Here is a 288,358-nt window from a genome sequence, read left to right on the forward strand (position 1 = left end):
ACGTCATCAATTGGAACATAAAATATCAGCCTGCGAACTCTTCATACTTTGCATCAGACCTGGAAGGGGAATGAAAACATCATAGAGAGCTCACTTTAAATGACCTTTGTATGATATAAGCAGCACATAGCTCAGTCTTACAGAGTGTTCACTACAATCCCATGGCATTCTGAAAGAATCTCAAACAATCTTGAAAATTGCAATGTCTGTAATCTTTTGTGAACCACAGATGTAACTGACACAGTGAACTCGGATTCTCAAAAGCTGATTCTAGGCACTGTACAAAAATATTTTAAGTGTCACAGTCTGTAATTTTACAATCTCAGGTTCATTCTGCACATGCAGAATAATGCACTTTAAAACTGCTTTCAATGCTCTTTGAAGCTGTGCGGAATGGCAAAATCCACTTACAAACAGTTGTGAAAGTGGTTTGAAAATGCATTATTTTGCGTGTGCGGAAGGGTCCTAAGGGCTTTTAAAAAATCCACATTAAGAAAGGGACAAATCATAAGGAAAAAGTCAAGTTAGGGGAAGGAAAGGGAAATGGGTGTCTTAAGGAGAGAGGAGACAGCAAAGCATTTAACAAGCTGTCAGATGATAGGGCATTCCATTGGTGGGATGAATAAAGGGAAAGGAATGTGGGTGGGGAGTGAAGAGGGTTATCTCAAGTTTAACTAGAAAATCAGTAACTCTTGCAAAAGGCTGGAGGGAGAGCATCGGGACAATATAAAAGAGGGCAGCAAGACTAGAGAAACTGCTGGAAGTTAGTAACAGAAACTTAATGCAATTGCATTCAGGTGTCACACCAAGCTTGTTGCAGAGGGGTATGTCAACATCATGTACATATATTTGTTGAGCTCACGTGCTGCTGTCGCTCCTGTCATGTGCCTAGCTTGATTGAATGCTGTTCAGTTTGTTCAAGCTCCGGTTTGTTGTGACATCTGAATACAAGGAGTTTGTTTCTCCCAACAAGCTGGGATTTAACCAGTAGGTCAAAGAACTCTATATTTAGAAGTCATTGGCATAAATTTAGTAGTGAAGTGCAAATGAATAGATGATGGGACCGAAAGGAAAACACAAGGAATCAAGAGAAAGGGCCACAATACTGATGCCGAAGGGATAAGAAGTGGAAAGACTGGAACACCGCCTTTAAAAAATTAATGGGCCAGATATGATTGAGACCACACATACAGACAAAATGCTACAAGACAAAAAAATGCAAGTGGCCTGAAGAGAAGACCATAGAGTTTGATGTCTGAACATAATTAGAAATGAGAGTTAAATTAGTTTCTGGTGAATGGGGACAGGGGAGAAAAAGCAGAGTAGAAAAAGATCAAGAGAGCTGCTAGAAAGAGTAGAAAGATAGTGAGAAAACCACGGCATGTGTGGCATTTAGGAAGGAAAGAGATTGGTCAGCCCCTAAAAATGGTTTTAAGTAAGTTAACATTAGGCTGGCACAGTGTTAGGATAGAGTGAGAACAATTATAATACCACAAATGAGGAAACACAACAACAGAAGAAACCTCATGAATTAACATATGTCCTAACAGCAAGCTAATAGCTGACAAATCCAAGAGAAAAACTACTTTGTTATCTAGTTTGCAGTCTCTGCCAGACCATACTCCCTAAGTAAAGGCAGCTGTTTGAGTTATCAAAATGGGGTGGAGGCAGGCCTGCTGCAAGGGCAGAGGTATCATGCAACAATTGACCTGTGACATATTTAGCTTATACTTCCTCCAAGGAGCTAAAGCGTGGGCAGAGGGTTTTCCCCTCCCCATTTTTCACAACAGCCATGAAGTTAGTGACCAGCTCAAGATTATATAGTGAGTTGTAGCAGTATGGGAATTTGAACTGTGGACTTTCAGTCAAGCCTGAAACTCTAACCTCTATATCACACTGGTTCATATTCTATTCCTCCCCATCAGAAGTGTATTGAGGGGAAATGGCTCCTGGGATCAACCCAGGCGGACACCCACCGGTGAGCCTCCCCCCGCCTCCCTGCGGGGTGTGTGTGTGTGCTTACTGGCCACTGGCTGTGGCTTAAGTTCCCAGAACAAAGGCAATACTAGAACAAGCTAACCCATAACAAAAACTTTTCCTCTGCCAGTCCAAGCATGGAGCCCCCTTGTGCTGTGATATATTTATCTGAATATTTATTAGGTTATTATTTTTATGGTCTTTTGTACCTGAAGGGATTTAACTCTCCTATCTGCCTCTTTCAACTTCCTTTTAACTGAGTGCTACATTTTTAAATGAAGTTTCTTTTTAAAAAGTAAGATCATACACATACATATTTGGGAATAAATCACATTGAACTCAGTAGGATCTAAACATAAGAGGCTTAAGTTTCAGACTTGTGACCTGGTTGGACTTTCTGAGCGACTCTCCAGCTCCACATGCGTAGAATTTGATAGTGCTATGGCTATTGTTCCCAAATGACTAAATGTTTTTGATCTTATACCAGTTGTCTGGATGCCATTCAGAATAAACCTCCTTCTTGTGAACTCTGGGACTGAAGCCACAATTCTGTGTTCACTTTGGGGAATGTGCCCCAGTGTTTGCACAGGACTGATCTCTGTTCTAAGGTGCAATTATTTACCTCACCAAGAAAATGTTTGTTATTATCTAAATGTAGGGTTTGTATAAGAATAATCAGTCACCTTGTCTTCTTTGGCTACTTCTGTCTCTTGTCTCACAGCAGGGGTCTCACAAGAGAGCAACAGTTCTATAAGATAATTTAGTTGCATATCAGAATGCTGAAAAATTGGTGTAAAGTATTGTTTACTTAATATTGTAACTAATTCAGTCATAGTCTGCAAACACTGTATATAGCGAAAATGCTACTCAACCACACAAAGAGCAGTTTCCCAGTAAATATTCTAAGTTGATTCTTCTTGGCTACCAAGAAAAAAGAGGTTGGAAATTTCCCATTCAGCTTCAGTTCAAACTAATATAAATTTGTGAACCAGTAACTCAGTTTCTAAAGACCTTTGGATTTCAGACAAGAATTTTGAAGCCTAGAACATAAAAATCTGTACAAGTTCACATGTAGCCTGATGTAGCAGAATATGTCTGTTCTTCCCTTCCTAGTTGAAACTGGACATGGATATTCATCAGGAACTGTATAGTAGCATCTTATCATACTTATTCCTGTAGTTTCTAAAAAAGGTTCTATTGACAAGCAACTAGAGCAGATTACTAGTAAAAAAAAAAATCAAGTATAATGTTAATAAAATAAGCACTGTCTGGCTAATTGCAATTCTGGCCCAATGAAATCAGTGAGATATAAGATAAAGACAGACTGTTGTTTGATTCCTTTGTATACAACTTCATGATCAGTTGAAATTCAACAGTTACCACCTTTTCTGGCCCTATTTCATTCTGCCAGTCAAGAACCTATTAAAGACCATAAACTCCTGCAAAGGAAACAGATAGATAACAATCTTACTCCCTGGAGAAATTAGTGAAAAGGGATACTTATGGTATTTGGTTTGAAACAGAAAAAGGTGTGGAAGAGGCACTGTACTCAGATACCAAGAGGTGGCTATATTCATGATCTTCATGAATGAGTTTAAAGCAGGTATGATGTAAGGGAGTCTGCCTTTTGGTTTTCCTTCCTCTCATAACCTGTGGGAGGCTGGAGGGTTCTCAGCTACCATTGGGTTCAGGCAGCTGACTTTGAATCCACCAAAGGCAGAAGATAAATTGGGAAAACCAGACAAAATTTCTTTAAATGTTATCTGAAAGTTGGGAAGCACTGGATGTTGTGGGTTTTCTGGGCTGTGTGGTTTTGGTCTGTCGAGTTTTGCTCCTAATATTTCTCTGCATTATGGCTGGCATTTGCAGAGGCATGTCAAAGTAAGATGTGTTTCTCTTCATAGCACAGTGTAGAGTGATTGTAGGATGGGGTGTTTGTTTTGTGTACACAGGTATGTGTGGGTGAGTTTGGGCCATTTTTAGTCTAGACAATATCGATTAGTGCACCACTGTAAATATGAGTGTTTTAATTATTGTTTTGTTTTAAGCTATGGGTTGTGTTTTTAACGCTGTTATAAGCTGACCTGAACCTGGCCATAAGTTATAATGGGTGGATTATAAATCAAATTAAATAAGTAAGTAAGTAAATAAATGTGTCCAAATGGAGTTCATTTGCAGTAGCAGTTGCAAATACCTCCCACACAATCACCGCACACTGTGCCATGGAGAGAAACACAAGATGCACCAAAGCCACAAGAGCAAAACCTGCCAGACCATGATCACACATCCCAGAAAACCTACAACATCCAGTTGATTCTAAACTTTTGATTTTGATAATACATTGGAAAGCATTGTCCTGAATTCCAAGTCAATAAGAAGCTGGATAAATTACTGTTCACCCTGCTTTAGTTAACTCTGACCAGCAAATAGTGTCACATCAAAGCTTTTTTAAGTAAACTGAAGGAAACTGCACTTCAGGTTTGGTTGCTGTTATGTTGTTTCTTTTCAACACCATAGTGTTTTATGATTGCAAAGACCCTTTAAAATTCCATTAAATCATTTACAACTGGGCACCAGTGGCATATTTAGCCAGGGACGAGGGGTACCCTCTGCCCCCGGGCGCCACTTACCTGGTCATGTGGGTGGCACAAAATCCCCCCCCCCACATGAACAGGAAGAAGACTGCAAGGGAGCAGGAAGTCCTGCTGCCTCATTGTCTTCTGGTGCCCTATACCCCGCCCATGTCATCTTCAACATGGGCAGGGGCAAGGTCGAGAGCACTCCCCCTGCTTAACCCCCTTTCTCCCGGCTCCCAGGAAGCTGGCAGCAGCAGCTGCCCACAGGGCAGTGGGGGTGACTACGCCCTCCCCAAGCCTGAGTGGTATAAAAGCAAGTGCCAGAGGCCAATAGATGGCAGTCTTTTCTGCCTTCCTGGAGGACAGGACAGAAGGGGTTGCTGGCTCCCTGGGAGCCAGGTGCAAAGCCCCCCCCAGAGGCTGGGGGTGGGGCTTAAGAGAGGCATGGCCATACCCCCAGGGTGATATGGGGTGTGGCCACGTCCCTTAAGCCTCACCCCCATAGATGTCTGCTGCTCAGGAAGCCGGGAGCAACGGGGGTGTAGCAGTGAGGGGGGTGGAGCCCTGCCCCTAGGTGGGGGGGCACCCGGAGATAGTGTCCGGGCAGCATTTCACCTCCGTACGCCTCTGGCACTTGCTGGGCACTGCATTACAAACTGTACTTTCTCCAATACATGAATTTTAAATAGATTGTTATTTGCATTCGGCAATAGGAAGTTGCCTCTTTCCACTATATAATAAAGGGAACCAAATAAACTAACCTGTTCTTTTTCAAAGGAAGCAATCATAAATAATGCAGTTCTACAAAACACAGTGAAAGGGCATATTTAGTGATGATGCTTTTAGAGATGTTTAATATTGCTTTTAAGAAGGCAAGGGTATTGTTCCAACAATGCTTGGTTTTGCTTTAGCTATTTTCCAGGTTTTAAAAAAATTAACGAATGATGGTCCATTTTACCATCACTGGAAAGAGAGATTCCTACCAGCCTCAGCAACCAAACAAAACCTTGGGCTCAGATTAAAGTGCACCACTTAACTTGGGCCATTTCCGCATGGGCCAAATACAGCGCCCTGGGGACGGCAAAAACGCCGTCCCCAGGGAGCTGTTCGCATGGGGGGCGCAGCTGCTTTGCAGCCGCGCCTCCCTCGCTCCTCCCCAGCGGCGCAAAGCCACTATTTCCCCACCTCGCTCCCTGAGCGAGGTTGTTGGAAAAAGGCGGCTGCCGGCCGCTGCATGGCCATAACTGGTGAACGGCAGCGGCTGGAAGGCGCCATCCCTCCCTCCTTGCCCGATCAACCTTACCTTCTCTGCAACCGTCTGGCATGTCGCCAAGGCCTGGGGACACGCCCCCCTGCCCTGCGACTTCGGAGCGGTCATGCAGGTCAGGGGGGCGTGTTCCCTGGCCTCGGCGATGCGCCAGATGGTCGCAGAGAAGGTAGGTCGATCGGGCGATGGTGCTCCGCGGCACCATCTTCCCTTTCGTCACCGGGACCGTTCGTGCGAACGGTCCCGGGGGGGTTGGGTCGGCATCATGTACGCCGACCCAACCCCCAGCGTGGCTGTGTGGAAACGACCTCGGTGAGAATACAATCCTATGCAGAATGACTCCAGTCAGGCAGCTCCATCCAACGGGCTGGGCACCCCACTGCCATGCCACAGCTGCGCCAGCCTGCTGCGCCCATGGAGGCTCCCCGGTGCCATGGGGAGCCTTGAAAGGCAAAAGAGCCTCCCTGCAGCTGGAAAGCCACCATTGGGCTTAAAGGACTTACACTACATTTTCAGTGGCATAAGTCCTAAGCCCAGGCTGCCAGGGCAACATGGGCCGGGAGGGAGCTGACTAGAGTCGGCTCCATTCCTGGCCATGCCTATGACACCTGTGATGAGAGCACAGAGACTCTGGTATGGTATCTGACTCAGCATCCGATCACTAGGGTGGGTAGCAGCTGCATGCCAGCTGATTCACCCCTCTGGCAAGGCAAGTGCCCTGGCGAAGGTCAATCTGCCAGTGTAGCTGCATGCCATTCACAACGGTAGATTCGCGCCCCCCCCCCCCCACACACACTTCTTATGAGGTTGTAAGGACATTCATTCCAATAGCCGTAGCATGGAGTAGTCCTGCATGGGATTGCACTTTACATGGCATTGAAAGTAGAGACACAGAGTGTATAATCCCTATTTGTTTTGATGCCAGTGAATTAGTATTACTGATATTTCAAAGGGTTTGTCTTGGATTGCAGCCTTTGTCATAACTGGTTTAAGTATAACTGGCTGAGCCACAGCTATGGCCAATAATTCCTCCTCCCTCCACCATAACAATATGAGTTTTCTTTTTTGTATAATCTCTAACAAAACGCATGTGAAGAAGGCAGAGGTGCATGCATATAACCTTCTAAAAGCTAACATTCAACCAGTTGTTTTGGTTGGGAGGGAAAAGGGACTGAATCCAGTTCCTGTTTAAATTTTGACTATATTTTTGAAAGGATTACATGTTGCTGTGATTTTTGGATTAAAGGTGACAATCTCACTTAGAATTACTATTTTCACCCACAATCCCCCATCCTGCTATAGGTGCATGCACAGAAGCCTGTGTTGCCTGCTTTTACTTTCTTTATTACATTTATATCCTGCCTTACTTTCCTAATGGAACTGAAGAGTTTCCAGATAGGCCTCCATGTAAGTACAAATTAAACTGCTTAGCTTTAACACGGTTGCAAAATAGTTTTCTGGTGATTCCCATATGAGAATACATCTAAAATTGGTTTAAAATAAGTGTATGCTACTGTTACATTTGTACACATTCTTATATTTCTATGCATTCAGCATAACTCTGGTTAGTTTCAAAATGCCTTGCTTTCATGTAAAAGGCCAACAGACATTAAGGTTACATAGGCTCATGCATGGAGTGAAGCCAAATGATGTAGAACTTCTAAATATTGGTCTAGAATGAATCTGTAGATGGCTCTTTTTACCAATATAAAGATCCTAGTAACTACAGGAAAAATTACAGCTTCACTTTCCGTTTAAATTCATAAGATTTGCAATGCAATTGGAAAGACATTTTCTATTGATTCCAATGAAACTTATAATCAAGATATTAATCATAAACAACCAACAATGAAGAGACACATTTTCCCATTATGGTTGCATAACCCAAATTTTGAGTTCACATTCTCCTGGAACAGGGGTCCCCCAGCCTTGTGTAATCTCTGGACACTTGGAGTTTTGAGAACAAATAGTAGGTGCTGCAACAAATTGGATTCCGTGGGGTGAACAATCACATGATGGATACCACAAGGACTAGATCCAGTGACAAAATATTGATACAGAAATGATGCCTCCTGGGTTATCTAATGACCTTGAAAAAAAAAAGTCAGATCTTTGGGGAAGAAACAACTGAGCATCAGAAAATGCATTAATGGCTGTCATGACATCCATGGGCGCTACATTAGTGATCACTGGTTACCAGAAAACTTACTGGATGTCTTTGTGCCAATCATTCTCAGGGGTGTTGTGAAAATAAAATGCAGGCAGGGGAACCATGTATGCTTCATTGACCTTCTTGAAGGAAGGGCAAGAAACAATTCAGCCCATTAGAAACTTTTGCTCAATCATAGTCTCACTCCATAGTGGTAGCATCTATAATCAGGAACAAAATGGGTTTGGGCATATGATTGAGTACTAACAGCAAGTTGTCCCCAATAAAGTGGGAAACAGCTAAATCACCCACAGACATGATGTTTCTGCTGCGACTCAGCCATGTAGAAGCAGTACCCATGCCATCAGTTTGTATCAGTCAAAACATGCAAAATCAGTGGTAAAATTGTAATTGATTATGCTTTGGGTATGATTAAGGGGTTAGATAGTTTTATACACAGAACAAGGGTATGGTAGTTTCTGATGATTAATCCAAATATAAAGGATTATCATGAACCTGGAACCTAGCATTTCTTCCTGCTGTCAACAATCTTTGTTAAATGAAGTTCAGTCACTGACTGAAACAACTTTACTGATTCTTGAATGTAAATGCTACTGCTCAGTGAGCACTGGGCTAATCGCTACTTAATTTGTAGTCAATGAAAGAACAATTTGTAGAACAAGCTTTACACTGGGGCTGAAAAGTACCCTTCTTCAGAGGATTCCTTCTGTCAGCTTCTGTTGTGTTAAGAGCTTGGACGGGTTTCCCTTTTCATATACCTGTTGTGCAACCAGCAAGTTTTGAGTGAATGCCTGTCAGTGCCCTGAAAGAACAAAAGAAACATGGTTAGGATTACATTCTGTGGTGCTGGTCTGCTCTTTATTCTAGCAAAGGCTCAAAGCCTGAGCTTGGTAGCTCTAGAGGATTTAGCACTAGCAGCAGCAGAATCACATGATCCAGCCATCCCGTGACTCTCATCACCAGAAGCTAAAGGAAAATATGAAGAAAAATTCACAACTCCCTCCAAGAAACAAGAGGAGCTGCTGCTTCTTTCCATCTCTGACCTTCTGTTCCTAGCCAGGGTTTCCATGGCCTCCCCCCGATTAGAGACCTTTTGCTGCCCCAACAGGGATGCAGCCACACAGCTGATCTTGGCATTTCGGCCTGAAGTCTTCTGTGGGGTTTGCATTGGCAGTGCATCAGCCAATTTGCTGCTCAGCATGCTGCAGCTCCTCCCCAAGAAGGGACAAGGCCCCCGGAAGATGCCTAAAGCCTCTTCTTCCACCACCATCCTCCTCCTCATCTCTGCCTGTGACATGCTTGGCTCTCTCGGTAAGCAGGATTCATTTGCCACATCTGGACTTTGGATATAAGCTGTGTTAGCTAGAGAAACGTAGTGTATTTTTCTCTTTGATGGGCTCTTGATTTAACCATGTTTGCATTCCGGGTGAAGACTATTTGGGAATAACCAACCATTTTGATACCGTCTTTGCATGTCAGTTACACAGAATTAAGTTCCGCTGAAATCCGTAGGTTTTACTTCTGTAGGAATATTTTATTGAACTCAATTGCTTCCAAAACTATTTGTGACACTATTTGTGATGGGTATCTCCTGACTCATAGACCTAAATAGATACTGCTACAATTACAGCATTGTCATCTTACCTCTCCTTTCTTTATTTTTCTCACTCTATCCTTAGTATTTCTGTTGTCCCTGAATGGTACTAATTCAACCTCTTAGTATGAATGGAATTCTCAAGCCCTTCCACAGCTTCCTAGCCTAAAAGGATGATGTTGATTCTGATGAGGTATATGCATATTTACACCAGAGGTAGTTGCATTAATTCAAAGTATTTGGGGGGATATAGTGAGTGTATATTTGAAAATTCAGAAGAAAAACTGTAACTATATTGCATGTTTAGGTGTTGTTTAAGAGATTGGAACAAATTTTTGTTTATAATTACATTTATTATATTTTATTTTCAGTGGCAATAAATTAATCAGTATAGCAATTAAATGACTATAGAATGAGCATATATTTATCCTGTAGGTACAATTGCAGGGAAGCTGTGATCAGAGGAAGCCCATGCTGAATGTACTCTTTGATCTGTTTTGCACATGCAGGAGACTGGGTTTATTTATTTTATGAGGTTTGTAAACCATCCCTCCCTATATAGGCTCATTCAGGGCATTTCCCAACATTTACAAATCCAAATTAAACTATAATTTAATTTAAACTCACAACAATTTAAACCTACAACTCATTAAAACTTAATGCAGCTATTCCATCTCAAGATGGTGTTTGAAATGGCACTCAGATGGCAGCATGGCACTTAACCCCAACTGAGGGAGAAAAGAGGGAGGGAAGGGAAAAGGGATGGGGGGAGGAAATGAAAAAAAGGAAAAGAGGAGGGAAGGGGGAAGGGGGAAGGGGGAAGGGGGAAGGGGGAAAGGGGAGGGTGTAACAACTGTAGCTGCCTCAGCCATATGCCTGGTAGAACAGTTCTAACTTGCAGGCCCTGAGAAACTGTACTATATCCCTCAGGGCCCAGGTCTCACTATTCAACTGGGTTGGAGCCAGCCCAAAATGGCACTGACTCTGGTTGAGGCTAGCCAGATCTCTTTAGGGCCAGGGATCTCCAGTAGATTTCCATTTGCTGACTTCGGCATATTGACGACACTCCTGTCCAAACATCCGAATCTATCAAGCAAGAGGGCTTGTATCAATGTTAAACAATATCAGTGAAAGAATCACCTTTGTGGGACCCTGCACACCAATACGTGGCATGTGGAAGTTCTCTCACTGATTGCTACCCTTTGCCCCCCAGCCCTGGAGGAATGAACACAGCCATTGTAAGGCTGACTGACCATTGTTTATGAGGCAGTTTGTCATGAGATAACTGGTATAATCATGATGTAGCAGAAGAGACTGCAGGCACAGAGTCATGAAATATTTTGGGATCCCACCCCCACCACCACCTGGAGAACTCCCTGAAAACAGAAAAACAGCACAGCTTGCAAAGCAAACATTAAAACTTTTCTCCCTGCTAGATTTCCTTTTTGCATGGAGCTTTTAATGTGAAGAAATTCTCAGGACTGCAGTTCCATGAAAAGTCTAAAGTGCACTCTGTTCTATCTCTTCAGTGTGTACTAGGCCTTGGTGTCAAATTCAAGTTTACCCTGTTTGATATGTGGAATTGCTTTTTGGTAAGTTATGAAGGGAGGAGCAAACACATTCTTATAAGACTCTCAGAGAAGACAGATCTCTGTAATAGGATGGAAAATGGTACTTGGCCTGTTCACAAGTACTGAACAGAATGTCAAAGATTGTGTGGACTGTGGATTGATTATCAGTAATCAGCAGATAAGTTTGTCTGTCTACACTTTGCCCAGTTGTCATTTTTCCATCCCCACCTCTAAACCTTTCCCCTAAGATCCAGTACTATCCTATGGTTGGAAGCTGAACAGAAAAGTCTTTTTATTGGCCAGATATTGTTCCACATAAAAACATGAGAAGGGTCCTGTGGATCAGAGATCAGGCCTATCTAGTTCTGCATCCTTTCTCACATAGTGACCAACCAGCACTTCGTTAGTGCTGACAAAAATGTAAACAATATTTATATGTAGGGTCTTCCTTTTAACCCCAAAGGGAGTATCAGACAATTATCCACTATAATATAAAATTTCATGAGCATTTAAAATGATGATAGCGTTTGTTTCTTTTCTTTAAGAGTGTTCAGATCAGTTTTTGCATTTACTGCACATAAAACAAACTCGTGTTGGCTAGAATGTACACTGGCTTTCAATAGAGGTCTGTTCAGCTTCCTGACATAATGCCACACATGGAGAACACAAGATGAATCCAGACAAGAAACAGCATACAAAAAATGTGAGACCCTAGCAGCTTCGGCTTTCAGTGCCATACTCTATGTAGGATTTAGTGGAAAGTCTTGAGCTTTTAAACCTTGAATTATCTCAATTCATGAATTAAAGTCATAATTTTCTCTCTGGTCACTCATGTGACCATGCATGCAGCTTGAAGTGGGGACTTAAAAGCAAGCATGTGATTCTTGAGCTGTGGGAGCCACATGCCCTCCCTTTGACTTCTTCTGATTAATGTAGTGAACAGAAGCTGGGGGAAGCATTGACTTATCTCATGAGAGGCAATGCTGCTTTCCAGCAAAGGGAGCTATGAAATTTACTCAGAGCATGCCACATTTAATATTTCACATTGCACACCACAGAAAGCTGATACAACTCTCAGTCTTCCCTTAAAATATATGCAGCACAGACCCCACCAGTGAAAGGACTGGCAACATTTTTACCTGCCCCTTTCTGTGGCAGCTATGAAGTGTTGCCTTTGGGATACAGAGGACACCACCCCCTGAAACAACATGATGTGGGAATCTAAGATCTGCTGCAGAGCCGGGGGGTGGGGATGGGTGGGTCTGGAAATCGCTTCTTGTTCTATCTGTGGAAATCCTCCATAGGATCCACACAATGTAGAAAAAGAACTGGCCAATCATAGCATACTCATACTGATTTTTCCACTTTAGGTATAATCTTCAGATCAACCGTCTGGTTAGGATTCCCAGGCTTTGTAGCAAACATCTCTGTGGTGAATGCTACTGATGTGTGGCCTGCTGCCTTTTGTGTGGGAAGTGCGGTAGGTACCAAGTATCATCATGTGTCAAAAAGAAGAAATGCTACTATGTGGTGCTAATAATGTTTGTGTCCTGTCCTTCATCCATCAAGTGCAGGTGGTGTGCACTAGAGCTATGGTGGACATAGCTGACTTGAAAATGTCGGTAAAATACAGTGTCTGTTAATTATCCCAAATTTTAAAAAATTCTGAGTATCAGGACACATCTGAAAAATAATCAGTCAATGTCAAAACAGAAAGGGCCTGAGGGCCAAACTGCCCGTTACACAGGATGTTTATGATCTGATCTCCTGACAGAAGGACTCTTGAGCATTGTAGCTAGACTAAATTAGATCTTAGTCTTCAATTGATGAATGAGACAAATTTTAATTAAGAAAAAAATTAGTCAATAGGGTTGTGACTTGAAAATTTAATTTTTAAGATCTTTTGCATTTCATCATGAATTTCTACCCAGAATTTTCTTACTTTCTTACATCACCATCACATTCGATAGAAGGATACCTCCATGACCTGATGGGCCCCAGAAATATTTCATTAAATACATTACCAAGCAATATGCCAAAAATATATAATGAATCAGAGAACTTAACTAAAGAGAAAGCTGGGTGAGGGGGATGGTTGCCAATGTAACAGGGGAAGTATGCAACAAAAAATTAGCTTCTCCAGAAAAAAATGTTAAAACTTGCAAACACAGACACGAAAGATCAGTTATCTAAGATCTAGTTGTAGGGGAAAATGTGAATCAGCCACTGAACAATGCTTTGGAATTCAGCTTCATTGAAGCCTGAGTTATTCTTATTCTTAAACTTATATGCCGCTCTCCCCCATATGGAGACAATATGATGCTCTTTTCCCTTTTTAATAGAAAAATCAAGGCATATCTTCTTAGATGTAAAAGTAATTTCTCTTTTACACAAATGGACTGATCTAATTAGGCCAGTGTTGCTTGGGCATCCATGACAGACCACATGGGTAACACAGGGTTGCCAGCCCCAGGTTGGGAAATTCCTGGGGAGAGTGGGGTTTGGAAAGGGAATGGAACCTTGGTGGGGTATAATCCCATAGAGTCCACCCTTAAAAACATCAGTTTTCTCCGGAACTGATCTCTATTGTCTAGAGATGAGCTTTAATTCCAGAGTATCCCCAAGCCCCACATGAAGGCTGGCATCCCTAGCACAATCCAAAGTTCAGTTGTCATTTTCCTATCCCAGAACAAATCTGTAATGTAGGCTCTGCCATTCATTGCCTTCTATGTGGACAGCTCTGGCACTGCCCTTTACTAGAAATGTTCTACTCAGAATGTTCAGGCAGTCCTCTCTGCAGTAATAGTTTCACTTTCTCATCCATTGCAATCATAAGTATTATTATTCTATCCTGTATCTCCCATCATTTAAGATGATTTTGAAACAATTTAAAAATAATACAGTCTAGTATTTAAAACCACTGAAACAAACAAAAAAGCAGCAGATTCAATTCAATCTACATCAACCAAAAGTTATCATAATTTTCAACAACTTGCCTACAAAGGTGTACCTTTCAATTAAAACATAGCAAAAAAGGAAACTTATTACAGCTATCACAGCTTTAATATTTATAGAAATATTAACAGATAACATTAATAGAAATATAATAGATAATTAAATATATCTGAACAAACCATTTTGAGCATGAAAGTAATAATAATGTCATTTTCTGCAGTTGTGACATGTAGGATATTTTCCCCTTCACAGATGTGGATCCAGCTCTTGTACAGTGCTGGGTTTTGGTGGCTGTTTTGCTATGCCGTAGACTCCTACTTGGTAGTTAGAAGATCAGCAGGACTAAGGTACAAAAATTAAGTAATTTAACATTTTAGTGGAATAGAACAATCAAGACATTTCCCCCACTATTGCAAGAGAGAGGAGGGAGCCCTTCTAAGCTCTCAAAAGGCTATGCTTGGAATTATGGGTCTTGAAGCAGACAAAAAGCCATGCAGGATGAGGCTAAAGCAAAGAGAGCATGTGGATTAAATTGCCCTCTTAACTCAGTATTTTCAATATGACACAACCTTAGAGTTGCCAGTTCTAAGTTCAGAAATTCTTAGAGATTTGGAGAGAGGGTAGTGACTAGGTATGGTGTGGGTTTAGGGAGGGGAGGGGCCTCAGCAGGGCTTAATGCCATATAGCCCACTCTGAAAAGCAGCCATTTTCTCCAGGGGTGATTTCTGCAATTATTCTGGAAGATCTCCAAGGCTCATCAGGAAGTGGTCAACTCAGAGGCGGAGCAAGGGGAAACTGCGCCTGGGCTGCATGTGGGCCCTGCACCCCAGCTGCAGTGTCACCCACCCTTGCTCCAGAACACCACCAACACACACCCTCGGCGGCCCAGCCACGCCTCTGCCACTGCTCAACCCTGTGGGCACTACATCACTGGGTCAACTCTATACAAGCCCATTTTAGCTTGAGGAAATCAGATCTACCAGATTTTGTTTGGGGCCCCTAGTATAAGATTAAACTATATCTTCCTATTATTTTAATCTTCTCCATGTTAAGGGGGAACACCCCTTTGTTTGGCTTTTGTTTTGCCTAGTTTTATTATGAAGTGTTTCGTTCTTGATGGAAGTTTCCCAAATGATATTGTTGGTAATAAATTCTCAGAACAACTTTATATGAAGTGAGTTGCAAGATTTAAATTAGGTCTCCTTACAAAAAAACCTCCCTCCCCTGTACATTATTGTAAGAGTAATTGTTTTATTGTAAAGAGGGAAGAGAGATGTGCGTAATTTTGAAGAGACTTCTAATGTGTATGGCATTATATCTTCAGCAGTTTGTTTTCTGTAATCTGTTTCCAGTACAATTGTGTTGTATCACATGATGACATGGGGCTTGGCGATCCTGTTGTGTGTGGAGGGAATTGCTATGCTATACTACCCTTCCGTTTCCAGGTAAGCATAATTTTGTCTAGCTTTTATGATTGGCTTGATTATTTTGATGGATTATAGACAAATGCCACTTCTTGTCAGGGGGCAGTTGTTTGGTCTGGAAAGGACCCCTTGACTTCTGCTACCCACTCTACTGGCTTTCACTGTCCCTACCCAGGAGCCTATCACAAGTGTACAGGAAGCCATGTTGAACATGCCCACTTTGTAATTTGAAGAACTAGGAAGGAAGGAACATAAGTGGCTTTAGTCCACCTTGGGGGTTGTAGTTCAGCAGCAATGATGATAACTATGACAGTGTCAGGGAGGAGATAGTGATGGAAGAATCTATTAGCCTCTGAATCTGCCAGAGCCATCTTCTTTCTTACCTTTCCTCACTGTAGAGCTAACCATGGGTTCAGGGTTCTGACTTATTAGAGATCAGTTATCAAGAATTGGCTCCACTCTCTTAGCTCTTTGTTGGTGTAGAGTCAATGGAGAAAAAGGGTACACACAAAACTTGTTGAACTTCTTTGTTTAAAATGTGCTTGAATTGTTCAACCAGACTACTAAGGGCTAAACTACACATTGTAAACACTGTAAGGCAGAAGCAAAATTCAGATCCTGTTCTGATGTGAAAAGTTTTGAACTCTTATCCCCTGCAAGTATCTGGAGTAGCTTTCCCAAACACAGAAGTGAGATCAGCTGGGAATGTGGAGAAATAACTTTGGAGGGTTTCTGGGGACAATCAGAGGGCATGAGAAGGGTTAAGGCCACTGTTCTGTCCGCTGCTCTTCCCCTATACATGACCTCTTTATGTGTACATTCCTTGTTATCTCTGCAAATATCAGACTGAAACCATGAACTTGCCAAGATTGCTTCTACATATGTCAGAAACAACATCTTTTATGTCTTTGCCATTTGTTACATAACTTGTTAAGCTGACGTGGGTGTTCATGTTTGGTTACCTCTACAGACATTTGTCTGCATGGTCACTGAACACTGTGCAGTGGGGCAATATTTGGTGGCCCTGCTCCTGACAGCTCACTTTCAGTCAAAAAGTCTGCAGCAAGCAGCATGTAGTGCAGTTAGTAGCTTCTGTATGATTAGGATTCCGATTTTTTGTTAGTTTTGCTGATGGTGTGTGGGGGTGGAGGGGTGTACACATCCAGGGCTTGCTGGTGACATTCAGCTGAATGTATAGACATCTGAAGTGGAACCAGCAAGAGAGATGCAACTTCCCCTATTTGCCCTTGTTGAATACAGAGACGGTATTCTGAAAAAAGTTTTTCATAGCCATACATTACATAGCCATACATTTTCATAGCCATACATGAAAAAAGTTTTCCATAGCCATACATTTTTTAGCTCTAGACACACATCAAGTGAACAACCCGTTCCTTTAAACAGAAAATGAAACAAAATATAATTTTGTTAGCAGTTATTTATCTTTGATTTGTAAAAATTCCATTTTTCATATTATTAAAGGTTTTTTTAATCTTTCAAATTTTTTACTCACAGTTGAAAGATGACATAAAATTTGATTCATTCGTGGGACAGGTCCCATCATATGATCACTTTCAGAGCCACAACTCTGTTGTGAATAAGACTCTGAGTATACTAGTTAGGTCATAGGCAGCAGCAATCTTGTATATTTCCTAAATCGTTGTGTAGAAATTGCTGTGTTGAGAAGCATTATCGAGGCAGAAGAAATTAAAGAGAATTCAAAGAGTTTTATTATTACTTTCATTCCTTAGTTGTGAAAATGGTTTGGAACATGCAATTCCACATTACGTCACTACATATGTTCCATTGGTGCTTGTGTTGCTGGCCAACCCAATACTTTTCAGCAGAACAGTGACAGCAGGTAAGATTGTGAATGACAGTTGGATTTTACGCCTATTAATTAAAAAGGAGTATTAAAAAGACTTGCTAATGGATCACAGTTCCTTTTTGGATATGTTTGCCAAGCAATATAAGTTACTGGAAGAAAGAGATGCATCAGAAAATGCGTAATACAAACCTGATGTGGTTCATGAATAATAATTAGCTCACAGGCTGTTTAGTATGCTTCAAGAAAACAAATAAAACAGATGGAACGCAAAGGGGTGAGGTAGAGCACTATCTTTTGTGAGAACTTAAACTAGAGGGAGTTCCTAGAGATTATTTGCCAGGCAGGAATGGACTAAACAAGCACTGGGTACATGCCTGTAGAGAAATACTAGGACAAGAAATGGTGGTGTAACTTGAGAGAGGACTGAGACAAAAGAGGCAGGCAGGGTAGTTATTGGATATTGGTGGAGAGACAAAAGCATCATGGGCTGCTTGGGAAGGAGAAGAAGGAATGACAGGGTGCATTTTGTATGCACATTTTGGGCTAGAAACACTGGCTGTCTATAAAGATTCAGAGATAAAAGCTACAATTCCATCTCTTTGCTCACTTGCCTTCTTTTTCGAACAACTGCTGTAGTTTTCAAAAGGTATACATGCTTGGTGATTTGAATCGAGGAGTCAAGTGCATATTATTTATCAAGACACAGAGATTTGCTACAGTCTCTCTAGAAGGATTAAATAGGGTAATTGAGGATGACAAGCTCAAATGCACTTATTACAGGTTACAGTTTTGCTAGTTTTTTGTGGTTGGAGGGGTTATATAGTAGGCAAACGCTTGTTAACAAATAGAAATAAATCCCTACTGATTATGTGGGAAACATACTGGAATGCAGAACTTTTAGGCACAATCCATGGAGAAGCCTTGTTGTTATAGGAAAACAAAGCCACACTGGCCCCCAGATAGGTCATCTGGGAACAAACTCCTCAGATTTCAGGCTGAGATGAAATGGTTTTTCCTGTAGGGAGACAAATGGGTAGTATGGAGATAATTTTGCCTCACCTGCCAGGAAGAAGCAAGACAGATCACTTTTGGGATATTCTGAGTCTGAGCCATAAAAGTTGAGAATGTGCATCTTGTTAGCATTGCGTATAGATGTGAGACAGTGCACATGGGAACTCAAAACCTCATTTCAGGATAGGTCAGAAAGAAACCCTCAGAGGTGAGAGAGAAAGAATTAGAATATTTTCTTGTTGCGTGAAAGTGTGCAAACCGAGGACCAGGAAACAGGGGAAAACCGAGTGAAGTCTGCCTTGACCTGCTTGTTTTTCAAAGTTCTAACTTTGCTTGTGTACATTCCTTGGAAAGGAATGCTGAGGTAAAAACAGTGACTTACGCAAACTAGTTCTTGGTTTTGTTTCTTTTGATTAGAAATTGTAAAACTTACATTAATTTTCTCATCCAAGTTTCCTATGCACCTGCACTCTTAGAAAAATAGAAATGCATGCTAGCAAATAAAGATCTTTTCTCTTTTTTAAAAGATCACAGACTGTGACCAAAGATTTTTACCCAGTGTCTGGCTGTTCATTCATGCATAGACTGAAACTTCTAACCAGGCTATAGTATTTAGCAGATAGAGTCACCTCTATCAGTACCTTAAACCACTAATAGCAAGAAAAGGGCAAAGTTTGAATAGTGGTAACCCAACTTGTAGAATAGGAGGGAAGGGGGAAAATGGACAGCCTCTGTCACACATGTGGCTCCCCCATCACAAGCAGAGTTGGGGGGTCAGTTATCACAGGCTCTTCTGCCCAAAGACCAAGCAAGAGGAATTAAGTGAGGCTTGCATGGAAAAACGAACCAAGGGACTATAGAGATGAGGTTCAAAACCTGTTCAGCCTTGAGGCTATGTGACCTCAGCCAGTTACTCTCTTTGATTGCCGTTCTAAGAAACTTCCAGACAGACCTGCTTAGAGTTGCTTTCATAGTCCAGCTAATAAGGTTGCTGCTGAGTAACCTGGGGAGAACCACTTATTCTTTCCTGAGTTTTGTGAAGGCAAGATGGAATAAAATAAGATAGAAAATTTTAAATTTTAAAATCTTGGTGCCTATTCCATAACTAACATGGCCAACATATTCTCCTTCTGCTTGCCAGTTGCTTCTTTACTGAAGGGAAGACAAGGCATCTACACAGAGAACGAGAGGAGACTGGGGACAGAGATCAAAGTCCGCTTTTTCAAAATTATGCTAGTCTTTGTTATTTGGTAAGACAAATCTTTCCATGGTACTTAGCTAGATTTTGCATAATTCATTTCTTGGTTTTAAACCACCTCCACAAATGCTGTTGAACAGATATTTCAGTGTTGTGTTATTTCCCTGTTTGGAGCAGGTACTAATAATTTTCTTCCATATGTAGCATCTACCATGGAACCCCCACCCCAATTTACATCCATGTCAGAGTATGGCCTGAGTACAAGTGAATAAATTTTAATTCAACTGCCTTCCTAAAGAAAAATAGAACAATTTCTTTAGTTTAGGTCATACCAGGGACGTAGGTATAGATTTTTTATGCGGGGGTTCGGGGTGGGGCCACACCCCCACCTGCCTCTAGGGCATGGCCACACCTCCCCAAGCCCCACCCCTGGCCTAGCGCTTATAAAAGCAGCTCTCCGAGGTCGGGGATGGCAGACTCCCCTGCCCTGCCCTGCCCCTCCCCTCTGGGCAGAGGCATAGAGGGAAAATGGAGCCCATTGCAAAATCTGAGTTTTGCGCCCCCCCTCCCCCAGGCAGCCGCTGTGATGCTGGAATCCACCCCCCAAACAGCATCACTTTCAATGGTGTTTAAACTAGAGAGCCCAAATTCTCCTTTTAAATCCACCTTAAAGGGAGAATCTGGGGTCCCCAGTTAAACAACATTGAAAGTGATGCTCTTTTGGGGTGGATTATCCCCCACCCTGAAACAGCATCACTTTCAATGTGGCGTAGTGGTTAAGAGCAGGTGCATTCTAATCTGGAGGAACAGGGTTTGATTCCCTTCTCTGCCACTTGAGCTGTGGAGGCTTATCTGGGGAATTCAGACTAGCCTGTGCACTCCCACACACGCCAGCTGGGTGACCTTGGGCTAGTCACAGCTTCTCGGAGCTCTCTCAGCCCCACCCACCTCACAGGGTATTTGTTGTGAGGGAGCAAGGGCAAGGAGATTGTAAGCCCCTTTGAGTCTCCTACAGGAGAGAAAGGGAGGATATAAATCCAAACTCTTCTTCTTCTTCTAAACTGAGGACCTCAGATTCTCCCTTTAAATCCATGCCGAAGGGGGTGGATTTAAAAGGAGAATCTGGGGAAATTTGGGGGGCGCCTGCTGTCAGGGGTGCAATGGTTAAGCTAGAAGCAGCAAACTTTCAGGGTATCTTTAGGAGTCTCTCCTAATGATACCACCCAGGTTTGGTGAAGTTTGGTTCAGGGGGTCCAAATTTATGGACCCTCAAAGGTGTAGCCCCATCTCCTATTAGCTCCCATTGGAAACAATGGGGGATGGGGCACCCCCTTTGGGAGTCCATAGCTTTGGACCCCTGGACCAAACTTCACGAAACCTGGGTGGTATCAATAAGAGACTCTCCTGATGATACCTGCCAGGTTTGGTGATGTTTGGTTCAGGGGGTCCAAAGTTATGGACCCTCAAAGGTGTAGCCCCCATCTTCTATTAGCTCCCATTGGAAACAATGGAGGATGGGGGCACCCCCTTTGGGAGTCCATAACTGTGGACCCTCCAAACCAAACCTCACCAAAACCAGATAGCATCATCAGGAGAGTCCCCCAAACAATCCCTGAAAGTTTGGTGCTGCTAGCCCAAACAATGCGCCCCCTGCAGGCCAAAAACCAAATCATCACTAAAATGTTTTAAAAACCCGCAAATGGGTGGGCGGAGCTTTGGACATGAATGGGGAGGGTTCAAACCCGAGAACACCCCCCCTTACCTATGTCCATGGGTCATACAAAGGGATTCTAAAACAAATGGATCTCATACTTGTAGGGAAGGGTTTTGTGATGCTGACTATAAAACTTAGCACTGAAGAAAATGCAGTTATCATCTTTTGGCCAACAAGTACAATTGCACTTTAAAAACATAACATAATCCACCTCCCTGCCTTTATGCCCTTCACAGCTGGTCATCAAACATTATCAATGAGAGCCTTCTCTTTTACCTGGAAATGCAACCTGATATCAATGGAAACCCCTTGAAAAGTATCCGGAATGCTGCACTCATCACATGGATTATAATGGTAAATGCAAACTGATTTTTAAAAGTACTGCATCAAGTTTTGACAACAGCAGCTGAAATCTTCACTCACATGATTTGGTGTTGTCAATGTTCTTTGAATCTTTTGATAGTTCAACAGGAGAAAAGTTGATGATCTGTATGATGTACTATGCAATTTGCCAGTCAAAAAGGAATGGACGAACTGCCCCAATGTCACAAAAGTGCAGGGCAGGCACAAGAATCTTTTGCTGCCATTGGCTGACGTTTTCTCATTCTATAGAGCGGCAGACCATGCAAAAAGGACTAGGAAAAGAGGTAGAAATAGAACTGTATAGAACTGTCTCCCAGGATGCCCCTGTGCACCAACAACAATCCTCAGATTACCACCTTCTGGCTGTTTTCCTACTTAATCGTAGTCCACTTGGCATCCACTTGGCATCCACCGCATGAAATGATTTTTCTGTAGCAGCTCCTAGCATGTGTAATGGACCTTCTGAGGAAGTGATGGGTGTGCCAATTTTGGATTATTTTGAGAGGTGCTGCCAAGTCATTTTATTCCCTGGTGCTTTTAATGTGATATAGTCTACAGGCATTTTGGATGGAAGAGCATTATTTTCAATTCAGAATTGTAAACAGCCTGCAGTCACAAAGGAAAGGTGGGGTATAAATACATTATCACGTCAAATTAACATAATTATTAAATAAGAAATGAAGAGGCAAGATTTGGAAAGGCATCAGGTCAAGGGAAACAGGGCTTCAGGCAAGGAGAGAGACAGCTATGTTGAGGGGAAAAAGAAAAATTTTCAGGGAAGAATGTGGAGGGAAAGACAAAATCGTCAGAACAGTGCAGGAGAGAGCAGGAAACATGAAGTTTTTTCTTATGGTCTGAAATAACTATCCCAATATTTGGCAGCAGACCACTACTTTTGCTGTTAGAAGCCTGTTTAAATGCCACATGTGGTTGTATGTATGCAGCCTTGCTGGTGTTTTCTTCTTCAATAATACAATATTGTATTCTTCAGTACTCAATATTGTGTCACTGCATAGGTTGAATATATTCGGTGGCATCTGCCCCTTTCCCTGGAGTTCTTGCATTTATCTCTTCTGCATTATAGCAATTGTTATACTTATCATCTCCAATGCTGCTTTCCCATTATCTGCTTCCTACTCTTTTCTCCATTATCTCTTCTGCTTTATAGCACAATAGGCCTTGCATTACTTTCTTTTTGCTTCAACACATTATCTGCAGTCTGTGCCTTTGATGTCACTTGTTTCTTTTCACTGTTGAAGGTTATCTCTATCCAACATTCTCATCTGTTCTCTCACATTTATTATTGGTCCCCTGCCCACTGTCCTGTTTTCAACTTTTCCTCCCTCCTATTCTCTTCCCCACCAACACAGGAGTGTGCCTTTGCTGCAGTCCTGCTGCTATCCTATAGTCAGGCAGTTACATTTCCTCAAGATGTGGACAATACTAGACACTACTGGAGTCAGCTTGGGCTGCTTCATCAAATCAAATAGTCTTGCTTGTAATGCATCTATAATATATAATATCTAGCATGACCATTATTCTTGCATGTTCCATCTCACCTTCTGGCGTAGTGGCATAATGGTTAAGAGCAGGTGCACTCTAATCTAGAGAATCAAGTTTGATTACTGGTTCTGCCACTTGAGCTGTGGAGGCTTATCTGGGGAACTAGATTAGCCTGTGCACTCAACACATGTCAGCTGGGTGACCTTGGACTTGTCAGAGTTCTTTGGAGCTCTCTCAGCCCCACCCACCTCACAGGGGGTTTGTTGTGAGGGGAGAAGGGAAAGGAGATTGTAAGCCCCTTTGAGTCTCCTATAGGAGAGAAAGGGGTGGTAGTGGTATAAATCCAAACTCTTCTTCTTCATTCCTGAATTCATAGGCCTGTGTCTGCTGTCTTCTGCTGATCTTTCACTTGGTTTAAAGATTTATAATTGTTACCAGCACTTTGTTTTCATTCCTTTATTATCTTTCTCAGCCTTCTGGGTTTTTTTCTGCAAGTTTCTCCTTTCCAAAGTTGTCCTTTTTATAAAGCCACACTTGCTCCACTGATGCCAGAGTTCAGGGGCTCCAGGCAGCTTTTTTGGCCCGGAAGAAGCAGAGCAGGATGCATATTGTAATATATGTCCTTGTAAATGGGCACATCTCCTTCCACTTCTTGCCAGTTCATTATTCCAACATTGGAGTGTCCTGTTCTCATAGTAAACTAAAGCCCAAATTTCTGGTGCCTAATTCTTTCCTTTATCACTGTTGTAGGATTGACTACTGGTTAACATAACCAAGTTAAAACTGTGTGGCTGAAAGCAAATCAGATATGTGTGCAATGGCAGCCATGATCTTTCCTTAGTTTTCCTTGTCAGACTTTGATTTCCTTATTCATATCCTACCTTCTTCAAGAAATCCTGCTTTCTTACAAAACGAAGGACTATTTCAAGGCTGCACCAGAATCTACCGTGCTGTCACTGTCAAGTCACAATATTGTCCTTGCTGGTAATGGTTCTGCCAGCAGGGCTCCTAGGGGGACAAAGCTGTGAGTCTAGGGCTAAGAGCCAAGCAAGCTTCTGACTTAAGCCCAACTACCTGCAAGGAGAGAGCAGATGTTCAGCTCTGATCTTACACATTAGGTATATGGTTGTGAATAAAACCTTGTTTTGTCTGCTGATGAATCAAAGGGCAGGTTCTCTACATCTCAACCCATTTTCCACATTAACTGTACAGTTCCAGGGAAAGAATGCAGAATACACCATTTGATGAATAAATATGTTGGGTTGCCATGTGGACCCCTGATATTGCCAGCATTAAATGAGGACACCACAGCTTTCTCTGTCATTTGTGCTTGCTTTCAGGTTCTGCTTCTCCAGTATGACACACATTTCTCATGGAAGTTTCATGGTCATTAATACCATCATCACAGCAACAATTATGATATCACTGAGTGAAAAAAAGAAAAGGTCATCTAAGTCTCTTTCTGCAGCTATGTAGAATGTAATGCAGCAAAGACAGAAAATGCTAGAACTCTACTACTGCATAATCGTAGAACTCTCAAAGCAATGTAAAACTGTGCCATGGCTTGGCTTGTACCATTTTTGCCATGTTCTGTATAGAATAGAATAGAATAGAATAGAATCTTTATTGGCCAAGTGTGATTGGACACACAAGGAATTTGTCTCCGGTGCATATGCTCTCAGTGTACATAAAAGAAAATACATTTGTCAAGAATCATAAGGTACAGCACTTAATGATTGTCATATAGGTCTAGTAAGCAATCAGGAAACAATCAATAGTAATAAAAACATAAAATGTAAAATCATAAAATAAAATGATAGATATTTATTATTACGGCCTTTTGGCCAGCCAATAGTTTAAAATCAGAGTACATGTGAATACATAGCACTCCACTTATACAAAAATATAATATAAATTAAAATCCATTATAAAATCTATTAATAAATAACATTAGCTTCAGGCATTATTACAGTCCTCATCACACAGTGCGGCTCTTTGTTTTAATAAGGAACTACGCTTGTTGTGTACCAGTATGCAAAATTTAGCTACCTTCTGTGAGATGGCAGAAACACGATCTTCTAATAATATTCTTACAGAATTCGTATCCGAGTTATCTATGAATGGATATACATGACGAGTTAACAATGGTTGGATCAACAGCTTCCTTTCACCTTCATGTAACTTGCAATGCAGTAAGATATGTGACATTGAGTCTACTTCACCTGAGCGCACACACAGCTTCTCCTGTGCCTTGGAATGTTTTGGAATCGTCCCATCAGATTAGCTGATGGGAAGGCATCGAAGCGAGCCCTAGAAAAAGCCCATCGGCTTCTTGCTGATGTTATTACGGATAGATAAGGTGCAGCTGAAATACCTATCCATGATTTTAGTGGTTTATATAGGACAGGTAGCCGGGGGAAATCTGTTTGCAACTCAATGTCAGTAAGACGTTGGTGGACCATACCCATTGCTCTGCTACTTCCAATCTCCAAAAGTTGCATTGGATCAAGACCACACTGTCTGAGTTTTGATGTAATCTTTTCTAGCCATCCAGGGTAGGGTGTTGCTGCCAATAAATAAAATAAAATGAAATGTCAGCACAGGCTATAGTCATACAGTCATAATTGGGAGGAGATGGGTAATAGGAATGATGAAAAAAGTAGTGCAGTAATTATATAATAAATATATAATAAATAGTTTGACATTATCGAGGGAATTATTTGTTTAACAGAGTGATGGCATTCGGGAAAAAACTGTTCTTATGTCTAGTTGTCTTGGTGTGCAGTGCTCTGTAGCGACGTTTAGAGGGTAAGAGTTGAAACAGTTTATGTCCAGGATGCGAGGGGTCAGTAAATATTTTTTTGACCCGTGCAGTATACAGGTCCTCAATGGAAGGCAGGTTAGCAGCAATTGTTTTTTCTGCAGTTCTGATTATTCTCTGAAGTCTGTGTCGATCTTGTTGGGTTGCAGAACCAAACCACACAGTTATAGAGGTGCAGATGACAGACTCAATGATTCCTCTGTAGAACTGTATCAGCAGCTCCTTGGGCAGTTTGAGCTTCCTGAGTTGGCGCAGAAAGAACATTCTTTGTTGTGCTTTTTTAATGACATTTTTGATATTAGGTGTCCATTTTAGGTCATGAGATATGATGGAGCCTAGAAATTTAAAGGTCTCTACTGTTGATACTGTGTTGTCTAGTATTGTGAGAGGAGGTAGGATGGGAGGGTTTCTCCTGAAATCTACCACCATTTCTACGGTTTTAAGTGTGTTCAGTTCTAGATTGTTCCAGTGGCACAGTTTGTTCAACCTCCCGTCTAGTTGTTCAACCTCCCGTCTGTATGCGGTTTCATCGTTGTCTCGAATGAGACCAATCACTGTTGTATCATCTGCAATTGTATTTGACCTGTGCTCCTTTATATTTGACCTGTGCTCAAAGGAGCACAGGATAAGGAGCAAAGGATAAGGAGCAAAGGATAAGGATAAGGAGCAAAGGATAAGGAGCAAAGGATAAAGGACCTGTGCTCCTTTATCCTTTGTATTTGACCTGTGCTCCTTTATACATATGAATACAAATGTGAATTGTTTCTTTAGGAGGCTTGTCACGGCCAAAATCTCCACTGATATTCTCAACCATATCGATTTGCCTTCCATACCCATGATAATGTCTCTGTTATCTGTCTTCCAGGGAGTCCTGAATCCAATGCAAGGCTTCCTCTTAACTCTGGTTTTTTATGGATGGACTGGGTGGAAAGTGGACCTGCCGTGGCGAAAAAGTGAAATACCCTGGGAGTCCTTGTCTACATCCAATGCTGCTGAAAATGCTTATGCATTGCCGGGTGGGAACTCAGTGAATTTCCACGATTCAAAGATAGCCACTGTTGCACCAAACCATCAGACGGATGAGACCTTAAACATACTGTCTGAAGGAAACCTTCCTAGCGATGATAGGCTAGCTAGGAACTCTCCTGTTTACCAGGGCTGGTGATTCGCACAACCACAGGCCTAGTTCACACATGCATGCTCCTCACATGATGTGAATAGGTCATCATAGACAGGTGGTTGGTTGAATTCAACTGTAGTTGGTTGAATTCAATATTTTTCAGTATTCAGTTCATATATTCAGCTGCCAGTCATCAAATGTATATAGCACAGAGAAGGAAGTAAATATGTGATCCTGGCCACAAAGTAAACCTTTTCCTTCATCCCGTTCCCTTACCACACTCACCATCTACAGCGCTCTATTTTGAATGGATTCTGTTTCCAGACCTTTGTTTGTACCTCTGGATGTTCTTCTTGAAGAGGGAGGGGAAAATGCAACAAATGTCTGTGGGGACAAAAATGAAATATGATATTTTAAATGTTTTTTAAAAGTCAGTGTTCTTTGATGTTAGTGGAAGGTCCTTATGATACATAGGCGTTATTCACTTCAGAGACTCTGGTTTAACTTCTAGTTATGTTAGTGCACACATTTCTATGAAATCCTCTAATGTCTTTCCTGACTAGCTGGTAAGAAAGTTGTTGGTTGTCTTTGATTGGAAATTAATTAAGAACTGCACTTTAACTGTTGTATCCTTCCCTTTATGGTATATGGAAGAACTTGCTTTGTTGGAGTGATCTTGTACTTCCCTCTAGGCTATATTTATTTTAATAAATATTCTGGGCATCTTCTGGTACATGTTTGCCCCTGGAATGATTTCTGTAGAAGAATACATATAGGAAAGTAATATGGTCTTTTAAAAAAGGCCATTTAGCAATGGTAAGTTTAGATAAAATTCACAATGAATATGTCCATCAAAGACCATTAGTCATAAGAGACAAAGAAAGGCACCTCCAATGTTAGAGGCAGAACTGCTCCAGTTTTTTGTCTTTCTGGGCAAACACGAGGCAAGGGGTCCTGCTTGCAAACTCCTCAAACTTCAGTAATTTACTTCAATGAATACTTTTTTTTGGTTTGACACAACAAAGAAACGTTTATGCTACATTTTATGTTAACATTGGCATTAAACAACCACATGGATTCTGCCAAAAAGATCTTGAGAAGGAACCTGCTGGTATGGAGTGTTCTCCTTATATCAATATATATAATTTTTTCTCTGCTTGTTTGCTGCCTCCTGGATTGAAAAGGTGGCAAAACTGGCACTATATGAAGAAGGGTCACAATGAGAAGTCTCCCTCCACTCCACCGTATATATATGATTTCTTTGTTGGTTCATTCATGCTTCTGCTTCATAGCATCCTTCAAGCACTGGGCAACAGGGAACACAGATCAGTCCTACAGGAACTGTCCCCCTAGCCTGGGTCATGCCCAGGTAATATAAGGATATATCTGTAGTTGATATAAGTATGTACCTGTAGTTAATTATGCATTTTCGTGTACATACAGCAAGGAGCTATTTTATTTTGGACCCCTATGCTTTTGCAAAAGAGCTCAGAACAGTATATGTGGGGATTTGTCTCATAGCCTCACAAAAACAATGTAAGTTAGTATGACAGAGAATGGCTGACCCAAGGTCATCCAGTCAAGTTTTATGATTGAGTAGGAATCTGAAGCTAGATCTTCTCAGTCCAAGTCTGACACTCTAATTGCTCCAACCAGTTAGTTCTCTTTGAGTCTTTGAGACTTAGCCTCAGAGGTGTACTAGGGGAAAATGGTGCTCAGGACATGACCAGCTCCCTGTACTCCCCCTTCCCCCATTCATGGCTCCCTGCACCCCCCTATCTGGGGAGGGCAGGGCTTGGCAGCAGGTGGCTCAGGTGGGTGGCTCAGGCAGGCGCCACAGCAGCAAGCCAGTGGCTGGCCTCCTGGCCCTCCCTGGGGGAGGACAAGAGCCAGCCTGCAGCCACAGCAAACAGCTGAGCCAGCTCCGCTCACCTTGGCACTGAGGAGCGAGTGGGGAGGCTGTGGCCATCACCGCCAAGGCCCCTCCCCACCCACAGCACTTTGCAGTGGCCTGAGGGGAACCCTGGCACAGCCTGAGGGAGGTTGGGAAGACAGCCAGAGAGCGGTGGAGGCAGGGGCCACAGGAGTCCTGTGTCCAGACAACCTGGCTGCGGGGGTCTTGGCAGCGGACAGCATTCAGGTGGGCAGTTGGGGCCAGGGTGGGCACAGCAGTGGGGAAAGTAGGGGTGATTTTGTGCCCCCCATGTGATTGAACAGGCTGTGTCCGGGGACATGGAATACCCCATGTCCCCATGGCCTGTACACCCCTGCTTAACCCTTGACTCTTTCCTCACTGCCAAGTCTTAGTTGTCATTCATGTGAGGAAGCAACAATCAAGTGAGCAGCTTGGTAGCTGACAGACTGAGCTGTGATTGAAAATGCTGTTATTCAAATTTCATCTAACAAATTTACTAAGTGCCTTTGGACAAACCACCTGGCCTCATCCTCAGCTCATTATCTCTAATGTGGAGATGATACTTCTGGCCTACCTTATTTATTGTAAGAGTACATAAGAGAATTCATATTTTCAGTATTGAAACATTACACATGTACTAAAATATTTACTGATTGACTGGAAATTTTGCTTTGCTATTAGGAGAGACATGTTATAGAGGTACAACATGGCTGAATATCAGTCTTTGTGTGTTATCTTCCACTCCCATCCCTCGGTCATTATACAGAATTAGATTTTTACCAGTAAATTTAGAATGCAGTACTATTATTGTCTAGTTGTCTAGTTGAAGGGTGCTTAAACCTCTTTTGGAGGGTTGTGCTAAGGAGTCCATCAACCTCTGCTTTGACATTCTGTGCAGTTGGAATCCATTTCTTGCCTTTCACTATTCACCTCTGCTAAAATAGTAATTAGATTCCAAAGTGGTCTAAAATGGCACTAACTTCTATTCATGCTGGGCTTTCCCTCCCTCTTAATGCAGACCTTTAATCCTCACACACCATGTGCGAGAAAGAACCCAAGCCTTTATAGTTGGTTCACGAAGCTGAATCTCCTGGGTTGGGTAATTGTCATGTATATACCTCTCACCGTGCACATAAAGAAAATAAGTGTCTTAACAAAAGAAGGGTGGAAGGGAAATAGTCACATTAAATGTACAAACATACGGCTCTTTGCATGTACCAAGTATTATGCCATATACATGGCGAGAGGCCTGTCCACTGCCTTATAACGCATTATTTTTGTGACACAGAATAAGGAAAGTAAAAGACAACAGCTCAGTGGTAGAATATGTTTTATGTATTGTAAGTCCCAAGCAAAATCACTGGCATAGCCATTTAAAGCATAGCATGTAGCAGCATGGAGAAGGCTTCTATCAGAAACTCTATGTAGGTCATTGTGACCCATACAAGACTAGCTGGACCTGTGGACTGACTCCATATACAGCAGTACAATATGTAAATGTACCAAAGGGCTGTGGTAATTAGTCTTTTAGTGCTGCAGACAGAAACCTGCTAAGTCTGTAACATTTAGGGAATAAAACTGTTCTGTGCTTTCAATGTGTTTCGATCATTTTTCTATTTTGTTTAACAACAACTAGCCCAGTTGTTGTCAAAACAAAGAGTCCTGTTACCTCATTTCTTTGTGACATGCAAATGCTTGGTGCATTTGACACCCATGGCTATTTATAAAGGCAAAGGTCTGGCCTCTGGGTTAGATTTTCAAAAGTATCCTCCAGCAAACACACAGCAGTCAACTGAGCAATATGAGTCTTAAGAATTAAATAACCAAACAAACAAAATGGACCCCACTGAGAAAACTTGACTTTGTGCTTGCAGTCAGTTGTCTCCATTTCTAACCTTGGCAAGAGCCAATAGCTATTTATTTCTAACCTTAGCAAGAGCCAATATCTATTTATTTTGCAACGGAAAAACAGGGCCAGCCTTATGACCCAGAATTATTTCCCTAGTCTAATTCTTAGCCACAGTGTCTTCCAAACATGCCATTTTTGAAGTGGATTGAGATAAACTGTAAAGGAGCAACAGTGGCCTAAGAATTATTTATAGGTAGCCCCTGAAAAGATACTACCACAACTGAAAACTTCAGTTTGAGAATTGCCCTCCAAGGTCTTTGAGACTGCAAATAAGGGCGAGTACACACCTTGTCCCTCTTGATCTGCAGGTACCTGTTTTATGTCCCTGATGTCAGTACAACTTCCTTCATGACAGCAATTTTCCCTGGTAATCTTTGAAACATGTGAGGGTTGGGGGAGAAAACTTGATGGGGTAGCCTTCCCACCTTGCGTTCCCAGGCATCATTGACAGTCATCTCCCAAACATCAGCAAAGTGCAGCAGATGACCCCAATGGTGGAGTCAGGCAGAAGACTTCTTGGGGGGTAGAACATCTGTCCTGTTTATTGCTGTTGATGTTGGCAAACTGTTGATCCTGGCATCTGGGCCTCTATCCGGCAGATTCTCTGGATCTATAGATTCTCTGGTCTTTTTGTTTGTACAAAAGGCAAAAGGAAAGGAGCTGTAGCCTTTGCCCTTGTAGCCTTTGCCTTTAGTGGCTAGGATTGAGCAGGAAAGCATCACTTTTTTCTTCCCCTTAGTTTCCATCAACACCTTCTGTAGTGTTAGCTTCTCAACAGTTGTCTTCTAGCAAACCTCTCTGTGGAAAGGTTGGCCTTGGTTTATGAGTCCATTCTCCAAAGGTTTCTATGTACCAATGCTATGTATTGAGCCAAAGGTTTCTATGTACCAGAACAATGGCAACTGGGACCCCACATTGGACAGCATGGTGTCCTATGTGGCATCTGTGATGAACTGGGAGGTTCTCTGTCTCCTTAGATGGAATCATTTTGTGGTCAGCCCACAAAATGGAAACTCTTCATAGACTTTCTTAAGTTCATGTTTGTTTTAGTAGATTAGGGGATCTTTTGGAACATTTTCCTCAATTTTTGGAAGAGTTGTTTCCAAGTGGAGGGTTACTACTGTTGCATCCACAAGGGGAACTTTAAGACCCTCCATGGCCTCCTCTGCTAAGATGTAGTACTTTTTTGCAACCATAGTCAGCAAGGTGCGATACACACCCTTTTTTGATAATTCTGTCAAAGTGTTCTGAAAAGGGGCAGATAGAAATCAGCTTTGCTGGCTGTTTAAATGCTCTGTTGTCCAGATGGGTAGAAGCAGATGACTTGGCTTCTTTTTCCCCATCATCCAGATGGTATTTTAAAGTGGTGGCTACCTTTCTAGCAGGTGCTGGAAATGTTCACCAGCAAAGAACCTGGCAGAATGGTCATGCGGCTCCTCCTCATCCCCAGACAACCCGCCCTCCTCATCAGAGCTGTTTGCTTCTGATCTGTTGGAGAACGAATTGTCCACATCAGGCTCCAACTTGTACCTCAGAGGTGGTGTGTCATCTTAAAAGTCTTTATGTGTTGTGTAAGTGGAGAAGTCAGAGGCAGGGAATTAGCCTCCTTTCCATCACTATATTGGGCTGGAGAGGGAGATCTTCATGTCCTTTTTGCACTGCCAGCAACTGTTTCTGTCTGTGGTGGTGCCTGTGGTCCATTCTCCGAGCTGGGGGAGGGGACATCTGGGTTCTCTGCTTCCCCTGCTGATCTCATTAGGCCATCAACTTGGATTGTGGAAGGTCCTAGTCCCCCATCAGGCATGCACCCCCTCTCCCAGACTGCCTGTTGTTGTAATATCATGCTTGGGGGACTGTTCCTTAGTTTGTTCCTTCCTCCTCTTTCCAGGCAAGTAGATAGAGGATAAAGATACAGTCTTCATCTCAGCCATAGTCCAGATAAGACTATTTTTCTTTCACTCAAAGTGTTATGTTCTCAATCTGACTGAACTGCAGGGCTATCAAAACTGGAGAGAACCAGCCTCCTCCAGCCCAGGACAGCAGCAGAAAACCTGCATAGCCCTGCTTGAACCATTGGAGGCATGACCTCACCAGATTGGATGACAAAGCCCCACTGAAGGAGAAAGAATCCTCGCCAGGTCTTTGTGGCATTGAAATTGAGTTTCTTTTCATTCTCCTTCATCTGTGTGACAAATAACATAATAAACCAGGGAATCACAATTATGCAGGCCACAATGGTCCAAGATTGCACCTAGGTCCCACTGGTCCCAGCTACAGAACATCACCAGGCCTTGCCATAGACACTGTAGCATTGTGGCTCATTACAGAGGAAATCTCAGATGTTCCATGGGGGAGGAAGTAGTGGGAAGATTGATGTGACAGGCATGCCCCTCGAGAGCCACACAGAATCTGCATGTTGTGCACCCCTGTTGCAAGCTGTTGGTCTCATTCAATAGGTTTGCCATCTCACTGTAGATAAAAGGTCTGTAGTGCCACAAGAATCCTGAAAATAATGCTTATTGAATATTAGACTGTGGTATAGCCATCCAATTTTAAATCAAACACCATAAGGACACCTTCAATTTCATGTGTCATCATCTGAAACGTTCAAGTTTAAAAAGTTTGTCTATGTAATTTGATGTGCTGAGTTACCAAATCATGAATACTCAGATGCAAATCAACCTTAAATACATTCCAGAATGGGGCAACTGGTACTGATGAATATTATTTGTTCTTCCCTTTTAAAAGTGAAGATTATTGGCTGATCTGAGCACACACAATTCCATGGTGCTATTGTGGAAGCAAGGAATTTAGTTCCTTGGAAATATCAAACAAGATCATGTATAGTCTGTGGTATAAAAAGTGTATAGACAGTTCCACCTGAAGGTTCAAAGAGTATACTGTATATGTATGGATATAGATGGGGAGAAAAAATGGAAGAGGATTTCCAGGCTTGGTTCAGGGTCAAAAACTCTTGATCAGGAACAACTGAATCAATGTGCATTAGTGTATCTAGGGGGGCAGGGCAGTAATTTGATCCAGGAGCCATGTGCCTCAGTTATATGGGGGGCACATTTTGGCCCTTTCCCTGCAAAACTCTCTACCCCCCACCAATCTTGCTCCTCTGCCCCCACAACCCCTCCTCTTTCTTCTCTACACAGCGTCAGTGGACAGGATGGAGGAAAAGGTTTGTGGGGGGGGGGGTCTTGGCCAGGGTAGTGGCAGAAGTTCAGCTTGCCCCAGTACACCAGTCAATGTGGGCAAATAAACACACTATTAAAGCGTTCTTCACTAACCCTTTGTGTATGCCATCAAGTCACAGCTGAATTATGCCATGTAGGGATTTCAAGGTAATAGATGTTCAGAGGGGATTTGCCATTTGCCAGCCTCCGCATCATGAGACTGGGGCTTCTTGGAGGTTGCCCATCTAAATACCAACTAGGGCCCAACACTGCTTTGTTTCTGAGATCTGACAAGATCAGGGCTCATTGGCCCAATAATGCTTAATAAAACACAATCTATAGCACCATCAAAATTATCCACATACAGTGGGGTGCTGTGTGGTTTCCAGGCTGTATGACTGTGTTCTAGCAGCATTCTCTCCTGACTTTTCGCCTGCACCTGTGGCTGGCATCTTCAGAGGATCTGATAGTTGGAAAGGAAAGCAAGTGGAGTATATATACCTGTGAGTAAAGGTCAATAGGTGAGGGCATCTGAATATGAGTGGCCTGGCAAGTGAGTAACAGAAGAGATAGCAAGGTCAATAGGTGAGGCACCTGAATAGAAGTAGTCTGGCCTTTGTTCCCCTTTGATTATCTGTAGTCATCTGTGTGCCTGTGTTGGAGGCTGATTAGTCACTGTCTTGACTCATAGTGTTTTCAAAACTGGTGGCCAAATTCTGTTCATTTTCATGGTTTCTTCCTTTCTGTTGAAATTGTCCATGTGCTTGTGGATTTCAATGGCTTCTCTGTGTAGTCTGACATAGTGTGGTTTGTCAGAGTGGTCCAGAATTTCTGTGTTTTCAAATAATATTCTGTGTCCAGGTTGGTTTATTATGTGTTCTGCTATTGCTGATTTTTCTGACTGAAATAGTCTGCAGTGCCTTTCGTGTTCTTTGATTCGTGTCTGAGCACTGCACTTGGTGGTTCCTGTGTAGACTTGTCCACAGCTACATGGTATGCAGTAGACTCCTGCCGTAGCTAGAGGATCCCTCTTATCCTTTGCTGAACGTAGCATTTGTTGAATTTTCTTAGTGGGTCTGTAGATTGTAGGTTATGCTTCTTCATCAGTTTTCCTATGCAGTCAATGGTTCCCTTGATGTATGGTAAGAACACTTTCCCTCTAGATGGATCTTTATCTTTGTTCATGTGGCTTGTTCTTGGTCTTGCAGCTCTTCTGATGTCTGTAGAAGAGTAACCATTAGCCTGTAGAGCCCGGTTTAGGTGGTTCAATTCATCTTGAAGGAGGTGGGGTTCACAGATTCTGTTTGCGTGATCTAGCAAAGTTTTTATGGTGCTCCTTTTTTGTCCTGGATGATGATTGGAGTTTTGGTGTAGATATCTATCAGTGTGTGTAGGTTTTCTGTATACTGAGTAGCCCAGTTGTTGGTTTGGTTTGCAGTTGACTAGGACATCTAGAAATGGCAGTTTCCCTTCATTTTCTTTTTCCATAGTAAATTGGATGTTTGGGTGGATCTTGTTGATATGGTCCAGGAACTTGTTTAGTTCTCCGTGGCTCCAAATCCACAAGCACATGGACAATTTCAACAGAAAGGAAGAAACCATGAAAATGAACAGAATTTGGCCACCAGTTTTGAAAAACACTAGAGTCAAGACAGTGACTAATCAGCTCAACACAGGCACAGGATGACTACAGATAATCAAAGGGAACAAAGGCCAGACTACTTCTATTCAGGTGCCTCACCTATTGACCTTGCTATCTCTTCTGTTACTCACTTGCCAGGCCACTCATATTCAGATGCCCTCACCTATTGACCTTTACTCACAGGTATATATACTCCACTTGCTTTCCTTTCCAACTATCAGATCCTCTGAAGATGCCAGCCACAGGTGCAGGTGAAACGTCAGGAGAGAATGCTGCCAGAACACGGCCATACAGCCCGGAAACCAGACAGCACCTCAGTGATTCCGGCCGTGAAAGCCTTCGACAATACATTATCCACATACACTAGCCAATTATGTTCCCAGGAATTAGTGAAAAGAATGAAGAGCAAAGTGGGAGTCTTCTTATGCCAAGATATCAGTTTTCTAAATCCTAAGATCCTTTAGAAATTCTTAGAATGATACTTGGGTGAACATTATTTACTTTTTCTCTTCCTCTTCCCCATATGTTGTGGGGATGACACAAGCTGAGAAAGAATGGCTTGCAAACAAGCACATAATGAATTCATGGAAGGGAAGCAATTTCAGTGGGAGAGCTGTCCAGATGAGCGGCTCCATCACTGAGCCACAACAAGAAAACGTTAGCCCCAGCTAATATATGAAAACCAGAACACCATAAAACAACCATTTTAGAATCTAGAGGAAACATGCTCATGTTAACAGGGCAGAAAGAATAAAGGAGCAACACAGAATTTTCTAATATCAAAATATAGCAATTTATTCAAGACACTGAATATGATCTGTTGATTCTCTCCTTGAATCAAATGAACTACAACATACAAGATGATCTGATGATAAAGAGAGAGACAAAGAGCGCGTGAGTGTGCGGGAGGGTGTGTGTGGACAAAATGGCAGCAGGGAGGAAAGGCAGGGGAAGCATATGTTTCAACAGAATCTGGGAAATGCTGAAATGAGAACCAAGTCTGGCTTCAAGTCTGACACAGACAATAAAAAACTTTAGTAGCCAGAATTCAGAATGATCAGTGAGTGGCTGAGAGAACAAATTCTGCAATTGACAAAGAACCACATTAAAAAAGGCCAAAAAGAAACAAAAGACACCCCCCCAAAAAAAAACAAAGACGACCCTTATGCTTGACAAAGTGCACTTCACTTGGCTCTAAAGTTAGCTAGTTTGTTTTTTGAAGAACAAAAATAAAAATACAATTTCTAATATGTGTGAGGGGACTAATACTTGTTGATCCCTTCCATGATGAGGCCATGGGATGTCCTGTAGAGTGACCACATTAAAGATGCAGTTGCCTCCCCTCCAGAAGAGCTTGCAGCAGAGCTATTCACAGTGCTAACCATCACAGGTGAATCCAGGTGCCATATTTCAGAACTGTCAAGGATAAAGAAAAGCCACAACAACAGGTGGTTCTTTGACAATTCCAACCTTTGTTTTGCTTGCTTAAGTCCACATATAAATCCTAACCTTGTCACATTGGCATTTTATCTTGGGCAAATGGAGAAGCAGTACAGTTCACTGGAAACATAACACTCTGCCACTCTCTAATATCGTGGTCCTAGACTGCCCTGATTTGTAAACAAAAAGGGTCAGCAAATTAAATACAAGGTTATTTCCATATACTCTGAATGCTAGACTCTGATCACATAGATCAATTTTAAAAAATCACTTGGAATAGAATGCCACAATCAGGCCATAGGCTACTCTGGATATATCTCACAGTAGTTATTTGGATATATGAATCAGAACAGAAATATCACTTTAAAAAAAAAGAAACAAATAGTTATAATTGCCATCATGAAGTTCTGCCAATGAAACTAAACCACCCAACTCTTTTGTTTTTCCTCTTGCAGAAGGCTGATCAAAAAGAAGCAGCACCCTGACCTTTGTTGTTTTAGCAAAATGCCTTTTATGAGGAGATAAAAGGGATACTGCATCTTTAAATGTGTATCAGATTCCATCTGCATTGTTCTTTCAAACGACTAACACAATCCAGCCTACATCTGGTGGACATTCTAAACTTCTAAAATTGTGTTTAACGTAAAAAATACTTTTCTCTCTCCAAAAATACACTGAGTTCTTTCTTTTTTTAAAAAGTCATTTTTCTCCAGTAAAAAGCTTTCCCGGCACTGCATTCTTACATAAAGCACTTATTACACAATCTGATGAAAGTGCCCTTGAGACGCTAAGATCTGAAGCATGGAATAATTAAAAAACAGAAGGGGAAGAAGTTGGGAGAGGAGGATAAAAAGGGAAGACAATAAAAGAGGAGAGAGAGGCAGTCTGTTACACCATTTCATTTTGCCCACCTGGCTGCATCTACTGAAGGCATAGAGGAGGAGGGTGGGGAAAACCACAGACCAAGAAAAAAAAAGACTGGAAAAAGAGAAGAAAATACTCAGTTCAAAGCTACAGCCTGTGATCCTCAAGGCCTAATGTTCCAGCTGTTAGGAAAACAAAAGTCCATCGAACAAATAAAAGTAGTCTAGAAAATACAAAGTGTTGTGATTACAAAGTTGCACACATTGTTGGTACAAACTGGTCTTTGAAGGACCTTTGGGAGAGTAACTGTAGTGTCCCAATTGGAAGGAAAGAAATACAACACCACATGGAGGAGTAGGATTCTTCTTCCCATTTTGGTTTAATCAAAGCACTTTAGCTTTATAGGTTTATTATTATTTTTTTATTATTTTTGGCACAGCTTTTCTTCTGCTCTTCTGCAGTCATCAGATTGAGTTCCTGGAGACCCAACCAGACAGGCAAGCTTTTAGCTGGTGGAGGTCTTCTTACCTCCGTTGGCTCAAAGTTCAAGGTAGAACCTATCCCCATACCCTCCCCCTAAGTGACTCCTTTGTGAATGTTATGGACAAAACTTTGCAGACTTCAGGCACCTGGGAGAGCTGGTTCTGTTTCACACTCTAGCTTTCCCCTTGTTCCTGTGTTTCCCCCCAATTCTTGCAGTCCTAAAGATGTCAAGAATAGTTTTGAAGAATGCTTCTACCCACACATTCAACTGCTGGTCCATTTGCAATGTTGTCTAAAGCCTTTATTTTCGCAAGTCTAGAACACAAACCTGAGAAGAGAGAGAGAAAAAAATGGGAAAATATCAAAAACATGTCTAAAATACATTATAATGTTCTGTTGGTAATAATGGACAATGATCTAAGCCACACAGCAGAAAATACAGAAGGGAACAATTTTATGTTCCCTAAGGGCTGGTTAACTCTCTTAAATGATGGTGGATACTCTTTGCCTGGTAGAGATACAGGCAAAAATAGACAGGTAGAAATACCCTACATATATAAACTAATGTGTGAACTGGACATTCCACACGATTATATAAGCAGCCACCCACCACTCATGCACCATCATCACATGAACAGAGTTTCTGGTTTGCATTCATTGTTAGATGATGTCATAAGGCCAGAATTCACCAAAGACCTTGGAGACTTCCCAAAATTCTTGAAACAGAGCAGGGGCACATTTAAGAAAGAAATAGCACAGCTTCTCCCAAATACCATGGAAAACCTTTTAGTTTATTCAGTGGCACTAAAGGGGTGCACTGGGTACCTAGTAAACACCCCTGGGGACATAAAAATCTCCTGGATAATTCAGCCCAGAACTAGATTTTACTGCTTCACTTTCCTGCTGCAGTATACTGACCCCCCTAGAGCATTATTTTACTGGGTTTCAGTGGACACTCAGGAACAAATTAACAGGTAAACCAAGAGCCTGTAGTGGGAAACAGGAAATATGCAGGAATTGCCACCTTCTCTCCTGCCAACAGAAATGCTGCTCCAACAGAAGAACTGTGATTGGGCTCATACCGCTGCATTCAATGGGCCAAATGTTACATTGAATGCAACACCTCATATAGTTTGCAAAGTGAGCCCAGGATCACAAATCTTAAGCAGTTATGCCACAAGGCTGTTTCTGTCTGCAATAGATTAACATAAGAGCCTTTCTGAATTCTGTTTGAAATGCGAGTGCTCAACAGAGCTTTTTTATTTCAGAAAGACAAGGCCACTTAAATTCCTCTGCACGGTTCCCACTAATTCAGAGAGATCAGCTGAACAACACAGAAAATTTGCTCTTTTGTGAGCTTAATTTAATAACAGTAACCAAAAGCATGTCTACAAAATGCTTACGGATCCATCAGATGCACTGGCTCCTACTTTATCTCCTCTAGCATTCCAGCAGACTTCAAATATTCCCCCAGTGCCTCTGTAGCTATGAACCAGAGTTCCACTCTAGAATAACAGTAACAACAATAATAATAATAACAATAATAATCCTTCAGGAAACAAGTGTTTAATATGCTTTTCCTTTAAGAATAATTAAGCAACACACAAATTAGTATTATTTTCAGTCTCGGATCCATTATTTTTTTATCTGATCAGACTTTAGAAAAGTCTAACAAAAGGCAGATGTACAGTTCAGTTCTACTATGCTTTATCATCAACGTATGGAGCAAGTGGATAAGAACACTGAATATTTTTAAAGTGGTATCATCAAAATGTTGACAACACCAAAAGCATTAGCTAATCTGAAATATTATTATCATCCTACTATATAAAAAGGCCAGCTGTTTCAAATGACTCATTCCTTAAAGTGAAGGACTCTGGAAGATGTAATCCAAAGGGCTCCATATCCTGAGCAAAGAAGAGGCCCTCTCACTCAGCCAATAACCCTTCTTAATGCTCTGGGGTCCTCACAGGCCTGTCCTAATCCTTGCCTGAGTCAATTCTTGAATAAATCAGCAGCCTCCCTCCCCCTTTGCAAAGCTGGGATCCAGATTTAAATATATTTGAAATATTTGCTCCATAATATTTGGGATCCAGCTTTGCAAATGGGGGTAGCGTGCCTATGAGATGGGGAGAGTTATCCCCATCTTCACAGGTACATGCTGGTTCCCCTTCCTTTGCAAAGCCAGGATCCAGCTTTGCAAATGGCGCAGGGTGTGCTACAAAGTTGAGGAGAACTCTACTCATCTTCGCAGGTACCCAGCTGTCCTCCCTTTGCAAAGCTGGAGGGGGCCTTCACAGGCACCTTGCTGCCCCTCCTTGCAATGCTGGCATCCAGCTTTACAAAGGGGGGGGGTGCCTGTGGGGATGGGGAGAAGTCTCCCGATCTTCACATGTACCCTACTGTGTCTTGCCCTTGTCAAAGTTGGGATGTTTGGGGTAGTGCAATTTCAGAGTTTGGTCCTGCAGATACATGTCCATGTCTACTGCCCCAGAAAGTTTAGTTTTCTAGAGCTCATTGTATGTTTCACACAATGGGCTTTATATATTTAGTCCATAAAAATGTGATGCTTTCAATTTTTAAAAAATTAAACATTTAATATATATAATGCAACAAGATTTCACTTGGAAATGTTTTAGAACACATATACTATTACAAGGTAAATCCAGTTCAATTAAAATTCTAAACATTTATGTTATTAAATTACCCTACCTGAGTATTCCATATATGGACACATTTGTCAAAGGACCCACTTGCTAAGTATTTTCCATCAGGACTAAAAGCTACACTGTAGACGGGTTCTTGATGTTTGGTTAATGTATGCGTGCAGACTCCCCTTTCAACGTCCCACAATCGAACAGTAGAGTCAAATGAAGCACTGTGGGAAACATTTAAAATCAAAAGGTTTCCAGCTGTTTGAAGGATATTACGAAATTTAAATTCATACAAGTTCCAACATTTCATACAGTTAAAGAATGTGTTTGTAGCTTCCCAGAAAAATACATAATTTTGTACATACGTTTCTTGCCTCCCTCTCTCTGTTCCATCCCAAGTTGGGAGGTAAAGAGCAGAATTTGGTGAAGGGGTTAGCATCAGAAGGGGAGGTTAAAGGACAATGTCAGGATCAGGTTATTTATAAGTGTGATCAGAAGTGTAACCTAGCAGTCTGCTTAGAAAGGGTTCCCCTGCTTGGGAGAAACAGCTTAAAATTGACATCTCACCTCCCACCCCCGCCATATGACCTGAATACTTATTTCCCTCTGTTGTTATTTCAAATAAACATTCTTGTTCAGTTTTTTTAAAAAAAACATCTTGACTTTGCCTTGTTTACCTCATCCCTCAGTTGTTAGCTACATACTTGAATGGGTTCTATACCCAAGCTACAACATTATCCCTGAACTTTATTTCCCCCTGGATCGCTGGTGCTATGGGCAAGGCAAAATCCGGGGGGAGTGATGCTTCTCTAGCAAAATGTAAAGGACTTTTTTGTAACATTTAGTTATTTCCCTGAGTAGCTTGGAGGAACAGCCAAATAGAAATAAATTCACACACACCACATTATCTGATCAAGTAAAACATACGCTTGGTATAAGTAATCTGTGATGTTTCCTCCAAGGAGTTCAGAGCAATGTACTTCCTCTTCCATTTTAGTCAATTAACAACTTTATGAGATATGTTAGGCTAAGAGAGTGACCAGACAAAGTTCACATGGTCCAGCAGTCAAGTCACTGCACCACACTGACTCTTGAAGTAGGAGTTGGAATACAGTATTTACCTTGCTAACATAACATTGGAGTTCGGGTTGCTAGTGCCTGGTCCCGTTGGACTCCATTTGATAGTATAAATTTCTTTGTTATGTGCCTGAAGGTCGTGTACACATACGTCTTGCTTCATACTCCATATCTATTAAAACCAGAAGGGAAAAACATGCCTTTAGGTTATAATCTACAGTTTAGCTTACTCTTACTAGATTAAGTAAAACAAGTTGTATGAGAAACGTGGCCGTGGCTATTCTTTAATAGTTTTATCATCTAGACACAAAATGTATCATTAGCAACGGAAATGACACTGTGTGAATGATGTCTTTGTCAATCTTTTACAACAGATTTGTTAAATATGGTATAGCCAAAGTTCCTACAAGAGTATTTTACCTTTAATGTCATATCATCTGAGCAAGACGCTAGAAGCATACCAGAGGGATCCCATTTGATTGCATTGACCTCATTCTGAAATAAAGATTTATTTTATCAGAATTACTGCATGCAAACAGCTGTGTAAATTTTATCCAGAAGAGGGTTCTCTAGATTTATTAGAAAGACAAATAAAACAACTACATGTTACATTACTGGTTTTCTTATTCTAGTCATGAAAGGGACCAAAAATTCTGCTCTGTAGCATAATATCTGAACAGGATCGTGTACGTTTTTTATATACAATCAGCTCTCTTATTTACACGGCAGAGTTTAACCATGTATGCTATTTACATTTATTATCTTTTTTAAAAAAGAGTTGCACTTACTTGTAAATGATGTTAAGAACATAAGAACATAAGAACAAGCCAGCTGGATCAGACCAAAGTCCATCTAGTCCAGCTCTCTGCTACTCGCAGTGGCCCACCAGGTGCCTTAGGGAGCTCACATGTAGGATGTGAACGCAATGGCCTTCTGCGGCTGTTGCTCCCGATCACCTGGTCTGCTAAGGCATTTGCAATCTCAGATCAAGGAGGATCAAGATTGGTAGCCATAGGTTGACTTCTCCTCCATAAATCTGTCCAAGCCCCTTTTAAAGCTATGCAGGTTAGTGGCCATCACCACCTCCTGTGGCAGCATATTCCAAACACCAATCACACGTTGTGTGAAGAAGTGTTTCCTTTTATTAGTCCTAATTCTTCCCCCCAGCATTTTCAATGAATGCCCCCTGGTTCTAGTATTGTGAGAAAGAGAGAAAAATTTCTCTCTGTCAACATTTTCTACCCCATGCATAATTTTGTAGACTTCAATCATATCCCCCCTCAGACGCCTCCTCTCCAAACTAAAGAGTCCCAAACGCTGCAGCCTCTCCTCATAGGGAAGGTGCTCCAGTCCCTCAATCATCCTTGTTGCCCTTCTCTGCACTTTTTCTATCTCCTTAATATCCTTTTTGAGATGCGGCGACCAGAACTGGACACAGTACTCCAAGTGAGGTCGCACCACTGCTTTATATAAGGGCATGACAATCTTTGCAGTTTTATTATCAATTCCTTTCCTAATGATCCCCAGCATAGAGTTTGCCTTTTTTACAGCTGCCATGCATTGAGTTGACATTCCCATGGAACTATCAACTAAGAGGCCTAAATCCCTTTCCTGGTCTGTGACTGATAGCACTGACCCCTGTAGCGTGTATGTGAAGTTTGGATTTTTTGCCCCTATGTGCATCACTTTACATTTTGCTGCATTGAACTGCATTTGCCATTTCTGGGCCCACTCACCTAATTTATCAAGGTCCGCTTGGAGCTCTTCGCAATCCTTTGTGGTTCTCACCACCCTACATAATTTGGTATCGTCTGCAAACTTTGCCACCACGCTACCCACCCCTACTTCCAGGGCATTTATGAATAGGTTAAAGAGCACTGGTCCCAAACAGGATCCTTGGGGACACCACTCCGACATCTCTCCATTGTGAGAACTTCCCATTTACACCCTCTTTGTTTCCTGTTTCTCAACCAGTTTTAATCCATGGGAGGACTTCCCCTCTTATTCCTTCATTGCTGAGTTTTTCTCAACAGTCTCTGGTGAGGGAACTTTGTCAAAAAGCCTTTGGAAATCCAAGTAGACAATGTCCACTGGTTTACTCCACATGTCTGTTTACACCCTCAAAGAACTCTAGTAAGTTTGTAAGACAGGATTTGCCTCTGCAAAAGCCATGCTGACTCTTTCTCAGCGAGTCTTGCTTTTCTACATGTTTGATAATTTTATCTTTAATGATAGATTCTACTAATTTACCAGGAACAGATGTCAAACTGACTGGCCTGTAATTTCCCGAGGTCCCCTAGATCCTTTCTTAAAGATTGGTGTGACATTGGCCATCTTCCAGTCTTCAGGGATGGAGCCTGATTTCAGGGATAAGTTGCATATTAAAGTGAGAAGATCAGCAATTTCATGCTTGAGCTCTTTAAGAACTCTTGGGTGAATGCAATCTGGGCCAGGGGATTTGGTAACCTTTAGTTTATCAATGGCTGCCAGAACTTCTTCCTTGTCTACCACTATCTTCACTAGTTCACCGGATTAAGCCTCCTAAGAAGCTTGGTTCAGGTGCAGGAATGTTCCTCACCTCACCTCTTGGGTGAAGACAGATGCAAAGAATTCATTTAGCTTCTCTGCAATCTCCCTGCCATCTTTTAGCACACCCGTCGTTCCTTTGTCATCTAATGGGCCTACCGCTTCCCTTGCTGGCTTCCTGCTTTTGATGTACTTGAAGAACTGTTTGTTGCTGGTCTTGATGTTCATGACCATCGTTCCTCATAATCCTTTTGCCTCCCTTACAGCTAACTTGCTTCTCTTTGCCACCATTTGTGTTCCCTCTCATATTCTTCATCAGCCAAAACTGGACTTCCATTTTCTAAAAGACATTTTCTTTTTTTCTGATAATTTCCTCAACCTCTCTTGTTAACCATGGTGGCTTTCTTTTGGACTGGGTGCTGCTTTTCTAACCTGTGGAACACATTCCAGCTGAGCTTTTATTACTGTGTTTTTAAATAACCTCCAAGCATCCTGGACAGTTTTGTCTCTCTTGATTTTCCCTTTCAGCTTCCTGCGCACTATCCCCCTCATCTTTGAGAAATTTCCCTTTCTGAAGTAAACTACATTAGTAGTTGCCACTTGTTAAGCATGCTGAGATACTGAATCTGACAGCATTGTGGTGGCTGTTGTTCCTCTCGGCTCAACAACACTGACTTCCTGCACCCAGGTCCTGGGTCCCACATAGAATTAGGATCTAGGATCACCTCTCCCCTGGTTGGTTCTACAACCATCTGCTCTAAGCCACAGTCATTTAGCATATCCAGGAAAGTTCTCTCCTTTTATGACCTGAACATGCATTTTCCAGTTTATATGGGGATAGTTAAAATCACCCATTACCACTACATTTTGTTTTGTTGGCCTCTCTAATTTCTTTTTCCATCTCCAGAATCCTCTTGTGCACTTTGGTCAGGGGATGATAATATATTCCTAATATTAAACTGTCCTTCACCTGGTATTGATATCCACAATGGTGATTCTGTAGGGAACCAGCTCCTTGCATTGTCTATTTTATGTGATACTATGCTCTCTTTGATGTAAGGGGCAACTCCACCCCAATCGCCCTGTCCTATCCTTCCTATAGAGCCTGTAGCCGGTATAACAGCATCCCACTGGTTCTCCTCATTCCACCATGTCTCTGTAATGCCCACTATATCAAAAATTACTCCTTCAAAACTCTACTCTAGCTCCCCATTTTAGGTCGAGATGCTTCTACTATTAGCATAGAACTTGCCTGTATACCCTGTCTCTGTCCTTAACCTGGGATTTATGTGCCTTTTACCATCAAGTCTTTTTTGTAGACACTATCCTTGTCACATGCACATTGCTATGTTTCGCTTGTATCTGGTTGATTTAGAAAAACCTCCCTCTCTGTCTGCATCCCCATAGATACTGTATTCGAACCCGGAAGTCACCTTCAGCTCCTGTCGGCTTTCCCCAGTGATCAGTTTAAAAGCTGTTCTGCCACCTTTTTTTTTTAATGTTGGCCAGCAGCCTGGTTCCTCTTTGGTTAAGATGAAGCCGATCCCGTTGTACAGACCTGCCTTGTCCCAAAAGGTTCCCCAGTTCCTGACAAATCTGAAACCCTCTGCCTTACACCACCTTCTCATCCATTTGAGACCCTGTATCTCCGCTTGCCCTGGCCTAAGCCCTAGCATTATTGGACAGGTACCATTTCTGAGAATGCCTTGGAGGTCCTGGACTTCAACCTTTTCCTAGCAGCCTAAATTTAGCTTCCAGAACCTCGGCTACATTTCCCAATGTCATTGATACCAATGTGGACCACAACTGCTGACTCCACCCAGCACTGTCTAAAAGCCTATCTAGGCAGAGTGTGACATCCATAACCAGCACCAGGCGAGCCAAGTCACCATCGCGATCATCAACACTCTCACAAACCCAACTCTCTACATTTCTAATGATCGAATCACACACACTACAAGGGAGCCCCCCCCACCTCCCGAGGGGTATCCTCAGAGAGGATAGCTGATCACCAGTTAAGGAAGGGATCCCATCTAGGGAGCATCTTCCACCACCTCGAACTAGCACCCTCCGTCCCCAAGACCTTCATTCTCCATGACATCTGAAGAGATGTCACCTTGGGAGTGGGGACCCGGCTGTTGGGTCCCTGAAAGCCTTGTCTGTCACCCTCTCTACTCTTTCAGCTTCTCCAGGTCTGCCACCTTGGCTTCAAAGAGCGCCTGCGTTCCTTGAGTGCCAGGAGCTCATTGCAGCGAGGGCACACAACTTCTGTCCTAGTGGCAGATAGTCATACATGTGACACTCAGTGCAAAACGCTGGAAGCCCCCATCTCCTGCTGGCTTTCTGCCTTCATATCTGATTTGTTTAGATATTTAAATATTAAGCTTTTAGTCACTGCCCCTGGAGCTATCTGCACTTACTATCTGTCAAATATGTCCTTATTAATTTAAAATTTTTAAAAAATTAAATTAAAATTAGCCGCCATTAGGCGTAGCGCCTTCAGTTCCAGAGATTGAACTAAAGCCCACCTCTCAGGACAAAAAGCCCACCTCTCAGGACAAAGAGACAAGAGATGAACTCTGTTAACCCTGTTAAGCCCACCTTCCAGATTCAGCAGCCTTAGCTCACAGGAGCCTTTACAAGGGAGAAAAGAGATAGCCCTGCTAAAATACACTTTGTTTTTTAAAGCTGTGGCTTTGAGGAAAAGCCCTCAAATGAACACCAGCACTCTGCTCTTCCTGGCCAAGTCTTCTTCTGCTGCTACTCCTCTCTGCTGGTTCCAGAGACTAATGTTCATCTTTGGTCTTCTGTGCAGGTGCACTCTGAGACTGCATCTGATGCAGTCCAGCTTCAGTGAGATTCTGAGCCAGCTCTAGAGGGTGCTCTAACTGTGATGTATTCCCAGTGTGGCGATGCACAGAAGACTGAGGATCAGAGGTGGGATCCAGCAGGTTCTCACAGGTTTAGAGTAGGTTACTAATTATTTGTGTGTGCAGGAGGGGGGGTTACTAATTGGTGAGGGAATTTTGCCACATGATTATTGCCTTAGTTACACCTCCTGTAGCAGTAAGCAGCGCCAGAACTTGAAGCAGTCTAGCAGGAGGTGCACCGGCAAGTGTGGCAGCCTGCGCCTGCGTGAATTCGTTTCCCGCCCAAGGACCGGCGCAGCGGCTGCGTCCTTGCCACAGCCCTGCCCAGGAAAGCCCTGCCCCTGGAATGCCCAGCTGCGCCCCGATAGGTGCCCGCCCAGCCCCATTGGCTTCACATGCACAGTTTGAATCCCACCACCATGGGAACCTGTTACTAAATTTTTGGATCCCACCACTGCTGAGGATGAACTTTTTCTTCTGTGCTTAAAGTCTGTCACTTGCGGATAAAACCTTACTGACACATGAGAATTCACTGACTTCAAGCCATGTATTAAAGGATCAGGCTCCATATATGGCATCAAATCGCCAGTTAAAATCCAAATGCTCCAAACCTCAAATGAGATGTCAAAAGAGTCATTTATAAAGCTTACCGTATGGCCTTGAAAAAGTTTTGACAGGACGCTTCACAACCTAAAGCCGGTACATACATGGCAATGCACATATCAGTGCTGCAGGATGCAAAAAGCGGTGTTGTTCTGCCAGTCTACATTCCAGAGCAGGGCTGCTATAAAAAGGAAAACAAAACATTCAGAGATCAGGCAGGGATAAATGCACCCCAAGGCCCTTTGCTACCACGCCATAGATAGGATTGGGTAATGTGATTCTAATGGAAATTTCAATAGCATGTGTCCCTGGGAGGAATTAGAGACTACAGCATAGCCAGACTTCCAGTAACAGCATAACACTATGGACTTTAGCGGTGTAGTATTACATGCTCAAAGACACCTAAGATGTTTCCCTCCTAGTTACCATCAATAAGCAATGGATCTGAGCACTTTGCCAAGATGCAAAATGACTATTCGCCACAAGAGACACATAACTCCTCACGCCCCCACTCAACACATATACTGGCTGAGGAACAGTTTATCTTTGTGGGACCAGGCTGCTTTCAGCCTACTACAGCTTAGACATACATTACATGTTTAGCGTAAAGATGTGACATAAGAGGCAGCGCTATATATACTAAAACACAAAGGGGAAGCTGCAAAGTAGTATCATCATAGGGGCCAAGGCTGGAAGTCAGTGTTCATACCTGTACCAACTGTTGTCATGAACTGAAGGTGCTTTGGCAATATTATATGGTTTCTCCTGAAACATTGTTGTTTTTTTACTAAGCGACACTGTGGATTCCTGTCTAAAGGTAGAATCATGAGACAGATGGACCCATTCCATCGTGTTAGGAAACCAGAGCGGGGATCTGCTTTCAGTAAAACATGCTGTAGGATTCAGTATGGCGAGTTCTGATCTGCTGTTCTGATATGATCTGCTGTTTTATTCTGAGTTTTTAAAATATTAAAAAATGGTGTGTGTTTCTTTATTAAAAACAAGTATAAGCTTACTTTGTGTTTGGTTGAGTTTACAAACAACAAACAACAGCTTAAATAAATTCAATAGAAGGGCCAATTACCTGAGTGGAAAGGAAACTGTTGTTTGGCTTCTCCTGTATGAGCATCCCAAATTATTGTTGTCTGCATGGGTAAGGGCAGGGTGTGGGGGAAGGGGAGAAAGCAGCAAACAAAACATGCACATACTGAGGCACTCATCCTTGAGGAGGAGAAAAGCTCGGTTTTGCCTGGACCCACACTTGGATCCATTCCAGTAATGTACATTAAAAAAATGTTTTTCTATGTGCCATTGCTTTATCATATATTCTAATAGCAAAGTTGGGCCAAATCTTTTGAAATGTTCACTTAAATTCAGTGACTAGGAGTTGTGACTGGACAAAGAAACATCTTTAAATAATACAAAACCTGAAAAGGGATACATGTTTGAAGGAAAGCAGTGAAAACCCACCTCCACTCCCATATCCTTGCACCATCCTATACTCTTGAACTGGATTTTCAGTGTGGTTTTGTAAGCAAATTATCATTTGAATGTAAAACTATGCGTAACTTGTCCAAGTGAAAGCTATGCAATTCCAGTCGCTAAATCTAAAGAGAAAATCTGAAAGGTTGCAAAGAGGAAAGATGGAACTCTCAAATCTGATTTTCTGCCAGCGGTAACTTCATGCCAATAGGTTAATACTACACAAGCTCTTTTAAGTACCCACATTTATCCTGTGGGAAAAGTGTAGAGGATTTTAGGATAGGTTTTTGTCCATGAGCCATCATAAAATTTCCCACCTAAACTTTCATGATATTACAGTACAGTGATCTTCACGATATTCTAGAGATAACAGGGGAGTAGGGAACCTTTAACACTCAAAGAGCCATTCGAGGACCGCTTTTCTTTTCCATGGGAAAAAAAAAAACACTTGGAGCCGCATAAATAATTTTTTGAACATTTGAAATAAAGATAACACCTCGTATATATTGGGTTTTTTACCTTTTACTCCGCTCACCATTCTGAGAAGCGCATGGATGCTGCGTCTGCCCTGCTGGTACTGCAGGCCGGAGCAGAGAGATGGGGCCAGCGGCAGCTCCTGCCTCGGCCGGCGCTGGGAAAACACCCACCCCGCATCTTCCAACGGGGGGCAGGCGAGAGGGGAGCTCAATGGCGCTTGACCCAGCCGGGCTATTGCAGGTACAGTTGGTGGGCCAGCCCTGCTGCCTGCAGGGTAGGTAGCATGGGGCCAGCGGCTCAGCAATGGAACGCAGTGCAAAGGCAGAAGAGCCAGATCGCGGCTCTCGAGCATAAGGTTCCCTACCCCCGTTCTAGAATGATTAGTGGATCCTTCGGCACTATTTAGTATTCTCAAGTCTTGAGGCAGTAATTCCTGGCACTTTAGCTGAAAAAAATCTACAGCCTATATTTATAACTCTACCTGCAGTCTCTTACTTCCAGGTACTATAAGTTAAATAAATCACAATTATAGAAAGTGATATTCAAGGGAAGGAAAACATTTTTTAATTAGTAAAGATGCATCAGGAACTCAAGTGCTATTATATGCATTGTTCATCTCTGGGATAGGGAATGTCATCAGAGTAATATATGTAACACATACGCGCAAAAATACCAGCAAATGTTCTTTCATCTCCCTCATAGAACGCCTCCCCACTTTCCACTTTGATGGAAAATTCTGTACACTATATACAAGCAAACAAAGGGTGATCAAAACATACTTATGCTGCATGGTATGGATTATCATCTTCTAACAGGTAGAAAGCATTCCACTACGCTTTTGATGAAAATCAAGGTTTTTTTTTAATGACACCCAGCTGAACAGAAAGAAAAATTAGGATTGAAAATTATATCCCCCCAAGAGCAGTTTTACAAGAACTCCAAGCAGTACCAATGCAAAAGTACTCAGAACATTGCGCTCCGTGTTATACTGGAAAATTAAATATTTCAATACTCCACTTTATCCAACGCACCAGCACTTAAAATGTAATTCCCCTTTTGTTCCACTTCAGGGAGCAAAAATGGGACCTTATCAATGGGTTGACCTAAGGTGCTTGCAAGCCGGTAAGGTTCCCTAAAACAGACAAAGTTAACAGTTGTAATGTCTTGGGAATGAATAAGACAATACTATTAACCATCAAATGAATTTGGAAATAGCTACTGTTGAATCTTACCATCTTCTCTGTCCATATATTCTTGCAAAGCCATCATTATGATCCCGTTGCCAACAATTGCTCCTGTCCTACTCTGGTGTGACATGTCAAAAGGAAATCAAGAAATGTTTTACTAATGAGACTCAAGTAGCAATATAACAGACAGAGGTCGTGACTTCCTGCACAGCAAATGTGATAACGGGTTGTAATGATAAAGGAACCAGTTTTCCTGTTAACTTCGTTCACATGCAGGCAGTGATTGGATCCCACGGAAACAATCGAGGTTGTAATAAACTCTTTGCACAGAGATGCTTCTCTCTGATTTTTAATTCCTGGCAAACACACATGATATGACCAGCTGCACTTGCATAGATGCAACCTCCCCAAAAATTTTTTTTTTAGGGAAAAAAGGGCCTCCCTGGAAAGGTTGGGCAACGAACGCAGGCTTCATCCTTCACCATGGAGGGCATGGGGGAAGGTTGGAAAAATAAAGCTAACTTCCTGCCTGGCTGTTTGTGGAGGAGTGGGTTCCATCCAGGATTTTTTCAAAAAGAATCGCAGCTAGTTTACTTGTTTAGTGCTTTTTTTAAAAAAACAACGGGTTGGGGAAAATACAATGGGGCAGACTCTTTTTTGGAGGTACAGGACCTATCTTGAAGCGTGGCCCCCCCCAAAATGGGCTTTAAGTAGTGAATCCTTACACCTGTGTTTATTGGCTCATACGGAATGAGCTCCTCAGCTGAGCTGCATTCATACATCAGTGGATGCACTTTTCACATAATTCATTCTTCAAAGTAATGGAAATCAGAAGCGTTAAGCTGAACAAGAGGAAGTATTGAACTGCTCTCCAACAAAAGGTTACTGTCTTGTTTAACCAGCTTGGCAGAACTCCTTTCTCTCTTCATCACTTACAACAGACATCTTTGTAAAAGAAGTTGTAGGGCTGCTTTGATTTTTTAAGAAAACCCACATCATTGTAAGTGGGCAGTTTAACTTAGCCCCCTTTGACACCTAAGTTTCCACCCACACCCCTAATCTCTAACATGGAGATCAGGGAAGTACCCTATCCTGCAGGTTTTTTGTAAGTGACTGCTGAGAAAATTAATATGAACTTCTTATGAACTCCATTATTATGGCAAGAAAAAATGTCATTTCATATAAATACAACAAATAGTATTTTATTGCTGCCTCACCATAACAACACACAATCACAAACTGAACCACTAGCCAGTAACTACTGCTCCTCAAAATTAAATTCAGGAGGCGAGGTTGATGATGGTACTTTAAAATTGTTTTTCAAGGCATTTATTAAACATACAGAAAAAAAAGTAAAAATAAATAATAGAAAACAGACATGTGATTACATTAAAAAAGTAAGGAACAGAAAAAAGAAATCTATTCCCTTCATTATATTACCCTGACTTTCCTAAAAATAAGACATCATCCCTGAGGAATAAGATGTAATAGAGGTTTTGCTGGAAGTGCTTTAAAATGTAAAGACTGGGCATCCCCAAAAGTAAGATCTTAGCAAAGTTTTATTGTTTGGAAGCATGCCTGCTGGACCTTCAGAGCATGCAGCTGTGGAAGCAGAAAAATAAGACATCCCCTGAAAATAAGACATAGTGCATCTTTGGGGAGCAAAATTAATATATAAGACACTGTCATTCTATTTTTTCATGGAAACACAATAAGTACATATTCCATAATGAATTCTTAATATAACATTTTTTTTTCTATTTTATTAGAGACTGCCTTTTATAAGGTTTTAAAAAAATCTTTATCATTACTTATATACTTCTAAGCATCATCAGTTGTTAAATTCCAGACTTCAAGATATATTTTGTTTTTCGTTTGTAATGCGTGGTCAGGTCAGATTGGTATGAAAAAATAAGGACTCCATAATTTCTTTCCTCAAATTCATCTTTTGGATAATGGAATTCACAAAGATTAGTTAGTTTGGCTTCATGGATAGCATATTCTCTGATTTTGTCCTCTCAGCATTCCATTGTGAGGTGCTTTATCAGATTACCAGTTTGTTGCAATTATAACTCTTGCAGAAGTTATTGGTACCAACACAGTATCATTCAGTTTGTTAAAGGAAGCTTTTTCTGGTAGTGTACTCCAACAGCATTAAGGTGCTTTTTGCAGTGAGAGGAAATTCAAATGTGATTATCTGCTGTATCCTCTTATGTATTTCTCTCATCCAAGAACTTTCTTGGTTTTTAACAACTCCACACATATGAAAAAAGTTCCAACTCTTCATTACATCTCTCAAGCAGATACCATCTCCAACAGATACTATCGGCCAGTCTTCTTTAATCATTTCAGTGGTGTCATGTACTCATCTAAAAAATATTTTATACCAGTTTGTCCTTTTCATACAGCATCTGACTTGCAGTGAGTTAAAATGGTTTTAGTCCATAATGATTCCCACCCACCGTTGAAAAATTATCAGTTTCCTTTGAAGTTTTGCAAAATCCATTTTATCATGCATATCATCCATTTTACTCTGTTGAAACTATTGAATGCATGGCATACGTTTCTTATTTGTGAGTTAAAGCTTTACAGTTGGGAAGCGGACTGATAAAGTCTACTAAATGCAGAATGCTCTTCAGTATGGAGTTATCTACATTGGATTTAATTTCAGATTATTTTATATTCTCTTTTTTTTTTCCAGTCTACGTTATCTGGCCTGTGCCAGTAAAGCCGGGAGGAGATAGGTTCTTATGTTCAGAAAAAAGATGATTCAGTCTCCAAAACCTTGTGCAAGAAAAATGCACCTCTGCTTGAGCAAGGGGAGAGATCCAAGTGATTTCCAAATTACTCCTCCTATAGCTGCAGATCACAAGCAAATTCTAAAGATCTTCATGGAATAACAAAACTGATATTTCAGGAGCAACTTCTGGAAACTATGGAGAATCACAGATGGGAGGCAAAAGTCCGCGTGTGAGTGGGAACTCCATTCACAGTCTCAATGACTTGGTCACTATGGGATATGCACATATAACACTAGGAATCCTTTTCCATTTACAGGTCCTCAAATAACACTTTGTCTATCGCAGCCACGAGGGTTTTGCGAGGATAAAATGGGGAATTGATTTATATCACCCGAGGAACAACTTTAAGTATGATAGTAACAAGACTATAACATTGTAAAAAATACTTTTCAAAGATGTTTTCATCAACTCACATTCCAGTCCAACGATGTTACATCCTTATTGCTGGGGACATCATTGGCCTCCTTCTCTTTATACAGTGCCTCAAAAATCATGGCTGAGTGGAACTACCGCTGTTGCTGTTTTCATTAAGATTCCATATTAGGGCTAAGTTGAGTCTCCAGACCTAACAGGACCAGGCGATGTAATTAAGCATACAGAAAAAAGTTTGGCTTTTAATAACAATAAATTGATGATGAACCAAAAGCGAAATGCTCAAAACCAATCGTAGGTACAACAAGCTATTATTAACAGCATAATTATAATCCAGTATTATGCGATACAAGTGAATGCAGCTTAAAGCCACTTTGAGACCTCCGTTCTACTTACCTACGATGCTAATGAATCACTCGACAGGATTCCAGGCACAGTGATAAAAGACCCTTCAGGTGATTCATGGTGGCTTACGGAGGACTGTTGCTTTGTTAGGAGGAATTTCAACATCCCCATCAATTTCCATTGGCTTTGAATGATGATTATCTGGAAGACAAAAACATTGTAATTTTTTTAATGTTTTATTAGCAGCATAGCTTATTACACTGTTCATTCTTCGTTCAAATGGTACTTTGATTGCTGATTGGTTGTTGCATTAATAGCGCTACATAAAAGTACTACTTTTCCTTCCCAGGTTAAGCCAGCAAAACTTAAATGCTACATTTAAGAACAGCTTTCCATTAAGTCACCAAAATCACATTCTGTTTTGGAATAAACTGCTGAATGGCATTCCCCACGCTGAAGGGAATCAAAACAAGGATGAAGGTTTTAAGTGGCCAAGAATCAGCTGACTATTATGGATTTTCAAAGCTCGTGTGGTGCGTGGCTGGGGTCTGGCAGTTGTAGCTTCTAATGGTTTCACCCGCATCTATAGCAGGCATATCTTCAGAGGACTGTCACCAGTAAGATGCATTTCTCCACCCTCCCACACTGTACTACACAGCCTGCAAAAGCCCTCAACAGCCAATAAAAAAATAAACCACACACTGGATTAATGGCCCATTGCCGAAGGCTTTCACAGTCCGGATCTCAACTGGATTCTGGTGGATGGGTTTTCGGGCTGTGTGGCCGTGGTCTAGTGGATCCTAGTGTTCCAAATCCACCAATTGGGCCACCACAGTAAAACAGAAAAACCGCACCCACATAGTTCGCTACATAAAAACTCCAACTCACCATGCTGCTGGATAAAAAAAAAAATGGTCAAGCTTATCCACTGGCAACTTATAGCGTTTTCACTCACTCTGTTGCATCGCCCCATTCTCCTCTCCATTCGAGTAGTAGGCTTCCCCATTCTTTGGTGTGTTCTGGAACAGCTGTTGTCGATTTGCCGCTGCTGCTGCCACTGTTGTGGTGGCTGGTGCTATTGTGGTGGCTGGTGCTGCACCAATATTTGGCTTGCTGTTGAGGCTTCAATTTCTCCCTGAAAGCCTGTTGCCGGTCTGTACTACATGGCAATCGTGGCATTACTGCATCAATCAGCGATAGAGACTCTATAAACTGGTCGCCGCCATCAAATACTGTGCCATCCTATAGAAAACAATGAAAAGAAAAACAACTAGGTAATCAGAGACTGTTTCCAGGGTGACAAAGCAACGAACAATGGTGAACTGAATACCTTAAAATAATTATAATCATGCCGCGTATCCTGTGAGGCCAGTCTTGCATCCAAATTAAAGATAAAGATCAAGCATAAAGACCGCGCCGTAAGCGGGATCTTGTATCGGTATGTCGCGGTTGGAAAACAACCACTCTGACAAAAAACACATGCTATATCCAGATGTCCTCTAACTATTTAAAGCATTTTACTGTGGGAAAACGCCGCAAATTGTAGGAACAGCTTGCAGATGCTAGAGCAGGAGTCTGCAACCTGCGGCTCTCCGAATGTTCATGGACTACATATCCCTTATCAGCCCACGCTGAGAATGGCCAATTGGTGACCTCCCAATTGAAGTATGCTGGCAGAAGGCTGATGAGAATTGTGATCCATGAACATCTGAGAAACACTGAGGTTGCAGTCCCCTATGCTAGAAATATACCCATTCAGAGCTTACTCAGCAATACTAAGCGGAACATGTCACTCAAATGGGGCCAAGGCACTAAATAAAAGGGCACTAAATAATAAAGGCACTAAATAAAGTTTATTTCAAAACAGTTTTATAAAACATTAATCCTATATAGTCCTATATACCAATCCTAACTGTATAAAACTCTCTGCTGGAAATGCTTTGGCTTAACAATCCTCCTATTCCTAAAATGCCAAAAGTACAAAATAGCAACGTACTCTCAACCACTTGGAACACAAATCAAGAGAAAGTCAACTGATCAATTATGACTCCTCTGATAAAATAGGTTAAGGTCATTCCAAGAATGCGTAGATCGGTGGGCAGAAATTACATTAATCAATAATAAGCAAAGACTGAAGATTCTTAGACAAAACACCTTCTTAAATATTCTTTTTCAACATGTTCTGCCCTTTGGCCAGCACTTAATCCCGCTCTATCCATGGGGAACTACACAAATCTTGAGAGGTTTCCATGAGCCTCAGTCCTAAATATGGAAAGTCCACATGCTAGAGAAGGCCCGTGGACAATTAATTAATCCAAATTTGGCATTCCAAAACATCACATCTGGTTCCAATTAACGGATGGCATTCTATGTGGTCATTGTTCTGGTACTGAACTACAGCAAAAAACCCCAATTTTGAGCCTTTTGATAAAGACTCATATTATTATATAATTCTGAACTCAGGGTCCGTGGAATGACAAGGAAAAGGGTAAAGCTGCAGACACAATACTGCAATGGGGACAGGCAAAGAGGAAAATCATAGAGGGAGAGCCAGGAATGGGAAATGAGATTCCCTATTTGCCAGTGCTCATGGAGCTCCCCTTTGTACATATACGATTAAGGAAAAGAGTCCAGTAATTGTAATAATGTGTATCAAGAAGTGATGATAAGTTATCCAGGAGAAAGTTCTTCCCATGCTACCACCACCTCACTTGTCTGGATAATTGAAAGCTTCTAAAACACAAAGGATTACACCTCTAATTTCATGCTTTGAAGTACTTAAAAAAAAGATGTATCCTATTTAACTGCAAAGCGGGTAATAGTCATGCCAGTCTGTTACAATAAAATAAAACACAAGTCCAGTGGCACCATGAACCTTACTTATTTTAGGGTATTCTTTTATTGTCTGAGAAGGTGAGTAGCGACTCACAAAGCTTATACTGAAATAAATGTTTGTCTTGAAGGTGCCACACTGGATTTTATCTTATTGATGTACTTAATTAAAGCACCTGTAGCGAACCATTTAAAACAAAAATCGCGTTCAAACATGCAATTCCTCACTTGATCCATGATTTGGCGAATTCCTGAAGTAGTATTTTTTGGGGACTATTGGAGTTGAGCGAGGAGATGGAAAACTGTGTTTTGTGGGTGGAAATCATTGAACCACAGAAAAGCTGCTCTGGATTCAAGTGTGGAATCTGAATATAATGAACTGGTTTCTCTTCCATATAAATGCGTAATGCAGTGACTTGAGAAATTACAGTGCATTGAACAAAAGCGGATGCTGGAACCTATGCATTTTGGTCTTTCTTACTTAGAAATTAGAGACTGAAGAAAGATTTAATATTTACAATTATGTTTTCATAATTAAGCTGCAGCATCAAAGCAGCTGCTGGGATTAAAACTGTCAGTTCAGGAATTAATTTAGGGTCTAGTCAGGCAGGAACATTTGCATTTGCTCAATATTTTGAAGATCATGTTCATGACTACAATTGCTAGAGGATTAGGTTGATCAGAATGAAAACAAAGAAGACATGCTCTACTGGCTACAGTTTTTCTGACTTTGCAGGAACTCCCTGCTTTATGAATGATTCTCAGTCACCGCTGTACTTGTATGAAAGGGGCAGAAGAATTAGAACAGATGGGACTCCCTTGTGAAGGCAGGGGATGCTCTGGCTCCCCAGCTCGTGCTCCTCTGCCTTTCTCCGGCTGCAGCATGAAGAGCCAGATTTAAAAGAACATTGGACTTGTGATATCACATCACATCTGGAGAAAGCCTGGAAGTGACATCACACCTTCTCTTTTGAATCACTGAAAATTCTGTGGCGAACCAACAGAGTTTCCAGCAATTCCTATGAACAGGACTGATGCCATTTCTGACTTTTCACCAGAAGTGACGTCCTCTCTAGGTGGTGATCCTAAAGAGGTGTTACATCACTTCCAGGAAAACCCACAAATAATTAAAACAAACACCCATTCCTTTCCTATCACTGGAAGAAATCTTGCAAAAATCTTTCTGTTTATGTAAGAACATAAGAACATAAGAACAAGCCAGCTGGATCAAACAAAAGTCCATCTAGTCCCGCTCTCTGCTACTTTCGCCAGTGGCCCACCAGGTGCCTTTAAAGAGACTCACATGCAGGAGGTGAACGCAATGGCCTTCCTCTTGACTGTTGCTCCCAATCACCTGGTCTGTTAAAGGCATTTGCAATCTCAGATCAAGGAGGATCAAGATTGGTAGCCATAAATCGACTTCTCCTCCATAAATCTGTCCAAGCCCCTTTTAAAGCTATCCAGGTTAGTGGCCATCACCACCTCCTGTGGCAGCATATTCCAAACACCAATCTGCGTTCGTTAAGAGGTGTTTCCTTTTATTAGTTCTAATTCTTCCCCCAGCATTTTCAATGAATGCCCCTGGTTCTAGTATTGTGAGAAAGAGAGAAAATTTCTCTCTGTCAACATTTTACCCCATGCATAATTTTGTAGACTTCAATCATATCCCCTCAAGCCGCCTCCTCTCCAAACTAAAGAGTCCCAAAGCGCTGCAGCCTCTCCTCATGGGAAGGTGCTCCAGTCCCTCAATCATCCTTGTTGCCCTTCTCTGCACTTTTTCTATCTCCTCAATATCCTTTTTGAGATGCAGCGACCAGAACTGGACACAGTACTCCAAGTGCGGTCGCACCACTGCTTTATATAAGGGCATGACAATCTTTGCAGTTTTATTATCAATTCCTTTTCTAATGATCCCCAGCATAAAGTTTGCCTTTTTCACAGCTGCCATGCATTGAGTTGACATTCCCATGGAACTATCAACTAAGGCCCAAATCCTTTCCTGGTCTGTGACTGATAGCACTGACCCCTGTAGCGTGTATGTGAAGTTTGGATTTTTTGCCCCTATGTGCATCACTTTACATTTTGCTACATTGAACTGCATTTGCCATTTCTGAGCCCACTCACCTAATTTATCAAGATCCACTTGGAGCTCTTCGCAATCCTTTGTGGTTCTCACCACCCTACATAATTTGGTATCATCTGCAAACTTGGCCACCACGCTACCCACCCCTACTTCCAGGTCATTTATGAATAGGTTAAAGAGAACTGGTCCCAAAACGGATCCTTGGAGGACACCACTCCCGACATCTCTCCATTGTGAGAACTTCCCATTTACACCCACTCTTTGTTTCCTGTTTCTCAACCAGTTTTTAATCCATAGGAGGACTTCCCCTCTTATTCCTTCATTGCTGAGTTTTCTCAACAGTCTCTGGTGAGGAACTTTGTCAATGAAATGTAATGAAACAATGTAATGAAGCTCTAGACCAGGGAAAGTTAAAATAATCCCAAAAAGTAAGCTATTTTGCAATTTCTCTTTTAAAAGTCCAGAGGTTCACAGGTACACTGGTTTCTCACCTCTGGCGACAATGAACGAAAAGTACTTGAAACGCTTTCCCTAGTGGACAGTAAAAGAACTTGGATCACACATTAGCTGTGAGTAAATCAGTCACTGTGAGTAAATCAAAAATACTAGTTTGCTCAATCTGTGTAACAATATTATCAATAACAAAAGTTCTTGAAAAACAAAATTTGTACACATCAATAAATAATTTAGTCTGAACTAAAGAATGTTTATCTGGAACTTAATTACTTTAATAAGTATGTCAAACTGCCTAAATAAGTATGTTAAGCTGATTTAACCAGAAAAGTGGAAAGAAAAAATATCATGGTATAATATCCTTCTGTGTTCTCCCTCACTTAAAAAGTTATTATATAACAGAATAAAATAGTAATTAGAGGAACCCAACAAAGCCTTCCTTATGATTCTCATGTAAAACCTTTCACAAAGAAAATCTAGAAACATAGGGATCCAACTAAAGCTAGCCTTTCAGTGGGCTGTATTCATTCTGCTAATAGTAGGATTTTTGGGTTCAGAGGGGAATAGGGAGTAGTCCACTGATGCAAGTGACTCATCCTACAACAGAAGAAACACCACAATTAGCCTAAGACACCTTGAGATATTTTTGCTGATTGATCAGCATAATATACCATGAACTCTCTACCTCTCAATATGCCAGGTTCTGTCTTGGTAAGAATGTAATGTTTGTAATTCTCACAATGGTCTCTGTCTTACTATAAAAACACAGAGAAAATAATTTCTTACATCTTACATCAATCTAATCCAAAACATGTTTATTTGGAAGGTGGCTTAGCATACTGATTAAGAAACACCCAATTAAATTCATTTACTTCCAAAATAAGTGTGCTTTAAATGAGACTGAATGACACAATATTTCCATGAATAAAATGCTGAATCAACTAACAGTATCTAAAAGCTTCAATTAGCATGGGAAAGATTCTCATACCACCTGAATTATATTTCATATTGATCTCTCTAATAGTTTATCTGTCTCATGTACATATGTAAACAAGATCCATTAAAAATAGAAGATGGCAGTTATCTTACAAATGGAATTTTATTAAAGATATGCAACCTAACAGTAGCGTTTCTAAATAAATAAAGGCATTGTGGCTTGGCAAGAAATACTTATAAACAGTATTTTCAATTTAGCAATCAAAATGAAAACTAATATTTAAAAAAGGCACTTCTCCAATCTGGAACTGTAATTCACTTGGACTGCTATAAGCTGCTTCTGACTTGCAAACCAAGGAAGTAGGACAATCTTAAACACTCTCCTTCTAAACATACTGACTTTGATGGATTTAGAAGGGTGTGAATCTGCTTTGGACTGAACTATAAACTTCTAAAAATCAGCTGGTTGTACCAACTGTGTATTATATACTGAACAGGTTTAGAAAGCAGTAGAATGACTGCATTCAGATGTCACAGCAGTGTATACAAAGTTCAAGGAACAAACTTCTGTTTGCGATGACATAAATATGTTTCCATGCCCACATGCTTCTTTTCTCATTTATGACTTCTTGGTTTCAGAAGGCAAACTCCAATTGACCATTACGCACAAATGCCAATGCTGGAAGACAATCCGTCTTCTCCCTACAAACTAGGATTCTAACCTGGGAGTAAACTATGGCTTAGTTAGAATCCCATTTGTGGGCAGAACACAAATCCTAAATTGCCTAGATAGGTACATTTAGATGTCATGGCATACTGAGATTTGCTTTATGGATGATGGAAGTAGGAAGTCTTCAGCTGCATTCCACAAATGAGGCTCAGAATTGAGGGGACTAGGGAACATGAAAGTATGACACACATATTCATGCTCGTAACATACAAACAGAGCTTTGGCACGATGTATGAATGCAGCCGACACTTCCTATTGTTAAACTGGTATTAAGATCTGGATTTTGTGGTGCAAGTACATTGAAGAAGATTAGGCCAGTTCTGAGGCAGCCTAGACTCCCTCCTGTGGTCCTTCACAGCCTATCCATTCAGTACCACAGGATGGTTGTCTGCCCAGATATTAGTTCGATGGTCTGAGGCTACTGATTGTCAAAAAGGCAGTCAATTATTTCAAAGAGAGCAGAGAACTTTGAGCACATTACACATTTCCATGAACCAGGGTTTTTTTTATTTGCTTCCAAACAGTATTAGAAAGAAGTTTTATTACATCCATTTTGTTAACTTTTGTACAACATCTGCTGTAAATACTTGCCACCACATATATCATCCCTAAAATAACATTTCCCTCCAGTTCCTTAGCTACAATTTTAAAAAATCAACCTTATAAAAGAAAAAAGAGACTAGAACGGTCCATTGGGCACTTACCGTGAAGGGCCCTTCTCCTGGTGGGCCAGGAGTCCATCTCGAGTGGGTGTTTCTCAACCTTCTGTTAGGGAGGCAGGTCTAATTTTTCAATTTCCTGTCCCTGGCTCCTCCTCCAGCTTGGCTCCAGTACCGACTGTCAAAGCAGTGAATTAGGTATAACAAAATAGTTAAGGGACAGGAAAGAAACAGGTAACTACGCTCCTTGCAACTGAGCGAACTGTTGTAAAAACTAACTATAACTATAACTACAACTGTAGCTGTAACTGAGTCCCGAAGGATTGAATTCTTGTGCTTTTCTCTGCTTAGTAGTGCTATGTTCTGAGCGCAGAGGGATATGTGTGAAGATTTAGAACACATCCTGATCGAATCAACGGCAAGGGAGGGCCGAGATGGACTCCTGGCCCACCAGGAGAAGGGCCCTTCACGGTAAGTGCCCAATGGACCGTTCTCCTGGGGGCGGAGTCCATCTCGAGTGGGACCTCCCAGAGCAGTGTCCCTAAACGGGCGGGCTGTCATTCTCCTATGATGTGTTCCAGGATTCGCTGTCCGAACGCCTTTGGCCAAGTGGACCCACAGTGGAAGTCTATAATGTTTTGTAAATGGCGATGGTGGACCAAATGGCTGCCCTGCAGATGTCTTCTACGGAGACCTGGTGTAGGAGGAGCTGCGTTGGTGGCTGTGCATCTGATGGAGTGCGCCGTGATCCCGTGGGGACCGGAAGGTTCAGAGCTCTGTGCTTAGACTCCGATACAGTTTTGAGAGTGGAGCTGATGAAGCGGGCGACATCTGGTGACCTATGTTGGGTTCCTCGTGGACATTGATGAATAGACTTTCTGTCTTGCCACCGTTTTCCGTCAGATAACGAAGGCCTTCAGTGTAACGTCTTAAATCTAAGTTGTGCCACAATTTTTTTCCCTTTGGGTGATTTGATTGGGGCAGAAGTTAGGAACCACTTTATTTCCTGTCTTAGGTGGAAATAGTGAGGCCGCCTTTGTAGGAAGGTCGGGTCTGTAATGAGTATGACTCCCCTGTCAGAGTGAAATATACATAAGTTCTTGTTCACGGAGAGTGCTCTGATCTCTCGAGACTCTTCTGGCTGAGGTCAGTGCGATGAGAAAAGGTTTTCATGCGGAGCCACTTTAGGTGGGATGGATTGTAGTGGCTCGAAGGGAATTAGTGAGAGCGTTAAAGACCAAGGCAAGCCTAAGATGGGAATCTGTGGTCAAGTATGGTTGTAGCTGTTGCACTCCCTTTAAGAATCGGATCACGTCCCAGATGCCTGGAAGCTGGGGTCCCTTCGGCCATAATGGTGGTTAGAGGGCAATTCCTGTCTATGAGTGGCGCTTTTGAGGCCTGGAATCCATCACTATTTGAAGGAACTCTAGAATATTGGATATGGATGGATTTAGTGGGTCGACTTCCTTGGCGCTGGGACCACCTGAGAAACGCCTTTCCATGTGCAGTTATATATTCTGGTGGTGAGGCCTTGGAGGCCAGGAGGGTGTTGGTTATTCTGTCGGAGTATCCTTTCGCCCCTCAGGTTGTTTCTCTGCTCAACTACCAGGCGGTCAAGTGAAACCATTCTGTCTGGTGGAGAATTGGTCCCTGGTGTAGTAGATCTGGTCTTGGTGGAAGACGTAGCATGGGGCTGCTTTCGACATCTCGGTTATGGCTGAGAACCAGGGTCTCCTGGGCCAATGAGGGGCTATCAGTAATACCTTTGCTTTTCTAGGGCCACTTCCTGGAGGAACCTGGGGAGTAGTGGTAAGGTGGGAACGCTGGCATAAGAGCACCGCGGGCTTTACGCTGTCATTGCATCTACCGCTAATGCCCTTGGGTGGTAGTACCGGTTACGAAGGCGGCAGTTGGGAATTGGCTGAGGTGGCTAACAGATCGCATCTCCGGATGTCGAAGGTCTGAGTTATGAGAAGGAAGATGTCGGGTTGGAGGACCATTCTGTTTCCTGAATCAGGATCTGCTCAGCCAGTCCGCTGACGCTCAGTTTCCCTTTGTATGGTCATCCTGTATGGAGATCAGGTGTATTTCTGCCCACCTTAGTATCTTGGTTGATTCTGTGTGGACGTGATGAGCCCCTGGTTGTTTAGGGTATACCTTTGGTGGCCACATTGTCGGTCCTGATCAGCACATGTTGATCTTGGATCAGTGGTCAACGAAGTGTTTGAGGGCCAGCAGGATGGCCGAGTTTCCAGTATGTTGATTGGAAGCCGGGATGATTCCGCCGATGTTCCAGGTGCCTTGACGAATTTGTTGTTCAGTGTGGCTCCCAGCCTTCAGGCTGGCGCCTGAAAAAAAATTTGGGGACGCTAGGGAAAAGAAAGGTCTTCCCTTGTGATAAGTTGTTCGGATGGTCCACCATCGGAGGCTGGACTTCAGGGAGCGCCCGGTAGGGTGAGTGTGTGATCCTCTTCATGATGTCCCATTGGAAGGGCGAGGAAGATTTGCAGCGGCGGGCTGAACCTGCCCACTGCACCATGTCCATTACCGCCAAGAACTGCCCCAGTAGGCTCCTGAGGCTGAGGAGGAGGACCGGTTGGCTGCCATTACCGCGGGACTTTCCTCTGTATTACTGTGATCTTGGAATTGGAAGGAATAGGCTGTTCTTGCGGTGGAGATTATGGCACCTAGGTGTTCCATTTCTTGTGAGGGAATCAAGCAGCTCTTGGTCATGTTTACTAGGAACCCGTGTTGTTTTAGTGTGTGTATCACTGTCTGTGTGTCTTTGAGAGCTTGCTCCTTGACGGGCGCTGATTAGTATGTCCGCCCAAGTAGGGATGTGTGGATCCCTTTGTGTACGGAGGTCATTGGACCTAGGAGAATCTTTGAAAAAATTCTAAAGTGTGGAGAGACTGAACGGTACAGCGCGGAATTGGTAAGCTGGTTGTGTGAGACAAACCGTAGGTATTGGCGGTGTGAGGGGGGGATCATTGTGTGCAGATATGCCTCTGTTAGATCCAGGGAGGTGAGGAACCCCCTGGTCTGAGGGCTTCTGTAATGTTAAGAGTGACTCCATCCGGAAGTGACGAGCTTGATGTGACGTTGACATATTTTAGGTCTAAGATCGCCTCCAGTCCCCCCGCTCTTTTGGGACCAGAAAATGAGAGTATATGCCTAATGATCTCTCCGCTGAGGGGACTCTGTTCCATGGCTCTTATGTCTAGGCGTTCAGTTGTACTGCCGCCTGATTATGGTTTGTGGCAGAGTTTTTTTGGGGTTTATGGACCTGAAGAAGCGCGGGTCGTGGAATTTGGAGCAAAATTCTATGAGGTAACCTGAGTGAATGATTTCCTCTTGGGACCATCTGTCTATGTGCTCCCCTCTCCATTGTGTGTGGAAGTGTGCTAGTCTCCCCGACTGGAAGGAGATGGTGTCATTGTCTTCCTGATTTGTCAAATTTTCCCAATTTGTCCCACCTCTGTTGGGTGTTAGAGTAGTTGTTGTGTCCTCTGCTGTAATGCCCTTCGAAAGCGAGTTGGGTGTTCTCCAGTTAGAGCGTGGTGGGTCCCTTTGGAGCCTTGGTAGTAAAAGTATGATCTGAAGGTATTCCTCTGGAATTGTGTACGGCTCATTCTAACCTAATTTTAGGCATGATTTTCTTTTTGTCTCTGGTCTCAGTGAGAACCTGGTCAAGCTCTTTGCCGAAGAGCATCTCGCCCTGAAAGGAATAGTTTGAGACCAGGACCCTTGAGTGGCCTGCCTGCCAGGCCCTGAGCCAGCTAAGGCGCCTGGCTACTATGGATGCTGCCATGGATCTGGGCCGAGTAGGAGGGCGCCCAGGTTTGAGTCGGCTAGAAAGGAGACTCCACAGATAATTCTTTGGATGCCCTCCTGAGTGCTGTGCTCGGGTGGAATCATTGCCATGACTCTGTTTGACTAAACCAAGAGAGCGTGCTACTACTGCTGATGGTAAGCACTTCATTGCGTGGCTGTCCATTCAGGCCCGTCTTAGTGAGGCATCTGAGCTTTATCTGATGGCATCCCCTAATGGTTTCGCCTCAGTCTTTGGAGACTAGGCTCCTGACTGCAGCTTGCTACCGGGCCCACTAGGGGCACTTTTAAGCATGGAATTAATGTATTCTGGCACCAAGTATAATTTTTTGATGGTGGAGGGTAAGCCTCTCGCTGCTCCTGGTTGCTGCCATTCCTTTCTAATTTTTCTTTCTAAATATTCAGGAATGGGAAAATAGTTGGAGGCTGAGTCCTGGTGAGGGAAAATTTTTTTGTTGCCTTTAGGCTTCCCTTTAACGGGTTTAGAGGAGGTGGATGGGGTAGATGGGTCTTGGGCCCCCTCCTCATCCTGTAGTTCTAAAGCTGAGATGGTTTTACTTATGAGCATGGGCAGGTCTTCTAATTTGAAAAACCTGGTGAAAGGATCAGGTATTTCGGGGAGAGGATCTTCTTGGTCTGAAAAGTGCTCAGGCTGCGGCAGACTCTGGAGCTGCTGAGTAATTTTTTCCCAGCTGGAGTTTCTCTTACGCTCAGCCTGCTTTGCCCTCTTTGGCTGGGAGGTTTCTATCCCCTCCGAGGTGCTGTGTCAGTGATTCTGCAAGTGGGAGGACCTTGGTGGCCTCCGCAGAGCGGACTTGGCAAATTATGTCTGGGCGGTGAAAAGGATCCGGCCCTCGGCCATCTTGACTTCTGCTTTTGGCGGGATCGTGGGAAGGGAGTGCCTCTCGAGTGGTTCTGCCTTCTGCTGGCCCTAGCTAATGTAGGTAAGAAGATAAAGATGAGAATTGAAGACAGGTGTGAATAGAAAAGGAGAATGAAGGAGGAGCGTAAAGAAATAGCGGAGCCAAACGCTATAGCTGCTCTCCCTAGCTAGGCAGGAAAGTATCTGGAGCCAAGCTGGAGGAGGAGCCAGGGACAGGAAATTGAAAAATTAGACCTGCCTCCCTAACAGAAGGTTGAGAAACACCCACTTGAGATGGACTCCGCCCCCAGGAGAATGAAGAAGGGGAAAAAAGAAATGGAGGGGGGAAAGAAAGGAAAATCTGTTGAACATAGCTTTTATTGCCACTAACAGATGCAAAAAATTCTAATGCTGTTTATGCTTGTCTCCATGGTCTGTAGCAGATTCCTAAACCAACTGTACTTTTTAAAAACAGAATGAGTACAGCTATAGCTGCACAACTTTTTTGTTCCTTTTAGGTTATTTATTTATTTATTTGTTCGATTTATAGGCCGCCTCACCCCCGAAGGGCTCGATTGTCACCCGCACATTAGTAAATGGTGCCCCAAAGAACAGTCACTTACCAAGTACAGTTTTCCATTTTATAACAAAATTTCTTCAGTTATGCAACAATTCACTGAGTTTGGGGCATTTTTGTACCCAATTAGATTAAATGTGCTTGGGGATAAAAGAAAATACCCTATCAGAATTTAGCTGGCCCATATTGTTCTCGATGCCGCTCTGTGTTTTCTCCCCACCAAACATATTTTGTTTGAAATTATTCTGAAAGGAGGCTTTGTGTTTCAAATTGAGGCAGGCTAGTGGGAACGACACTTCTCAGGAGACCTTAGAGCTCTCAAGGTCTCCTGGGAAGTGTTGTTCCCATCAGGTCGTTTTCAGCCTCAAGTGAACAGGCCACTTTTTCCAACCTCCACTTTCAGGATGAACTAAAGTAAGTGTGGAGTGGGCTGTGGGGGAGGGGATTTTCTGTCCGCCTACCCCAGGTGCGCTCTCAGTGCAATGCCCCCCTGCCCCGGTAGTTCCACCTCTGTACCCTATAAATTTGTCCCCCAATGCTCAAGAGAAGCATTTTTAAATAAGTGGGAAAGATACAGCCCCTGCTGAAAACTGATGACTCTCCTGATAGCCTGGAGAACATCTACCTCACCACAGAGAGACACATATTTTCACATCATGTAGAAGTGTGTTTTCAGGTTCTGGATATCTGGGTATTGTAAAACAAAATGTCTTCTACCACTACTTTTCTTTCTAAATTGTGAGACATTTTAGTATGCCAAACTACACTGGAATGTGGATTGGGCTGTAAATATTTCACAGATTACAAAAAGATTTTTCAGAGTTTTGCTAAAATGTTAACCACATCAATATCACAACAAGCAGAATTTTTTTTTCAATGAGTAATAAATCCAGGAAACTATATGTTAACTTAAAACTACTATGCTATAAGCAGCCTTTTGAAGAATAGCGAGTCCTACTGGGTATGTAGTGGCCACTCTATATAATATAGTCAAGTAATCACTTGATCAGATGATCAAAACAAAGAACACTTTTAAAAGTATTAAAATGGCACAACTCATGCCTAGACATCTTTGCTCTGAAGTCTTCTCCTTGAATTAATCCAACAACACACCAAGTAACTGACACTAACTACACCAAGATCAAATGAATCATCCTTGTATTATTCATCTCAAAATGTTCTGTCTGGCTTAAGCAAATGTGTCTTAATTAGTAAATCTGGCTAACCATCTAGAGAGCCTGTGGAGACTAGACTAAGCAGGATACCAATCTGAAAATAATTCTGAATTATCAATAGAAGAATGGCTCATAAGCAGTGTTGCCTTCTCCAACAGAAGCAAAAGTAACCCTATTAAAGGCATGCACAGAACTGAAACTTTTATAGAAGCAAGAGAGTTTATATTGAGACCATCTATGGAAAAGCAACCCTTTCAGATGCTCTCATGCATCCCTTTTTTTTCTGCACAAAGCAATACTTACCTCGTTGATGCTGATCTCAGCTTCCACATACTGCAGGCCTTTCTGAAGTATGGAGATGAGGGCAGCAGGTGGCACTAGTGTTCCATTGATGTTGGACTGGCTAATATGACTCTCTATTCCAAATGTAAAGGCTGAATGGGAGAAACCTGAAAGCAGGAAGGGAAGCCATGATATGAAATCTGAACACTTCTTAATGTGACACAAGTACTAAATAAAGGGCTGCTTAAAATTGTGACATGCCAACACAAATATATCAGATTCACCAGATTGGATCAGATGGTCACAGAGAAATTTGCCCTCTCAACTTTAATTTGTGAAAATACTTTGCAGAAAAGGTGCCACTGGGGAAAATAGTTTGTAATGAGCAAACAGACAAACAAAACCCAATTAAAACATCCTTATACTTTCTTTTAAACAACAGAAATATGGTTTTAAGCTTTTCTCAGTGCCCCGTTTGTAGTCATCTGCCAAAGGCACAGTTTCAATTCAGTACCTGAAGATTGTTCACACACAAAAAAGAAAAGCAAAACATAATGATTCTGCCCAAACCTTTCATTAATCTGACATGCAGAGCATAACTATTTAAACAAAGGAAAACCAAACACTCCCTCCCCAAGGCAGGCTTTCTACAGTCACTATTTATTTATGCATCTATTGATCACATTATTACACCATCCTTCCTCTAAGAAGGGTGGCAAATATCATTCCCTCTTCCTTCATTTCCCCCCTCACATGACTCATTGAAACAAAACAGGATTTGAAATGAATGAGACTTCAGAGTATATGATTTATTCCAGGGTAGCAAGTGAACACCATGTCAGGTAGATATGAGCTGGATCTGAACCTATGTATCTCTAGTCTTAAATTAATAATCCAACCACTATTCCCACCAGTTCTTTGTGTAGAAACAACAAACTAAACTGTACCACATGTAGATGTAATGCTGTCAGTCTGCTTACTGGTGTGGTTGCTAGGTGGATGAGACAGGTAGAGGTGTCTACCAGAATGTATGTGTTAAGTGATGTCACGTTGCTTTTGACCACTGATGTTGTCCAAAATGTTCTATCGTTAACAGCCTACCCCAGCTTCTGCAGATAGAAGACCATGGGTTATTTATACAGAGTCAACCCATCTTATGATGGGTCTTCCTGTTGCTTCAACTTTTCCCACCATTATTATCTTTTCTAGTGACTCTTGTATTGTCATCATCATACAATCAAAGTACAATAGCCTCAGTTTAGTCATTTTAGCTTCTAGGGAGAGTTCAGACTTGATTTGATCTTGACCTTTTTATTTATTTGATTTATATCCCGCCCTCTCCTTGCCGGGCTCAGTATGTGTTTGGTGATCCACAGTATCTGTAACACTCTCTTCCAATACCACATTTCAAAAAATTCTTTCTTGCTGGTTCAGCTTCCATACTTACACATTTATATTTATTCTTGAAAATATATACTATATTTATTGTTTAAGACACACACACACACACACTGGTTAACTGCCAACACACACACACACACACACACACACACACACACACACACACACACACACACACACACACACACACACACACACACACACACCATAATTTATATATGAGAGTGCTGGGGCATGGGGCCAGAAAGAGAGAACATATTTGACCAGATAGAGCAGGGGTAGGGAACCTGCGGCTCTCCAGATGTTCAGGAACTACAATTCCCATCAGCCTCTGTCAGCATGGCCAATTGGCCATGCTGGTAGGGGCTGATGGGAATTGTAGTTCCTGAACATCTGGAGAGCCGCAGGTTCCCTACCCCTGAGATAGAGGCTTAGAGGCTTAGGAACAGGGAGGCCATTTATCTAGCTGAGGACACCCCACACTCAAAAAAACAGGTTTGGTTTTATAGCTTGACCTTGGCAATATTTTGATTTCGAACACACTGCTTTGAAAAAAAAAGTGTGACATAATGTAAAATGAAGTACAACTGGAAAAAAAAGAGTAACTGAAAACTGGAATGTCATTTGGTTGTTAAAAACTGTAGCCAACTGAAGATGTAGGCAGGAGAAACATATGGGTGTCATTCATTATTTCCAGAAACTGGTCTTGGAGAAGGCCTGAAATGCATTAGCTTAGCTGCTTCCCAAACAAGTCAAAAGAAGCTGCAAACAAGTCAAAAGAAGCTGGCACTGAGGAGAGAAATCTAATCAGCACCCTACCCATTTCTTCAGCCCTGAATAGCTTCAACTGCTCGCAACGTTTTGCCAAATAAGAAGGTATTTCCACTGACCAAAATATCTTCCACTGAATATCAGAATCTTGGGAGTGCTTTCTAAGATAGGGGTGGGAGGCAGATGATGTATCCTTGGAAATAGTTTTCCAATTCAACTTTTTCTTTTAATGGTAATGACAGATCAGTTAGTAGATGCCTAACAAGAAACATATTTCTAAAACCTTTTCACAGCTGTTCATAATGAAGATGAAGTAAGTATTTTGAAGAGATACATTTACTTTTCATGCCTGCGACACGAAGATAGTATAGTTTTTCTTCCCTTAAAAGAAATATATTTCTCTAACTACGAAGCTGTCTAAGCATTATGGTGGCTTTAAAAATGGGAATTCAGCATTTGTCGAGATTATATCTCAGACGTATACATATGGATACTTGTAAACACATAGACTTTATGGATGGGAATTATTCAAAAATATATTTAACAATAAGCCAGGTTTTAATCCAAGCAGAACACCTGCATTCTGTTTCCCACCCCCCATCTGGTCCTGAGCACTGAAAGAAGATAGCTGGCTACATTTCCCAAGAGTGGTTTTCTCAAAGTCTACCTATTTAGTCATTGTTAGTGTTTACTATACTCTCTTCCACTGAATGACATAAGTAAAACTTTAAATTCATCTGCCGCTTGTTCCTGAAATTTTTTTTATGGTAGAATGCTCCTCGAGGGTCCTAGTACCTGCCTTGTTCTATAGGAAAGGGAAAGAACAAAGAGTTAGTGAGGAGAACCTGCGGAAGGGGCAAGCCAGTTTGTGGGGAGGCTCTTTGTGTGGGAGCCAGCCCAACGAAGGGGGAAATTTTCAGCAGAGGGGAAGGCCAGTGGACCGACGCACCCGAGTCGCCAGCACATTTTCTTCCATGAGTTTTCTTCGTGAAGCAAGTAGCTGGGGTGCAGGGACGACTGCCCACACATGGGGAGGTGACTCAGGCACATGCACGAGTGAATAGATGCTCAGGAGGATAGCCCGCCCACCCCCCCTCCGGCAAGAGACAGGATGGCAGCACTACTGCTATGAGGCTGAACGTTTGGTATGGATGTAGGAAGTCTTGCCAAACTATAACAATAGGAGATCCTACAGCTTTGAGCTTAAGCCAGCTGGTGTGTGTGTGTGTGTGTGTGTGTGTGCGTGCGTGCGTGTGTGTGTGCGCGCGCGCATGTGGAGCAAGCATGCTGACAGAGCAGAGTTTTTCCCTCCAACCTATTTTCCCAACAACCAATCTGCTACTTATCACTCATTCAGATTCCACAGTAGCTTTCAGATACCTTAGCCTATTTCTCAGATCAACCTCCCGTTCAAGGGTGTTATGAAAATAAGCACACTTTACATATTTATCTTGCTTCAATCTATTCACATAGGCCTGAATGCTTACCAAAAAAAAAAAAGATACTGCCCTAAGCTGTTTGAAGGGAGGGCAAGATAAAAACGTTATAAATAGGGTTGCTACTTTTTCCGCTCCTTTCACTACTTCTACCCTGTACCTTTTGACAACAGCCACAAGAGCAAACATGGTTCTCCCCGAATGCCACCGCCAACATTCCACAAGCAAACAGCCAGTGCTTCCTTTCTCCCTCCCCTCTCGCCCTGTGACAGCCAAGAAGGGCGACTGAGGCCATCAGCAACCACCTCTTCCTGCAACAGAAGAACGGAATAGGCTGCCTGCTGCGCGGGCTTCCATAACAGAATGCTCTTCCAAGCAGGGAAGGAATGCAAAATGGCAAGGGCAGCTACAGCTTCGGCACTCACTCTGCCACACCAGGCTCTTCAGCCCCCGATCCCTTCTCCCAGCTACCTTAGGCGCTATCTTGCCTCAGGCATCCATCCCTTGACATAGACATTTGGTACTATTTTTACCTGCAGAACTTCCACTTCCACTGCATCACAACTGACCACACTTAGATCTTTTGGTGGAAAACACTATGGTGACTTTTCTAAATTTGCCCAAGGCAATGTACCAGCATTAATTACCTAAAAGATTATACCAAATTGACACTATGACCATCATAACAGGATTTAAAAGGGGCTGCATTCTTGAGGAATTGTAAGCAAGATCAACTTGGGCATTGAATCCATAAACCCCTTCTTCTTCCTCTTGCACTTACATCTTCCCTTGCGGGAAATGTTCTAAGTAACATCCCTTCCTCCTTCTCCAGTCTTATGTCTCTGCATCTAAATATGAACAAAGGAAGAACCATGTATACTGCTGTTATCTCAGGAGAAAGGATGGGATAAAAGTATGATAAATATGTCATAGTCTTTATTCTTCCTTTTGTTGTAAGGAGCAGAGGGCACCATTGGTTTCCTCCCTGACATCTCCTCACAACTGCTTTGCTACATAGATTAGTCTCAAAATCAACCAACGAGCTGCATGACCCAGTGAGGATTTGAGCCCTGATCTCCTAAGCCCTCATCTACTATCACACAACCTTCCCCATTCCAACTGCATAAAGGGAGACAAGAAATCTTCTCCCTTCCTCTCATGCATGAGATTCTCCGGCAATTTTCCAGGACAACTCTGGCAACTTAACCACTCCTCTTGTCTATTATTAAACTCCAGCAAGGTCAAAGTTCTTCAGTTCTTCTAATCGTAGCAGCCTGGGAGACTTTGATGCACCACATTTAAAAATAAAAAATAAATAAAAGGGAATGAGGTGAGGTATATGACTTTCTGGTTGATAACCTTAATGGAGTCAAACCATATAAAAATTCTCCAAAGAAAGAAGTCCTAACATCTGAACTGCATTGTCAAGCTCACTAGTATGATTAATTTAGCCGCAAATAATCCCTACCAAGCGCCAGTAACACTTTTGTCTGGCCAGTGTCTGCTCAATGGAGCCTTTAATTAATATAAAGAATGGAATAAAGGCACTTACACAGCAGTTTCAATCAATATAGTTGAAACAATAAATATGAGTGTGTTTTGAAATGCCATTAGTTTTAAAAACTTGGTGCGGAGTACTAATCCATGTATTTAGTAGATGGCCCTACGCACACTATGATTGTTCAGCCTTAACTCCCTTTTCTCATTTATGACATATGTAATCAATACATTATTATATCATTTTAAAGATGAGAGCTAGTGTGTTAACTAGTTATTTCCAGAATTCCCAGAATTGCATCCTGTATTACATGTTAGACCTGAAGAAAAACAATAGACCTGCTTCCAATAACTGTATGTGTGTAAGAACAGTTGTACCTTTTTATTTTGGCAACATTTCCTATAGGCAACTGTTGAGAATCTGGCAGAATTTAGGACTCAGCAGGAACGCACTTTACAAACTTCAATAAGTTAAGAAAGGATCTTTTGATTAGCCTTATTTAGGCTTTTGACAAACCCACTTGCTGGTGACAGAACTGTACAAGAAGAAACATTATAAAGCAACCATTTTACTTACTTTGTTTTAAGTCACTGTAACATTTGAAATGAACAACATCAGGATGTTTTTTCTTCCAAGCTATGTATGCAGGCCAACAAAATATAAAATCTTTTTCTATGGTTGTGCACAAAGCAGACCCCTCTTTAAGCACATGAACATTATCTTTCAAATTGTTCCTTGGGGAAAAGTTTAACCGAGGTAATGGAGACAATACCCAGGTTCATTTTTAAAGCAAGGAAAATCATATTTAGCAGATTTTGCCCTAAGCGGTGCTCTGTAGTCAGTCATAACAACCACCTAAAAATAGCAGCCATGAATAGGCCGTCACTGTTGACATACTGTAATGAGCTAGCAAAGCTTTCAAACACTGAAATTCTTCACAGATGGACACTGTAGCTTTTTTCCCAGCAGCCCAAACCTTAAAGACTCATCTTACTCTTCCACAGTGCAAGCAACCTTCCTTGGATATTTAAGTCTTTCCAAAAGCATGTGTCAGTAACTTCCAAAATTACTAACTACTAGGAAAAAGTGTAGTTCAGAAATACTGTCTGCTTCTAAAATATTCTGCATGTCTAATATTCAGATTTCAGGGTAGCCAGTTTCTTATCTGCAGAAAAAAATATATCTAGGAAGAAGCAAATAAACTATATTTCCATCCATATGAATAATTCAAAACTTTTGCTTCTTTTAAGATAGCCAGGTTTCAAATCCAAGTTCTATCAAAAGACACATGGGAATTTTAATATTGATTCCATATACTGTAAACTGACAATTAACTGGAAGATCTGGAATTGTATAGTCACTTTCCAAAATAATATATTTAAGAGTATATGCCCTGGCTTAACTCATGCATCACAACCTTGGCACATCTGGAAATGCTATTACACTAAGCAGGGTAGGACAATTTGTCTCTCAACAAGATCAAATATCTCCAAATATTTTGTGAAGCAAACACAGATATTACAATATTATGAACAACAAAGGGTAACTCTTCACATATTTAATTCCACTTCCTACTTCCTTTCAAATAAATATGATTGCCTATTTTGTATTTCCATGTAATAATGCAAGTGATTCATTTCAGGTCATTTTTTATTTAAGCTGGTCCCATGCTGCTATCACCTACACAAGAAAACCAGCTTCTGTGTGCAGTAATAAAGCTATGTGTGCTGCTATATATTTAATAATAAAACAAAGTTATTGGGAGACTCTTTATACTTCTCCTGCATCTTGTTCAGTTTGATCCCAAAAAAGCAATACATTATTCTGGGGAAAATCTAACTGAATCACATATTTCCTTTTAAATAGTAATACGCATAAACTTTTTTTAAAAAACTGCTCTCGGTGGGTAAAAAACAGCCATGCACTGTACTCTTTGTGCAGTTTGCAAAACAACACTGGCAATACTGTTTTGCTAAAGCTGTTTCAAGGAATACAATACATTTTTATAATAAAAAGTTACCTGACTCCTGGAGATAGCGATACACCAAAAAATTCACTTCGTCACTGGTTATGCTCATCTTAACCCCACCTCAATATGATGAGGTGTGCCAGAAGTGTGATCCACGCTCTGTTGAAAAAGGAAAAGTGACACATTTGTAATATCAACATTTACATTGAAACTCATGCTTTTGAAGGAAAATGGTTTTCTATGCTCACACATTCATTTACATTTGCTCTGCAGATGAAGTTCAGCAATATGAAGTGACTATAAAAATCTGAAGCACACATATCCTTTTTAGTGTTCAGCAGAACCATAAAATCCTTTCTTGATTTCTAGAGTTAGGCAAATGAGCATTTAAAATTTTGAAAGAGCTCATGCATTCTTAAATGGGTTTGTTACAATACTATGCAGCTATTGCAAAGGAAGCAAGCAAGCAAGCAAGCAGGACCTGGCAAAATAGGAAGAGGTGTATCTAAACAAAATGGTGCCTGGAGCAAGAACTAAAATGGCACAGGCTGGGTCCCTCCAAATTTGCTCCCTCCCCTCAAATTGTGCCCTTACTTCCATGTGCCCGGTGTCTCCTGTGGGCCCGGTGCCTGGCGTGCCCAAAGCAAGTGAGTGCAGCCCGGAGGGAGCTGCTGAGAGGACCCAGCTAGTGCTTGGCACCCCCCAAGTTACTAGATGGCACAAGCCCACGTGACTAGATAACACCACATGTCCCTGTGGATGGTACACCTGTGAAAATAAGCCTTGGATTTCAAGCACTTGCTAGAGAGGAAGATCGATTGTTCCAACCTGCCTTTAATATTTTGCACTATTCAGTCATGGTTTTCCCCCTTCGTTCCTAATGCTTACGATTCAAGCACATTGAGAGCCACCCAAGATATGGTGCAGGAATTCCATAGTACATATCTCTCATGGTTGCTTTTAAAGGAATGAAAGTAGCCTCAGAGTGCCAGTTTAGAATGGCGGTGGGGATTAGCATGGGGCTGATTTTCTGGCAACATTCATCCTGACTTCAGCTGATCAGTAAAAAAGATACTGTATGGCTACATCAAGTACATTTCCATGGTACACAAAAAGATGGGAGAGCGCAAGGAGCTATGCAGTGCTTTTATTTCACCACTCAAATATAATTCACCAACAATGATTTTCCACCAGCAGTTCTATAATCACTATAAATGATTACTCCTTTCCCAAGTATTAATTGTAGTTGTAGTAATTTGTAGCTCATACAATACCTAACCCTCTCATGTAATGTTGTGGTCTCAATCCAAATCTGGGAATCCTCTGTGGCTGATTTCAGCCCTTTGAAAACCATGGAAGATGCTTATAGGTGATCTTTGGCACATCTGGGTACCCCTCATATTACATTTTAACAGTCCAAATCGCATACCTTTCCCGTTATTTACACCTTGGACTTGCTCAGGTAAACATGAAAATGTAACAAAAAAAATCATATGCGCACATTAAAGAGCAAACAGCAGCAAAATATTTAGAACAAAATTTTGAAGAAGCATGTATCTTTGCTTATTCAACAACATGGGATAGTAACTGTGGTAAAACAGACTCACATTGTTCTATCTTCACTAAAGCACCAATAATGCTACTTATTACTTCTGTACAGCCTGCAAACCATGTTGCTATGCCAGTTATTTGGTGGGGGCGGAGATGAGAGACTAAGTAAGAGTAATACCACGAGGACAGACACACACACACGTGGCCAGCTTTTCCTACTTGACTGGTAATTAACTATTCTTACTCCAGGAAGGGAAGTAGTCACAGACATGCCTGATTTGCATTTACTAATATTAACAAGTTTCCTGTGTACAAATCAAATAATTCTCTAACTTAACGTAATACTTTTTTAAGGAAGGTTTTTCCAGTTGATCAGACCAGTAGCATTTTGCCATCCAACTTTTTTTCTTAATGCATTTTATAATCAAATCATGATTTTGAACTATTATGGGGAAATGGTCATATTTATTGGCCTTTGCAGCAATGATCACTTTCCTGCTCCCGTTTTCAACCTCTGTAGTTCTGACACCCATAGTGTACTTTGTGATTAAAATGAAGATTAAAACTGCATTAAACTACAGAATAATAAGTTGATCCAAGCAAGTTCTCTGCTAAATATCTGGCATGTCTGTCTTTTTTTTTTTTTTTGGGGGGGGGGGGGCGGCAACCAGTTTAGCCTTTGCCCACTGAAATTCAAATTCAGCCATTCATGTTGCTTAGAGTAGCCTGTGTTGCTTTCAGTCAGCTATGCTCATCTGCAGGTTTCCCCAAAGCTGAAGGTCATGCACAAGTGTAGCGGGTGTCTCTGCATTATTTATGTGAACAGTTCTTTGGAGCTATGCAGTGCTTTTATTTCACCACTCAAATATAATTCATCAACAATGATTTTCCACCAGCAGTTCTATAATCACTATAAATGATTACTCCTTTCCCAAGTATTAATTGTAGTTGTAGTAATTTGTAGCTCATACAATATCTAAATCCCCTTTATTTTTCCTTGAGAAAAAATTATATTGTCTTACTCCCATTAGAAATTCTGCCTTGTTTGGAAGGAAACTCTGATGATGTCCTAATTAATACTAGGATTTAAACAAAGGTCTAAAAATGTAGAAATCATGGCCAACATTTAACAATATAAAAAAGGAACAGCTTTTATTCAACAGAACAGAATGATTCAAAGTGGAATAGATACCTTACATTACCATAAATGACAGAAAAAAATAATTTTCAATGGAAAGTAACAGTTGTCACAATATCATAACATGACCTTAGCTGCATTAGTTCAGTCACTGAATCAGAGTGCTAATTTTAACAAAATCTATGATCCTGTTCTATCTTTAGAAGATGTAAAGGCAGCTAACATAAAAAACACAAATTCTAAAATCTCTTTCCACACAAACTCTCACATCCCACAACCAGTGGTGGGATCCAAAAAATTTAGTAATAGGTTCCCATGGTGGTGGGATTCAAACTGTGGCGTAGCGCCAATGGGGCTGGGCGTGGCACAACGGGGGTGTGACCAGGCATTATGGGGGGCGGGGCATTCCTGGGCGGGGCTGTGGCAAGGACGCAGCCGCCAAGTGCCTCGGGTCCTTGGGAGAGAAACGAATGCACGCAGGCGCAGGCTGCCACGCGCGCCAGTGCACCTCCTGCTAGACTGCTTCAAGTTCTGCGCGCTACTGCTGAGAGGAGGGGCGTAACTAAGGCAAAAATCACGTGGCAAAATCACCCATTAGTAACCCCCTCTCGGCACACACAAATAATTAGTAACCTACTCTCGGGAACCTGTGAGAACCTGCTGGATCCCACCTCTGCCCACAACCCACCCACCCCTCCTAACACATTTGGTCAGGGGAACAAAGTGAACTTGAAGTGTTCATCCTTCAGGAGATTGGGAAGGAATTTTTAATGTCAGTTCTAATTAGCTAGTATATTGGATGTTTTAACTCACCCCACAGCATGTTCCTTCTCCTGAATGGCAATTTTGTACACTGACTATATTTCTTGAACTTAGACTGATTATTTTTCTGGTTTTGGTGAATATACCAGCATTGGTATAGAAAATCACGACCTTTAGGTAGCTTTCCTGTTTCCCTCAGCTGAAATGCATAAATGGAAGTCATTCACATAGCTGGGAAGGCTATGTGACATTGCTATCTATGCTATTGGAAGAACAGTACAAAAAAAATTGCAAGTCCCCAATGGAGACCATTCTTCGCCCTGCCTGGTCTCAGCATCACCATGACAGATTTCTTGCCTACAATACATGTTATCCAACTCAACACATCTGGAGTTCTGTTTGTGGAATAGAATATTTCTACTTCCCTCTTTCTACAGCATTCCTCCAAATGCTGATTCAAGGTTCAGAAATTGCCCAGGATCAAGCTGGCCCCAATGCTTGACATTCCAGTGGGAAGGCTGAATTGCTGAAAATTGATCTCTCTTCCACCAATCAAAAACAGCAATTGGGTCCAACCTAAAGGCTGCAGAGTAAATGGAATGATTTACCAGAATGTGTATGTTACAATAGACAGATCTTGGGACAAGGAAGATTCTGTGAGTGGATAATGATCTTTTGAATTGTTGTGGACTATGTCCACAGCTGGTTTCAACAAATCATTTTTGCACAGTTTTATCATTCAACAAGACATTCCACTGATGCAACATGTTACACTGGGGCCAACCAAAAGTGATTAATACATTACTAATACGATGTAGGAAAGTGCAAGTATAGCTTTTATAGTTGGTAACTTTATTTATTTAAATATGTGTTTTATAGCTGCCACTCAGTCATACGATCCATTTTCCTTCTTCCAGAAAGAAAGCTTTGTTAAGTTAATTAGGAGCCACTGTGGCTGTAAAACTACTTAACCGCACGTACTTCTATAATACCAAAAACTCTACATCACAGCCATTTGTTCTTTTCTCTTATTTAAATCACCTAAAACTCTAGATATATAAATGCATGTTGTCTAGCCAGTGAACAAGATTTTCTTTGACATAAATAATCTGAGTATATCTTCATATACACTATGATCGACTCATAAATCACCATATATTTGTTCATTGCACTTATTCTTCTGCATGTATTATTAGTATCAAATATAGACAAGGTTTCTTACTTTCAAAATCAATCAAAGATTTCGGGCTAGTGAAGACAACATCATTATGATGAGCAACAGAAAACGGGGATTTCAGTCCATAGATTTTTACATATCCAGACTTCCATAAATACCTATCAACCAGTAAGCATTAAAGTAGACATTATTCTGTGAACAGCTTTACCAGTCAACCACACTACACCTCATAAACTACTCTTCCTCACAATAGGTAGCAGGTTTATTAGACTATGATCCAGAAATGGGCCTTTCCATTTCAACTTTCCATTTGTACATACATGCACACAGTCTATGAATAGTAATGGGAGAAGGATAATAAGCATGTAGGAACTTTTAATTGTGTACTGCCTCCATCATTATTACTCAAGGTTACCCTGGCTTCCAAACTGTATGCTAGGAAATCCTTGAGCTCCTTGATCAGGAGTTCCTCAGAATAGGGCAGTGCAGCAAATCAGATTCTTTGAAGACTGCTTCACTACATCTATTGATGTGAATCCTCATGAGAAAGCTTAGGCGTTCCTTGGTGCACCCTAAGAAAATGCAACAACCCTGGCTACTGAATAGTTACCCTGGCTATTGAATATGACCCCAAAGTATGTGACATGCCCAGCTGCTTCTCAGCAGACAACTTGAGATTAAAAGGATCTTTCAAGCTGAAGAGTTGAAAACAATTCTCTATGAGCGACAGAAAACCTCGCAATTTTCTAGTCAATATTAATAGGATCTACATATAACAAATGATGTGATAAACTGTGTCCGGGTGCGGGGGTAACCCCGACCCCCTCCCCGGCCTTGGGCCCCGCCCCGCAACCGCGACCGGGAGACGACTCACCGGCGGCGCAGGAGGCTGCTGCACAAGAGCCGCCGCGCCGCCGGCTCCAGGGACCGCCCGCCTCCTCTTCCGACGGGCGGGGCAGGGGGAGGCTCCGCCAGCCAGGAGCGGCACATTGGTCGACCGGCGAGGAAGCCGGCTGATGCAGAGCGGCACGTGGGTCGGTCGGCGGGGAAGCCGGCCGACGAAGAGCCCTGCCGCCGCGGCGGCCAGCTGAGCCCTCTCGGGCTGATTAGGGGCGGCGGCAGGGAGACAAGAGGCGGGGAGGCGGGGTTTTCGAGCTCCGCGTTAAGGGGCGAGGGATTAAGAAGGAGGAGGTCGGAGGGAGAAGGAAGAGTGGACGGGAAGGAGGGAAGGAGTGGGAGCGTGTGCTGGGGAGGAGAGCTGGAAAGAGTTGGGAATAGGGAAGGGAAAGGCCTGGAGGAGAACAATCCAGAGAGGGAGGAGGAAAAGAGATCAGAGAGCAAGGACAGGGAGGAGAGGAGTGACGGCAGGCAGGGAGAGGTGCCCAAAGCCAGGAGAGAGAGGGAGAACAGAGCTGGGCAGGGCCGGGAGGCTTCCCTGCTCGCCTGGCCTAGAGGGCTGCAGACCCTGAGTTACCTGTGGGTGGCCGGGGCATCCTGTGGCTGAGACGGCTGTCTCAGTTAGTCCACTCCCCGGAGAACGGGAGTGAGGCCGGCGAATCCAGCTGCCGGGCAGGGGAAGGTGGGTTGGCAACCGGGGTCCCGGAGGGGACCCCGCCCCGGGCGCAGGACAAAGTGGATGAAGGAAACAAGATAAATAATACAGGAAGTACAGAGGGAAAGAGCACACATGTCCAATTTTCCATAGAAACCCAAGGAATTCTTATACTTAGAATGTAAATATACTAGAAATGTTAGCAACAGATAACTTTTTTTCAGATTTAAGAGTTAAGTGAGACTCCACTTGACTTCAGGAAACATGTCTCAGTTACCAAACACTATGATAAAGCTCAATCTACTGCTTCAGATAACACGGGTGTATAATCTTTCTTCTTTTCCTTCACCTCAAAGTATATTAGAATGCTTGGTTTATTTTTCAGTGCTCAGCTGGTTTGCTTAATGGCATCATCCTCCAGAATTTAAGGTCTGAAAATGCAAGTAGATCTGTTCCAATTCCCTCTGCTCCATGGTGAAAAGAGTTTTTGCTATATTGATCTTTTCTTCTTGGCACTTTGCTAAGCTAAAAAATCCCCCTTAATTAGTGCGACTGTGTTGTATCTACTTCATGACCTAGTTCTAAGAGAGATGAGAACTCTGGTGATTTCCTTTTCTTTAAAAAAATACTGAGCTTTCATGTTTTTATATACACATTCTATTAAGTAATCAGGGGTGGGACAGGGAGAAATTATATCAAAAATTAATGTAGGCCTCCTATAACTGAAGATAAACAAGAAAAATCAGCAGCATCTGTGAAGATGATTTTGGTCTATTACAACAATGGTGGATAAATGTGAAAAATACTTTCCTGGAATAACCTACTTACATATTATTATAAATTTACCTTGTGTACTTTAAATGATTTATACAACACTATCAGACTTTGATATAAACAAATAAAGTTCCCCTGAGTGGGGCCTATGGTGACAGACCCAGAGAGGGTTATCAGAATTCAGTAGTGACATCTTGCTGTGTGTTAAACACAGAACTTACACATGCACCTGCACTTCTTATTTTTAAAAAGCAGACAACCAAGTGACGCATTTAACAACTGCTAACTGATTCACCACTTGGTTAAGTGAATCACGCTACAGAGATTAATTCTGAAGAATGGAACTAGCTGTTATCTCAATAAATGTGTACTGGAAATTGTTGTTTCTTGATATAACTAGCAGCAAAGCCATTGCAGGGGAGATGCAATGGGCCCTAGCAAAAGGTGGAAGAGCTGAAGCATTTTCCCCCACAATGGGCTTTAGTGGGGCCATAGCAGTGATGTAGGTAAAGATTTTTATGGGGGGGCACCACTGGGGGCATTGCCACACCTCCCCAAGCCCCGCCCCCAGTCTCAGTGCTTATAAAAGCAGCTCTCCGAGGCCAGGGATGGCAAACTCCCCTGGGCATAGCTAGCGGAAATGGAGCCTGGTGCAAAATCTGAGTTTTGCGGGGGGGCCCCCATGGGGGGCTGCTGTGATGCTGGAATCCACCCCCAATCAGCATCACTATCAATGGTGTTTAAACTAGAGAGCCCAGATTCTCCTTTTAAATCCACCTTAAAGGGAGGATCTGGGGTCCCCAGTTAAAACAACATTGAAAGTGATGCTGTTTTTGGGTGGATTATCCATCACCCTGAAACAGCATCGCTTTCAATGTTCAAACTGGGGATCTCAGATTCTCCCTTTAACTCCATGCCAAAGGGGGTGGATTTAAAAGCAGAATCTGGGGATATTTGGGTGTGCCTGCTGTCAGGGGTGCAATTGTTAAGCTAACAGCACAAAACTTTAAGGATATCTTTAGGAGATTCTCCTGATGATACCACCCAGGTTTGGTGAAGTTTGGTTCAGAAGGTCCAAAGTTATGGACCCTCAAAGGTGTAGCCCCCATCTCCTATTAGCTCCCATTGGAAACAATGGGGAATGGGGGCATCCCTTTTGGGAGTCCATAACTTTGGACCCCCTGAACCAAACCTCACCAAACCTGGGTGGTATCATCAGGAGAGTCTCCCAACAAATCCCTGAAATTTTGGTGCTAGTAGCCTAAAAACTGCGCCCCCTGCTGGTCAATTTCTTTTTAAAAATACCAAAAAATCCACAAACGGGAGGCGATCTTCTGACATGTAATGGGGGGGTGAACCCGAGAACCCCCCTTACCTACATCCTTAGGCCATAGCACCCCCCTTGCTTGCAGCACAATGGTGAGGTGGGGGGGTTGCTGGGCCCTCCATGGGCCTGACATTGCTTTTGGGGGTGGGAGGATGAGGCACGGGGGGGAGGGGCGGCGAGGGGGAAGTTAACCTACAATTTTTAAAGATATCCAATTAATGGGGCGTTGTGGGGTTTCCGGGCTGTTTGGCCATGTTCCAGTAGCATTTTCTCCTGACATTTCACCTGCATCTGTGGCTGGCATCTTCAGATGATCTGATGGTAGTAAAGTGAGTATATATACCTGTGGAATGTCCAGGGTAGGAGAAAGAACCATTTGCATTGGTTAACAAATGTAAAAGGTGCAATTAGCAAGTATGATTTCCCTGAGTTGAGTGTAATCCACCCATTTTAGCATATGTACGTAACAATGAACTTGAATAATCAATTAGTGAGGGTATCTGTATAGTAGTTGCTTGGCATTTTAATCCATTTGATTGCTTCCTGCCTGGATACATCCTGTGTCTGGGTGGCGTTCACTAACCATTGTCTTGATTCTTAAGTACTGGTTTTTAAGTACTGGTAGCCAAATTTTGTTCATCTTCATGGTTTCTTCCTTTCTGTTGAAATTTTCCATGTGCTTGTGGATTCTCTGTGTAGTCTGACATAGTGGTTGTCAGAGTGGTTCAGAATTTCTGTGTTTTCAAATAACATTGTGTGTCCAGCTTGGTTTATCATGTGTTCTGCTATTGCTTATTTTTCCAGCTGAATTGGTCTGCAATGCCTTTCATGTACTTTGATTTGTGTCTGGGCGCTGTGTTTCCTATGGTTCCTATGTAACTTGTCCACAGCTGCACATTATGCAGTAGTCTCCTGCAGAGGTTAGAACAGGGGTCTGCAACCCACAGCTCCGGAGCCGTATGCGGCTCTTTCAGCCTTATACTGCTGCTCCGCGTGGCCTGGAGGTCGGAGGGTAGTGTGGGCATGTCCCTCTCCAGCGCTGCACCAAGGAAAGGTGACTGGATGGGCCAAACTGGAGGTGGCTCCCGTATGTGGCGCGGAGCGGGGGTACTTCGCTTCCGCTGTCCCTTCCATTCACCTCTCCTTCCAGCTGTTACTGGAGGATCTGCAGGAGCACATGCCCACACTGCCCTCCTCACCCCTAGAGGTTTGGAGGGGTAGCTGTATGCAGTCCCTCCAGAGCAGCCACCCCCCCCTGCCATCCCTGCAGACGCCATCCCCGCTCTCCTCCACAGAGCAGGCGGGTGCCTGCTCCGTCAGGCAGAGGGGGTTTCCCTGCCCGGCGCCACTGCCTCCCACAGCGCAAGAGGTGGCGGCACTAGGCAGGCCGTGGACGCCATCCCCCCTCTGCCCCACCTGTCGGGCAGAGGGGTTTTCCCTGCCCGGCGCCACTGCCTCCCAGAACTGGAAGGAAAGGTGAGTGGAGGGGCCGAACCAGAGGCGGCTCGGTAGATCTTGGGGCCGTGGAAAATGGGTCCAAATGGCTCTTTGGGTGGTAAAGGTTGCCGACCCATGGGTTATAAGATCCCTTTTATCCTTTGCTGAACATAGCATTTGTTGAATTTTCTTAGTGGGTCTGTAGATTGTTGGAGATTATGTTTCTTCATCAGTTTCCCATATACGATCAGCGATTCCCCTAATGTATGTTAAGAACACCTTCCCCTCTGGGTGGCTGTTATCTTCATTCCTGTGGTTTGTTCTTGGTCTGGCAGCTCTTCTGATGTCTGTAGTAGAGTAACCATTAGCCTGTAGAATCCAGTTTAGGTGATTCAGTTTGTCTTGAAGGAGGTGGGATTCACAGATTCTTTTTGCACAATCTACCAGAGGTTTTATTGTGACAAAAAAGGAGCTCTGTGCAGCCATGGCTCCCTAGACTGTGTATAAAGACTATTCCAATCTACTTTTTAATATTCTAGGGTGCTCATCCAGTGATAAACTCGAAGGTCCTCCCCTTCCAGATTCAACCAAAACCTGGTTATCCTCTTTTCAAGTAAGCCAACTGCACTATGTATAATATTATGTACCTACCAAAACCCACTCAAGATCTCACACATACCTCATCCGTCTACTTCTCAGAATCAAAACAACGTAACTCATTTGTGTAGGAATAATAGCCTGTCAGGTTTATATCACATTGCAGATGCATTTGTTATCAGATCCAGTTAAAAATTAAAGCATCGTGTCTCCTTCAAAATGTGGAAACACAAAGCAGGTGCAACTGAAATGTAAAGTTGACCAGCTCTTAATTTCATTTTCTTTCATCCTTAGAAAGAAGTGTGATATCACTAAGTCACACTAAGCTGAAAAGCCAGCTGTAGTCTTCACAGTTTAATACATGCCAAAAAGACACAGCATATAACACAACAATTTACCAATAAAGATACCATGTGAAAGCAGTTTTGAACTACTCTGTAAATCTATATGCTGTAGTAGAGCGTCTGAAGTTATCAGACACGTTAATCCATACATATCAACACAAATCACTCATACTCTCCTCCATATTCTCAATCTGCCTTGAAGAACCTTGCATGTCCTTATATCAGCTGAGCAACAAGGGAGGGCACAGTTGTACCCCCATCTTTGCCTTTAAACTAATCTGTGTCACCTGTTAATTAGCACTGTGGGTGGCTGACATGCTCAGAGCAAAGAGATCAAGAACTGGATAATCAGACGCATTGATCTCTGAACTGAGTCTCTCATTACTGGATAAAAAAAATTCGAAGAGATATGGTGGGTGGGCTATGGAGAAAGAAGAGATATACAATCACCTCAAGCAAGAGGTGGAATCGCTGCAAAGCCAACAAGGATTTATCACAGTTTAGGAGCAAATAATTATTATTAAAGATATAGCTTGTTTTGAGCCATACCACATTTCAAAGGAATCAACTCTCTTCTTGCCAGCTTTTTTTATTGTGCAACTTTCACACCAGTACATAGTAATGGGAAATATTATGGCATGAATATCTTAAATCTTGGTTGCCAATAACACATCCTTACCCTTAAGAATCTTCTCTAGCTCCTTCACGGCTGCAAGTCTCAATCTCCTTCTGATATCTTGCTTGCAGTTTCCCTTTGAGTTGATGATGGCGCCAGTTTACACATTTTAAACAATAATCCAAAGCAGCTACTTGTGTGATAATTTTTTTGACCAAATATTGCCCAAATAATAAGGATGAACTAGTACATGCACCATAAGCTCTGTACTGACTTCAATAGATGCCAATGTGACCTTATACTTATCCCATATTTGAGAAATTTTTAATCTAAATCTTGAAATTACTTCTCTTAGGAACAAGTAGTTATGCAGTCCACAGAATAAGGGCAGTGTAGCAATACTGGTTTAATCGTTTTGCTACAAAAGAGTTGATACAAAAGTCAATATGACTCTGCTGCTGATTTTTGTGGTGCTGTAATTAAATTAGAGGAGAAAAACTCTTTATGAACTAAGCACAACTTTTTAATGTAGGATATTTTTGGTAAGTTACACTGCAAGCTCAAGGAACCTGACTGGATCTTTGTACACTCTGAAGGAGCATTTAACAATTTGAAGTGAGAACTTCTGTAAAGCAAAGCCAATCTGCCACTCAGTTTCTCATCAGGGGAACATTCTTTACTACTCTAGCCAATTCACTTCCACTTAAGTAATGGGAATTTTACAGCTGGCTTCATGGAAAGAAGATTATTTTTTAAAGTCTCACCCTAGAAATTATGTGTGGGAAAACGATATCCTAAAAGGTGCCACACTTAGGCGTGTTTGAACTTTAGCATACTTCTTATGTAACACTTGTTTTATTACATTTTTGTCCTGTCTTTCCTCCAAGGAACTCAAGACAGCAGCCAAAGCTCTGACCTCCTCCATTTTATTCTCACAACCACCAAGCAATGCCAATCAGGTTGCTGAAAAGGCAAGAAGGGAGCAGATGCAGCTATTACAGGAGGCCATCAATTTGCCTGGAAGTAAATGACAAAACTACAACTTCAAAACACATACAGTGTGTACAACTGCTAATTTATGCACCAAAGTAAGTATGGATCATCAGATATCCATGCTGAAATTACAAGAGAGAGACTCATCATGCACTTATTTATATCATTCAGGGTATTTAAACCCTTTGACAATCATCACTGCTTCCCTTAGACAAAGTGGCACTCAAATGGCCTTTCAATTCTCCCCTTACTTAGGGGTAGTTTCTCTTTTTGATGCTTGTCTGCCTGGAGCTGCCAGTTTCTGGGTAATCTGTACCCAGCCCGACTCTAAAACCTGTCAAAATGATGTGAAACGAACAAGTTCTCTTCAAACACTATACATTTAGGAAACTGACCTTTGTTATGTAGAAAAGGATTATATTTGTGTATTACTTTTCTACTTTGATAGTTTTAGTATGTTTTCAACAATTATATTCTTCAGTTTATGTGGGGTTTTTTGTCCCATGAATTAAAATATTTTTTTAACAACTACAGTGATAAACTTGATTTTAGTCATCTGGTTACTCAAACATAACTGCTGCAGCTGTGCTTTATACTGTGATATTCAACCCATGCTTTGGACCTTTTCATCCCAGAAATTATGCATTTCTGTTTTTTGCAGTCAAGTCACAATTGACTGTAGGGCTTTCAAGGCAAGAATGGTTTGAAGGTGGTTTGCCACTGTCTGCAGTAGGGGCAGGCCATGTTACAGACAGAGATTGAGATACAGTAATGATCACTCTCAGTCTGACCTGCGCCCTATCTCGCAGTATATGGGTGGCAGCGTGGGACTTAATAACCCTGCTCCATTGCTGGTGTTGATAAATGCCAGGTTGATAAATGTCCATCAATAATAAAACCATTGTTCTGCGGGATTTTCACGAGGGACAGTAGATGGATCTAGCATGTGTCACAGAGACCTGGTTGAGGGAAGGGGAAACTGTTGTCTTCAATGAGAACTCAAATCTCCCAGTGCTTTTACTTTTATAGAGCATTAATTGGGTCCTAAGATTCCATGAGCTTGGAGTAGCATGCTGTGTGTTTTGAAGTTGAGAAACTGGATTGTAACCATCAGAGCATAAATCAGTATGCTCCCAGTAGGGGAGTAATCTCTATACATAGAGTAGTTATGGACTACAATTCCCATCAGCCCCTGAAAGCATGGCCGATTGGCAGGGGCTGATGGGAATTGTAGTCCATAACATCTGGAGTCCCAAAGGTTTGCCACCACTGTCATATGCACTATCATATGCATGTACAAGAGTCACACAAAACCAAAACCTATAAATCTGAACTAATCCCAGTATTGCATCCTATTAAGAGATTTGAGAGCCTCCCTGTTTTTTTGCAATCCTAGACAAGGGAAAGGAGGGGTCCAAAAGATGTATTAAGACCCTGTTTGTTGCTAATAATAGCTATGCAACAAGAAATAACCCATATCACATTCAAGAAGCCAAGAGTGAATACGCATATTTGATTTATATGCCATTAAATCATGTTTCCACCCAGCAAAAGAATATATTCCTTAGAAAGTACTATTCTGTTTTGATCTATTTCTTTATTTTTAAAACTAATTATAAAACAACAGAGCATTTAAGGCCAATAATCTGATACATCTGCAAAATCATCGTCAGAGAACTAATGTATTTACCAGAAAGATTGTTTACAATATAACATTCCAAGACTGTGTCCTACTTAAAAAGAAATCTTCAGGGATCCCTGGAGAAAAACAACATATGAGAAATGACTGGAAAACTATTTTTATGAAAATGCTGAGAAAAATGAATGTGTGTTGTTTTTGTGTATGTGCGTCAAAGGGAGAGAGAGAGAAAGCCCTTACATAGATAACAAAACTGTGCAGGGGTGGGGGATCTGTTATATGATTCCCAAAGCCAGACAGATCAGAATGGCTTTCTGATGGCTCTAGGAAATTTTCTAGTTGATAGGGTTGGTGCTCCTGTAGATGTCCTAGTTGACCTCTGGAATGAGAAAGGGACCTGGGTGGTTTACAAGATCTCTCCCAGGCACACTCTCTCAGTTCTTAAAGCCCAGGAAGCCCCTTCGCTTAATGATGACCATTTGTCAATGAAAAAATAAGAGATGGATGGACCAACAGTAGAAGAAGACCTGGAATGACTAAAGCTCATTTTAAAGGGTAATCCCAACCCTTTCTCAGGGAGGCAGGAACTAAAACAGCTTGGCCCTGGACCTCTTCCCCCTGCCCTCAGCCAGCCTGCGTAGTCTTACCCCCCCCCCGCCCCTCACACTCCATGTGCTGCTTTCCACCCTTCCCCCTTGCCCTCCTCCCTGTTGCTGACTACTTCCCACTTCTTGTCCTGCTGTATCATTTCTATTGCCCATGGCCTCCCTGCTCCTACATATCTTTAGATCTTAAAAAAATAAATAGGCAAAAAAATAATAAATCAATACTAACACTAAAAATGTTAAAAAAAAGACTAGCTGATCAGTCCAAACACTTGATTAGCCCCTGCATTTGATCAACAAACTGAGATGTCTCCAGCCTCGTAGTTTTATACACAAAACAATCAGTGATTTCAGACCACACCGTGAAAAACCTGCCAGTCTTGACACTTTCGTTTACAGCACATTGTAAGATGGATGATTATAAACCTGGAGAGCTTAGCAAATAGTAGTTCACAACATCCTTTTGCAGTTTTGCAGTTTGCACTCCACCATCCCCCACCCTCACTTCTGCCATAAAGACAATCAGCATTTAGGCAAAGTGTACAGATGCCACATTCAAGACATTTCTTTAATAGTTCATCTTTTTTATGTTGATATATCGATCTATCAATAAGAATAAAAATAAAAGATTATATTAAAAATTAAAGCACGCATGCGTGATTGAGAACCCACAAAACAGAGTGTGTGGTGTGTGTATGTGTCCTGGCACAAGCAAAAAACCAGCTGATGGGTAATGCCTGCCCTGCTGCAAACAGGGTGAAGATAATAATGCTGGATATGCCCTGAAGCAAAAAACCCCTGGCCAACTCTCTCTGAAAACGCAAGAACCTTGCTGTTCGTAATTGGCCATAGACTCCCCTTTGATAATAACTTAGCCACGACAGTGTCATAAAGTGTCAGGATGCCAACTTGTCCAGATGTTTGGGATACTTTTCAGTTTGTTAAATCTGAGGATGTGGTCAAGGTCACTGGAGGTTTTAGGCCTACCACTTCTCTGTATGACCCTTGCCATTCCTGGATACTTAATTTACCATGGAGGGGACCGGCTGACTAGGTTTGAGGCAATTAATACCTCCTTAAGAGGTGATCACCTCAGCACTGAAAAAGGCTCTACCTTATTAAAGAAGTCTGCCCTCAACACAGGAGATTACAGTAGCCACCAAGCAGTCTGTGATATACCATTCTTGAGCAAGGTGATTAAGCAGGAGAGGCCTCAACAACTTCACGTATTCCTGAATGAAGCAGATGATTTAGATTCTTTCTAATCTAGTTTCAGGCCTGGTTATGGGACTGAAACAGCCTTTGTCACTCTGGTGGATGACCTGTGCCAGGAGATGTTGGAGGGAGTATAACTATTGATTCTTGTGGATGTTTCTGTAGCTTTTAATAACATTGATCAACAAACTGGGATGAACTAGGACTGCAAGATCCCATTTTGTGGTGATTCTAGACCTACCTAGAGGGAAGGTTTAAGAAGGGGGACTAGGAAACTGCCACTCAAACCATTGACCTTTGGGATCCTGCAACAACTACATGAAACCACTGGGTAAAGTTATCTGGAGATTTGATATGAGTTGTCTATCATCAATTTGTGGATGACACTGAGCTCTATCTCGCATTTTTGATCAATCCTTGAGAGACTGTAGAAACCCTGAACAGATGCCTGGATGCAGTTCTGGAACAGATGTGAGATAATAAACTGAATCTTAATCCTGATGAGATGGAAGTTCAACTACTGAGTGGAAAGTCTGACCCAGGATTTAAGGTACTGGGATTGGGCCTGACAATTCCTCATCACAGAATAAGAACACAATAGAAGACAACAACTTGAAAGATCACAAGATGCCAGGGCCTTCTGACCCTAAGGACTGTCAGGGACCTTACGGCCAGCTGTTGCTACTGGGCCAAAAGACCAGGAGGGTCAGTGCCAGCCTGGCTTGGCATCGCCAGGCTGGCACCAAGGTCACACCTGCAGTTGCTGTTATCTGTATGTTAATGGGTCATTCTGTTTCAACTGCTATGCTTGTAATCTCCCCCTCCCTGAGGCCGGAATGAGTCTATCGCTGTCCTTGAGTTTGGAACACATAACAATACTGGTCTAAACACTGTCCTTTTCTTATTCTTTCTATTGTGGAAACGGGGGGAGGGGGGAAACTGAGAAAGTGGGAAAGTTTGGAGATATATGCTAGCTGCAAAATCCAGGGCCCCAGCTCTGGCTTTCTGCAGCTAAGGTCCTGACACAGTTCAATAAAGCTCTTGAACCTTTCCTGAGTCTCAATTATTGACTGGAGTAATAGACCCATACAGGCAGGGACAGGAGTCACCACCAAAAATGGGATTGTTAGGGGATCCATGAAAGAAAGTGGCCAGTTCCCAAGGATGCCTTGGTAACTCCTAGGATAACAAATTCAGAGAATAAAGAGAGCCCAGGCAAAAGCATAGCTCGAACAGCAGAGTGCACAACTAGCTGCCAAGGCAGGAGTCACCACTGCATTAGTTGAGGAACTATATGTGATGGACTGCAGGCCTTTCTCTAATCATACATTTCTCTAATCATACATTTGGAATAGTATGCGGGTACAACTTGCTTGCTTCTTAATGAAACTAATTAAAATCCCCATGTTGTATGTTTTCACATTTAGGGTTCCAATTTTGAAACATAGTTTGCTATCAAACATTTCACAAGAGGAGGCCCCTAGTGAAGAAAAATAAATAAAATAATATTATTTAGAATAGGCACAATGTCTGTAAGGGTAAGCAACTGCACCTCAAGAATCAAGCTTTCAAAAGATGCTAACAAAGCAGCTCCAAGCTTGACAGGAGTATTGGCATAGTTAACAATCCCTTTGCTTTAGCAGTAAGCAGCCGTGGAAGGAAAGGAGACATAGGGTTAGATACCAAGCTTCACAGGATAAAAGGACCCTTATAAACAGTGTGGATTGCAACGCGTAGAAAAGTGGAATCATTAAAGATGGCACATTCATGGAAATGGCTCTCCACTCACTTAATGACATTTTGGATCCTACCAGTAATGAAAAACAGAATAAAATTTCTACCAATATAATTTAAATAAGAGGAGGTCCAAATTAATTTCAAGATTAAATGGGGCCAAAAGGTGCCAAGAGTATCAATTACCGTATATACTCGCACATAAGTCGACCAGCGTATAAGTCGAGGCACTAAATTTTACCTTAAAAAACTGGGAGATTTTATTGACTCGCGTATAAGTCGAGGGTGGGAAATGTCCATCAGGAGGCAAGGTGCTGAGCCGGCAAAGGAGCCACAGTTAGAGGAAAGGAGCGCCCCAGAAGCCTTTGGGAGGTTTTTTAAGGAGGGGCGAGGTGGGAGCATGCTGGTCTGGGGAGAGGGGAACCGGCTGAAGGCAGTAGAAAGCGAAATACAGAATGCCTCGTCCCCCTCGCTAATGCACGCTTTCTTTCTTGCAGGCTCTAAGTCTAAGGCTTAGTTTCAGGGAAGCGGTTGCTCAGGGCAGCCTGTCTCTATGGTTTTCTTTAAGAAAACCATAGAGACAGGCTGCCCCAAGCGGCGGCTTCCCTGAAGCCAAGCTTTAGATTTGGAGCCTGCAAAAAAGAAAGCGTGCGTTAGTGAGGGGGATGAGGCTTCGCGACTCGCAAGTAAGTGCTGCAGCTCCGCGGGGGGGGGGGGCGTATAAGTCGAGGGGGGGCATTTTTCAGCCTTAAAAAAGGGATGAAAACCTTGACTTATACGCAAGTATATACGGTACTCCCTTTCTTTTTTTAAAGACATTTGTTGGGCTTCATCTTATGAACACCAATTAAAAGCTAGAACACTGGAAAATAATCTGGCCCAAATTTAACCCACTCCTGATCCAGAATAACTAACAATCTGATGAATCCAAATACTTGCCTGGCGTTCAATGTGAAGAAATTTTATTGGTATTGTTTGTTTGTTTCTCTCCCTCAATACAACAAGACTTGCCAAGTTCTGTTTATGCTTAAAAGACACTAGAAGGTCGCACTCACTGTCTGCTTTAACTTGTTACAGCAAGAAAATTAAAATAAGATGGCTTTTTATACAGAATTTTACACCTCACACACAAAAATACATGTGGTTGTATCAACTGTGAACAGGGTGTCACTATTATGCCCTACTTATTCCTTTGAAATACACAGAAGTGGCAATCAGTATTGCTGTCCCTCTTCTGTTTATTTTAAATAGGAAAGTGTCAAATATGCCACCTTAACAAGAGTTGCAGCTTCTTTCATACTAAGGTACGCAACAACTCATAATGACATTGCCTTCTGTTAAATGAAAGAGGACATGACAACAGTTATCATCTGCCATATGCTAGGAGACCCAACTGCAACACATCGATTTTTACTAATGAAATATAAATAACTATCGCAGAGATTTAAATTTTCACCTCTTTAAGCTAATACTTAAAGGTGAGGTCATCAATATTTCTAATACTCTCCAAGGTAGCAGTTCTTATTTTAAAAGCTCTAATAATTTAAAAAGTTATGGAAACAGTTAAGTGTCACGCTCTGTCTACCACTTAACAAAGAAGAATGCAAATTACAAATATGTCCATTTCTTATATGGATTGGCTTACCTGGTCACAAGACCTCTGAGCTGTTGAAAACTGCTTCTTGCAGGCTGGTGAGAAGATTCTGGGGGTTTGAGTTACCATGGAGATCTTTACATTCGACTATGGAGAAATCTAGAATAAGAGACAACACCTGAAATCAGATCAAGGTTGCACTTAAACGTAAGAAAATTTCCACTTATTCTCCTGTAATTCACAACTCTTTATGAACATCATATGATTGCCTAACCAAGAAGAATTGCTGCAAATTTACACAATCCCATCTTTTAAATAAAGCCTATCTATTTAAAAGATATCAAGACATGACTGCTCACAGAAACTCTCTAGCACAGCCTAATGGTGAGACTGAAGTTTAGTACCTATGGCCTACTTGTGTTACACTACTACTACTACTACTACTACTACTACTACTACTTCTTCTTCTTCTTCTTCTTCTTCTTCCGTTTAGTCATGTTTTCACATCATTTTCACACTGCTGTTTTTAGCCCATGCAGAATCCGCCATAGAGTGATTTGATCAATTTGATCAGGCGTATAGGCACTCCTACCTCTGCATTCCAGAGCTTGTTGTGCTCAACACAATCATCTAACCTGCCCTTAACCTTAGCCTCTTATCAGCAATCTGGAGGGTGGTTGCAGTTAGCCAGTTTCCACCATGTATTGACTTCTTGAATGGCACATGTTTGGGGGCAGTTTCAATTATGGTTCCCTTGATCTCTGCCCATAGTTAATCTGGATCTCCTTCTTCCTGTCTGAGTAAAGCAACCCTGTTTCTCACATCAACTGTATATTGTGCAGGGATCTTGCTGACATTGAACTTCTTTTGCATGGCAGGACATTTACTCTTACACAATCTGACCCTGACCTTAGCTATAAGGAGTTGGTGATCAGGCCCACAGTCTGCACCTGGTAGCGTTTTCACAGCAGAAATTGATCCTCTCCATTTTTGCTGACAGAGCACGAAGTCTATCTGGTTGCAATGCTGCTCATTTGGAGATGTCCAGGTATAAAGGCACTGCTTAGGCTGGGTGAGAATGTGTTGGTGATTCTAAGCTTGTTTTCCTGGCCTGCACAAAGCAGTCCCCAGTATCATTCCTTTCTCCTAGACCATGTCTACCAACTTCTCTTGCCTCTTCTCCTTCTCCAACTTTGACATTGAAATCACCCACGACATAGATGATGTCCTTTCTGGAAGTTTGGTTGCTAGCAATCTGGACTTGGCTGTAGAAGTCCTCAGTGTCTTGTTCCGAAGCATCGGCTGTTGGTGCATAGATTTGGATGATAGTCACATTCAAACATTTCTTCCCTCTGATGTGGATTGACATGATTCAGTTGCTGATCTATTTAGGACTCTCTATGCATCTTCCAATCTTTTTGCTGGCCATGATGGCAACTCCTTTTCTTCTTTCGGTTACATTCCCTGAGTAATAAATGGTGTAGTCATCCGAGCTAAAGTCTCCAGATCCAATCCAATGCAGTTCAGTTACTTCCACTACATCCGCACTTGTCCTTTCTATTTTCCTCTTGATGGTCTCCAGCTTTCCAGTGTACATTCCTCTCACATTCCATGTTCTGATTATACAATGATCTTTGCAGCTCAGGTAACCCTTTTCGTCATGAACCACATCAACAATTGAGGTCCCATAAGGGTTTCCCCCATTCACGTCATCCTTGTCCTGAATACTTTGGGTCCTCCTTTGCTCTTCCCCAGCTGCATTGATGCTGTTCAGCCTGGGGGGCCTACTGTTGAGCACCATCTTTGAAGCATGTCGATTTTGATCCATAGAGTTTCATGGTGAAGGTTTTATGGGGTAGGTCACCAGGACTTTCCCCCAACCCACAGTACTTAGCCACATGAACGCCACAGTTGATCCCACCCTGCACTGACTTACACTTAGGCTACAAAATCCATGTCTTCACATCCACAGTAACACGGAGATGCTCCAGGCTGCTCAGCTGTCCTGTAAACTGGGGAGAAGCTTAAGTGCAGTTTCCTCCTAAGTGACCCAGCGCTTTTGCTGTTACTCCAGCTGTTACTCCAGCAATGAAAGGTGGCTCATTCTGGAGCTCTGTGGCACAGCAAAGATTACAGCAGGACTCACATTACATTACAAAAGTAGCCATTTTTATTCTAAGTAGTCCTCTGCTAAACTCTGTTGGTGCTATCATAAGTCAATAGCTTGGTGCAGAAAGTCACATGACAGTGCCATGTAAGTCCCACTGAGTTCAATGGGGCTCTCCTCTCCATGTTTATTGGTCTCCAGCCTTCTCCTGATGAAGCATAAATAAGCTATCAGCAACTTGGAATAAAATGCTAGGAATAGTTTAACATGATTTCTGATTTCAAGGCTTGTCATTGATTTTATTAGCTAAAACAAACCACACACAAATGTATACATGTGCTTGCTGAAGCTTCATATAATATTCTTTAAATGTTCAACTTCTACACATTTTCCAAAACAGAAATAATAATAAATATTAATTGCTTTCTTTTTAAAAGTTGCTTTTAATTAAAGTTGCAATCATCCACATTTTACCAAAAGCAAAATTTTACTGTGGATATGCAAGACAAAGTGTTACTGTGGATGTGAAGACATGGATTTTGTAGCCTAAGTGTAAGTCAGCTCAAAGTGCCGGGTGAGATCAACTGTGGTGGTCATGTGGCTAAGTACTGCGGGTTGGGGAACGTCCTGGTGACCTACCCCGTAAAACCTTCACCATGAAACTCTATGGATCAAAATCGACATGCTTCAAATATGGTGCTTAATATTTACCATATTAAGAAGACTTCATTGTCCTTTTAATTTTCTGTCTATGAGCAACTGAAAAACATAACTGTTAATCTAGAAACAATTTCTGCTGCACAAGGTACTACCCTGTTTCCCCGAATATAAGACATCCCCGGAAAATAAGACATAGTGGAAATTTTGCTGAAGTCCGAAATATAAAGCATCCCCCAAAAGTAAGACGTAGCAAAGTTTTTGTTTGGAAGCATGCCTGACGAACAGAATACAGAAATATAAGACATCCCCTGAAAATAAGACATAGCGCATCTTTGGGAGCAAAAATTAATATAAGACACTGTCTTATATTCGGGGAAACACGGTATTACTCATCACAAATAAAATCTCCAACTGGACCAATCCTGGGATCGATTCACAGTACAAAGAAACCTACTAGGGAACAAGACATCAGTTGGCTGGTGGATCAATGGTCAGTTAAACTGTCTTTGCACAAGGATTTAAGAAGCCATTCTGCCTTTAAAGAGACGAGAGAGAATATGACTGGCCAAAGAGATTCAAAACTGGGTAGGAATGTGAACACATGTTCCCCTTGACCTAATATCACCCCCTCCTCAATACACCACACTGGTGTAAAACTCATTTAGGAAAAATGTCAGAGGGTATGGTACTCATTTTGGGATAAAATGGTAAAGCTATCACAGAAAAAGAATCACTACTGATTCTACTGATTTTACCCTTTTAGAACCAGGAACTAGATTTATCCCTGGAAATTCCAAGTCAACATTAAGTAGAACTGCTCAAACACCTACTAGTTTGCCCTGCATACTGCTTGAAGCTTGAAAGTAAGGATCCCATCAATCATTATCAGACTCTTGGGATGTGTCTAAACTAATTCAGATATGTATTGTCGAAGGCTTTCATGGCCAGAATCACTGGGGTGCTGTGTGGTTTCTGGGCTGTTCTAGAACACGGCCATACAGCCCGGAAACCACACAGCACCCCAGTAATTCAGATATGGTTCGCAAGTCATGATTATAACGTGTTCTCTTGCATGCATTGTCAAAAGTGCTTACTATGGTTACAGCTTTTAAAAAATGAAATTGGTGCATTTACCTCATTTCTATCATTCCTGGTGTCATGGCATAATACCACGAATCTGCTCATATTTTCAAAAATTATGGAAGTATACTTCCAGAATAAGTAAACTGTGCTTTTTCAAATTACTATAACATACGTTTGCTCAAAAGCACATAAGAGAAAAACATTTTGTTTGAATTGAAACTTACTATTTAAGTGCCTCTGAGTGCCTTCAGTGTCTGCTCCTTATAATAAGTAATCTGCTTTCCCCTCTGTTTAATGATATCCACAGAAGTATACTCCTGTATTGTTTTCCAGTTAAGCCAGGATAGCTCTGTTACATCATGACAGTAGAGACATCACCTAATGATACAAATAATATGTTGGTATAATATTAGCAATTTCAACTTTATTTTTAAATAGCCATCCTAGCATGCAATTCAGAAGATAACAACAACTGCAGGAAGGAAAGACCTTGCAGAAGAAGGGCCATTTTGCAAATTCACAGCTGCACAACACTCTACTATTGCACATTTGAACCTTTATTTTCTCCCACTCTGGAAACTCAAAACAGCTTCCAAATAAAACATATAGACCAGGGGTAGGGAACCTGCGGCTCTCCAGATGTTCAGGAACTACAATTCCCATCAGCCTCTGTCAGCATGGCCAATTGGCCATGCTGGTAGGGGCTGATGGAAATTGTAGTTCCTGAACATCTGGAGAGCCACAGGTTCCCTACCCCTGATATAGACAATATGAATGTCAATTAAATATCTAACCCAACAGGCTTCCCAATCAAGCAATTCCATATAAAGTAATCCATATAAAGCACAGCACAAAAGATGTCCTTCACATTGTCGATGGAGGCTAAGAAAAGTGTTTGCTTAGACACATACAATGTTAATGTCTCAGGATGGTTTGCACTGTAGGTCATGGAGTCCATACACAACTTTGACAATAATCATCACTTGTGATCCAATCAGCAAGCAGTTTACTTTGCATATGATTACAGGACTAAGTCTGCTTGGTGTTCACGTTCATGACAAAATTTACAACATGCCTAATAGTTAAGTTAGCTTGCATAAAGGTACCATTAGCCAGGAAAAGGAACTGGATAAATTACAGTCAACCCAGAACTTATTGCCCTCCGATTGGGGAGGTGTCTTCTCCAACAAAACTTTTAAGAGTTCTACAGAACTAGAGATACACAGCAAATATTTCGAAACTGAATGCCTTCTGCTATCCTTGGAACATGATAGAAAGTAACAAAGAGATGGAGGCTAGGAAGTGTCTTTTATATTATTAACTAGTGGGGCCCGGCCACGAGTTGCTGTGGCTTATTGTGGTGAAATGGGAAAGGAACAGTAGAAGCAAATCAATTGCAGAGGCCAGCAGTATGTGCGCATGGAAACGCACAGGCTGATACTGTGCAATGTCATTGATGTGTGTGACTGCATTCCTTGGGGGGGGGAATGGAAAGGCACCCCTTCCACACATCTAGGCTGGCTGGTCACAATCCTTTACCTGGGAGTAAGTTGGGGTGGTGGCAATGTGTGTCGCTTCTGAGTAAACCCTCTGAGGGGCGTGACTCAGCCATTCAAAGTATGTCACTGTTGCTTTACCGAGCTTATTCCTGAGTAACGCGTGACTTGGAGGCAACCTGGTTTTCTGAACTGTAACCTCAGTTTTCAGGGAATCAAGGCTGGCTGAGCCCTCCCCCCTCCCTTGCATGCCACCCCTCACTCTCTCCCCTCCCTCACTTTTCTTCCCGTGCTTGGCACCCATCCCCCTACCTCCCTCCCCTTTCCCTTTGCTAGAGTGGATGGGTCATATCCAGATGCTGGGCCTCCTCCCTCCCCTCCCTTGCATGCCACCCCTCACTCTCTCCCCTCACTAACTTCTCTTCCCTTGCATGCCTCCCCCTCCATCCCTTCCCTCTCCCACCCTCTCTTCCCTTGCATGCCACCCCTCCCTCCCTTCCGTCTCCCTCTGCTAGGGTGGGTGGGTCATATTCAGATCCCATGTGCATGTGTTAAGTACCATCAAGTTGCTTCTGACTCATGACAACTGTATGAATTAATGACCTCCAAAACATCCTATCACTGACAGCCTTGTTCTGGTCTTCCAAAAAGTGAGAACTCTGGCTTCTTTGTTAGAGTCAATTCATCTCATGTTGAGTCTTCCTCTTTTCCCACTGCCTTCAACTCTTCCTAGCGCTTTTGTCTTTTACAGTAATTCTTGTCTCATCATAATGCAGCCATAAGTACAATGGCCCCAGTTTCTAATTTTCACATCCAGTGAGAGATCAGGCTTGATTTGATCTGGAACCCACCGTCTTGATACATCCTTACACTTAAAGCTCTTTTCTAGCTAGTCTCAGTCTCCTCCTGGTTTTCTTGGCTTTTGGTTATGATGAAGCCAAGGAATAAAAAATATCTTTAACAATTTCATCTTCTTCATGATCAGCTTTGAAGTTGTATAATTGCTCAGTAGTTATTATTTTCTTGGTGTTCAGCTGTCATCCTGCTTTGGCATTTTTTGTTTTAACCCTCATCAGTAATCATTTCAAGTCTACACTATTTTCTTCCAGTAATGTAGTGTCACCTGCATATCTCAAATTGTTAATGTTCCCTCCACCAATTTTCGCTCCACCTTCATAGAAATCTAATCCAGCTTTCCTCATAATAATTTCTACACAGAGACTGAACAGATAAGGAGATAAAATAAATCCTTGTCTAACACTTTGACAATTGGAAGCCATTCTGCTTCTCCATATTCTGTCCTAACAGTACCTCTTATCTAGAGTACAAGTTGTGCATCAAAACAATCAGATGTTGTGGCACATGCATTTCTTTTAACACCACCTATTGCTTTTTATAATCCACACAGTCAAAAGTTTTGCGTCTATAAAGCACAAGCTGATTTTCTTCCAAAATTCTCTTGTATGCACCTGCAACTGTATTTTCATACACAACTGTGTCTGAATATAGTCTAGGCCTCTCACTAAACCAGAACACTGAAAGAAAATCAAAATAGCTAATCTTTGAGACTTCCCAAGTAAACTTGTTCTGCAAATATACAAATATTCTTCCTGCTAATACAAAAGAGCATTACACCAGACTGTAGAAAAGATCAAGCCTAATCACTTTGTCCAGCCCTTATATATAGCCTGATTTCCTGAATGTTCGTGTGTGATCCACTGTGATAGTACAGGCTCTACAACTGACCCAGAAACCATTTCAAGACTACATAAGATAAAACGTGTTAAATATATACATACCCAGGAAGTAGAGGTTTGCTATTTCTTTTATTATAGAGCTATCAGAAAGATTAGATGGCAGGGAGAGTTGTTTGATTGCAACTAGACATTCCATTGGTGAAAGACATAGTAAGGAGTGCTTTGCTTAATTCCCTTTCTCTACACAATGTGAGTTAATTTCCACTTACCATCCAGTCCTCCTCCTTCTGCCAGTAGAAAAGCTGATGGGTCAAACTCCTATTATGCTTATGACTAAGAACAATGGCTATACAGGCTGGTTTGCTTGTTGCTATCAAACTCATGCTGTTCAAGTTATTAGAATCTTAGTCCCATCTGCTGACCAAGCTAGCTGTCAGAGAAATTTCTGCTCACTGATTTCAATTTAATTAGGAGTATCTGAACAATGAAGTGCACAAACTACAGTGATGGCGAACCTTTTCGAGACCGAGTGCCCAAACTGCAACTCAAAACCCACTTTATCACAAAGTGCCAATATGGCAATTTAACCTGAATACTGAGGTTTTAAAGGTTCTGGTGGTTTTTCCGGGCTGTGTGGCCGTGGTCTGGTGGATCTTACTCCTAATGTTTCACCAGCATTTGTGTCTGGCATCTTCAGAGGTGTATCACAGAGGGAAGTCTGTTACACTCTGTGACTTCCCTCTGTGATACACCTCTGAAGATGCCAGACACAGATGCAGGCCATGGACCCTCTGATCCATGGGCAGAGAAAGCTTGGGGGGGTGTGGATGGGAAAGCTGTCACTGCCCATGGACCCTGTGATCCATGGGCAGAGAAAGCTTGATGTGGGGGGTGGGGTGGATGGATCAAAGGAGATTGGAGCGCCACTCTCTCTCTGAGAGGTAGCCTCTCAGAGAAAAGTGGGCTCCAGCCCTAACTACACCTGCCACTAGTCTATTTTTGGGAAAGGGCAGAAAAAATGAATCATTAGGCCAACTATTCGACCGAGGCAACAGGCTATTGATAGCCCCATTGTGATAAAACAACCACCCACCCACCCACCCACCCACCCATTGGGCTTATAGACTGCCCTCCCCTAAGGGGCTCAGGGCATTGAACAACCATAATATAAAATACAGCTTTAAAACACAATATAAAAACTAAATCACTTGATAAAACCAGGAACTATATAGCTTTAGATGGCGTCATATCCCTCACCCCTCACCCCCCCCCCTTGCACCCATGGGAGGCCAGATGGAACAGTAGTGATGTTCTTAATCAGGCTGGCCAAATGCCTGGCAGAACAGGTCCATCTTACAGGCCCTGCGGAAACTCTACAGGTCCCGCAGGGCCCTGATTTCCCTCAGGAGCCTGTTCCACCAGGTGGGAGCCAGGGCTTTTCAAAGCCTTGTAGAGGCCAGCCTGATTGCTTTAGGGCCAGGGATCACCAACAGGTCCTCCTCTGAAGAATGTGGAGAGGTGGTCCCTCAGGTATACAGGTCCAAAGCCGTGAATATGGAATGGAATATGGAATCCATTCATAGCTGCTTAAGACATACACTATGGAACTGTGCTGAATTTTATAAGCCCTACTAACAGAATATTTAAGATTTTTTTATTCAATTGGTGATCTCCTTTCTGAATTATGTTATCAGCTAAAACAAGTGTCAATACAAAAAAGGAAAGGCAGGTTCACTAAAGCACTGACTGCCTATGATCAACTGCATCACGACTTTTTAAAAATGTAATACGCCAAGTTCTCCTCCCCTGTTTTATCCTCGAAACGATCCCCTTCCCCCTCTCCCCGTTTTATCCTCATAACAAAATAAAATTACACAAACAGTCCTGTGAGATAGCTTGGGATGACAGAGTGAGACTTGTCCAATTACACACAGCAAGCTTCTATTGCAGAGTGGAACTTTGAACCTGGATCTAAGTCTGACACTCAAACCACACTGAAAGAAATATCACTGTGCTGCACGTTCATTTGAGACAAGTAGAAAACAGCAAATTGCTCCTGGAAGTGCATACAACAAGCAAACACTGTCCAGTGATGCACAACATGGCATGTGCACGCAGCTGATACACAGTTGTGTCCTAAAGCAGTTGTGATTTATGAATGGCTTTAAAGAGCAGCCAAAGAAGAACCATCTCACAGTTGGTCAAATTCTGAAGACATAAGGCATGGATAACGGTAGTCAGGCAGGACGCGCAGCAGACTTCTGCAATTAAGTAAAAGGGATGTGTGTGCGCGCACGCAAACACAAACACACACAAGCAAAGGGATTCATAAAAGGGTCCTTTACACACAGACAAAAAGGATGTGCATGTAAAAGCAGATTCTTCCTTTGCAAATATGGAAAAAAAATCATGCAGTTGCTGAATCAGGAAATGTTTCAGAAGGTGAATTAAAATGTCTCCTTGGCTCTTTATTGCTGCTCTCCATTTCATGTCAGCTTCCTAGAATCTATCCAACACAAGCCAGAAAGGATAATGAGTTTCTGAACACAGGCTCTAATGGGGCACGTTGCATCAAAGCTTTCAGCAATTGCCTGGATATGGCTTCCCAGCAGTACTAAACAACTTAAATATAATTAGCTGGAAGCCCTATGGGCTACATTTCCCCACTGGAATACCTCTTACACTAATCCATTTATCAGGCTGACAGATGACTGAATCATTGGTAATAGGGGCGCTATTCCATTAATACGGCTGTTGTCCAAATGCCAGCTTTCTGTTAATGCTTTTTTTTTTTTACAATTGCGTCATTCTGGTGCAGGTAAACAAAATAGATGTGCAACACTCCTTCGTTCCTTGAGAGCAACAATTATATCCAATTGACTGGCCAGGTATCAAGACCATTTTAGAAACACAAGCTAGAAAAAATAATTGCTCATTTAACACATGCTGATTATTCTGAAAATCAGAAGAAATTATACAAGCTTTCCCCACAACCCAGTTTTTTTAATTAAATGATAAGGCAAACTTTCCTGAAGGAAGATTCCCACAAATGTCATTCTTCTTACGAAACAGCATGGCCCACTTCATATACTATTTCCCCCTTTTGCAGGAACTATACTGCTATATTCTTTTGAATAACTATGCCCTCATTTCATTCAAACTCCCAACGTAATAGAATTCCTATTTGCATTGTACTTGCTTTGTCATAGCTCATATTACCGTGTTTCCCCGAATATAAGACAGTGTCTTATATTAATTTTTGCTCCCAAAGATGTGCTATGTCTTATTTTCAGGGGATGTCATTTTTCCTGTGTTCTGTTCGTCGGGCATGCTTCCAAACAAAAACTTTGCTATGTCTTACTTTCGGGGGATGCCTTATATTTCGCACTTCAGCAAAACCTCTACTATGTCTTATTTTTCGGGGATGTCTTATATTAGGGGAAACAGGGTAGGTGTAGGATTCAGCAAATAGCAAGGAAACTCATATTTCTAGTGTGGATTTCCATTAAATGTAGGGGCGGAACAAGGGGAAACTGCACCTGGGGCATGTGCGCGCCCCAAGCTCCTGCTGCTGTGGCACGCCCCCAACCCCTGGAACACCCCACCACACCTCCTTTGCGGCTCCGCCCAGGACGTCACCCCCCCATCCCATGGGTGCTATGCCACTGATTAAATGTACATAAATGCACATACATTCTCACAGAATGAGATTTCCACCAAACCAGAATACCTTCTGGTAGTATTTACAACAATAATTTCACCCATAAAACACAAACATCCTATAGAATCAACCAGGGAAAGTACCATGGGCAAACAATTTATACCCAGGATGAGATAGTACACCCTTCACCCAATTAAGTTATCTTAGAGATGCTACAAACAAATTGTGACGCTTCCTGCAACAGTTTCAGGAGTAAACCCATAATAACATGTTTGTACCTGCTGTCTACTCCAATATATTTCAGAATATTTTCCAGTAAAGTGGAATTTTTAAAACCTTCCTGATTCAAGACAGGCTTATACTCTGTTTTGATTTTGGTCTAGCTTCATACCTCTGTGCATCGCAGTGTTGCATACACCATACAACCAGATGCAACTGTCCATGTGAATATGACCCTTTACATTGTGGATATGAACTTCTGTAGGTTTGCAGAATACAACTAGTGGGAGTTTACTATCTCATCCCCAAACAGCAACAGAACATGTCATGCCAGAAAGTACTTTAGCAATTCTGCTGAATTTAAAAAGACGGGGAATACAGTGCGTCACTTGAAAGCTGCTGTTAAATCAATGAAATGGAATAAGCATGTAAGTCCTCCAATTACCCTTGTTTACTCAGCAGACTAACAGTGCTATCCTAAACACAATTACACACCTGCACTGAAGACTCTGCTTAAGAATACTCTTTAAGTCTCTGATACTGAAAGGTTCTTAATGCACTTGCAAAGGATCAGTAATTACAAACATATGGTGCAAGTAAATAAAGGACAAATCTAACATTTAGAAAAAATGAGCAACGGGCAAATCAGTCAATATATTGATGTTACCAGAACCATTACATTTATTTCAGTGCACCATTGGCTGTGTTAGTGGCATCACAATATTTACTGGTTCCATTATAGATGCTTGTTGTGGACATAACAAATTTCTAAAATATAATTAAACCAAAGGGGAGTGTGCAATTTCTACCATCAAACGATAGTGTAAATTAACATTTGGTCATGATTGTGGGGGACAAATACATTGTCCCCCACAATCTCCCAAGCATTCAACACTTTCTCCTCAGCTGGTTTTTCCCTCAGTCACAAGTCCAGGATAATTCATTTGCTCCAGATAATTCATTTGCTCCAGAATTTCCTATGACTTAGTCATTATAAGATTTTGTCCTAGTAGAATTGGGCATGATTGGCACTATATTGTACTATATTCTTTAAAAAGATATGGCTTTGTGTGGAAGATCTGGGTGCCAATTTAAATAATTTTTAAACAATTAGTCATAAAAAAGCTTTATAACTGCAATTTGTAGTCTGGTAGCTAAACACTGTATTACTGTAAACCACTGAAAAAGACCAGTTGGTCAAAATGTGACTGTTTTTAAGGGTCAAAAAAGTGTCCTGTTGGACCTTTCTGTGTATTGTTATTGTGATATTATATATACAATGTAGACTATCATGGGCCTTTTACAAATGTAAATGATTTCAATTTGTAATGAATACATTTTTATTGCTATTTAGTAGTTTTATATTTAGTGGGCCCTTAAACAATTTCTTGACCTTTTAGGTACTTAATTCTAGTTTTGTAGGGTTAAGCCCCCCCCACCCCCCCGCTTTTGTTTAATTAAATCTGGACATAACCTACTACTTATTTTCCTGGTTTTATTAGTTGAAGCTAAGATTGAAGAACATTGCTTTATTGTCATTCTACAGTTCAGATTCATAACAGAACAAACCATCATTATGGTTTGCCTTAAAACAAAGATTTATATTGGCTCCCTGGATCAAAAACATTTTACCTCAATTTTACATGTCATGCCTTTTGTTGGTTGGATGCCTTGCACTCTCCATTATGAATAGAACAGCTTACCCAAAAGAAGGAAGTACAATAAAACCCAATATTTTAACAAGTGAAGGGTTTCATCTACCCATAATGTGAGAGAGAATTCTTTTCTCTTTCTCTAGGCACTATTTAAGTCAGACAATGCGAGGTGTGGAGGAAGGGAAGTAATGTAATCTCGGCCTTTTGGCTAAAATCAAGTGTAGTATCTGTATTTGCTCCACATACATTTTCTTTATATATGTGTTTTGGATATTCTCTGAATGAAAGTCAATCTGTTCTTATCAGTTTAATCAGAGCCAGCTTCTAACACCTGCTAACTCAGTGGTTCTCAACCTGTGGGTCGGGACCCCTTTGGGGGTCGAACAACTCTTTCACAGGGGTCGCCTAAGACTCTCTGCATCAGTGTTCTCCATCTGTAAAATAGATAAATGTTAGGGTTGGGGGTCACCACAACATGAAGAACTGTATTAAAAGGTCACGGCATTAGGAAGGTTGAGAACCACTGTGCTAAGTACTCTGGCCTGGCTCTTTCTCCAGGGAGAAAAACTGGGGTTTCAAAACTGGACTTCCCTGAGATGTGTGCCAAAGGTCAAGAACCAAAAGGTGGACTACCTAGTCAACAGCTGTCAAAAAAGGGATATGCAACTGCTGCATGTAGTGAGAAAAAGAGGTCATGTTCCTTTGTCCACCTTGTCTATAAACTAAGGCCTTGAAAGGCTAGTAGCTATGACTGGCAAGAAGATCAGCCTGTGGAGAAAGATCCACCTGCATCTGGAAACCAAGACCAATGCTAGCCTGTGATCAGGCTATGACTTTGGGTAGAATTTGGTCTGTTGGGTATGTCTGACAGCAGTTAATTTGCTTGTGGAGACGAACACATTGCCATGCATGACAGAAACCCGGTTGGAAGATTCAGAAGCATCAAACATAATTTTATCTCAATTAGTCCCAGATGAGTATATGATCCTTCATAAGTCTCAAGCGGGGGGGGGGGGGGTTGTGGTTTGGCCATTTTCCTTTGCAAGTGTTTTTTCTTGAAAGTTTTCGATAAACACAACATCAATTTTGATTGTACAAACCACACTGAGTTTCAAGAACAGGTTAGCGATACTGTGCACTGTTTGAATAGTTTATTAATTGTAGTATTGACTGAGCCGATGAAGTGGCTCTTGCAGATTGAGACATAGTTTTGGGAACTTTGAAATTAACGTTGAGGCCACCTTGACTGATCCATCTAAGGACTGTGTTTTATGCAACTGAAACTGTTTGTTTTATTATTCACTTCAAGTCTAAAGAGTTAAGATGGGTATAAATATTTTAAATAAATACTCAGAAGGTGAAAAACAACCTAAGCATCATCCAGTATCCTCTATTTTGTTCTCTTTGAAGGTTTCAGCATCTTTTTTGTCCATTCAATTTTGAAAAGTTGTTTGTGAACTCAATGGCATGGTTTGCTGACATTTCTACCACTTTCATGTACTTTGTGCAACTGCCTATTAATGTAGACAGTTCTACCACAAATTTATTCAAAGCAAGATATACCTCAATATGCGGAGATCACATCCATATCAACACTGAGACATCTGTAGTGCTCATCAATCATGCTTTCCACATCAAAGCTATCACACAAGAAAAATGAGAGAAGCAAGGAAATTGCAGTTGGCTTCATCATGTGGTCAAGTTACCATATACCAGTATCTTTCTGCTCATATGCAAAACAGGGTGATTATAGAGCAGTGATGGTGAACCTTTTAGAAACCGAGTGCCCAAACTGCAACTCAAGACCCACTTATTTATCGCAAAGTGCCAATATGGCAATTTAACCTGAATACTGAGGTTTTAGTTTAGAAAAAATGGTTGGCTCCGTGGCGCGCGTTACTCAAGAGTAAGCCTGTGGGCACCTTTGGAATTTTCACACAGGGGCCCTTTTTGCACACACCATTTAAAATGTTTTTCAGGCAGGAAACAAAATGTTTCCTCTGTGGAGTTCCACACTGTTTTTTCCCCTCTTTGGTTCCAAGCAACTTTGGGAAAGCACATAAAGGAAGATTTAGAGGTCAGCAGCTATCATTTTCTTTTTCTTACATGGTTTTACCTTTTGTTTTTTGTTGAACTTCACAAGAAGAAAAGAAGTGTGTTTTCTTGGAAACGGTCCAACTCGACTCCCACTCCTAACGAGCAGCCAGTGCGCGGGTGTGTGTGTGTGTGTGCGCATGCCCAGCAGAAGTAAGGGAAGCCACTCGCACCACCACAGGCAGCCAGCACCGCACACTTGCAAGTTGCATGCAAGCCAGCCGGGCAGGAAAGAAAGTCTCGTCTATCGCGTTACTTCCGCTGCGCATGCCGGGCTGGGAGGGGAGGCACGCAGCTGGGGCGCAGCCTCAAATTCTTTCTCTCTACAAACAATGCACCTGTAGATGAGGCTGAGACGAGGGGTGTTGCATTTGGCCGCAGATGCCAGCCATGGCGGTGTCAATCCGGGTGGAGGGGGAGAGGACTTGCAGATAGCAGCCTGTGATGGTGGTGCGGAATATTTGTGTCTTTTGCAGTGGCGTATTTGCCTAGGGACAAGGGGTACCCCTTGCCCCCGGGCGCCACTCTCCTGGTCACGTGGGGGGCGCAAAATTGTCCCCTTACGTGACCAGGAAGACGACAGTGGGGGTATGGAGCTGGGCGCCTCTGACCCCACCTATGTCGATGACACATGGGCGGGGTCGAGGGCGCTTGAAGATGATGAGGCAGCGGGACTTCCTGCTGCCGTTGTCTCTGAGCACCCTCAACCCCGCCCATGTCATCATCAACATGGACATGGGCCGGGTTGAGGGTGCCTGGCTCCGCCCCCCCAGGGGGGGCACCCAGAGACAATGTATCTCTGGGAGCCATTTACCCCCGGTACGCCTCTGGTCTTTTATGGGCGATTTAAGTCCATATCTCCCCCCCACACTCACACACCGGAGCAACTTAACGATGGGGCAAGATCTTGCTGACAATGACACATGCTCCCTACTCCCCTGCAGGTCGTTGTGCTACTTTTGCTCTTTTCATATGGATCTTTTTATATGGCCAAGACACGTCGGGAGAAGGGGATGCAAGACAGAGCAAATCCATATAAAAAGAGCAATATAAAAATATTGCTCTTTTTATATGGATTCGCTCTGTCTTGCATCCCCTTCTCCTGACGCGTCTTGGCCCCTGAGCAGAGCACTGCTCATCCACGGAGCGCCATGACCTGGAGAGCCCATGGACGGATGGACAGGGCAGGGACTTTGGAGGAAGCTGTGCCCCATGGGGGAAGAGCGCTCAGAAAAGCGGGTGTGCAGCCCGGCTGTCAGGGAGCAGCATGGGGAAGAAGCTGACTTGCCCGGAGGAGGCTGACAGATGGTGCCAGAGCGGGGCCCGGCTGCCAGGGAGGGAGCACGGGGGGCTGACGTCCAATGTGCTCTCTGGCCAGCTGGCAACTGGAGCCCAAGACCCCGAGCTGTGGAGCCTTGCCCTGCCCTGCTGCAGGAGGGGAGGGGAGCGGAGGGGAACCATGGCTGGCGGGGTAGGTGTGGGCACCTCTGATGGAAGGGCGGGGGGGAGAGCGCACACTGGCCAGCCCTGGTCCCTCCTCTTGCGAGCTGCTCGCCAGTGTACCAGTTCCTTTGCAACTGTGTAAGGATGGCCCCTGCATTTCCAGGATACTGCAGCCCGCTCCGGTGGAGAAAACAGTATGGCAGAGCTTTGTTTTGTCTTACTTAGGCAGAGAGCAAAAGCGAAAACAAAGGGCTTATATCAGAGGTGGGATCCAACCAGTTCTCACTACTTCTCTAGAAGTGGTTACTAATTTTTTCTGAGTGCTGAGAAGGGGTTACTAAAGCAACCTCCCTGCCCAATAGGGACTGGAGGTGCGTGTGTGGCGGCACCACTGTTTGAATCCCACGACCCTCGGAACCTGTTATTAAAAATTTTGGATCCCATCACTTGCTTATATATGTGGCTGCTGAACTTTGCAAGTGGAGGGGGGAGGTTTAGAGAGTACCAGCGGCTTGTACTCTCTTCTCTGACCCAGTGGTGCACTGCAGCCGAGCCGGGGGCCTGTCGATGCATATCAGCTGTTTCTTGAGCACTTTCTTGTGCGGGGGTGGGGTTAAACTATAAATGGCGCCCACAGTCATTCTTCTGTGGAAGGCACCTTGCTGCGCGCCTGGAAGAAGGGAGGCATGTCTCCACAGGCAGGAAGTGCCTCCGCCGGAGCGGATTGTCCCAACAGCCAAACCTCCAATGTGGGGGGATGGACCCCTCGCAGCTGTTGCAGGGCCACTGGCGGCTGTGAGATATCAGAGGAGCATTTTGCATACCACTTGCCCTTTTTCTCATGCGTCCCTGCAAGCCTAGCAGGGGTGAGGGGGGAAGGGGGAGGGGGAGATTCAGCACTCACGAGCCACGTCTGGCACCTGTGCCATAGGTTCACCAACATGGTTATATGCTGGTGGCCCCTGGCCCCTCCATGATTTGGTAGACCTCCACTTGGCCAGGGCCTTCAGTGCCTTGGCTCCAATGTTGTGGAACACTCTTCCATCAACCATTAGGGCCCTGCAGGACCTTGGCCAGTTCCGTGGGGCCCTAAAGACTGAGCTGCAGGACCTGAGCTGCAGGACATCGAGCTTTTGGTGGAGAGTAACCGCTGATTGCCACCCACCCACCTGTATTTTCCATCATTGGACCACTCCCATGAGAAGGAGCAGAATTTGATTGATTCTGATTGAATTTTTATCGCCATCTATAGCTTTTTTCTTGAAAACAACAAAGCAGGAGTTTGTGTCATCAGTAACACACTACAGCAACACTTATGTTTAGTAATGTAATCATACAAACATAAGGTTGCCAGGTCTGGGTTGGGCAATTCTTATAGATTTTTGAGAAGACCCTGGAGAGAGTGGGATTTGGGAAGGAAGAGGGGCCTCAGAAAAGTATAATGCCGTAGGGTCCACGTTCCAAAGCAAGCATTTTTCCCAGGTGAACCAACCACTCTAATTTCTAAATCAATCGTAAATCTGGGAAGATCTCCAGGCCCCACCTAAAGGTTTACAACCCTATACAAGATGAGAGACATAAAAAAACCTTTTGATAGGTTGGAAGTTAATACTGAGATGATTGCCAAATTCAGAATGTAAAGGCAAGAAACAGGCCATAATCAAGCAATGAAACATATATAAGATTTACTTCTATTTTGCTGCTACTTAAACTGTACTATTTCTCCCTGTTTTTCCTTTTACAAAATGTTTTACTCAGTTTGCATGGTAAGGTTTGCTACAAGGCATTAAGATGTCAGGAGTTGGAGCTCCTTTCATACAAGAGCTTAGCAACTGACATACTGGATTTGATTTACAAAACTTTGCCACAGAACTTCATAACTGATGTCCATAGATGTAGAAGTTATACCAGAATTCTAAACAAAATATAAACCCATAATTTATCTAAAGGTTACTGGGACTGTATTTTATATACTCACTAAATGTCAAAACCTATGGTATAAAATAACAAAACAGACTTAACAATTTCCTGGAAATAAGACGCATGGATGGATCTGTGTAGAATTCTGAATAGATCCTGTTTAGGAAGGATTTCTAAATTGTGTTCTAGGAAGCCTTCAGGTCAACTTTCTCCCTTACTAAAATGCCTTCATTCAACCAAGCTGCAATATTGGGATAAATGCTCACCTACCTTATGGAAGAGTTATTTATTTATTTATTTCACTCTTTCCCAGCAAAGGCAGCTAATAACATTCAAATAAGAATATTTAATACATAAATCAATAAACCATCTTTAATCTGCTGTAAAACAATAAACTCAAAACAATAAATTTCAATAATAAGCAGCTAAAATTCATATAAATGACTATGGTGCCAATAAATGTAAAGTCCCATTGTCAATTAAAGCTAATTTTCATTTGTGCTTGGAGGATCCATTCCATCCCACTCTAGATCTAAATTCTACCAAAAAGGAGGGAGCGGATGGGCAGATGGATTTGGGAGGCAAGCTACTTGGAAAACCATTGCTGTCTCAACTTCCCCATCTTACAGGTTCTATGAACTGAATTAAATCCCGCAGAACCTAAGTCTCAGCTGACAGAGAGTTCTACTAGGCTGGGGCTAGAGAAGAACATCCTCTGGCTCTGGTTGAGCTAGTCAGATACTTCTGGGAACTACCAGAAGGTTACTCCCAGAGAAGCATTACACTCTCTGGGGCACCATGGAGAGAGGAAGTCCTGTAGATAAGTGGTCTCAGACTGCTCAAGGCCCTGATGGTCAACATCAAAACCTTGAACATGATCCAGAATTCAACTGGTAGTCAATGCAGTTGGCGGAGAACAGGACAAATATGTGCTCTTACAGGGATCCCTTAAGGATTCTCACTGCTGCACTTTGTACCAGAGCTCCTTATAGACTACAGAAAACTTGGATGAAAATCATGATATTGTATCCAAAGGTACTCTTATCAGCTCTTTTTCTGAGTGCAAGATTCCTTCTGTGTATGCAAGGGCATCTGCGGATCTAACCTGAAGCATATAAAGTGCTCTGAACACCATCAAGCATTCTATAAAGACAAGGTTTCATTACTACATAAGCAGCTAAATGATGGCAGCAAGGTAACCATAGCAACATCAATCTCAGATGCACTTGCAACCTGCTAGTTGCATGCCGCTGTGCAGCTAGTTGAAAAGCTGCTTCATAAAACAATGCTGTTTCTGATGTGAAAGCAGAATTTTGCAATTGTTCGTTCTTATTTTATGTTTCAGTAATTTTACCAGTCTCTTTACCCATCTCATTCTAAATGGGAACAAAAACTGCAGAGCTTGCACACATGTTCAGGAGGACCTCCTGTCCAGATTCAATTTATCTGTATAAGGCTGGGAATAATAATAGGAACAATATTTATACAACATCTGAGCCACTAGGCACAGCACAAGTAGTTTATTTTAAAAAGAAATGAAAAGCTCTGCCCACATGTCAACAACCTTAAAAAATGTAATGGGGAATATTTAAGTTTATGTCTACTGTCAGCTGCATATAATGCAGTAAAATTTCATTTATCCAAACCAATTCAGGGAATATCCAGCATTTTATCCACGGGCTAATCCAGACAAATCAAAAGTCTTCCCTACAAGAAGAAAAACACCATGCATAGCTCTGCAGAGCATACAAAGGGCTGGCAAAGTGATTTCTCCCGTATAGCAGACGGGGGCTGAGAAAGTAATTTTTAGTTAGGAGAGACATCTCCAGAAAATAAAGGTAAAAAGAGTATAACTAGTTTTATATAATCTAGAAAAGGGGCATGCAGAAGATCACTTGGAAGTGACCAGTCACTCTCCAAGCAACTAAAACCAGCACTCAGCCCTCCTTCAGTGCTGCTGTAATTACTTTTAATGCTGATGCAGCACCTTCTTTCCTCTTTCTCCTCTGGGCAAAGGAGGTGGTGGTGGAAGATGTAATTGAAAAACCCTGTTGGCTCAGACCAAGGCCCATCAAGTCCAGCAGTCTGTTCACACCATGGCCAACCAGATGCCTCTAGGAGGCCCACAAACAAGACAACTCCAGCATTATTGGATGAACCAGCCGCTAATAGTGCCCCCTTTCTTCGGCCCTTGACAACTGGCCACCTGTCATCCAACAAGACTCGCCATGCCTCCCTCTCTGAGGGGGGAGGGATTTTTATTACTGGAATGCTGGACGCCACTTTAATTTGTTGAGTTTTATAATTGAAATAGGAATGAAAACTTTTTATCGCTGCCTTAAATTACTACTTATTTTATACTGTATTTTATATGTTGTGCACCGCCCAGAGCCCTTCGGGGATGGGGCGGTATATAAGTCCAATAAAATAATAATAATTATAATTATCCTGTCTGTCTTCTACAACAGCTAACACAATAGGCATGCTCCTCTGATAATGGAGAGAATAGATATGCATCATGGGAGTGGTGTGTGGTTTCCGGGCTGTATGGCCGTGTTCTAGCAGCATTCTCTCCTGATGTTTCACCTGCATCTGTGGCTGGCATCTTCAGAGGATCTGATGTAGGAAAGGAAAGCAAGTGGAGTATATATACTGTGAGGTCAATAGGTCAACAGTATATATATGCTAGAATATATAATATATATATATGCTAGAACATGGCCATACAGCCCGGAAACCACACAGCACTCCAGTGATTCCGGCCGTGAAAGCCTTCGACAATAGATATGCATCATGACTAGAATCCATTTTGACTAGCAGCCACTCCCCTCTTAAAGCCTTCCAAGTTGGCAGCCATGATGTTGGGTAAAGAAAGACATTCTTTAGTTCATGTTGAATCTCTCACTCTTCAGCTTCTGAAGATGACCTTATGTTCAAGAACTGAAAGGGAGAAAAGAATCTTCTGTCCACCCTCTCTACATAATTTTATATATCTTACCTGCCTTTTTAAAAACTGAACAGTCCTAAACATTTTAACTGCCCCTTACAGGGCAGTTGACTAGCCCGCTGATCATATTGGATACTCTTTTCTGCACCTTCTCAAGTTCTGCAGTATCCTATTTTAGGTGTGGTGACCAGAACTGTACACAGAATTCCAAGAACTGTGTCACCATATATTTGTATCCTACTCTATTCCTTGTCTAATTATGGCCAGCATGGAATTTGCCTTTTTTTCACAGCAGCTGCACACTGGGTTGACATTTTCATCAAGCTATCTACTATCACCCCAAGATCACTTTCTTGGTCTGTTGCTGTCAGTACAGATACTATCAAATTATTAATTTGCATATTTAGCAAAGGCTCATAGGTATGCTGTTAAAAAAACATTAAATTCATTTTTATTTTTATATCCTGCCCATTCCAGATGGGCTCAGGGTGGCAACAACATGTTAAACCTACATTACAGTTAAAAATCATAATTTTAAAAATGTTTGCCATAACTTAAGATAGCCCAAAGGCAGGACCATGCCAGCTAAAAGACGACATTTTTAAATGCACAGAGCCAGCGGGCCTGTGTGTAGCCTGGGTGTCTGAGGCATTCGTGCCTGGCCTAGCAGGGGGCGTGGCCTTGTGAGGGGTGCGGCAGACAGGCCCAGGCGCCATTTCGCCCTGGGCTCTGTTTCACCTCCCTACACCCCTGGGGTGCAAAAAATAAGACATCCCCTGAAAATAAGCCGTAACACATCTTTTGGAGCAAAAATTAATATAGAAGAAGAAGAAGAGTTTGGATTTATATCCTCCCTTTCTCTCCTGTAGGAGACTCAAAGGGGCTTACAATCTCCTTGCCCTCCCCCCCTCACAACAAACACCCTGTCTTATTTTTGGGGAAACATGGTATGTACAATCTTAAATTCTCTTAGTGATTTGTTAAAATAAAAATAATAGAATCCTCACTACCTTATCCAGTGATAGTCAAAACTTAGCAACTTCCATCACTCATAACTGAGAGATTACACATGCCCAGTGGACTACCCTGATTCATGGAAACATCAGACTCTCTATGTAACTTAATTAATTAATTAATACTGATAATGATAATAATAATAATTTGCAACAACACATTATCTGAACAGGTGAGTTTTCAGATACAGTTTTTCCAAGATGAGCTGGATCTATGAATCCCTTCTGATAACTAAGGAGTCTTTCCTCTGAGAATGACATTTTGATGGAGACTTCTTCAATTAGTGGAAGGGAGTTGTCAGTTGCAACTGAAAGTGAACACTGCAATGCTGAAAAGCAACTCTGATTCCTGGTTCCACCAACCAGCCCTCAATCAGGAGAACAACATTTAAACCTACTTGGAAGCTGGCGGGGGTGCTGTTTTAGTTGAGGGAAATGCACTTTCCTCACTAACAGTCCCTCTCATTCCCTAGCCCTCCCTCCCTCAAGTGCACTGGGGGCCTTCCCTATAGTAGCCACAACATCTTCTGCTGGTTCTGGTGCTAGGAAGAGCATCATACAAGGGCTATTTGAATAACAGTAAGGCAAAGAGATAGGAATCAAGGCAAACGAATACAAACTTTATTCTACCGGCAAAACTCTAGATAATATACAGGCTACAGAACTATGGAACTGAATAATAAAAGATATGAAACAGAGAAACAATTTGGAACTTACAAAAACATGAACATCTTATTTTCCTTCCCATTGGAAGATGAAACAGATGCATGTTTACAGAGAATGGTGTCTTTTGCATGGTCACGCTCCCAATCACAGTCACTCACAGACACACACACACACAGCTCCCTTTCACCCTCACACATTTATGCAAAGGTCTCTCAGCCAATCTTGGTCAGGTTCTGGAAGCCCAGGTCAGCCAGAAATCATTCAGCCAGTAAAGATCTGCTAGTATGTCAAATGGCCCTGAGCTGGATATCCCTAAGTGAGCCCAACCTAGCAGATCTCAGAAGCTATTCTGCGTCAGCACTGGTTGGTATTCAGATTGGCAACCTCCACAGAATACGTGCAAGCAAGCGATGACAAAGTACCTCTAGACGTCTCATGCCTTGAAAACCCAATGGGGTCGCCATAAGTCAGCTGTGGCTTGACAGCAAAAAAAGTATATGATATCCTATGTTTTTCTTCCTGGCTATGAAAACCACGCCTATCCTGTGAGATTTACCCAGCGCAGTACCCAGTACCACCACAGACACTCCCAGTAGGAAATGCCATTAAGTTGCAGCTGACTTATGGAACCTGAGAGGTTTTCCAGGCAAAATATGTTCTGAGGTGCTTTTCCATTGCCTGCCTCTGTGTAGCAGACCTGGATTTCCTTTGTGGTCTCTCATCCTAACTACAGGTCAATCTCAATAAATATCAGCCCTTCCTGTTCTCATCTATGACAAAGAATGAATAGTGAAGGAAAAAACCTGAAGTGAAAAGGGAATATAACCTGTCCTAAATCCACATTCTCCTATGCAAATGTGCACATGTAGAAACATCTCTTCCACCAGGCAATTTTCTGCTCAACTAGGCTTACGTCCAGTTTCAGAATTCAGAAGGGGAAAAGGTGATTTAAGGTGAACAAGAGAGCGATTCCAAGAAGAAATCATTTAAACACAAGCACATGTTCCAATATAGTTTAAGACATTCCTCATAAGCGCTATAAACACCAACAAATACAAGATAATCAATATGAGCACAATTCTATATATTAAAAACATACACAAAATAATAACATACAAAATAAATAGTATCTAGCATTATGCAATAAAACTGTTTGGTAATTTCAACATGTCAGCAGACAATTACAATGTAAAAGAAATATGAAAACAAAGTTTATAAGCTGTTTATTCAATGGGTTCTTATATTCCTGATCAGCTACACATGCATGTGCAACTACAGTAAAATGACTCATAGGCCTTTTCCACTCAAGCAGGTTAGAACATTTTCAGAACAATAAAACACATTTCCTTTTCAGACTTATGCTCTTCAATTTACCCTACTGCAGGGGCATAGAGGGAGAAAATGGCGCCTGGGGCAAAATGGTGCCCAGGCGCCCTTCCTGCCCCCCCCCCCCCCACTTACCGGCAGCTGGCTGAAAATTTTTTTTTTTCTGCTGGCTGCAGGTAAGCAGCCTGGTTGGGCTGCGGGGGAAGAGGAAGGGGTTGGCCCCAACTCTGTCCCCCATGGCCCCGTTCCCTCCCGCTTACCAGAAGCCTGATGAAAAAGCTTTTTTCAGTCGGCTGCTGGTAAACAGCCTGGCTGGGCCACAGGGGAGGGGGAAGGGCAGGGGCTGGGCCAGGCCGGGCCAGGTTGGGCCATCTACTTGAGCCTGTGCTGCACCTGCACTGGTTCCACCAATGGTCTGGCTTGCCCCCTCCCATTTGGGCTGAGCAAGAGGGGGCCGCCAGGGGGGCAGGTGTGGTGGGTCACAAGTTTGGCGGGTGATTTTCTGCGCCCCCTGTGAGTCACCAGGGGGTGACTGGGACATTTGTCCCCGGATGTCCTCATTGTAGCTACGCCACTGCCCCACTGGTGCCAGAAACGTTTAATTTCCATTTTAGTCCATTGTTTCTGAAATGCCTTTTACAACTATCTTTTTCCCTGAAACATTTCTGAGCCAGCTTCCCTTGCAGTGTGGTGGTCACTTGGAACATTTTAAACCTGATGAAAAGCTGGGCCATTTTCTGTGCCATCTGGATCCTGGCAATGCACTCTGCTTTCACCAGGACTATATTTCTCTGTAATGTCAGCAACTGTATTTCTCTGTAATTATGTATGATTGTGATCTTTTGCAAATGAATGGGTAACAAGAGAAACTGTTGTTTAAAGGGGAGGCATCACACTGATGTTTACAAAATTAGCAATAAGGACTTGGAATCCTCTTTTGTGCACTCGCTCACTAAGCTAGTGGGTTTTTTCTGGCTGAAATCAAACATTTATAAAAAGAGGGAGGGGGACATTGTATATTATAGACCAGCCATTCTCAACCAGGGTTCCGTGGTACCCTGGGGTGCAGTGAGCATGTCCCGGGGGTACCGCGGCAACACTACTGCCCTCCCTCATTTTTGTGGTGTCTCCCACTGGCGCCAGCAAGGACATGGAGCTGGCCCATAGGGCAGGGCCTGCCACAAGGTCAGCAGCCAACCACCACCCCCAGTGCTTCCCTTCACCCTGGGAGGGGAAGGTGGGGTGTGTGGCAAGCAGGGGCAATGGGAGGGAAAGGTGGAGGGTGGCGGCAGGGGTACCATGAGATATGAAGAGTGAGGTCAAGGGTACACTGACCTTGAAAAGGTTGGGAAACACTGTTATAGACAGTAGAAGACATTCCTATGCAAAAAGGCTAATACCAGGCTAGCTTACAGTATGCTATGAACTTACTCTTATTAAAAACCTAAAGTATTGCCAGGTAGTGTCTTAATTCTTTGTCCCTTTCAAACAGTTTAGTAGTAATGGATCAAAGGATGGCATTACTTACTACTGAACTGCTTGAAAGCAACAACCATTGGAAACTTACAGTGAAAGGTCCTTCTCCTCTGAGCCTAGGAAGACATCTTGTGGTGATTTGCACCGTCTAATTGGGGAGGAAATAATCTTTTTCTCCCTCCTCACTGCAGCGAGTCTGTCCCTTAGCTTCAGTTCGATTGTTCGGTACAGCAGTCTCAAAACTTAGTCAACTGCCAATTATCAACTAAATTATTCATAACTTTAATCAACTAGCAAAAATAGGTTAAACAATTGAAGGAAATTTTTTACAGTACAGAAAAGTAAGATATGAGGTTGGAACTGATTTTTGGAAAATTTTTGGAAAATTTTTGGAATCTCCTACAGGAGAGAAAGGGGGGATATAAATCCAAACTCCTCCTCCTCCTCCTCTTCTTCCTCTTCTTCTTCTTCATGTCCTGCAGGGCCCCAGTGTCAGCTGACAGAGAGTTCCATCAGGCTGGAGCCAGGGCAGAAAAAACCCTAGCTCTGGTCGAGGCCAAGTGCACATCCCTGGGACCAGGGACTGGCAGAAAGTTTTCACCACAGGTCTGGAGGGTTCTCTGTGGGCAATATGAGCAGTGGTGGGATCCAAAAATTTTAATAACAGGTTCTGATGGTCGTGGGATTCAAACAGTGGCGCTGCCGCACACATGCACCTCCAGTCCCTATTGGGCAGGGAGGTTGCTTTAGTAACCCCTTCTCAGCACTCAGAAAAAATTAGTAACCACTTCTAGAGAAGTGGTGAGAACTGGTTGGATCCCACCTCTGAATATGAGGTAATGCAATTCTGCAGATACAATGGTCCCAGACTGCTCAGGGCCTTAAAAATTATAACCAAAACCTTAAACCTGATTCAGAATTCCACTGGCAACCAGTGCAGCTGCTGAAGCACATGTGTTATATACTCTCTCACAGATGAATCTGCATTCTGGACCAGTGTTAGTTTCTGAGTCAGGAACAGGCCTAAGCAAACTGAAGTACTCTCCACTGGAGGTGGAGGTGATGATGTGTGCCTGTTAAGAGATTGGCCAGCCATCTAGATGCGAGATACTCTGGCAATGGCAGCGGCCTTCTGAGTGTAGCAGAGCAAAGATCTGATTGTAAGCCATCTTGGAGAAAATTTAGAATGATAGGCACCTCAGGATGAAGAGGCAAATGGGACCTTCCGCAGCCATTTTGTTTTCACACTTTTTTTGGCATGTTATTTAGCCAACTCTGCCACTTTGGCCTAAGACTGCTCGATCGTTACTATTGCAGCCTCGATCGGTGTGCACATCGGGTCAGTGGTCGGCTCTGCAGTCAAGGGAGCCTCCAAGTCCTCTTCAGAGAGGAAGCAGTCCTGATTGGACCTCTACATTGGACCGGAGCCCCTCGGGGATAGGGCGGTATAAAAATCTAATAAATAAATACATGGCTTGGCAATCTACAGAAGCACCTTGCAAACCTGGTAAAAACTCCTCACTGAACCAGCTGCCTAATCTTTGTGCCTGCTGGCGTGAGGGGCATGTGTGGGAAAAGGTGTAGGCGTGAGAAAGGTAGAGATCAGGCAGAGAAAGGACTAGTATACTAAACAGACAAGAAGTATAGAAATAAGGGAAATAGTAGGTAGGATATATAGAGATTAGGATTACAAGAATAGAACAGGCATCTTAACAAGGTGCTCTGCCCTGGCCAAGCAAGAAAATAACTGGAGCTAAGAGGTGATCTCACTGCACCCAGGAAGGAGAAAAAGACAATTTCCTGCCTTCCCAATTGGACAGTGCAAATCACCACAAGATACTCTCTGTTCAGAGGGAGAATAGGGTAGCATTCTGTAAACCAACCTGGTATCAGCCTTTTTGCACAGGAATTTCTTGTTCTGTCCAAAACCAATCACATTTGTAAGCAGTTATATGCCTGTTGTTTACTACTCTATTGTCAAAAACTGAGGAGGAGGGCGTTAATAACTGCAAAAACAAAATAATACTTTCAAAGCAGTATTGAGAAATGTAGATGAAGCCTGTGCTGTCTCATTGATGGTGAGGGTCTATGCTAGCCTGAATAATGGACGAAGTTTCAGCAAATGCTCAACAATAAACACAAAGCAGGAACAAGGATTAAATTATGCCTGTCCCAGTGTCCTCAGTCTACCTTGCTATACATATTTGCCAGTATATAAGTAACATGCAATATTTTCCACTGTGTGGTTAAGCCTCCCAAAGGCAAGTAATGTACTCTTCCCTGTTTCCACATACTGTGATAAATACATCACTTTCAATCTGTTCACTCTTCAGGATTTTATGGTTCCAAATTGTGCTAAAGGGGCTGCTCTTCTTATTGCCAACTCTTAGAAATCTGTTTCTGAGAACGAAATAAAAAAATTAAAAAGAAAACCTCCCTCCTGTCCAAGCTGAGAACATTAAAACTCTGGAAATGGATCAGTGTTGATTGAAGTGGGATACAGGTTTAATTCCAAACTAAAAGCTTAGAACTCTGAGTAGATCCTCCTTTTTCAAATTAGATAGCTTCTTAATAATGGACAAAAATCCTTTGCTACTTTGAGACTGTTAACATCTTTTGGAAAAAAGTACTGATTAGATCTGCAGTGCAAACCGAAACAGATTTACATCAGCTGATTTCAATAGACTTAGAACTGTGCTTACAACTGTACTGCTCAACATGTTTGTCTCAGATTTACCAGAAGATTCATAAAGTTAGAGAGAAATAATTATCTGAGTTCACATGTGATGGTGGAGAAAAGTGCCATCCAGTTACAGCTGACTTAACGGCAACCTTGTAGGGTTTTCAAGGCAAGAGACATACAGAGGTGGTGCGCCTTTGTTTGCTTTCCCGTTGTGGCTCTCAACTCCCTTAGTGGTCTTTCATTCAAGTACCAAGCAGGGCCAACCCTGCTTGGATTCCAAGATCTGAGGTGATTAGACCAGCCTGAGTCATCCAAGTCAGGGCAAGTTAAGAGAAATTAAGAGAAATCTGCTGAGAACAGAAATACCAATTAATATCTAGGAAAATGCTTAGGAAAAGAACCACAAATATATTTTCTGCTCTGGCTTGAGAGATAACTGTTACAAAATGCAGATCAAAATGCAGGATTGCCTCTCCATCTGGGAAATACCTGGAGCCAAAGCATGGGAACGCCAGAATTTGAGAAGGGGAGGGATAGGGCTTCCAACATCCAGGGGGTACCTGGAGATTTCCTGCTATTACAGTTGATCTCCACGCCACCAAGGTCAGTTCCCCAGGAGAAAATTATTGCTTTGGAGGGCGGACTTTATGATATTATAACCTCCTGAGGTCCCTCCTCTCTCCAAAGCCCACCCTCCACCATTTCCACCCCCAAAATCGCCAAGAATTTCCCAACCCGAAACTCTACCGAGGGACATTAATGGGGTATAATGCCAAAGAATTCACTCTCCAGACTTGCACTCTCCAGTGGAACTGATCTATGTAGACTGTTGATCAGTTGCAACGAGTGGAGATTTGCTGGCATTATGATGATGATGATGATGATGATAATGATGATGATGATGTTTGTATACCACCCTCCCCCGAAAGGCTCAGGGCGGTTCACACACAAATACATAAAACAATTAAATAAATAAATAAGTTCCATACATTTTAACATTTAAAACACAGCGCTCTAATTTTACTTCCATTATGAACAACAGGTAGTGTCCAGCATCTTAAAATCCCCTAAAAAGAGGGGGGGGGTACAGATAGAGGGGCACACATCAGCGGCTGGCCTCTCCAAAAGCCCGGTGAAACAGCTAAGTCTTACAAGCCCTGTGGAACTCATTTAGGTCTCTCCCCTCTCTGCCAGTATTCTATCCAAAATGGAATTACTGATAGCAAATGTGGAAATGTAATTTTTAAATGCAGTTTTATACACTGATAGTGGGTCTTTAACAAAGCTAAAATAAATGAACACAATTTATCAATGATATAAATCATAATATAATCTTGCTCACGATCCACAAGTGTTTATTGACAATATTTACAAGAAAGTTGAAGGAAACCAATAATATGTTTCCACTACTTTGACTGAAATAATATATAAATAATAAAAGACAATGGAAAAACTGAGAGGAAAAAACCACCTTGCATTAACAGCATGGTATGTGTGGGAATTGGCTGTTATGAGCAAAATTATCTTATATGGCCGTGGTGGCGAACCTGTGGCACTCCAGATGTTCATTGATTACAATTTCCATCAGCCCCTGCCAGCATGGCCAATTGGGGCTGATGGGAATTGTAGTTCATGAACATCTGGAGTGCCATAGGTTCGCCACCACTGTTATATGGCATTAATGGATAATGGGAGATAAGAGCAGACAGGGGAATGAAAGTGATGTTAGAGCAGTGGTTCTCAACCTTCCTAATGCCGCGACCCTTTAATACAGTTCCTCATGTTGTCGTGACCCCCAACCCTAACATTTATCCATTTTACAGATGGAGAACACTGATGCAGAGAGTCTTAGGCGACCCCTGTGAAAGGGTCGTTCAACCCCCAAAGGGGTCCCGACCCCCAGGTTGAGAACCACTGCGTTAGAGCAAGTCAAAGGTCCCCCGGTGCTACAATGTAATACCACAAGAATTCCTTGGAATTTCTGCAGAGCAAATTATAGTTATTATCTCACCCACTCCCTTCTGAAAACTGGTGAAAGGGTAGGAAAAGACAACTGGCGAACTGACACCAGTTACCACTGCAGATAAAAGGTCTGAGCCAAGTGGCCCCTGAGGTTTTGACAGAGCTGCTATGTTTGTTCCTAGCCACCAGAAACCCAGGAAATTTCCCTGTAAATTAAATTGCCAGTCTACCCAAATGGGAGAATGAAAACCGTACAGAAGGTTGACCATATGTTATTAATTATATTGTATATGTTAAAAGGCATCAAGCTGCTCCCAACTTATAATGAACCTATAAATCAGTGACCTCCAAAATGTCTTATTAATAGCCTTGCTCAGGTCTTACAAATTGAGATCCATGGTTTTCTTTATTGAATCAATCCATCTCATGTTAGGTAAGGAACGATAGAGGGAGATGTTACATAATCGACACCTGCCCATAGGGAGATGCCACACAATAAACATCTGCCCATAGGAGAAAAAGGCAAATATTTTATTTGCATTTTATTGAAAACAGATAGGCTGCGCTGCACACCAGACAGGGTGTGGAGATAGACAGAGGCCTCCCTCTTATAATTAAAGTTAGGGCAAACTAGATAATATGCAAAAGCTCTGTGATAAGGAACCATCTCTATATGACAGATTAAAGAAGATAGCATTTCTCATTAAAGCTTCATTTTTTAAAAAAAAACACACCTGTGTCTTCTCCTCAATACAACCAGTTTTTTAATTGTGCAGAATCAAGAGAAGTGCTTCAAGCACCTTCTTCCAGCCTGTCTTGCGAATGACAAAAAGTTCATTTTCTCAAACCTATTCCTCCTATTGCTGCCTACAACCCCTTGCACTATGATCCTTCACAAGCAGCCATCTTTGATTTATCACAACCAGTAGAAGGGCGGCACTATAGTAATCTAGATGAAAATGGTTTGAGTTTCAAACAACCACCTCTTCAGTGAGCCATTTAAAATCTGTTGAAGAGATGTATCAAGGAAAATAATCACACAGGACAAAATCACATGCCACTGGCCTTGTGATTTCAAAGAGACATAAACATTAGTGCTGGGTGATAAACTGTCACCAGTGTTTGAACTCTAATACTCATTCATAAATATATGCCATCAATCTGACTTCTGCTACTCACAGAACCATGCTGGTTGATGATTTAGAAGTGCCACGGTCAGCTTCAATTCACCTTTTTAATCAACTGCATAAATACCTTGCAGCTGAATTAACATCCCATTGCTGAATCCTGTTGAGTCACAGAATGAACGTTTAGGGGAATAGCTGTAGATGTGCCATCAAAAAATCATGAGCTTTACCCAACAAACCTTACTCTGACTGCAATCAGGTTAGATTAGTATAATGTGCTTCATGTGAGACAGTTTTTGAAGACTTACAGAAACTTCAATGGCTCCAAATGACATAGCCATTTTGAGGGGCACCCACCTTGGGCTGAAAGATAGGCACTGGCAGTGTGTTTATGTCCAGGTACAACTCAGACTGCCTTTCAATGCCAAATGGTGATATTTGAAGGACTTCCTCCTCTCATAATGTTCAGCCCACTAGTTAATACATTTTAATTTTATTATTTTTACTGGATTGACATCCCGTTCAATGATGGGCTCAGGACAACTAACAGCATAAACATATACAAAAACAAACACAAATATACATCACTTAATAGATACCAACTGAAAATCCCTGCCAGTTAAATTACCCCAGGTGCCTCATCATTCTGATCTATTTCAAGCTTTTTGGTTGACTAACCCAGAAGAAGGAAACCTAGAAACAAAAATCTAACCTAACCTAACCCAACTAACAAACCCATAAAGAGCAGCTGAGATTTACCTTGGCCAAGGTTACTACCTGGGAATGGGGCAGGGAGAGGGGCAGGCTCAGCGGCGACATCCAGCTCAGTGTGGGGCTGGGCTGCCCAGCTGCTGGTGCAAATGAGTGACATTTTTACAGTGATTGTTGTTATTTGCTTTTCATCTGTCTCAGCCTGGCAGGTTGTGCATGGGGATTGATCCGTTCAGGGGAGGAGGTGCTTGCGTGCCAGCCCTCCCCATTTGGAGGGGGCCTTCATAAGAGACCTGGGGGTGGAGCAACCCTGTGAACCACATGCATGTAGGGTCTGCTGGTGGCTTGCGCACCCTGGAGTTCATCCAGAGACAGCGCCCAGGTGACTCTCACTATCTTGCTGCTCTGGGTGTTGGTGTTTTCCCCCATGCATCAGGCCAGGGGAAAGTTATTACTGGGGGACAGCAGACATGCTGCCCAGTGCCGGATCTGTCCCCTATGCTGCATCTCCGCTTCCTTTTGCCAGTACACCAATAAAATGGCTGTGGACAAATTTTACCCACACAATTGGGTTTTCTGTGTCTCTTTCCTGCTGGTTTTCTGAAAGCATGTGCATTTTTTGCACATCCAAACTCAGTTGGAAGAGTTAACTTTTAGTCACGTTCTCCAGCTGAATAAGCACTTCTCACTCCATTATTTATTTCCCACCCTCTAGTTCCTTGACATTTTACAAGATTTCAGATAGCCTCTCAGCATGAAAGCCTTTAGATTACTCACCTCTCAAACCATCTAAGCTATCTGACACAAACCTTTATTTGGTACTCTAAATAACAGTCATAAAAAGAAGAAATACAGATTAGCAATTATTTTTAAAACCTTAATCTGGAGAAACATGGCAATGGGGATTTAAAATAATTCCCAGTGATTTTACTATTTCTAAATCAGTCATACAGATATTCTATTTCCTACTTCAAAGGTAAATATTGATAATTACAGCTCCAAATCCTGCAATATAAAATACCATCCTGGAAATCCAACACATATATCAATGTGTTTATGCTCTCTAGGCTGCCCTTTTTATCATAAACAAGATATTTGTGCTCATCACATCCTTCTAAAATTAAGTACATTCAGTTTTTGTTAATGCTTGCAGGATTTGGGATTGAATAGCAATTATCAATACATTTCAAGCAAAATCAATGCAGGACTGGAATAGGAATGGTGACTAGGGTTGGTAGATAGCAAAAAAAATTGGGCCCGGTTCGGGATCAGGCCCAGTTAGGATTAAGGGGCTCAGATCACCCAAGTTCCGATCCTACCAGGCTCGGTTACATCTGAACTTGGGGTAACATCCGAGAAATTCGGGTGAGTTTTAATTTTTTTGCTTTTTTGCATTTCAGCCTGCAGGGGGTGTATTTTTGGACCTATCTGCACCATAATTTCAGGGTATCATAACTAGACTGTCCTAATGATACCCCCCAAGTTTGGTGCAGTTTGGTTTAAGGGGTCCAAAGTTATGGACCCCCAAAGGGGGTGCCCCATCCCCTATTGTTTCCAATGGGAGCTAGGGAGATGGGAGCTACCCTTTTGAGGGTCCATAACTTTGTCCCCCCTCAACCTAACTGCAAAAAACGTGGGGGGTATCATCATGACAGTCTTCATATGATACCCTGAAGTTCTGGTGCAGATAGGTCCAAAAATGCGCCCCCTGCAGGCACCCCCAGAAATTTGTTCAAGATTCTTTGTTCTGCGTGACTTTACTCCATTGCTCTCAATGGGGAATTTCTGGGGACTCTTCAGGGGGGGCATCCCATGTATCAATTCTGCTCTATGTAGATGACACTGTCCTTCTCTCTTGATCCAGAGTTGGCCTCAGACGCTTAATGAAGCGCTATGTGGATTACTGTGAATCCAACAGACTGACTATATATATAAAAATCTAAGAGTGTGTTTGTCCCTGATGGTGTCCCTCAGAAGCTGCTGGACGGATCACCCCCAAATTTTCACAGGACATCCCTCCCTGTTGCTGGCAGGTACTCAGACCTTCAAACCGGCGAAAGTCCATACATGAGCCAGGTAAAACGTCTTTTTCCTGGCACACCAGACTATGAAGCTGCTTCTGTTTAACTGTCACCCTTAGAATGTTCGTGCAGCCTGTCTGTCTGTGGCCTGAGGGCTTAGAATGTTCGTGCAGATGGGCAGAGATGAGCAGTGGAAACAGTAAATAGGTAATACTGTTAGGTAATATGAGTGGAAGTGAAACACATTCACACTTTGCCGTGTGAGACATCAGGTGGGGTTCCCCCCCTCACAGGCAGGTAACTTTCACTCTCTGTGCCTCACCCACTGCTACCACACAACACACATCCAGCTCATCCTCACACACCTCACTTTGCCCTCCCTCACATCCAAACACCACTTACCGACTTCCTCACCCATATTCGCCACAGCTCTCTTTTACTAAAAGCGAGTTGGAGTTTGCCTTTTTCTTCTAAGAAAATCCACGGGGTGGGGGCGAACCAGCACTACTGGCTCCGCTTCTTTTGCACATGGCCCTATATGAACTCAGGGAGCTGGCCTCAATCTGAGCGCCTCACCACCCTGCCTCTGCTGCCTGACTGGGATAGCCTCCCTGCCCCAGTTCTGCCTTACCCAAGCCAGGACTGTGCATGTCAACCAGCCTCATGGACAGCGGGATTCACACTCTGGACAGTTCCGTTGTGGAATGGGAAGGGTTACCTTATACTAAAAAAATAAGACAGCACCATATAACAATGTGCATTGAAAGGGGAAAGAGGGATTCCATTTGATCACCCCAAAAGGCTATGCTGGGGATCATTGGACCTGCATGGACATCTGTGTGGGTTGCGGACTGTGATGAGAAGGACAATTGCCACAGCAACGCGTGGCTGGGCCCGCTAGTTAATTATGAAAAAACCAAGGTATTGGTCTTCTCTAGGTGCTTTAAGAAGCTCACATGGGCAATGAAAAGCACCCAAATTGAACAGGTTAAGTGCTATAAATACCTTGGCCTCTCATTCTCCTTTAACCTTTCATGGGCAACCCAGAGGAAGGCGGCTCTCCTAGCTACATCTAACAGTATGTCAGCATTACTACGTTTCTTTTACAGAAGTGTCACTCCTTTATCCGTCCTGCCCTCAAATTTTTCAATGCCAAAGTCGCCTCGAGATTGCTTTACGGAGTCCCAATTTGGATTCAAGCTATTAACCACTCCTTGAATTCTCTTCAATCCAAATGTTTTCATAAGATAACTGGACTCCCAAATTGCATGCCCTATGCAGCCCTTTGTCTGGAGTTAGGTCAAAACTCCTTAGAATCAGCTGCTTGGCTAAGGGCTTTTAGATTCTGGCTGCGAATTCATTTTCTCTCAGACTGTAATTCCCTGGTCCACCGTCTACTCTCTGACACCCATTCCAACCCCCTGGTTTTCCATAATTGAAGAAAAAATGGCCTCTATTGGACTGTCTCTATTGCACTCTATTGGACTGTCTCTATTGCACTTTGCCCCTTGTCCTATTCAGAAGCTTACAGAGAATTCAAAGGTCAACTATTGGATAGAGAGTTCTCTACCCTAATCACCGCAGCCAAGAAAACGTGCTCCCCCTTGTATTTTTCTCTCCCATTTGAACGGGGCCACTTGGCACACTACCTATATTGCTTAATAAACCCTGCTCAAAGGAGAGCCACAATGCTCGCCAGGTTTAATGCTATTCCTTCTGCTTTGTTACATGGCAGATTTAAAAAAAAAATAAAGAAAGGCTAAGCGATTGTGCCAGCGATGGCTCGGATTAGTCTAGCCCACCCGAGTACTACACTGTCTCAGATTCAAGGAAATCAGATCCAAGTATGTGAATCTTACTCCTTTACATTTACCCAATCTCCCCGATTTAATTAGATTACACTACTTGTTGGACAATCCTGATCCTTCTCTCTGTATGACAGTGGCAGACATTCTCCTGGAAATTACTAAACGGCAGTAGATTTCCTTCAACCTAATATTGATTTCCTGTATTGTATATGCTTTTTAATCCATTTTAATTATTGTTGTAATGTTGTCTATGCCAATAAAGGCTTGCTAATTAATTTTGATACTTTCACTTTACTTTTTGGCTCAGCCGTGCTCGGCTGAGTAGCCGATCCGCACCCCATGGGGTCAGATGGGGGTGAGGTCGGATGGCTCTGGCTCGGACAAGCAGTGTCTGAGCAGCGTCTGACCACCCATGGCTCGGTCCGAACCACGTGTTCAGATGAACCGGGTAACCAACCCTACTGGTGACTAAGAACATTGCATTGTTACCTAATGCAATTCAATTAAGCCAATAACAATGAAAACATTTTAAAAACTAGGTGCACAACAGACATTCTTTAATGGGAGATGATGTTATGATATATGTACTAAAAACCCATCCACAACACATGGGGACTATCGTTTTCTTCTAAAAATGACTAGGGCTAAGATTTTACAATGTATTTTTTTTCTTAATGAAGCAAACATTTCTTCTATGATTCAAGAGTTTTTCTAACCTTTCATGGCTTTTTTTGCAATCTGACTTGCCACAGACTTGTAGAAAAATGGGTCTGTCCCTGACCCACAGTACAGATTTTTTTGAACATACAACAAACAGTTATTTGGCTGCTTTGTCATTGCAATCAGATCAATTCACAGATTGAATTTGAGTACATGGAAAAATCATGTAATTATAGCCTGGAAACTGATCAGTATATGCAGTTGAATAAACTATTAAGGATGATCCAGCTGTAATAAATTCACTGTATAGTAGGTCTAATCATGTGAAAAAGCTGTAGATCCAAATCTTCTCGCTTAAAAAAAAATAGAGACCTCTATACACTGATACCTCTTATCCGCCTTGAGGAGTAATGACATTGACATTGAACCTCAGAAAGAACATGATATACTTATCTTAGTAGTAACAGAAATCAATCAATTTGTTCCTAAAAGGACCAAAGAGGCAATTTTTTTAAAGGAAACCATACTACTACTGCATATGTAAATGACACCATTACAGGCTCATCCCTTCTACACTGACTGCTTCAACACCTCAGGATGTATCCAAATGATAATGGCTTTTAAATCTTGAAATGACCTGATTCCTTGAATGATACAGCTTCAGCAAAAAAATATTAAGCACTCAGATGTCTCCTGCCGATATATATATTTTCAGTTGCTGAACAAGCTTCCAATTTTGTACTGGTTCAGTCTGCCCAATCTATTTCTTCCCCAAGCCCCATCACTGTAACAATATGTGTCATTTTCACACAGTCTGAGTGCTTTTATTTGTTTTAGGATAGAAGATGCTACTCTACACTTTGTAGTCTGGCGCTTATAAGATTTAGCGTGAGATAACAATCAATTAGGGGTGATCTAGCTTTGCAATTCTTATATTCCTTTAAGGCATCTTCCTACTCTTATGATTTTCTGTTTTGTAATATGTCCCAACAGTTTTTTAAAGACAAAAGACTACATATATGTCCATAATAAAACAATAGCTTATAACTTTCCTATGGCATATTTTTTATTTACAAATATTCATTGGAGATCAAATTATCAATATTTGGGCTAAAAATGATGGAAAATTATTTCAGGGCGGGGTAGTTTTGCACAATGCCCCATTATGTCAAGAATATCTATATATATAAAAAGCTAACAGTGTTTTTGTGACTGATGCCCTAATGCCAAAACGGCTGGACGGATTGCCCCCAAATTTTCACATGACGTTCCTCCCTGTTGCGGGCAGGTAATCAGACCTTCAAATCGCCGAAAGTCCATACCTGAGCCAGGTAAAACGTCTTTTTCCTGGCGCACCAGGCCATGAAGCTGGCTGTGTTTAACTGTCACCCTTAGAATGTTCGCGCAGCCTGTCTGTGGCCTGAGGGCTTGGTATGCCCTTAGAATGTTCACAGAGATGGCCAGAGATGAGCAGTGAAAACAGTAAATAGGTAATACTGGTAGTGAAACACATACACACTTTGCTGTGTGAGACGTTAGGTGGGGGTCCCCCCCTCACACGCAGGTAACTTTCACTCTCTGTGCCTCACCCACTGCTACCACACAACACACATACTCTCATACACATCCAGCTCATCCTCACACACCTCACTCTGCCCTCCCTCACATCCAACCACCACTTACCCACTTCCTCACCCATATTCGCCACAGCTCTCTTTTACTAAAAGTGACTTTTTCTTCTAAGAAAATCCGCGGGGTGGGAGCGAACCAACACTACTGGCTCCGCTTCTTTTGCACATGGCCCTATATGAATTCAGGGAGTTGGCCCCAATTTGAGCGCCTCCCCACCCTGCCTCTGCTGCCTGACTGGGATAGCCTCCTTGCCCCAGTTCTGCCTTACCCAAGCCAGGACTGTGCGTGTCAACCAGCCTCATGGACAGCGGGATTTGCACTCTGGACAGTTCCGTTGTGGAATGGGAAGGATTACCTTATACTGAAAAAACAAGACACCACCATATAACAATGTGAATTGAAAAGGGAAAGAGGGATTCCATTTGACCACCCCAAAAGGTTTTGCTGCAGATCATTGGACCTGCATGGACATCTGTGTGGGTTGCAGACTGTGATGAGAAGGACAACTGCCACAGCAACGCATGGCCGGGCCCCACTAGTGGAATCTAAAAGTACTTCCCTTTGTCCCCTTGTGGAGGGTGTTATGCACAGCCAAGAAACTCAGGTCTGGCAAAGCTCACCTTTGCTTACTTTTACTGGGGACAATCTCAGTGAAAAAGGAGGGAGGGAAACCCTTTGTAGCTAGTTTTCTTATGAAAAATTAAACTGATGTATATTTTTCTTTAGCATTTTTTTTGCTTTGAACACAACTCTTCAGAAAGTTTTAAAAGAAGAATCTCTTTTTTAAAGAGATTCATACAAAACCTTTTCATATAATACCTCAGATTATTTATGAGTGACTTCTCATTTTCAGCAAATACATTGATACACCTGTCCTTTCTGAACAGCACACCCAGTCTTGAACTGCATGCAACTCATTGAGATTGGGAACAGAGTGGTCTTTCCAAGTCAGAGGCAAGATGGAACAGTTGATGGTGATCATTGGAGAGGAAATTTCTCCTTTTAAATAATGTTGCCCAAAAAGACAACCATTGATGGGACAGGGATATAGCTACGTCCTTTGTTTCATTTCCCCCAATGACATTCCCAGTTCATCTTGTGAGACTGCATCTCCTCTATGCTGGACAGCAGAATACATCAGAGATACTACTTTCTTCTGTCTTTTGTCCCCAAGTCACAAAGCATTTATACATGTTTGTATGGGGGGGGGGGGTCACTGAGTCAGCCAACTTACAGCAACCCTAGTAGGATTTGCAGGGCAAGAAACTTCAGAGGTGGTTTGCCATTGCCTGTCTCTGTATAAGTGATCCTGGTATTTCTTGGTGATCCCCCATGCAAATACTAATTACGGCCAAACTTTCTTAGTTTCTGAGATCTGACAAGATTGGACTAGCCCGGGCTATCCTAGTCACTATTTTAAGATGATACTGTGGGAGGTCCTATTTTACAGGAATAAACTATATCAGGTGTCCTCAAAGTTATTCATTCAAGGCATTTCTATCTTAGCATGAGGCAATGCAAGCACTGCCATCTTGGGCAATGATGAACAGTGCAGGGCCCAGTACTGAGAAGGCTTATAATGTATTGTTGAAGGCTTTCATGCCGGAATCACTGGGGGGTTGTTTTCTTTTCTTCTGAAGTTTCGCCTGCATCTGTGACTGGCATCTTCAGAGGACTGATCATGTCCTAGTGATACAGGGGTGTTGGAGGCTGTATCCTGTTTGTTGTCTTGTAATTACTTCATTTATACCCCACCTTTCTCCCAAATGGGAATCCACTATTCCACTGTTCTCTGCTCTACTGAGGCCACTCAATAGAACCATTCTTCTTGCTGGGGAGAATATAAAGACCATATAAAAAGTTGGAATGCTTTTTAATGTAGCCACTCATACATAGTCTCAAATGGTAAAATAACTCTGTTAATCAAAATTAATAATAAATGCTATGTTCTGTTCTAATGTTGTTATTTTAAAGTTTTGTAGACAGTAAAACAAATGATCTGTCTTTTTGATTATTATGACATTTTTTACAATCAGTTTTAACCTTTTAATATAAATTCATCATTATTCTAACATAAGATCAAACACAAACATAATGTCCACCTTGCTAAGTTTTCATATTACACAGGTTCCCTAGCCTTTTAACTACAGAAAGGTGAAGAAATCCTGGGGGTGAGGGGTGGGGGGGGGGATGGAACATCTGCTAAACAGAGAGGCACAGTACTTTACTAGCCTGCATGTTTAATTTTATTTCTAAACTATATAATTACATTTTCTCATTTCAGATGCATCCTTGGAAACTGGTAGCATACTTTCCCTCGCATTTTTCATACATACAATGGTTGACCTCTGCTGACTTTACACCAAGAAGGCTATTTTGTGTTTACCGTATGTAACCACTATCACCAAGGGAGGAAATTCCAAGGCCAAGGTTTAACCTACTACACTTGCAAGAAGCCTCTCAAATAAAGAACATTCTTTTAACAGATGTTTCATGTTTCCCTGAAAAGAGTTGCCAGAGTCATGGAATTTTTCTAACCCACCAAGGAGGTGTGACCCTTGGTGAAATTTTAACAAGGACACTCCTTGCAAGACTGTGAAGATTTTAAAAAACAAGAAAGGGGGAGGGACCATAATACCTCACTTCACACTGTCTTTTATCCAAAATGAACCCCTCAAAAACAACAAACTTTAAGCATGCTGATCCCTAACCCGCCCGCCCCCCCTCCCAAAAAAGTGCAGGAACCTTTACTTAATACAACAAAGTAAAGGAATTGTCACAGCCTGTTTTGAAACACTAAAGCTCTTTGTCAGGATGGAAGTAAAAGAGTTATATTAAAATACTTGGAATAAAAGGTACGCAGCCATTGTTTTTTAAAAGTATGTGGCATAATTCCTACATATTAGCATACCTGGTTGTTAATGACCCATGGGGTGACATCACATCACAATGTTTACTAGGCAGACTGTTTACGGGATGATTTGTCACTGCCTTCCCCCAGTCATCTATACTTGACCCCCAGCAAGTTAGGTATTCATTTTACTGACCTTAGAAGAATGAAAGTCTGAGTCAACCTTGAGCTGGCAACCTAAACCTGAGGTTGTGAGTACAACTTTGACTGTAGTACTGCACTCTGCACCACAACACTTTTTTATTTAGAATTTATTTTGCAGATCTAAAAATTAATACTCTGAATTTTAATTGTTCAGTTAAACAAGGAAAATAAGCATAATAAGGGTTTAAATCACATGTTCAGTTGTACATGTGTTTAATGTAAGATGAGAATTACTCAATGTACGTATAAATAAAAATCAAGGGTACACTGTACACAAATAGTATAACAGTTCATTGTATTTTGTGAACAGGGCTACTATCTGTATTACATAGTTCAACACGGTATTATTCCTGGAAAAAGTTATGTAACACACATATTACAAAAATATTTAAACCATCACTAGTTTCTTCCAATGGTAAAGAACAAGAAACAGCCATAATCTTTTTTATTTATCTACAATGAATCTCTCAAAAGATTTTTAAAAATACATCTCTGGGATTGCTTCCTTCCTACCAAGTTCAAAACAAGCTATCCTCTTTACTAGCTTGGCTAGAATCATTGTTTTGATTAGAAAAATCTTAGAAAACGAAGTCATGCAGCAACCTAGAAAGAAAGGAGATTCTTCATAAAGTATTCACAACAGCTAAATGGGCCAGGAGACAATTTCTCATGCTCAGTTCCTCATTTTCTCTTGCTTGGTCAGCTCAAGGACAGCTCTGGAAAAACAAGGCAAACATTTTTTTTTCTTATATGTTAAGCTTAGCAAACCAGATTGAAGAACTTGATAAGCTGCTGTTCTGTTTCATGCCTGCAGCAATCAGGGGGGAAAAACAACCCAGCAACCACAAACAGGTAGCAACCACATCTATTTTCATACTTCTCCAGTATGACTCACAATTCAGCGTGGGGAGGATGGGAAAGAAGAGATGGGGAAACAATGTGAGATCAAGTTTCATTTCAATAAAATCAGCATACATGCACAGTTAGCTCATCTTACAATATCATCCCCTTGGCAATTTCACTGAACACAAGGGCAACAACAGCTGTACAACGTGTTACAGTCAATGTGTATGTGGAAGAATTTACGGGTGATTTTTACCACTGAAGATTTCACAGCATGTTCTTCATAATACTGAGCCATAGATTGTTGCGCCAACAATTCCTTGAACTGTTCCACATAAGCTGCTGTGTTTAACAGCCACCACCTCAAGCAATTTAAAGTAAATTCCATAAGAGTCAATAATGCATAAGCTGGCCCTTACTTGGTCTCTTCATACACCATGTAGCTAAACTCAGCTTCATGTGATTCACATACAGCAATGAGCCATTCCACATGTGGGTTAGACTGTTTAACAGCTGCCATGTGAAGTAATTTAAAGCAACGTCAGTGGCAGGCACTGATATGTGACCCATGCTTCATTTTGTAGGTTGTCATTTACCACAAGTTACCAGCACACAGCAAAATCATGTCTCCAGCCTTAGAGAACTTGCCTCCCCCCCTCCCCAAGAGCAAGCAGAATAGACAAAAGGCTGAATTTGGACTTGCAGATAATATAACACTTGCCTACCTAATGTCACCGAAAGTCTACCCAGAGAGTGACCTCCATTTTCTCACAGAGCGGGCCCCTGAGAGAGGTGGGAAAGAAGCAAGGTTGCTCCCTGTAGCAGCCTGCCCTCCCATTTGAATTCCTCTCTCTGAGCCACCACCAGTCAAAGTGTTTTTGGAGGATGGAGTTTTGCCCCCAGTGCTGCAGGAAGATTGCCAGGCTACTTGGTCATAGAATCATAGAGTTGGAAGAGACCACAAGGGCCATCGGAGCGTAACTAGGGAAAATGGAGCCTGGGGCAGACTCCAAGTTTTCCACATACACCCCATGGGCCCCGTGCCCTCCACGCCCCATCTTCCTTAGCCGGTGGCGGGGCCCAGCAGTGTGGGGTCAGGCAAGGGCGCACGCAGAAGCCTCCGCCAGCCCTGTTAGGATGGGACCAGATGGGACCACCATTCTCCGAGGCAGTGAATTCCACTGTCAAACAGCCCTGACAGTCATACAGTTCTTCCTAACGTTTAGGTGGAATCTCTTTTCCTGTACCTTGAATCCACTACTCCATGTCCTAGTCTCCGAGGCAGCAGAAAACAAGCTTGCTCCCTCTTCGACATGACATCCCTTTAAATATTTAAACACAGCTATCATATCCCCCCCCCCCTTTAACCTTTGCTTTTCCAGACTAAATATCCACAGCTCCCTAAGTCTATTCTTCGTGTAGCATGGATTCCAGACCATTTACCATTTTGGTTGCCTTCCTCTGGACACGTGTCAATATCCTTCTTAAACTGCAGTGCCCAAAACTGAACACAATACTCTAGGTGAGGTCTGACCAATGCAGAGTAGAGTGGTACAATTACTTTCCTCAGTCTAAACCAGTGGTTCTCAATCTTCCTAAAGCAGTGACCCTTTAATATAGTTCCTTATGTTGTGGTGACCCCCATGGCCTCTCTAAACTATTAATGAGTTCATCTGGGGAAGCATCCCTCCATGAGGCTGCTCTAAAGGCTCTGTTTTCCTGGCCGTTTGAATTGGAGGAAAGAATGGGGGAGGTAGCCCTGCCCACCTGGCTGGGGGTTGCTCTGCCCTCCGGATCCGGGGTTGCTCTGTCCTCCAGGACGTGGGTTGCTCTGGGCTCTTGGGGGGGTTCTCTACCCTCGCCACTGAATTACTCACCTTCCCGGGGGCCCCCCCACGCCCCGATCTTGCCTGGATCCGGCATCAACTCCAGCTGGAAGGGGCGGATCATCCTCCACGGCGGCGGGAAACTCCTTGCTGGTCCCGCCTTGCAGCCTCACTCTTTCATCGGCCCTATAGGGGCTGGAATCATGGTGCGGCCGACTGCCAGGCGCCTCTGCTGTGACGGAGGAGCTGCACCCCTCTTCTTTGTTTTTGGCACGGTGGCGGCAGCAGCAGAAGCAGCGGCGGAAGTAGCAGCGGCTGCTGCTACCTTCTCCCGGGTGTTCTCCCGTGTCTTGTTGGGTGCTTTTTCCCCTAGGCAGGTTGCTGCTCGGGTCCTCTCCTCTGAAAACCTATGGAAGGTCTCAGGTGGAGGCAAAAAAGTCCACACCCGATCCGCCATTACGGCATGGCTGCGGTTGAGAAGGTGATGGGAATTTCCTGGTCTAAGGTGGTCTTGGCGACCCCTGTGAAAGGGTCGTTCGACCTCCAAAGGGGTCGCGACCCCCAGGTTGAGAACCACTGGTCTAAACACTATACTCTTATTGATGCATTCCAGAATTGAATTGGCTTTCTTGGCTGCCATATCATACTGTTGACTCATGTTCAGTTTGTGGTCTACTAGGACTCCCAGATCCCTTTCACATGTAGTGTTGTCAAGCCAGGTGTTACCCATCCTATATCTGTGCATTTAATTTTTTTCTGCCCAAGTGTAGAATCTTACATTTATCTCTGTTGAAATTTATTTTGTTAGTTTTGGCCCAGCTCTCTAATCTGTCCAGATCATTTTGAATTCTGACCCTGTCTTCCAGGGTATTAGCTACCCCTCCTAATTTGGTATACTCTGCAAATTTGATTAACATGCCCTCTATTTTATTATCCAAGTCATTGATAAAAAATATAGAATAGCACTGGGCCCAGGACAGAAACCTGTGGCACTCCACTATTAACTTCTCTCCAGGATGAAAATTAGCCATTGATGAGAACTCTTTGTGTTTGGCCAGTCAACCAATTACAAATCCATCTAACAGTTGCATTGTCTCGTCCACATCTTCCAGTCTACTTGCAAGAATATCATGGGGCACCTTGTCAAAGGCCTTATTAAAATCAAGGTATGCTACTTCCACAGCATTCCCTACATTTACCAAGTTTGTCGATCTATCAAAAAAAGAGATAAGATTAGTCTGGATTGACTTGTTTTTGAGAAACCCATGTTGATTTTCAGTGATCACATTATTCCCTTCCAAGTGCTTACAGACAGTCTCCTTAATGATTTGCTCTAGAAACTTTCCTGGTATTGATGTCAGGCAGACTGGGAAGTAGTTGTTTGGGTCCTCTTTTTCCCCCTTTTTGAAGATGGAGAAAACTTTAGTTGTCCCCCAGTCTGCTGGGTCTTCTCCTGTTCTCCAGGAATTCTCAAAGCTTATTATAGCAAGCGATTCTGAGATTACTTCTGCCAGTTCTTTTAATACCCTGGGATGTAGTTCATCAGGCCCTGGAGATCTGAATTCATTTAAAGTCGCCAGATGTTCCTACACTACCTTTTTCTTTTTTCTGTGCTGAATTTTCCCTACTGTATCTTCTGATCCATTTCCCACCAGTTGAGCACTGTTTTTTCTTTTGGGGACAAACCAAGGCAAAGAAGGTTTTGCCTTTTCTCTGTCCCCTGTTAGAATTTAACCATCTTTTCCACGCAGAGACCCTATCTGATCATATCCTTTTTCTTCCTTTTGCTATGGACATAACTAAAAAAGTCCTTTTTACAACTCTTACAAGTCTGAGATCATTAGCTTTTCTGACATTCTCCCTACATATTTTGGTTATTTGTTTGAATTCCTCTTTAGTAATTTCCCCCCTTCTCCATTTCTTGAACATGCCCCTTTTATATCTCAGCTCACTTGAGAGTTCTTTAGACATCCATTCTGGTTTCTGTAGACACCTCCCATTTTTTCTTCTCATTGGACTGTCCAAAATTGTGCCTTCAAGATCTCACTTTTAAGAAACCCCCATCCATCTTGCACTCCCTTCTCTTTTAGTATTCTTAACCATAGTATTCTGAACCACACCCAGTAGTTTCTTAAGTTTATTGAAATCAGCTTTCTTAAAGTCTAGAACGTGTGTCCGACTAAACTTGGCATCCTCTTTCCATTGTATAACAAACTCCAGGAGAACATGGTCATTCCCACCTAAGAACCCTACCATTTCCACCCCATTAATCAGATTATCACTGTTGGTTAGGAGCAGATCTAAAATAGCCGATCCCCTTGTTGCCTTGTCTACCTTCTGGACCATGAAATTGTGGTAGTCTCGGCAGAGTTTGACAACCAGCAGATATCTGGATAAGTGAAATCTCCCATTACAACTATTTTTCTTCTTTGTGAAAGTTCAGTCTGGATTGCGGGTCTGTAACAGACCTCCACAATGAGATCACTGTTGCTTTTCTCTCCCTTAATTTTTACACCGATGCTCTCAACCTGGTTTCCAGGATTTAAGTTATGGACCTGCTAACAAGTGTAATCATCCCTGATATATAATGCTACTCCTCCGCCTTTCCTACTTGATCTGTTTCTCTAGAATAGGTTGTACCCCTCAATTATTACATTCCAGTCATGAGATTAACCTACCAGATTTCAGTGATGCCTATTATATCATATTTACTATGCCGGGTTAAGAGTTCCAGTTCATCCTGTTTATCCTGTTCATTCTGGTCTAACTGCTGGTGCAACCATTCATCATGATAATAAACAATGCTACAATTTCAAGCAGCCTATGGCATCCAAGCTGAGCCTATGGCATCCAAGCCGGCCATTTAAAAAAAGCAACATTTGCTGATAGTCATTCAATGCACTATAAATGCTTTTTAAATGAAGGTACCATGTTTAATTTTGTGCAGAATAATGGCTTTGATTAAGGCTGCGCTTAAAAATAAATTATAATGCTCGTAGTAATTTAGGACTATTTTTGTACTATGGAAGCATACTACTTTCTCTTCCATTGCACCATAACTGCCCACACTTTAATTTTTATGTGGAAAAGAGTATAGAAACATACAGAAGACTGGTTAACAGAAACACCATCTACCGCCACATTTTTTAAAACACCGCCTCATAAAAGCTTTTTCCATTACAAAAAATACACATAACCTCAGAAAGATTTTGCAAATTGCTATAATTAATTTTTTTTAAAAAGAATGTTTCTTTAAAAATTCCCTGTGCCCATGGGAAAGCGAAAAAGCCAGAAAGAAAATACTTGGGAGGGGGGGGGGTGCTTTGGGGCTTTCGGCCCTATTCAGACAGCTGTTTCTTTTTCCGGTTCAGCATATCCAAATGCACCCTCCTAGCTTGAGCACTCAGATAGTAGGTTTGGGGTTGGGCTTTAAGTAGTTACCAGTCACTGTTTTGAAAGGAAAAGCAAAAATGAAAAGACAACACAGCATTACATTATTGCTTTTAAATGAACAGGTGTTGCAGTAACCAGAATTATTTCCAGGGCTCTTGACTTATATCTTCCTTCATTTGTTTCCTGTTGGCTCAAAGTTGCATTGCTGGAAAAGCAAGCATTAAAGCTGCAAGGGAGTGATTTTGGCTTGGCTAACCAATACAGCTGCGGGAGAAGGGGGGCTGATTTCTACAAAGGAGCCTTCATTGGCCTGTGATTAGAGGAGGCTGGCAAGCCTACCATGATTTTTGCAGGATTACAAGAACTACTTGTTACATGCCAGCCAAAAAGAAGAGAGGGGGAATTATGTATTACTGTGGTCCAGTTAACAGTAAGACTCGATAAATCAAGTGGCAAAAATGTGAGATATGGTCTGATAACATCCTCCTCCAATACATGATAATGTGTTCTCTGGACACCTTGAAAAATCCTCCCATTGTTCACAAACTCAGAATTTGGAAATGAGGTCTAAAAACTATGTGCTGCTCTAGAATACAAATGCTGCTTTAATCAAGAGCAGCAGCTGTGGCCATACAAGCACCACCTCTGTGATTATTAAAAGGTAGAACAGATCTAGATAGTTTTTCTGGCAACGTTCCACATTACATTGATTCAGATCTTCTTTAAACAAGCAATACAGTCTTCCACAGACAGCAAACCTTCCTAACCATCCAAAGACAGAAAAGATGGACTTTAAACACATATTTTTATTCTTTTCAACATCTGTGTTTTCTTTGATCTTTGAATTGGATGGGGGAAGTGAAAAAATGCATGTTATTTTTTCAGCAACATCCTAGAATTAATCACTTCATAAATAATTTCAATTTCCTTCCTTTCCCGAAATATATTTGTGCCAGAAAGGGATGCTGCACAAGTTTAAATAAAAACCTTCAAAACAATAAAGCATTATTTACATAAAGGATATTGACTACAATAAAACAATGCTCATGACAGAAATAACAGCATTTGGGGATGGCTGCAGCCACCACGCCGGACGCAGCCATCCTACCGGGGCCTGCCATCACCAATGCTAGTCACTCCTCCTCCCCACCCCCGCACTCATCAGGAACTCCCAGTCGGCATTCCTGGAAGACACAGCGGCATGGGGTCACAAATAGGCCCAGAGACTGTGGGGGCAGGACAGGGCAGAGTGAGCCAGGAGGCGGCCACAAGACAGCCGACCATGGCAGCAATACCATTCTCCGGGCAGCCCAGGGGGTGAGCCGGCCTGCTGGGCTTGGGCTCACCTTGGATGCTGTCTGGAGAAGAAACCTCCTCATGGTTGCCAGAGCTCAGGAAAGACACAGGAGGAAAGAGATGGTAGCCCATTCCTCCCTGGGGTTAAGAGAGGCGGCAAATCTGTGGGCCAGAAATCCAGTCAGGAGTCTGTCCGAGCCCAAATGATGGCCTGGAGACCAATAGGAGATCTGGGGAAAGGGGTAGAAGAGAAGGGTGGGGAAAGAAGAGGGAGAGAACAGCTGAGAGCAAGGGGAGAGAAAGGTGGAGGAGACAGAGCAAGAAGAGCAAGTGAGTGAGAGAGAGCGTGGCAGAGTGGAGTGAGTCAGCAAGGCAGAGTTAGGGCAGAGAGGCAAAGAGGCCCATAGGCACCTAGCCCCTGGCCAATGATTGTGGCATCTGGCAGCAGCAGAATAACAGGACCTAGGACCTAGGTCATGCGAACAGCTGCTGCCTAGGCGAAAGGAAAGAGGAATGGCTCACCCGGCAGGATGTGGCCAGGAACAGCCCCCCACCCCCAACATACAGTGTTCTTAATAATCCTACTAACCTTGATCATCTTTAAAATACCTTAAATTTAGAATTGAGGGATGATGGAGGGAAATCTAACCTGGCTTTTTACAAATCAGAATAAAAAAGAATTTGTGTTCTACATCCCAAACCAGGGGGAAGCATTCAAAACATCACACTAATTTTTAAATAACCTGAATAAATAATCATAATAAATAATCAGCGACTACTGTTTGTGAGGCGTATTTCTGCATCCACAGAGAGCCAGATGAAGTCTTGAAGGCCTACTATGGATGTTTTCAGCTTTCTGCCAACATAATCATGACATTATTATTTAATGCAAAGGATATCTAAGAACACTGCAAGTTGTAAAGATCACATTCAGATGTATTGCCATGGTAATAAAAATATAGAAGCAATCATTAAATACCTTTGTAAATTTAATATGCAAGTGATATAATGACCAGAGATGAGAATTAAAACTAATCCTGACAAAGTAGTAGAAGAAGAGGAGTTTGGATTTATACCCCCACCTTTCTCTCCTGTAAGGACACTCAAGGTGGCTCCTTATAAGCTCCTTTCCATTCCTCTCCCCACAACAGCCTCACCATGTGAGGTAGGTGAGGCTGAGAGAGTTCTGAAGAACTGTGACTAGCCCAAGGTCACCCAATAGGAATGTAAGAGTGCGGAAACACATCTGGTACATGACTATAATTATGCACATTACAATTCTGGTATTACAAAGAATGTCTAAGGCCCAGGCACACTTAAGATGCTTGGGGGCCCCATGCAATTGCATAAGCTCATGTGATCTTTAATGTATCATAAATCTTTAAGCACCCTGGCAGCTTCAACAACAGATTGTGTAGGAGCCACTACTCACTGGGGCTGTACCACAGCACAAGTTCTTTAAAGCACATTACAGTACAATTAATTCAGCAGTGTCACAATGAAACAAGTACAGTAAATGCTGCTACTTAAAGCTGAAATAGAGTGAAGTTCACAGTACTGCATCATGTTATTTAAAGGGCACATGTCAACGTGCCTGGGGCAGCCCTATCCACCATATTGCACAATTTCTTTTGTTGCTTCGTTGGTAGCCCACACCCAGCAAGCAGATCAGATAGAGATAACTGATTTTTCTAAATTAAACTGGAAACAAAGGGCATGTTTTAAAAATCTAGTATGTCTGTCCTTATTCAAGTTTCCAAACTCTGCATTCAAACTGTGTGCTGAACCTCAAAGCCATCTCTTGTAGGTGGTAGCCACGTCAGCAGCTCTTCCCACATGTCTCCTCTGATCCAGAGCAAGCAAGCGCTCGGAGAGAGTGGCTTTCAGACATGAAGCTCAGACTCACCTGATCTTTGATGTCAGCTTCGCACATGCCTCACCAAGATATAACAAGCACTCTGTGTGGCTGTCATTTTTAGCCATTTTCGCTCCACAGCATGAACTTTTCTTGAAGAAAGCCAAGCTGCTGGTAACCATGGTGCTCACGCTGGGCCCAAAACCAAGGAAAAGAGCAAACACCCAAAGGCGTAGTTAGACCAGAGTGTGCCCGGTGCACATTCTGGCTTTTGTGCCCCCCCGCCCCGCAGTGTCCCCGCGGCAACCCCCCCCCCCGTGCACCCCACCCCACTTACTTTTAGGAAAGGAGCAGGCCGGAGAAGAAGGCCAGAAGCCTGCCTGCATTGCCTGGGCCTGGTGGAAACTACATTTCCCAGGAGCCCCTGGGAAATGGAGTTCCCACCAGGCCCAGGCAATGCAGGCAGACTTCTGGCCTGCTCCATTCCTAAAAATAAGTGAGGTGGTGTGCTGCGGGGAGAGGGTAGGGTGATTTTTCCGCCCCCACGTGACTAGAAATGGTGCACCCGATGCGTCGCGCCCCCCATCCCCTGGTGGCTTCGCCACTGCAAACACCTCCTCTCCAAGTGGTGGCAAGAAGAGGATTGAGGGGACTGCCCCTCCAACCTCATTACTGTTTTGGCAGGAATCTTTCTGCTGGCAATCTCAAGGTGAGAGGGGACTACTCTGTTTCCATGAAAGAAAAGCTTGTGAATCTTTCTCGGTGGCCAGCCTGCGCATGTCCATTCCACATGTCGGACTACACATAAGACCACGAAGATGAACAGGTTGTTCCAGATGATTGAACTTAGTGTGTCAAGGCACATGTTACATCTGAGAATTCAAGCCCTGAGGTCTTCTTTGAGCACAGGTAGGAAGCAGGAGACAGTATTTATAGTTCTGAAGTATATTCATAGTTCGGAAGTATATTTATAGTTCTGAAGTTGAATGGAATTATAGTGGTTATCACATCTGATTTATATGTATCTTTTAAAAAACACCTTGCTTTCCTTATCTTTTAAGAAACGGATTTCTTAAATGATACATTAATTCAATTTTAACAGGCTAATTAAAAAAAAAACAATTCAGTTCCCCAGCTGTGTTCCTCATATATCTGAAAACAACCAACTGCCTGCCTAACTCTGACCCAGCTACATTCTCTCCCTGACTCTCCCAACACACACACACACACACACACACACACACGCGCGCGCGCGCTTTCCCTCCCCTTAATTAACTTGGTTCATTTGTTGCGATCCGTTTAGCCAATCTAATTATTTTGATTCCAATTTCCAGCCTTATCACGAGTGCAGCGGTGCAAGAAATCAAAATGCCTGTCTTCGCCATATGTGGTGATCTAAAAGCTAACTGCTTCTCATTTGCTGAGCCATCACTGCATGGCCCAGGGGCCCTGTCAGAATACAATTTACGCTCAGTCTTCTGGAGCTAGCTTGAGAGGGTTTTCCCCATGTACTGAGGCTGAGCATTTCATATGTCATTTCAGATATGCTGCTGCGTGCTGCAACTTCAGTCACACCATAGCAAATTCAAGCAAGGAGCAGTGTGCTAGTGGAAAAGGGGATTTAACCGCCTCCATTGTGGGGGTTTTTTAATTAAAAAAGGGAGAAGGTATCAGTGCTTTATCTAACATACTTTTGAAACGTCTCAAGCTCTAGAAGGGTTGCCTCATTAGAACCAGATCTGGGATTCCCATAAAACACAGCTACGGAGGAGAAGTTCACCCAGGAAAAACCCAGTGCAAATATATTCTGACAGCTTTCATTTAGCCCATACTTACCGGTCTTATGTATCACATGATTAAACTCGCAACCTCTTGTTTCACACACTGTCACAAGTACATCATGTACAAAAATACCCATTTCCCACAGGATAGTCAAGTAACAAGCTAAATTTTGGCTAATTTCTTCAACTAATTTTCATTTATAACCTTTCTTCTTCAAAACAGATGCAGAACAGTGCGTTCTATCCAGCATTGTGCCGAGTCAGTTTCGGCCAGTGTCAGATCTGCATTCAGGGTAGTCTCACCTTCCAGGGCTGCTTTTAGTTGAGCAAATGTCCCAGAAGAGCCTCAAAATAGAGCAAAATAAGAGGCTTTCTCTTCACCCTATTTCCCCACTCGGCTCAGCCATTTATCTACTCCCTGCCAGAGCTGTACTGGCCTAGGGACATGGGGATACCCATGTCCCCGGGCACATGCCTTTTGGTCATGTGAGGGGACACCAGTCACCCAGGGTGGGGCCATGCCCCCAAGCCCCACCCCCAGGTGGGGGGGCATGGGTGGGGAGAGCTCAGAGAAGGAGTTTTCTCTGGGCGCCACCCCGCCCCCCAAAAATACAACTCTGCTCCCTGCTGTCTTGGCCTGGGTCTTTCTCCCTGGCTGTTTCTGGGCATGCACTTTAAAGGCTTCCCAAGGGAGGGTGAGTCCTCCCACTCCAATCCAGCCCTGGGGAGTGACAAGAGCCTGGGCCAATGGATACTAGCACTGGAGTAGAGAGCTGACCTTCCCCTGGGACTTCAACTGGCTGCCCCGCCTGACCTGCTCTAAGAAGGTCAGTGCTGCTGAGAGCTGGCTAGGCTCCTTCAGGTGGTATGCTCCCGAATAAACTCTGCCAAGGTCAGGCTCTGCTGCAACCTGAAAGGCACCTTCCCCAACTGTGAGGCTTGATGGCACAGCGCGCCTTAGGTATGGCTTGCAGTCTCCTGGAGTAAGTGCAGGGGCAGAGATGTCACTTTTGCAGTGCTCTTCCACAGATGCTTTCTATGCCTCCAGAGATCAGTAAACCTCTGTGAACAGTGCATGAGGCAGTCTGCAGTAGAAAAAGAGGAAATCACCAAAAATGTCTTTTTGGGTTTTTTTTTCCAGCAGAAGTGACTTCTGCCGGTGAAAGTGGAGAATAGGATGCAATCCAGAAGATTAGAAGATAAAAGGAATAATGACAATGGTAGTTCTTACTGCTCTTACTTCACTAAACTTTGCAATGACTGCACACATAATAGAGCAATTTGCATTTTAGTGCAACTGTTGTGGGGTTTTTTTTATTATAAATATCACATGTTTGGCAAGCTGTCTGGCCTCCCTTACGATGATGAATGCGGCAACAAACAATTTGCTGTATCTTTAGAGAAATGGTCAATTCAATTACATTACGCCAGAAGCTCTTCTATCCCTCTTTGCCAAATGTCTTTTCTGTATCCTGCTACAGACAGCCTATTTGTATTCCAGCACAGTAGGACACTTGTTTTATTGACGCACACAGCTCTACTTAGGTACTATCAACAGAACACTATTTCAGTTCTCATGCTCCATGGGTCCTTTTACCTGCCTGCTTTCCCTCTCTTCCATTGATAATTAGGATTTTTGTATTACTGTCTATAACAAGTATATGTTACTAATTACATGCCTGAACTCCAGCAGCTATCAACGATGACAACAAAATACATTAGTGTCCAATTACAGAAGATTTTTTTTGGCAGCAGTTGTTTCCATTTTAGAGGATTTAACCATTGCACTTAAAGTGAAGCCTCGGATTCTCCCCTTGAGTGCATGCCACTAATTGCATCTGTTCTGCCAGTTATTGCTAGAGCTGGTTTTGCTCAAAAGGATCAGAAGGGATCCTTTCTAAATATCAAGGAGCAAGAAACACACAAACACAGAAACAATGGACCAAGAGCCTTGATAGTAATCAGCCTCTTTTAAATTCACCCAAAAAGGATGTACTTCTCTTTCTCTTCCATTCCCCTCTCTCTTTTCTCTAACATTTAGTCAAGGAATACCACTTAAGCAACTCATTAACGATAGTCTCTTTTTTATTTACTTTGTGAGAAATAGCACCTGCTGTCTGCTACAAAGCTTTCCTCTGTGCAAAAAGGCTAACAAATGCTATGTGTCAGCAGTGTTTGACCAGAGCCAAGCAAGACCCAGAGAAATATAAAACTTATCAATTTATCACAGCCATGGCATCGTCATAAAGGGAGCCCTCTAGTCTCCAGAAATCACTTAAGACATCCAACTTCTAAATGAGCTTGTAAAACCATATATTGTTCTTTGAAAAACAGCATTCACTTCCACAGCCTTCCCTAGTGGTTTTAATCAATTATCGCATTTATGACCTTGTAAAACAGCAATGTCTATATATTTACGCACCAAGGCCAAACATGATACTGACTGCTCTCCCTGCATAAGATCCAACAGCCTATGCAATCATTCTAACAAATTGTTAGCCTGAGTTGCAAGCTTTCACTGCTTTAATTAAAAGATTAATCAGCTACAGCATCCATTAATTAGCTGAGAAGTCCAAATTTGATGCCTCCATCACACAACTGACCAAACTGGAAACCAGTAAGCCAAGATTTTGCCACACAGAATTAAACCATTTCAGTCTTATAGTAAATTACTTGGGAACAAACCACCATCACTTCTGCAAGATTTACTTCCAGGATGAGACTCCTCAAGTAATAAATGTCACATTTAACCTAAGCAGCCAGGAACACGGTCATTAGTTTTGAATCCCAGGGATAATAGACACCACTCTATAAACTGCACAGTAGCACAATATGAGGTAGGAGTTTAATTGTGCAACGCTATGCAGACTTCACCTATAGCCTAAGCATACTGTTTTGAATTGGCAATATACTGAATTAGCTTTGCATAAGATTGCATAGTTAGTTTTGGAGAAATTGTACTATGTTATTCTAGAGTAATCCCAGCAATAGGGTTCACATATTGTGTTGTACAAGAAACTAACTCTTTCTTAAATTTTCTTTCACTACATAATCTTACAACCCCATAGTTTCACATAAAGATTTTTCTTTTGCCCCAATCAGTCCCAAGTAATAATGTAACAGACAAATAATATTAGTGTCCATCAATCATGGTTCTGTCATGACTGTAATTAATGCAATTCATACACCTACCAACGTTAATACAAACAACAAAGTGAGATATATTAATTATACTGTTGCTTACTGCTGGTAAAACATGGAGAACTGATTGATAAATCAGCAGCAAATGTTTAAGACTCTGCTTATATGGGTAACTGAAATCCATTATCTATGCCAGACGGGTTCGATCCAGTTTTAATTTACATTGTTTTAATTTAAATTACATTTAATTTACAGTTTTAATTTACATTGCTTATAACTTATTATGCCCATTTTAGTTATGTAAAAGGAACATAATTTTAACAATTTACTTACTCTGGAAAGAAATGCTACCAAAATTTCCAGATTCCTCCAGTTTCTACTTCAGGCCAGTTTCCTATTTTTAGATATCCTAGCACAAAAAGAAAAGAAAAAAAAGTTTTAAAAACATGCATACATACACACTTACTGGGAGAGAGAGGTGAACCAGATCATATTATTTCATAATGAGAGGTATGAGTGTGTGTGTGTGAGAGAGAGGAAGAGAGAGAGGTGTGTGTGTATATGTGTGTGTGTGTGTGTGTACAGAGAGAGAGAGATTCTTTAAAATTATTCCATAATTCCATAATTAGACTTTAATAGGGCGTAATTATCAACCAAATGGGAAATCTGTCAAGAAAGGGCTTAATGTATGAAGGGGCACTGATTAAAATGGAACTCTCTGCACTGAAGTCTCCATGGTATTAAAGAAACCACAGCTGATTACATTTCATTTTCCACGAATCTATTCCTCTCACACATCCAAACAACATGTTTTACAACTACATGGTTGACAGACACTGTGTCTGATCGCCAACAAGTGCAAAATGGCACTGGTTTGGATCACAGAAAGCACAACTACTCATGGAATCTCATTCCTTCCCCATATTCCTTCCCTAAGTTCCTATTTTCACTTTAAAAAAATGATGGGGGGAACTACGGAGTTCCAACGTAGATCCTGTAGTCCCCCCATCAATTGTGAAGCTTCAGTGAGAAGGAAAACTGAGGGAAATCATCCACCCTAGTTCTTTTCCTGGAAGTGCTCCCACGAGAACCTCCACTGGAGAAAGACACAGAGAGGAGATCTTGCCCATTCCTCCCCACACCCTTGATAGCTGTCACAAGGCTTTTATGGGTCCTCTATATATGGGACTCAACTCTTCACAGGTCAAAAGAGACTGCAGAGCAAAAGAGGATACACAGGAATCCCTCCATCTCCTTCCCAAATGCTTGCAGCTCTCACTATGTAAGGTCCAATACATCATGACCCTTACCCACAAATAGATGTTGTGTGAATTAACTTTTCTGCCAGTATAGGGTTTGGCAGCCTCTTTCACTCTTACTTAAACCACTGAACACTGGCGTAATGCCCATTGGGCAAGGTGGGCAGCTGCCCAGGGCATCACCTTGTGGGGGGCATCAAAATGCTGGGTTCGTTTTTGGGTATTTTAGTGGGTTTCCATTTTTTGCCTGCAGGGGGCACAGTTTTTAGGCTAGCAGCACCAGATTTTCAGCGTATCATCTGGAGACTGTTCTTATGCTACCCTCCAAGTTTGGTGAGGTTTGGTTCAGGGAGTACAAAGTTATGGACTCCCAAAGGGGGTGCCCCTATCCCCCATTGTTTCCAATGGGAGCTAATAGGACAGGGGTAGGGAACCTTTAACACCCGAAGAGCCATTTGGACCCGTTTTCCACGGAAAAGAAAACACATGGAGCCACAAATACTTTTTGACATTTAAAATGAAGATAATACTGTATATATTGTTTTTTACCAATTATAGTGTATTGCTTATGAAAGCAGTGGCTTTCACATCATGCACGGGCTGCACACACACAGAGAGAAAGACACACACACACCCATTCTCCCCATGGTTTTTGAGCACTGAGTGTGTGCAAAATAAATATATTTTATAAATATGAATATAATAATGGAGATGGGGAAAGTCATTGGCTGCCTAATTCTGTTCCGTTCTGGGCAGGTTTTTTTTTTGGGGGGGGGTGCTTTTAAAGGACGCATGCTAGTCATTATGGCTGAAGAGACACTTGAAAATGCAACACCTGTTAAAATCTCAGAACCCAGAAGGGCTGCCATTATTCAAGGCGGCCATTTCAGTGCACTTTCTCTGCCACACTGACCTCATCAGGTGTCTGTTGTGGGAAAAGGAAGGGAAAGGGGTTTGTAAGCCACCTTGAGTCTCCTTACAGGAGAGAAAGGTGGGGTATAAATCCAAAATCATCATCTTCATCTGTATTGAAAACTGTCACAGGTCCTGCCTTTACAACGTCCCCCATTTACTTTCCTGAAAGGCGTGGGGGGCACATTGTGGAATGGGACCACTGATTTAAATAATTTTTACAGACACTTCTGAGACGGCATGAAATTGAGCCCGTAAGAATGAATAAATCTCTGGAACTCACTGACAAACCTTTTCTTAAGCAATACAGAGATATGTTGGAGCGATGTTTATCACAAATTAATAAGCCCTATTCCATGATGCAATGTTTGTGAGCTATAATGTATCTTAATCAAAAACTATATTTAGTAGGTTTTTCTTCAACTCTGCTCTGGAGCTCCCCTTCCTCCACCTGGCTGTGTGTGGCCAGAGGTGCCATCCCTCCCTTTCCTCTGGTTGGCTGGTCCCCAGCCTGGCATCCTTCTTCTAAGGGTGGTGGTGGTGGTAAGGCGAGTGGTTCCCACCCTTCCATGTCCTGCAGTGAGCTGGGCACTTTCTGCCTGTCTCTTTTGGTGGCAATTCCTGATTGCTGCTCCAGATTGGTCTGTAATTGCTAGGCACAAGTGTGGCACATGTGCCAAAAAGATTGCTTCCCTTTGAATTTGTCCTTGATTTCCAATACTCTCCCCCCTTTGCTGGCTGTCTCTGGAGTTTAATTTGCAGCCCTGGGGCATCCCCACCACCCAAATCCCAGACAGGATCCCAGGCTAAACTCAGATATTTCCTGTGGTGTTCCGTTCTGGAAAATCACCAAGTTAAACAGCTCAAGCTAATTAACACCGAAAATAATTTAGCAGCAAAACAAGCAGGGAAACCAGCCCCACACAAAGTGTCTTTCCAGGTGTGGCGTGTTGCCACCCCGGGGTGCTGTGTGGGGGCTTGAACCTTCCCTCCTTCCCTTTCCAGGGTGTTGGTCTCCAAATCTGAGGCCCTGGTAGTAGGGGGCCTAGCCTTCTTTAAAGCCCTCAGCCACAGGTTGAAGCTAGGCAGGCTCCTTGTCCTAACCCACCACGCTCTTCACTCCCTTTTCCTCCCACTCCCAGCCAGGCTAGGGTCCCTGGCTTGTGCCGGGGGTCGTTCTTTCCCCTGAGACTCTTCCCCGTCTCCTCCCCTTCTCTCTCTCTCTCTCTCTCTTGCTCCGTTTTTTCTCTGCTTCTCTCTCTCTCTCTTGCTCCATTCTCTCACGTCTGCTTCTCTCTCTCTCTCTCTTGCTCCATTCTCTCACGTCTGCTTCTCTCTCTCTCACTCTTGCTCCATTCTCTCACGTCTGCTTCTCTCTCTCTCTCTTGCTCCATTCTCTCACCTCTGCTTTTCTCTCTCTTGCTCCGTTCTCTTTCCTCTGCTTCTCTCTCTCTTGCTCCATTCTCTCACGTCTGCTTCTCTCTCTCTCTTGCTCCGTTCTCTTTCCTCTGCTTCTCTCTCTCTCTCTCTTGCTCCGTCCTCTTTCCTCTGCTTCTCTCTCTCTCTCTTGCTCCGTTCTCTGTCCTGTGCTTCTCTCTCTCTCTCTCTCTCTTGCTCCGTTCTCTGTCCTGTGCTTCTCTCTCTCTCTCTCTCTTGCTCCGTTCTCTGTCCTGTGCTTCTCTCCCTCTCCTCCCACAGGAGGGCTGCACATGAATGACCATGGCCCGGTGTGGGGAGGGCACGGGGTGGGCGAGCGGTGCAGTAATGCACGTGCAAAAGGTTCAGCGTTCTTCCGGCAAGTAAAGCGCGCGCAAAACGTTCTTCCAGCACAGAGGAGGGGAGGGGAGAGAGGGGAGGCAAAACGTCCTTCCAGCACAGAGGAGAGGGGGGGGGAGCTGAGTAGAGATCTAAACAGTGCGGAGACAAGACTCGTGAGCTAATGCGAGGCCCCGGGAAGGGGCAGCCATGCCGGGAGCCGCACTGCAAGTAGTCAGGAGCCATTTGCGGCTCGCGAGCCGCGGGTTCCCGACCCCTGTAATAGGAGATGGGGGCTACAATTTTGAGGGTCCATAACTTTGGCCCCCCTGAACCAAACTGCACCAAACCTGGGGGGTATCATTAGGGCAGTCTCCTGATGAGACCCTGAAAGTTTTGAGACTGTGCCTTCAGAAATGTGCCCCCCCCCCAGCCTGCAACCCCCATTGACAGCAATGCAGAAAACTCAAAGCAGAACAAAGATTCTTGGGCAAATTTTGGGATGCTCTTGCAGGGAGGGCATTCCTGGACGTATCAGCACCAAAATTTCAGGGTATCATCTGGAGATTGTCATGATGGCAACCCCAAGGTTTGGTGCAGTTTGGTTCAGGGGGTCCGAAGTTATGGACCCTCAAAAGGGTAGCCCCCATCTCCTTAGCAAAGAATGAGGGATGGGGTACCCCATTTGAGGGTCCATAACTTAACTATTGTTAATTTTTGATTATCAACATTAAAGAATAAGGAGGGGAAAACAGTAACAATTATTTACATAGATATGAAAAGTCTTTGTAAATATTAGATTTGATTTTAAATATAATACACATTAAATATGTGAAAAATACTTAGGCTCATTCCGCACCTGCAGAATAATGCACTTTCAAACTGCTTTCAGTGCTCTTTGAAGCTGTGCGGAATAGCAAAATCCACTTGCAAACAGTTGTGAAAGTGGTTTGAAAACGCATTATTTTGCGTGTGCGGAAGGGGCCTTAGATTATTAATGACAAGAAATATCTAATTTCCCATATAAAAATTCAGCTTGTTCATTATCTTAAATTTAAATTTTAATATTTTGTTACATCAAACTAAACTATACAAACTATAAACTATACAAACTACTATTAAGATATAAAACGAAACATGAAATGGTAAAAGAGGTAATGATTTAATGGGCCAAAGATATAAGATGATCTATACTATTAGAATAATATGGGCTTGTTAAATGCCATCATGTCTTTTCTGACTCATAGCAGCCCTGTGAATCATGTGTTCCAAAATGTTCTATCGTTAACAGCCTCAGGTCTTGAAAACTGAGGGCCATGGCTTGCTTTATAGAATCAATTCATCTCATCTTGGGTCTTCCTCTTTTCCTGCTACCTTCAACCTTTCCTAGCATTACTGTCTTTTCAAGTGACTCTTGTTCTTTCATTATGTGACCAAAGTACAACAGCCTCAGTTTAGTCATTTCAACAGTTCAGTCTTGACATGATCAAGAATCCATTTATTGGGGGGGGGTGCAGTTTTTTTGGGGCATTTGTATGGCATCTGTAGTATTCTGTTCTACCACCACATTTCAAAGGAATCTACTTTATCCTGTCAGCTTTCTTCCCCATCCAACATTTACGCCCATATATAGTACTAAAGAAAACTATGGTATGAATTAACTTGTTCTTGGTTGCCAGTGACACATCTTTACACATAGTAATCTTTTCTAGCTCCATCGTGGCTGGTCCTCCTAGTCTCAGTCTCCTTCTGATTCCTTGGCTGCTTTTGGCTGTTGATAAAGTCAAAGAATTGGCTGATGATGAAGTCTTCAACAATTTCAGTTTCTTCATTGTCTACCTTAAAGCTAAGCAATTCTCCAGAAGCCATTACTTTTTTCTACTTGATGGTCAAGGGCCAGGAGCCTGCACATGTCCCTCTGGCAGCAGGCACGTGCGGGGGGGGGGGGGGGGGGGAGAGTTTGCCACGGGCACCATTTATTGCCGGTACGTCTCTGTCTTCCAGCAATGTAGTACATATCTCAAATTGTTAATGTTCCTCCTTCCCATCTCCACCAGTTTTCACATCACCTCCATCTAAATCTAATCCAGATTTCCTTACAATATATTCTGCATACAGATCAAAGAGACAGGGATATAAAATGCATCTTTATCCAATACCTTTGCCTACTAACAACCATTTGTTTCTCCATATTCTGTTCTAACAGTAGCTTTTTATCTGGAGTATAGGTTGCACATCAACATAGTGAGATGCTGTGGAACACCCATTTCCTTTAAAACCAACCATAGCTTCTCATAGTCTACACAGTCAAGGGCCCCTTCTGCACACGCAAAATAATGTGTTTTCAAACCACTTTCACAACTGTTTGCAAGTGGATTTTGCCATTCCGCACAGCTCCAAAGAGCATTGAAAGCAGTTTGAAAGTGCATTATTCTGCATGTGCGGAATGAGCCAAAGACTTTGCCATAATCTATGTAACACAAGCTGTATTTCTTCTGAAATTGTCTCATAACCTGCAGTAACCAATGTAAATTTGCAATATGACCTCTCGTGCCTCTTTCTTTTCTGAATCCAGCTTAAACATCAGGCATTTCTCATTCCCTATATAGTAACGGGAGGGAGGGAGAGTTGTAAGTTTTTGAGCATTGCTTTACTTCCATGAGAAATTAATGAGATGGTCCAATAACTACTGCAATCTTTTTCCTTTTTTGGGAATTGGAATATAAATTGACTGTTTCCAGTCTGTGAGCCATTGTTTTGTTTTCCATATTTGTTGGCATATTCTTGTCAAGACTTTGATGTGGCTTGGAATAGCTCTACTGATATCCCACCTACTCCTGGTGATTTGTTTCTCCCAATTGCTTTCAGTGTAGCTCTCCCTTCACTTTCTAAAACTGTGGGTTCTTCAAAGAATTCTTTTTGGAAGGAACCTGTCATCCTTTCATCTCATCTGTATAGTTCTTCAGCATATTGTACCCACCTTTTTTATTTTGTCATGCTCAATTAATGTATTTCCATGTTGCTCTTTCAAAATGCCTAACAGTGCTTTAAATTTCCCTTTGATTTCTTGAATCTTGTGGAACAGATCTTTTTCCCCCTCCTTTTTTGTTGTTCTCTTCTATTTCTTTACACTGGTTATTATAATAGTTCTCTTTGTTTCTGCATGCAAGCAGCTGGAACACTGCATTTAGACTTTTGCTTCTGTTTCTGAATATAGAAACATCCGAATTCTTTACTCTGGTCCTCCACTGTCCTCCATTTTTTATATATTTTTCCTGATCACATCGCAAGAAATAGCTTTACACAGGCTCTACCATTTGTTTGCATGGATTCAAATTGATTTTGGAATGGAGACTGATTCAGTAGTCCTATTAAATGATCACTACGAATAGCTGCTTTTTATTAACAAAAAACGGTAACCAACTGGTTTTTTTTGTCTGACAAAACCCATTGCTATTTATTCTAGAAATGTCTATTTCCAAGCTGATTAAATGACACGACAAGTTTCTACTGCAGGATGATCCAGGGTTCAAAGTAAAGAGGACAATTTTTAGACTATTTTGGTGGACCACTTCAACAGTAATTGGAAAAACTGCACAGAATTTTTCCCTTTAACAATAACAGCGTTTACTTATAAAACGATTTTCAAGAATTTCACAGATCTACAGTTTCACAGATCTACACATAAAGTTTCTGCTCTAATAGAAACAATGCTTCCAAATTAGGACTGGTTCTCCAGACAGACCACTGAAGTGTCTCCTTAAAGCTTCATAATGACACACCATATAGTCTCCCTCCCTCCCTCTCTCTCCTCTCTCTGCCACTGCAGACAAGCATCCCTTCCAAGATCCAGCCCCCACCACTGGTTGGACTAAGCCAAATCCCTAAAGCATCACTGCAGCAGCTTGAACCTTCCCTGCTTCCAATTTATTCAACAGTGTTTTTAAAAGTGTCAGTAAACCGTCAGTATCCCAAAGCATCATTATCAGCCACATCAAATTAACGAGACTTAAAAATGGTGTAAAATGTTACCTGCAATACATAGTATCATATGCTAGCTGCTTAAGTGTGTGTGTGTGTGTGTGTGTGTGTGTGTGTGTGCGCGCGCGCACTGCAAATCACAGCTGACTTATGGCAGTTCTGTAGGGTTTTCAAGGCAAGAATGCAAAGATAATTTGCTGTTATCTGGGTAAGAGAATTCGGAGAAAACTGTAATTAGTCCAAGGTCCCCCCCATGTGGAGGAATGGACAATCAAACCTAGTTCTCCAGATTAGAGTCTGCCAATCTTAACCACTACACCTCACTCAATTTCAAAATTAAATATTATTTGCTTTCATATTTAAAAAATACTGCACATATTTTGTTCATGCCTTGTTTGTGCTTTCCAGGAAGCATCTAGTTATTCCATGAAGGAACAAAACACTGGACTAGATGGGGCTTCGTTCTGAGATTCACCAAGGCCCCTTCCGCACACGCAAAATAATGCATTTTCAAACCGCTTTCACAACTGTTTGCAAGTGGATTTTGCTATTCCACACAGCTTCAAAGAGCATTGAAAGCAGTTTGAAAGTGCATCATTCTGCATGTGCGGAATGAGCCCCAAGGCTCTTTTATTTTTCAGAAACACACTGCAGAGATGTTTCCTTGAGAATCTCACATCTAAGACAAGAGTCTCGCATACAGACAATCTCTCTTCGGAATCAAATGCATGCATTCTTCCTCTAGTGTCACACAATATCAGTGACATCAGGATCCTGTGATTTGTGGTTAAATTCAGGTAAGCCAGGAAATAATCTGGATAGTTGGGAACTGCAGAGCATCCTTAAAAAAATATCAGAAGAAACAGTCAGGTACTTTAAGGTCAAGGTTTTTTTTCTTTCAATACTATAGATTTTACTTCATATCCTGTTACTACAGCTTTCAAAATCTAACATCACTAATTTCTGAACGAACACTTCCTAATGAAACATGACAGACATACTATGCACATGCACAAATTTTAATGGAATCATTTAACGCACACATGAGGAAGGGCATTCTCGTTATTATTTCAAACATAAAATATCTACTAAAAAACCTCCCAAAATCCGTAACATCTTTCTAGGAAAGACAAAAAATAAGGCATTCTTTATTCCTTCTGCAGTTAGTTGAAATAGGCAGAGCATTTATTTGAATGAATGACATACCAACCACTGATTACATCAAAACAGCCATTATGCAATACTTGCATGTTCATATAACTTCTAAAGGGAACAATGATTTACTTAGGGAAGCTCAGCAATATCAGCATTAGACACAAATTCTTCGTGATGTGAACTTTGTCTCATGAAACTTACAGCCTGGAAAATTTTCTTGAACTTTAAGTGCTGCTGGACTTCCATTTGGTCCTGCTTCTCCAGACTAAGACCACTACCTGAACAAAAGGACCCAAATTCTTGTACTCAGATGAAAATGAAGTCTGAAATGAAGTACACAGCATATTCTAGTCTATTGACCAGGCACACATGGAAGTCCTATCAAATCAAGAAGTTTCAAACACCTAATCAAATTGCAGGGACTAATGTTGCACATCCTAATTCCATTATGCATCTGAAGAGGCCCGGCTCAAGACATTCTACATTTGCACATTTGTGTCCTGCCTTCAATCCCAGTGCTGGAGACTCCACCATGTGTGTTACACTTCCTTGGATCTAGTTCAAGTTATTTGTAACCATGAGTAGTGAAAGTCTGTCATCATTTCCGGTCTGTCTGAGGGCTGGGAGTAAGCCAAACTCCCCCAGTGACTTCGGGATTTTGCTTAGACCTAGTGCCTATAATTTCAGATCTGGGAGGTAATGAAAGATATGAAGGAATGTCATTGCAACCTTCTGATTGGAGCCCTGGGAGCTCAGAATAACCCTGATGTCACCCCAAGGGTCCATTTGGCCTTCTCGCTCTCCCAGGACACCAATTACAAACTGGGTAATCACCATCTGCTACCAATGACTTTATTCTTATTTATTACATCAATTTTTATTTGTCTTGGTCTCGTCTCCCATTAAAATTTTCCACAATGCACCAGCCACTACTATTACACTTGGCCAGTTTCTAATTGATCCCCAAACCACTGTTACATGGTTGAATTAAATGGTGTCATGTTCAGATAAGACCAGTTTTACCGAGTTGAAATTCCTACATGTTAGAAGTGGATTTTAATCTGCATGACACTGCTATGATTGTATTTTATTATATTGCATATTTTTAGATTCGTGTGCGTGCATGCACATGTGTTATTGTTGTGAGCAGCCCTGACCCTCGTCTTGGTGAGGAAAGGGTAGGATAAAAGTCTAACAACAAGATCAGACATAAACAGTTCAAAATATAATATAACAAATTTATAATTAATAAATGAATAAAAGAATACTCATGTTCCGTTTGAGTTTTTGGGCTTAATAAGGAAATAAAGAAGGTTTCTCGGTACCTCTTTAGAACAAGCAAGCTTCACCTGAAGTGGTAAATTAAAGTTCATCATTAACTTAGCTTTCCAGGTTGAAACTTCTCTCCATTGTCCCCTGCCTCATGGAACAGATGGAGTCCCTAGGTGAAAGGTTAATACACCACAACTTGTACTGAACTGAGGCACTGTCAAAAATATCCTGGAAATTGATAATATACTCTGCTGTTAGCAGTCTGCCCCCTATTAGTATAACCTGGAAGAAAGGTGTGAATTAATAGCCACTGTTTTGCTTCAGTTAGTGCTATCAGAATAACAAAGAGCTGGTATACTTTGCACTTGGAACTTGGTAGCTGCATTTCCCTCTTTCTGCCAGCTATGAATTTGCATCTGTGATCCTGAATGGAGTTAGAGTAATAAAGACAAAATTGGAGTGTGCTCCTACATGGAAGGCATTTTTCAGGCATAGGCTACTTTCACCTTATCATCTTGTGTTCCTAGTAACTAGGTCTGAGCTGTCCCTACACATTCATACCCACTACTTTCTTCCACGCTGTCCTCACCAGACTACACAAAGCTAACATTTGGGCTAAGAACTAGTCCTACATTTCCTACTATTGCCTGTGATTTGTGCTTTGTTCCTCAAGGTTTGTGAGAAACTGTCTCGTGTATAGTATGTGTAATAAGAGAATATCCATTCAATGCAAAGGAGGTGTTAGGTGTTATTTTTTTCTTTCCATGCTATATTCACTGCAACCTGTGCAGTTAACTCAAAAGGATCTAATTTATTTTTCTTAAGATTCCCTAAAAAGTTTGTCTTTTTTACACGCTTTCTGCTGTTCGCAGTCCCAATCAGTTGCAACTTTGATTCTTTTTATTTGTTCAAAATTGGTGTTGTTCCTTGTAATAACAGTAACATTTGTTGCATAACAAATCAGTTTTTCTACTTAAGATCAGATCAGAATTGTCTACCTGACAAAGTAATTGGGGCTATACAAATTCATCCTTATTCTGGAGATGGCATTAAAAACTAATAATACACAGTCCACAGTAGCTCATTAGATTTGATCTGGCTGCCAATAAAGGTTGAAACCAGGTTAGTTTGCTTGCAGTAAACACCACATGGTCACACTTGACAAGCTATTAAAAATAATTTCTGCTAGACATTAGGGTGATTCTGAAGAAAGTGATGATATCGATATAACTAATAAAGTATAAGAAGTTCACAATATTGTTGCCACATGAATGCCACAAACGAGTCACGAGCACAAAGGGAGGATGTTGTTTTTTGTTTGCAGTATCTGTCTCCCTTTCCACCCCCCCACCCTGTGTGCCAAAGTGCCCATGGGAAAAGGACACATGGCAAAAAAGTGTTTGCAAATAAATCCAGCCCATTTTGCTCCATTCAACGCAGATGTGCCTAGGACAGCATATCCGGAGTCACCAATTAATTAAGAAATTCATTATTAATGAAAGGTGCATTTCTGTGAGTGGTTCACATTTAAATGAGACAACATGTGGACAAGGTTGATCACATGGTTCTTTCCCACAAAATTAGTACCCTGACATGGGTATTTGCTTTTTAAAGAAAGCAAGTCAAAATTCCCACTGGACATATCCAGGTGTCCAAGAGCTAGACATTCTAAACATGTAAGATTTTCCACTCACATTTTAGCATATTTGCAGTTCTATTTCAGTCCCATACTGCATTTGAAATCAACAAAGTATTCTATAAACTTTTTTTGAATTTCAGGGTACTGTGCATAACCTTCCATATACTGCATACAAAAACAATCTTCAAATTAGAAGTATGTATGCATTTTTGCATGCAAAATATGATTTGAGGAAGTTGTTGCCCATATGATAAAAATCAGACCAAATAGCTTGTCTACAGTATTGACACTTAAAATTATGATATAAATAAAACAGTAATTTCTTGATATAAAATGTTGCATGCCCAACTATCTGCAAACTTTGTGGAGAATGCCTTTTTCATTCTCATCTCCAGACTACTGAGTCTCTTGGAAAGATAGCACAAGGGGAAAAGTAGGGATCTGCAAGAGGAAAGGGCGGAAGGCAGAAATCACCCCGCCTTTTCTGAAGACTGAAATGTCAACCTTTTCAGAACTGCATGGCTGGCTACATTCCAGTGTGTAATGTAAATAACAGGGTAACCATCAACATATGTGTCATTACACTGAGGACTCCCCAAAATGAATGAAAAAACATGTTAGCAACCAATGGCCTCAGGGCCAATACAGATGGATACTGTGTCTGGCTTTTCCAGTTGCCAACCCAAAGATGAAAGATAAGCGTGGTGACAGCCAGCCATAGCCACGTGAGATTCTGATAAGTCACAATTACATTTTGATGGGCTGTGATGTGGTGGAGTGAGAGAATGATTAGCCCTTCACACACCCTATCTCCACAATCAGCAACTGACGGACAAAATTAATTAACAAGAGAACTTGTCCAAGTAAGAAGGCTACAACACTGGTTTAGGTCAAGATGAGATAGGCAGCTCACGCAAGAGGTTCAGGCCCCTAAAACTGGAATTAGTTGGGAATTAGGGATTAGCCTTGTGGACAAAGGACAGTCCCAAAGGTCAGAGATATAAGTGTAATAGCCTAGAAAAGCTCATGCCTGTGTTAACCTCCTGCAGATGTAGTTTCAGATTTGACTTTGTGATGCTTCTCCCTGACAAGAATGTTTCCATGAAGTCTCTTCAACATTCAGGAACAAAAGCTGATCTAGTAAAAATATCGACTCAGCCTAACTTTATATTTCGCATAGTACTGAATGTATATAGAACCGTATGCCAGATGGTACACTCATACAACACATCTATTACATCATGCAGTGGAATGTTTAAGCTGTGTAGAATGAACAGATAGCCCTAATTAACATCAACTGCTTTTCCAAAAATGTGTTGGCCTAGAATGGACACTACATGTCACTATATCATGAGGATGGAAACAGGAGTTCCCTGGATTATGTATTAGCAAGACACAATTTTAATTGATTTGACGTACTATAGAAGCAATCTTTTCTTTTTCTTTGCTAAACTCTGGCCGTTTCCGCACGGCCTCCCTGTCGCCTCCACGCCGGCGAGAATTCCGCCGGCGTGGAGGCGAAGGCCGTTCGCATACACGCATGCGAGCGGCCGCAGCAGAGGCCGGCAAACGGCAGGCGGCTCTGCATGGAGCCGCCTCTTCTCCCTGGCCCGTCCCACTCACCTTGTCCCCGTCGTCGCCTGCTGGCCGTCGAAGCCCCGCGCACACTGCCCTCCGACCTCCAGGGGTCGGAGGACAGCATGGGCGGGGCTTCGATGGCCAGCAGGCGACGACGGGGACAAGGTGAGTGGGACGGGCCGGGAAGACACTTTCCCCCCAACAACAACCCTTTAAAGGGTTGTTGTTTAGGGCGGCCTGACGCCGCCCGGGGGGGGTGGAAGCGCAGTCAGGTCGGCGCTGCTGCGTTGCAGCAGCGCCGCCTGTGCGAACGGCGGCCTGGGGGCAGCGTTTTTACCGCCCCCAGGCTGTCGTTTTTGGCCCATGCGGAAAGGGCCTCTGAGAAAACAGTCCTTTTAACTGCAACTATTATAAGTGCCTACGTAATAAGTATGTTTTGGCCTAGGAAAATGCTTTGAGTCCAAGAACATATAAAAATACCCGTTACACTGAGCAACTCTGTACAGGCAAGGGTGGGGGTCAGGATTCAATAAACCTAAAAGTTTAGCTCAGACTGAACCATCTTTGGGCCTAAATCCCAATCCCAATGCAACAAGTTATTGCTACCTGCATATCTAGGGAACATGCCATTTCTTCAGCGTAATGTTGAGGCATTTCCTCAATTGTCGCAAGTGTAGAGGTCAGTCAATGGGCCACTATAACTGGTTACCTGACCATCTACATATTGCAACCACATGGACAAAATGACCATCCCTTCCCTCCCCTTCCTTTTCCCTTCTTCCCCTTGTTTTCCATTTCTTTTCTTTTGTCTTTCTGTCTCCATCCCTCAGAAGAAATGAAACCATTGCTGGTTGTTGGTCCCTCCCCAACCACCATTCTCTGGTTCACCACATCTTGTGGGATTATCCCCCCTAAAATGTAACAGGATAAGTTCTGTAAAAATAATTTTTGCTACTGAATAGCTTTGTTACACTTAAGAGCCCCATCCAAAGGCCCTCTCTCTCTGAATCTGCTCGTAGGAGCAGATTTGCCTTCCTTGGAACACTTACACTGGTGAAGGGGCAATTCCGCCAGTGTGTGGCCACCACAGCCCCCTGCCGGCGCTGAAATGTGGAGCAGGATGTCACACCAGCACCCAAGGCCCCTGTTGCTGGAGTGGGGGGTGGACCAGGGGCATGGCCAGGAGAGGAGTTAACTAGGTCCTAAAATGACTAGAGAAATTCTGATCCTCAAGCTCCACAAGCTCCACTTCTGACCTCCAGGAAGGAACACTGAAATGTAAAATGTGATCTCATACATTTTACCAGGAAAGTAGTCTTGCAGATGGAGTTTGTTCTTCAATAGGCATGGCATAAGGATAGTAGCCCAATCAAAATTGCACACACTATGACACTTGAACTATGGGAGCAGCAGCTGTGTTCCCTTCTCCCTTTTCTCAGTACAGGAAGCAAACCTAGAAATAAAAATAAGATAAGGATGCTTCTGTATAAGGTGATTTTCTTGGCTGTTTCCAATCTCTATTCTCTTTGAACAAGTAAAATGGAAGGGGGGAGGGGGATGAAAGAGATTTAACATTTCAAAGACTGCTTAAAACACTGAAAATTCCTTGATTGTGTAAATAAGCAGGTAAATCATCCTTCATTCATGCTTGTCAAAACAAACTCTTTATACCTTTGTAGTTATAGGGTTGAAAGTCAATACCTGTCTTATAATCGTAAAGTCAAGCAATAGGGTTACTCTAAATCAAAAGAAATTGGATACTAAAGCATCTAACTCTCTGGACAACTTCAAAGTGTTCCATAAAAATGTGGAATTTTAAAAAGTGTAATGTTCCACGTAGAATACATTTTTAAAAAGTTATCTTTATTAAGCAATGATATATGATAATTATACGAAGAACTTTTCACTTGTCAAAAGAACATGTTGCCACATACAGAGATCACAGTATTTTTAACTGCAAATTAAAGCCATGTTTTTACTTGTCTTATTAGGAACGTGACTTTCGTTCACATAAATTTTATTTTATGGGAATACTTGGGTGATGGGCAGCTGTGTTGTATTGTCAGAAGAAGGATGCTACAGAAACCAAACTCTCCATTTGTCCCTAAGAATATTTTCTGGTTTTGGAAGGAATAAATTCCTGAGAATGTTACACTCTGCTGATTTCAGCCAAGAAACAAACTTGTGTTTTCAACACTCAGTATATACCTCATGGTCTAATGGAAACTTTAAAAGACCATACTGCCCTTCTCAAAGCAAAAAACATCAACACAGATGTAATGAAGAGCTTAGCAGCAGAAAAATCCTTTATCCTTCTTCCTTAATGGAAATGATGCTTTCCTCCATAGTTATGGTCCTCCTTGTTCCCAGCAAAATAAATGTTGTGCCTTTCCACACCACATGGTTTTTTAATATAAAATACGCATTTCACTTTTCCACAACGATAAGAACCAAAAGCTTTTTGTATAGAGAAATAAACCTGAGAACGGCCACTGGGAGGTCCCACAAGATATCCTCTAGCTCAGGGGGAGGTTACCTGATAAAGAAGTGGTTAGGGTCTCAGATTTAAAATGAAAATTTGTGTGAAAAGAAGATGATGACAGGGAGAGCAAGATGTCCTCCTATCACTCAGAGGAAGAGGACCCTTCATGGGTAAGTACCATTGGTTGTTTTCCCCTGAGCTGGAGGATATCTTGTGGGACCTCCCAGAGCAGTGTCCCTTAGTGAGGGTCATCATCAGGAATGCAGAGAACATGTTGGAAAACCTTCTGCCCAAAGGCTGCATCAGCAGAACTGTAAGAGTCAATTTTATTGTGCCTGGTGAAAGTTGAAAAAGTTGACCATGTGGCACCTTTGCACACCTCTTCTATTGAAGCATTCTTGGCAAAGGCCACGTTGGCTGCTGCTCCCCTGACGGAATGAGCTGTTTTGCCCAGAAGTGGATCTAACTTTTGTGAGCAGTATGGCTCTAAGATGCATGAATGTAGGCATCGGCTAATGGTACTGCTGGAAACCAACTTGCCCACACTGGGAGGAGTTATGAAGATGAACATGATGTTTGTTTTATGAATCGACTTCAAGACCCTCCTCACATTCAAGGAATGCCATGGGATTTCTTTGGGATGAATAGGGTTTTGGCAAAAGGACAGTAATTTTAGGACAGTTTGATGCTCTTCAGTGGTCCACAAAATGTTCTGAATTATGTGGCTACCTCATTCATCCAGATGGTACAGCTGTCCCTGTATATAACATGAAATATATAGCAAAGTAGAATCTCATTATCAAGGCATTATCAAGTAGAATCTCATTATCACAGCTCCTGTCACTTTCTTGGGCAACATTTGCTTTCCTCTCTAGCCAATCTTGTAGCATGTTTTTGAATTAGCCACAATAAAGGTAGAGATCAGCATATTTAATTTCTGTATTGTTGACTAGAGCATGGTGGCGCATCAATTTTTTGGTTACCTACAAAAAAAAATCTTTGGTTTTCCCTCTCTTTGTCTCAGTATTAAATAGACATGGCACAAGGCATTTGTGATCAGGATCTCCCACATTTCAAAGTTTACAGCAGAAATCCTGTATTATCCATATGTTATAATCTGTGTCTCAAGACAAGATTTGCTGTGCCATTTGCTAGTCATAATGCAATCTTGGCCATTCACCATAGAGTTTGGAATTGTCTGAGCAAGATGTATGTAATTAATAGCTGCAGCTCATTGTATCTGAATGGCAATTTAAGTAGTAAATGTGAGAAATCTGGGTTTTCTAGAAAGCATTCACCTTTCTCAGATGACAAGCACACCATTCAGAAAACATATTCAGAAAAGATTTATAGCAGAAATACAATTTTACATTGCCTAGAACTCAAGAAGTAATGCCAGTCCTGCAAAAGATTGTCTTAAACAGATGTCAGCGAAGTCAAAATGGGGTGGGGATTGAACCAACGTTATCAGCACAGTTATGATACAGACTTTCAATCCATACATTTCAAAAATGGAAGAAATTAATTTCACAATGTTTATTGCACCGTTTTGTCAGACTGTTTCCTGAGATTTGGCTAATTATTTTGAGGAAAGGTGACATATGCGGACATATAGGAGTATTTGAATTTGCTGCCAAGAGTTATGCTACAGAAAGTACCACTGTGCATACAAAATATAATAATCCTTCAACTGAATTCAAAAGCCTAATGGACTTTCTCTTCTGAAAGCTTTACAATACTGATACATGCCTACCACACTCAATAACTAAGAAGCATAATTCAATATACACAAACACAAGCTTTCCAGTATCACAAGGCTCTCCCATTTATTCTGTTCATTTCTAACCCAAAATTCTTATACGAGATCGCTATTTTATGTAAGATACCACTTTACTTGGTTTTAACCCAAGAAAAAAAATACATTAATAACAGCTAGCATCCCTCTGAAAGAAGAATGTAGAAACCTGCAGTAGCTGTGCATTACTAAAAGTTAAGCAACACTGACTTATCGTAACAAACTTGTGAGACAGGTTACAATATCTGGTAGTAAATTGACTTGCTTTATGCAGATCTTAAAAACAGCAAAACCTGGCCACCCAAAGACAGAGTAGGGGGATCTTTACATACTGAGGTGATTCTCTAATTATGCAGAAAAACATGACTTTGTTAATTAACAGGTGAAAGCTTTCAAAAACAGCCTGATACTAACTAAATACAGTCCCGATGAGAAAAAAATGGTGTGAGCATATAAACATCTAAAAGAGGCAAAGAGGAAAATAGCCTACTCAGGCCCTTAGAGAAGGAGTTTGTAGGAGCTAGGGTGGAATTTCCAAGTTGTTCCTCCCTCACAGTTCCTTATAGGCCACTCAAAAATTAAACAAGGTTGAGAATTCGAGACTGACAACATTTACTCAGTGGTGCAATATGTATTCTATGAACAACTCCTTGGAACCTCAAATTCACACACTCCTCTCTGCACTCCTCTCTACACATCTAATTAAAGATGCTCACTTTGACTGTAACCCATAGTTTGATCTTCCTTCAAAACTAGGATTCCAAATCAAGATTAAATCAGACTAATTTAAAGAACAAAAAACTCTGATTTCTCATTAAATTTGAATATTAACCTGGTCCCACAAACCCAAGATCAATTTTCTGTCCAGTTGCTTAACAGAAAGAGAATACACATAGAGGAGCAATTTTAAGAGCAGAATACAAAGTAGGTAGGCAGCAGCTGGAAGTAGCAAGGCTGAAAAAGAAAGAAAACTTACTCTTTGAGCTGCAAGTAACACATAAAACCCAGTGAACTGCACCTGCCTGCTGGGTGGCATAAGTCCCTAGAAGTAAAAAGGACATTCCCAGGCCAAAAAAATGGCCCGGGGAATGCCACCATTGGTGCCAGTGTTGGCTGCTGCACCGAGTACCAGTGCCAAGGCAGCATAGACACTGGCATTATCTTGTGGCCTGCACCACCACACAGGCCTCCCATACCCTGCACTGGTGAAGATGCCACTTAAGCCAGTGCGAGGTGATATCTATGCTGGCATAGGGGCACACTGTCTCCACAGCCCTTTCATTCTCCCCACCCCCACCTCAGTGAATTGCACTATAATCTTATTTAGATGACTGACTTTGCAGAGAGAACACATCTCAATTATGCACACATTATTAAGCAATTCCAACTAAAACAAAAATCAATGATATAAGTAATCATGGCAGATGCGCAACATTAATCTGTTCTAAATTATTAGATATATTTGCATTGTCCTTCACTGAGATTATTTCGGTGTAAGTGGCTTGAACACTCTCTCATTCTGTGTGTGTGTGTGTGTGTGTGTGTGTGTGTGTGTGTGGATTGCTCAAGAACTAGACCTCAAAACAGACAGCTTTTAATAAAACAACAAGAAATATCAAAATAGGTTAATAAACACCAATAACTTAACATAGCATGCTGTCTTCATAGTGTACAAGCTACTTGAAACAGTTGAAGGTTATAGTTTACAAGGCATGTTAGATATATTTCAGCATTTTCAAATAATGTTTATAAATTTATCATTTAAAAAAATTACCATTGGACAATTTCCCAAAGGACTGCTTACATTCCAAGTACCTTTAAATGAAACTCCTCATTATTTAATGGATAGTCTGCCTGAAATTTCAGAAGTGTAACTTGATCTTAGTAATCATCAGACCACTTAATATAGAGAAGTAAACAGAACAGGTAAAATCCAAGCCTACATGTAAAGAAAAAAAAAGCGTGCCTTTCCGAACATTTTAAAAGCTTATCAGTAAAATAAATCAGTATTACATACAGTTAATTAGTCTGAAACTGCTTCCTTATAAAAGATATATGTAAAAAGATTCAATCTATGATTGTTCTATTCCATGGGTCTGCAACCTGTGGCTCTCCAGATGTTCATGGTCTACAATTCCCATGAGTCCCTGCCAGCAATTCCCACCAGCCAATTGGCCATGCTGGCAGGGGCTGATGGAATTTGTAGTCCATGAACATCTGGAGAGCCGCAGGTTGCAGACCCCTGCCCTATTCAAAGACAACTTCTGTGCCCTGCACATATTATGAGGTCACAACAAATTCTAATTGAACAGAGGTTTGCTGGGAAGGTCAGAATAACTGCTAAGCTCAAGTACTTTCATCTGCCTCTTCTAACATGCAGAACTTGCTTGAACACTTCCTGCTTTGATTAGATGCCCACTCCCTGAGAAATCCAAATGCAGGTGCCTTAGCATAGTGGAATCTGTTTCCATCTACAAACTGTGTTTATAAATTGGGAATTCTGCATTCAGACATCATAGCTCATTGCAGCTGGGAGGAGAAACAAGCTCTGTTAAATTACATTTTTTCATTAACTGAATGCATGCCTAATTTTTTTGACCTTTTTTTTCTTCAAATGTATTCTTGATAGTTGAGAACTGGGAAATAAAAACAAAATAAAAACAGAAATATTAGTTAACTGATCTATTGATTTACTGCGCAGACATTATACAAAGAGGCCAAGCAACTAAACAAAGGCCACATTTCTAAAATCAACATTAATCATATTAAATAATAATTCAGTCTTATTAGCTGCATTCAGGGTGTAAATGTATATAAATAATAAATTAGTATGATGTTTATACAGTACCTCTTTAAAAGCAAACTTTCAGGAACTATGTTCGCCCTGCCACACACACACACACACACACACACACACACACACACACACACACACACACACACACACACACACACACACACACACACACACACACACACACACACACACACACACACACACAAATTATAGTATTTTAGTGAACTGTTGAAGACTTTCACAGCTGGAATCAACTGGCTGTTGTGGTTTTCCAGGCTACTAGACCACAGCTACTCAGCCTAGAAAACCCACAACAGAAAACAGTATTTCAGCTTTTGGCCTTAGAAGATTCCTGTCCCTGTACTTCTGCATTCAACGTTTTTTTAATTTCTTATGAGCTTCATTTAAGTAGAGTTAACAGGAAAAATCATGAAAACAGCTCTAGGAATTTAAAATGGTTTAGAAGCCTAGATTTGGAATGGCCACACTGATCCAAAGGGCATTTCAAAAAGCCCTCATATAATACTTTTTATTAGGACCAATACCATAAAACAAAGTGAAAAAGAATGTTAGAATAGAACACAGAATAGTGCATAGCAACCTGTGAAACAATTTTGTTAAGCAATTCTACTAAATTTGAATTACACAGGATGAAAAATGCCTTTACAATAGAAAGAAAATTAGGGTCAAGTTCATTCTTGGGTTTGGTATTTACAATCCAAGCACAAATGTCCTAGAAGGGTTTCCCTGTCACCTACAGGTCAGGGGTGAATAGGAAAGAGGAAGAGAAAAGGGTGTGTCACACATACAAGACTGGGTCATCAAGACTTGGGGTTTGTCTTGGGTCTTGCAACTTCAAACCTTGATTCCCATGACATTGCTCCCCCTGTGCTTTTCTCCAGTTGCTTCAGTGGCTTTCCTCCACTGCAGTGCTAGTTTCCTCGGCCACTAGAGCTTCCCTATGTGCAAGAGCAATGCTTCGCAAGGAGAAAAGCACAAAGGATCCAAACCCAGCAGGATGGTGCTTCATTTCAGCACCACAGCAATTTTCACAGAGTTATTATACTCTGTTGTCTAATACTTTTCTAAAGCTAAAGAGCACCAACTTTATTGAATATAACCATTCATGAGAGAGGTTGTGTGGAAAAGTACACTTCTAATCCTAAAATGAATTTTTGTAAGACAGAGTAACTGTTCTTGCCTTCAAGAATGTAGATGTCAGCATTTGCGTAACAGTGCAATCCTAAACAGACTTGCACCCTTATAATTCCACTGGAGCCAATGGGCCTACAAAGGTATAACTTTGCTTAGGACTTGCCTGGCAAGTCAAAAGCAGCAGATATCTAATAGATTTAGGCAATGTCCTGTTCTATTTTGCTGTTCCCATAAAACAACACACCAAACAAATCACACCGTATAAAAACAAAAAATACCTTGGTTATTGATATGCCTTAGTTCTCTCAGCAGGACCATAATCCTTATCAATTCTACTAAAAACTGAACTACGCTCTGAGCACCATCAACCTATTTGCTTCACACTACAGCTGGCCAATTTAATAAACCTTTCATGTATTTTTCAAACATTTAAAAAAGATATACCAGTTAAGCAGGAAAAAAAAGTCCAGCCTTACACAAAAAGAATTGTCAGCTCCAGCTTTTTCAATGCTAGTTTTAGTCAAGAAAACGGAAAACTCACATTAAATTCTGCGTGCATGTATGAAAGAATACTATCCCAAAGTTTACACTCTCTTAACATCTCATTAATAACATCTCTGTTATTCTAGAAGCTTCCTGGGGATTTTAGAGGACTAAACTGCAGTAAACCCAAGGTACGTAAATGAAACCTATTAAGGCCTTCTCAGTCAATAAAAACTAATTGGATCAAACAATAGCAGTGAACCAGGGATAACCTCTGCTTGTGAACAGCAGAGGTCATAATGGGACATTCTAACCATTGTATCAGCAATTCACTGAGGGCACAGTGCCAATTTTGTACCTTCCTATAAACAGGGGAAATGTAACTTAATCATAGGCTGTATGCTGAAATTTTAGCCTTGATGTCTGTCTAGTAGTATCAGTGTTTGCCGTTTCCCTGACTTCTGAAGATAGCTCTTGGGTAAATCCATATGTTGTTTGGAAAGATGTTCATAAAAATTTCTAATGAAATGGAACCTCACCAAGGAAGTTCCTTCTGCTATGAGGAAGGGAGGACATCTTCAATTATTCCCATTGGTCGCTTAGGGAGACAGGATTAAACGTACGGTTTTCGTCCCCCTATTGGCTGCTACAATCCATTTCAAGCAATGTAGGCTAATATTACAACTACTATAAGAATATAGAACTCCTAAAAAGGACAGATGGAAAGAGTGTAATAGCAGGGCAGAGGAGGACTTTTCTGTGACAATGGAATAGTGGTACATCAAGGTGTTTCTTCCTTTGCTGCTGACACTGATGTTGTGTCCGTTCTCTGCATGGTATGAAACTTCTTACTCTTTCTACTGATATTCTTGCCTGCTATTCTTTCTTCTTTGTATATAAGCACTGGTGGGCATGGTGCCTTCCCTTCCTCTGAGAAGAAACTTCTCGGTAAGCAATCAAGGTTCTGTTCTCATAAGAGGGAGAACATCTTCAAATGTGGGACATTCAAAAGTGGCGTCTCCATATGGGTTGGGATTCCTTAGGCATCTATTAAATTCTGTAGCACCATCTGGCTAATGAGAAGGTGTTCACCTTATAATGCTTAACAAATGTGAAACTGGGAGACTATGGTCGCGCAGCAGATTTCTTCTACTGATGCTTGTCTCACGAATGTGGCATTCAGGCCACATCTCACTGAATGTGCCGTTACGTCTGGTGAAATCTGGAGGTTGCTGGATTGGCAGGCTTGAATGATGCACTATTTTATCATGTAGATAGTTGCAGCCCGGGAAATTTCCTTCCCCCTGTTTGGTGCTGTGGAAGATATGAACAGAGAGTCTGATACGTTTATTGGAATGGTGTATTTGAGGCTGATCCTTAGTGCCCTGCATAGCCCTAAGGTATCCCAGGATTTCTTCTTCTGATTTTCTGGCTTGGGCCAGAATGAAGGGGGGGGGGGGGTAGTTCCTGTTCACTGTGAAATTTGGTACTGACCTTAGAGACAAATTATGTAGGGTGGTGAGAACCACAAAGGATTGCGAGGAGCTCCAAGCGGACCTTGATAAATTAGGTGAGTGGGCTAAGAAATGGCAAATGCAGTTCAATGTAGCAAAATGCAAAGTGATGCACATAGGGGCAAAAAATCCAAACTTCACATACACGCTACAGGGGTCAGTGCTATCAGTCACAGACCAGGAAAGGGATTTGGGCGTCTTAATTGATAGTTCCATGGGAATGTCAACTCAATGTATGGCAGCTGTGAAAAAGGCAAACTCTATGCTGGGGATAATCAGGAAAGGAATTGATAATAAAACTGCAAAGATTGTCATGCCCTTATATAGCAGTGGTGTGCGACCACACTTGGAGTACTGTGTTCAGTTCTGGTCACCACATCTCAAAAAGGATATTGAAGAGATAGAAAAAGTGCAGAGAAGGGCAACGAGAATGATTGAGGGACTGGAGCACCTTCCTTATGAGGAAAGGCTGCAGCGTTTGGGACTCTTTAGTTTGGAGAGGAGACGTCTGAGGGGGGATATGATTGAAGTCTATACAATTATGCATGGGGTAGAAAATGTTGACAGAGAGAAATTTTTCTCTCTTTCTCACAATACTAGAACCAGGGGGCATTCATTGAAAATGCTGGGGGGAAGAATTAGAACTAATAAAAGGAAACACTTCTTCACGCAACGTGTGATTGGTGTTTGGAATATGCTGCCACTGGAGGTGGTGATGGCCACTAACCTGGATAGCTTTAAAAGGGGCTTGGACAGATTTATGGAGGAGAAGTCAATTTATGGCTACCAATCTTGATCCTCTTTGATCTGAGATTGCAAATGCCTTAACAGTCCAGGTGCTCGGGAGCAACAGCCGCAGAAGGCCATTGCTTTCACATCCTACATGTGAACTCCCAAAGGCACCTGGTGGGCCACTGCAAGTAGCAGAGAGCTGGACTAGATGGACTCTGGTCTGATCCAGCTGGCTTGTTCTTATGTTCTTAATACCAAGATAAGTGGATGCTTGGAGGCAGGTGCCCCTGCTATACACATCTTTTTACTTAAAATAGCCTTACATTTTCTGTACACTGGTTACTGGGAAGATTCAAATTTAGAAATAAATGATGCATCAGTCAAAACTGTACCCTGATAGTCACAAAGTAAGAGAACAAAAATCCACTTTCTGAATTGAGTGAAATGCAAAACATTCATTACTTCAAAATAGTATCCTGTAAAGCCCAAATAGTTCTGTCCTCAGTTGAACAGTCCCATAAGAACATAAGAACAGAGTCCATCTAGTCCAGCTCTCTGCTACTCGCAGTGGCCCACCAGGTGCCTTTGGGAGCTCACATGCAGGATGTGAAAGCAATGGCCTTCTGTGGCTGTTGCTCCTGAGCACCTGGTCTGTTAAGGCATTTGCAATCTCAGATCAAGGAGGATCAAGATTGGTAGCCATAAATCGATTTCTCCTCCATAAATCTATCCAAGCCCCTTTTAAAGCTATCCAGGCTAGTGGCCATCACCACCTCCCGTGGCAGCATATTCCAAACACCAATCACACGTTGCGTGAAGAAGTGTTTCCTTTTATTAGTCCTAATTCTTCCACCCAGCATTTTCAATGTATGCCCCCTGGTTCTAGTATTGTGAGAAAGAGAGAAAAATGTCTCTCTGTCAACTTTTTCTATCCCATGCATAATTTTATAGACTTCAATCATATCCCCCCTCAAGACGTCTCCTCTCCAAACTAAAGAGTCCCAAGCGCTGCAGCCTCTCCTCATAGGGAAGGTGCTCCAATCCTTCAATCATCCTCGTTGCCCTTCTCTGCACTTTTCCTATCTCTTCTATATCCTTTTTGAGATGTGGTGACCAGAAATGAACACAGTACTCCAAGTGCGGTCGCACCATTGCTTTATATAAGGGCATGACAATCTTTGCAGTTTTATTATCAATTCCTTTCCTAATTATCCCCAGCATAGAGTTTGCCTTTTTCACAAAGGCAAAGATAAAATCAATAAGGAACGATTTAAACACCTAGGAGTTTCCATTTATTTGATATTGTAGATATGGCAAGATAACTGCAAACAACAGGGAATTTAGTACCCCAAAAGGGAATGTAACAAACTGAAATACCTTACATAGCCTTAAGGAATGCTACAAGCTCAAGTGCTCTGGGACAGTTTTTCCCTCCTTCTTTTCTTTTTTTGGGAGGTGGGGGCAAATTATTATAGCAAGCACATATAAAGTATGGCAAAAGAACAATTTTATGAAAGAAAAAGTGAATATCTTGCAGACAGTTCCACCAGGTTGGGTCCAGAGCTGAAAAAGCTTTGGTTGAGTACAGTGGGATGCTTCTAGGGCCAGCGGACATCAGCAGATTATTACCAGCAGAGAACAATGCTCTCTGGGGGATATACCGAGAGAGGCAGTCCTGCAAGTATGAAGATCCCATACCAAGTTTCAGGAGCAAACCCAAGGGTAGGTCTGCATACAGCAAATTACAATAGTCTATTCTGCATGTTTTTATTGCATGCATCACAGTGACTAGATGTGGGTGACATAGGTAGAGAAGTAGTTGCCTAGCCTGGTGAAGATGGAAAAATGCCACTTAGGTTATATTTCTAACCTGGGCCTCCACAGAAAGGGAAGCATCCAGGACCACCCCCAGGTTCCTGGAAGTCAGTGTGAGTGCTAATGCCACCCTCCAAAATTGGAAGCTGGTGACCCAAACCTGAGTCTCCCCAGCCCTGATAAAATGACCTCCATTAGCCAACACTGTTTATACCATTTCACCACATCCTTCAGACACCTGGCAAATGTATTCAGAAATATGTCTGAGCAGCCGCCCATCAAAAGATATAGCTGGGTGTCATCTGTATATTGATGACAACCAGCCTGAAACTCCTGACTGGCTGGGCAAGAGACCTCATACAGATGTTGGAAAGATGATCACATCAGGTAGAGGCTCGCCTCTTGAGGGCCTCCACATACCAAAAGCTATTATGGAGAAACCCTCTTCCTTAGCCCCACCCTTGGGAACAGAAGATATCCTTTGTTCTTTGGATCAAGACTATTATCCTTTTAAAACATTAAAGATTGTTTAACGGGTTTTTACCATCTTCACCTCTTTGGCCTTCAATTTCTTTCCAGCTTTGGAAGATATAACTGCATATGAATAGCAACTACCCCAAGACAGGCTATGTGAGGAACAAGATAAGACACTAACAAGGGGAAGAAAACTCATGTATTAACCCAGGTAAGGCACAAGCCTTAGTTAACAAGCCACACATCCAAATATTAATACAAAAACTCAACATAGAGCAGTCAGTGGAATGAAGGTTATAACAGGTGGCTGAATTTGTAAGCGAGCAACAGTAGAGCTAGAAAAGGAGTGGTAAGAGGACACAGCAGAGAGGGACACATAGTACCTAGCAAGAGGAGAGGAAATTCAGAAATATGTAGAGGAGAAAACAAAAGGGTAAAGACAGTTGAGCAGGCAGGCAGTGGGAATAAGGGAAGGTAGAGGACTGGAGACATCAAGTTTGTACAGATATAACTTTTTATTAGACTGCAAAGCTGGAAGGACTTCTTACCAGTTAAGCAGAGGCCAACTAAAAGGAGTTACCTCCTCTTCTATTTAGGACAGATGAACTAGTTCACTGAGCATCAAGAATAAAATAAAAAGGACAAATTACAGCAATAAAGACTTCATGTGACTAAGTTGTTCAGGTTTTTTTAAAAATAAAATGTAATACACAGGAATCAGGAATAGTATTCCTTTCTCGGATTCTTGTCTGACTTGATGACCTTCTCTTTTAAATATATGAGAACGTATTTGCAACTTCTTTTTATACAATTTTGACATGATATTGCTTAAGTAAATAAGCCACTAATGCAGAAAGACTCTGGCATGTTAAAAAAGCCAATAAGAGATGGGATAAAGTTGCTAGCTGCCGTAATTTGATCCTGTACATGTATATAGGGATGGGAATAGTCTATGACAGCACAGGAAAAGGGCTACATTTAGCACCTGTCACAGAACTGAGTATAATTACAGTCTCAGTTTTATTGTTTATTTTATAAAATCAACCAATGTTCTAGACCACATTGTTATAAGGGGGGATGCATTATTCATTGCCCCTGCCATGATTATTAGGAACAATACAATGTGTTTAAAATTAAGCAAATTAAACAGATAAAGACACCAGCGTTGTCATCACGCTATTCTGACAGCATATGCAATACCCATTTCCACCCGAAGATCTAAGCTCAATTGTGAATTCATCTGCCACCACTTTCAAGACTTACTTCCTTGTAGAATGCTCCCATGGTATCCTAATGCATGGTGCCCCTTGGCCCAAACACCAAGCTGGGCCAGCTGGACAGCAGCAGCAAGTTTGCACTCTCCCACCAGACCTGGCAACAGCCTCCCCATTCTGCCACCCACCCTTCCCCCAGCCCAAACACCAGGCCAGGCTGGCTGGACAGCAAGCCACCGTTCTCCCACCAAGCCTGACAAATGTCTCCCCATTCCCCCAGCCCAAACACCAAACTGGGCCAGCCAGACAGTGGCAGTAAGTCTCCCACTGGGCCTGGCAACAGCTTCCCCATTCCCTCCTCCCACCGTCCCAAACACCAAGCCAGGCCTGTCCACCTCCCGCAAAAAAACGCTTGCTCGCCTGCCTGCTCATAGTCCTTCATAAGCAAGCAACAGTGGAGCTAGAAAAGGAGTGAGCAGAGGACTCAGCAGAGAGGGACACATAGTGCCTAGCAAGAGGAGAAGAAATTCAGAAATATGTGAAGGAGAAAACAAAAGGGTAAAGACAGCTGACCTACTGAAGAAGCATGCATGTCTGCTGTACCTCTAGTGACAGCACTTACATCTTTTGGTGGAAAAGGATATAATCATGTCATACATTCTAGGGTATTTAAATACAGTCCGTCTTTTTTATAATAGGTTTTTTATTACATTTTACATCTAACAACTTCAGAAATACAAAAGAAAGAAGAAAAAAATAATGGTGACCCTAATCTACATCCAGAAAATAGGAATAAATACAAAAACAGCAAACTAAAAAACTTATACCTGCATACAACTATATGACTTCCCACCCAAACACTTCTGTCAAAATTATCCAGACCCTTTTTATCTTGTTAACAAAAATGAAAACCTTAAGCCCAACATATCTTCTTAATCTCAGCCTTTCTTAAAACTAAGCAATATTCACATTATATAAAAAGAACAATTTATCATCCTAACTAATTATCCCAACATTTAAAATTACATTTAACAGTATTTCTAAATCCCTTCAATTTCACCCTCCACCATTATCTCTCTTCTTATCCCCTATATTTTATACTTCTAAATATAGTCAATCTTGAACTTTACAGAATCACTCCCCGCTACTAAATATTTCCACATCTTGCCTCCTAGTATACAATTATCTCCATCAGACCAACTGCGGTGCTTTCGATATAGTAGTGGTTATAAACAATGTAGCCTGGTGGGAGATGCAGTTCTGTAGGACAGAAAACAGGAAGCAGAAGATTGGTGTTTTTGCCTGGACATAAGCTACTTTACTGAATGATGAAGAAGCAGTTGTGCCTGTTTAAAATCACAACAACCCTTGTTTGAAGTACAAATTGTACTTAGTTACTGATACAATATCCATTTTGCAAACACCACTTAACTACACTTTTTTTTTGCTCAGGTAGGTATGTGCTGATTGCTTCTGTCCATTCCCTTTCATTTAGATCCCCTAATCGTTTATTCATATTGTTTTTTATTTTCTAAGACTTCCTACCTACACTTCTTCTGAACAGCACTCAAGGTGGTAATCAAAACATTTCTAGCCAAATAATTTTTTTTAAGTATTTAAAAATGATTACTAATAGCACTACAAACATGATCAACATATCAACAACAGACTATGAAAATGGGCAAACAGAAAATCAGAAGCTGAAAAGCATTCCAAGATTCCATCAGGGAACTGAACACAAATGTCTGAAAGGTTAAAAATACAGGGATAAAACTGACCAGTTGGAGTTCCAAAGTTTGGGAGCAACAGCCAAGCAAGCCTACATGCCTACATACCCACTAGTAAGATCTACACGGGCTCTGGTGTACAGAATATAGCCCTGTTATCATAACTCAGATTATGGCAAGTTGTATTTACAATGTAGTACTTGAAAATGTAGTACCCCTAAATAAAATAGTAACTTTTGATTAGACACAAGCATTGTTCCCAACGTTCATAAACTGCAAACGTCCTGTTCTGTTTTCACTAATACTACAGAGCTTAAACTGGAAGATGCTTCCTTTGGAATATTATTTGAAGTCAGAAATACAATTGGACATATGAGAGGGTTCAGAAAAGTTGTAGGCCTGACCAGCTTCCCAAATTGGAGTGTTATTTTTTCATTGTACCTAGAGTGTTCTTTTATATATTAAAATGTCAATTTTCATGTCTCTAATGCTAATTTTGAAGGGTTTTTTTCAGATTATTGACAGAACCATGTCAATGAAAAGTGTGGAATTTTCAAATGTAGAACTCCAGGCTATTAGGATGTTCCTGTCCCTGTTGAAGAAAATTCCAAAGGAAATCCATGAGCACATGATGCAAACACTGAGTGACAAGTACCCATCACACTCAACTGTGAAGAAGTGGCGGGCCAACTTTCAGCACAGATTTTGAGACCGAAGACACAGCAAGGTCTGGATGCAGTAAGTTCAATAGTGTCAATTCCTGAAATTGTTGGTCATGTTCATGACCTGTTTTTGGCAAATTGGCAAATTTGCTAAAACAACTACTGACTCCAGGTATATCCAGGAAATGCATATATCCATAAATTATAAACAGGTTTACAATTCATGAGCAAAAGCTGTCAGCCAAGTGTGTACCAGAATGTTTGAATGCTGACAAGAAACAAAAGCGAGTGGACCTCTGCAGATTCGTTTTATGGCATTTTGAGCGATCTTGTGTTAATTTTTTTGAACAATTTGTAATTGTTGATGAAACATGGTTACACCACAATAATTCAGAGACCAAACCACAGTTACTGCACAAACTGCACACTTACAGTATTTACGGTGGCGGCTCTTGATTTTCCCTGGCTGAATAAGTTCAAGATCCAAAGGTCAGCAGGAAAGGTCATGGCCATTTTGTTTTCAATAAGGAAGGTATTTTGATATCTGATTATCTTAAGAAGTTCATGCAGAATACTACTCTAGTACTCTTGTTCACACAGAACACTACTGTAACTTGATGTGCCAATTAAAATATGCATTGAAAGAAAAACAGCAAGGGAAGCTGTGGAAAGGTATTCTCTTTTTGCAGGACAATGCACCTGTTCATAAGGCATTATTAGAATTAAACCTAAGACCTAGTTTTGGGGAAGCAGTGTAGGTAACCCTGTTAAGTGCTGTTAAACCCCACTGATTTTCATGTGAAGAACTAAAGCGTGATCCTTTACCTGGGAGTAAGCTTGGTTGCTGGCAATGGGGCTTGCTTCTGAGTAAACCCTCCTAGGGTCGTGATTTACCCGTTCGAAGAGTTGCACGGTTGCTTCAAAGCAAAACCACCGACTACTAACAAGCTTACTCCCGAGTAATGCATGCCTTGGAGCCAACCGTTTTTTTTCTAAACTAAAGTCTCAGTATTCAGATTAAATTGCTGTGTTGGTACTTTGCAATAAATAAGTGGGTTTGGGGTTGCAATTTGGGCACTCGCTCGAAAGGGTTCGCTATCACTGCTATAAGAAAAGCACATTATAAATAATGTAAATAATAACTGACCAACAGCAGTGGATTCCTCATTTATGCCAAGAATAACCCACATTTACTATCAAGATCCTGGAGCTTCCTCGCCCAGTTCACCCTGTTCCTACTCCTCCCTCTGGTCCCTTGACTCACCTTCAAAAGAATCAGAACCTGCTTTAGCATCCTGCAGTTGAGAACCATTAATACAGATCTGCCTTATATTTATATATCTAACATATTTGTAAGACTGCCTTATTACTGACAACTCAGTATGGAGGACAGGTAACATAATTAACAAAGAATACATTAAAATTGCTTAAAAATTGTATGTGTGCACTCATGAATGTACAACACTACATGACTCCATGAAAATCAGCTCAGAATTCAGGTAAAGAATCCTTTCATATCCCAAACTCCACATCTGAGGCAAACTGCCAGGTCAGGGAGAGGCCCCCAGCCTTGTCTTGTCTGAACTGCAGTTTCCTTTGTGCAAGTAATTTTGGACATATGGAAGCATGCCAATGTACAGTCCCCACCTGCATTCTGAAATGGTACTATCCCAGTATATACCTGCTACAAACAGAATCTTAGAAAGGCCAATCTGTAAAGCACAGAATCAGTAGCAAAATTAATGGTGCTAATTAAACTCAAGTATGGGGTAAAGGTTTGTAGATTTGTTTACATGTACAATTTTGCATTTATATTTTTTCTATTTACCAAACTAACTGCAAACTCTAATCATCACTTAACTTCAAAGGCTTCCCAAACATTAATTAATGCTCTTAGTACTTCTGTAAGAAAGGTGGATAGGAAAGTAATTTAAATGCCTCTACAATTTCCAAGATGTGAAAGCAAGCACCCTAGTAATGGTCTTATAAAGAGTATATGGTGCCTTTCCCTGCTCTTCTATATAGAGCTATTATAATGCTACTGAAAAATAATCAAAAATATTTTTTACTTTGTAGCAGAACAGAACTGTTAACAAACATTTTATTTCCATTTTCTGTTTATTTGTATATAATTGCTGTGCTTTAATAAATGCAGATAGAGGGCAAAATTCAGTAGCACTGCTGTGTTGCTTGCAAACAACCCCAGATTCAATACCTCAGAAAACAGAGATTAAAAGACTTTTTAATTAGATCCTATAAAGCTGCTGGGCAGAGAAGTCCAGTTGACTTCAACCAATCCAGACCTGGGGCCCACCTTGAGAACCCAGGTGGTAAGTACAACACCTGAAGAGCTGTAACCACATGTCAGGCATCATAGGATTCCAGTGTCTTCTGGAAGAAGACCTTAGCACTGAAAGGAGAGCTTCAATAGTCGAGCTGGGAAAAAGAGAGCAAACTTCACTACCAAATGACCTCTGCTTGCTGCTCCTCTCAGCATTCATTCAAAGAGTGGCAGAAGGCATGATACTATGTCTCTCTGTGTGTGTCACTAGCAGCAGGTTCTTTTGAAAAGCAGAAAAAATAGTGATTTCATATGGACTCAGGACTCAACCCAATGTGATTCAAGAGCACTATTGACCCACAGATCGAAGACATTAACTAGAATTGGTGTTTTTAACCAGTAGTATTATTCAAACATATGGTTCAGCAAGGATTCAAACATATCTTTCTGAGTCACGCGTTTAAGTCTTCCCACTAGACAGGCACACATCGACAAAGGTCATTTCTGTTAACAAACTGACATGTAGCAGCTGATGAAAAAGCTTCCACAGGACTCCTATTTTAATAAAAAAGATCACCTTAGAGTCTCTTACTTGGTGGATATTTCACAATATAATATCAGAAAGGCACTAACATCATTACACTTCCAAACAATGCTGACAGCGTATCTAGCCCAGTGGTGGCAAACCTATGGGACATGTGCCAGAGGTGGCACTCAGAGCCTTCTCTGTGGGCACGCGCACACAGAGTTTATCATGTGGGGGGCGGAAAATTACCCCCCCACACACACACACACATCTAGGGTGGCCTGGGCCACTGGGCACAACATGTGCGTACTGTGGCAAGCAGGGAGGACTCGGCTGGTGGGTCTGATGCCTGTGCTCCAGGTGGCTGCTGCCCGTGGGAGGCAGAGGCAGAGGAGGCGGAGATGCTAGGGAGGCACAAGTGGTGCGCATGGGACTTGCTGGAAACCCGAGCAGGCTGGCCCCTGCTTGAGCTGGTAGGGTGGCGGCAGACAGGTGGGGCGGAGGTGCTGGAGCAATGCAGGGCAGAGCAGTGGGTGCACGCAGGACCTGCTGGAGGCTGGAGCGGGCTGGCTGCTGCTGCTCGAGGAGTTGAACAAACAAAACATGTGCCTTTCCAAACACCGGGGAAACACTCAGACCGCAGTTTTTTGCTGATCGCCTAGGCAGATCAAGTCTAGGGTAGAGGAACCAAGATGCATTTAGGATTTTTTTTAAAAAAAGCACAGCAAGATCTTTGCTAGAACTGCTTTTATTTTTCTGTTCCTGATGCATTTTTGTGGGAAGTCAAGTGCTGTGATGACATGTGAAGGAAAACCCCCAGATCAGATGGCTGTTCCACCAATTTAGCTTTCCTGAAGTTATCCCACCCCTTGCACAGCATTCTTCCTTAGAATTGCCTTCCTTGACTGCCTTTTTACTTCTATTTTTGTGGTGGGGGGTTTACTGGTTTCGGAAAGCGAAAGTTTTACTTCCCTCTCCCCCCACCTCCCTCCCCCTTTCCCCACCAGGCCCCCAGTGTGATAATAGTGTAATTATTTCAGGGAGATTATTAGCATTGAACCTAAGATCTAGTTTTGGGAAGCAGTGTAGGTAACCCTGTTAAGAACTGTAAAACCCCACTGATTTTCATGGGAAGAACTAAAGCGTGACCTGGGAGTAAGCTCGGTTGCTGGCAATGGGGCTTGCTTCTGAGTAAACACTCCTAGGGTCGTGATTCACCCGTTCGAAGCATTGCACGGTTGCTTCACCAAGCCTACTGCCGAGTAACGCGCATCTCGGAGCCAACTGCTTTTTCTAAACTAAAACCTCAGTATTCAGGTTAAATTGCTGTGTTGGCACTTTGCGATAAATAAGTGGTTTTTCGGTTGCAATTTGGGCACTTGGTCTTGAAAAGGTTGGCCATCACTGATCTAGCCAGATGCTATTCTCAAAAACCACTGGAACAGCATCTCTGTATCTGTGAAAAGCAGTGGAAGATCTTGCACATTATGTATTAGATTATATGTAGAACCAAGATCTACATTTCTTTCCAGGATTTTAATTATGATAGCTTTATTCTGACTCTGATAAACTAAACTTTCTGCTTTCAGACACTGTATTCTATAGGACAGCTCTGTTCACACTGGCAGCCATCAAGATCAGAGTCAAGGAAGTATTAAAGAAAGCAGATTATTTGGAATAATTTTCCATTTTCCAAATAATTTTCCATTCAGTATGATTCTGTATCCTTAATAAGATTTTAACATTGTCTGCAACTACTGGGAAGAATTTTAAAAATACCTGTGACTGATATAACTCATATCCTACTATATTTTTTTTTTAAAAAATCATCTCTTATTTTATACCTATACAATAAAATTATTTGATGATTATGATAACTCCTACTTAGTGATAGAGTGTTTTACTAGAAATGGCTAGAAATAACTTTTCAAGTGTATGGCTGTATATAGTCAGCAAGGAATTAACTGGTTCACTATGATTCAATGTTTTCTACCTTGATATAATAAATTTATTATATCTAGCCTTCTTAAGATTGTATTTGCCTACCAAAAGGTATCTCAAATTTTCATTACACAGGTTCATCTAAAATAAATATGAAACCCTCTGATCCACAGCCTCAGACAGTGAACTGGGTTAAAGAACTGAATCTAAAGCTATGGATTAAGTAAATTGTGGATCAGACTCAGGATTTCAATTCAAACAGCCTTCTTTGACACTTTTAAGATTGCAAGTCCTCCAGAGATTATGTCTAAGTACTTTTTATACTGATAGTCACAAAACTGTTTCTTATAACAAGTTACTTTCAAATAGAACAGGTTACTTATAACAGGTTATGTTCTTGTTCTCCAAAAACAGTTGATATAATTTAGAAAGACTCTGCCACAAAAACAGTCTGGAACACGAGGCTGATCTCTAGCATAGTTCCACTGCATTGCCTGATTTATCAGTCAATGAACAATCCTGACTAGTGGATTGCATATGCTTTTAAAAGGTAGAGGGAATGGTCAACCCAGACACTGACTCAGGGGTAGATAAGGTAACTGGGCTCTCTTTAAACAGAAAACGTATAATATAAAAATATTATACATGGGGCATGTAGAGCCAATATGATATACCTAATGGTGACAGCATTAGACTACAGCCTGGGAGACAAGTTCAAATCTCCACTCTGCCATTAAGCTTCAATAGATGACTTCAAACTAGCCAGTGCCTTTTGGAAACCCATTTTACATCAGCATTATGAGAAGCAAAATTTAAAGAAGAGAGCTGTGTGTACCCTAAGCTTCTTGAAGGGCAAATCAGAGAGACCAATAAGGTCATGGTAATCTACAATTTTAATTTCCCCCTGAGCAGTGGTGAGCCATCTAAAGTTAGATTCATCCAATTAAAAAATCTTTAATTATTCTAAGAACATATACAAAAGCTCCTGTACAATTTTTCCTTACAAACAGATTAAATCACCCCATCAAAAGGGGTGCCTCTATACCTAGTAAAGTATACTTCCAGTGAAGAAGAAGAAAAAGAAAAAGAAAGAAGAAGAAGAAGAAGAAGAAGGAGAAGAATTTGGATTTATATCCCCCCTTTCTCTCCTGTAAGGAGACTCAAAGGGGCTGATAATCTCCTTTCCCTTCCCCACCACCACCACAAACACCCTGTGAGGTGGGTGGGGCTGAGAGAGTTTAGAACAGGGGTAGGGAACCTGCGGCTCTCCAGATGTTCAGGAACTACAATTCCCATCAGCCCCTACCAGCATGGCCAATTGGCCATGCTGACAGAGGCTGATGGGAATTGTAGTTCCTGAACATCTGGAGAGCCGCAGGTTCCCTACCCCTGGTTTAGAAGAACTGTGACTAGCCCAAGGTCACCCAGATGGCATGTGTTGGCATGCACAAGTTAATTTGGTTCACCAGACAAGCTTCCACAGCTTAAGTGGCAGAGCAGGGAATCAAACCTGATTCTCCAGATTAGTGTGCATCTGCTCTTAACCCCTTCACCAACTGGCTCTTGAGGACTATTGCACGCATATACTATATCACATATACACTTAAGCTGCCAAAAGTAGGTATACACCTTTTCAGCCAAACCAGCCACTAACAGAAAAGCTTATATTTTACCGCTTGGACCAAGGTATTTGTGTGGTAGGACAACTGTAAAGGTTAGCAAAGGGCATACATCGCCAACAGCAACATACGTCTTTGTTCCCATGAAGCACTGAGTTTGTTCATTCATTCTTCTATGTTATAAGGGTATGTATAAATAGAAAGGCATAGCTGGGAAGACGAAGATGTATTTAATGTTGTTAAATGTTAGGGCCTGGAGATCTTTCAAAGTTACAACGGATCTCCAGGCGATATGCAATTAGTTCTCCTGGAAAAAATGGCTGCTTTGAAGAATGGGTTCTCTGGCATTATACCCTGCTGAGATCCCTCTCCTCACCAATATTGCCTTCCAAGGCCCCATTCCTCACACTCTCCAGGAATTTTCCAACCCTGAGTTGGCAACCCTATTAAGTATTATTCAAAATCTTTCTTCGTTTGGGCCATGTTGAAAGATATAACACTAAGTTAGATAATGTATTGGTCTGACTTGGAAAGCAACTCCTACAATCTCATAGGGAAAAACATCACGCAAAAGAGTGACTCAACACTTGACCTTTCTAATGAAGACGTCAGCCACAGCTTTAATTATGTGGAGTCTGCATACATAATCTATTTGTGAGTTTACACTATGTTGGCTCCTTTCCCCCCTAACAGCCTACATATTGAAATTAGGTTAGAGACATTGGGGACTAGGTAAGTGGATTAATATTTGCATTTCAGTTGCTGATCAAGACTACATGGCATGAAGTCAAACATGCATCTAGTCCATACAAATGTCAAGCCAAACAGAAAATAAGAGAGCCAAAGAACTGCTAAGGCAGAAGCTTATTCTCGAAGTACATATAACATTCATACATCTTTATTTTTTTTAAATGCCCACATCTGTACTCTCAAAAACAAAATCTGCTGCATACATTTTATTGTGAAGCTCATGGCTTTTGGCAGGACTTTGTGAATCAATGTGCTGTAGGCTACTGGAATGTGTTAAAATCAGCATAAATTCACCCCAGCCGGTTTCCAAGCACAACTCTTATGTAAGAGTTGTACATGTGCTAATCAAGATCGCACAATAGGTCCCTTTCATCAGTGCCATCAAAGCACAAAATTATTCATTTCCCAAATGATGAACTGTAAACGCATGGATTTTTGTTCTGAATTAAGAAGAGCAGTACTCTGGAAAGTGCTGTGTTGTGGGACAGGATTAATGAATTGCTGATAATGCTACATTGGAAAAGTGAGTAAATTACAGTTTGCTTCATTTGCTCTTCAGACAAGAAAAGATTGAATTATTTTGTTTGGAACAAGATAGGAATCTTGTGCTGCCCTTGTTTCTCATTTTCCAGGTTGTTCCCAGGTAGGATGTAATTTTTTAAACAAAGAATTTACACGATCAAAAATAATTTAAATGTTTAAGCTTAATAAGCTCAAAATAAGCTTGCCCACATACATATTATCACCCTGTTTATTAGTTTCTGTTAAGAAAACATATGTACTGGGATGTCAGTCCTGTGCACACCAAATGTTGGAAAACTCACTTGCCATAGGCAAACCTGCAATGCACAGGTAACCCTTTGACAGTTTTCCAAGCACTGGAGAAGTTAAATGATGTGAGCGCCCCCTATCTCCACCACCCCTGCAATGCAAGCCACTTTGGCCTCATAAAAGCTCAGCCACCCTTTTGGATCAAAGAAAACATGGCTTCTGTTAACAAGCTCTTTACTTTGTCAGCCAGTTAACAGCACCCCTGCAAACTTGAGCCCCCACATCACTCCCTCCCACCTGAGAGCTCCCTGCTCCACTCTCCAAGGCTGCTGAGGACTGCTGATTGCAGCTTGGCCAGGACTGTGCTGCCTCTACTCTGTTCCCTGGAACTTCTGAGTCTTGCTCTTGCTGCTCAGGCTCTCCTGCCATTTCTCTGCTGTTTGCTGCTGGCTTCCTGGAGGTCTCTGCTCCTTGTGGTAAGTCAGTGTGTCAGTTGTGAGGTGCTCCAGGATCTCTGGATGGGCATTTGTGAGGAAGAGGGGGCAGAACAGGTTGCCAGGTGCTTGGAGGCGGTCCCGTCCCTGTACAAATGTTTATTTTTTAAAAATAGTTATGCCTCACCTTTCCACTGTAGCTCCAAGATGCTTATAATTCCAAGATTAAAAGCATACAAAACATCATAATCCCTCATTAAAACCCTTCCTGCAAGAAAATGCCTGCAGCTTAAACTCTATTAAACACCCGCATGAATAAAACAGCCATACAACACATCTTATAAAGTTCTAAAGACAACACCTCCCCAAATCTCCTCAGGAAGCCCATTCCACAAAGCAGGAGCTACTACTGAAAAAGAACAGGCTGCAGTAAATGCCAAGTGGTCAGCCACAAGCAGAAAATATAGCTTGTGAAAAAATACACCCCCCCCACTCCAAACCATATCTATATTTCTATACATAAAATTGTAAATAAAAGTTCAGGCTGTATAAAAGAAACCCACATAGCCAAAGACCTGACATTTCAGCAGCAGGATCTGAGTCTTCTATGGTTAAGAGAATCAGCTAACTGTGCCAACCAAGGCATTCTCTCTAATTTGCAAGAAAAGGCAGTGTGAGAAATAAGCTGTTGTATAGATTTTGGTGGCCTAAAAACCAGAAAGCCAACAAAGAAACAATAAAACAATTAATAGTTCCGAAGAAGTATACAGCTGAACTCTTGAAAGTAGCCCATGAGATGCTTTATGCTGGTCACATGGGTGAAAACAAAGATAGAACTTCAATGGCTAATATTTTTGGTCTCACATATCTACTGATGTAAAAGAATACTGCTGGACTGTGACACATGTCAAAAGGTTTCTGGGCCAATTCTGGGCTACATTAATAGGAGTAGTGTCTAGATTGAGGGACATAATAGTACCTCTTCGTTCTACATTGGTCGTACCTCACCTGGAATACTGTGTCTAGTTATAGGCACCACAATTCAAGTCCAGAGGGTGACCAAAATGGTAAAAGGCCCTACAAGGAGAAACTTAGGGAGCGAACTATGTTTAGTCTGCAGAAGAGAAGGTCTAGGGATGACAAGATAGCCATGTTTAAATATTTGAAGGGTTAGGGTTCGACAAACTAAAAGATGAAGCTGCTGTAAAGTAATCTTAGCAAGATCCAATTGAACCCTGGTAAAGAAAATGTAACTGCCAATATTTTGTCCAGATTGAATGTGTAGTAGTTATGCTAACTAGAGCTGAGCTCCACCTTCCTGCATGGAAGACTGCATTCTACAAAACCAAGAGGGGAATGATATGATGAATTTTTTAAAAATGTATATAGTTGTGTATATTTGTAGAAAAGCATATTTATTGTAGAAGGCTTTCACAGTCAGAATCAAATGGCTGTTGTGGATTTTCCAGGTTGTGTGGTCTGTTAGTGCTTACTCCTAATGTTTTGCCCACATGGATGGCTGGCATCTTCAGAAACATGGCACAGTAAAATGTCTTTCCATGGCATAGTGTGTAGCAATTGTGTGGAAAGGTATAGGTTTTGTCCACCTCACAGGGAGAGAGGCACAAGTGGATTAAAATTACATGATATATCATATATAAGCAGTTAAGGAATTTTCATTGTTTAATCTTTTAAACATTTTAATATTTTTCATCCCTAGCATCCCTTACTAACAGAACAGCGTGGTAAATAGATATAAAATTCATTTTTAAAAAATCTGTGGAATAGATGTTAAATGTTAATTAAAATTCTCATTAAATGCTAACTGGAATAAAATGACTGGAATAAAATACAAGAGCCTGTTTGTCAATATCAACAGTCTAATCACTTGATATGATTTTGTTTTAAATTCTTTGGCAACCAACACAGTTAAAACTGTGATCTTCTATAACTAAAATGTCTCACATAGGAAAATAGATCATTTTAATGTACACACATTAATGTAATTTTGCACAAGTTCTATATGTTAACACTTAGCAGTAAGGCCAAAACAAATGACCAACAGGAAATCCTTCCTCCTTTCCCCCCCTCAGTTTCTTTCCCGGCTGGAGGGGGGCAGGCAACTGCACAAGGTCATACCACACCAGTTAAGGTTTATTTCTGAGACCGGAGTGGATTACAACATCTCAGCCACATCAGGCTTTACAGAACTGCAGGAAAATAAACACCCTGATATTTTTTTAAAGGAATTTATGTCCTGGGGGAGTCCAGGGTTCACAGTTTGGGGTCTGTGTAAGCCAGTATAATCAAACAGAAGCCTTCCATGTCAGTGCAGTGCTGTGAATTACTCTACATGTTAAAACTGATTCGTTTTGACAATCTTTGGGGTCTGCTTGGGGATCCAGTAGCATATAAATACCAAAAATACATAAATCCCTAACAAAATTATCCCTTTCTAGATCTACTGAAGTCCAGTACAGAACTATGTGCACTAGAGAAAATTCCCATTTGGTGTTATAGGATCTCTCCCCACCAACAATTCAGGCAGCCTTCAAGCAATGCACTTTGAAATTTCTTGAAATGAGACCTCCCTGCTTACTTCCCATGGAAAGATCCAACTCTCCATTTGTTCCTCAGGCACAGGTTGTCTTCACACAGAACACAGGCATCAGGGACATCAACGTTAAAGTCAGATTAAGATACATTGAGGCTCTAAACTATGTCAGAAACCCCCAAGGGCAGAGGTGGGATGCAGCCTATTCGCACCTATTTGGTAGAACCGGTTATTAAAATTTTCTCAGTTCAGAGAACCAGTTGTTAATGATTAACTCCACTATGGACAAGGGGGCAATCTCTGTCCCTGGGTACAACAAATCTAGTCAAGTGCAAAATCGCCCCCCCGGGCCCCTTGCGCCCCCTCTGCCCCCCATGGCACCCCCACCCCTTACCTTCATTTCAGAGCGAGATAGGAATTGACAGACAATCCCTAACTTAAGTCTCTTTTCTGCAGTCGATAGCTTTTGCCCTTAACAAAAATGGCTACAGTAATACCCAAGTAAAACCCTAAATAGCTTCCGCTGTTAACAAAAATGGCTGCAGTAACAGCGACGAGATAGGTCTGAAAATTGTGGAGGTAGGTTTTAAAAGAAAATATGACCTTCTACTCTCAGTTTTGTAGAGGCAAGTTTTGCCTCATGAAGGAGGGGGTGGGCTTGAAAACTGGCGAAAGGGCTGGGAATGGGATGGAGCCGGGCAGGGGGCGTGGAGTGTGGAAGAGATTTAGCACTTTAAAATAGAATTATACAAACAGCACACAAGCAGCAATTTATAAAGCCTAGAGATTAAGAATCTGAAGTTTACAATTAATCTCATAGATGCTAGAATGCATTCAGCCATAAACAATTGAACCTGCAATGTTTTCATTAGTAGTTTTTTTATATTATGCTATTAAATGGAGTTGCATAACCCATTTAGTTAAAACAATTATGCAGGTACATGTATGTGATTTTACAATATTGTGTCTCTTAAAATAAGTTCATAGATAACTAAGGAGCACATTGTTCCAACCTCCAGGTGGTGGCTGGAGATCTCCTGGAATTGCAACTGATTTCCAAGCACAGAGATCAGTTCACCAGGAGAAAATGGCAACTTTATATGGTAGATTCTCCTCAGCTATTAGCCTGGCAAAACAGTTAATTTCCACTGGTTGTGGTGGGTTTTCCGGGCTGTGTGGTTGTGGTCTGGTGGATCTTGTTCCTAATGTTTCGCCTGCATCTGTGGCTGGCATCTTCAGAGGTGTATCAAAGAGGGAAGTCTGTTACACACTGTGTCCAGTGAGAAGGGAATGTTTTATTTAAAAAAAATTATACCCCACTAATTGTCTCTTAATATATTGTCGAAGGCTGGGTGCTGTGTGGTTTCCGGGCTGTATGGCCGTGTTCTAGCAGCATTCTCTCCTGACGTTTCGCCTGCATCTGTGGCTGGCATCTTCAGAGGATCTGATGTTAGGAAAGCAAGTGGAGTATATATCTGTTGGAGTGTCCAGGGTGGGTGGAGAAACCTTGTCTGTGAGTAACAAAGAAGGCAACCAGGTCAATAGTTGAGGGCATCTGAATAGAAGTATGAGTAACAATGAAGACTATAGCATGGGAGTAACACTGGAGATAGCAAAGTCACTGGTGGGAGCATCTGAATAGAAGTATCCTGGCCTTTGTTTCTTTTGTCTATGGTCATCCTCTGTTTGTGTGGAGCTGGTTAGACACTGTCTTGACTCTAGTATTTTTCAACACTGGCAGCCAAGTTCTGTTCATTTTCATAGTTTCTTCCTTCCTATTAAAATTGTCCATGTGCTTATGGATTTCAATTGCTTCTCTGTGTAGTTCTCTGTGTAGTGGCTTTCAGAGTGGTCCAGAATTTCTGTTTTTTCAAATAATATTCTATGTCCAGGTTGGTTTATCATGTGTTCTGCTATTGCTGATTTTTCTGGCTGAAATAGTCTGCAGTGCCTTTCGTGTTCTTTGATACGTGTCTGTGTGCTGCATTTGGTGGTTCCTATGTAGACTTGTCCACAGCTGCATGGTATGCGATAGACTCCTGCAGCAGCTAAAGGATCCCTCTTATCCTTTGCTGAACGTAGCATCTGTTGAATTTTCTTAGTGGGTCTGTAGATTGTTTGTAGGTTGTGCTTCTTCATCAGTTTTCCTATGCGATCAGTGGTTCCCTTGATGTATGGTAAGAACACCTTCCCTCTAGATGGCTCTTTATCTTTGTTCATGTGGCTTGTTCTTGGTCTTGCAGCCCTTCTGATTTCTGTATTAGAGTAACCATTAGCCTGTAGAGCCCTGTTTAGGTGATTCAATTCATCTTGTAGGAGGTGAGGTTCACAGATTCTGTTTGCGTGATGTACCAAAGTTTTTATGGTGCTCCTTTTTTGCCCTGGATGGTGTCTCTTAATATCTTCCACTCTCTGTTTTAGGGCTTGTTTTTTCTGGTCTCTGCCTAGCCTCAGTAATTTGTGACAAGAGAAGCCTAGACTTGCCATTTTATTCCTAAGGTCAGGGAAAACACTCTATGGCAAACTGCATCTGTTAGTCGTGCGCGTGTGTGTGTGTGTGTGTGTGTGTGAGAGAGAGAGAGAGAGAGAGAGAGAGAGAGAGAGAGAGAGAGAGAATACACTATCTTTCGGTATATCGCTTTTTAAATACTGTAAACGGTCATTATTTAAATCCAGAGGCGGAGTGAGGGGGAACTGCACCCCTGCCGCAGCACTGCCCACCCTGCTCTGGAACGCCCAGGCCACGCCCCCACCGCGCCACACCCCACCCGGCCCCGTTGGCTCTACCACCGCTGGAACCTGTTGTTAAAATTTTTGAATCCCACCACTGCCCAAGGGCATTACCAAAATTAGTAACTTAGTAATACTGAATAATATTTAGTTAATATAGTAGACCCCCATAATCAGAAGCCTTAAACTGTAGCTTGCTTAGCTTGTGCATAAATTCAGATAATTTCAATGGAAAATTTCATACTAGGTCTAGTTTAGTGAACTGTGTGCACTTTGGCCTTTATAGGAAATGTGGAAGAGCTTTCCATAAGGAGCACACTGCTGTTAGTGTGGCCCAATGTGCACTCAGTCAGAGGAGGGTTGTGTAATGTTTTATTTTTTACTGCACTCAGGATATTTTAACAGATAAGTTCTCCACATTTGAATCAGTTTTCTAGTCTGTGAAATCATACTCTTGACCTATAATAAAGCAAGTACCGTCTTAGTCTTCATATCCTGGTAAAACAAGAAAATCTAGATGTCAGAAGCAAATTGATTCAAGAACTAAGGCAGAAATAGAGGGCTTGTAATCCTTAGAAAGAATCAGGAGAGGACTCAGAGAACATTATACAAAAAAACCCCAAAGAAAAACAAAGTATTTGTTCAAAAGGAAATTTTTTAATAAATATAATATACATTTATTTAATCTTTTCAATCATTACAATAAACTCATTAAATTCAATATTTTCAACCGTTACAGTAAACTCATTAAATTCTGTACAATCAAATCAGTATATCTTAATGTACAGTATGCAGAGTTAGTACATATAAGGACATTTTGAGTGGCATATATTCTGGGACGATAATAGGGGCAGCATGCACATATAGGTTGTTTACTGGATACACTCTGATATTGAACCTCACAATAAGTTCAAAAAGTGAGTGAACATTTCCATCCTATTGACATAGATGAGTGATTCCTAACACACACTTTGGCAGTTTTCAACCCATTTTAATTCCCTTCATTTTGAGTACTTTAGACTAGTCAAATGTTTAAAGTGAACTCATTCACTACAATTAGTGTACAATTTTGCAGATGTATGAAGGGTGGGATTAATGCCTTTTCAGTGTTTCTCCACATTCACTCCCTCACAGACTCATACACAGGTGAACTTGCCAGCTAGGGATTGTACTTGAGTAGCTCGCCCATTCAAAGGCTGCTGAAGCTCACAAAGGTTCAGCTTGGGCCAGGGTGGAGGGCCTGTGATGGGACATGCCCTGTGATGCGCCTCATAATCATTTACACCAGTGGTTCTCAACCTGTGGGTTGGGACCCCTTTGGGGGTCGAATGACCCTTTCACAGGGGTCGCCTAAGACTCTCTGCATCAGTGTTCTCCATCTGTAAAATGGATAAATGTTAGGGTTGGGGATCACCACAACATGAGGAACTGTATTAAAGGGTTGCGGCATTAGGAAGGTTGAGAACCACTGATTTACACAAAGTTTACAGAAACAGCTCATGAAATGGTATAATGGGCATCAGAGACTGGCAATGCTTAATAGCAACCATAAGATTCCAATACTATGCAGATAAAAAACACTTTACTGACTGGCCAAATGCCAATTCCAGCTGCTCCCTCCCTACACTGCTAGTGGTAAGGGTGTCAGGCCCTACCTTCTCAGTCATTTTTTAGCATAGACCTCTTCTTAAGTCTTACCACCTGAAGGTCGACCACCAAACTACATTCCTTTTTCTGATGCTCCACCACTCATTAGCTGCACAGAAATCCTCATGTGCATTGGCCTGGTATAACAACAGATTATGTTTAGGTGTGTCTGGCTTTGCTGATTTATCTTCCATTTACAACTTCCGACTGTACAGACCATGTCTGTCACTGACATCAAAAAGAAACAACAGATAGCCACATGAAGCGGCCTTCTGCTGAATAAGACCCTCTTGGTACATCAAAGTCATTACTGTCTACTCAGATTTCAAGCAGCTTACCTGAGTCTTTGGCAAAGGTCTTTCACATCACCTGATTCCTTTAACTGGAGACTGTGTGCATGGTTGTGCGCATGATAAGGTTAAACACTCACATTTAATCACTAGCATATTTTATTCATCCTGAGTAAATATACAGGGAAGTGTTCCAAACAGATGCCCAATAAAGACAAGTGCTGCAATTTAAAAATACTTCACTGGCAACTAGACGAACTGAAATCTGTGGGACTTCCTTCTGGTTAGAACAAGGAATACAGTGAAACTATGATAGTCTAAATTAAAGATAATATTAAAATTACATAATGATTACCATTCTCCCTATTGCACATTTGGAAGGTAACTTCATATAATATGACACAATAACTTCACATAATATGACACAATAAAATTAATGATGATGATGATGACACCTGATGTCAGCAAAAACACATGAATATTCACTGAAAAAGCAATGAGACAGCAAATGTGAATTGACAATCGGAAATGAAAACTATGGAACAGTCAACATCAAGCAAGGAGTTTTCCAAGGTGATTCACTACTGCCCTTACTGTTTATTATTGCCATGATCCCAATAGCAGCAATTAAAAAAAACAAAGTTGGGATACCAAATAGCCAAAGACTAGGGAAAAAAATTCACATTTGCTGTACATGGATGATTTGAAGATATACAGAAAATCAGACACCGAAATCCAGTCACAATCTGAATATTCAGCACAGACATTTCAATGGAGTTTGGTCTGGAAAAGTTTGCCACTGTGGCAAGATCACTGAGACTGACAGCATAGAAATGCCCGATGGCCAGCTAATCAAGTGCAACCAAATAAATATCTGGGCATTTTGAAGCTGGATAACATCAAGGACGGGCAAGTGAAGACTGTGGTCAGCAGAAAATACACTCAGAGGGTCAGGAAAATTTTAAAATCCAAATTAAATGGCAGGAATACCATCAATGTCATCAACACCTGGGCCATACCCGTCATCAAGTACACTGCGGGAATCATCAACTAAACACAGGCTGAGTTGGATGCATTGGATAGAAAAATTTGGAAGCTTAAGACAATGCACCATGGCTTATGCTCACGAATTGATACTGACAGATTATACCTTCCCCAGAGATCTGGTGGCAGAGGCTGTGGAAGAAGAGAAACATGCGCTGGTCGATTATGTGAATGAAATTCAAGAACAGGCATTGGTTGAAAGAACAGAAATGTACTGAAAGCTCAGGGAACCAAGCAGGAGCACAGAAATGAGGACTGAAAGCTGGCACAACAAAGCACTGCATGGCCAATTTCTGGAGAAGATCAAAGACATGGTGGACAACTAAAAGACCTGGCTTTGGTTAACAACTAGAACTCTGAAAAAGAAAACTGAATCCCTGATTATACTCGTGCAAAACAAAAACCATTAGAACAAATATGATCAAGGCCAGAATCGAAAAATCTTCCGATGATGCAAAGTGCAGATTGTGCAAGGAAGCAGACGAAACTGTAGATCATGTCCTCACATGCTGCAAAAATATTGGCCAGAATGAGTACAACAGAGGCACAACTCAGTGGCCAAGATGATCCACTGGAATTTATACAGGAACAACAACATTAGGACAGCTGAAAACTGGTCAGAACATTGTCCAGAGAAAGTCATTGAAAATGAGAAGGTCAAGATCTTGTGGGACTTCCAAATCCAAACGGACAAAGTATTGGCACAAAATACTCCAGACATCACAGTGATTGAGGACAAGAAAGTGACCACCATCAACACAGTGGTACTTTGTGACAACAGGGTCATTGAAAAAAAAATGAACAGATTACTAAATACCACAATTTGAAAATCGAGTTACAGTGATTGTGGCACAAACCAGCTGAGGTCATCCCTGGGCACCATTCTGAAAACACTAGGGCAGCACTTGAAACATCTTCAAATCGACAAAATTAACTTCTGTCAGATTCAGAAAGCAGCCCTGCTGGGATCTGCACAAATACTATGCCGACACATTACAACTTCCTAGGCCTCTGGGTGAGGCTTGAATTGTAATGGAAGGCCAACAACCAGCTAAAGAACTTGAAGCTCTGATATCAAACAAAATAACAACAACATTAGGACAGCTAAAAACTGGTGGGAATATTGTCCAGAGAAAGTAATGGAAAATGAGATCAAGATCTTGTGGAACTTTCAAATCCAAACAGACAAAGTATTGGCACATAATACATTGGATGTCACAGTGATCAAGGACAAGAAAGTGACCATCATTGACATAGCAGTAGCTGATCACAGCACAGTCACTGAAAAAAACCATGAGAAGGTTACTAAATACCACGATTTGAAAATCAAGTTACAACGACTATGGCACAAACCAGCTGAGGTCATCCCAGGGGCAATCAGCATCCTGGGCGCCATTTTAAAAACACTAGGGCAGCACTTCAAACATCTTCAAATTCACAAAATTAACATCTATCAGATTCAGAAGGCAGCCCTGTTGGGATCCGCACGAATACTATGCCATTACAACTTCCTAGGCCTCTGGGTGAGGAACGAATTGTAATGAAAAGCCTACGAACAGCTAAAGAATTGGAAGCTGTGATATCAAACAAAATAATAAAAGCAGCAACTCTTAGGCTTCTTGAACCATCTTTCAAACAGACTCAGCCACTGAAGAGAAAGACAGAACATTTGTATTTACCCTTAGTATGTATTCCTCCCAAGAAGTTAAAATACCATATCTTGTATTTGCAGACAGAGCCAACTGTTCTTACTACAGAAATCTCCAGTTCCACAACTGTTGTGCTAATTCTACCAAGTTGTCCAAGTAGGTCATTTGACAGAAACCTATAAATTGAACCCAGGGGACTTGGGTTCTTGCTGTAAGGAGGTCAGTTATTTCCTTTTAACTAAAAATAGTCAAGGGAGAAAGGGAAGCTTAATTTACCAGCTGAAAAATAGTTTACAAAATTACTTCCATCTTGCCTCATGATAAAAAATATGGAAAAAATGAGACTACTCACAAAGAGGGAGATTTCTGCTCCCCCGGCATTTCAAAAAAGCCTGGAACGTAACCAGAAATTACATTAAAATAGTAATGAAACCTTGGAACAGCCAAAAAATAGCAAGGGAAAATGTCAGAAAAAGTATCTCTTTCCCAGGGAGTGAAGTCTTGGCAATAACAGAATTTCAATGTGGATTTTACCACCACTCCCACAGAAATATCATGTTGGTATGAGATTATTATGCCTAACATGTGTTCTGTTTTCTGTGTAATAACGTCATTAGGCACCAGTTGCTATACGGATCTAAAAGGTACAGTACAAATTAAACTCTAGCTTTTATTGAATCTAGTGGTAAAGGAGTAGATCAACTTCACATGGGTAAGTCCAACAAAAGCTATCTGTTGAAGCCAACTCAGAATCACTGTCTATTGATATTATTGCAGAACATATTACAATTTGACATCTGAAGCGCATGAAGAATAGAAAAGCCCAACAGAAAAGCACTTTCTATGAAGATCTTTGATTTAGTCCCTGACACCTCCAATTAAAACATCCCAGTAGCACATATTGGAGAAAAGCCTCTCTGTCTGAAATTTTAGAACAGGAGTGGCCAACCCGTGGCTTATGAGCCTCATGCAGCTCTTTGTGGTTTCCGGCTGGGGTGACTGGTCAGTGGGGTTGATTTCCCCTTCTTCCGGCCTGTCTACTGCTGTGCATGTCCTTGTCCCTGGCCGCACTGCTGCCTTTTGCTATGGGGCAGGGAGGCCAGAAGGGAGGCAAGGCAGAAGGGCCCAAGATTCTATAGCCCCTGCAATTCATACAGACTTTACAATACATCAGCCAGATTGTAAATAACTTACAGGAAAAAAGGAGACTCACAGTATTTGTACTAGGTGTAACAGCTACTTACCATCATTAGCAATATCTGCTTTTACCCCTTTAATTTTTATTTTGGAAGTCTCATCTGAAGTTAATGAAAACGAATTAAAAATACTACACTAATAATTATATGTATTTCTTAATATTTGTATAAAATGTGTGTGTATACTTATATATATATACTTATATATATACACATACATACATACATACATATATATATATATATATATATATACACACACACACATACACACACACACACACACACACACATATATATACATATACACATATCTATAACAAAATGTGTGTGCAACAATAAAAATGCGTGTGTAATATTTGTTCATGTTTTGCGGCTCTCAAATATCTGAAGTTTATTCTATGTGGCTCTTTCGTTAAGCACGTTTGGCCAACTGTATTCCAGAAATACTCACTAAGCCCAAGCTAGTCATACAAAGGCAAGATAGCTCTGTGTTCTTAATGTGTAAGTAAAGTTGCCTGGGCCTCCCAGTCACCAGTGGAGGATGGGGAGATAAAGAGGCCAGATACAGACTGGCAAATTCCTGGAAATTTGGGGGTGGAACCCAGATGGGTCAGAAACCTCAGTGGGGTACAATGCCATAGAGTTCACCCTCCAAAACATCCATTTTCTCCAGTCTGGAGATAAACTGTAATTCTGAAGGACTCCCCAGGTCCCACCTCTCAGCTAGTATTTCTATGTATAAAGCTGTTTCATCTATCTAAAAAAAATTACATATAACAATTTTATAAAAGAAGGCACCCATGGGAAATTACTGCAATAAAGTCAGAGCAAAAGCTAAAAAGGTTTATTTTTAATCACAAATGAAACTAAAGGAATGCTAAGTTGGGCCTAATAAATAAGTTTACATAAGCAAAATATTTGCCTCAGATATATGTTACACAGAATGTAAAAGTCTTTGTAGGTTGAAATGAAAACCTTGAACTACCCCAGAAGTGAATTGCAAGCAAGTGCAGCTACCACACAACAAATGTAATAAAATCCAAAATGAGAAGACATGATACAGCACATTCCAGGAATTGAATTTCTGACAAACGGAGACCTACATAAAACACACCGCACTAACCGAGCAATCCTAACCAACCTCCTAAACGCAATGACATCAATGGAGGTGTGGCAGCTGGATCCTCCCAATACCTCTGTTCTGAGAACATTAAGGGAAACAAGATAGCACAGTCAAATTTACTCGATTTGCATAATTCATCATTATCGTAAATCTGCATTAGGAGTTAAACACTGCCTAATTTCTTTCACAGGTTTGTTGTTGTTTTTAAAGGATCAGTCCTGGAAGCAATAGTTTACGCCAGGAAACACAAATTCTTCAAGCTGCCTTTGTACAAGTAACCAGTAGCTCTGGGAAATGGGCCTAATTTTACTGCTATTAAGCCTTCTATCAACCTTAATACCAGATAAAACCCATTTATAAGGAGCATACAAAGGAAAATAATGGAAGAATTAGAGTTGAACACATTAGGGACATTAAACCAATTTTTGTTCTTCCCACAAAAACATCCACAAGTAATTAATATTCCTCAGGATATAAACAATTATTTTGGTTACTATGAACAGGTTGTGTTTTATGCACTTTTTGTTGCATTGCTTACTGATTTTGCAATCCTGCTCTTATTGCATTGTTTACTGAATGACTTATGCTGTCAGACTGCATTCTTATATTTTGTAATCCCCCTTGAGTCTCAGTCAGAAAATTTGGCTATAAATAAATAAATTGCTTGAAAATTATAGCAACGAGTAACAAGGTCCAGATGCATCTTGTCCTGAGAGAACCAAGAAGTTGTACTGATTGCCCTTCCAGTATTAAACTGATTTCACTACCACTGTAATTACCAATGTCATATTTACACAATGTTTACCATAGAGACACAGAGATGAGAGTGTATCACTATCACTAGCCATGGAAATAGGCCTGTAATTTGACTCTATGGAGAGTGTAAATGTATTTTGTGCAGCTGCCACTGTGTAGTCCAGAAGATGAATTTTTAACTTTTAAAATTTTGTTTCTCCTCTTTTAATTAAAATTCTGCAGGTAGGCAAGTAGGTTTCGGGTTTAAAGGCAAAATGAAAACAATCTTTTCATTTCATATTTTCACTGTTTAAGGGATAACTGAGATATATTATAGATGAATTATTTAAATGAACTACTTTGAGCCTGGTTTTGGGGAAAGTGCTAAATATGCACTACACATAACCAACAGACAGTTTGCATAGGAACATCCTTTACACATTTTTGCAGTAGTTCCTTTCACAATTACTCTTTTAAGTTGTTTAACATACACATACAAATTATCATGGGGCTCTTTACTGTTTCTGAAATAACAGAAACTTTGCTTACTTTGCAATATTTATGTTTACGTGGTTGAGATATATAGTTGAAATGATTTCAGATATGATACACTACTATTTAATTCAAATTTCAAAAGTTCAATTTTTTGATCTGTCACAAGGTCCTTTCAGCCATAGACCAGCATCACTCACTCATATAACTTCAAGGTTAAATGAACTAGAGAATATGAGATTATGTAAACATTAACATGGCAGTCTCAGATGGGTGGAATTTGATCAAGCTGTTCATATCAAGCACTAGCAGTGACCCAAGAAGGTTACAAGATGCTATAGCTAAAAGGCTACTGGGATTCACCAACTATGTAAACAAACCTGCAGAAACCCTTGCTATTTTGGAATAACCACCTCTGGTAATCTTGGACTGTGTAAGTGAATCAATCTCTTGGGATGCATGATTTTTAATAACGTACAAAGATAGATTTATATCCGTTATGAAAAATACAATAGCCTATTAATTGAAAAATGCACATTTTGGCATAAGACTGGGTGTGGCCTGAGCAGGGGCAACCCAGCAAGGCCTGGTCCCAGACAACTGCCCCACAGACCTATAGGGCTGCGGTGGCCAGGGAACGAGATGGACCCCTGACCCTGCAGGCCTGGACACAGCCGTCGCCTCATCAGCCCAGGACTCGGCTACCCCTCCCCTCGGCAGCACAGCCAAACATCTGAGGGAGAAAGGACCTAAGAATTGGTGAGGAGGGCTACAAGCAGGCGTGCCATGGAGAAGCCTGCTCTAGTGGATGTCCAGGCCTCCAGCAGCAACCCAGCATACTATCCATCCCATTTCTCCAACTCCAGACCCACACCCTACAGAGATGGAAGACTTTAGCAGACAGCAGGAGAGTCACAGGCAGCCAGAGGGGAGAGGCAGCCAGAGAGTCAGAGGCAGCCAGCCTTCCAGGCCCACCAGTCTCAACTCCAGTCAGCCCCATCTCTAAAATACACAGACTGACAGCTGGGGAGCTGAGCTGGCATCAAAGCACCTACCACAGCTGAGGAGGCAGCAGGCCAAGGAAGGGTTGAGAGAGTGCCTTTGCACAACAGGGTTCCTCCCGAGTAACCTGGAGGCTGACGGCATGCCCAACCCTGTTATGGGAAGGGTGGAACCAGGTGAGGGAGGAGATCCATAGGAAACATGAAAGGTAGAGAAGGAATAAGGGGTGAAGAGGAAGGTAGAGTCACAGTGGGAAATAAAAATGGGATAAAAGGGCCAGGAGAATGGACAAATGCCTACACCAGAGAGAGACAGGTGAGCCCTAAAGCAGGTGAGCTCCAGTTGTTCTGTCTGATGCTGGCCTAGGTGGTGGAAAGAAGCCCAGGCAGGACAAAGGTAATGAGTCTGGACTCTATGTGTGGGGCCAGGCTGACAAGACACACAAGATATATATCCATCAAGTGCAGTCAAGCATAAGGAACCTTGCTCCTTAGGTATGAAATTATTTGTTTTATCAATAATGGGTCAAGGAAGGAGCATGCAGCTTTAAATCTAGAATCTGGCACAGAAACAGTTCTTTAATACTTCCTGACTTTACAGCCAGGACAACACAAGGCACATTAAGAAACTTATTAACTGAAAATTTTAATAAATAAATCCTATTTCGTGTTTAACTTTTATATTCTTCTGAGTAGAAAAAGCTTTTTTCACATGCTGCTTTTTAGTTTCATGTACCAAAAAAGCATACAATACTGTATAGCCAAGTGTAAAGGGTTCCTGTAGTTAGGTTAAGCTGTCTAAGAAGGTTTGTAAGCTACCTGCTACAGTTCTGAAGCTCCAGTAAGAAAACTTTCAGAAGGTGGGGGAGGGGCACTGGCCATTTAAGACTCTATAAAGTCAAGTAAGCCAAGGGTCATTTATGTGAGCGCCAGGCTGAAACCAGAGTTTGTCCCTTACAACCCTATTAAAATCAAAATAATAGGTCGACAGCATAGATTTAAGATGAAGAGGGCATAAACTAGGTAAATCAACTCAACGGGCAACACTAGTTGGAAAGCAGTGGTGGTTTAGCAGGGCAAAGAGGAAAGTGGAAACTCCGGACTTCCAAACTTGAAGTCAACAGGTTGCAATGTTGCCCATTTTCAAAGCATTTGTTTTAATTGACGGGAGACCCTATTTTTCTGTTTCGGTTGGGAGAGGCGTGGAGCGAGGGAGACCAGAAGAGACGAAATGTAACGATTCACCCCAGCCATGAGCTCCCAGAGTTTGCTGATTCAAGCCTTGCAGATGAATGGGATTCCCCTCCCCCACGTCGAGGGTTATGCAAACTCCACACCATTTTACAGTGCGACTCTCTCACGTCCCCTCCCCCAACACACACATATTTCGAATTTAAAATACAGTGTCAACATCCAAGTTCGTTCCTCTTAATCAGCAACACCCTCCCTCGTGCTCTTTTCTCCCATCCTCCACACACCGACATGATAAAAAAGCAAGGCGGTTCTCCTCCCCTCCCCCATTCCAAGCCAACACTTCTACACATTTTTTAAAATCCCCTTTCAAGGAGAAATACGGCATCTTACACGGCAACATTGAAATCACTAAACATTTCGGACACTCTTTTTTTTATTTTAAATGGGAGTTTACAGCCTATTTGAGCGACTTTTGCCGTTTAAGCACTACAAAAATAACCCCAAGTCACACTTTAACGAACCACGCAGGGAAACGGGGGGTGGGGGTGGAGATGGTAAGGGCAGCCCATCCTGAAAGTCGACTGAGCATTAGGCATCGATATATCTATTTATAAATGAATAACAATAGGATCAAGCCCAGCAATAGCGAAAGGGAAGCACGAGGAAGTTGAAAGTCATCACACTGGGGGGAAAAAACATGGCAAGCTGACGCCGTTTCAGACTGCAAATTGCATTTTGTCGAATTGCACAGACAGACACAAAAAGGTCCCCCACTACTGAAGAAAAGAGCCTCTGCCAACTCACCTCCCTCAACGTGTAATAAAGGCACAGCTCACACTTCGGCAAGCGACAGAGGAAAAAGCCTCAACTTCTGCAAAAAAAAAAAACCACACACACACGAGGCAGACTTCCTTTCACTTGCAGTCCATGGTGGAACTCTTCTTTTCCTAGGTCCCAAAAGCGTGAAGGCGGATTGTAAATCTCCAGCAGCCCTCACACACTCTTTGCTCCCCCTCTTCCTCTGCACAGACATGCACACACACGAGGTGGGGGTGGAGGGGATCAAAAGGAAGTCCCAAAGAGTGGGAAGAGGGAAATGGAAAGTTTTTTTGGGTGCGGAATGGCGGTCAGGAGGTGCTGCTGCTCACTAGTTCATTAGTTAGTGTGCTTGGGGTGTGTATGCATAAAGGAGAGGCTTCCTCTAGAGACAGCAACAGCCCAGAGAGAGAGAGGAAAGAAGCACATAAACACACATACAGATAGATCCACAGAGACAGTCAGTAATGGGGGGGGGGGGGGGGAGGGAGAGACGGGGGAGGGAGATCAGCCACATTGATCTTCGGTAATGGAAGAAAGCAGAAATTACAAAGAATCCCCCCTTTGGACGTATGCTTTGCAGCACTGCATCTGCTAAAAGACAAATGTCCACCTTACATATCTGATTAATCCCCCCTCCCCAAGTGCAGTGTCCTGAAGTAACTCCTTAGTCACTTTTGTGGATTATTGGAACGCTGTTTTCTTCCACTAAAACAAAACATCCTTCTCTTCCCCCTCTTCTGCATATAAATGAAATATTCACATTAGGAACTTAGCAGAAGGGGATCAAAAGGAAGAAAAACCTGTTTTTACTGTCAGTTTCCTTGCCTCTTTATATATGTCTATAATTAAAACCTGTTTATAGAAAATGGGGCAGGAGATATATATATATATATATATGGGGCAGGATATATATATATATATATATATATATATATATATATATATATATATATATATATATATATATATATATATATATATATATATATATATATATATATATATATATATATATATATATATATATATATATATATATATATATTTACATACACATAGAGTAAACACTGTAAGTGCTGTTTAAGCATCTAGACATATAATCAGATACATCTTCTATGTTTCTTATCCCATTTTTAAAACGTTATTTCGCCTCTGGTGAGCCAGAAAGTCCTAAACCAGTTTTGTGTCATTTGAAACATAACCTAATAGTGGTAATAACACAATGCCTGCTTTTGACAGAAAGAAAAATATCAGAGGGAGTTCCCCTTTTAAAAACAGGACACAACCCATAATATTTATATACCCTATATATTTCATGAGTGATTTAAAACCAATGCTTCTATGTAATAATTATAGCACATTAAAATATACACTTACACTGTCTCCATAATTGTGATTCAGCAGAATAGTTTTTTATTACATATGAGTTGCCATTCAGCACTCAAAACAGATGTTGACGTTCTTTTGTCTTGAATGAGCCCTCCTCCTTATTTTCCTGTAGATTTGTGCAGCTTCACACTGAGCTATAACATCCCTATCGAGAAAAGCGGGGAGCGATACAACAAGCAACGCAAGTAAATGATGCAACATTGCCCTGGTTACATGTGCCTCCCATCCCCCAACCTCTTACTGGTGAGAGAGCTGTGTTTTTTCCGCCTGCAGGGTCACATTGTGGCTGATTGATTCTCCTTTCCCCTTGCTCAGTCATTCAGATTTGCAAAGTAAATAACAAGTTGACATCATTACAGCTCTCTGCATTACTGTGACACATTCCTCAGCTACCGCACACCCTCTATTAGCTGCGCAAGAAAAAATGATTGTGCTCATTTTAAACGTGCGAAGTCTGTTAGATTGTGTTGACTACTGTGGGACAGCATTGGTATTTAAAAACAACAGTCGAATTAAAGTTTAAATGTTTATATAGCTGCCAAATGTATTAAAATGAACTTTATGAACTTAGTCATTAGTACTAAACATATTTAATTGGAAATGAATCCCACTGATTGAAGTGCACTTGATTCCCACTAAACCTGACAAGCACAGTAACTTATTGATATTGGTTTTTGGCCTAATGCATACATTCTAACACATGGAACCATTCTGAGTCTACATCTGCATGGAGGAACTGATGTATTAGCTGATCAGATCACACAGTTTCCTAGTGACAATCTGCACAAGCATTTTAATGCTCTTACACACCACCACTAGGATGCTGTAAATACCCTGCACTCATTTATTAGTTTATTCACAAGGCTGCAGTAACAAGACCATTCCATGCCAAGAATTTTATAATCTGTTTGAACCAGATAGATTCATGGAGGAGAAGTCCATCAGCAGCTACTAGCCATGGTAATTAAAGTTAATGAATGAATCAAGATATTCTGAGACCTGAAGCCATATGGTAATGTGCAATACCACCTTCAGCAGCGTGAAATGAATCCAGTCTAGTTTTTTCTGTTGATGGAAAGGACATATAATTTCTACCAATTTCCTTGTTACACTACAGATTCTCGATTCACCTCCATGTCATTCCTGAGGGTTCCCTGTTCCCTGAAAGACTCATGGCACTGGAGTGAAAACTTCCCATATAATATTTCCTCCTCACATTGTTGTCATTCAGAATTAGTGTTGTTTCAGTACAGTCCTATTTATTTGCTTACTTAGAAAACTAATATGCTGTCTCTTCAGAATGGAGGCGAGGAGAATGATGTAAGGTTGATTCACATACTGACCCCTCGCATCCTGGACATAAACTGTTTCAACTCTTACCCTCTAAACGTCGCTACAGAGCACTGCACACCAAGACAACTAGACATAAGAACAGTTTTTTCCCGAATGCCATCACTCTGTTAAACAAATAATTCCCTCGATAATGTCAAACTATTTATTATATATTTATTATATAATTACTGCACTACTTTTTTCATCATTCCTATTACCCATCTCCTCCCAATTATGACTGTATGACTATAGCCTGTGCTGACATTTCATTTTATTTTATGATTTTACATTTTATGTTTTTATTACTATTGATTGTTTCCTGATTGCTTACTAGACCTATATGACAATCATTAAGTGCTGTACCTTATGATTCTTGACAAATGTATTTTCTTTTATGTACACTGAGAGCATATGCACCGGAGACAAATTCCTTGTGTGTCCAATCACACTTGGCCAATAAAGATTCTATTCTATTCTATTCTATAGCAAATTTGTGATGGGTTGCACCCATGATAAAGCAAACAACTTTCCTGTTTTCTCATTTACATGTGAGCCATGCAGGCAGTGATTGGAGCCCATGAAAACAAAGCAGGTTGCTTCCGTGCCTTTGCATGGAGATGCTTCCTTTAAAAAAAAATTCGTTCAACACATGCATAACTACGTGGGCATGCAAAAATGACCCCCCACAGCCAGTGGTGGGATCCAAGATTTTCAGTAACAGGTTCCCATGATGGTGGGATTCAAACAGTGGCGTAGCACCAATGGGGCTGGGCTGGGCATGATGGGGGCATGGCCGGGCATTCTGGGGGTGGGGCATTGATGGGCAAGGCTGTGGCAAGGACGCAGCCACTGTGCCGGTCCTTGGGCGGGAAACGAATGCACGCAGGCACAGGCTGCCACGCACGCCGGTGCACCTCCTGCTAGACTGCTTCAAGTTCTGCGCGCTACTGCTGAGGAGTGGAGGAGGGGCGGAACTAAGGCAAAAATCACCTGGCAAAATCTCCAATTAGTAACCCACTCTCAGCTCACACAAATAATTAGTAACCTACTCTCGGGAACCTGTGAGAACCTGCTGGATCCCACCTCTGCCCACAGCCATGCTGATTGTCCCATGATATGACCTGTGGAGCTAAGCAGATGCAACTTACAAAAATTAGAAGAGAAGGAGGAGGAGTTTGGATTTATATCCCCCCTTTCTCTCCTGTAAGGAGACTCAAAGGGGCTGACAATCTCCTTTTCCTTCCCCCCTCACAACAAATACCCTGTGAGGTAGGTGGGGCTGAGAGAGCTCAGAAGAACTGTGACTAGCCCAAGGTCATCCAGCTGGCGTGTATTGGAGTGCACAGGCTAATCTGAATTACCCAGATAAGCTTCCACAGCTCAAGCGGCAGAACAGGGAATCAAACCTGGTTCCGCCAGATTAGAGTACACCTGCTCTTAACCACTATGCCACTGCTTTTCTTAAAAGAAAAAGGGGCCTCCCTGCAACAGCTTGGCAATGGCACATGGATTCTTTCTTGATCATCACAGGCATTACTGCAATGTGGGGAACATTTGCCCAAGGCGGCCCCCGTTGTGTCATGTGAGGGGCAAAAAATCACCCCCACACTTCTGGAAAGGAGGAGGGGCGTCGCTGGGCCTGGGTGTGATCTGCATGCACCCCCTGGGATGAGGCCTGCCTGGGCGGCACACACATGTCACATCCAGGTCCAGTCATACCCCAGAAAGGAGGAGGGGCATGGCTGGGCCTGGACGTGATATGCATGCCCCATCTGCGATGAGGTCTGCGCCGGTCGGCTGGCCTGGTGGGCCGTGGGCCCACCGTTTCACTGGACAGCATGCCCACAGCCCACTCTCTGTCTCTCTGGAGAGCATGTCCACAGCCCACCTGGCCAGCCAATGTCATGCCCAGACCTAGGCACGCCCCTCCTCAGTGGCATAGCGCCCACGGGGCAGGGGCACGATGCCCCAGGTGGAACAGCATTGGAGGTGTGGCTGGGCCGTGGAGTGGGGGTTGTGGGGACGTTCTGGCGCATGGTGGGCAATGCTGCAGCACGTGCGCCCTGGGCACAGTTTCCCCTAGTTCCGCCTCTGCCCCTCCTCCTTCCCCCTCACCCTGTCAGGCTTGGCCACTGGCTAAAATAAGTGTAACTTCAGAAATTCTGAAGTGAGAGGCTACTGTTGATCTAGTCTTGTCCGCTTCAGGGGCACTCAGCCTATGGGGAATAGGGGCAGCTGCCGCACCCCCATACTAGGGGGTCCTGATTGCTCATGGCCCCACCAGACAGAAGGGGAAAGAAAAAGAGCAAGCAACTGCTACCAACTGCATCTGCCTCACCTGGGGCTTGGGCAGCTCACTTCCAAAAAAGCAGACAGCCCCTTGCTTGGCCTCAGTGAAGAGCAAGCCTTTGGCATATACACGATAGTTCCAGTTAAAATATAGTTCCAGTTAAAATATAGTTCCAGTTAAAAAATACAGTTCCAGTTAAAAGTGAATAGTAAAAAACTTCGCGTTTGTCATACATTCAGTTTACAAACTTCTGACAAAAACTTTGCCACTATAAGGCAACAATGAAAATCCTGACAATTTAAAAGCTTAACTACTTTATCTGATTCAGTATAATCAATCGTAGAGTCTATAGCTTGGGATAGCAGGCTGGATCAGAGTTCTTGGTATAATACGCAGTTCAGGAGAATGTGTGGGATGGAATCCAGCTGTCCTATGCTACAGGTACAGAACCTCTTATCGCTTGGAAGACCTTTAAGTCTTCCTCTATGTAGCGGAGATGGCATGATGTTAAATCTAGCCAGCATATAGGCTCTCCTGTGTATGGGATTTGTGAGCGCTGTAATATAATAGGCTGGGTATCCCTGCATGAAAGGAATTGACATATTTGTTGGTGAACAAGATTTATTTGCCAAGCTCTGCAGTTGTTGATAGTCCATTGCTAACAGCCTCTCTTTAATGAGGTCAAAAGTTTCAGTAAAGGTTAGCATATTGAAGGAGTCACTGTCATAACCCAGTTCCCCGATCTTTGCTGTAACTATTGTGCACCATTTTGAATGGTGGAGTTCACTCAAGGTAAGTTGGGTCAATGAGTTTCTGGAGCTTCGGTAGTGAATATTTAACCAGAATTTTATGATTAGTCAAATAGTGGCCTCTATAGAATATTGGCCAGATTCTAAACATAAGATTGCATATGGGACGCAAGTGAGAGGCTAATCCTAATTCCAGGGAAAGGAAATGACAGAAATCAGGAGGGGGTTCTGAGCAGTTCTATGCAGCAGCCCAACACACAAAGCTGCCGTATACTTAATCAGACCATCAGCCCAACAGGATGGGCTGCAGCATTCAGGGTCTTATACGGAAGTATTTCATATATATCAGTGACCGCCTTTTCCTTTTAATTGGAGATGACAGATATTGAACCTAGGACCTCCTATATGTGAAATAGGCACTTCCACTGAGCTATAGTCAATCCCCTAGACCCCCTTGAATTATGAGTTCCTTTAGTGAAGCCACAATAGATGATTTCACTGTCCTATATGATTCTGCTAATCAAATATTAAAGCAACTGAGTAGCACTCAGCAATGGAGGAACCACAACTATGTTTCACTGAGCGAGGTTAATCTAGAATGGTTGACTAAAAGGAATGCTTCGGGTGATAGTAGCAATACCCAATCACAGACTCCAGGATGAAAACCTATGAGCACTTCTGACCTAAGGTTGGCAGCAATGCAAACCCATGACATACGGTATCAGCAGTGGACTCTGTGACACCCACATTATTTAAAACTAGCGGGGCCCGGTCACGCGTTGCTGTGGCAATTGTCCTCATCATAGTCCGCAACCCACACAGATGTCCAATGATCTGCAGCATAGCCTTTTGGGGTGGTCAAATGGAATCCCTCGTTCCCTTTTCAATTCACACTGTTATATGGTGGTGTCTTGTTTTTTTAGTATAAGGTAACCCTTTCCATTCCACAACGGAACTGTCCAGAGTGCAAATCCCGCTGTCCATGAGGCTGGTTGACACGCACAGTCCTGGCTTGGGTAAGGAAGAACTGGGGCAAGGAGGCTATCCCAGTCAGGCAGCAGAGGCAGGGTGGTGAGGTGCTCAGATCGGGGCCAACTCCCTGGGTTCTTAAAGGGCCATGTGCAAAAGAAGCGGAGCAGGTAGTGTTGTTTTGCCCCCACCCCGCGGATTTTCTTAGAAGAAAAAAGCAAACTCCAGCTCGCTTTTAGTAAAAGAGAGCTGTGGCGAATATGGGTGAGGAAGTCGGTAAGTGGTGGTTGGATGTGAGGGAGGGCAGAATGAGGTGTGTGAGGATGAGCTGGATGTGTATTGTGTGGTAGTAGTGAGTGAGGCACAGAGAGTGAAAGTAACCTGCGTGTGAGGGGGGGAACCCCACCTGACGTCTCACACAGCAAAGTGTGTATGTGTTTCACTTCCACTTGTATTACCTAACAGTATTACCTATTTACTGTTTTAACTGCTCATCTCTGGCCATCTGCACGAACATTCTAAGCCCTCATACCAAGCCCTTGGGCCACAGACAGCTGCACGAACATTCTAAGGGTGACAGTTCAACACAGCCAGCTTCATGGCCTGGTGCGCCAGGAAAAAGACATTTTACCTGGATCAGGTATGGACTTTCAGCAATTTGAAGGTCTGATTACCTGCCCAGAACGGGGTGGGATGTCCTGTGAAAATTTGAGGACGATCCATCCAGCTGTTTCGGCGTTAGGGTGTGAATAACAAAGTCACTGTTAGCTTTATATATAGATAGATAGATTAAATAGTTCATAAGTCTTAATATACGCCTCTTCATGTGCTTGAGTGGAAACACTATCATAGCCCGGGGAATAGGTAGGAGGGAGATAGTGGGAAATGGGGGCCCCACTTGGGGGCCTGGAGATCCCGGTATTAATGGGACGGGGTAGATATGACGGTAGGGTGTGGCCATATGAGAGAAGGCGAGGGAGAGATAGACACGCTCGCTCGTCTTCTGACCTCCGACCTATCCCGAGGAACATAGGTGGTAGGGTTCAGAGCGACTCCGCTTCATCATTGGTGCTGATCAATGCCAGGTCCATAAATAATAAGACCACAGTTCTCCGGGATTTTCTCGGGGACCTGCAGATGGACCTGGCTTGTATCACCGAGACCTGGGTGCGTGAAGGTGAGACCGTCGCTCTAAGTGAGGTCTCGCCCCCGGGTTTCGCGTGTCTGCACCGGTCACGAACACGGGGCCGGGGGGGAGGCGTGGCAATGTTCGTCCGTAATACCATCCCTTTTAGGGCAGCCCCTGTCCCGGAGATCGATGGTCTAGAGTGTGTCGGCTTGGAGTGGTTGGCCCAGGAAAGGTTGGCTGTTCTCCTGGTGTACCGGTCGCCTAGCGCGCCGGGAGATAGCCTGCCGCGGCTGCTGGAGGTGGTGGCTGACTGGGCGTTGCGGTTCCCCAGGCTTATTGTTCTGGGGGACTTCAATGTCCATGTCGACGCCACCTCATGTACAGTGGCTGCGGACCTGGTGTCATCCATGGCGGCACTGGGCCTCTCCTTGGTAAATTCTGGCCCCACTCATGAGGCCGGTCACAAACTGGACTTGGTCTTCGGGTCAGGGGTTAATATGGTCATATCCTCTATTGATAGAGTGCCATGGTCTGACCATTATGCCCTGAAGGTTCGGATGGACATGCCACAACAACCCTGTCTAGGCGACGGACGTATTTTTGTCCGCCCGCGGAGACTTATGGATCCTATCGGATTCCTGAATGCTCTGCGGGACTCTGAACCCACCGGCACCCTCGACGGGTTAGTGGAAGACTGGAATTCCCGTCTTTCCGATGCCATCGAGGTGATTGCTCCCCGGCGTCCTCTACGCCCCCGCTCGCGGCTGGCTCCCTGGTACACCGAGGAGCTACGCCGTATGAAGCGGGAACTTAGACGACTAGAGCGAGTGTGGAGGAAAGCTCGCGATGAGGCCACACGAACATCTTATAGGACGTTTATGAAAGCCTATGAGGTGGCGACGAAGGAGGCGAAGAGAGTTTTCTTCTCCTCCTCCCTCGCGTCTGCTAGCTCCCGCCAGGCACAATTGTTCTGCATTATTCGGTCCTTGACCTCATTGTCCGAGGGGTCCACAAACTGTCAATTGGCTATTAGCTGTGAGGCATTTACGAGCTTTTTTGCAGATAAAGTCATGTCGCTCCGCCACGATCTACCCGCCACCTTAGAGACAATAAGCGAGCTGGAGGCTCCCTTGCCGTCTTCTGGCCCTTGCTTGGTCCAGTTCTCCCTGCTCTCGGAAGCCGCTGTCGACAGGGCCCTGGCTGCTGTTAGACCTACTACCTGTCCTCTGGATCCGTGCCCCTCCTGGCTTATTAAAGCGTGCCAGGCGGAGCTACGACCCCACCTGTTGAGTATCATCAATAGCTCCCTTGAGCAAGGAGTTTTTCCTGGCGGGTTGAAGGAGGCAGTGGTCCGCCCACTCTTGAAAAGACCATTGTTAGATCCTGGTGATCTGGCCAATTACCGCCCCGTTTTGAATCTTTCGTTTCTGGGGAAGGTAATTGAGAGAGTGGTGTTGGAGCAGCTTCGGGGTTTCCTGGAGGACACATCGGCTTTTGATCCCTTCCAGTCCGGTTTCCGTGCTGGGCATGGGACGGAGACTGTTCTCATCGCAGTCACAGATTTGCTCCGCTTACAACTAGACAGAGGCGGATCGGCGCTGCTGGTTCTGTTAGATCTAACCGCAGCGTTTGATGTGGTCGATCACGACCTTTTGACCCACCGCCTGGCCGCTTCCGGGGTGAGAGGCACTGTCCTTGAATGGATTGCCTCGTTTCTCCGGGACCGGACGCAGCAAGTGTGGTGTGGGGACCAAGCATCTCAGAGGTGCTCGCTTCATTGCAGGGTGCCTCAGGGAGCACTGTTGTCCCCACTATTATTTAACATCTATATGCAACCCCTTGCTCAGTTGGTGCGGAGCTTTGGGCTGTCGTGTCATCAATATGCCGATGACACTCAGCTCATTCTGTTGATGGAGGGGGGAGTGGCCGCCGCCCCTGCGGCTCTCCAGCATTGTTTGGGGGCCGTGGCTGGTTGGTTGAAACAGAGCAGGCTGAAACTGAATCCATCGAAGACGGAGATCCTCTGGCTGAGACGTGGGGGGGAGGTAGGGAATTTCCAGCCGCCGGTGTGGGAGGGGGGCGTTATTGGCACCACCACCATCTGTCAGCGAGCTGGGGGTCAACCTGGATTCGTCTCTTTCAATGGAGACCCAGGTGGCCCATATAACCCGGGTCGCGTTCTACCATCTTCATCAGGCCCGACGGCTGGCTCCCTTCCTCTCCCGCGCTGACTTGGCCACTGTGGTCCATGCAACGGTCACCTCCAGGTTAGACTATTGCAACTCGCTCTACGCGGGCCTTCCCTTGCGTCTGATTCGGAGATTAAAGATGGTCCAGAATGCAGCGGCGCGTATGCTTACAGGAGGTGCCATGGGAGAGTATATTACACCTGTGCTATGCCGCTTGCATTGGTTACCAATTGAATACCGAATCATTTTCAAGGTGTTGGTGTTAACCTTTAAGGCCTTACGCGGCCTGGGGCCTCCGTACCTACGGGACCGTCTTACCCCATATGTCCTGAACCGGTCTCTGCGTTCGGCAGAGGCCAATTTACTGGTGATCCCTGGCCCCTCCATGATACGGCTGGCCTCCACCCGGGCCAGAGCCTTTACAGCTCTGGCCCCAGCCTGGTGGAACGCTCTTCCTCCAGCTGTCCGGGCCCTGCGGGACCTCGCTGAGTTCCGCAGGGCCTGCAAGACTGAGCTGTTCCACCAGGCATTTGGGGAGACTAGCCGTTGATAGGGCCCCCTCCCTCCCTCCCTTCTTGTTCTTCTTTGACATCATGAAGACCTATAAACCCCCACTCTGGGGCTTCTGTGGGAATGATAGTAGGCGCCATCTGGAACTAAATTATTAATGCTGCATTTTAATAGAGTAAGGTTTATTTTTATCAGAGCCATCCTAATTTATATTTATATTGTATTTTAATTGATTGTGCTCTTTATATTGTTCACCGCCCTGAGCCCTCCGGGGGAGGGCGGTCTATAAACCTAATAAATAAATAAATAAATAAATAATAGCTCGGTACATGACTGCACAGACTGTTTTTTTAAAAAATAAATTAATGTCTCACTGAAAACAGCTTTCTGGATTGCAGGAAGTTTATAAGAAGAGGAGAAAGGGGATTGCATGCTTCATCATTACAGACTGCATTTCCAAAAAAGCAGAGAAGAATGCAAAGAAACCTTGTGAACTTACTGCCAATAACAAATTGTCATGATGAAGCACAGAGGCAGCCAATAACATAGGAAGCCAAAGCTGTCAAGGTTGATTATTATGGAATACTTAGTACCTACATGGTTAAATTAGCACTCACATAAGGGAGGCCTTCAAGAAGATAGCTGGCTAGGGGGCACCATGGGAATATCCTAATCTTTTATTATGTTCCCCAGATGTATGTTTCTTGTATGCATTAAAGCAACTCTGATACCAAAACCTTACTGCCTGACTAACAACCATTGGAGATTTCTTTCAAACAAATCTTCTGTCATGTGGGGAGACTCTTAATAATATGTGTAAAACCAAGGAGAACACTAATGCCATGATTAGGTTTGATTCCTTTTTAATGTTTCTATTTTATTAAGTAGCATTGACAGATAAAGCAAAACCTCAGGAAGTCTAGATTTTTTTTTAAAATGGAGGTAGCTGGGAATTATAGAATCACTTTTCTTCTAGTGGTGATTTGAAGTGCTTTGCTAAATAGGTCCCATGTTTCCATCCCTTTTACAATGGTATACATTCTGTCTTATGCAATCAGCTTTACAAAAGCAGGCAGATTCATGCTTGCAATGTGTTGTTTCTAATGGATTTTTTCTGTCATTGAGAAATTTGTGGGTATCTAAAGGTTAAGGCAACACTAGACCATATAAGCCAAACAGAAATGTTTTTGGGCTTGAGAATTACTCTGATGGTTTCCATCTCAAAAGATATTCTTAAAGTGTTCCACAGTGTACTTAAAAAATTGCATGGGGATTTGGCACCAGCACTTTAAAAAAAATGGAAAATTATACCTCTGCATGCTGTTCCTCCCCCCATTTCCTCTTTTTAAAAATACTCCTACTAAATTGTCAAATTACATTTTCAGTGCCTGAGAATATTAAAAAGAGATTGGGAGTTCTCCAGCCATATGCCTCCAAACAATTTCAGAACAATTTGTAAACACACCCTTCGGAACAATTTTTCAGAACAATTTGTAAACACACCCTTCTGGATTGCAGACAATGCATTAGTTACTACTACTGATCTAAGAGATTCACTGCTGAAAGTGACAACAATGGGACATGGCCATGATTATAAAGGGAGAAGTACTCTTGTGCTAGGAGTGAGACTGCAGAGAAATTGAGGTTCAGACATCAAGATGGTGTGGCAGTTGCTTGATAGTTTGTGGAAATTATTAGAACAATGAGACAACAAAATGCTTGGAATTTTCCACTCAGACCCTTTCCACACACCACAAGGGACTGTCCCAGGACTAATTGTCACACAGCTGGCTTTCACCGTGTGTCTTGAAATGAAATATATTCATGTAAAACTATCCTAGGAAGTTGAAAATTGGTGATGTTCTCCTGAATTGTGAGATAGCAGGCTATTCTGCATGCCAGTTTATTTTGCATTTTATCAGCAATTGATCTACAAGCATTTAAATTAGCTTTGGGAAAATGGTTCTTGCCTCAGAATCCCATCTGCTGTAGAGTCTGTGTATTTTTCCTGCATTTGTCGAAATAAACAGAAATATCTAGAAAAGGTGCTGGGCATCACCAATGGCATCACTGGTGATATCACAGCACCCCGCCCCCATTTTGTTGCACATAGAATCTAGTGCTACTGAGCAGAAATGCTTGAGACATTTCCTCCTCAGCCCAAACTATTGTCACTGGCAATTCTATTTACTGATTGGATTATCAGTGCACATGTGGAAGAGCTGGATAAGAGAATGCTCAACAAAATGGCTCCTGACTCTGCATTGACCAGAGCCACTTTAAAGAATATGTAAAGCAAACCTCTTTCAATAAGACACAGTAACAATCAACAGGAGCTGTCTCCTTACAAAGGGGCCGGTGTAAGCAGTTTATTTTCTACCATTTTTGTTTTGCTTAGCGATAGAACACTGTTTAGCGATAGAACACTGAAGGGAAGGTGGACATATATGTGGAAAAATCAAGGAACAGAATAAAGAAAATGGCTCCTGAGCCACCATTAACTGGTACAATTTTAAATACTATGTCAAGGAGTGGTGTCTCCTTCCCACCCAAGACAAATGATTTATTTTATTTATTTTTTAAAGGCAATAAAATATTGATAGATTGCTGGAACTTTGAAACAATAGTCTTAGCATATTGTCTGATCTGGGAAACAGGCCAACAAAAGAATCAGTTGGCTCTCTGAGACTATTTGCCTGTAGGATTCTGATGTTAGACCACCATGTTTTTCTTTTTTTGAATCTGTATGCATATGTAGAAGAATATAGAACTCAGTTCCTGCATCACATTAAGCCATAGTTTATTTTAACTATGGTTTATTTGCAAAATCAAGAAATCCTGATTTCATTGCCTTCTTTCTATAACAGAGACTTTTGCCAGAGGGTGGGCCTCATAAACCAAGTTTAGATCCTGACTGGACATATCCTAACTCTGTGAAGTTAGTGGTGTGAACTGCATTTAGATAATCAAACTAACCATAATTTAATATGTGGGTGATATGTCATCAAATAGCCATCTGAGAAAGTATAATGTATTGAATGTTTTTAGTATCTTTTAACTATAAACTTATGTAGTGTTTTCAGAATGTAACAAAAATATGTGTGTTAGCCGCACTGGGAGGGTGGGGTACTACAACAGAGAAAATAAATATTTTTTTAAAAAATTAATTAGACCATTTTTTTTACAACATATGAGCTACGCCAAAAAATATGGTGGTTTTCACATGAGAATGAGATTCTGTAGTTTTCTCATTGCTTGTATGGCTGCAAATAAAGCACAGCAGCAACAGGATTCCACATGTCCCAATCTCTTATAAGTGGTGACCCCACTTCCCTAAGCCCCCAAGGCTTTTGTAATTTTTAAAAAATTGGCAGAAAAATATTGTAACTCTGGCGGGTCTCTGAATTTCTAGCTTTCATTTTATTCCTTAAGTCTATCCTTGCGAATATATGCCTTTTCCCTTATATCTCCACAAGGAAAGGAGTTCAAAACATATCTTTTGTAAATTAAAGCTAAGAATTCAGAGAACCTGCTTACCCCTATTGTAACAATGGTATAGTGTTTTTAAAAAATAAAACTAAGGCCTCCTGGTGGCTGCTGTGGGGACAGGGGACTTTTCTGCATGGGTGTTTTGAGTCAGTTCTGTCCCCATACTGCTCCTGTGTATATCAATTTTTACAAGTATTTTGTATCTTAGTTTTCCTGGGGACGGGGTGGTGGTTGTCTCCCCACTTCCAATTCCAGGTTTTTCTTGATAAAAGATGACTTTTACCATGATGTTTTTCTGGAAGCCAATTTTGAGTCTGTTTTTTTCCTAGTGCATAATATTTCAATCGGTTTTCTTTGTCCCACCCACCTCCAGCCTACTTTTCAAAGGCTGGATCCTTGTCATCATTAAACCATGCTCTCTCTCCTCCCCAAGGGGAGTAATCTCAGTGTTCTGATGTCACCGATAATGATACCCATGTTGACAAAACCCTCTCATTAAAATCCTGATTATTTAAGCCACGTGCACAAGTAAATACATTGACTCCACAACTGTAAAAGTGCATAGGAAGGATAGATGACAAAGAATGCTGTCCAAACTGATCCTAGTGCTTGTGGATTGACTCCCAAGGAAATCAGACATATTTCCAGAGTGCAGAAAAGGTCAGTCAAGGAAAATGGCTGCCATGTGGGATGGAAAAATCCAATTTTCCCACTCTGCAGCTATTCAGACTTTACTGCAATATTTCAGAAAACTTTGAAGCACAACAAGTCTGAGAAAGACTGGAGAAAATCCAGAGAAACCCCTAGAGGTGCATGAATGCACCACAATGAGTCAGTTAATGGAGGTTTCCTTGCAAAGCAGGAAAAAACTCTTTTCCCAAAAGCGTAGTACTGAGGGAAGATAATCCAACTGAAAATGGCCTATGTCTGTCTGTCTCTGTAGGCAAACTAAAATTAAAATGAAGCTACTTTAAAAAAAGTGTAATACAGTTCCAATCAGCTTAAGTTTTATCAAATTAATTTGAAAAATCCTCAAAATTATTATTGCTTATAAATGTATTTTGTAGGAGACTCATATTCACAGCATGATGTTGAGAAACCTTCTTTCACATCTTTTTTTGCTGTGTTCAACGTTTACTGAATAAAACAAAATCCCTACACTAATAAATAATTGTGAACAATACTAATTATAATGGAAAGTAGATATATGTAAGTGTGGTTCCATTCAACATCTACACATAATCAACGATATCCTCTCTCTTCCTTTCAAACAGGAAATGAATTACCTAAGTTGTCAAACAAAGTAAACAGACACAGAGATTTGAGGATGATCCTTTAGCATATTCCCTTGCGACTGATTCAGAAATTGAAGCTGGTCCAGCATGCGGCAGCTCGCCTTCTTGCGGGTGGATCCGCTAGGGACCACATCTCTCCCGTGCTGCACTGCCTGCACTGGTTCCCAGTGGAATTCTGGATTGTCTTCAATGTGTTGGTGTTGACCTGTAATGCCTTACGCGGCCTGGGGCCCTCATACCTTCGCGGCTGCCTCACCCCATATGTTCCAATTCCCTCTGTGTTCTGCTGAGGAAAATTTACTGGTGATCCCTGGCCCCTCAATGATGCAGCTAGCCTCTACCTGGGCCAGGGCTTTTACGGGCCTGGCCCCCGCCTGGTAGAATGCTCTCCCTCCAGCTGTCAGGGCCTTGCGGGACCTTGGCGAGTTCAATAATTACAAGCTCAAATTGTCTCTTTCAAGCTATCAGTAACCAAAAACAACAAGATCTTTTTAAAATAAGATTTTATTTTTGTTAATTAACAGACGGGGAAAAAGCATAATAAACGTTCATCAAAGGAAAACAAAAGGAAAATATACGTATAATAAACAGTAAATGAGAATAAAAATAATATTGAAAATAAATGGTGATGTTTTAGTAAATATTGAATGGTGATCACCATAATAATAAAAAAATCCAAGCAGAAATTTCTAAAAACAATTTCCAGGTATTAGGAAATAAATACATATATAATTCTAGTCTACCCTGTTTTTCTCTTAAACATCTTTCAATACAGTATAAAAAAGAAACTAAAAATCAAATATGACATATGTGTCAATTCAACTTCCCACTCCTTTGGTTCTTAATTTATTAAAATAGTATAAATAATATACTTTCCATTTACCTTGAAAATTTGCGGCTAATCTATTATTCATATGTCATTAATTTCATCATTAATTCATTCTCTGCTAGTTGGAGGGGCTGCTGTCAAATGCATCAGAATGGTGCACCTCCCCTGTGTTCCAATGGGACCTTTCTGCACAAGTGATCTTTTCCCCCCATGCACAATTTCTGCCCATTCATTCTAACGAGCTTTTGCGCCAAGCTTGCCTCTTCCTCTCATTGCAAAGGTCATGTGGACAAAAGACTCCAGATTCCACACACCCCAAGCAACCTCCCCCGCCCCCCCCAAAAGGGGCCGCTCTGGGTTCTTCTCTGAGTTTCTGGTTACATAAAACTGGTTGGTCTCCATTCCTTTCTCTCACTTTTGCAACAGGGAAACCGAGAGGTGTATCTAAGAAAGATGGATTGGGGGGGGGGGTGTCTCAGATTTTGCCCTGGGATCCATTTTTCCTAGATATGCCTCTGACCCAGTGAGATTAGTAACTTACCCTCTGACCTAGATGATTTGCGTAAAGGCTTCCAGGTCAGACTAGGACTTTGCGTATTTGCTGCCATTGCCTTGTGACTCAAGTTTCATCATGCCTGCTTCATGGCTGCCTACATCCCAGTACTCCTGATTGTTTCCAATCAGTTTTTTTTAATTGATGAAAAGGCTAAGTTGTGATCATGGAATGGAGGATAGGCATGTATTATGGGACCTGTAATAAGGACAGTTAGATGAGACAGATGAAAAGACTGAATCCAACCCATTCAATGGCTAATTTTGATTGGCAGTTTATATTCAGCAAGGGTAGTGTGTCCAGTCATTGAAAGTGACATTTGTGAGCTAAGAAAGCATCTCCTAACCATTACTATCCATTAAATGTTTACATAACTATTAAATCTGTACAGAAACCCAGATAAAAGGGTTTCTTTTTCCTTTTTATATTTAAAAAAGAAATCCAAGTTAGTATTGCTATAAGAATTTAGATTTCTCAGTAGATGATACTGAAGACTCATGGTTGCTATGTTTTAATTCTTTTTTTAAAAAAAATTATGCTTCCCTGAATTTTCAGAATTGCCCAACTTTAGGTGCAAACATGGCTCCCATTACCATTAACTACAGTTACCATGAAAGGCAACATAATTTTTAAACATGGCTAAACCTGGAGAGGGTCTGACTGGGAGAGACAATATGGGATACCATAGTCCTTAATTGTGACAACAGAGCATTTTCTAAACTAATTCACTAAACCCAGAATCTTCAGTGAATTCAAAGTGTAACATTGCTTAAGAATGTGCTGTAATGGGACCATGTTATATCTGTACCAGCTCTTATTGAAACTGATCAAAGACAATGCCTGGAAATAAATACTATTTTCTGCAATTCTTACGGTATAGCTTGAACTATTAAAAACTATTTTTGTTCCATGCTTCTGGTTATGTGTGAATAATTTCTAAATAAATTAGGTTATTTATTTTACCATTGTACACTGCCAACCAAGATTTTAACAAGTCTTGAATTAGCTTCCTCACCATGCTGAAGTTCACTTTCCAACTGAGATCTGTGCAGTGCTTTTTAAGGAATTATTCCTGAGGGATAACAAATGGAACAATTTCTAATTTCAATAATTCTATGATTCATGCCCTCATACTAGCAGAAGCAGGAAGCAAAGGATCACTTTAAAGTATTATATTTCCAGTTATATAATTATGAAGTGTATATGATCAGAAAGATTCACTGCAAGTTCTTTTAATAATTCCTTTCTGTAGATATATTATTACCAGAAGAATTTTCACAAAAGAACATCACATACTAAAATTATACCAAGTAGGGAAATTTAAGAAAAATAAATAGGCTACATCTGTTAATTTTTTATTCTTTCCCTTTCTTCCAAGGATTTCAGAGTGATTTATATGACTCTAGTCGTTACCATTTTTTCCTCACAACAACCTTTTGAGGAAGGTTTGGCTGATGGACAAGGAATCACTAAAGGTTACCTAGCAAGTTTTACAGCTGAATGGGAATTTAATGGAGGTGGGGCCACGCCCCTGAGCTTATAAAAGCAAAGGCCCCAGCATAGAGCCTTCCAGTTGCTTCTGTCCTCCCCAGAGGGAAGGGCAGAAGGGACTGCCGGCTGCGGCTCAGATCCAGCAGCCAGGAGGGGTCAGGGGTCAGGGGTGGGGTCAGGGGTGGGCCCTGCCACAGGCATAGTGGGGAGAACGGATGTCTCTGGATGCCATTTTCCACCTATACGCCTCTGGCACAGGAAGTCAAAAGGGTGCCTCTGTTTATGGCTCCAGTCAGCCTATAATTCTGTGCACCTACAAGGGCCTCCACAATCAGAGAGGCTGTCAAAATCCGCACGCGTCACCTGGAAATCCACAGGATCCATTAATTTCATTGGTTTACTACTACTCCTTTAGCTCAGCCTAAAAACATAAAAATAACCCAGCTGTATCAGACTGCCGACCCATCTAATCCAGCATCCTATCTCCTACAGTAGCCAACCAGTTCTTCTTAGAAGTCCAGCAACAGGGCACAGAGGCCAAGGCTTCCCCCTGATGTTGTCTCCATGCCTTCAGAAAATAGTTATCTAACTGACCACATCAGAGTCATCCTGCCAGGTTTGAGACAAGCAAGCCACGTCCACCTGTGCCTCAAACAACAGGTCAGGTATTGTTGACATCTTATTTTTCAAGAAAGACCTTGCATTTCAGAACATGAAGGTCATAGTGGAGAGACCTAAAAGAGCTTCCCTACCCACATTTTGCAGGATGGGATGGAGATCAGACATGCAGCCATCACCATTATGCCTCCCTGCATGTTTTCCAACACCAACACGCCTTCCACTGCCACATCTTCCCTATTACACAGATTGTTGTTTCCAGACACTCTTTAAGGACACTGCAGTTATCTAATCTAGATGTCATCATGGCATGTAGCATAGTGACAAGAACTTTTTACTTAGGAAAGGCCATAGCTGGCTTACTAGCTTAAGGTGAAAGGCACTCCTAAATAGTTCCAGGTCATGTGGGGGGCCAATTTTGTGCCCCCCACGAGACAAGATCAGTGGCGCCCAGGGTCAGAGGGTACTCCCTTTCCCTAGGCAAATACACCACTGGAAGCAGGAGATAGAAAAAGACTAGTTCAAACATTTTCATGAGTTATGTCTCCAAATTTAGCTCATTCCCATAAGCTTCATTAATTGCATAGTTTTACCTAACTTCTTCCCGAGAGTACATTTCTACAGCATCCCATCACTGTCTGTGTACTTATTTTTGTTGTTATTGATTGTACCCAATATAAAAACTGTAAAAGTTGCCAGTATACATTCACTTTTGCAGAGTGATCAGACAAAGTTGTATTTTTCTGAATGAATACACCTGTGGTCTGAGGCATAGTGGTGGCTTTCTACAGCCAACACATGACAGGTGTTTGCCCTTTACTTTAATGTGAATGTATCCACTTTTATGCAAAATGCTGTGCCAAGTTTTGTGTGTTCATTTGACTACTATGTCACCACCAATTTGAGATGTTATTAATTTTTTTAAAAATCAATTGCAATAAAAATTCAGATGTTTATATTTCCTGTCTGAAAGAAAACAGGACAATTTTATGAACATTTCATCTTATATGTTTGAATACATACATCAAAATTCCAGAACCACCCCTCTTTTTAGAATTTTTTTTCTTCCGCTAGTAGAGCCAGGAGCTTGTTCACTGGAGCTGAAAGGGGAGGGGGAAATACAATGCCATCATTTTTATGGTCTATTCATACTTCAAGAGTATTGAAACAGAAAACTTTTTATGGAGAGAATTTGGTCATAATTTTTGAAGAACTAAATGCCTGAACCAGCTTCAATCATTCCTGCTTTCAGTTGCTAAAATATTTTTGTGGGAGGAAAGATGTTCTTGGAGGCAGAAGAAAGCAGTAGCTGTAGAAATGTAATATTTAGGATTATATTGTTTGTTAAGCCCTCTCTGGAAACTGAAACTGTAATGTAGAAAAATAAGGTGCTATGAGGCAGTAGAGACTGTCTGTCCAACCCCTTATTTGACTCAAAGTTTAGATAGGAATTTTGAACAGAAGAGGAATATATTTTTTCCTACCACTGTTACACTCTGATGTCACCCTGAGCATATAAGAACTGCTTGCTTGAGTGATTATTTAGGAAAGTGATCTCTGTCTCTATTGCAGGATCGTTTATAGCAATCCTGGAGACTGCGGTCCTGGAGAGTTAAGATTAATGACTTAACAGTGCCTAAGTGAACTAAGTGTTTGGATTCTAGTTGTTATGTGTGCCAGCAGCGCAACCATTTACCCCACAGTGAGAACTCACCAGATTAATGAGAACTGATAAAGAGTGAGCCTGTATACTGCTGGTATAAACATGTTTATACACTAAAAAATCATGAAGACATTGGCAGGGGATGGAGGGTAGGGTTGCTAGACCCAGGCTGGGAAATTCCTGGAGTTTTGGGGACAGCGTTTGGGGAGGAGAGGAACCTCAGTGGGGCACAATGCCCTAGAGTCCACCCTCCATAGTCTATAATTCATGGAAAACCCCAAGTTCCACCTGGAGACTGCCATTTCAACTCACTACAGTTTCAATGTAGGACAATTCAGATACAGTGTGAAACCAAAGTTCATTCTTACTGTGGTTAATTTGTGAAATCAGGATTTATGTTGCAGACGATAGAATTCTACTTTGTTTTCATAAATCCTAGATTCAGTGGTCTTATTTTCTCCCCCTTCCCAGCTCCCCACCAGAGACCTCCCTGATATCCCACTCAGCATGGTGGTGTTTAACCAAGCATCCCTAAGCACATTACCTTTGGCTGATGGCAATATGAGGTCAAGTTGTACTTCAGCAGCTGTTGACATGCCAAGAAACCACTGAGCTGCATCCTCCCCCTTATCAGAGACTAGTGAAGTGCATTGCTGGAGTTTCACGTTCACCAAAACTAAGGAAAATAATCTCTTGAACAAATACCGCACAGAAACTTAACCAACCATACCCCCCAAGCACCCCTTTCACCACTTTTCCTGTGCTGAAACATCACGGGGGATAGGAGTTCCCCATTTTTGCTACTTCACATGGAATATTCTGTGCATGTAGAGCAGCAAAAACAGGACAATAACTTTCCTGGAGCACTGTTCTGATATGGGGAAAGGTCTCTGGGGGAAGCAGGCTGTCTTCCTCCCTCCATAGCAGTGTTCTGAATCCATCTGGGGCTCACCTTTATTTTTAAAAACCATTTGCTTCTGCTGCTGAATGGGTGTGGGGAACACAAGCTGGGTCTGAAAGATCTGGACCCTATTCATTGGACAATGAAGAAATCTGATGGGAAGAAAGTTGATAGATTTGAAATTAGGTGTTGGAGCAGAAAATTAGAAATGCCATGGACCATAAAACAGATAAACAAATTGGTTCTAGATCAAATTAAACTTGAACTCTTTGTAGAAGCTAACAAGACTGAGGCTATTGTACTTTGGTCATATCATGAGAAGACAAAGTAAGGTCATGATACGACCAAAGTACGATAGCCTCAGTCTTTTTAGCTTCTACGAAGAGTTCAAGTTTAATTTACTTCTCTGTATGCTCCTCAATCTCAGTTTACAACAGTCTCTCTTTCACTCAAAAAACCTATCCAGCACTCTCTAGCTCAGGGGTCTGCAACCTGTGGCTCTCCAGATGTTCAAGGACTACATTTCCCATCAGCCCCTGCCAGCATGGCCAATTGGCTGTGCTGGCAGGGGCTGATGGGAAAAGTAGTCCTTGAACATCTGGAGAGCCGCAGGTTGCAGACCCCTGCTCTAGCTCAACCAGTCACCTCACACCAATCACACCTCACCCCTTTCCTTCCGTAACTTATTTCTCATTTAAAGAAACACACACACAACATTTTAAATGGTTGCACTCCCCCCCCCCCCAATACTACCATATCAATCTGAGTTGGGCCCCTACTGCACTTTTGCACTGGAATTGCCATTAGGTACTTAAGCTGCAATATGTCTGCCAGTTCCCTTTGGCAACTTGCATGGTTTGACCCTCATATGTCATTTACCCAATTCTGAAGCATCTGTCTCCTTCTGTAATGGCAGGTTTCAGCACACAAGCACACTGTCTTGGTCAGCTGTAATCAGTGAAAACTATGTGATCGCATGGTGATAGCATAATCCGAAAAACTCAGACTTTGTGGCTTAAAAAGATGTTATTAATGTGCTTTACAGTGGGAAGACCAAATGAAATAGCCTGATCTCATTAGATATCAGAAGGTAAGCAAGGTTGATACTTAGGTGGAAAACTACGAAGGAAGGCTCTAAAGACAAAGTCTAAAATCTCCCCTACAGTGTAAGGAGCTTTCCTCCAACTTTAACAGAACATCCTTCAGGCTGAAGCAGGTTAGTGCCCATTGAATACACTTAGATTTAGTAAACATGTTGGATCCAGCAGTTTATTGTCCTGTAATAGACAATGCAAATATTCTTAATCATTGATACAGTTTACAGGAAGATTTGGATGCAAAATTCAAATAGTTTCTAAGAGGCTGGGAGAATGTCATTTAATGCTTTCGTTACATAGCTAGGGTTACAGCTTTTTAACACTGATGATGAATTTGAGAACTTTCACTTTCATGGGAATCTGATTGTGCAGTCATAACTTGCAGATAACTTTTGAGAGACAAATGAAAAATATTTTTGTAAAGTTCAATTTGTCCTCCATAATGTACTTATGCAGGAAATTAAAAAAGAAGAAATTACTAATGCACATTTTTTGTACTAGCATGACTCTTTAGGTACTAATTTTGAATTATTTATCGTTAACAGTTTAGATGTATTTATTCAAAGTACAAAGTCTTTAAATTATAAGAGATTTTTAAAGTCACTGGTTAACAAAAAAAACTTTGATTGTAAAACAAACATCATTATAGAGTGACAGTACATAACATCTCTTATTTACACATTCATTCAGTGAAAGGTGTGCTTAAGGAAGTGTGTTACCACCTTCGTGTTTTGTAGTAGGTAGAGTGTCAGACTGGGATCCGGTAGATCCAGGCTCAAATTCCCACTCTGCCATGGATGTTCATTGGGTGATCTTGAAATAGTCACAAACTTGCCGATTATGCACAACATGTCTACGGCGCGATGGGGGCAAATGCCCATTGCAGCAAGATTTCTTGTATGGACTTATTTCCTCAAGCACCGTATTCACTTTCTATCCTCCCCACAGCAAACAAGAGCACTTCTAGTACAAATTTAATTTTGCTTTGCTGCCAGAGTGGGCAGATGTACCAGTGAACACAGCTTTGCACCAGACCACTTTTTCCCACTCACAGCCAGCCTAGCTCCACCTTTCCCAGTCCCTCTCACTGCCATCCACACTTTCCTCCTTGTCCTTGTCCTTGTCCCTGTCCCATGTTGCCAGTTCCTTCCTGCTTCTCTAAGTACTTATATCGAGATTTCAATATAAGCCAGTCTCTTTCTGGCTCCAATTCCCCTTTCCTGCTCTGCTTCTATAACCTTCTTATCCTTGTGGCTTGAAAAACAAATATGAAATTGCTTGAACAAATTAACAGACCTTTAATTTAAACACAACAACTTTCTATCATTTAGGGATAAATAATAGTTAACATATATATGTATATATATATACAGCACAAATCAATTATACAAAATCTTCAGTGCCTTTTAAGAAAAGCACTCAAAACAGTTACAACTGTTAACAGTACAAAATAAGTAAAGAATAGCAAGAAAGTCCAAACTATTAATAAAGCAGGGCTTCTTTATCCTATCTGTTCTTCCGCATAGGGTGTAGCTGTTGTAGGTCTTTCTTCAACTTGGGCCTGTAAAAAAATAAGTAACTCCCTCAAATGAACTATAGGCCTTCCTTCTCCTGTTGTAGGCCAGATCAACTGAGGAGGATGCTCATTGAGCTCTTATCAGCCTGGGCCTTAAGATCCAAACAAAACACAAATACTAAAATGGCATGGGTTAAACTTCTACCCTACCTAATGATCAGGAGGGCTTTAAAAAACTTTATTTGAAACAAGCCTCTTTTTAAAAACAAGGCCCTCTCTGCAGCAAGAGAGAGAAAGAGAGAAGGGGAAGGAAGGGGAAAGAATACTAGCACAGTTAAGAGAACCAGTGATGGACAGAGTTAAGAGAAGCAGCAAAAAGAAAGGCCGGTTGGGACTAGCAAGCAGCTGAGAGGCAGGCACTGGGCTGCCTCCTTGCATGTAAACAGAGAAATGTGAGGAGATAACACTTCAGCCCCACCATGCAGTTACCACCCCCAAGGTAAGTGTTCCATGAGTAATGGGCAACTCTCAGCCTAGCCTATTTCACAGGGTTGTGAGAATAAAATGAAAGAGGATAGAAGAATGTAAGCCACCTTGGGTTCCCTTTGGGCAGAAGGGCGCTGTATAAATGAAGCAAGTAAGTAAACAACTAAATATATCAACCCATCTGCTGTGGTCATTTTAAAACAATTCAAAAATGCTGCAAGGACCCAACCCTGATTTAGCCTGCAGCATGGTGGACAGGCAGCCCAACCCAATGGAAGGTGGATGAACTCACCGTAGGAGGCAGCGTAGCCTTGCACCAATGTGTTTACCCCTTCCAGTGTAAGTGTGTTGTGAGGGGGGAAGGCCAAGGAAGGGTAAGCCCCTTTAGTCTCCTACAGGAGAGAAAGAGGGGATATAAATCCCAACAACAACAACAACAACGACAATGACAACAACAACAACAACAACAACAACAACAACAACAACAACAACAACCACCTTCTTCTTCTTCTTCTTCTTCTTCTTCTTCTTCTTCTTCTTCTTCTTCTTCTTCTTCTTCTTCTTCTTCTTCTTCTTCTTCTTCATATATAATGTTCACGAGTACTTTTATTTTCCTTTGCAGCAGCCTTTAAAAAGTGCTGGAAATTGTTGGTTGATTGCAGCAAGAATATTTCTTAAAAGTCAAAGATAACCCTTTGAAAGGTAGACATTTAAGGGCTCCAACTTTATTGTCTGAACATTGTTGTACAGCGCAATCAACTGTTTTATTATATAATAACACTATACTATAAAACCATAGTGTGCAGGAGTGATGATACAGTAATAATGAAAAAGAAAAAAAGGCTTCCATATCTTAATATAGTTTTGAACCTCTTGAAATCTATGTAGGAGGAAAGGACAAATAGTTGTAAGATAATGGACTCCTAGACAGAATTACATCCTTCTAAGCCCATTGACTTAGAAGTGGACCAAGACGGTTTTACTGTTTAGGATTGCACTGTTAGGCCACTGGGTTATAATAGCAGGACAATTTTGTGCAGATACTCCATTTTAAGCCAATCTACTTAATACTGGAACACCTCTGTGTGGGATTGAACAGTCAGTTTAATTGTGTCTAGTTCATAGTTCACTTCAGCAATTAATTTTAGTCAGGGATGAGGAAGATCAGTGGCTGAGATGCAACCTAAGCAGGGGCGTACTGCCCATGGAGACATGGGGTATTCAATTTCCCTGGGTGCACACCATTTCATCATGTGGAGGGGTGTGCTGGGCCAGGGCACCACTTGCTGTGCTGAGATGGTTGTTGCAGCCACAGGCCAGCTCCCCCCCCCCACAGGGAGGCCAGGAGCTGGCCTACCACTGAAGCACCTGTTCAAGCACCCCGCCGCTGAGCCCTGCCCCCCGCACCAGCCACCCTGCAGGCCAGCTCCTGCTCTCTCCAGGTCCTGGGGAAGGCAAGAGTTGGACTACAGGGAGGACAGTGGGCAGGGCTCAGCAGTGGGTGGTCCATGCGGGTGCCGCAGTGGCAGGCTTACCCAGGAGGTGGCCTGCTGCCGTGGCGCCTGCCTGAGCCACCCACCACCAAGCACTGCCCCTGGTCTCCCTGCAAACTGGCTTCTGCCCTCCCCAGGCCCTGGGGAGGGCAGGAGCCAGCGTGCAGGGAGGCCGGAGATGGCAGGGCTCAGCAGCAAATGACCATGTAAAATGTTTTCAGAAAAGACATTCTGAAACATGCCACCTACATTCAAGTATTTGTATATAATTATGTGTTTTTGTAAAGGAAATCAGAAAATTACAAACAAACAAATATGTTTTTAGTTAAAGTTTGCTGGAAAGTATTCGATTGGGTCTTGACGAGGTGTAACGTGATACTTCAGTCTGTGAATTTGCGTGTGTGTTTTGTCAGGGTTTTTTAATGGCAGAAAAGAGGATTCTTTTTTTTTACCTTAGTCATATAGAAAAGGTTACTCATTTCTTTTCTTTTCTTTTATATGTGTTAACTATGCCCAACTGCCAAAAGTTTTAAGTTTCTTTAAGCAGAAAGGGAATACAAAGTAGTAGTATAAATACAGAACACTGGTGTGCAGGTCCCATTGAAATTGTAGAATAAACATAAGTTTCTCCCACAGAAAGGTTTTCTTCTGGTTTGGCATTAAAACTGTAACTTTTTTTAAAAGGCAACACTCAAGTAACTATAAATTATCCAGGCTTCCCCCGATCTACTCTGATCTTTATGAAACCTGGTTTAATCTTTTCGAAAAGATCGCAGTCTGAGTCTTTACACATTGCATGAACATGAAGGTATATATTTCTGCACCTCATCAATAATAATTTTTTTCTCAGTCACCCACAGACATTCCCCCAACCCTATGCCATTTTTCTGACATTTTAAAACAATAATTGCCTGTTTCATTATGGTGATACAACAATTACTAATATTTTTTTAAAGTCATTTGGTGATTCCGCACAGGCCAAATATAATGGGTTCAGGCCCTTTTTAAAAGTGTTATGGGGGAGAAGTTTGCACTGAACTCGCCCCCTCCCCAACACTTCTGACCCTTTATATTTGGCTGAACCTGAGTTAAATGAAAGTTGCTAAATTAGCAACTCTTTTTTCTTCAACCTGGGTTTCAGTTGCTTCCTGCTTGACTGTTCAAACTACGGTAAGCAGGAAGCATTCTATTCCCACCCCCTTCCATCCACCATTATGGTGGATTCCCCAGGCAGCTGCCATTAGAGTGGATTTTCTAATAGGTGGATGCTATGTTTTGCCAGTAAGTGGGTGGGATTCTCAGGTGGGGAGATTCTCGACTGCACGGTTCGCAGGGAAACACCGTGTTTCCTGTGAGAACCGTGCCGCCTCCTGCTGCCGAGATCCAAGTGATCCTGGCTAGCCCCTACACCCACCATGCAAACGGTGGCACAGACGGCACGGGTTCATGTTGCCTGAGCAGAATCAGTCTTAGAAGTCCTCAAATGGCACAGAATTCAATGGAAGATGGCATCAACAATGGGCTGCATGAGGAAAGGACAGAAATTGTACACAGATATTCTGTTGCCATTAGGAGTATGCACCAAGGAAAAATCTGTTATAATTTTGGATCCAAGCTTTGTGGGGAGGGGGTGGTATGGATTACCATAATTACGTATTTTCAAGTAGGACATTACTAGTTTGGCATTCAAATCTGTCTCGCTTTTTTTTGGTTCCAGAGTTTGGGACCAATATTTTCAATAGATAATGTATACAAGGGTCTAGGGCAGCTGTTTTTGAAGATAGTGACACCAGATTTGCATAGAAGGTGGTCTTTCTTTCCACTAACCTAAAGACCTCCCTAAATTTTAAGCAAATTGAATAAGGGGTTTATAGACGGTGACTTGCCGCGCAGCTGCACTTTTAAACTGGCTGGCCAAGAAATTAAAAAGACAAACCCACCTGCATGCATTTAATTTTCCTTCTATAACAGTGAATAACAATATTTTTCACCTACCACTGAAAACTCTGCATTTCCACTAACAGCCCTCTTCCCATTTTGTTTCCTTTCACAAAGTGATAGTGGCTTCCTTTGCAAACTCCTCCTCCCATCCCTTTCCATTGGTCTGTCATTATTCCCTATGGAGAACTTTGAGGAGTGCATAAAGTGGGTGCTTTTCAACCAAATGACAGGAAAATGCATTGGAATGAGTGCTGCCTGTCCACTGAAGAGCCCCCAAGCTTCAAGCAAATTGGACCTCAGGATTGAATTCAACAGCCCTCTAAATAAGGTAAACCTGTTCTCTTTTTTCACTGCCAAATAACAAAGGGACCCCAGACTCTTACCTCAGAGTCAGTCCCACCCACTGAACATTGTGATATTCTACCATACCATAATGTTCTTGGGGTTAAACTAAGAATTCTAAGGCAAGAACCTTTGATGGCAACATAACACATGTCACCTCAGACCACTGTAGAGAGTGCCTTTACAGAGGCAGAACTTAAAGGGGTCCAGAGAAAAGAAAGCAAAACCGTTACATTGTCCTTTGCAAGGATCCAATTGGAAGGAAGAATGCCATTTCCTAGGAAATCAATAAAATCAAAGGAAATAATGAATGCAAAATGTAGCCAATATGGATTGTTCCAGGGTGAAATTTTCAAATACCCAAGAATCTTCGATTTCTGTTACAGTTCTTGAACGTTATGGTAATGACCGGAACCAGTGATTTTTGTGCATATTTTCAGTTCAGGCATTTTGTAAGGCACATTCCTAGTAACCACTACAAATGCTTCTAAATTCATGAAGGCAGCAATTACATAGAGAGTTGTGGCAGCATAGAGGCAGCCATAAATAGGCTGTACACTTGCATAAATCTGTAGTATTGCCTTTTGAGAATGAAAGCAAATAGCCTATATTGCCTTTCCAAGTATTAATTCTCAAAAGATTAGGTTCTCTAAATAACAGGAAACTAGAGCTTCTTACATAAGCTAGCATGATAGCAATTGCCAGCAAATAAACTAAGACCTGTTGATTGTTGTTTCTCTCTCCCTCATCTCGGTACAACATTTAAGTGTTTTCTCCCACAAATAATCCTTAGTGTTGACTCCATCATGTAAAGACTAGAGGGCTATAAGCATTCCAATATATAGATCATTTCAGATCTCCTGCATAAGTTTATTTTTTAGGCAATTCAAGCAACTAAGATGCTGCACAATTGTTTTCCTTGACCTTTTAACCCAGTAGTCTGTCTAAACAGAAGACCAAAGGTCAACCAGCTTCCAGTTTATCATCTATTCCTCTCTTAGAAACTAAAGCTTTCAATACATCAAGCAGTTGGGGGTGGGGAGAAACTAACCTGTGTCAGAAGATATCCTTGCACCTGACCATGAAGGAGTAGAGGAGGAAAGAAAGAGGAAGTGAGAAAAAGTCTTGATTTTTATTGATTAATTAGTTCAGAGCAGAAGGCAAAAAAGACAGTAATGACATTGATCCAGAGAATAATGATAAAATGCATCCTATTTTTTTCTCATAGCATTTTCTAGCTCCTGTGTGTGAATGAACTGTCACTGTGTTACTGCATAACAAATTAAGAAATGAAAAGAATAGTCACGCTATCCATATGAACATTACTGCAGAGATTTGCTATTAAACACTATCACTTTAGGGACCAACCATACATTATAATAAATATCCCCCCTAAATATATTAACCACATGTTGAGTTCTGTGTAATGAGTATATAGCATGACTCAATTATACAAAATCTTCAGTGCCTTTCAAGAAAAGCACTCAAAACAGTTATAATTACTATCAGTGCCCAGTAAATAAAGAAAAGCAAGACATTCCAAACAATTAATAATGCAGGGCTTCTTTATCCCATCTGTTCTTTTGCATAGCGTTTAGCTGCTGAAGGTTTCTTCAACCTGGGCCTGTAAAAAATAAGCAATTCCCTCAATTGAGCTGTGGCCCTTTCTTCTCCTACTGCAGGTCAGATCAACTGTGGAGGGTGGGGCTTTTGCAGTTGGTAATAAATAAGCAAGCTTACCAACTGCACATGCTCATTGAGCTCTTGTCCCCTGGGTCCTAAGATCCAAACAAAACACAAATACTAAAATGGCACGGGTTACAAGTAGTAAAAAGATCCCCATCTGATGGCCGCATTCTCTGTTTCCCCTGTATGATAACACCAGAATATTTTGGAATTTACTGCAGAATTTGGAGTGGCACAACTCAGTCCAACACAATTAAGACAGACCTGTGTAGTATCACCCTTAAAATGCTTTAAGCATCACTTCTTCATATATAATACTCTACACAAGCAAATCGTTGTGGTGTTTCTAATATGTTAACTGAATCAGGCAAATTAAGTAGTTGGTTGACCTCAGGGTTAATCTACAGACAGAATTATTTAAATTTAAAAACGTATGCAAGACTCTGATATGAGCACAACACTCCATCTGAATGATGTTTTTGAGTTCTTGAGATGTGTGTCATTCATGCAATAGAAATGAGTTCAAATGTATAGAATTTTGTATAGAAGTTTGTTGGGGCATGCTCTTAGCTGTTGCCCAGTAAGGCACCCATGTTAGTTGGTACAGTTGAAGCAATACCTTTGATCAGAGGCGTAGCTCCAAGGGGGTGGGGTGTGTGCATGATGCACTGGGTATGTGCCCCTGTGGGGGTGTGGCAAGGGCATTCCGGGGTGTTCCGGGGGTGTGGCAGGAGCATTCTGGGGTGGGACGGGAGCGAAGGACTCATCAGTGCACCTCTTTTCCCTCTTGCTACGCCTCTGCCATTGATCCTTCTCTTACTTAGCCTGATCTTTATAACACTGTGGAAATTATGAGTTACACTGCAAACATTGTGTAACCTCAAAGGAGAATGACATTTATTTTTTCAGAAGAGAATATTTTGGTTGATAAAATACCAACTAAGGAAGCAATGGGCTAATGCTCTAAATGTTGTTTTTCCAGAATAACTGCTTCTTGAGAATATGCACATAACTCTCAACTATAATCTGCCAAATACTTTTATGATTATTCCAGTACACCCTTGGATAGCCCCAGGCTAACCTGATCTTATCAGGTCAGAAACTTAGCAGAATCAGCCCTGGTTGGTATTTGGATTGGCAACCTCCAAGTAACAGCAGAGAGGTGACACAGAGGCAGGCAATGGCAAACCATCTTCAAACCTCTCATGCCTTGAAAACCCACAAGTCAGCTGTAACTTGAAGGTACACAAAAAAGTATACCCTTTAGTACTTTAGTATGCACTCAAGTGCATAAAATCATAAAATCTATAAGTCTATAGAAATTCTAGTGATCATGGAGATTGGAAACATCCCTTCATTATGTCTGACCACGTCAATATGTGTTTGGTATCTTTCCTCAAGAATTCTAGAGCAATGATTTCACCTTTACGATTAAGTGGAGCTTTTTCTGCTCTCAGATTCATTTTTTTTTTACAAATATTGAAATGGGATCTGAATGGCATCAAATTAGGGGAAATGACATGTGGTAAGGTTTCCAGCACAAATATTGGGGAAGCTGGGTACACCTGGATCTTGAGAAAAGAGTCAGTGGAATCTGCAACCTTCTTGATCCTATATGGCATCTTTAGAATTCTGACACAGAGTGGTGTCACAACCACAACATGGAAGCCACTGGGGGTGGCTCCAGCCTGGTGGTACAAATTACCACGTGAGATTAGGGCCCTGTGGGAGTTACAACAATTCCGCAGGTCCTGAAAGACATGCCTGTTCCACCAGGCTTTTTCCATCTAGCCAGCCAGATCGAGCGGAATAAGTTCACCGCCTTTGGCCTCCAGTGAGAATATGGAAGGGGGAGTGATAAGTTGTCATCGGGTTGCCTTGCTGTCTGTAATATTATCTTATTTATTGTAGTACTGTATTTATATTCTATTTTAATTGTTTTTAAGGTTTGTATCGGTTTTTAATATGTGATAGGATGGGATATCAATGTGACAGAATAAATAAATAATAAATAAATAAAATAGTTGCTACTGCTTGACTTAAGTGAACTGTGCCAAAGCAACATTTAAAAAAAAAATCTGCAGAGCCAATTAGAAGCACTGCTGGCCAAACCCCATCTGGCTCTACCCACTTTCTTAAAAAAAAATTGGAGGTGCCAAAAAAGGTGTTACAGGGCATCATGGTGCCCACAGGCACCACAATGGAGACCCTGTATTACAGTACAGGGTTAAAACAAGGGTCCCCAAACATGGTGCAGAAATTACAATTGCTTTTCTATACAGTACATTTCAAAAATCCTGACATCCTTCTAAAGAGCATACATGAACAGTGTACATGGTTCTCCCTAAGAGCCAGTGGCCCAAGGTCTCTGAACAAGCTTCATGGCAGAATAGAAGTTGAACCTGGGTCTTTAAAATACTACTCTGACATTCTAACTACCAGGTCACACAGGCTGCTAATTATTATTACTAGAATGTTGTATATCCTGCCCTTGCTCTAAGAAGTTCACCTTAGTATATTTGGAGTTTTTGTAGGATAGAGATTCCTAAGCTTAGAATAGTGCTACACCTGTAACAAAACATTGTTGACGCCTGCATTAAGATCAGGTAGTCAGGCCTTGCAATGATTAATGCAGTTATTTTCATTACTTTCACATTAGGGCATTTTTCTCCATCTGCTTCTTTGCAAAATTCTGTACAATCTCAAAATGTGAACAATTGTTATTATCATTGCAACAACAAGCTGGCAAACCTCCTCTCTCCCTTGAATGTGGCTTGGACAATGCAGATTCTTTAATATTTTTTTAAAGTCACCCCAAAGATTAAACTTTATTTAAAACAAGGTTGCAGATTCCCTAAGCCTCTGGAAAAAAAACCCAATTAGCTGGGGCTGTCTGGATGTGCCGTTTTCTTACTCGCAGGTTTAAATTAGGAACTATTTTATTTTAAGGTGGAGAAATGTCTTGCACAGATCATCAATTAGAGGGAGAGAACGATCAGCGGACTAAAAGCCGGCCCCAGCAGCAGAGACATTCAGTCACAGCCGAGAGGCCTAGGAAGTGCCCGGCTATTCGCGAGTTGTTGGTAATTCTTCCTCTACTCCGGGAGCTGGCGTTGACCTCTTAACAAAGAACAGGTTCAATCTGCTTCCCCTCCTCCACCCCAGGAGACTGATGAGGGTCACATGACCTTTCTAGACAGCACAGCATTTGGATAGTAATGTGTGCGAGCGGGGGAAGGGAGGAAGCGGCTCACACACTGCGCTGCTGTACTGAAACCTTGCAGGGGAAAGCGTGGGGGGAAGGGAACAACCCAGACTAGCTTCATTCCACAGACTTATTAAGATGCAAATGCCAAATATTTTTACCAGACTGTATAAAATTTACAGTTTCCTTTCCAGCTCAGGCAGACAACGTTAACACACATTACACTTTTTTTTTCTCTGCAAATGAAATGTAGTCAGTGGCTTGTGGGGGCCTCATTAAGAGCTTAATAAAAAAATGTGAAGAGGAAATACTTTTTTAAAAGGATCCCTAACCGAAAGCATGCGATGAATGTTAGTGTATTATTTGGGGATATTGTTTATGAATGTGTGAGAGACAGAAGGGTTCAAGATTTTGATTCTGCCCCCAAATACATTTCTATCCCAGCTATGAGCCTAGTCCAAGCATTCTGCCATTGAATCCTACTCAAAAAATTATGCAGCAAATTTTACTTCAGGAAATAATTATTTGATTAGAGAAAAATATTTGCAGCCAAAAACTAGTATGCAAAACAGAGCACGAAAACATTGCATAAACTAAATGCTTGAGAGATTGTTTACTTATTTCTACCTTCTCTCCCATTCAATGATTTTATTTTATTATCTGAGAACTGATTCACTTTTTTTGAGCCTTTTCTTGGGCCAGACCAATATGAACGACTAATGCTGAAATCATATAGCTTTACATGCATTTTATTATGGAAATGCACATTCTCTCTGTTCCATTTTTGCTTTTCTAGATGAAAGCATTAAACCAGGAAGTTATTTTCAGAGCCAAATTGTGCTGTAGCAGTCTTTGTCGGATCAGGATAAAGCTAAGTTTGAGATGTAATGACTTTCTGGTAACAGGACACAAGGTGGGAGTCAGTGGGTACCAGATATGGACTAGTGAAGAAGGCAGCCAATTCAAGGAACAGATTGCAGCAGAAACCGAAGTATGGCCATTGATTAGGAATGTTCAAAATGGGACTAGAATGAGAACTAGAAAAAGCTACTTGGTAGTGGCCTAGATAGGAGCATGAGTCAGGCCCATTATGCATGGAGTGCTTTCTGTGAGGCTCCTCGCTCCACTGCCTGCTGTACAGTTTGTGCCGGTTACTTACCCCCACTTCCGGGTTACTCCTCCATAGAATGGAAGATTGAAGATTGCCGGCTTTTTTTAACCCTTTAAATGTAATGTCACTATACCTTATAACGATATTGTGCAGGATTCTATCGTGGAAATGCTCGCCGTAAATTCCTGCAAGAAGTGGGGGGGGGGAGAGTCTTCCTCCCAGTTGTCACAAAGATCAATCTCCAGCATTTCCTTTAAAACAAATGACAGCAGCTGGCACAATATCAATGTAAGGAATATCAATATTACATTTAAGGGGCTCAAAAAAAAGAAAAGAAAAGAAAGCTAGCAATCTTTAGTCTTGTACTGGACGGGGAAGTGACCAGGAAGGAGTGAAATCGCAAAGCAAGAGGGAAACATTGGGGTTACCCCACTTTCATTAACCGCAGGGCTTTGGAATCTTCAGCATACAAGTGGGATCTTGTCAGTACATTGATATCTGCCCTGGAGGAAACTTACCCTTGGTGTGGGGCAGAGCACCAGTGAAGCTAGTGGCTTAGATTGGAATAATTTTACATAGAATTGTCCTTTTAATGTTAATATGCTATGGAATTGGCATCCACATGGTAATACCCATAAGACAGGGCCCCCCAGTGTGGAGCCTGTGAATATCATGGTGCCTGCTGACACCTTTCCTGGCACCTACCAAGTGTTTTTAGAAAGTAACCCGGACTGGGTTGTGCTTTTGCTCCACAGAATTTCTGATTGTCTAGGAATTTGCTGTATTTTTAAAAGTACCTTCAGTAGCAGCTACCAGCACAACTCAAGGATTTTCAATGCATGACTGAAAGTAAGTAGTGTTTATGCAAGAATATATTTTTCAGGAATATCTTCATTTTAAAAGCTCTGTAAAGCAGAACTTCTTCCTGAAAGGTTGAAGTGTTACTAATTGAGTTACACATAACCTCATTTCCTGACACTTTTTGTTTCTCTCTGTCTTCCATGGCAGCCATTATGTGGTTGTACCCACCACCCTATTTCAGAATTCCATGCTCAGAAGGTTGGGAACCCCTGCTATGTGGCATCCAGTAGCTTGTAATACTCTCAGCTGAAGAAGAACCTTAATTTATTCCAGTTTTCCCACCCCTATGAGCAGCTGCCTATGAAGTACTATAGTACCTGATGAGCTCTGGTTTACATGGAGAGTGTTGGCATATATTAAGCCTCTGTATATGCATTTGTGTATAACAAAGGGAGTAGGCATTAACATAAAGTGAGCCACTGGCCAACATGGAAGTGGAAGGTTTCAGATTGAAGTATGGTCCTATGCTGCCAATCACAAGTGGAGTGCCACTTGAAATATACTAGGAATGTATTTCTCTGTCTGGATCCTATATTTTGCTCTGTAGAGTTTCTTCTTCTATTGATATTATATACCTACCAATTTAGGAAACCACTTCATACATCTGATGAAAGGGCACAATTCCACAAAAGCTTATGCCACGCTATACCTGTTCATCTTGACAATGCCACAGGATTTTTTCTTAGGAATGTTTTACAAATTTTAGAACTCTCATGGAAAATGATAGTTTACTGTAATTTCTTTTAAAAATACTAGCTTGCTTTGGAATGTTACAAAATAAGCTGTTACACTCCAATTTGCACTGACAGAATTCATATAAACATCCCTTGGAGAAAGATAGAATCATCGTTACATTTCTTTTTAGATTTTAATTTTTACAGTATGTTTACAGATCTGTTGACTGTTTGGAGGAATATTACTCAAGATGTTGTTTAAAAGAAACTTAAGATTAAACAGGCAAAATTATACAAAAATAGCAGCTAGTCACCGAGCGCATGCACATGGAAAAAACTGTGGTACAGTCTACATAAGTATTCACCAGAACCCTTGGATGGGTTTCAAGCATTACTCCACATTTGAAACAAATAGCGTAAATGAAAATATTAATAAAAAGTTGAATTAAAGGGTTTTTGTGCCTCCAATATAATTCTGTGTCTTTAATATTAATTCATTAATGTAATTGGACTTTGTGACAACACACCTAAGACTTGATTTCATCCAATGTCATACACATATATTGGTACCTGTGGAGAAAATGCATATTCACTATGTTGGTTGTAAAATGTATTCAAATATATCATTTGCCCCTTTTAGCTTTTAAAATGCTTTAAAAGAGACATTTTTCCTAGTTGCCACTTCAATGGATTTTAAAGAGGAAATAAATAATATCCACAAGTTTCACAACCAATGCCAATAGAGTTTGCATTTTATGCATTCAAAAGATACTACAAGATAGATTCAAAGCTAAAATACCACAGTGTGTTACATGATCCAAAATGTAATTTGGTAAGGGTGCCAAACAGCAAGTGGAAGCTTAATTTTCATTTGCCACAATATTGACCATCCACTGGACCAAAGTTGGAGACACGGAGAAAATGAGGTATAATTTCATGGTAGGCAAAAGAGTTAATATAAAGCAAAAAAAGTGATCAAATGTTGAATAGAAGATTAATCAATACATAACAGTCTTTGTTATGACACAGTTTTGCCAATTTGCTTATTTATTTTACACTGCATTACGTGAGTCCACAGAGTCCCTGTGCTTGGACAAACCTAGACCAACTCTGAGAGGTGTGAAAGTACAGTTTAGTGTAAATGTCAATTGAATAAATACGGTAGACAGAACAGAATTCTGCATATAAAGTTTTATTCAGAAAAACAAAAGGAAAAGAACAAATTAAAAACAAGTGTGCCCAATGTTAGGTCTTGGAACCTTAAGCTAATAAACAGACTTTGAGGTATTGATGAGCTGCATTTATTGATAAGTTATCGAAGCACCATACTTGGCAAAGCCAGTTCTGATGAAACTGTCATTCGCAGTCCCCTTTGTTCCCCGCTAAAAGCCCCTCTCCCGGTTTCCTAAAAATTTGTGAAAAACAGTCTTTGGAGCTGAGGCACCCCAAGGTTGGCAGCGGATAGAGGAGGAGGAAGAGGAGGAGGAGGAGGAGGAAGAGGAGGAGGAGGAGGACAAGAAGAAGAGGAGGAGGAGGAGGAGTTTGGATTTATATCCCCCCTTTCTCTCCTGTAGGAGGCTCAAAGGGGCTTACAATCTCCTTGCCCTTTCCCCCTCACAACAAATACCCTGTGAGGTGGGTGGGGCTGAGAGAGCTCCGAGAAGCTGTGACTAGCCCAAGGTCACCCAGCTGGCGTGTGTGGGAGTGCACAGGCTAATCTCTGAATTCCCCAGATAAGCCTCCACAGCCTCCAAAGCGGCAGAGTGGGGAATCAAACCTGGTTCCTTCAGATTAGAATGTACCTGCTCTTAAACACTACGCCACTGCTGCTCCAGGTGAGAGAGCCACCTGGCTTCCTATCTCATGAGATAACGGATGTAATTATTTTCTCATGTGACAGAGGTTCCAGGAGAAGCCTAGTTTCCTACAAAGTGTGTGATCAAGAAAAGGATGCACAGATGGCAGTGGTTTCATATAGCAGGCTGGTTACATTTATCTTTTGAGCAGCACTGATTTGTTATTTTAAGCAGTTACTTAGAATTGAGAACACATCTCAATCACACAAATAACTTCCCCCCATGGGTGTATTGCCCATGGGGACATGTGGGGGCAAATGTCCCTGGGTGGTGAACATTTGGTCATGGGGCCCCCCGCAGAAAATCACTTCCCACAACCCTCCTCCTTTTCCTGTGTGAGCCACAGTGCAAACGCCCCCTCCACTACTCCAGCTTGAGGAGGGGGTGGGGCCTGGGGAGCAGCCTGGTTTAGACAAGGCACTGTGCAAGTGTCTAGTTGGTGGCGAAGGTGTTGCTGGAAGGGTGGACTGTGAAAAGCTCACAGGAGGTGAAGACACATGTGTCTCATTCACACGTGCAACTCCTGAGGCCTCCTGGGTGTTGCCAAGGGTGTGGAGGGCGTCATCCCCCTGGCCTGGTGGGCTGTGTGCAGATGGGGCAGGAGGGAGGCTGGTTGACGCTCCCCTGTGCAGCCGGGGTGGGGAGGCAGGCAGGCAGGCGGCCTGGCAGAGGCTTCACTGGCCTGAGTTGGCTGGCGAGTGAGAGATGAGGAGAGGCTGGCTCCATGACCCCCCTCATGCCCGCGCCACTAGCCTGTTTGCTGGGCTTTCTCCCTGGGGCTGGCTCCAATGGCAGAAGCCCTGTGGAGTTTGGGGCCAGGAAGCCCCCGCAACGTCTTTCCCCCGCCGCGAGAGTGCCTGGCCAGACTGCTTCTCACCTCCCACTCCCTGAGCACCTCCCACACAGGATGCAACCGGGGGGGGGGTGTCTTCCCTTAATCCAGCCCTGCCCCTGCTGAAGAGCTGTAGGGACTCTCCTTGAGGGCTCACTTTGCTTCATCGTAAATGATTTGATTGTGAAGAGAAAAGTTTGAAATAAGCACGGGAAAGGCGGGTAAATGTGGGCACTGCTCATCCAGTCCTGGGACTTGAAAGGGGCCTTCCTGGTCCTCCCAGGGCTGGGGTGTACTGTGCTCTCCTCCCTTGCTAGTATGATCTGGGCTCGTTTATTTTTTCCTATGCTCTGCATTTATAGGGCTGGAGTTTTTTTTAAAGAATTGGTTTGAAATTTATGAACTTTTGCAAAAATGCTGGCTGTTTTGAAATAGTGCAGCCCTCAACCTGTTATCACCGAAAGGGCCTTGTAAGATTGGGAAGTGGGAAACTGATGGGACATGTTCTTAGGAGGACCCACAGCAGGCTTGGTGAAGTTCTCGGTTTCTGCTTCTTGACTCGAGACAATCTTGTGATCCTTCCACACACAAAGGCTTTCCTAAGCTGCAGCCCAGAGCTCAGCTGTGAGTCTTTAATGTGCAGTGATGGGCATCTTGAAATAAAATGCCCCAGGGGTGGGGTAGAACAACCCGTGCTCTTGCCTCTCCTTTCATTTGTGCCTTGGGGGTGGTTGGTCCATAACTGGTCCAGAGAGAATCCACAGGCCCAGCTGGGCAGTCTTGGGAGACAGAATAAGAGCTTAAAAAAAAACCTTGAAAGGTGCAAGCAGGTCCCCTCCCCCCCCCCACAGGATTCCTTTCTCCAGGGGTTCTGGCTTTTGCATTTCTCACTCTCCATTTAGAAGTGGCTTTTCAGCCGCGTTTTCCTCCATCCACATTCTCACAACAGCCCTGTGAGGTAGAAAAGGCAGCGAGTTGGGAATGGGGCCAAGGTAGACCAGGAGGGGTGACAGCATCTAGGTGGGATTCCCCAGAATTACAGACTACAGAGACCATTTCTTCTGGGTAAAAATGACAGCTTTGGACTGTATGCCATTTCACCCAGCTGAGCACCCTGTCCTCCCCAGATTTCACCCCCCAAACACCGGGAGTTTTGCAAGCTGAAGGACAAGGTGAGGGAGGGCGGCCGCCCATATGGGGGGGAGGGGAGAAAACTCAGATTTTGCCCCGGGCTCCATTTTCCCTAGATGCTTCCCCCTGACACCCAATTGTAGTTGCAGTTAAATGGATTGATTTTTGTGTAAACCAGTGTATGTGTTCTCATTCATTTTAGTTTTCCGGAGAGATCTATCCTGCCATGCTACAGTAGATAAGTAACATAGTTGGTTGTGAACACCTCCTAGAAAAATCTAACAGTAGTCAGTACCAGCTTTGGGGGCAAATCTCATATTATTCTTTATTATTCACATCTAATAGCCATAATAAGAGTCTTGTGGTGCAGATTGGTAAGATGCACTACTGCAGTCCAAATTCTGTGCTCGCGACCTGAGTTTGATTGTGACAGAAGTTGGTTTCAGGTAGCTGGCTCAAGGTTGACTCAGCCTTCTATCCTTCTGAGTTCAGTGAAATGAGTATCTAGCTTGTTGGGGGTAAAGCGTAGATGACTGGTGAAGGAAATGGCAAACCATCCCATAAGCATAGGTCCATTGTGCATGGAGTCTTTCCCTTGTTGCCCACTAAAATTAATTTTGGCAGGAGTGGAAGGATATTGTACATAATCTATGGCCTGATATAGAATCCTGATGTTTTGAGAATGGGGGAAATTAGCAAATACTCATACACACATATATACATACACTAGCAGGGCATCCGTGCTTCGCTACGCATACTTCATCACAGGCTCTCTATGAATTTCGGGGTGACATTCAACATACTTCTTTACACCCTGTTTGTGAACTTTGGCATGACATGCAGCATATTTCCTCACAACCTGTCTGTGGACTGATGGGTTTGTTTTCACATATTTTGCAGCAGCTTCCTGTAGTTGTCTTTTTCTAATGCAATGTGTTATTGCTCTCCTTCACCTGGTGGGCTCCAAAAGTCATCATGTGGAAGCAGCCATTGTATTTTTGGGATGCAGAAAGGAAGTGTTCTGTCATTGGATGCTGATGAGTGAGAAGGCTGGGAAGAGGTTCAGGGTAGGGTTGAAGGGCAGGGAGCTGGACTGTATCGCCACTGCAGCACATTCCTGGGGACTCATCCCGCCACTTCAGAGCACTACACCAAGCACAGGGTGATCAGAGGCCGAGAGCAGTAAACTTGTCTCCACAGTAATAAATCTGATGTCCATATGCAAAACCTGACAAATGTTTAGTAGTCCAAGGAGATAGTGTGGTTTGTAATGTATGCTGTAAGTATTTGGCTGTAGTGGTGTTGTTCACGTGAGGGTGGGTGGAGGACTACTTTTTCACAGCCTGTCTGTTAACGTTGGGGTGACATTCAGCATACTTCTTTGCAGCCAGTTTGTGAACTTTGGGGTGACATGCAGTGTGTAAAGTGCTTTCTGCATTTAATTCCTTTTCTCCCTGTAGCGGTTTCAGCAGAAGGGATAGGTTTGCATGCGTTGTGGAGGGCAGTGTTAGAGTGCATTTGGCGCACCTTCGTGAAAGACATGAAGCTGGTAGTGTTTAACTGTCACCCTTAGAATGTTCGTGCAGATGGCCAGAGATGAGCAGTGAAAACAGTAAATGTGTACTAACTTGAGTAAAACAGAATATTTTGAAAAATCCTTTCTTAGTGAGCACCTGGAGTACGTAAGGAACAGGTGTGCCAAATTTCATGTGTGTGGCTTCAGTGGTTTTTGAGTTCTTTTGATAGTCAGTGAGTGGTATTTCGCGTTTATAGATATGGGTGCATAGTGGTCTCCATACTGTGATATCTGATTTTGTGCACTGACATTATCTGCAGAATTCAGCTTTATTAATATATTAAGAAGTTGTAGCAAAAAGAAACTTTGAGCAAATATTGGAAAAGATCGTATGACGACTAGTGTGCTTGATAAGTTCCCCAAAGGCTAGGGAGCCACCATGCCCAGACTTTGTAAGTCGTTTATGTAATCACAATGCATTGAGGGGGTTATTTGGATAGGAACGTGTTTAGCCAGTTTTTCCTTGACAAATCTGTTGAGAAACAAAAAAATCCCACAACTGATAATTCCAAATTTATGACTATACAAAAATAAATATTCCCACTTTTCAGACATGGACCAGAGGACACTCATAAAGTCATCTATGTGACTGTCACCATTTGTCATTTGAGTTTTCAGACTTTAATAAAATTTGTTTAAAAGTAATTGCTTTTTCTGCTACTTATGTTTTACTTGCATGTGGTGCGCACACACACAATGTCTGATTCATACAAGGCAACAAACCATCATTCTTCAGAATCTCCCATTCTCCTCCTTACTGGTTGGAATCCTGGTTTATAAACAAAAATAAAACCATAATTTTTTGTCTATACAAACTCTAGTTTGTTTGCTTCGTTGTAAACCAGAAAGCCAGATACATAGACAATACAGACTGAATGAACCTGAAAACTTCTAAGACTTGTAATACAAGCCTATGTGAAGTTACCCAGTGGGCTTAAATTGGAGTAACTCTGCATAAAACCATGTTTGGCATTACATCTGTAAACACTAATTATGTATATTCTTTGTGTGTGTGTGTTCTGTAGCTTTAACTGAAGCTCATAGAGGACACAACAAAACTGATTTTTTACAATGAACATAAACTCCTTATAAGCTTTGAGCAATCATTACGCCTGCTTGTCATAGTTGTTGACTTACTTCTAAGAAGGCATAGAGATAGGTTTGTTATACATGGGAGATTTTTTTGCCTTAAACAGTTACAATTCTCAGTTATTTCTTGTAAAGGGACTTTCCTTCCTGACAGCTTCCATGTGGGAATACCTATCCTTCAAAACTGGAGTACATGTCCCCCTGAATTCTAAAATCTATATGAGACCTGTGGTGCATTTAACCAAGCAGATTTGGAAGAATAAATTAAGTGGTGACTTGGTGAGGGAGGTAGTATGGGAAATAAAAACTTAATCCAATCTTTATGCTGCTTCCCATGAAGAAAAGAGAAACACCTGTTATTTACTGCTTTTTAACTTCACTTGGGTGAGTGGAAAATGCTTAGGCGTAAGAACAAAAATTACTTTCTCTGGTTTCCTTCTTTGCTATTTATTAGTTTCCATTTACTAATAGTTTCCATGTGCATAGTTTCCATTTACTAATAAATTTGACAGCCCAATCCAGCCTGTACTGGCAAGCAGGGATGGCGCCACTCTGGCACTGCTGTGCCCCCTCAAAAGGGCTTTCCCGCAGCACGGGAAGCCCAAAAAGTAAAAAATCCCACCCTACCTGAAAATCTCCCATAGGTGAAAGCATGATACACTGACGAAAGCATGGTGTATCTCCGAGCCTGGACCCACTGGTGTAAGAGGGCTAAATGGGTGGTGGAAACTGACTAAGTTCAGGTCCATTCTGGGAACGGCCCACCATGCTGGTGCAGCTTGGGGCAGTGCAGTAGTGCGAATGGAGAGCTGGGCACCACAGCTGGGCACCACGGCTGAGCATCGGGGATTGGGCGGTCTATAAATTCAAATAATTAATAAATAAATAAATAAATAAATAAATACCAGTGCCTTAAAGTGGCTGGGCACTGGCAGATTTACTCCTCTGCTGGGGTAAGTGCCCCAAATAGGATAAATCCACCAGCGTAAGCCCACACTGCCTCCAGAGGGGATAGCACAGTTTGTCATCTAATTTTTCCCTTTCTGACTTGTCTTTCTCTCTGACCAAGTTAGCTACCAAAGGAAGGTATATGAACAAAGGAGACAATTTAGTCACAAAATATAGGCATTTTGGAAGTCATCTAACCAAAACCTCAGCAGGAAGTAATGGCTTTTTTTTTAATGGAGGGGTGGGTCAAGGGGGACAATAGTGAATTGGGACCAGTAAGCTATCTGGGTTTAGGAAACTCGGATCTCTTGCACGGCCCAGCATGCCTGGACATTTGTGTTGTTTTCATGGTAAGGGAACAGTAAAAGGACCAGCATGTTGCCAATAGGCAACTCCCCTGCTTTGCCAGTGTAGCTATACATGAGAATGGAGACAGTGGGTTGCTACTGCTGACTAGTTCTACTACTGCTTTAGATTTGTGGCAGTAGCTTTTCAGTCAATTCCCTGCTGGCACTGCTCCATGAAACAAGGGGAATAAAGGACCATCTATCCCACTTGAAGGGCAGTACTGTAGAAACGCATCCTCCATTTGTTCATCCCAACAATTTTTTGCTATTTTCTCCTAGAGGTACATTACATTGCTTTTCAACTGTTGCCCTAGTCAATTGGAGTGCTTGGCCTGAGAATGAAAACAAGAATTTTGTCCTGCTGTTGCTGTTGTTTTTGAACAATTGCTTAAGTCCTGTGTAAGAGGGCTGTCAAAGGGAATTAACATTCTTACATTTCTTGGAGTTTATATTATTTGTTCTATTTTAATGTTTTATTGTGCAATTTCTGGGTAGTAGGAATGAAAGCACTATATGTCTTTGATGATACCAAGAGTTTTTCTAGGTGTTCAAATTGTATATGCATTCTGCCTTGAGCCTTCTTCGGAGAAGACAAATATTTTAATAAATGAAATAAATTTAGAATACACAAAAAAGAATGGTTACAGTTGTGATCATTAGACAACTATAAAAGCTTCCTTTACTGCTTCTGAGTTCATCTGGAATGAATGGGCAGATGTTTATTTCTCTTCATCACATACTGTGGATTGGATCCATTTCTGCAAGTGCCAGGGTGCTTGTGCAAGCAGGTATGAAAAACAAAATCAAAGCCTGGCCCATTTGCACCAATTTAAACATAACATATCCTAAACCACTTTTCCACTGGTGCCAGATGCTTTGTGTCCAATTTCTGGGCACTATAAGAGATAGGAACTAAAGCATAGCACAAAATCTTGTGTAGCATAAATTCATAACAACGGGAAGTGTGCTGTTTATTGTTGTTGTTGTTGTTAAACTTGTAAACTGCCTTCCCCTGAAGGGCTCAGGAAGGTGGACAACATAATAAAACAATAAAAGCCAAAAATACATGCAGTGAAAACCAGAATAAAACCATACTCAGAATAAAATACCATAAAAATGAGCTATATTATAACAGATGGCAACAAAAACCCCTGCCCTCCTCCATGCCCACAAGAGACCTAGATGGAATGGGACTGATAACAATCAACCTGGCTGGCCAATTACTGGGCACTAAGATATTGTTTCCCCTTGTGCACTGCTGCATCTAAACCAGCATGTCCATGTATTTCATCCTTCTTTATCCTCTCCCTCATTAGAACTTACTGAGTTCAGCTGATTTGAAGTGAGAAGGGAAACAATATCTGCACTGAGCCTGAAATACAGACAGATACGTTTATGAATATACATGCTTGTTTGACTTTTCTGGTCTTTTACCTACTGAACCTGATTTCTTCCTTTGCTGTTTTCACTGAATATATATATTCTCTTTCTAATCCCCTGTGCAAATATTTCTATTTTATCAGATTATAAATATGGTTTCCATGTCTTCATCTGATTATTTTTTCCTGTCTATTTGCAAAAAGAAGTCATCTGGTGACTTGGTCAAAGAAATTCTCATTTCCCACCTGTGTTTCAGATCCCATAGGAATTTATAGTTACATATTGTAAATCTTTCCTGTCAGAATTCTTTCTAGCTGGATGGTTTAGTGTGAGGTTCATCTTTCCACTGCACGTTTCTTACCTTACATGGTCAAAAGAGGGGATTCCCTCTTCACATGACTAAAGCATCTATGGAGGGCTGTTATTCTTTCCATTCTCAAATGTAACCAGTGGGTAAAAGAATAGCAATCTTAATGCTTCTTGTTTATATGTTAGGACCTGGGGATATATAAGTTTGGAGTATTTTCATCAGTTTCCAGGGCAGAAAGAAATAGTTTCTTAATAAGTTGAAATGCTCTTGCTAGGTAGCATAAGAACAACAAAATGAAATCTAATCATAATAATCAGGTAATCAGTTTAATTCCAGAAAGAGAATGCAATTGCTAATAGTTTGTGCCTATTTGCTGGCATATGAAAGAATGGAAAATTTAAACAAAGTAATGTTTTTGTATTTTATCTGTGTACCTTGATTATGTCGGGCATTTAAAAAAAACACTTTCCCGCCCATTTTTGTTTACATTTTTGCTAACTGAAAATTGAAAGAACAAAATAGGGAAGTATTCCATTGCCATAAAATCCTTTATTAATGGGGAGAAACAATTTCCCTATTAATAGTCCTTCCCTCTTCCCACATCAATCTTTCCTGCCTTCCGTTTCCCTATATTCCACCATAAACAAAGAAGAAACAATGAATACCAAAAATAGGAGGAAGTTAAATACATTTTAAAATGGGTTGCAGTTTATGGTCTGATTGCCTTGTCTTCAGTAGTGTTTACATTTCAAATAGCTATGAAGAATGGCTATGGTGCATTTTTAAATTTTCATAAAATTTTGCCATATGTTTTGAAATATAAATAGATTATCTCCTTTAGTGAATTGTTTTTGTCATGGTGACTATCTCATAAATGTACCTCTAGTCTAACTGCAACCTTACAGAATAATAAGCTCCAGATCACTTTCTTAAGTACTTTCTTATGGTCTTCATGGCGTTATTTTTAGTTTAATTTATAAAGAAACCATTTTAAACAATACAAGCATGTAATAGAGTTGTTCAAGTACTACTGCTCTTAGCAGGTTTAAATGAAACAACGCATAACAGTAGTTAAAGAATTATTGTTATAGGACTGGTGCTTGCTTAATTTATTGATTGAAAAACTTCTTAGAACATAAAAAGATAACAGTGGGTCATATCATGTGGATTTATTCTGCTAATGGCAGTATATTCCTACTGCAGAAGACGTTTTCCACTGAGGCAACAGTGAAAAAGCCTCTTCCATCAGAGAAAGTGCCCTTATGCTGGGGAAAGTGCCACCACTAGTGAAAGTCACATTTGGCTAAAACATTTTTTTTTTGTCAGAGAAAATGTTCAGATGCATCTCTCCTTTGGATGGAAAAAAGGCTTTCAACAAATACAGGTGATCAAGCACAGACAGGGCTACCAAGAAGGAGGAAAAAGGGTGGGCACAAAATTCCTAGGGCCCAAATCAACTTGATAGTATGCGAAGCTAGAGTCAGGCTGCCTTCAGTGAATACATTTCAATTTATTGTACTTCTAATGGGTTTTTCATTCAGACAGTGGTGCAAGAAAGGCAGAGCAAACAGCAGTAGCTTTGACTATCTGCTGACCAAAAGTTTTTCTGAGGGAAGCACTTCTTTATCACAAGATCTTGAAAAGGGGTGGCCCTGTTAGAATGTTGCAGCAAAATAAAACAATCTTTCCTTCTTTGCTCCTTAATATCTCTTCCACACTTTCCTTCTCCGTTTGCTTTATTCCTTTTATAAGCTGCCTTCATTTCTGTCTACCCCCTTCTAATTTTTTGATCTCCCTTTATTTCTCAGTCTTGTTCTCAGCTCTTTCTCATCCTTACCCTGGTTGTCAACTTAGAATGTAGTTAATAGTACAACAGCAAACTTTGTTCATATTATGAATGGGGGGGAGGGGAAGTTAATATTTCTCCATGATCTATCAAATTAGTGTAAGGATACACAGCTGTCCCTCCTCAATTCTTTATATGCAATGGTAATGGAATGTTAACTTGTTTTAGTGATTACTTAGTGATTATATTAGATTAAATTATATTTTAAACACTGATCAGGTAGTGAGTTGTTATTATGATTGTACTGCTGGGGCATCAAATATCTCTTTGTAAATGCTATTTTGGCAGTGTAGGCATTAAGCTTCATGTTATATAACAAATCATGTATTTTTTTTTAAATCAGCAAAATGAATCCCAATGATCCCAATACGTCCAGCACCACTGTATAATCATTTTGCCTCTGCTTTTGTGCTCAGTATATAAAGATTTAGGTACAAGAGTAAATTGAAATAATTTTCTTATGTATTAACTTACTAAATATTATTCTGACATTAAGGTTTTTTTTAATGAACTAGAGCCACTTCATCAGTTTAAAACTGTATCCTATATTGGAAATTCTGTGTATATGTGTATAAATATAAAACTACAAAATAAGACACATGGCTAAAGTCAGTAATATTGAGAAGCACAGACTGTGAAAACTGAACAGATGAGGACAACATTTTTAGCAGTAACAGCTTGCCTGAAAAAAAGAGGTGAGAAAAGCTGCTCCATCTTCTTTTACATAATCACTAAGGCTTATATAGATACCGAGGCCACACCCCTATTGCTGCACTCTCAAGATTTAGCGGTTTGAATCCTGAATGAGCAGTTCTTCGTCTTGTCGAAACAGTTGTTGCACTACCTGCTGAAGCAATAGAAAGAGCGACCATCTTTTTTGGTGAACTATAGGCAAGTTTTAGATTTATAACAAATGTCATACCTCACCTTCCTTTCTAATGGGGATTCAAAGCAGCTTGCATTATCCTCCTGCCCTCCATTTTATCTTCATATTCTCTAAAGTAGATTCGTCTGAGCATGTATGACTGGCTGGAGGTCATCCAGCAACCTTTCATGGCAAATTGGGGATCTGAACATTAGAAACATATGACAGGTTGCTTAAAGTGTCTACTATTAAATTTTGCCTGTCGTGAAGATAGCCTGGCCCAGGATATTCGAAGTCCATTAACTTTTGGCCCTGGAACTCCTGTGATCTTTCAGAATCCACAGGCCAATTCCTGATGTATGCCTGCCTTAAATGGACATGCTGATTATTTTATTACTTGTTCTAAACATTTCTTTAGATTTGCCTACAACTTTAACCATCTGATAAGAGATTGCCTGTGAGATGTACAGAATCCATCTTAAATATAAACTATGCTTTCTAAAAATACTTTATTCTTTATCTTGAACATTAAAAAGTCAGAATTGCATTCTGATTCCTAGTGGTATGGTTATCAGAAACATGAATTAAATGTGTGAATAAACTGAATTAATACTATTCGTTTAATTACTGTCAGAAGGTGTATGTTGTAATCTCTAACATGTAATCACTCCTCTTCAAAATAAGAATGCCTCTACTTCTTGGTCTTTCATTCATTCCTTTTCTTTTTAATTCTGTCATGAAATGTATGTCATTAAGAAGATTGTAAGATAACACAAGATAGCTTTTCCTGGCTGTTTGAGCCAATTACGGAATCTAGCCTTTGGAGGTGATGAAAGCAGCAACTGTAAACACAACAGGCATGTGAGCACATCCCAATACACAGTACAATAAACTGCTACTTTGGTATCAAAGTGGTGCAGAGGTCAGAGCAGTAATCAAAGCCGTTTGTAACAAAGGTCTACCTATTACTGTGCTGTGTGGATAATTTTATATATTCTTGTCAATGACTGACTGATAGGATGATGCTACTTATGAATCTGTAGACAATAGCAACTGCCCATTCCATATCATGAAACAAATTATGTTGCAAGGAGACAATTAAATCTGTGATTTATTTAGTAAAATTAGTCATTGGATTTATGTGGTGAAAATGCCATATATTTAGCAATAGTATATCGCAGGAATCCTCAACCTTTTTGAGCCTACAGGCACTTTTGGAATTCTAACACAGCACAGTGGGCGCAGCAACAAAATGGCTGCTGCAGGAGGCAGAATCACTCCCAAATTATTGTTACCGCTTAACTGGGTCTCTAAGGTGTTGTTGGACTCATATCTAGCATAACAGTATGGCTGCCCTCTTAAACTATCTATTCCAGTTAGTCTTTTCAGACTTATAACAGTGCTCAGTAAACAGTCTTGGCTTTTGATATAGCTGTGAAAGACATAATTGGAATGGTTTATGTAGCTGAAGTTTCACCACATTCATTTCATTGTAAAATAAAAAAAAATGCTTGAAAACATAACTAACCCCAAACTCATTTTAACTCAAAAAGATATTTCTAAGGCTACAATATTATACAAGCTATGCATACTGGCTGAATTTTATTGATGACTTCCAGAGATGTTATGATGGTAGAAAACGTACCTACATCACTCTATGGAAAATTAATAATTCCACTTCTCATAAACAAACTCTTCAAAACTCAGATTCCCAAAGTATTTTTGTCCTCAGAGTATTTTCTCCAGCACTGATAACTCATCCACTTTAAGAGTTGGCCTTTTTTTTTTTGCATTCACTATTGAGGAAAAAAATAAAAACTTTTTTTTTTTAAAATGACTAAGTATCTAGAGAAATAAATCAGGGCACATTCCTTTTCTGTATTCTCATATGTACTCTGTTACAATATATTAAACTTTATTTTTAATCCTTTATACCAGGGGTTCCCAACATGGTGCCTGCTATCACTTTTTCTGGGGCCTGCCAACTGTTTTTAGAAAATTGGGTAGGGCCTGGACTGGTAGGCTTTTGCTTAGCAAAGTTTCTGATTGGCTGTGCAGATTTTTGTTTTGGTAGCATATGCCACCACAGCCCAAGGATCTACAAAGAAGTCTCAAACAATTATCAGCCTGTCAACCTGACCATGCTTCTCAATGAGCAATAGACCTGCCCTCTGTGGTCCCAAGGTTTTTCAATGGGAGTCCGAGCAACTAAGATTCTCATATGCATGTCTGTGTATCTTTGAATCTCCTCCAAAATTATTATTATTATTTTAAAGGGAAACTGTATGTTGCTGGAATTGGCTGGAAGAACTGAGTACAGCTACCGTATGTACTGAAAAGGTGCACAGGATTGGAGCCTGCAGAGCAAACATCCTGGAGCAACCTTCAGCAAATGGTGGCAGGGAGAATCCCTTTATCAGCACACAAAATGTTGGGCATCAGCGGAGGGTGAAACTGACCACAAAGTTTAATGGTTGGGCAGGAAAAATAAGACTCTTCCTGACTCTGCATTTCGCACAGCCAGGAGATGTCTTGCAGATGGCTTAGGGGAAAAAGGTGCACTTTTAAACATTGTCAAAATAGATAGCTTAAGCAGAAATAAGGCATTTTGAGGATGTTTTAGGAAAAAATCTGTGTGGAGTTCTTCCCCAAGATGCCTTTTTTTGCATCCTTTGAACATCACCAGCTGGGTGACCTTTTTTGCATCCTTTGAACACCCTTTTTTGCATTCTTTGAACATCACCAGCTGGGTGACCTTGGGCTAGTCACAGCTTCTGACCGAACTCTCTCTTACCCCACCTGCACCTCACATGAATTGTTTTTTTGTTGTGAGGGGAAGGAACTAAAAGGAGAAGTTATGAGAAGCCCCTTTGAGTCTCCTACAGGAGAGAAAGGGGGGATATAAATCCAAACTCTTCTTATCTTCTTCATCTTATTTATGCTGTGCAGAATGGACCAGTGACATCCTGTTTTCTTTGTAATAGAAGACAACCTCTTCTCAAATAGATTGTGTTGTTACTTAAGTACCAAATACATGGGTATGACAGGTACATGTATGTTTGCCTCATAAAGTACACATGAGTAAGAGGGTGAGGCTCCTATGATTCCCAGTATATTTGAAAGGGGAAAAGCCACATATGTGTGTCTTAATCATTGATACAACTATACATATATTTCATAGTTGGGTACTGTATCTGAGTACATAATGCCTTGTGAAAAGAACTCTTTAGAAAATTATGAGCAAATTGTTGAAATTTAATGGCATGAGACGTCTGAAATACAGAGAAATGCATTTGAGTTACTGTAGAATCAGGACATTGGAGAAGCTCTATTTTTTTCAGTCAGTGTCTAAGCAGCTGATGCAACATAACAGTGGCAGTGGAGGAGGATTTACTCATTGGAATGTGGAATCTTAAGGTTGTGGGATGCTTTTTATATTTTAAGGTGTCAGACCATTGCCAAGCCACAGCTGTCTCTCATTTTAGAATTCCACATTTCTGTAGACATCCACAACCAGGTTTTTAAAAGAAGCAACAGCAGATGTTCCTTGCATTTTAAATATTAACTTTTGCAACAAGCATAAGTGAAAATGGCAAAAATACCTTCGATTTAAAAGGATGTAACTGCTTACAATTGCTCTGAAAGGGTCATTATTGGTTCCAATATATAGAAACGCTAAAGTAAACTAAATGCAGCTTGATGCAGACCCACTTCACGCCATTATTTATATAGTAATTCAAATATTTATATCCCACTTTTTCTCATGGCTCAAGTTGGCTTACAAATCATAATTAAAAGAATCACAATTTAAAATCTACACAGTAATACTCCAAATGATGTCCTTCGTCATGTAGTGACCAATCCTTAACAATTGTTTGGGTATTCAGATGTAACATTTAAGCATGGATAAAGAAAACAACCCATGGCTATAAGCTATTTGCATAGGGAGAAAATGACTTGAACATCATAGGAAATCATGGTATAATTAAAATTACTGAATTTGAGTGATCATGCTAATATAAGCCTTTCCATTAACTGTACGAAATCAGACCTTCAAACTAGGACCATGGTTTAAAGCTGGATTATTAACCACACTTGTCTTAAATTATAGTTTCGAATGATGTATGAATATGGCAATTCTGGCTTAATTCTATCTTGCTCCCCGGTGCCACTCAGGTTTTAAAGCAGGCTAGAATAAAACTGGCACATGGCATGTCATACTAGGATTTGACTGTTGTGGATTTTCCAGGCTATGTGGCCATGGTTGGATAGTTTTTGTTCCTAACGTTTTGCCTGCACCTATAACTGGCATCTTCAGAGATTTGACGTGGCGAGATGTGTTTCCCTCCATGGCACTTACTAGGATTTTAATGATGGTCTGTCAGTGAAATCCCAGTTCCTAGTAAATCCTAGTTAACAGAAGCCAGAGTGATATTTTCTTTGATCCTGAGGTAGCCAAGCTCCTGCAAGGCCAAGGGGGTCTGGTCTGCAGATTGGCAAAGGGAATACTCACAAATTTAAATAAAGATATGACACTCGTTGTTGTGGGTTTTCTGCACTGAGTGGCCATGGTCTGGTAGTTTTTGTTTGTAACATTTTGCCTGCCTCTATGGCTGGAATCTTCAGTGGTATGTCACGGCAAAATGTGTTTCCCTCCATGGCACATACTAGAATTTGAATGGTGGTCTGTCAGTGGAATCCTAGTTTCATAAACTAATCAATTTATATATACATTATATATACATTATCAGCAGTCTTCAGTAGACTCAGAGTGTATGGTGGAGCTGGCACAGCCTTGACCAGGATGCGATCAAGAGGGAGGGCCAGGAAAACTGAAAGGCCAATCCCAGTCTGGCAGGGCTTGATATATAGCCAATGTCTGCTAGCAGGGAGAGGGAGGGGCCCTGCTGAGAGGAATAAAAGGAAGACAGTGGGGAATGTCAGGTTGGCTAGCATACAGGCAAGCAGAAATGCAGGTAAGGGGTTTTTCATGAGTTCAACCCCCACATTACATGCCCGAAGCAAATTGTCTCCAAGCGCCCCACCCCCGCGGGCAGACTTTGCAAAATGGCAAGCAAAACCCCTCCTCTGATCCTGGATCTCTCCCCACATGCCAACCGCTAAGCAAGGCCTGCGCAGTCCCACCTCTCAGCCTCTCCCCGTCACTTGCAGACAGACAGGTGCAAATTGACAGGCAGGTGGGAAATGTCCATTTGGCTCACCCCACCAGGTCAGATTCAGCTGGATACAGCAAACAGCCAAGCAGATCAGGGCGTCCAGAGGAGGCTGTGGCAGCTCAGGAGGAAGAGGAGGAGCCACATCCTTCTACCTTTGCCCCGCCAGGTTTCATTTCCCCACTGAGCTCCAAAGCTGCTGATTCTAGCGCGCTCCCACTGGCCAGGCAGGCGCTCAATGACCACTCATGGGGCCAAAAAAGTTACCTACAGGAAGAGTGGGGAGGGGGGCACAGGAGGCCCCAGGGGGCTGGCTGGGAACCCTGCAAAGACTCCCCAGTTTTAAAGTAGGGGTTACATCCTCAAGATGTTTTATTTTAGCTCAACGTGGGGTGTTTTGAACACACTAAACTAATATTTTGCCCCAAGTTGGCTTAAGTCATTCCCAGCAGAAGAAAGTGCAACTTTCTTGTAGATCCATCCAGAGGAAAAAACCACTGTCTCCTCAGATGCTTTATTTTTGTCCTGTCTAGACCAGGGGTAGGGAACCTGCGGCTCTCCAGATGTTCAGAATAGAATAGAATAGAATAGAATCTTTATTGGCCAAGTGTGATTGGACCATGCGGCAGGCTTTGATGGGGTGTAGTTCCTGGTACATCTGAGCTTCAGCAGGTACCTTACCCCCGGTCGCTAGGCTAAATGACTAGAACCCTGGGTTTTCTGAAGATGTCCCTAGGACGTCTTATTTTGGTGGTGCAGAAAAGACCATATAGCACCTGGCAGATCTATCGCTATTTTTCAGCAGCAGTCTCAATGCCCAGTTGACATAGTGCTTTCAAAAAAAATCTGATGGATTTCTGGGAAGCGTTGATAGTATGGATGCCTTGAAAAGGGGTTGCATTTGCATTCATTTATATCCTACTTTTCTCCCAGTTGGGACTAAAGCAGCTTAGAACATTGTTCCCCCTCCTCTCACAACAAATCTGTGAGGTAGGCCAGGCTATGTGCGTGTTTGTTAAAGAATCATAGAAACATAGGCCATTTCTGCACGGCTGAGGCAGCGGCTGTCCACAGGCTTAAAGTAAGCTGGTGGAGCATTGGGAATCGCTCCCACGGTTCCACCCCCTGAACCCTGCCCCCTGAACCCACCCCATTAAAAAAACCTATACCTACGTCACTGCAGGCAAGGAAAGGATGAGAAGAGTGTAATATGTAGAGCATGGGCATGATATAGCAGCAGTGATGTTACCTGCCTGACTAGAAATAAAGAGCCTATAAAAGGAAACCAGAGTGGTGTCTTCTTTAATTCCAAATGTAGCCAAGTTCCTTCAAGGCCAAGTGGGCCTACCTTTCAGGGGTGGCGGACAAAGGAGGTGCTCACAAATTTATATAAATATATGTTACTAACTGTTGTAAGTTTTCTGTATTGTGTGGCTATAGTCTGATAGTTTTTGTTTGTAATGTTTTCTTGCATCTGTGGATGGCATCTTCAGAGACACTTCATAATATATGTTTCTCTCACTGTGGCACAGTGTAGAATGATTGTATGGTGGGCTATATGTTTTGTCAACTCCACGAGGGGGGGCATGTCTGAGTGCATTTGCATTTGTATGTGCATTTATAATTGCATCTGCTATTTCATTTGCATGTGCCTGGGTGGATTTCATTTGCACTATGTCAGACTACACAGGGAAGCCATTGAAATCCACAAATACCAGGCAGTTTCAACAAAAAGGAAGAGAGTCTGAAAACCAACAAAACCTGGCTACTGGTACAAAAAACACCAAAACCATAACCAGGGACATTTAAAAGCAACTGCAAATGAACTCCGCTCAGACACATGGTAATGCAGCTGCAACTGCAGATTCAACTGTAAATGAGCTGCACCAAAGCCCATGTAAATATGGCTCATCTTCCCTTGTAAATGAGCTGCACCAAAGCCCATGTAAATATGGCTCATCTTCCCTCCCACCTGTGAAGTGGACAAAACATATGCCCTCCCACGGATCACTTCTCATACGTGCAGAGAGCAGAAGCCCATCTTTCGACAGATGTCTTCTGAAATTACCCAGCTTGTAGATGTGTTAAAACATTTTGGAGCAAAGCTGCCAAACCGTGAAGCAACCACACAAGCCTGGAGACTTCAGCAACCAAATTGATTTCTGTAACAATATGTGGGCACTTAGCATGAGCTGAAATGAGAAATGAGTTGTATCTTAATATTTAGTCATGTTATTATTGTCTTCTCAATCACTATTAATCATTTGGGACTAAAAATGCATGACATGGCCAAAAACACAAGGCTGCAACTGTACGCATACTTATTTGGGAGTAAGCGCCACTGAACACAGTAAGCTTACTTCCAACTTAACAAGTTTAAGGTTGGGCTGCACATAAAGTATCAGGATATTCTAGCTGATACCCAGCTGTTTCTCCACAGCTTTTGTTAGCCAGATTGTACATTTCTCCACCCCTATTCTGAACAGTGAAATAGAAACCTTATGCTTAGGCATTTCCCACAAAGTGGTGAAGGGGAGATGATTTACTGTTCATGTGTGAACAAATAAACTCCCCAGCAATCTGTAGTTTCAAGCAGTGTGCCTTCAGCTTCCCACTGTAGCCGTGTGGCATGCAGATGAGGTCATCCCCATTATAGAGCCAGTTATGTCTATAGGACTGCTGCCTAAAGCCTCCAGACAGCATGAAACAGGAAGAGAAAGAATGTGTGGACTGAGTAAGTCATATTTTGCATAGGATAGAATTTTTATCATTGTTTTCATACTTATTTTCCATCAGCATTCAACATAATAATCTTTGTGGATATTTAAAGCACTGAAGGCATCATGTTTTTTAAATCTGTTTGTAAAATATTTTCAATAAATCCTTTCAAAAAAGTGTGAAGGTGACAGATATGTGCTCCGAAGCTTGTGGATTTTGAAAATACGGATGATCAGGGCCTGAGATTGGTCATAGAGTGGCATGTACAGTTTTGGGTGCTCTATGCAGACAACTCATGCATTCTTGTGAAACTTCCAATGACATTGAGGCAAGCCAGGACTGGCTCTTTGTTTGGGAGTGGGATGTTCTGTAAAAGAAGCAAATGGACTCCAGAAAACCCATAGCACCCAGCTGGGGATTTTTAAACAGTCTCTTTCCATCTAATTTCCTTCTGTAAAGTGCATTCCTGAGAATGCTTTATAATACAAAAGAACCTATTGGTCTGCTGTTACACGTGGCTGCTGTAATGTGTAGGTTGGCTCTTAAGAGTTTTACAGTCTATAATGCTGCACTCTGTGAAAGGAAAAGGAGCATCTTCTCTACATGCTTATTACTAACTTCTGCTGAACAAACATCACTGGGAGTTCTTAGGTTATGTCATTCCCTAGTTTGCACATCTGAGCTATTTATTCCTTGCTAATAAAGAGTAGGCACAAGGAGGTGGACCTTCCTTTGCACAGATTAGAAAAACAAAACTGTCAAATTCATTTTCTTCCTTGTGATAGTACTATGTTTTGCTTTCTAGTATCTGAAGAATGTGAACCAACCATGCTTCCTTGCATCAAAGATGTGCCATGTGCAAACACTGGGGTATTCAATCACTGTCTCCAGCAAACTAACAAATACGCATGCTGGGAACTGAAATGCATGTATGTCAGTGTGGACCCCAGGTCACAAGCAATTTGAGAAGAGGTTACAGCTGTCTACTAGGCATAACTAAGTATGCTTTCTCTAAGCTAGGAAGATTTTTAAAAAATTCTTAACTTTCTTTCAGAGTCTTTCTTACATAAAGAAAGCATACTTACGTTCTGCAGGTTCAGTATAAACTTTTGAAAAAGACTTTTCTCCTTCAAAGGAGTTCAGAATATTAAAACAATAAAACTCCTAATTCTTAAAACATTTTTAAAATATGTAAAAAGTATAGGCTATGATTTATAGTATACATACAAACACATGTGCCATAAAGTCACAATCCCAGCAAAGGGCTTTCAAAGCAATTAAGAAGCAGAGGTGGTTTGCTATTGCCTTCCTCTGCAAAGTCTTCCTTGATGGTCTCCCATCCAAGAAGCTCTATGTAGCTTCTGAGATCTGACATGCCGGTTGGACGTACTATGGTTTCTTCCTACTGTTGTATAGTAACAAGCAGGGCAGAGTGCTCCACAGGACATGTCCCCTCGACGCGCAGCATCCTGTCACACGAGAGTAGCGCAAAATGCATGCCCCACCTCCCATCCCCGCTTTCCAACTCAGCTCCCCAGGTTGGCGTGAGGTGAAAAGCCATGAGGCGATTACTTGCACTCTAGCATGACTTCGGCTTGTTCTGGAGAGTTGTGTTGAGTCTTGAGGAGATGGACTGCGGTGGGTGGTGCAAAATCGCCCCCACACCTCTTCTCTCCCACATAGCGAACCATGCTCATTCAAGGCTTGGAGTGATTAGCGGGGAGGATAATTGCTGCCCGTAGAGGTAACCCCATAGGGCACCATTGCCCTGGGCGCAATTTCCTTCTGCTATACCTCTGTGTACAAGCATAACATTTACAACTGGAATGACCTAGAAGGAGTACGTAGGGCTGCATCAGTCTATAAATTAGGCAGTACAACTCTGGAAACAGCATCTGGAAGTGAGTTGGGTGCCATGGAGCTCCACAGCATCCACTTGCCCCCCTTGCTTAGCCTCCTGGATAGTGTAAGTGCCACCTAAGTCAGCCAGGAGGGCAAATATGTGAGCACAGGCCTACATTGCTTCCTATGGCCACTCCACCTCCACCACCAATCTAGATTCGGTTGCTCATTTAATTTGATCAGTTCAGGAGTTTCTCGTTTGATGCCAAAGGAACTTACTGAGTTATTTTTTTTTTGATAGTCCACCAATAATCTGTACCATGCCACTCTCTCACACTTCACACAGCAAATACGTTTTATTTTATTTTGGAACTTTTCCCCTCTTTTTAAAAGATATGTCCAGTGTAGGTGCCTTTTCTAGTATATATTAAATTCAGAGCAGGCAGATGCTCAAAAGGGATTCTTGCCAAGAGTAAACTTGAAAGCATTTCAAAAGTATTACACTTAAAAGGTTACTATTTATACAGTCCATATACTGCTGCATAAAATATATCCCTGAACAAACAAAGAGCGCCCAGTTAGTACTGAGGACTGCCACTGCTGGAATGGCGGCCTGGAGACTCCGTCCAAAAGAACTGTTTCGACATCTTCTGCAACAGGTCTTTGAAATGCATAAGGAAAGAAGAAAAAAAATGTTTTCAGGAGGTTCTTACTGCATGGGAACAGAGACCATTTAGAATTCCTTGCAACGACAGCAGATCAATGTTTTGTAGGAATTCAAACCAAATTAAATTTAGGGTTATAGCTTGCTATTAAATATAATATATTAACTACCAAAACAAAACACACTAGTTGTGGGACAACGTCATAATTTTATTTATAATTTCCCTTCCTCTGCAGTCCTTTTAAATAATACTGCAAATGTGAGAATAACATAACGCTAATCACAGTATTTAAAGTATAATTAGAGATAGACTACCTTAAAAATAACCATAGATGTCTGTTTTTATAAAAAGATTTGTGGAGCAGAGAACCGCTATTCTATCAAAGAGTGGTTTGTGGTGAGTTTCGGACTATGTGGCGTGGTCACAATGTGGATATTGTTCCTAACGCTTTTGCCTGCATCTGTGGCTGGCATCTTCAGAGCGCTGTATCACAGTGAGTGGAAATTCACAACACGACACTGTGTCCACAGACCACTGACCACAGTGTGTAACAGGCTTCCTCCAGTGGCTGGCGAAGCCGCCAGGGGTGGGGAGAAGTGCGCAGGCACAGGCTTAACCGATTTTGCTGGTTAACATGGAAGCGGAAAAATCCCCAGCCCCCTAAGCACCCGGCCCTTTCCTGCGGCGCATTACTTTTGGCGCGCATCTTACTTATTCAGGAATGGAACATCCCAGAGAATAGAGCTTCAGCCTGCGTTGCCTGGGCCTGGTAGGCTGACAGGCAACAGCTAACCTACTCCTTTCACAAAGTAAGTGGGAGTAAAGATGCTCCTTGAGAGCCATGTAAGGGGGGGTGGGGGGGAATTGCAGCGGGGAGTAATGCGGTAAGTCAGCTGGGCAAGGGTGTCGGGGTCTGCGGGGGAAGCCAGAGTGTGCGCGAGCATCCTGGCGTAGCCAGCTATTCCTCTGCTTCCCTCGTGATACACCTCTGAAGATGCCAGCCACAGATGCAGGCAAAACGTTAGGAACAAGATCCACCAGACCACGGCCACACAGCCCGGAAAAGCCACCACAACCAGTTGAATCCGGCTGTGAAACCTTTCGATAATACACTGGTATAAATTGTTTTATAGATGGCATATAACTCCCGAGTAAACACAGTGATCGTCTTTGTTGGAGATGTCAAGAAGAGATTTGGTCTTTCTTTCACATGTGGTGACTTGTAAAAAAATCAAGAAGTTTTGGATAGAGGTACATATGAAAATGCAAAAAATACTTAAATGAAAATTTCCTTTTACTGCTAAAACTATGCTACTAGGCATTTGGCCTGAAAATTGTCCAAAGAAGCTTAATGAACTATGTTGGTACTTTTTAACAGCTGCAAGGGTAATAGTTGCATCCTGTTGGAAAACTGAAAGAGATCTTAACATGAACTCTGGGAAGATAAAGTTAGAGAATATGCTACAATAGCCAAATTAAATCTTGTAAACAGATGGTCAAAACAAGAGTTTGATGAGAAATGGGAACTGTATTTTTTATTTGAGGCTGAATAAATGATGCAAGAATAATAAAAATAGTAAGAATATTGACGTTATTGAGATATAACTGCTTACTAGATATTTATTGCCATTCTAGAATTAAATGTTAAAAGGTAATGAATTTTAAAACTATGTAATGTTCACTCTGAATTATATTAGTATTGTGATTTTAAGATCCAGCGTGTTAGAGTTTATATATAGTTTATGGGAAACTGTATTTTTTCTATATTTTATTTTCTGTTCTTGAATTATATTTGAGAAAACTAATAAAAATATTATATAAAAAAGAAAAGGCTGTTATTTTGCAAGCACTGCAAATTGAGTGATTTTTCACTATCCTACTTGAGTTAGTATTGGGCATTGGCAATTGGCACACAAGGTACTCAACATCTGTCTGCAACCAATGGAAATTCTGCTCAGTGTGTGTTTCTTTGCATACCACATACCCAATAGACTGGCTTCTGAGATGCACTGCTGACAACACTTTCATTATGTTTTCACTATACTACACTACATTTGCAGCCTTCAGGACTAAAATGTTGAAGCATTCAGGTGGCTAAAATTTTCATCCAGTGCCAAATTTTGAATTTGTGTGCTGCAGTTATCACAAAATTCACTGCAACTAAAATAGGAAGGAAGCCATTGCACAATGGAAGAATGCTCTTTTTGACCAGGAGTCCTAAAAGAATTCCCATAATTGAATATGCCTGTAAAAAAAATAGAGGAAAAGGACACATGAATTATATTTTAAATCATAACCTCTGAACATCCTTTTACAGCTCATGGAAGGCCAGAGCTAGAAAAGCTAAAGACGTAGTGTTACTTTTTTAGCACAGTTGGATAAGGATATTGCCCATCTCTCATGAATATGAATATTTGAAGAAGTATGTCAGGGAAAACGAGTTCAGAATTCAGTTCTGCTTGAGAACTTCTGCTGATTTTGGTGTTTGAAGAAACTTTTACATAGAAAAAGAAAGAAAATGGTTTACAAATGTTACTGTTCATAACTGGCAACTCTTCCCAGAAGTGTTATTTTTGAAGTGTACAGCTGTTCACTTTTGGGCACAGTAAACCAAGAAGAATAAAATTAAGCTTTCTCTCTGTTTGATGGAAACAAGTCAATGTTCCAAGGCCCTATTTAAGCCAGTTTCTAAAATCACACAGAATTCAAGCTTCATTTCCCCCCAGTTTCAACATATTCTTCTCATGTGATCTGCTGCCAGCAAGTTTCAAATGGATTTTATATTATCCCACACCTACTACTTTGGACTCCTGTTTAGTGATGAAATATTAAACAAATATTAGAGAAATCTCACAGGAAAGTGAATTCTGGACTGGATTCTATCAATGTTTGGCCATGCATAGAGAATTCTTTAGTGAGCAAAAAGAAAAAATTATAGTTAAAAATTATAAAATTACACTGCCTGAAACATTAGTAGAAAAATGGACTGTTTGCAAAATTATCGCAAAAAGTATGCAAAGTTCCTCAGATTAAGTTTTCTTAAATAACTGTCTGAATCAAAAGTAGATAAGTAGCAAACTTTGTTACTTTCAATTTATAAAGTGTATACAATGTGTGCACAGGTAGCTGGACATCTCAGGATTATAGTCTATTCTTCCAGATTGATACCTATGAGAAAAGTCCTTTAGGGCCATTCTGCACACACAAGGCAACTCAGGTTTGACTCGTGTCCACGGAAATCGTTACCTGAGCTCGACTCCTCCGTTTCTCCGCATAGCAGCTGAGCTCGTGTCTCTGGAGCCGAGTTCAGAGGGTGGGACCACCTCTCTGCGCTGCGTCCCGATTGGTTGCTGAGTTACCTGAGCTCGACTCTGCTGTTACTGGTTTTTTTAAGGCGCGCTTTTCGCCACCGCCACAAGTCTCCCGTTCTGTGCATGGGCGAAATACTGCGCTGTGATTGGCTGGCTGGCAGAGGCGAGGTGAGGGAGATTCCGCACTCCGCCGGCTTCGACTTGAGTGCAACCCGAGTTCGCCAAGAAGTTCTACCTCCCAGTCGAGCTCAAAAATTTAACGGTGAGAGGGGGGTGAGTTGAGTCAGACAAGAGTTTAACGCTACGGCTGTGCAGAGTACCCAGGTCGGACCCAAGTCGAACTAAGGTTGAATCCTACAGTGCGGAGGGACCCTGACAGCAGGCACCCCTTAAATTTCCCCAGATTTTCCTTGTAAATCCACCCCCTTCCTGCCAATGCTTGCTTGCTTGCTTGCTTGCTTGCTTTCTTTCTTTCTTTCTTTCTTTCTTTCTTTCTTTCTTTCTTTCTTTTTCTCTCAATGCCTAATAAAGGTTATTATTATTATTAAATCCACCTCCTTCGGCATGGATTTAAAGGGAGAATCTGAGGTCCCTAGTTTAAACATCAAAAGTGATGCTGTTTCAGGGTGGGCAGATAATCCACCCCAAAACAGCATCACTTTCAATGTTGTTTAAACTGGGGACCCCAGATTCTCCCTTTAAGGTGGATTTAAAAGGACAATCTGGGCTCCCTAGTTTAAACACCATTGAAAATAATGCTGTTTGGGGGTGGGTTCCAGCATCACTTGTTTAAACTAGGGAGCCCTAATGTCCCCTAAATTTAAAAATGTGATTTTTAAAAAATTAATAGGTAAAAAAGCTTAGTAAATTTTAGTCTACATCTCAAAAGAGTTGGAGAGGCTACGTTCAAAAATCACACGAGAGTTTTTAAGTCCTTTCATGATTCCTCAGGGAACGAACCAGATCCTGCACTTGTTTGGGGTTTAAATATCCATCGTTTAGATCCATTGATATGCAAGTGGAATCATAACTGGCCTATATCAGCACATTGTTAGCACAGAATAAGAGGAAAATGTTTCATGACAAGCTTACTTTAGTGCAAGGAGCCAGCAAGAGGTTTTTAATATTTCTGATTGTAGAAGAACTGTAGTGTATGAGGAAATTTTTTGTGGGTCAATGATCTAAGTATTTGTAAGTATTTTTTGTGTCAATGTGTCTAAGTATTTTTTTGTGTGTCTAAAATTTTTTTGTGTCTAATTATTTTTTTGTGTCAATGATCTAAGTATTTGGAGTGTCAGTACTTGGGAATTTTCCCATCCCTTACTACAGCTAACATAGATTAACACCAGTTACAAATTATGCTTTTCTATCTGTAAATGACACCTCATTTAATTTCTATCTAGTGAAGGACAAGGCACTCACACACTTGCATGCCCTGCTGTAACTAGACTGGGATACCATTCCATCATCACAAGGATAGTGACAAAGGACTATATTATTTATCTATGTCACTGCCAATTTCATCACTATCGCTCTCCTCACAAGTGTCCTATAAAACTGGCATTATTGGCAACACATCCTTATGAAACCGACACACTCGAAGGATGGGAATGCCTTGGTATTTTCACTGATATTAATTTCCTTTACAGTTTCCCATTACACTGATAGATTTGGAGGGAAGTGTGGGAACAATTTAAGGGATGATAATTAAGTTAACAAGCCCTTTCCCCAGCCTTATTAGTCTCATGAAGAAAGATGAAAGAAGGGAGGGGGAAATTGCCACAAATGCATATGATGCTGATGCTGCGATATGGGTACCTGCACTGGTAGGATCTGGGAGATATATCTTCAAATCCTATACTGTGCTGTAAAGCTTCCGGGCTTTGGGCCAGTAATTCTCAGTTTAACCTACCTCATAAGGTTGTTATTATGAGGATACAACAGAGGGGGAAGCAGGCCCTGTCCAAGGGCTTTTAGCACGTTAACCCAACAGATAGTTGAGAACCTGCCTTTAGCCGGGCACCCATCTATCTGACCTGGGGTCATACAGAGTACACAAAATTATTCTCCATCTTTCTGTCTCCCCACCAGCCCATTCTGGAAAATCAACTGACTTTTCCTTCAAGCAGTTTCCTCATGGGACTTACTTCTCAGTAAGTGTGTGCTGGCCTCCCACTATGTCAGGAGGTGTCCCTTCAGCAGTCTGCTTTGTCTGCCAACACTCTGAGCAACTGTAGGAGAAAAAAATTAAAAGCCCAATGACAGTTGCATTGCTACTTTATGTCATTACTGAGGTAAATCTGGAAGTGATGTGGGCTTTATTGTAGTTTTTCCAGTGATTCCTACGGATACCCTGCATCACTTCCAAGTTTTCCTCAAAAGTGACGTAGCAACACAGCTAATGCTGCATCACCCCTATTTCCTTCTCCCAAACCTTCCCACCGGTTGCTAGGTTCATCCGGGAAACCGGAGATTCAAACCATTTTTTAATGATCTTTTCCCTCCTCCTTTCCCTTCAGGCACAATCCAGTGCATGTCCTGAGTTGCTGCACCTTGGCTGGGCACACAAGGACCCAGGCTTACTTCGAGCAACTGCTCATGGACTCAGGTGAGCACAGAAAAGCTATCGTCCTGTGAGCTAGATAGGTAAGAAGTCCAGCAGTGTCAGTGCTGGTGAATGCCTGCTGTTCTTCCTCCCTACCTCCTTCATGGAGTTAAGGAGGGCAGGCTAAGCAAGCAAGCCCAAGTTGGTGTGCCATAAACCGGGATGACAGCACCTGGTTTGGGGGTGCCACTCATGGTTGCTGCTTGCCTCATCCTGATCCACGGGCAACCTGAGCAATTGCCTCAATTTGCCTAACAGATGGGCTGGGCTGTGAAGAGGGGTGGTGGGGGGAGAGAATGATTTGCGGAAGAATAGTGGGTTATCAGTATCTAAATACATTAAAATATTGTTAGTTTCAAACATTGGAATGTTCAGATATGTTCAGGAATGTTCAGATAGCCATTCCCCAAAGTATTCAGCCTTGTGGGAAAGATATATGGGTGAAAAAAATAAATATGCACTTCATATAGAATATCATAAGAAGCACTTCATATAGAAAATCATAAGAAGTTTTACGTGCTTTAGAAAATATATTTTTACATGGCCATTAGTTTTTGAATACCTGAATTTCTGACTGTCACACAATTGAAGAAGAAAAGCTCAAAAATCCTGTGGAAATAGTATGAAGGGAAAAACTCACTTTTTTCTGAGCAGCTTATGATGTAAGGAAATAGAATTTTAAAAATCAGTTCCTCATTTTGGTCTGAAATGTAAACACAGAGCTCCCACAAATTAGCATTTTGATTGTTTAACCAGAAAAAAAGGCAAGGAACAATGTCATCTAACTGTTAAAGTAAACACTCTTATAATTACCTTTCATTTGTCAAGAATCAGCAATTCTTTGATTTCATCAGGGTGTTTTCACAAAAATTGTAAGCTTATTGTGTTTTCTTGGGCAACTAGTGTATGTCTAGGAAAGATAAGTTTCCAAGAATATATTATCTTGGTAGACTGAAAATAATGTCTACCAGGTACAATCTTGACCTTTTTCTCAACTGCCATGTACGTGACCTCTTGGGGTGATAACAGTATGGTCCCATATGAGACCTGTACTTTGTTTGGAACCTCAGCAGAAGACACTCCCTTCTACTTAAGTCCTCTGTTATGTCAACAGCTCCTCCACTTACAAAGGCAGAAATTTCAGACCTCTTCAAGCACATAAGAGGGCTGAGGTTGTAGTGGCCTCTAGCGGTGAGTTTGTTGTTTCCACAGCTTTTGCACAAAATAATAAAGTACCCTATTTACCTGAAAGGAAGACTAATTTTTCCCTCAGGAGTACCATCAAGAAAAACAGGAGATCCTCTTAAATTTGAATAGAAGTTACAAGTATGTGCAGAAATTTAACATCTTTTCTCAGCAATTTATATTTAAGGAAATATATTGGAAGGGGGGAGGTGCTATTTTCAAGTCCACTGGCAGTTTGTAGAACAACAAGATTTTCGATGCGTAAGCTTTTGACAAGTTGAAGCTCCCTTCATTTTGGGGGCATTTTGGGGGCTTTGCAGTGGTGGGATCCAAAAATTTTAATAACAGGTTCCGATGGTAGTGGGATTCAAACAGTGGCGCCGATGGTAGTGGGATTCAAACACGCGCACCTCCAGTCCCTATTGGGCAGGGAGGTTGCTTTAGCAACCCCTTCTCGGCATTCAGAAAAAATTAGTAACCACTTCTAGAGAAGTGGTGAGAACTGGTTGGATCCCACCTCTGGGGCTTTGTATTATGCTTATAGTTTCTTTTGACTAAATACTGAAACAAAATATGTGAAACATTTCAATAACTGAACTTTTTGACTGAAAGTTAAAAAAAATTGCTCTATTTTATTTTATGTGTGAGTCACACATAAATTGTGGGAACTGAGTTTTCCCTAGGTTATGCATAATATCTAAGGTTCAGATAAATTTTACAGAATGTTAAAAATATTCATGCATCCAAGGAACATGAACGTAAAAAAAATATACTGCCCATTGTTGACATCTTGGAAACACAATTTACCATTCACGTCTTAAATCAAGAGTTCCATAAACTATAATTTTTGTTGCAAGCCTTCTCTATTGTTGAAGATGTGTGTACCTGCTGTTAGCAAAGTGCTAGAAGTAAGAAATAATCTGTTTTCTCCCCTCTTGGTTGAAGGTAACATTGTTCTGCAATGTAAAATTCATTTTGCCAGCAATACTATTTCTTTTGCTTAATTTCTCAACCCTAGGAAAAACTGTAAATGAAATATTCCTGTGGAGGGGATATTGTAGATGGGATGTCTTCTTCTCTACAAAGGATGACAAAGGATGTCATTAATTAAATAATTTGTTTAGCTTCATAATTAATATATCTATTGCCACCTATGGCTGTCATAGACCAACGGTCACTAATCAAGGTCAGAGGCAGGTCACAGAGGATCCAGCAGTTTAATGAAGAATTAAGATTACGAAGCCCCAAGTATAGAGGGGTACAGCACAGCCAAATGCAAAACCAAGGTCAAAATAGGAATCCAGCAATTAGACCACAAACCATGGCTTCCAAGTCAAAACACAACGTTGCTACCACAACCTAGCCTGGTTTCCAGCCCCTTATACTACTGAATACCCTATCTACCAGTCAAAACCCCATGCAGCTGAGTTGCTTCAGTCTAACTCCTGCAAAGACTTCTCAATGAGGCCAGCTCACCCCAGTGATGCTAGTATGCTGCTCTGTTTTCTCTTTTGCAAACTGGCACACAGCTTCCTCTGTTGTTGCTTCTGGGGGCTTTGGAGACACAGAAGGTGAGTGAGCTGGCATTGCTGGCAGCTTGGTGACAGGAGGCTGGGGAGTCTCAGAGTAATGGCTCACAGTCTGCGGGCTCTTCCTGAGCCTCTGGTCCTGGGTTTGTAGGCATTTTCTGGGACTCTGGGACCAAATCTGTGCACTCACCCCAGTGACGTACTGGGCCTAAATGGTGCCCCTGGGGCATGACTGGCTCCCCATGCCCCACTTATGGGAGCCAGATGGGAGGCCAGGGGAAGCCGGGGCCAGGGCTTGGAATGGCAGCTTGGACCAGCAGCACGGCACCAGACCGGCTCCTGGGCCGATCTGCTGCTGCGGCGCCCGCCTGGGGTGCCCACTGCTGAGCCCTGCCCCCGGCCTTCCTGCAGGCCAGCTCCTGCCCTCCCCAGGCCCTGCCATGGAAAGGGCAGGAGCCAGCTTGCAAGGAGGCCGGGGGTGGGGCTCAGTGGCAGGTGGCCCAGCGGGCAGCTCGGGCGGGTGCCATGGTGGCAGGCCAGCTCCTGCCCTTCTCGGTGTCCCTGGGGGGGTGGGAGCTGGCCTACGGCTGTGGCGCCTAGCTCGGCCAGTGAGCACCACCCCAGCATGGATGGAACAGCCATAGGAGAGGCTGGGTCATTGTGCCACAGGAGAGGACCCGCTCGATGCCCCCACGTGACGAAACAGCGTGTGTCTGGGGATATGGGATGCCTCATGTCCCCATTAGTGATACACCACTAACTCTCCCACATTTGAGTCCTCATAGGAGGAATCCCCAGCTATGCTGGCTTGGGTCATAAGAATGGCCTTGTTTGAATTCGTTTGTACTTTATTTCAATAAAGTAAGTTCAAAAATTACTTCTGTGTTAGGCATATTGGTAGCCCTGCCACCTAAAATTATTATGGGACTGTCAAAGATACTGACCATAAGAATATGGTCCTCTCTTCATACCATTCATTGGCTGTTTCCGCATGGGTGGAATACAGCATCCCAGGGACGCTAAAAACAGCGTCCCTGGGGAGGGGTTTGCACAGCCGCTGCCACTGCATCGCAGCAGCAGCGACCTCGCAAACCCCCGAGCGGTGCGAAGCTGCTGTTTCCGAACCTCGCTCCCTGAGCGAGGTTTTTCGGAAACAGCGGCTTCCAAACGCTGCCGTGCGAACGGCAGCAGCTGGAAGGCGCCATTTCCCCCCTTTCCTGAACTCCTTACCATCCCTCTGACCTTGCGGTGCATCACCCAGGCCAGGGGACACGCCCCCCTGCCCTGCAACTCCAGAGATGTCGCGCAGGGCAGGGGGCGGGTCCCCTGGCCTAGGCGACACGCCAGAAGGTAGGAGGGATGGTAAGGCGTTCGGTGGACGGTGCAGCCTCTCCGCAGGCTGCAGCATCTTCCCCGCCCCTACAGGGACCGTTCGTGCGAACGGTCCCAGGGGGGTGTTGGCGTCATTTACGCCGACACCCCCCCAAAGTGTGGCCGTGCAGAAACGGCCATTATTTTTTAAAAAACTGATTGTTAGTTTATCCAGTACATGCTACATACTTTACAGACATTAGTGTTTTCTCCACATCTTTTGTATTATTTATTCAAACATTTATATCCCACCTTTCTTTGTAGTTCTAGGAGGTTTACAATAATAGCTTTAAAAAAATCCAGTTAAAAAGAAAAGAAAAGCAATACATAAACCCCAGATATCTCTCTCCCTTCCCCCTGTAAAAGGTGTCTGGCAATTCAGAACCCTTTAAAAACCCTGACAAACAAGCAAGCCTTGCAGCATCTCCTGAAGATATCCAAGGACAGGGCTCCCTACACCTCTTCAGAGAGCACATTCCACAGAGCAGGAGCCACGATGGAAAAGCTTAGACTCTAGTCAATGCTGGATGGACCACTCTAACACCCCAATTTAGAAGGGGAGGGCAAACTCACCTTTGGAGCTGGCATAGACTCAAGCCAGCATGGGTGCCAAATGCAAATGCACCTGCAGAGGAGAGAGATATGTGGGTGGCCAAGAGTTATGCAGCTCCATGATACCTGACCTTACTTGGCTTGCACCAGCCCTTCAACCCAAGTACACCACCATAGGGGGGTTGGACTTATGCCATCTGAAAGGCAGGAGTAAATCGCTGTTAATAAATTAGCAATGAGGCAAAATGCTGGGGAATAAGGTTTTCCAAAATTCTCTAAATAGTTATAACAGTAAGCTGTCTGTCATTTTGTGGAGAAATGAAAAAGTTTCATTAACATCTAACACCTTGTTAAATATGAACAAATTAGAAGATTTTATAATAAAAGCAACACAATTGATCAGGAGGTGTAATAATGTATTTATAAAATTTGACCCTGTCAGATATTAAATTAGGTCTATTAATACCACAAACAGAAATCTAACAAATTGTCTTGCCTCATGGAGTGGCAAAATTGGACCAATGCCACTACATATAAACCACTCAAACTTTTAAAATGCAGGAAAAACAAACCCAAATTCCACTAAAATTGCTAATGGGAAATGATTTCATTGTTCACTATGAAACAGCTGTAGAATGTGCCAAACCATATTTTTGGCAAGAAAACCAAAACAAAATGCCAAGAGAAAAAGGATTTTCTCAGTAATAAAATTTCCTTCCAAGGCAAGTGATTACTTTGATTTACCATCAGTTTTTCTTTTAGGAGTCATAGATATGTGTTTAGAATACTAAGCAAATTTGCCTTTTGGTTCCAAGCTGACATTTCTGAAAAGGGATATCAGAATTCTGTGTTTGGAATTGCAGGTAGCTGTGTTGATCCAAAGCAAAGCTAAAACAAAAGCCATGTAATACCATTTAAGACCAGCCAAAATCACAGAAAACAGCAATCTTTCTCCATAACTCTTCATCAGGCTAGTGATAAAACTCAGGCTGTTTCCGCACACACGCAGAAACGCAGCTCCACCGGCATGAATAGTGCTGGTGGAGGCTTGGGGACCGTTCACATGCTATCATGCGAGCGGCCTCGACTTTCCCCCCAGCCGGAGAGGCTTCTCAGTCGCCCCCCTCCACTGACCTTCCTGTCCAGTGTCACTCTGGAGGGCTGCAGGGACCTGCCCATGCTGCCCTCCGACCTCCAGGGGTCGGAGGACAGCATGGGCGGGTCTCTGCAGCCCCCCAGAGCAATGCTGGACAGGAAGGTCCGTGGAGGTGATGAGAAAAGCAGCAGTGTCCTGCCAGTGGGTTTGCACTGCGCCGGCAGGAAGATGCCACTTTGCAAAAACCTCGTTCAATGAACGAGGTTTAAAGCAGCGGCTTCATGCCGCTCCAGGGTGGCCAGGACGGTGCTGCTACGATGGAGTAGCGCCTCCTGTGCGAACAGCACCCCAGGGACGGCGGTTTTGCCATCCCTGGGGCGCTGTATTCTGCCCGTGCGGAAAGTGCCTCAGAAAAAGAAAGGGATGTTCCTCATCCTGTCTAAAACTTCTGGAGAATGCAAATGCTTACACAATTTGTTTTGGTAAATACAGTTGTTTCTTTGTACAATGTTGTCAGGGGCACCAGCTGCTGGTAGCTGGTCCAGGAGCCTGACACACTGACACTTGTGCTAGGGTTCTACAGTTAGTGTAGGTCCTTTTAGGATCATCTCACCCTTTCTCCAATGTCAGTAAGGAGAATTAAGTGTGAGCTGTGGCAGCATCAGTAGCAGCAGGCCAACCTGTCAGCCATCATCCTGTTATGCAAAATAGTTCCTGTATCAGGCCTGTCATGTATAGAGTGCCCATATATGTAGAATTCTAGGAAAAAAGAATTATTTGACAGAGTTCCCACATTAGCACAATACATCTCCATGAAAGGAACAATACAGGGTAAACAAGCACTTAATCAACAAGTAGCTGGGCTTTTGTGCACTTACTGCTTGCCTCGAGGCTGTTTGCTTTGCAGTGGGATTTTCCCACGGTTTTCTGTTTACGCAAGAGATTGGGCTGGAATACTCACTCAGGCACCCCAGTCCATTCAGCAGAGACAAGCTGGTCTAAAACAACAGCTTTTATTTGCAAGGACGGCAACTCTTACAACTATCAGTATTAGCTAACATACAAGAACTAGAAACTAAAACCAAGAGCACCACCCAGTAGGACCAAACTAAATCACACAGATTACAAAGGAGGAACAATAAATATACCACACTATAAACTTCTGCCAATGTTGGACTGGCAAGAGTACTTTAGATAAGAAGAAAGGGACACCTTTAAAATGAAAAAAGTGTAGGCAAATAGTGTAACAGAATTAGGTAGGCACTAGGACCCAAACAGAACATTCTGAAACAAGGATGGCCCAGCATGTAGTGAATGAAATTACAATTTTAATTTTTTTTCTTCTGGTTGGATAGAATATAAAATCACCCAGTTTGCACAGTCCTAGCATATTGTATTAGTACTCTTAGCTAAATGCTCAATTCTCGGGATAAAATGGAATAAAAACAGAAAGAATTTCCAATAGGGAGGAAGAAATCCCTGACCAAGGAGAGGGATTCAGTGGGGAAGACTGGATAACATTGTGGCAGGCTGGTCTAAGACTCCTTTCAGATTGCCTTTATAATCTGGTTTATCTCTTTTTCCCCATGGGGGAGTCATTTTTGCTGGACTTCCCCCACAGCAGGAAAGCCTTTTGGAGTGCTGGAGCAGTCCCTAAATGTCACCGTCACTGCCTGCCTGACAGCTCTGGATTGCGCTGAAAGATTAATGAGGATTATAGGTGCTGTGGTGGAATTCCCATTCTGATCTGGAAAACTGAAGGGCATTGTCATACAAGACTTCATATGGAATTCCGTGCCTCACAAACACTGCTTTTGGATTAGCTATTCCTGATATCCTAGTTGTTCCACATAAAGTGCAAATTTCAAGATATAGGGGATGACAATCCATAACTATCAAGTATGCTTTTGAATTCCAAGTGAAGAGATCAGGGCCTTCTCATGTGCCCTCTCTGGAACAGGGTGCAAAATCAGTGGCTTCACCTAGTGCAGTGGTTGAAACTTCAAAGTGAGACAGTATGTGGCAGTGCTAGCCATACCATGATCTGTGGCCAATACATGACCTTCTTTTACATTTTCAATTCCTTAATGATCTTCATGTGCCTTTTGGTGCATGGTATACCAGAATGTCATTGGGATTACCATCTTGTTGCCTTTGCAAATAAGTCCATCTATCACCGATAGTTCATCCCTTTTGTTCCTGTAGCCTGAATACTTGGGTTACAACTGCTATGGTACTCTGGGGAACCTTCACTTCCACAGAATGCCTACCACCCTCTACAGCATCTCTTAGGTTCCGGATTATGGATAGGTCAGGCCATCACACATCGTTACCCTTCTTGCCTCTTTTAACGTATATAGAGAGCCATGACCATTTCACCTCTCAAGAATTCTTCCTCACAGAGACATCAGCAGATAGGATTGCCCAGCCCCCTCTTAACAATTTCCCCTCACTCAAATACTCTACAGAGATATTGGGTTTAGGGACTCAATCGCTGTATTATTCGCTTGCTGCAACCATTTTTCTGAGGTCTTAACCTGTGTTTGTGTGTCTTTTCCTGAGAACCAAAAGAAGAGTGTGTGTCTTCCTGAGACAGCTAGCCCACAGAATTAAACAAAAAAGGACTGAACTTTTAATTTTTCCTAGGTCTCCAATGGGGATGATGTGACCAAGGATAACTAGGTTACACATTGTTTGAACATAACGCTGAAGAAAGTCAGGTAAAGGATAGATTTTTTTTCAATTGAACAGTTCCTTTTTTTAGCATTTGGGATCTTTTGTTACAAATGGACTTTTCCCAAACCAGGTTTGAGCTGCTCTTTGCCACAGCTTCAATCAGCCAGACCCACTATCAACTCTCAAATTGCCTTCTTAACTCTCTCAACTGCTGTTTTCAACTGTCTCCCTCACTAACATTTCATCAGCTCTCACTAGCTGCTCTTAGAGGCCTTCCACCCTGTAGGATTCGACCTTAGTTTGACGTAAGTTTGACCCGGGTACTCCACACAGCTGTAGAGTTTGACTCGTGTCTGTTTCTGCTCCCCTCTTCTCACCGTCAAATTTTCGAGCTTGACTGGGAGGTATGACTTTTTGCCGAACCTGGGTTGCACTCAAGCTGAAGCCGGCACAGTGAGGAATCTCCCTCGCCTTGACTCTCCCGGCCAGCCAATCACAGTGCACTATTTTGGCCATGCGCAGTATGGGAGACTCGCAGTGGTGAAAAACGCACCTTAAAAAAACCCCTTCTCATGCACGAAGCAACGGCTCAGCTCTGCTCATTCTGCTCCGACAGAGAAGGCTTGCGAAAATGCAGATTCCCACTAGTTTGTGACAGGCGGGAAATTGGCGCTTTACGACGTTGTCACAACGTAGCTCCTACGTGGCAAAACAGAAAAAAAGGGACGCACACACACATTTCCCATCATAGAACGGCAGCCAATTGGGAATGAGGAGCGAAAGACGCGAGGAGGTAACCCCGCCCTCTGAACTCGGGTCTGGAGAGACGACCCAGCTGCTGTGCGGAATAACAGAAGAGTCGAGCTCAGGTAACGATTTCCGCAGACATGAGTCAAACCTAGGTTGCCTCTGCTGTGCGGAAAGCCCCTTAGAGGATGGCAGAATCACATCTGGGCTGTAGTTTATAGCCACGGTGTGAAGAATTCTGGCAAGTCAGAATTCTTCTTTTGGTTCTTCTGATGTATTCAGGCAGGGTGTATCTGTAGAAAATGATACTCGGCAAGCACTACTTGCTTTCCCTGCCCCCCTCAACTCTACATGTTGTTCAGGGGGCTGTGTATCAGTTCAAAGCTGGGCTCAGTTTGGGTAGGTCCTGTTTTAAACTGCAGGTTTTGAGTCTGCTGTTTAAAGCTCAGCACAGCCAGCCTGAGTTTGGCTGCACTGAGCAGTTGCTCTGCATGGCTACGGTTTTATCCTGCTGGATCCTCCTCTCCCTGCACTCAAGCTCTATGTCCGAAGGTCAGGTGGAGCTTGTCGGGGACAGAGCCAGCAGTCTAAAACTAAAGCTGGATAGAGCAACTGCTCAGTGTAATACTGAGCTCAGGCTGGCTGTGTTGAGCTTTAAACTGCAAGCTCAAAGCCTGCAGTTTAAAGCTCAACTATGTCAGGCTGAATTCAGTGTTGAACAGGCTTGTCTGGTCCTCAAACTCCATGTGCCTGAAGGCCAATGGATCTTGGGGGTACTACCAACATGAGTTTCAGTAGAAAGCCCATGAGGATTCATTGGGGGCACCAACTGGGATATAGTGATGTTTTCATCTATCATCTGGAGTCCAAGTGGATGAGCATTCTTCTTCTCTTAGTCAAAATCACTTCCTTCTAAAGCTGCTTTCCAATTTAAAAATATGATGAAAGAAAAATCAGATACATTTATTTCTATGTCTAGTTTGGCCCAACATTAAAGTGGAAGATGTTATTCTTGCTAGAAAGCAATACTTTATCTCCATTATATCCACAGTCCCAATTTAGGTACTATTTTTATTCATGACCTGCTTCTTGTTGCCACTGTCTTCATACCCAGTAAGGCCTGCCGCTGTGATCTCAATTGGAGTGTGGTCAGATAGAGTAATGGACCTTCAACTATCTGGGTTGCAGGCTACAAAATGCTTTGCAATTTAAAACCAGCACCTTGAACTGACTTTGGAAATGAATCGATAACCAAAGTAACATGTAGTACACTTGTAAACTGAAATTAAAGAATTGTTGTGGCTTATAAGGAACACAGCAGCACAAAATTTGTGCCACAGACAAATAGATCCCAAGCAAACAAATAAAACCTCATTTGTTTATTTAAAATGAATCCCAGCATTAGTTCAGTATGGCTTGAAACCAGTAAAAATGACCTATACAAAAACAATGCAAAGATAAAATAAGGTTAATGTCTGGCTAAAAAAATCCATAAAGGTTGAATATGGGACAAAAATATTTTGCAGCAATAACAGGAGTGTCTCTGATAGTGCAGTCCAAATGTTGGAGGTTGTCCTTGCGAAGGCATGGGTTCTAGCTGTTGCTGCATAGACTGTAAGAACAGAAGGCACCATTAACAGATTGTTTATAAGGTGAGACAGTCCTTCATCCTTGAGGGGTTTATTGACAGCAACCCAGAATTAGTTCCTGTCATCAGTAGTAAGAGCCCTGAAAACTTGTGGGATAGACAGAAAGACAAGGAGTAAATCAATGATTGCTGAGAAAACGTGATTGGGCTTCGTATGATTAGAACTGCATTTATACTAATTCTTTCTCTCTGTTCAGTAGGGGGTTGATAAATTCACTTTGGACTAGTAGTGAGATCACGTACACCTTTCTACCACTCTTCTATATCTATTGAAATCAATGTATTTAGAAAGATATAGCTCTGTTTAGGATTGCACTGGTAATCAGGCTAGTTAGATCCTCCCATGCTAAGTATCATATTGAGCAACAAGCGCTCTCCAGCATTTCTGGTCTTGGGCGAGTATTTCAGTCTCTTCCCATGCAATATTCAGTATCTTCAGGCCTTGCTTGAATGTTCTCCTCCAGGTGTTTTGGAGGTGTCCTCGCTGTCACTTGGCATCAGGAGGTATCCACCTCATTGCTGTCTTTGGTGTTGGAAGTCAAGAACTGGACGCTGTTTCCTGCCTCAAACACAGAGGGGGGTTTACCATTAAGTCAGATAGCTAGAGAGGCTCATAGGCATTGACTCCTTTTCCATATCATACTGACACGATCCCTTTGATGTGTAGATTGCTATTTTCAGGGACTTCCTTCCTTCCTGTTTCATCCTCTATCACACTCTCCTCTCTCCCTTGCTCTCCATACTGCACCATGGGTGCAGATGGGATGCTCACTGCATCAATCCCAATCAGCTAGATAGATTAGAATGGAGGACCCATTTCTCCACTTTTCTATCCTTAATGGAGTTCACTAATAAACACTCCTCTTATTAGTTTAGAAACAAAGAATGACTTCGTCTCCTTTTTGTGCCTACACACACACACGTGCATACTTGGGAATGCTTTGCTTATGACAACAACAACAACAAAGAACCTTTATTGGCATAACAACATTATATACACAGATCCACTTAACCAAGTAGAGGGAAACTAAAATAAATTTACAGGTAGAGAAGGCTGATGTTCAGGATTTGCTCCTAAAGCGCTGTTTTAAATACAAATCCAAAAATTTGGTGACTGCATCGTTTGCATCACTACTGGAGCTGTCCAACAGAAAGGTAATCTTTTGCAAGTCAGATGCATACTCTTTTTTGAGTAGCAGAGGTGACAAGAATTTGACTCTGGGTCCTGTGTAAAGTGGACAATAAAGTATAATATGGTCTATAGAGTCAACACAATTCCCGTTGCATATGCATAGCCTTTGGCGGTAAGGGGTTTTAGTGAATCTCCCTGTTGATACGGCTGATGGAAGGGCATTGCAACGGGCCAACATCATTGCTCTACGGAGCCTGGGCACGGTTATCTGGTGCAGGTATTGAGCCCCCTTATTACCAATGTAGATGATACCTAGAGCTAAAGGAGAGCAAGTCCTGGAAGCCTTTTCGAGTAGGATCTGATGTTCCTGGTCAAACAGCCTTCTCCTCAGAAGTTGGAAAGTCTCTTTAGATGGTAGCATGGCCAGATAATCCAAAGAATAGCCTAATTTGTTAATTTTTGTCTCTATAATGCCCCACCATTCCGAGTGACGGGAAGTCTTGAGGGCTTTATATGACAAGGAGGCTGCATCGCGGTTTATATGACAAGGAGGCTGCATCGCTTTGCTTATGTCTCAGTGCACCCTGCTTTTAATGCCAAGGTGTCTCTCCCCAGAGAGATATCCAACATTTGGGATCCGACCAATCTCCATGCGAAGGACGTGGCCACCCAGTCAAAGTCTTCTGTGTGCAACGATGATACGGAGTTTGCACATGCTGCTCTTTCGGAGCACCTCTTCGTTAGTGATGTGGCCATAATATTGGATCTTCAGGATTTGGCGTAAGTACTTCTGTTGGAAGACGTTGATCCTGTTGTTGATACTTGTTGATGCCTTCCAGGTCTCATTAGCATAAATGGCTGTCAGGATCACACTGGAGGTGTATAGGCAGAGCTTGGTCTTTAGGGCAATGGTTGGTGAGCGCCAGATCTCGTTCATTCTGCAAAAAATGGCTGCGGCATCTGACATCTGCCTCTGCATCTCCATTCTGGGAGATCACACTGCTCAAGTAGGTGAACCTCTCCACTTTCTCTAGTTGCTTTGATCCAATGATGATTCCCTGTCTTCCGGCTGTGGAGCTAACATACATGATCTTTGATTTATCAGAGCTTATCCTGAGGCCAATTTTGCCCACTTATCTATCAAGGCTAGTCGTACCATGCTGCAGCTTTGGCTCATCTTTCTCAAGAAGAGCAATGCCATCAGCAAAATCCAAGTCCCAAGGCAGTCTTGGTCAGGCCAGTGTATGCATTGCCAGAGCATGTTCCCATTCTCCACAAGATGTAGTCAAGGGCAACAAAGAAGAGAAGTGGAGACTGAATGCAGCCTTGTCTGACCCCGGTGGTGATTTCAAGGAAGACTGTGCAGCCATTATCTGTCTTGGTGCAACAACTGGATCATAGGTACAAGTCTTTGAAGATGGTGAGGAAGGCTGCTGGTACTCCGTACAAACGCAGGATCTGCCAGAGGGACTCTCGGTGAATGCTGTCAAAAACTTTCTTGAAGTTGATGGCCAGTGAGTGTCAATATTCAATGCATTGTTCTCTATATGTTAATCAGAATGTGCAACATTTATTCTTTTTTCACCTGAAGTTGTTAGGAACCTACAGATAAAGAGCCATTTCCATTATATCCCCATTTGTTTTTCTTAACATTGAATCTGATTGTGGAAAACTCAAAAGCTTGTTGGCAAAGGTAATTATAGTTTACTGGACATAATAAAAGATACTTTGATGCTCATGCTTTGGGTTGCTTCTAATTGTTACTTCATTTTAAAGACACTTATTTACTATTCCATTCAAACTGGAGTTATATAGGGAAAGTTGTATATCATATTAGATTGATGTGCAGCAGTAGTCTGGGAGTAATTAACACACCTGTTTAAGATTTTTTGTTTGTTTCTAGTCCTGACAACTCTTTTTTATCAGTGTGCATGAAACATTATGTGGGTAAAGGATTTTCCCTGCTCATAAAATACACATCAAAAATGCATTTTCTATAACAACTACTTTAATTAAGGCCCTCCATGGAAATTGCACAGTGATCTTGCCCTACTTTATTTTGTTGCCAGCACAAATGAAAACAATGGCAGAAACATGATGAAGAGATGGAATAAAATGCGTTGCTAATTTCAATAATTTATGAATGAATAGTTGCTCCATTTTACACCACTGATGTCAATAGATTTAGGAATAAATCTGCATAGGAGTTGTGGTGCTCTCTCTTAGGTTTGCCCTATGTGGTCTTGTTCAGATCACCCAAGAGGGCTCCCAAGACCTCAGAATGGGAAGAGGAGGCACCTTGTTTCTCTCACTTCCCAGGATACCTGCATTTTCCACCCTAGAGCTAATCTTCCTTGGCCTTCTGTCAAGCCTTTCTTAAACAGGACTCCCAAATCCCACTTCTGAATGGTCACTCCCCAACCCTCCTGGCTACCCCATAGAAACACACCCCTCCTTCTTTCCACATCTGCTGTTGGCTTCCTGCCCTCCTTACTGGTCCTTTTTTTGCTGGGCTGAGAGGCTGGCTAGCCCTGCCTCTCTTGGCCCTGCCCCTTTGCAGGAGCTGCTGCCCACAGGGAGGCCATTTGTGGCAGTGGGGCCTTCTGACTGGGGCTTCTCTCATTGCTACCATTGCTTCCTCTTGCCAGCCAAACTCCCGTGGCTGCTGGAATAGCCAGAGTGCCTCCACCCCCACTGCCTGGCAGGATTGCATTGTGAGTCTTCTACTTGTTATTGCTTTTAAATAGCTAAGCTTTATTCATCATACAAAATGTAGGAATCAATTTAAATGATTCATGGTGATTAACTGGCCTTTTGGATTAAATAACTTTACAAAAGGCAAAATTGCAATGCTACACACTGCCAACTGGAATACTCAAAGAGTTGCTGGAAGATATTGGAGGCTAGAAGATCGGAGGGGAGTGGTATTTGGGAGACAGAGGAGCAGGCTGTGTCTGGACACGAACATATCCATCTTGCAAACAAAGCTCCAATTCGATTGGGACTGGCCAGTGAGGGGGTGAATATTTAGCCCTTTCAACCTTCATTTGCTTTTGCTAACTTGAACCAGGATTCCCATGCAATTATGGGTATTTAAAAGGAAACAGGAGTTTTTAATTTTCCCCCTTTGAAGTCATAATAACAGCACACTGACCCAAGTCTGAAATGTTCAATTGTTTCCCCATATTGTTCTTAAACGAGGACTGCATGTGTGGAGCTTTCTTTTTTGCATATAGACAGAGATTCATGACCATCATTGTGCATATTTGTGCTCTGGCTCTCTTAGCAACTGAAAATATCAGTGAGGCAGAACAGCAAATTCTGATTAATTATCCTTTCCTACCTGAAATGTTTATATAAGCATTTAAAAAATATACATAGTAACCTTAGTTGATGGTTCGAAAGATGGTATTTACAGCATGAGTTCATGAGGAAGCTAACCTGTAAATAAACGTGTGGAAAAATGGCTCTGCTGATCTTGCTCCATTTTGGCCTTCCAAGGCAACAAGGCACCAGTGTTCATCTGGAGCAGTGGTTCTCAACCTTCCTAATGCCGCGACTCTTTAATACAGTTCCTCAAATTGTGGTGACCCCCAACCCTAACATTTATCCATTTTACAGATGGAGAACACTGATGCAGAGAGTCTTAGGCGACCCCTGTGAAAGGGTCATTCGACCCCCAAAGGGGTCGCGACCCACAGGTTGAGAACCGCTGATCTGGAGTCTTTTCCTGGCAATGCTGCCTTTCCAGTTTGATTGACCTTTGGATGGGTTCACTGCACTTCTCCTTTGGTATACTTCCACCATCTGGTCAATTTTGGAATTACATACCAAGAGTGCCAGTGCTCCCAGCTTCTTTTATGCACAGACAATTAAAGGTCCCTGTCTAGTGCCTGCGTCTCCCACTGTGACTGCTTTCCCCAGGGATGGTTTACCGCACTGTTGCACTTCCAAGGAATTAGCAGTCTAGCAACCAACCACCTCCTTTCCTCAAGTGCCCATTTTGAATAGTGTGTTTAAATAGTGGAGGTCTAAGTGGTGCACCCCTCTCCCTCTGTGCCAATAGATTTTATTTCCTCTCAACCCTCTCTTGGGGTCAAAACTCTTCTTCCTAGAATCTCTAGGAACATGCTATTTATCCCCCTGCCCTTCAAAACTCTTCTTCCTGGCATCTCTAGGAATATGCTACTTACCCCCCTGCCCTTCAAGTGTCTGTCAACTTCTGGGTGTCAGATTCCATCCAAGGTGTGAGCTAGCCATTTTGTTGTCCTAAGCCAGGAGAGCCATTTGCAATTACACAGCTTTGATGGCTAGCTCCTTGTCAGATCCAACTTTTACACCAACTAAAACTCTTAGACGGAACCAGCTCTGGGAAGTTATTCCTTATGTCTCTGAAAACAGCATTTGAATATATTTTTAATGTTTATTTCTCCCTCCTAACTAGTTTCTCCAAAATTCCATGGGTCCTGATTGTCTGTTTCCAGATCTTCACACTCTCCAACCAGGAACAAAGGGGTTGGTTGTGTATAGGAAGGGGCAGGATCATTACCCATCCTGATCCTTCACATACCCCTTGTCTTCCCTTAGCTCCATTATGTGCATTTTTGAGCTACGCTATATGGCCTGGTTAGGAATTAGATAGTATGTCAATTGGGAATATACAAAAAAGTGTGGTGGGCATCTCATTATCCTCTCCCCACCTTCACACTTCCTTCTCTTCTTTCCACCCACCAGCCAGATGATCTTTATCAACCCGCTTGTCTTCAGCTTTCTTCTCCTGGACAGACTCTTCCGGGAAAAACTCTGCATGGACTCCTCCCAGATGCACAGTGGAGAACTCTTAATGACTTGCAGGGGGCACTTCATTTATCCTGCACACACTTTCCCCCCTCCTGGTGACCCTTGTATTGTCTCCTTTCCATGCTTCCTTTTCTCTTTTTCATTTGCCCATCAACCAACCTTTTACTTGCCCCATCTTCAGCTATATTTATTCTTTATTTACTTCATTTATATCCCATCTGCCTGTCAGGACTTAAAGGAGCTGACAGCAGACTCCTTTCATCCATTTAGACTAGGCTGAGAATATGTACCTAGACCAAGGTCACCCAGTGAACTTTCATGGCAAAATGGGAATCTGAACCTGAGCCTCTCACACCCTAGTATTAATGTGAATTTAAAACTTGATTTCCCAGTTCTTAGTCTGAAATATTAACCACTATACCATACTAGTTTTTATGGGTGGTTGCTATTCAACAATAGCAAGCAGCCAGGCCTGGGTGAGTTATGCAAGTCAGGAGGTAACAAGTTGTCTGGTGTTGGCTGCCAGTCTTGGCCCTATGAGCCCTACTTCAAAGGCTAAACCAGCCCTGGAAAAGGCCATGCCTCTTTCCCTTTCTCCTGCCTTTTACTGACAGAGACCAAGGCTGGAAAGTGGGCAATACTGTTGCGATTGCCTAGCAACAGCCACTGAGGGAATTTTTTTCTTAAAGCTAAAGGTACTTTTCTAGATTTCAGATTCTCTGCAAACTTGGGGTTTTCCCAGGTTCGTAGAAAGAAAGTCTGTTTATGTCTCCAGCCAGTTGAGAATATGGTGAGTATTATATATGTTGATTATTGTTTGCAAAGTTTTAATGACAGCATGCTCCATAGTATGTTTTTTTTCCTGCCTGCTTTTACTAAAGTTATGTTTCAATATGTTAACACAATTGCTCTAAAGTGCCCTTCAACCCACTGGTAGAGCCTGGATGGCCCCCTGGTATACAAGGAAGCTTAGGGCTATGAAGCAGTTAGGATGATGACTTTGAGCACAGATGGAGGAAAACTTGCTATGAATCTGACTGGACATCAGTGAGAGCTAATTACCAAGCCTACCAGATAGTGGTAAAGGGTTTATTTCTCCACTTCTATTACATCCTCATCTAGCTGTCCAGCTGAACTTTCTTGAGTAGTGAATGAGTTGGTGCCCATCTCTAGGCCAAACACAGTCACCATGCTTATTGGACACCTGAATATAAGCAGTAGAAATTCCATGTGAATTTCAAAGAGAAAAACATACAGTAGCTGTTTTTTACTGGCCAAACAAATAAAAACTCTCCCTTCCAATTTCATTTGCAATCTATATATATATAAAACTAACTGTTAGTTATGCCCTAATACCAAAATGGCTGGACGGATCGCCCCCAAATTTTCAC

The 288,358-nt window shown here is 42.1% G+C and overlaps 2 protein-coding genes across 2 annotated transcripts; one reads left to right on the forward strand and one right to left on the reverse strand.

Moving 5' to 3' along the window:
* Positions 1–8,914: 8,914 nt before the first annotated feature.
* On the forward strand, positions 8,915–27,827 carry GPR143 (G protein-coupled receptor 143). The gene is made up of 8 exons (XM_048494385.1): positions 8,915–9,301; positions 12,526–12,635; positions 14,363–14,457; positions 15,463–15,555; positions 17,286–17,395; positions 19,515–19,623; positions 21,522–21,639; positions 26,838–27,827. The coding sequence occupies exons 1-8, from the start codon at positions 9,058–9,060 to the stop codon at positions 27,135–27,137; spliced, it is 1,179 nt and encodes a 392-aa protein (XP_048350342.1). The 5' UTR covers positions 8,915–9,057; the 3' UTR covers positions 27,138–27,827.
* Positions 27,828–36,509: 8,682 nt separating this feature from the next.
* On the reverse strand, positions 36,510–206,387 carry TBL1X (transducin beta like 1 X-linked). The gene is given in 23 exon segments (XM_048493434.1): positions 36,510–38,855; positions 39,931–40,032; positions 41,240–41,405; positions 42,303–42,430; positions 42,679–42,753; positions 48,305–48,325; positions 48,328–48,396; positions 48,398–48,435; positions 49,342–49,402; positions 51,234–51,369; positions 51,486–51,508; positions 53,810–53,818; positions 54,618–54,671; positions 54,674–54,761; positions 54,969–55,122; positions 55,877–56,027; positions 56,029–56,163; positions 69,363–69,508; positions 76,468–76,575; positions 95,523–95,630; positions 99,546–99,699; positions 151,062–151,137; positions 205,914–206,387. Coding segments are annotated over 19 exon segments (1,641 nt in total). The 5' UTR covers positions 76,526–76,575; positions 95,523–95,630; positions 99,546–99,699; positions 151,062–151,137; positions 205,914–206,387; the 3' UTR covers positions 36,510–38,828.
* Between the last annotated feature and the right edge of the window lie 81,971 nt (positions 206,388–288,358).

This window comes from Sphaerodactylus townsendi, linkage group LG04, assembly GCF_021028975.2.
Source record: "Sphaerodactylus townsendi isolate TG3544 linkage group LG04, MPM_Stown_v2.3, whole genome shotgun sequence".
NCBI lineage: Eukaryota > Metazoa > Chordata > Lepidosauria > Squamata > Sphaerodactylidae > Sphaerodactylus > Sphaerodactylus townsendi.

What these genes read in the sequence shown, in the direction of transcription:
- GPR143 (XM_048494385.1), top strand. Translation starts at nt 9,058, where the DNA reads ATGGCCTCCCCCCGATTAGAGACCTTTTGCTGCCCCAACAGGGATGCA. An exon ending in CAGCAGAACAGTGACAGCAG is followed by an intron (nt 17,396 to 19,514) that starts GTAAGATTGTGA and finishes TCTGCTTGCCAG; the next exon opens with TTGCTTCTTTACTGAAGGGA. An exon ending in TCATCACATGGATTATAATG is followed by an intron (nt 21,640 to 26,837) that starts GTAAATGCAAAC and finishes TCTGTCTTCCAG; the next exon opens with GGAGTCCTGAATCCAATGCA.